The sequence below is a fragment of the Rhodofomes roseus genome (assembly GCF_022264815.1).
Source record: "Rhodofomes roseus strain CIRM-BRFM 1785 chromosome Unknown C8Q71scaffold_8, whole genome shotgun sequence".
NCBI classification, from domain to species: Eukaryota; Fungi; Basidiomycota; class Agaricomycetes; order Polyporales; family Fomitopsidaceae; genus Rhodofomes; species Rhodofomes roseus.
The window spans coordinates 1,196,568-1,448,602 of NW_025952964.1; the positions used below are offsets into that span (position 1 = coordinate 1,196,568).

At 54.5% G+C, this 252,035-nt stretch overlaps 82 protein-coding genes and 2 non-coding genes across 84 annotated transcripts in view; 44 read left to right on the forward strand and 40 right to left on the reverse strand.

Annotated features, from left to right (window-relative positions):
• Positions 1-345: 345 nt before the first annotated feature.
• C8Q71DRAFT_857107 (uncharacterized protein) lies at positions 346-1,804 on the forward strand (the record flags this gene model as incomplete). The annotated part of the gene is made up of 7 exons (XM_047927372.1): positions 346-451; positions 507-524; positions 574-770; positions 819-938; positions 989-1,273; positions 1,326-1,692; positions 1,746-1,804. 7 exons carry the CDS (start codon positions 346-348, stop codon positions 1,802-1,804), a joined length of 1,152 nt encoding a protein of 383 aa, XP_047779976.1.
• An 8,959-nt stretch (positions 1,805-10,763) lies between these two features.
• On the forward strand, positions 10,764-12,552 carry C8Q71DRAFT_906867 (uncharacterized protein; the record flags this gene model as incomplete). Its single annotated transcript, XM_047928937.1, has 6 exons — positions 10,764-11,012; positions 11,058-11,065; positions 11,119-11,257; positions 11,306-11,383; positions 11,435-11,605; positions 11,653-12,552. 6 exons carry the CDS (start codon positions 10,764-10,766, stop codon positions 12,169-12,171), a joined length of 1,164 nt encoding a protein of 387 aa, XP_047779977.1. The 3' UTR covers positions 12,172-12,552.
• A 2,019-nt stretch (positions 12,553-14,571) lies between these two features.
• C8Q71DRAFT_723189 (uncharacterized protein) lies at positions 14,572-15,868 on the forward strand (the record flags this gene model as incomplete). Its single annotated transcript, XM_047921571.1, has 7 exons — positions 14,572-14,802; positions 14,856-15,008; positions 15,059-15,144; positions 15,188-15,292; positions 15,343-15,554; positions 15,603-15,700; positions 15,791-15,868. 7 exons carry the CDS (start codon positions 14,572-14,574, stop codon positions 15,866-15,868), a joined length of 963 nt encoding a protein of 320 aa, XP_047779978.1.
• A 2,152-nt stretch (positions 15,869-18,020) lies between these two features.
• C8Q71DRAFT_898820 (uncharacterized protein) lies at positions 18,021-18,663 on the forward strand (the record flags this gene model as incomplete). The annotated part of the gene is made up of 2 exons (XM_047928780.1): positions 18,021-18,059; positions 18,123-18,663. 2 exons carry the CDS (start codon positions 18,021-18,023, stop codon positions 18,609-18,611), a joined length of 528 nt encoding a protein of 175 aa, XP_047779979.1. The 3' UTR covers positions 18,612-18,663.
• A 760-nt stretch (positions 18,664-19,423) lies between these two features.
• C8Q71DRAFT_857114 (uncharacterized protein) lies at positions 19,424-20,380 on the reverse strand (the record flags this gene model as incomplete). Its single annotated transcript, XM_047927373.1, has 5 exons — positions 19,424-19,500; positions 19,576-19,804; positions 19,868-20,012; positions 20,076-20,184; positions 20,254-20,380. The coding sequence occupies 5 exons, from the start codon at positions 20,378-20,380 to the stop codon at positions 19,424-19,426; spliced, it is 687 nt and encodes a 228-aa protein (XP_047779980.1).
• A 3,798-nt stretch (positions 20,381-24,178) lies between these two features.
• On the reverse strand, positions 24,179-25,133 carry C8Q71DRAFT_847692 (uncharacterized protein). The gene is made up of 2 exons (XM_047926666.1): positions 24,938-25,133; positions 24,179-24,887 (listed from the first exon to the last, which is right to left on the reverse strand). Exons 1-2 carry the CDS (start codon positions 25,082-25,084, stop codon positions 24,261-24,263), a joined length of 774 nt encoding a protein of 257 aa, XP_047779981.1. The 5' UTR covers positions 25,085-25,133; the 3' UTR covers positions 24,179-24,260.
• A 460-nt stretch (positions 25,134-25,593) lies between these two features.
• On the reverse strand, positions 25,594-26,169 carry C8Q71DRAFT_706314 (uncharacterized protein; the record flags this gene model as incomplete). Its single annotated transcript, XM_047920497.1, has 1 exon — positions 25,594-26,169. A coding segment is annotated over one exon (576 nt), but the record flags the coding sequence as incomplete, so codon positions are not given.
• Positions 26,170-27,568: 1,399 nt separating this feature from the next.
• Positions 27,569-30,469, reverse strand: C8Q71DRAFT_857116 (uncharacterized protein; the record flags this gene model as incomplete). Its single annotated transcript, XM_047927374.1, has 21 exons — positions 27,569-27,798; positions 27,859-28,035; positions 28,083-28,447; positions 28,500-28,586; positions 28,637-28,711; positions 28,765-28,809; positions 28,866-28,904; positions 28,956-29,012; positions 29,063-29,089; positions 29,142-29,222; positions 29,272-29,349; positions 29,400-29,423; positions 29,470-29,517; positions 29,573-29,626; positions 29,676-29,693; positions 29,747-29,800; positions 29,854-30,057; positions 30,114-30,143; positions 30,199-30,282; positions 30,345-30,407; positions 30,462-30,469. 21 exons carry the CDS (start codon positions 30,467-30,469, stop codon positions 27,569-27,571), a joined length of 1,848 nt encoding a protein of 615 aa, XP_047779983.1.
• Positions 30,470-31,259: 790 nt separating this feature from the next.
• On the forward strand, positions 31,260-32,161 carry C8Q71DRAFT_706152 (uncharacterized protein; the record flags this gene model as incomplete). Its single annotated transcript, XM_047920488.1, has 4 exons — positions 31,260-31,324; positions 31,360-31,740; positions 31,796-31,952; positions 32,018-32,161. Coding segments are annotated over 4 exons (747 nt in total), but the record flags the coding sequence as incomplete, so codon positions are not given.
• Positions 32,162-32,269: 108 nt separating this feature from the next.
• C8Q71DRAFT_723196 (uncharacterized protein) lies at positions 32,270-33,936 on the reverse strand (the record flags this gene model as incomplete). Its single annotated transcript, XM_047921572.1, has 5 exons — positions 32,270-32,974; positions 33,020-33,119; positions 33,188-33,465; positions 33,515-33,688; positions 33,739-33,936. The coding sequence occupies 5 exons, from the start codon at positions 33,934-33,936 to the stop codon at positions 32,270-32,272; spliced, it is 1,455 nt and encodes a 484-aa protein (XP_047779985.1).
• A 2,492-nt stretch (positions 33,937-36,428) lies between these two features.
• On the reverse strand, positions 36,429-37,712 carry C8Q71DRAFT_706298 (uncharacterized protein; the record flags this gene model as incomplete). Its single annotated transcript, XM_047920493.1, has 3 exons — positions 36,429-36,765; positions 36,796-37,312; positions 37,487-37,712. 3 exons carry the CDS (start codon positions 37,710-37,712, stop codon positions 36,429-36,431), a joined length of 1,080 nt encoding a protein of 359 aa, XP_047779986.1.
• A 5,644-nt stretch (positions 37,713-43,356) lies between these two features.
• On the forward strand, positions 43,357-43,994 carry C8Q71DRAFT_723198 (uncharacterized protein; the record flags this gene model as incomplete). Its single annotated transcript, XM_047921573.1, has 3 exons — positions 43,357-43,502; positions 43,561-43,654; positions 43,746-43,994. The coding sequence occupies 3 exons, from the start codon at positions 43,357-43,359 to the stop codon at positions 43,992-43,994; spliced, it is 489 nt and encodes a 162-aa protein (XP_047779987.1).
• A 5,556-nt stretch (positions 43,995-49,550) lies between these two features.
• On the forward strand, positions 49,551-51,470 carry C8Q71DRAFT_755301 (uncharacterized protein). Its single transcript, XM_047923539.1, has 5 exons — positions 49,551-50,141; positions 50,198-50,557; positions 50,611-50,775; positions 50,846-51,119; positions 51,174-51,470. The coding sequence occupies exons 1-4, from the start codon at positions 49,565-49,567 to the stop codon at positions 51,070-51,072; spliced, it is 1,329 nt and encodes a 442-aa protein (XP_047779988.1). The 5' UTR covers positions 49,551-49,564; the 3' UTR covers positions 51,073-51,119; positions 51,174-51,470.
• Positions 51,471-51,760: 290 nt separating this feature from the next.
• C8Q71DRAFT_569971 (uncharacterized protein) lies at positions 51,761-53,189 on the forward strand. The gene is made up of 5 exons (XM_047919427.1): positions 51,761-51,948; positions 52,015-52,361; positions 52,414-52,487; positions 52,547-52,764; positions 52,823-53,189. Exons 2-5 carry the CDS (start codon positions 52,100-52,102, stop codon positions 53,019-53,021), a joined length of 753 nt encoding a protein of 250 aa, XP_047779989.1. The 5' UTR covers positions 51,761-51,948; positions 52,015-52,099; the 3' UTR covers positions 53,022-53,189.
• A 1,619-nt stretch (positions 53,190-54,808) lies between these two features.
• C8Q71DRAFT_857122 (uncharacterized protein) lies at positions 54,809-56,278 on the forward strand (the record flags this gene model as incomplete). The annotated part of the gene is made up of 4 exons (XM_047927375.1): positions 54,809-55,358; positions 55,411-55,767; positions 55,825-56,007; positions 56,064-56,278. 4 exons carry the CDS (start codon positions 54,809-54,811, stop codon positions 56,276-56,278), a joined length of 1,305 nt encoding a protein of 434 aa, XP_047779990.1.
• A 563-nt stretch (positions 56,279-56,841) lies between these two features.
• Positions 56,842-59,630, forward strand: C8Q71DRAFT_755348 (PTR2-domain-containing protein). The gene is made up of 8 exons (XM_047923540.1): positions 56,842-57,264; positions 57,332-57,390; positions 57,665-57,792; positions 57,840-58,170; positions 58,221-58,286; positions 58,335-58,677; positions 58,736-59,239; positions 59,298-59,630. The coding sequence occupies exons 1-8, from the start codon at positions 57,060-57,062 to the stop codon at positions 59,471-59,473; spliced, it is 1,812 nt and encodes a 603-aa protein (XP_047779991.1). The 5' UTR covers positions 56,842-57,059; the 3' UTR covers positions 59,474-59,630.
• Positions 59,631-59,684: 54 nt separating this feature from the next.
• C8Q71DRAFT_570099 (uncharacterized protein) lies at positions 59,685-60,395 on the forward strand. Its single transcript, XM_047919428.1, has 2 exons — positions 59,685-59,937; positions 59,994-60,395. The coding sequence occupies exons 1-2, from the start codon at positions 59,771-59,773 to the stop codon at positions 60,280-60,282; spliced, it is 456 nt and encodes a 151-aa protein (XP_047779992.1). The 5' UTR covers positions 59,685-59,770; the 3' UTR covers positions 60,283-60,395.
• Positions 60,396-60,550: 155 nt separating this feature from the next.
• On the reverse strand, positions 60,551-62,369 carry C8Q71DRAFT_847695 (uncharacterized protein; the record flags this gene model as incomplete). Its single annotated transcript, XM_047926667.1, has 6 exons — positions 60,551-60,814; positions 60,864-60,938; positions 60,960-61,588; positions 61,621-61,692; positions 61,851-61,997; positions 62,030-62,369. 6 exons carry the CDS (start codon positions 62,367-62,369, stop codon positions 60,551-60,553), a joined length of 1,527 nt encoding a protein of 508 aa, XP_047779993.1.
• A 2,484-nt stretch (positions 62,370-64,853) lies between these two features.
• C8Q71DRAFT_755366 (uncharacterized protein) lies at positions 64,854-66,965 on the reverse strand. The gene is given in 6 exon segments (XM_047923541.1): positions 64,854-64,923; positions 64,936-65,127; positions 65,210-65,517; positions 65,580-66,288; positions 66,342-66,486; positions 66,551-66,965. 4 exon segments carry the CDS (start codon positions 66,894-66,896, stop codon positions 65,230-65,232), a joined length of 1,488 nt encoding a protein of 495 aa, XP_047779994.1. The 5' UTR covers positions 66,897-66,965; the 3' UTR covers positions 64,854-64,923; positions 64,936-65,127; positions 65,210-65,229.
• A 201-nt stretch (positions 66,966-67,166) lies between these two features.
• C8Q71DRAFT_570148 (uncharacterized protein) lies at positions 67,167-68,513 on the forward strand. The gene is made up of 5 exons (XM_047919430.1): positions 67,167-67,486; positions 67,554-67,559; positions 67,618-67,751; positions 67,815-68,223; positions 68,291-68,513. The coding sequence occupies exons 1-5, from the start codon at positions 67,263-67,265 to the stop codon at positions 68,478-68,480; spliced, it is 963 nt and encodes a 320-aa protein (XP_047779995.1). The 5' UTR covers positions 67,167-67,262; the 3' UTR covers positions 68,481-68,513.
• Positions 68,290-69,658, reverse strand: C8Q71DRAFT_898841 (Clavaminate synthase-like protein; the record flags this gene model as incomplete). Its single annotated transcript, XM_047928781.1, has 3 exons — positions 68,290-68,974; positions 69,024-69,140; positions 69,200-69,658. The coding sequence occupies 3 exons, from the start codon at positions 69,656-69,658 to the stop codon at positions 68,546-68,548; spliced, it is 1,005 nt and encodes a 334-aa protein (XP_047779996.1). The 3' UTR covers positions 68,290-68,545.
• A 1,906-nt stretch (positions 69,659-71,564) lies between these two features.
• On the forward strand, positions 71,565-74,967 carry C8Q71DRAFT_755372 (autophagy-related protein 13-domain-containing protein). The gene is made up of 6 exons (XM_047923542.1): positions 71,565-71,586; positions 71,645-72,168; positions 72,218-72,674; positions 72,731-73,320; positions 73,372-73,845; positions 73,918-74,967. Exons 2-6 carry the CDS (start codon positions 72,046-72,048, stop codon positions 74,482-74,484), a joined length of 2,211 nt encoding a protein of 736 aa, XP_047779997.1. The 5' UTR covers positions 71,565-71,586; positions 71,645-72,045; the 3' UTR covers positions 74,485-74,967.
• On the reverse strand, positions 74,925-76,318 carry C8Q71DRAFT_755378 (uncharacterized protein). Its single transcript, XM_047923543.1, has 4 exons — positions 75,927-76,318; positions 75,772-75,872; positions 75,555-75,721; positions 74,925-75,499 (listed from the first exon to the last, which is right to left on the reverse strand). The coding sequence occupies exons 1-4, from the start codon at positions 76,062-76,064 to the stop codon at positions 75,345-75,347; spliced, it is 561 nt and encodes a 186-aa protein (XP_047779998.1). The 5' UTR covers positions 76,065-76,318; the 3' UTR covers positions 74,925-75,344.
• Positions 76,319-78,067: 1,749 nt separating this feature from the next.
• On the reverse strand, positions 78,068-78,905 carry C8Q71DRAFT_755384 (uncharacterized protein). The gene is made up of 2 exons (XM_047923544.1): positions 78,667-78,905; positions 78,068-78,611 (listed from the first exon to the last, which is right to left on the reverse strand). The coding sequence occupies exons 1-2, from the start codon at positions 78,814-78,816 to the stop codon at positions 78,150-78,152; spliced, it is 612 nt and encodes a 203-aa protein (XP_047779999.1). The 5' UTR covers positions 78,817-78,905; the 3' UTR covers positions 78,068-78,149.
• Positions 78,906-79,544: 639 nt separating this feature from the next.
• On the reverse strand, positions 79,545-84,147 carry C8Q71DRAFT_755386 (fungal-specific transcription factor domain-containing protein). Its single transcript, XM_047923545.1, has 8 exons — positions 83,903-84,147; positions 83,829-83,846; positions 83,659-83,769; positions 82,016-82,624; positions 81,897-81,966; positions 80,849-81,842; positions 80,591-80,794; positions 79,545-80,520 (listed from the first exon to the last, which is right to left on the reverse strand). Exons 1-8 carry the CDS (start codon positions 84,034-84,036, stop codon positions 80,033-80,035), a joined length of 2,628 nt encoding a protein of 875 aa, XP_047780000.1. The 5' UTR covers positions 84,037-84,147; the 3' UTR covers positions 79,545-80,032.
• A 297-nt stretch (positions 84,148-84,444) lies between these two features.
• Positions 84,445-86,869, reverse strand: C8Q71DRAFT_755395 (cytochrome P450). The gene is made up of 12 exons (XM_047923546.1): positions 86,617-86,869; positions 86,429-86,561; positions 86,183-86,371; positions 85,985-86,133; positions 85,821-85,936; positions 85,650-85,761; positions 85,579-85,592; positions 85,342-85,531; positions 85,206-85,287; positions 85,026-85,151; positions 84,828-84,968; positions 84,445-84,764 (listed from the first exon to the last, which is right to left on the reverse strand). The coding sequence occupies exons 1-12, from the start codon at positions 86,816-86,818 to the stop codon at positions 84,692-84,694; spliced, it is 1,527 nt and encodes a 508-aa protein (XP_047780001.1). The 5' UTR covers positions 86,819-86,869; the 3' UTR covers positions 84,445-84,691.
• Positions 86,870-87,430: 561 nt separating this feature from the next.
• On the reverse strand, positions 87,431-89,279 carry C8Q71DRAFT_570545 (dicarboxylic acid transporter). The gene is made up of 12 exons (XM_047919432.1): positions 89,001-89,279; positions 88,873-88,906; positions 88,611-88,804; positions 88,515-88,559; positions 88,421-88,456; positions 88,353-88,363; positions 88,216-88,293; positions 88,071-88,162; positions 87,926-88,010; positions 87,829-87,873; positions 87,737-87,772; positions 87,431-87,684 (listed from the first exon to the last, which is right to left on the reverse strand). Exons 1-12 carry the CDS (start codon positions 89,098-89,100, stop codon positions 87,514-87,516), a joined length of 927 nt encoding a protein of 308 aa, XP_047780002.1. The 5' UTR covers positions 89,101-89,279; the 3' UTR covers positions 87,431-87,513.
• Positions 89,280-90,292: 1,013 nt separating this feature from the next.
• Positions 90,293-90,635, reverse strand: C8Q71DRAFT_857137 (uncharacterized protein; the record flags this gene model as incomplete). Its single annotated transcript, XM_047927376.1, has 3 exons — positions 90,293-90,368; positions 90,421-90,561; positions 90,622-90,635. The coding sequence occupies 3 exons, from the start codon at positions 90,633-90,635 to the stop codon at positions 90,293-90,295; spliced, it is 231 nt and encodes a 76-aa protein (XP_047780003.1).
• A 1,321-nt stretch (positions 90,636-91,956) lies between these two features.
• Positions 91,957-93,753, forward strand: C8Q71DRAFT_755406 (uncharacterized protein). Its single transcript, XM_047923547.1, has 8 exons — positions 91,957-92,278; positions 92,334-92,452; positions 92,512-92,746; positions 92,800-92,914; positions 92,973-93,163; positions 93,219-93,316; positions 93,368-93,552; positions 93,611-93,753. Exons 1-7 carry the CDS (start codon positions 92,041-92,043, stop codon positions 93,488-93,490), a joined length of 1,119 nt encoding a protein of 372 aa, XP_047780004.1. The 5' UTR covers positions 91,957-92,040; the 3' UTR covers positions 93,491-93,552; positions 93,611-93,753.
• A 1,248-nt stretch (positions 93,754-95,001) lies between these two features.
• C8Q71DRAFT_796330 (uncharacterized protein) lies at positions 95,002-96,889 on the forward strand (the record flags this gene model as incomplete). Its single annotated transcript, XM_047925668.1, has 6 exons — positions 95,002-95,016; positions 95,137-95,402; positions 95,455-96,061; positions 96,117-96,273; positions 96,349-96,641; positions 96,695-96,889. 6 exons carry the CDS (start codon positions 95,002-95,004, stop codon positions 96,887-96,889), a joined length of 1,533 nt encoding a protein of 510 aa, XP_047780005.1.
• A 1,472-nt stretch (positions 96,890-98,361) lies between these two features.
• C8Q71DRAFT_723211 (uncharacterized protein) lies at positions 98,362-99,534 on the forward strand (the record flags this gene model as incomplete). The annotated part of the gene is made up of 5 exons (XM_047921574.1): positions 98,362-98,402; positions 98,528-98,540; positions 98,598-98,869; positions 98,927-99,204; positions 99,239-99,534. 5 exons carry the CDS (start codon positions 98,362-98,364, stop codon positions 99,532-99,534), a joined length of 900 nt encoding a protein of 299 aa, XP_047780006.1.
• On the forward strand, positions 99,498-100,689 carry C8Q71DRAFT_570866 (uncharacterized protein). Its single transcript, XM_047919433.1, has 3 exons — positions 99,498-99,513; positions 99,571-100,024; positions 100,076-100,689. The coding sequence occupies exons 2-3, from the start codon at positions 99,665-99,667 to the stop codon at positions 100,343-100,345; spliced, it is 630 nt and encodes a 209-aa protein (XP_047780007.1). The 5' UTR covers positions 99,498-99,513; positions 99,571-99,664; the 3' UTR covers positions 100,346-100,689.
• C8Q71DRAFT_706530 (D-lactonohydrolase-like protein) lies at positions 100,505-102,052 on the reverse strand (the record flags this gene model as incomplete). The annotated part of the gene is made up of 7 exons (XM_047920509.1): positions 100,505-100,663; positions 100,722-100,860; positions 100,912-100,971; positions 101,033-101,185; positions 101,240-101,475; positions 101,527-101,904; positions 101,960-102,052. The coding sequence occupies 7 exons, from the start codon at positions 102,050-102,052 to the stop codon at positions 100,505-100,507; spliced, it is 1,218 nt and encodes a 405-aa protein (XP_047780008.1).
• A 778-nt stretch (positions 102,053-102,830) lies between these two features.
• On the forward strand, positions 102,831-105,118 carry C8Q71DRAFT_755415 (uncharacterized protein). The gene is made up of 2 exons (XM_047923548.1): positions 102,831-103,478; positions 103,535-105,118. Exons 1-2 carry the CDS (start codon positions 103,093-103,095, stop codon positions 104,865-104,867), a joined length of 1,719 nt encoding a protein of 572 aa, XP_047780009.1. The 5' UTR covers positions 102,831-103,092; the 3' UTR covers positions 104,868-105,118.
• Positions 105,119-105,801: 683 nt separating this feature from the next.
• On the forward strand, positions 105,802-111,048 carry C8Q71DRAFT_705840 (phospholipid-translocating P-type ATPase; the record flags this gene model as incomplete). Its single annotated transcript, XM_047920464.1, has 10 exons — positions 105,802-106,165; positions 106,219-106,270; positions 106,336-107,646; positions 107,707-108,872; positions 108,925-109,472; positions 109,527-109,573; positions 109,622-109,707; positions 109,758-110,043; positions 110,094-110,263; positions 110,312-111,048. 10 exons carry the CDS (start codon positions 105,802-105,804, stop codon positions 111,046-111,048), a joined length of 4,767 nt encoding a protein of 1,588 aa, XP_047780010.1.
• A 455-nt stretch (positions 111,049-111,503) lies between these two features.
• Positions 111,504-113,619, forward strand: C8Q71DRAFT_705798 (acid protease; the record flags this gene model as incomplete). The annotated part of the gene is made up of 8 exons (XM_047920461.1): positions 111,504-111,676; positions 111,732-111,784; positions 111,832-112,126; positions 112,186-112,633; positions 112,681-112,794; positions 112,863-113,140; positions 113,207-113,355; positions 113,417-113,619. 8 exons carry the CDS (start codon positions 111,504-111,506, stop codon positions 113,617-113,619), a joined length of 1,713 nt encoding a protein of 570 aa, XP_047780011.1.
• A 751-nt stretch (positions 113,620-114,370) lies between these two features.
• On the reverse strand, positions 114,371-115,636 carry C8Q71DRAFT_571057 (uncharacterized protein). Its single transcript, XM_047919434.1, has 3 exons — positions 114,838-115,636; positions 114,677-114,784; positions 114,371-114,613 (listed from the first exon to the last, which is right to left on the reverse strand). Exons 1-3 carry the CDS (start codon positions 115,198-115,200, stop codon positions 114,431-114,433), a joined length of 654 nt encoding a protein of 217 aa, XP_047780012.1. The 5' UTR covers positions 115,201-115,636; the 3' UTR covers positions 114,371-114,430.
• A 1,805-nt stretch (positions 115,637-117,441) lies between these two features.
• Positions 117,442-120,034, forward strand: C8Q71DRAFT_755431 (kinase-like domain-containing protein). Its single transcript, XM_047923549.1, has 14 exons — positions 117,442-117,528; positions 117,579-117,621; positions 117,679-117,935; positions 117,990-118,054; positions 118,117-118,299; positions 118,353-118,434; positions 118,493-118,600; positions 118,658-118,739; positions 118,806-118,910; positions 118,965-119,043; positions 119,102-119,392; positions 119,461-119,598; positions 119,654-119,943; positions 120,012-120,034. Exons 1-12 carry the CDS (start codon positions 117,501-117,503, stop codon positions 119,551-119,553), a joined length of 1,416 nt encoding a protein of 471 aa, XP_047780013.1. The 5' UTR covers positions 117,442-117,500; the 3' UTR covers positions 119,554-119,598; positions 119,654-119,943; positions 120,012-120,034.
• C8Q71DRAFT_571168 (uncharacterized protein) lies at positions 119,665-120,329 on the reverse strand. The gene is made up of 6 exons (XM_047919435.1): positions 120,189-120,329; positions 120,114-120,132; positions 120,013-120,058; positions 119,887-119,944; positions 119,757-119,821; positions 119,665-119,699 (listed from the first exon to the last, which is right to left on the reverse strand). The coding sequence occupies exons 1-5, from the start codon at positions 120,249-120,251 to the stop codon at positions 119,795-119,797; spliced, it is 213 nt and encodes a 70-aa protein (XP_047780014.1). The 5' UTR covers positions 120,252-120,329; the 3' UTR covers positions 119,665-119,699; positions 119,757-119,794.
• Positions 120,330-120,677: 348 nt separating this feature from the next.
• Positions 120,678-121,496, reverse strand: C8Q71DRAFT_705814 (peptidase C14, caspase domain-containing protein; the record flags this gene model as incomplete). Its single annotated transcript, XM_047920463.1, has 7 exons — positions 120,678-120,737; positions 120,794-120,811; positions 120,868-120,914; positions 120,964-121,026; positions 121,079-121,225; positions 121,289-121,370; positions 121,455-121,496. Coding segments are annotated over 7 exons (459 nt in total), but the record flags the coding sequence as incomplete, so codon positions are not given.
• A 1,922-nt stretch (positions 121,497-123,418) lies between these two features.
• On the forward strand, positions 123,419-124,792 carry C8Q71DRAFT_755440 (uncharacterized protein). Its single transcript, XM_047923550.1, has 4 exons — positions 123,419-123,749; positions 123,817-124,031; positions 124,089-124,268; positions 124,332-124,792. The coding sequence occupies exons 1-4, from the start codon at positions 123,520-123,522 to the stop codon at positions 124,622-124,624; spliced, it is 918 nt and encodes a 305-aa protein (XP_047780016.1). The 5' UTR covers positions 123,419-123,519; the 3' UTR covers positions 124,625-124,792.
• A 503-nt stretch (positions 124,793-125,295) lies between these two features.
• C8Q71DRAFT_898946 (uncharacterized protein) lies at positions 125,296-132,032 on the forward strand (the record flags this gene model as incomplete). Its single annotated transcript, XM_047928782.1, has 7 exons — positions 125,296-126,177; positions 126,231-127,478; positions 127,537-130,358; positions 130,409-130,730; positions 130,780-131,331; positions 131,390-131,891; positions 131,948-132,032. The coding sequence occupies exons 1-7, from the start codon at positions 125,472-125,474 to the stop codon at positions 132,030-132,032; spliced, it is 6,237 nt and encodes a 2,078-aa protein (XP_047780017.1). The 5' UTR covers positions 125,296-125,471.
• Positions 132,033-132,493: 461 nt separating this feature from the next.
• Positions 132,494-133,871, reverse strand: C8Q71DRAFT_571441 (uncharacterized protein). Its single transcript, XM_047919437.1, has 3 exons — positions 133,038-133,871; positions 132,824-132,987; positions 132,494-132,766 (listed from the first exon to the last, which is right to left on the reverse strand). Exons 1-3 carry the CDS (start codon positions 133,712-133,714, stop codon positions 132,699-132,701), a joined length of 909 nt encoding a protein of 302 aa, XP_047780018.1. The 5' UTR covers positions 133,715-133,871; the 3' UTR covers positions 132,494-132,698.
• An 850-nt stretch (positions 133,872-134,721) lies between these two features.
• C8Q71DRAFT_796341 (PEBP-like protein) lies at positions 134,722-135,494 on the reverse strand (the record flags this gene model as incomplete). Its single annotated transcript, XM_047925669.1, has 3 exons — positions 134,722-134,909; positions 134,965-135,094; positions 135,150-135,494. The coding sequence occupies 3 exons, from the start codon at positions 135,492-135,494 to the stop codon at positions 134,722-134,724; spliced, it is 663 nt and encodes a 220-aa protein (XP_047780019.1).
• A 268-nt stretch (positions 135,495-135,762) lies between these two features.
• C8Q71DRAFT_755456 (uncharacterized protein) lies at positions 135,763-136,703 on the reverse strand. The gene is made up of 4 exons (XM_047923551.1): positions 136,373-136,703; positions 136,264-136,307; positions 135,939-136,191; positions 135,763-135,881 (listed from the first exon to the last, which is right to left on the reverse strand). Exons 1-3 carry the CDS (start codon positions 136,603-136,605, stop codon positions 135,941-135,943), a joined length of 528 nt encoding a protein of 175 aa, XP_047780020.1. The 5' UTR covers positions 136,606-136,703; the 3' UTR covers positions 135,763-135,881; positions 135,939-135,940.
• C8Q71DRAFT_t62 lies at positions 136,630-136,707 on the reverse strand. Its single transcript has one exon. It is a non-coding gene; the product is annotated as a tRNA-Ile (tRNA).
• Positions 136,708-138,804: 2,097 nt separating this feature from the next.
• C8Q71DRAFT_723224 (uncharacterized protein) lies at positions 138,805-139,384 on the reverse strand (the record flags this gene model as incomplete). The annotated part of the gene is made up of 4 exons (XM_047921575.1): positions 138,805-138,870; positions 138,934-138,997; positions 139,070-139,219; positions 139,287-139,384. The coding sequence occupies 4 exons, from the start codon at positions 139,382-139,384 to the stop codon at positions 138,805-138,807; spliced, it is 378 nt and encodes a 125-aa protein (XP_047780021.1).
• A 1,950-nt stretch (positions 139,385-141,334) lies between these two features.
• C8Q71DRAFT_857156 (uncharacterized protein) lies at positions 141,335-143,762 on the forward strand (the record flags this gene model as incomplete). The annotated part of the gene is made up of 14 exons (XM_047927377.1): positions 141,335-141,463; positions 141,526-141,707; positions 141,774-141,837; positions 141,893-141,937; positions 141,989-142,071; positions 142,143-142,337; positions 142,391-142,542; positions 142,599-142,771; positions 142,831-142,851; positions 142,905-143,211; positions 143,269-143,393; positions 143,444-143,571; positions 143,632-143,688; positions 143,747-143,762. The coding sequence occupies 14 exons, from the start codon at positions 141,335-141,337 to the stop codon at positions 143,760-143,762; spliced, it is 1,677 nt and encodes a 558-aa protein (XP_047780022.1).
• Positions 143,763-143,913: 151 nt separating this feature from the next.
• Positions 143,914-151,067, reverse strand: C8Q71DRAFT_755472 (kinase-like domain-containing protein). Its single transcript, XM_047923552.1, has 29 exons — positions 150,837-151,067; positions 150,731-150,781; positions 150,315-150,403; positions 149,607-149,862; positions 149,268-149,538; positions 149,095-149,214; positions 148,836-149,044; positions 148,542-148,777; positions 148,347-148,489; positions 148,134-148,283; positions 147,940-148,079; positions 147,819-147,882; positions 147,319-147,764; positions 147,235-147,264; positions 147,087-147,176; positions 146,997-147,033; positions 146,925-146,945; positions 146,778-146,870; positions 146,633-146,724; positions 146,452-146,581; positions 146,281-146,403; positions 145,868-146,231; positions 145,636-145,811; positions 145,419-145,580; positions 145,123-145,366; positions 144,728-145,072; positions 144,583-144,674; positions 144,320-144,532; positions 143,914-144,264 (listed from the first exon to the last, which is right to left on the reverse strand). The coding sequence occupies exons 1-29, from the start codon at positions 150,882-150,884 to the stop codon at positions 143,984-143,986; spliced, it is 4,716 nt and encodes a 1,571-aa protein (XP_047780023.1). The 5' UTR covers positions 150,885-151,067; the 3' UTR covers positions 143,914-143,983.
• Positions 151,068-151,397: 330 nt separating this feature from the next.
• Positions 151,398-152,353, reverse strand: C8Q71DRAFT_755474 (uncharacterized protein). The gene is made up of 4 exons (XM_047923553.1): positions 152,152-152,353; positions 152,067-152,089; positions 151,679-152,015; positions 151,398-151,617 (listed from the first exon to the last, which is right to left on the reverse strand). Exons 1-3 carry the CDS (start codon positions 152,202-152,204, stop codon positions 151,720-151,722), a joined length of 372 nt encoding a protein of 123 aa, XP_047780024.1. The 5' UTR covers positions 152,205-152,353; the 3' UTR covers positions 151,398-151,617; positions 151,679-151,719.
• A 140-nt stretch (positions 152,354-152,493) lies between these two features.
• Positions 152,494-154,134, forward strand: C8Q71DRAFT_833807 (putative methyltransferase-domain-containing protein). The gene is made up of 2 exons (XM_047926403.1): positions 152,494-152,614; positions 152,672-154,134. The coding sequence occupies exon 2, from the start codon at positions 152,732-152,734 to the stop codon at positions 153,917-153,919; it is 1,188 nt and encodes a 395-aa protein (XP_047780025.1). The 5' UTR covers positions 152,494-152,614; positions 152,672-152,731; the 3' UTR covers positions 153,920-154,134.
• A 420-nt stretch (positions 154,135-154,554) lies between these two features.
• C8Q71DRAFT_755479 (uncharacterized protein) lies at positions 154,555-155,316 on the forward strand. Its single transcript, XM_047923554.1, has 3 exons — positions 154,555-155,046; positions 155,109-155,165; positions 155,227-155,316. Exon 1 carries the CDS (start codon positions 154,597-154,599, stop codon positions 154,885-154,887), a length of 291 nt encoding a protein of 96 aa, XP_047780026.1. The 5' UTR covers positions 154,555-154,596; the 3' UTR covers positions 154,888-155,046; positions 155,109-155,165; positions 155,227-155,316.
• Position 155,317: 1 nt separating this feature from the next.
• C8Q71DRAFT_571697 (uncharacterized protein) lies at positions 155,318-156,174 on the forward strand. The gene is made up of 4 exons (XM_047919438.1): positions 155,318-155,689; positions 155,741-155,889; positions 155,954-156,017; positions 156,075-156,174. Exons 1-4 carry the CDS (start codon positions 155,436-155,438, stop codon positions 156,160-156,162), a joined length of 555 nt encoding a protein of 184 aa, XP_047780027.1. The 5' UTR covers positions 155,318-155,435; the 3' UTR covers positions 156,163-156,174.
• A 2,080-nt stretch (positions 156,175-158,254) lies between these two features.
• Positions 158,255-159,059, forward strand: C8Q71DRAFT_706001 (uncharacterized protein; the record flags this gene model as incomplete). The annotated part of the gene is made up of 2 exons (XM_047920481.1): positions 158,255-158,454; positions 158,534-159,059. 2 exons carry the CDS (start codon positions 158,255-158,257, stop codon positions 159,057-159,059), a joined length of 726 nt encoding a protein of 241 aa, XP_047780028.1.
• A 966-nt stretch (positions 159,060-160,025) lies between these two features.
• Positions 160,026-160,892, forward strand: C8Q71DRAFT_571752 (uncharacterized protein). The gene has a single exon (XM_047919439.1). The coding sequence runs from the start codon at positions 160,283-160,285 to the stop codon at positions 160,691-160,693; it is 411 nt and encodes a 136-aa protein (XP_047780029.1). The 5' UTR covers positions 160,026-160,282; the 3' UTR covers positions 160,694-160,892.
• On the reverse strand, positions 160,893-162,469 carry C8Q71DRAFT_571761 (L30e-like protein). The gene is made up of 4 exons (XM_047919440.1): positions 162,393-162,469; positions 161,920-162,028; positions 161,311-161,869; positions 160,893-161,258 (listed from the first exon to the last, which is right to left on the reverse strand). The coding sequence occupies exons 1-4, from the start codon at positions 162,393-162,395 to the stop codon at positions 161,126-161,128; spliced, it is 804 nt and encodes a 267-aa protein (XP_047780030.1). The 5' UTR covers positions 162,396-162,469; the 3' UTR covers positions 160,893-161,125.
• An 821-nt stretch (positions 162,470-163,290) lies between these two features.
• Positions 163,291-165,288, reverse strand: C8Q71DRAFT_571855 (uncharacterized protein). The gene is made up of 2 exons (XM_047919442.1): positions 164,564-165,288; positions 163,291-164,507 (listed from the first exon to the last, which is right to left on the reverse strand). Exons 1-2 carry the CDS (start codon positions 165,070-165,072, stop codon positions 163,385-163,387), a joined length of 1,632 nt encoding a protein of 543 aa, XP_047780031.1. The 5' UTR covers positions 165,073-165,288; the 3' UTR covers positions 163,291-163,384.
• A 611-nt stretch (positions 165,289-165,899) lies between these two features.
• C8Q71DRAFT_857164 (Clavaminate synthase-like protein) lies at positions 165,900-167,391 on the reverse strand (the record flags this gene model as incomplete). Its single annotated transcript, XM_047927378.1, has 5 exons — positions 165,900-166,133; positions 166,186-166,255; positions 166,320-166,549; positions 166,614-166,635; positions 166,691-167,391. The coding sequence occupies 5 exons, from the start codon at positions 167,389-167,391 to the stop codon at positions 165,900-165,902; spliced, it is 1,257 nt and encodes a 418-aa protein (XP_047780032.1).
• A 536-nt stretch (positions 167,392-167,927) lies between these two features.
• C8Q71DRAFT_705914 (Thioesterase/thiol ester dehydrase-isomerase) lies at positions 167,928-169,120 on the forward strand (the record flags this gene model as incomplete). Its single annotated transcript, XM_047920474.1, has 4 exons — positions 167,928-168,509; positions 168,653-168,733; positions 168,791-168,891; positions 168,952-169,120. The coding sequence occupies 4 exons, from the start codon at positions 167,928-167,930 to the stop codon at positions 169,118-169,120; spliced, it is 933 nt and encodes a 310-aa protein (XP_047780033.1).
• A 1,004-nt stretch (positions 169,121-170,124) lies between these two features.
• Positions 170,125-170,988, forward strand: C8Q71DRAFT_857166 (uncharacterized protein; the record flags this gene model as incomplete). Its single annotated transcript, XM_047927379.1, has 3 exons — positions 170,125-170,603; positions 170,669-170,805; positions 170,867-170,988. The coding sequence occupies 3 exons, from the start codon at positions 170,125-170,127 to the stop codon at positions 170,986-170,988; spliced, it is 738 nt and encodes a 245-aa protein (XP_047780034.1).
• Positions 170,989-171,169: 181 nt separating this feature from the next.
• C8Q71DRAFT_755506 (uncharacterized protein) lies at positions 171,170-175,132 on the forward strand. The gene is made up of 13 exons (XM_047923555.1): positions 171,170-171,676; positions 171,730-171,852; positions 171,905-172,075; positions 172,128-172,281; positions 172,337-172,485; positions 172,541-172,983; positions 173,043-173,475; positions 173,526-173,748; positions 173,800-173,937; positions 173,993-174,112; positions 174,164-174,336; positions 174,386-174,473; positions 174,527-175,132. Exons 1-13 carry the CDS (start codon positions 171,411-171,413, stop codon positions 174,992-174,994), a joined length of 2,949 nt encoding a protein of 982 aa, XP_047780035.1. The 5' UTR covers positions 171,170-171,410; the 3' UTR covers positions 174,995-175,132.
• Positions 175,111-175,182, forward strand: C8Q71DRAFT_t61. Its single transcript has one exon. It is a non-coding gene; the product is annotated as a tRNA-Glu (tRNA).
• Positions 175,183-175,333: 151 nt separating this feature from the next.
• On the forward strand, positions 175,334-177,921 carry C8Q71DRAFT_847729 (ARM repeat-containing protein). Its single transcript, XM_047926668.1, has 8 exons — positions 175,334-175,764; positions 175,821-176,140; positions 176,200-176,531; positions 176,580-176,711; positions 176,765-176,950; positions 177,002-177,140; positions 177,198-177,390; positions 177,445-177,921. The coding sequence occupies exons 1-8, from the start codon at positions 175,467-175,469 to the stop codon at positions 177,867-177,869; spliced, it is 2,025 nt and encodes a 674-aa protein (XP_047780036.1). The 5' UTR covers positions 175,334-175,466; the 3' UTR covers positions 177,870-177,921.
• Positions 177,922-178,035: 114 nt separating this feature from the next.
• C8Q71DRAFT_706224 (Dna2-domain-containing protein) lies at positions 178,036-182,244 on the reverse strand (the record flags this gene model as incomplete). Its single annotated transcript, XM_047920490.1, has 10 exons — positions 178,036-178,403; positions 178,469-178,770; positions 178,819-179,091; positions 179,360-179,481; positions 179,535-180,455; positions 180,507-181,094; positions 181,149-181,585; positions 181,639-181,723; positions 181,782-181,892; positions 181,951-182,244. The coding sequence occupies 10 exons, from the start codon at positions 182,242-182,244 to the stop codon at positions 178,036-178,038; spliced, it is 3,501 nt and encodes a 1,166-aa protein (XP_047780037.1).
• A 983-nt stretch (positions 182,245-183,227) lies between these two features.
• On the forward strand, positions 183,228-184,352 carry C8Q71DRAFT_572154 (uncharacterized protein). Its single transcript, XM_047919443.1, has 4 exons — positions 183,228-183,488; positions 183,550-183,816; positions 183,891-184,016; positions 184,072-184,352. Exons 1-4 carry the CDS (start codon positions 183,393-183,395, stop codon positions 184,192-184,194), a joined length of 612 nt encoding a protein of 203 aa, XP_047780038.1. The 5' UTR covers positions 183,228-183,392; the 3' UTR covers positions 184,195-184,352.
• A 1,116-nt stretch (positions 184,353-185,468) lies between these two features.
• C8Q71DRAFT_572171 (uncharacterized protein) lies at positions 185,469-186,781 on the forward strand. The gene is made up of 3 exons (XM_047919444.1): positions 185,469-185,589; positions 185,645-186,195; positions 186,262-186,781. The coding sequence occupies exons 2-3, from the start codon at positions 185,764-185,766 to the stop codon at positions 186,505-186,507; spliced, it is 678 nt and encodes a 225-aa protein (XP_047780039.1). The 5' UTR covers positions 185,469-185,589; positions 185,645-185,763; the 3' UTR covers positions 186,508-186,781.
• A 1,591-nt stretch (positions 186,782-188,372) lies between these two features.
• C8Q71DRAFT_796351 (protein-tyrosine phosphatase-like protein) lies at positions 188,373-189,245 on the reverse strand (the record flags this gene model as incomplete). The annotated part of the gene is made up of 3 exons (XM_047925670.1): positions 188,373-188,402; positions 188,568-189,132; positions 189,187-189,245. The coding sequence occupies 3 exons, from the start codon at positions 189,243-189,245 to the stop codon at positions 188,373-188,375; spliced, it is 654 nt and encodes a 217-aa protein (XP_047780040.1).
• A 3,381-nt stretch (positions 189,246-192,626) lies between these two features.
• C8Q71DRAFT_796352 (uncharacterized protein) lies at positions 192,627-193,892 on the reverse strand (the record flags this gene model as incomplete). Its single annotated transcript, XM_047925671.1, has 3 exons — positions 192,627-193,546; positions 193,604-193,777; positions 193,832-193,892. The coding sequence occupies 3 exons, from the start codon at positions 193,890-193,892 to the stop codon at positions 192,627-192,629; spliced, it is 1,155 nt and encodes a 384-aa protein (XP_047780041.1).
• Positions 193,893-196,806: 2,914 nt separating this feature from the next.
• C8Q71DRAFT_755530 (uncharacterized protein) lies at positions 196,807-198,950 on the forward strand. Its single transcript, XM_047923556.1, has 14 exons — positions 196,807-196,990; positions 197,045-197,077; positions 197,131-197,150; positions 197,201-197,254; positions 197,312-197,325; positions 197,383-197,397; positions 197,459-197,472; positions 197,529-197,568; positions 197,672-197,733; positions 197,781-197,912; positions 197,972-198,228; positions 198,288-198,316; positions 198,372-198,414; positions 198,475-198,950. The coding sequence occupies exons 1-14, from the start codon at positions 196,900-196,902 to the stop codon at positions 198,835-198,837; spliced, it is 1,167 nt and encodes a 388-aa protein (XP_047780042.1). The 5' UTR covers positions 196,807-196,899; the 3' UTR covers positions 198,838-198,950.
• An 814-nt stretch (positions 198,951-199,764) lies between these two features.
• Positions 199,765-201,269, reverse strand: C8Q71DRAFT_857174 (uncharacterized protein; the record flags this gene model as incomplete). Its single annotated transcript, XM_047927380.1, has 7 exons — positions 199,765-199,887; positions 199,948-200,165; positions 200,235-200,301; positions 200,357-200,641; positions 200,705-200,790; positions 200,847-200,910; positions 200,970-201,269. 7 exons carry the CDS (start codon positions 201,267-201,269, stop codon positions 199,765-199,767), a joined length of 1,143 nt encoding a protein of 380 aa, XP_047780043.1.
• A 1,058-nt stretch (positions 201,270-202,327) lies between these two features.
• Positions 202,328-203,475, reverse strand: C8Q71DRAFT_755542 (uncharacterized protein). The gene is made up of 5 exons (XM_047923557.1): positions 203,321-203,475; positions 203,140-203,225; positions 202,828-203,070; positions 202,629-202,757; positions 202,328-202,579 (listed from the first exon to the last, which is right to left on the reverse strand). The coding sequence occupies exons 3-5, from the start codon at positions 203,047-203,049 to the stop codon at positions 202,460-202,462; spliced, it is 471 nt and encodes a 156-aa protein (XP_047780044.1). The 5' UTR covers positions 203,050-203,070; positions 203,140-203,225; positions 203,321-203,475; the 3' UTR covers positions 202,328-202,459.
• An 855-nt stretch (positions 203,476-204,330) lies between these two features.
• Positions 204,331-206,060, forward strand: C8Q71DRAFT_572436 (uncharacterized protein). Its single transcript, XM_047919445.1, has 7 exons — positions 204,331-204,809; positions 204,867-204,930; positions 204,982-205,067; positions 205,130-205,414; positions 205,471-205,537; positions 205,600-205,817; positions 205,877-206,060. Exons 1-7 carry the CDS (start codon positions 204,501-204,503, stop codon positions 205,997-205,999), a joined length of 1,152 nt encoding a protein of 383 aa, XP_047780045.1. The 5' UTR covers positions 204,331-204,500; the 3' UTR covers positions 206,000-206,060.
• Positions 206,061-206,407: 347 nt separating this feature from the next.
• C8Q71DRAFT_796353 (BING4CT-domain-containing protein) lies at positions 206,408-208,589 on the reverse strand (the record flags this gene model as incomplete). Its single annotated transcript, XM_047925672.1, has 7 exons — positions 206,408-206,533; positions 206,598-206,918; positions 206,976-207,239; positions 207,293-207,691; positions 207,750-207,900; positions 207,957-208,061; positions 208,123-208,589. 7 exons carry the CDS (start codon positions 208,587-208,589, stop codon positions 206,408-206,410), a joined length of 1,833 nt encoding a protein of 610 aa, XP_047780046.1.
• Positions 208,590-208,864: 275 nt separating this feature from the next.
• On the forward strand, positions 208,865-210,013 carry C8Q71DRAFT_572553 (uncharacterized protein). The gene is made up of 7 exons (XM_047919446.1): positions 208,865-208,975; positions 209,030-209,102; positions 209,159-209,381; positions 209,436-209,503; positions 209,567-209,638; positions 209,692-209,800; positions 209,869-210,013. Coding segments are annotated over exons 1-6 (498 nt in total). The 5' UTR covers positions 208,865-208,973; the 3' UTR covers positions 209,752-209,800; positions 209,869-210,013.
• On the reverse strand, positions 209,961-212,103 carry C8Q71DRAFT_572658 (uncharacterized protein). Its single transcript, XM_047919447.1, has 6 exons — positions 211,827-212,103; positions 211,489-211,763; positions 210,976-211,422; positions 210,779-210,902; positions 210,531-210,726; positions 209,961-210,470 (listed from the first exon to the last, which is right to left on the reverse strand). Exons 1-6 carry the CDS (start codon positions 211,977-211,979, stop codon positions 210,175-210,177), a joined length of 1,491 nt encoding a protein of 496 aa, XP_047780048.1. The 5' UTR covers positions 211,980-212,103; the 3' UTR covers positions 209,961-210,174.
• A 2,027-nt stretch (positions 212,104-214,130) lies between these two features.
• On the reverse strand, positions 214,131-217,106 carry C8Q71DRAFT_755558 (DUF1929-domain-containing protein). The gene is made up of 3 exons (XM_047923558.1): positions 216,786-217,106; positions 216,070-216,736; positions 214,131-216,016 (listed from the first exon to the last, which is right to left on the reverse strand). The coding sequence occupies exons 1-3, from the start codon at positions 216,909-216,911 to the stop codon at positions 214,494-214,496; spliced, it is 2,316 nt and encodes a 771-aa protein (XP_047780049.1). The 5' UTR covers positions 216,912-217,106; the 3' UTR covers positions 214,131-214,493.
• A 2,970-nt stretch (positions 217,107-220,076) lies between these two features.
• On the forward strand, positions 220,077-221,417 carry C8Q71DRAFT_572756 (uncharacterized protein). Its single transcript, XM_047919449.1, has 3 exons — positions 220,077-220,145; positions 220,217-220,343; positions 220,405-221,417. The coding sequence occupies exons 2-3, from the start codon at positions 220,279-220,281 to the stop codon at positions 221,237-221,239; spliced, it is 900 nt and encodes a 299-aa protein (XP_047780050.1). The 5' UTR covers positions 220,077-220,145; positions 220,217-220,278; the 3' UTR covers positions 221,240-221,417.
• Positions 221,418-222,102: 685 nt separating this feature from the next.
• C8Q71DRAFT_706445 (uncharacterized protein) lies at positions 222,103-223,721 on the reverse strand (the record flags this gene model as incomplete). Its single annotated transcript, XM_047920504.1, has 4 exons — positions 222,103-222,568; positions 222,630-222,852; positions 222,904-223,518; positions 223,571-223,721. The coding sequence occupies 4 exons, from the start codon at positions 223,719-223,721 to the stop codon at positions 222,103-222,105; spliced, it is 1,455 nt and encodes a 484-aa protein (XP_047780051.1).
• Positions 223,722-224,780: 1,059 nt separating this feature from the next.
• C8Q71DRAFT_857183 (uncharacterized protein) lies at positions 224,781-227,357 on the forward strand (the record flags this gene model as incomplete). The annotated part of the gene is made up of 6 exons (XM_047927381.1): positions 224,781-224,852; positions 224,910-225,059; positions 225,180-226,446; positions 226,500-226,790; positions 226,841-227,249; positions 227,306-227,357. The coding sequence occupies 6 exons, from the start codon at positions 224,781-224,783 to the stop codon at positions 227,355-227,357; spliced, it is 2,241 nt and encodes a 746-aa protein (XP_047780052.1).
• Positions 227,358-228,140: 783 nt separating this feature from the next.
• Positions 228,141-229,528, forward strand: C8Q71DRAFT_796357 (uncharacterized protein; the record flags this gene model as incomplete). Its single annotated transcript, XM_047925673.1, has 6 exons — positions 228,141-228,410; positions 228,468-228,636; positions 228,688-228,948; positions 229,003-229,142; positions 229,210-229,344; positions 229,400-229,528. 6 exons carry the CDS (start codon positions 228,141-228,143, stop codon positions 229,526-229,528), a joined length of 1,104 nt encoding a protein of 367 aa, XP_047780053.1.
• Positions 229,529-230,719: 1,191 nt separating this feature from the next.
• Positions 230,720-232,151, forward strand: C8Q71DRAFT_796358 (uncharacterized protein; the record flags this gene model as incomplete). The annotated part of the gene is made up of 8 exons (XM_047925674.1): positions 230,720-230,944; positions 231,002-231,157; positions 231,218-231,296; positions 231,352-231,460; positions 231,649-231,673; positions 231,725-231,765; positions 231,827-231,941; positions 231,963-232,151. 8 exons carry the CDS (start codon positions 230,720-230,722, stop codon positions 232,149-232,151), a joined length of 939 nt encoding a protein of 312 aa, XP_047780054.1.
• Positions 232,152-232,798: 647 nt separating this feature from the next.
• Positions 232,799-237,573, reverse strand: C8Q71DRAFT_796359 (glycosyl transferase family group 2-domain-containing protein; the record flags this gene model as incomplete). Its single annotated transcript, XM_047925675.1, has 10 exons — positions 232,799-232,837; positions 232,890-233,187; positions 233,242-234,515; positions 234,566-234,659; positions 234,715-235,003; positions 235,058-235,381; positions 235,512-235,559; positions 235,593-235,755; positions 237,057-237,165; positions 237,323-237,573. The coding sequence occupies 10 exons, from the start codon at positions 237,571-237,573 to the stop codon at positions 232,799-232,801; spliced, it is 2,889 nt and encodes a 962-aa protein (XP_047780055.1).
• Positions 237,574-243,105: 5,532 nt separating this feature from the next.
• On the forward strand, positions 243,106-245,666 carry C8Q71DRAFT_705851 (concanavalin A-like lectin/glucanase domain-containing protein; the record flags this gene model as incomplete). The annotated part of the gene is made up of 6 exons (XM_047920466.1): positions 243,106-243,668; positions 243,743-243,997; positions 244,053-244,307; positions 244,630-244,798; positions 244,851-245,063; positions 245,121-245,666. The coding sequence occupies 6 exons, from the start codon at positions 243,106-243,108 to the stop codon at positions 245,664-245,666; spliced, it is 2,001 nt and encodes a 666-aa protein (XP_047780056.1).
• Positions 245,667-250,804: 5,138 nt separating this feature from the next.
• Positions 250,805-252,035, reverse strand: part of C8Q71DRAFT_755626 (uncharacterized protein) — a 1,509-nt gene continuing 278 nt past the window's right edge. The window contains exons 2-6 of the mRNA XM_047923559.1: positions 251,888-252,035; positions 251,710-251,835; positions 251,398-251,646; positions 251,225-251,335; positions 250,805-251,160 (exon numbers count right to left, since the gene is read on the reverse strand). The exon at positions 251,888-252,035 is cut by the window's right edge and continues 32 nt beyond it. Of these exons, the coding sequence (XP_047780057.1) occupies positions 251,044-251,160; positions 251,225-251,335; positions 251,398-251,646; positions 251,710-251,835; positions 251,888-252,035 (751 nt within the window). The 3' untranslated portion in view covers positions 250,805-251,043. The remainder of the gene's footprint in view (positions 251,161-251,224; positions 251,336-251,397; positions 251,647-251,709; positions 251,836-251,887) is intronic.

Here is a 252,035-nt window from a genome sequence, read left to right on the forward strand (position 1 = left end):
AGACATAACAAACGAGTTCCCAGAGTCTTGTTCAATGATCCTCTGCCCGATTATTGGACAGGTGCTCGACTCTACTGTCTTCAAGAAACGGTTCGATATGTCATCTTCGGCCCATGGAATTGGCGAGCCATTGAACAGATCTTAATGATCCACATCTTTGTAAGTGATCGGGCGATCGAGTCGATCAACTTATTAGATCTCTTTTTTCGAACGGACAATTGGCTGGAATCTCTTAACTGGGACTTGCATGATCCTCTTCCTCCAATTTTTCACGATGTCTGGGATTATCAGTGGCACGATCACCCCAACGATCAACTTGGATGGCCTGGATCTCTCAAGATCTACATGGCGCGGCATGGTCATCCCATTGACCAATGGGAGATACCGCTCGGTGACGAAGATCCGATCACGATAGATGCCGCGGCGCGGTCCTTTGTGAACCAATGGCTCGGTAAGTCTTCATCCTCTTCTTGCTCTCCTGCCTTCATCGCTCAGTCTCTTCTTAGCCAATTCTTGCCTCTTCAGTAAGCCTTGAAACGGTACTGTTCTCAATCTCTGATCTATTCTTCTTAGCTGAGGATCAAAACACTACCAGTTCCTTTACTCCTAATCGGTCCATGTCTCCTTCTCAGTCTAAGTCGACGCTTGTGAAACAATCGGAGACCGATGAGAAGAAACTGACAAAGCTGGGGATTGAAGAGGCCAAGGTTCTGCCTCGGAACGGAGTCGATCCCGAGCTAAACCCAGAGTATCTTAGTGATGGGATACTAGTAAGTCATCCCAAACTAGCTCTTAGATTTACTGAATCGTGTTTGTAGTTCAAAGCCGAGCTTCGCCGCGGGAAAACCACCATTGCATGCTACGTCAAGGACGGCTTGTCAGCTTGCACTGAGTGCAACCAAAAGCGCATTCGATGTAGCTTTGTCCAAGACAAACCGGTGAGTACCTCTGACTCTATCCTTAATTCCTGGTGATGATCTTCCTTTAGTCCAAGACGAAGAAAACCCAGGCTAAATCGGCTTCTCCTGAAGTCGGGATGGCTGAAGACAACAACTTCGAGGAGTGGGGCGGGATAGACAAAGAAGTCGATCCGGATGGTCGGTCGTCTTTTGACGCGGACGTGGACATGAAGTCTGGCTCCGATGACTCGGCATCGCCTGAAGAACTCAACTCGGATTCCGAGAGCGAGAAGGACGAGATTGACGAAGAAGACCAGGAAGCCGAGGAAGAAGATGTCGACAAAGATGAAGAGGAAGAGGTCGAGGTCGACGAGGTAAATAAAATAGTCAAGTTCTTTCTTTTTTGACTTTTCTTTACTTTCTTAGCAGCCAAGCCGTAAGAGGCCTAGGTTGTCGCCAGAAATCGAGCTTCCTAGTGCCCTGGCCCATTCCTCTCCCTTGGTCGGGTTGTCCGGTCTGTCTTCAAACCTTGGTCCTCCGTTGACTGAGGTTTCAAGCTTTCCGTTGCCTCTGTCCTCCGCTCCTCGGCCGATTGAGGCAGGACCTGTGCCTTCCTCAGCACTAGGCCACATGCAGCGCGTCATCGACTCTCAAGGTCGTACCTTGTCTGATCAAGCTGGTCTGATGGCTGCTCTCCAACTTGAACTGGAGCAGCAGCGGTCTGCTTACGCGCCGCTTCAAGCCCACGCAACATCATTGGAGTCCCAGAATCGATTGCTCCAAGGTCAACTCGGTGAGTTTGCTTGTACTTGACTTGTTCTGTGGCTTGACTGACCACTTGTACAGCTTCGGGTTCTTCAACGGGTAAGAAGGCTAGTGGAAAAGGGAAAGATCGCGCGTTGTAGTCGGTCGAGAAGTCTTTACTAGAGTAGATAGCCAGTCTTGATTCGCTTTGTAATTGCTGTCGGTAGCTTTCTTGATGCACCAAGTACTCGTCCGATCATTTGCAATTTTAAGCGAAACTGTCATCAACTCCCTGAATATTTGTACATGGAGATCGAATCTCATCTCTGCAATACCCCCCTCAAGACTTCAAGACTGTCACAACCTACATCACATCATCTTTGTCAGCCATTAATTCGTTGAAGTCTTCTTCTTCCGCGACTGGGTCGGTCATGACTCCGACCTCTGCAAACTCGACTTCCTCCTCAATCATCTCGAGTCGATCAATCGGAGCAACCGAGCGTCCTAGCATGTCTCGCTTGAAGGTGCTGAGTTCGACCTTGGTCGGCTCCGCGATGCGTCTAGCCGACTGGCGGGGATCGATCGTGCGCGCAGTCAAGACTTGATCGTGTGGCACAATTCCAAAGTACGGGGAGGTAGGACGGTACTGCGCCTCGTTACCTCTCGCCAGAGTGGGATGAAGGACGAGTGCGCGAACGGGGTTTCCTTCAGCAGCCCATTCAGGCCAACAGATCAATCGGTAGTACTCGATCAGGCCGCGTTCTCCATGTTGAATGTGCTGGAAGACATGGGGATTATTGCAGCTGACTCGGACGAAATTCGCGGTCCAAGTGATTGTGTCAAGCCCACAATGTTGGGCCCGAGCGATCGTGTTGCAAGCGGCTTCGCGGCTAACGAAAGGGCTTTGAAGTAGGTTGAAATCGCGGTAGAAAGGGTGTAGGAGCCAGGATGGAGGATCGGCTAGCCCTAACTCGCGGGCTACGTCGAGGACCAACTGGTTGATACACATTTGTCCATGCGTGATTGCCAGAGCAATCCAGATCGCGTCAGCATACCCGTTCTTAAGAACAACTGCCCCATTTCCTCCGGGGTGCTCGAAGAACATGTTGTCGTCAGGAATCCAGGTGAAGAAGTTCCCCACGAACAAAGTCGTCTCGGCGAAGGGGTTTACTGCTGAAAGAGCTCCCGGGTCGTTCAGCGGAGCGATGAGGTCGGCACTTTGAGGGGCAATAGCCAGCGACATGAGAGTTGGACTTGTTGGAGTTGGAAGGGCGTATTGGCTGAAGAAATCAGCTGGAAAGGAGCGTATTTATATGGATGGCCGTAGTGAGCCACTCCACAGTTGGAACATAATGCAGCAAAAATTCGCAGAATTAAACAAAGAGATAGAGTATTCCTTCGCTTAGGTCGCTGAGCTCGACCTTATTGTTGACCAGAATGGTCAGACAATCTTCCTGGCGGCACAATCGAGTAAGGCCTAGACTCGATCTTGCGTTGTTTCCACTCCTTCACCACCTCGGGTGCGTTCCTTAACCGACCCTCCGGTAGCCACTCATCTGATTCCAGTCCGTATCCGGCCCAACGTACTCGGTACTCGAGTCGTTGTCGTCTGTTGACCTTGCGTTGTCATTCATTAACAATGCAGTTGACCTCATACTCAGGCAGTTCATTGAAATCCAACCGATTAAGTCTCTTGGTTGGTCAGTTCTCAAATTTGGCAGGAGACGCATTGTACTGTTCCAAATGTGCGATGTTTATTACCGGGTGCATTCCGTACGACTCGGGTAGTCGAATCCGGTATGCGACCGAGCTGACCTTATCGATAACTTCAAAAGGTCCATCGTACTTCATAAGAAGCTTGCGTCCTCGACCGGTCTCTGCATGAAGTAATTCCAACGAGTGGACGTTCAGGACTACTTGATCGCCTACTTCAAACTCGACTTCCAGTCATCCTTTGTTATAGGCCCACTTCTGATATACTTGGCCTAAAAGTAGAGCTTCTCGGGCTTGGCGATGATCAGCTTCAAACCAAGTAGCAAGATCAACTGCGTTCGGATGAGTCAAGTTTCCGATTTCTTGCTGAACGCTCTCAGGAGAGTGAAGCAACTTGCTCGCCGTGATCGGGTGATATCCTCATAAAAGATAGGCGGGAGCAAAACCGGTTGCTGAGTGCGGAGTCGAGTTGTACAATAATTGAAGTGGACCTACATGATCGGACCAGTCGTCTCTCGGTCCGAAATTATCTGCCTCAGCAGACCGTATTCCTTGAATACTTGGTCAAACAAGAGCTTCGCCGTTTCCTTCTCAGTAATCTTGGTAGTAGTAGGAATGAATAAGCCATACTTCGTAAGCTTATCCACTATAACCAGGACATTGTCAAACCCTGAAGAGTTCGGCAATTCCGGTATGAAGTCCATTGTAATGACCTCAAATGGCTGAGGTGGCACCGGGATCGGTTGCAGTAACCCGACCAGTGCGTGTCTCCTCGGCTTGGATTTTTGACAAATATCACAGGTAGAGGCATATCACTTAATGTCTTGAGACATTCCCGGCCAGTAGTACATTGCGGCCAACCGATTGTACGTCCTGTGGTAACCTGTGTGGGTTCCTTCCGTTTCTCGATTGTGGGCCTCCTTCATGAGCGCGAGCCGTTCCTTCTGAGGAATGCAGAGTCGATTATTTCCCAAGGGATCGGTGAAGTAGACCAGACCATTTTGACCAAGACTGTACTGAGGATACTTAGAATTGGTTACACTTTCCTCTGTACGAAGTGTCTTTACAATCTCTCGGTAGTGACTGTCGGACTGATACCCTTCAACTAGTTGTTGGTGGTATTGTTCAGATAGTCCGACTACCAAAGAATAATTGCAAGCCGCCTGATAGACGATAGACGGTTGGTTTGGGTCGACCAAAACTGTCTCCTCAAAGATCGGCTGGTTGTTATCGTCGGAGGATAGAGTTTCACAAAATCTGGATGCGACTTTGAGAAGCTTCTCCTCAAACTTGGGACTCAAAGACTCATACATATCCTCTAACGGGTCATCGACCTCGTCCTTCAAGGACAGAGACGTAGTTGGATCGGTTGAAGGTCCTTGCTCAATTGGAACATGTCTTCTCAGTCTTGAAACGGGATCGACATTAGACTCGACCGGCTCAATGTATGATCTCCATGTTTGGGTAGGCCGAGAATACAGTTCCCCAAGTCAAAAGTCAACGATTGACGTTCTGGAAGGTCTTACTCCAAGTCAACGCAGCATGATCGGTAATTGCGAAAACCTTTGACCCTTCCAGATATCCCTGGAATTTGATTAAACCTTCCTTCAGAGCAAGGGCTTCGTGCTTGGTCGGAGAGTAGTTCCTTTCAGCAGGTCGCAGAATTCAAGACCTATATGCAATGACTCTTTCGACATGAACAATTGTATCCTCAAACCGATTGGCCCACTTGGTCGTTCGAGGGACGTCATTCTCGGCTGTGGATACTGCTGCTACAAGGCTAGGAACCGCTTCCTTCGCTTTGTATGACCGTAGCAACCGATCATAGAGTCGCGTTCCCTTGAGGTCCTTGATAGCAATCGGCTGGACTTGCTGTAGGATTGCAGCAAGGCCGTAGTCGCAGGCATCAGTATACAGTCGATATGGTCGACCCGGCATGGCATACGCTTGGACAGGAGCATTGGTCAAGACTTCCTTGCAGAGCTCAAATGCTTCTTGGTGACTCTGATTCCATTCCCATTCCTTCTTATCCTTCTTCAGCAACTGGAAGAGAGGAGCGGCAATCCATGCATAGAATGGAACATAGGACGAGAAGTAGACCATCATACCTAAGAATGTCTGTAGTTCCTTGACGTTCCTGGGTTCAGCGAGATCGATTATTGCGTCGACTTTCTCTTTATGGGTCGATATTCCTAGCCTTGATACCTTCTGACCCAGAAGCAGAAGCGACTGATATCCCAGGTGGCATTTACCGGGCGACAGCGTAAGACCAGCTTGCTTGACCGATCCGAATACTTGATCAAGATGCTCAATGTGTTCCTCCAGTGTATTGGAGTATACTACTATGTCGTCGATGTATACCAAGGCGAAAACCCAAAGGAAAGGAGCGAGAATATCTTGCATAACTCGCTGGAACACGCTCGGTCCATTACAAAAACTGAAAGGCATGTGCCTGAATTGATGCAAACCTTGGTGCGTCCTGAAAGCGGTCTTCTCCTTGTCTTGCTCGGCCATTTCTAGCTGAGTGAATCCAGAGAGAGCATCCAAAGTTGATACCCATTGCGAACCGCTCAGGGCTTGAAGAATTTCCTCCTGCTTCGGGAGGGGAAACTCATCTGGAATGACTTGCTTGTTTAGTCATCTGAAGTTGATTACCATCCTCGGTTTAGAGTTACGGTAGACTATGACTGCGGGTGCTCCCCAAGGACTAGTCGAAGATTCAATTGCACCAAGTTGAAGCCATGAATCCATTTGAGCATTGACGACTTCTCTCTTGGCTGGAGAAGAAGGAAAAGGAGGTAAAGAGATCGGTTTAGCACCTGGCTTAAGTGGTACTTCCACCTTAGCGTTGTAATGTCCGAGTCGACCGTTCAGGCTGAACGCGAGCTTGTGCTTGGACACCACTTCACCAATCTCAGCTTGATCGGTTGGACTCAGGTCCTTGCTAATATCGACCGCTTTGAGGAGTTCCTCCTCGTTGACATCTTTGGGTACCGTCTCGCTTGTCTTAGGTCCTCCTTCCAGAGGATCCGAACTGGTCGGGTCTTCTGAGGTATCTTTCCCTCTGCTGGTGATCAATTCCTCGGCTTTACTCCTGACCGTACCACTGAACTTCCTTTGTTCCTTGCACATTTGACAAATCAAATTGACGTGCGCGATCCTGGATTTCAGCTGATCGGCTGAAAGAGTCTGTGTTCGGTCGAGCCAAGAATGGGGATTTCTAGCTTCTAGCTGTGCCAAGAACCTGACCTCGATCTATGGTTAGGGGTTGGCGTCCTAGATTAGCGACGTGAAGGAAAGGATCAGCTCTGGCAATCAAGGACTCTGGAGAGGCTAAACAATTCTCTGAAGTCTTGTAAGACTCGAGATGCCTTTCCACAAGTAGAGTGTCGTTGTCTCCAAATGGGGCCTCCACTCGTACTCTTCTGGATGATTCAGGCAGAATTATTACCAACTCAGACGATCGAATGACTGCTTCTCTAGACCTTTGCTTCACTGCCTTGCACTTCTTCTGTTGCTTGCGATGAAGGTGTCGCTTCATAATTCGGTCGGACGCTCCCAGAGCTACCTTGAAAGCATGACCGTCCTCATCAACAAACCCAGAACCGACTGGATTCTCAACTGGAATGCTGTGACCAGAGGATCCAAATTGCACCGTACTATTCCCCTCCTGCCGAATAATAGACAAAGAGTATTGATCGGCAAAGTCATTACTGAGGATGAAGGGAGTAGTCATTCCCTTCACTACATAGGCTTTGACCGTCATGCAAACCAACACTGATCAGTTTTGAAATGCAAGTCGATGGGTACAAACCCTGATATCTTAGCATTACCGATGACTTGTACGAGGTTAATTCTCTGACCGCTCTTAAGTTTAGGAGGTGAGTCCATAGCTTCTAGAGCTTTGGTCAAGATTAGAGTAATATCCGAGCCTGAGTCGATGATTATCTCAGTCGGATTCTTCTCCTTGGGCCCTAAAAACCCTGAGCCTTAGTAGCGGATGATCCCAGGAACAAACAGCCAGGCAGTCGTGACATGAACTTGGGTAAGGCGAGTACCCGGTTGTCCTTAGATTCTTCTCTGGTCGAGCCCACATTCTTCTCCCAGTACTTTGCGATCGATCGGCGGCTCTTGCGGTTAGTCATGGGCTGATCGACTTGTCTGACAAATGCCGTCGCTGAAACTTCATTTACTGTTGCCAAACCGGTTTCCCCCTCCAGGGCCTCAGTCTGATTGTTAGCAACCTCGATCAGCATTACTGGGCCCGATTCAGAGGAGGTAGACTGGAGGGGTTGCTCAAAACCCGACTCAGTCTCACTGTCGAGAGCATAGTATGCATTCACATAGTCGTCCTCTTCAGCCAGTTCTTCAATGGACATGCTAGCGAAGTTAACTCTAGCTTCTCTACGGCCTTTCCTTGAGTGAGGACACTCATCGTCCCAGTGGAAAGGACTAGAGCAGTGTCGGCATGGTTGCTTGCCGAGTTCCTGAGGCGTCTTATGCTTCGACTTAACCGAATTGTTGCATGGAAAGGGTGCCTTCCAATCGGTGGGTCGGTTGCGCGAGTCGGAAGTCTTGGACCAAGAGTCAACCACGTAAACTTCAGCGTTGACCGCTCAGACCCTAGCGTCGCGATCGGATGCCAACCTCAATAGCGTGTCCTCATAGTACCTGATAGCATTCTGAAGGTCGACGACTGACTGGTACAGGTGAGGCTGAAGAATGGTACTCCAGGCGATTGGAGAGCCTTCCAAAATCTCACCAATAAGTTCTGAATCCGAGTAATTGTAAACAAACTCGAGGAGTCCAAGTTTGCGAATATAGTAGTCGGAGGGAGTCTCTCTTGGAGCCATAGAGTCACAATACTTGGCGCGATTAGCCTTAGACTTCTGCTTATCGAGCCAGGTCTTGTTCATGTAGTGGTGACCGATCGCTTCCTTCAACAGAGACCAGTTCTTCTGGAGGCTGTCACGCTGGAACTCCGGTAATGAGTAGTACCAGTTTTCGGCTCCTGCTCTTAGTCGACGCGGAACCACTGCTCCAAGTTGCTTTGCAATGAGCCTAGACTCCTTAGCGATCTGGTTCACTTTCATGATCCATCGCGCAAGCGTGTCAATGTTACCATCCCAAGTTGGAACAATGTCGATCTTCAACTTGAGATTGAACCTTGGAAGGTTCGCTGTATCCTCCTTGCCCGACGATCGATCATTGCATTTACAGCGAGGTTGTCTTGGAGTTTCAGGACCGTCATTGTTTCCGTCAGGACCAGAGTCGTCTGGATCGCCGTGTCCTCGGTGTGGTCGTCTACCTCGGCCACCTCCTCCTCCGCCTCGACCACTGCCTCCTCCGTGGTGGTGGGAGTGATGCAGTCAGCGTGGGGGAGAAGGAGAGCGATGATTGTCTTCGTCGTCCGAAGAATCATCTGAAGGGTCAGAGGGTGGAGGAGACGGTTCGCAACCAAATAATTCCATGTACCTGCGACCAGTCCGGCGTTGGTCACCATGATTCGGGAGAGCTTGTGATCGCAATCCTGGAACTCTGGTGACTGGGTCGATCATCCGTCGAGTCGGTCGAGCTGGTCGACGTTCCTCCGCTTCACGACTGTGCTCATCGCGACGAGTCGATTTAGAAATGTGTGGCAATAGATCTCTTTTCTTACCACCTCCTGCTTGCAAAATCGACGAACCAGCTCCCTTAGGTTGTTCAGGAAGTTTAGGGGCTTCCTCTTCCTCTTCCTCGACTCCAGACAGAAAAATCTTTGCGATCCTGGTGAAGTACTTTAGCACGGTCTCCACCTCATCCCGGTAGCATGCACAGAGAATCTGGTAGTCATGCGGAGTGTATGCTACACTAGGATCGAGTCTGTCTTTGTCGAATACGGGAACGTTCGGGACTTCGTACAGCTGACCATTCAGAAGCCCAGCAGCATTGTAGAAGTAACTGCTGAGCTTTTGTTTGAGCCACAAGTAAGTGTGCTCATCGGGTCGGATAGCCACGACGTGACCATCCTCGTTGTACAAAACACTAGGAAGCGTAATGAAGCTATCCAGCTTATCAAAGATTTCTTTCCAAGCTCTAGTTTCCTTTTGCTTGAAGCCTTCCATAGAAATCTGAGCTGGTAGGGAGTACAGGTCTCTCTGAAGGTAAGAGAAACCGATCGATCGAGCCTTAATCCTCTTTGCAATGTCCAGATCGAGCGATTCCATGTAGGATAAAGGTGAGGCGGTCAGCAGTGCATGGATAGAGTTCATCTTCTCAGCAAAAGGAACAAATTCGGTGAGGGGAAGCCCACCAATTAATTCGTGGACCGGCAAAGAGGAGAAGTCGATCCGTTGACCCAAAACAATCGGATCGGTGAATAGTTCTTCATCAAGTCTCTGTTTCCCTTTGCCTTTCTCAGGCGATTGAGAACCAGAGTCTGGCTTCGATGCATCGGAATTTCCAACATTCTCAAAGCCTGAGCTTCCTGCAGGAGTAGCGTTAGCGTTAGCCATTTTTGAGCTTGCAAAAGGGTCAGTTGGAATGTTCGTTTGATAAAGGTGGACCCCCCAATGTCCACCAATGTTATGGACTGGGATTGCTAACTTACCGAGTACTTACCTAGTAACAACCGTTGGTAGTTACAGCCGTTTTCAAAACTATGCGGAATCGCGAGAAAAACGAAAACGCGCCTCGGGGTCTGACACCGGCGCTCCGGGGGTCCAGATAAGATAAGACCCGGGGCGCCCGTGCCTATTCCGGCATCGCTGCGTGTCCACGTCGTGTTCGTAAGATCGCTCTGTTGAAGAAAGAGGTTTCAGGCTTAGTAAGCCCAGTGGCAGTGAAGGACTAAAGAGTGAGTGAACAGACCAGTCCCAAAAGGGAAGATCCTATGCTGGCAGGCAGAGGAGAGGATGAAGGATTGTTGTCATTACAGGGCAAACCAGCCCAGTATATATACACATTTGATACAGGTCACATGCTGTATCAGTGGTTCATCAGTAAGCACTAAGTCCGATGTTTTGGGGATATGAGTAAGCTGGTAAGCACCATGAGTAAGCCAAAACTCGGAGTTTGATGTGGAGAGATATATGAAACGTGACGGAACATCAGGAATAATATGAGACATGATGGAACATCAAAGAGTGATATAGGACGTGATGGGACATCAAGGAATGATATGGAACATCATGGAACAAAGGAATGTCGTGGAATATCATAGAATGATCCGGACTAAAGTCACATGACGTAATCTAGGCAAAGTCCATCAAAGAACGTATGTAATCTGACATTGCAGAACATAAGTCCATATTTGTACATAACTGATAAGATAAGAACACTGAAAACTCGGAAGTTCAACACGCTCGTTGCAGTGACCTCGCCCTTGCTCACCATCGCTCACCTCCATCGCACGTCGCCTCCTGAACTATGTCTTCTCCTGCACCCCCTCAACTGTCTCCCCCATCGAGCCCTGAACCGCCAGCAGCACACACCGTCAATTGTCATGCCGTCATGATCAGTTATGTCAAGCCTGACAAGGCTGGGAAGAAAGGGAAGTCTTTGACGGTGTCGAAGAAGCACGAGCGGACGAAGGAGTTTGCATTTGCTCCGAGCAGCATGACATACCTTGTCTTCTTGCAGAAGGCTCTGGATAGCCATGGCTTGGCGAAGTATCAGGTCTCTGCGATGCGCAATTGCTTTGCATTCTGATACAACCACAAGCCAATGACGTGAGTATTAACATTGCCTGCTTGTGGGATAATCTCTCATTTGAGCATTGTAGGAAGACCAACTTCCTTGACGTTGACACAGAGAAGGAGTATAAGGAGCTCTGCAAGAAGCTCACGGCAGACAAGCCCAACATCTCGTCGCTCAGGATCACGTTTGAGCTCAGTGAGGTTGAGAAGAAGTGTGTCCGCATGGTATGTTGTTCTGCTTCATATCAGAGGCATTTCATGACGCCTTGCAAGGGCAATCGTGATGATGGAGGCGAGAGTGATGGCAGGAGTGCCCAGTTGGATGACGATGAGGATGGCACTACGGGAAAGGTACGTCGGTGGCTGTGCATCTCTAGCATTCTTTATTCATCTCTCTTGTAGCGGCTCCGTGAGGAGGACATCAGTGACCATCAGCGGCGCTTGGCTGAGAACCGCTTGAAGCTCATGAAGCAATGGGGTAACAAGAACACCGGCGAGGTGAACTTCATCCGCCCGGACGGCAGCACTCTGCTGTTGACACCCACACTGATGCGCACATGGTGCGAGGCTATAGTAAGTTCATGTCCTATATCAGAGACAACATAACTGACAAGGATTAGGTTGAAGCAAAGGCGAGCATCTACCAGCCTCCACCGGTGCAGCCGTTCATGGCGGCTATCAATTGTGTGAGCCTCAGTTCAGTGTCCATGCCTGTCCCAGCCCCTGTTTCAGCCCCTGTGGCTCCAGCACAGAGCAATGTCAGCGCTATGGCAGAGATACTGCGGCTGGTGGTCGGTTCCAAGGCATCATCGGAGGTTCCGCAGACGCCTCAGAAACGTCACAAGCGCCCTCCGAGTGCCTCGGACATTGACCATTTCCTTGCGTACCTGGGGACTCATCCTGAACATGGGAATGTAGACCCGTGGCAGCTCCGTGACCTGCTCAATGAGACAGAGGCTGGGCCTGACGTGCTTGCCCAGCTTGAGCTTCGGGATCTCATGCATAGTCCAATGAAGCTCAAGCTAGGCAGTGCCCAGCGTCTGAAGCTGGGTGCTCAGGCATGGCTTGCTGAACCTGATGGCTCCCGGAAGATTCCTCGCCTTGACATTCCCAGTGCCACTCACTCGGACTTACTTTGATGGCTTCTGGGTCACGTATTGTGCCTGAGCCTGAGGAAACTGTCCGTCTTGTCAAGTACAAGCATAAGTTTGCTGACGGTGGAGGCCGGCACTGGAGTGGACCACCCCCTAGGCGCCTGGAGGAGCGTGAGGATCCACCAGACAGGAAAGGTGATACGGTGTGGTACTTCAGTGATATCCTACAAATATGGGTTGAGGTTCCAGTAGGATTTGTTGAACAAGGGGATGAGGGAGATTGGTTGTAGATTTTATAGTAGTGACCATGCCTGCATTACAGTATCCATATTGGTGTCTCTGTGAAGCTACATGTAGCCAGATGCCCTATACCATCCTGCAGCCATTTGTGGAGTAATCCCTATGCATGCCTGAGCAATTGTCAACAGCAAATCATCTTTGTGGCGCCGGATTGCCGCCTTGATTGACGAGAATGCATTCTCAATTGGGTTGAGATCTGGCGAGTACGGTGGGAGGAAAACAAGCTTGCACACTTCAGATGTCACGGTCAGTTGTGGAAATGCACATGAGAGCACAACACTCACATGCATCATCTTCGACAAGGGCTCGCACCTCATCTGCATGGTGAATGTTGCAGTTGTCAAGGATGAGGACACTACGTGGTCCTGGATATGGAGTAGTCAGAGGAATCTAGACCAAATTTATGTAAGTCAATTGCCATATGAACCAAATGCTGTACATACAACAAATTCCTTCAAGAAATCAATGAATTTCTCTGTTGTTACTGATCCCTCAACTGTCTTGAAAGCAGCAATGCCATCAAGAGTCAACAGCGGTAACATTGACCACTGCTGCCCTCGGATGAAGCACTGCCGTGTAACGCACTGTTCCCCAAGTGGTGCCCAGCCCCTCCTGTGGTTACTGGTACGCCCATCCTTGGAGCTCTCATCAGTGAACATGAGCATGTTCGGGTCAGGGGCAAGCTCCCCAATCCTGTTCATAAAGACAGCGCAAAGAAGGTTGTTGCGTTCTGCAGCTGCACGCGTCACCAACTTGCTCGAGAAATGCATGTGGCGGAGGGTACGTGAGATGGTCGGGATTGAGATGAAGAGATGAGCTTGGAAGATGCGCAGCTGGATCTCGTCAAGATAGAGGAGAGGATGCATCTCTAGAGTAGAACATATGTAATTGAGGATGGTGTCGGATGACATGGTTACGGCCACCGCGTCGGAGAGCAAAGGGGTTGTATGGCACTTTGAATCGGTGGTGATATCAAAGGGAGTTGTAAACAGCTGTCTTCCTAATGCCAAGAAGACGGCATATTGTCTTGACACTGAGACCCTCCCCATGCCGGAGGATTGGTATGTGCTCCTTGAGGTCGTTCGAGATCGTTCGTGTTGGCATCGTTCGGTGTTGTGGAAGGGAAGCGACGTTGGGACTGACCGTGACACGGCGGTACAGGCTTATCTAACATGATCGGTCTTTATCTAATCTAGATCAACTCGGAGCGCCGGTGTCAGACCCCGAGGCACATTTTCGTGTTTCTCGTGATTCCGCATAGTTTTGAAAACGGCTGTAAGTGTTCGTAGTCGCCTTAGTTAAGAAATGAATTGAGGATTATCTCGTTGTGAAGAGGATTAACGCAACAATTTGAGTGATCAACTTATGAGGATTAGTCAATCGAGAATCAATTTCGCTCAATAAGTTCAAGCAATAAGTCCAGAGTGGCACAGTAGTGCCTACATTCTTAGTGAAGCTAAGAAACTTGGTTGATCGAAGTAAGCCGCTTACGACTATAGTGAATAGAGCGTTACAACAATAGTTGAGGATGCCACTAAGCACGAACCCGACTCTAACCGTAGATCGATGAAGCTTACTCTTACCGAACCCTTCAGAGTAGCGCGAGGCTATACTATTGAAGGGGTCAAGGTAGATCGACTTAGCGCACGGCTATAAGTACGATCGACCTTAGTATGTCCAGCGCGGAGCTATGGACGATCGAGTGGCTCACACCGATGGATTGAAGTTCAAGAGAGTGTTATTCGTCTGGTCACTACCACAGTGTTTAAATACATTCCAAACGTACTAGAATATTCTACAAGAGAACAATAGCCTTTCCAATGTCCTCGGTCGAGTACCCCGTATACTCATTGTTCTTAGACCGAACCGATCGGCTTTAGTTTGGTCACCCTTGCCGAGTCTAGACAAGTCGATCCCTCGCCCGAGCGATCTCCGGGATCAGCTGATACTGACTCTAAAGGGTAAGTAAGGACTTGTACCGGAAAGGAAGGTCTTCGCCGTAAGTCACGTGTCAGCGCTTAACCACTTTGACAGGCTTTCGCGACTTAGGCAATCCTTTTGACGTTAGGCATACCTAACAGCGACTGTTGGTGGAGCTGTTGTACGTTGTCCAGGCTTGCTTGAGCGCAATGTGCATCTTGAGGTATGAGGAACGACCTCAAGAAGAAGGTGAAGCAGGTTGTCAATGAGGCGTACAGATTTGCGGGGCTGAAAGCACCTAAGAAGGAGGCTCTGGTGACGTGGCTGCTGAAGACCTACAAGCAGTGCGTGAAGGGAGGCTACGCCTACGTGCCTTACTTCACCTTCCCAGTGTTGGAGGTTGTCTGGACAGACGGGCAGAAGAGCAAGGGTGGTAGTCAGGTCGACGAGCAGAAGGTATGTGGTCTATTGATAGGCTACTGAATGGATGCGACTGACGTTCACTTCAGAGCAAACTGGCCAACACAAAGCTGTTCCAGCACCCTGCCATCGCCAAGCTCATCTACGCGTTCTGGTTCAGCTTATCGCATAAGGAGGTGAGAGATTGGCGCAAGAAGTTCAGCAGCATCCTGGACAACCTCATTGCCCTGGTCTGCAATGCAGTGAGTACAGGTATTCATCATTTGAGCACGCTAACGCTGCTGGTAAACAGCTGGACGTGGCTATCAAGGACCATCTGCAGACCAGTGCAAGCAATGTGCTGGACTTGCAATTCTCGAACAAGATCTACATGCCAAAGTGAGTCCACACTAGCATGACTCACTATTGAATGTATAACTAGGGGTCTGCTCAGGTGGAACGACCACATGACAATCCTTGAGGAGATGCACAAAGTGCGCCCAGAGGTATACCAATGCATGAACAGTGGCATCTGGACCCGCGTCAAGTAAGTAACGGGTTTTGGATGAGTGGTACAGGCTAACTACGTTTTCTCAGCCGAGCCAATGAGGAGAGTCTGCCTAGCCAACCGCAGGGCTTCAACTGGGATGACATATCTGCGGATGACATCGAGGAAATGGAGTGCGAGGGTGAGGAGGACAAGGTGGAGAGCGAGGATGAGGCCAACACAAAGGACAGGCAGGGAACCTCATTGCGAGAGCTGTCTGCAGCTGCAACGGAGGAGGCAGCTCGGGATTCTCAGGACGGCGGTGAGCGCAGGCAGCCTTACTAGCAGAACTTCACTTAATTCTTAGTAGCTGAGGGGGCCGAAGGGAGTGCAGGACAAGATGAAGCAGGCACGTCCAGGATCACGACAGCAACAAAGCCTAGGTCCAGTATGCTGCTGAGGACAGAGGTGAGTGCATGTCTCTTGTTGAGGACGAAGTGTGTGCTGACAGTTCAACTTTGAGCTGGGTCGAGTGCCAACGCCCATGCCCATGCACAGGACATCACCGGTGTGAGGATCAAGGTGCTTGAGACCCAGACGTTGCCACCATTTGACAAGAATGCACTCCACAAATGACTCGGCCCTGTACCTGAACTCATTCCCAGGCTTTACCTGTATCTTCCTCAATTTAGTCCGTGTATTGCTACAATGTATGAATGAATTGCGAGTGGTCTGAAAGGATGCCCTGAGGGGGATTGTGTGCCTAAGGTGCCTTGCCAGTGCAGTGGCTTAGTGGCCTTAGGAGGCTTTGAAAAGGGAAAATAAGGGTTATCATAATGAGTTAACTGACTGGCTTGAATGACTTAACACAAGGTACCCAAGGACATGGCTGTCTTGGGTGGCTTAAGTTTGGGGGTCGCAAGGAAACGACTTGTTAGTCTGAGACTCATTACCGCACTTTACCCGGACTAGACGACTTGCGGAGTTTTCCCTTCATGTGCATGTTGACGCCAGTGTAAACATGTCAACAGCAGCAAATAATGCGCCGCTTGGCTTGCATATCGACCTCTAACCTTGGCACTGTATTTCGTAGTCAATCCCTTCTGCTACATTCAATGTGACTCGGGTATTCATGAGGTTCTCTGCACAGCTGAGTCTTGACCCACCAGTACGTCTTCTTACCTTTGCCTTTGTCTTGTATCTTCCCCAGTCGTGTCCTCCCCACTTCGTCTCACTCGCCCGCCGGGCACCCCTGCCTTACTCATCCCACTCACACACCTCATCCACTGACACCCGCTCGCACAAGTGTGGTGCGTGCCTCCGCGTATTGCGCCTGCCAGGCCCACCCTTTATAGCTGCATGTCATACAAACACTGCCTACATCAGGAAAAACTGATCTGTCTTGCCAAGCCTGGCCAAGCCATGTGATGTCTTGTCAAGGTACATGAGGCCAAAAAGGCCAAAAAGACAAGTTGTTAGTCTCCGTTGCCGACCATAAAAGAACGACAAGCACTTTTATGGTCTGCACTGGTACGCGCCCCTGTGGTAGGACTAGGGCACTTCTAGAACTCCGAATGTCCGAGCCAATTGGATTTCCGCGGTGCTTCAGCTGCCAGGTGGCTGAGTGGCTGAGTGGCTGAAAGGACCAAGAATGAGGCAAACTATTGGTCTTGCCAGCGCAGATGCATCTTGTGAGTGAGGCGGCGCAAGTGTTGCATGCACTGGACAGCAAAGATCAAGATAGGTCCGCATCCTCTGAGTTCTGAAGCGTATGGTACGCAGCTGACGGCGTGAGACACGTGTAAAGACTACAATGATGGACTCGTTGGTGCTCTTTATGTGCTGCTGGCTTGTCACTTTGGATGCGTGTTGACGTGTCAAAGCGGCCGTGGGGCACACGTACAATGCCCATCATGGGTTGATTACTTCATGGAATGGCCGCGCTTCACAACCTTGAGGTTGCGCGTGCGAGTGGCGGGCAAGCAACGCTGGGCGGGGCTGAGGAGGAGGGAGTGAAGGGAGGTTATGGTCAGCGCTTGTGCGAGTGGACGCACGCAAGTGCTGTCGGAGTTACCTAATGCGGCAGGAGTGCAGGTACATGTGACAGAGTCAGACACTGTGCGACAATGCAAGTCAACACCGCACAGTGCAAGACTCTCCAAGGCCGCATCCTTGCCGCAACACAGACTAGCCGCATCAAGCATGAGAGCTACCTAGGCAAGAGCAGATGGGAAGACAGGCTACTGGGTGGCGAAAGCGGCGGCAGGAAGTGTGACGTGGCGAGATGGCAGGGTACGTGAAGACATATGCAGGTAAGCAGCATGCATGGCTACCTCGCCTCCGTGCGGCGTTGTCGCCCTTCGCGCCCTACCACCATCCCCACCACCACTGTCGCGCGTCGCGTTCATCACTGTCTCCACTAGCATCCGTCACTCCCCTGCCACCATCCCTGCCTCACGCTGCCACTGTGTCCTGCCCCACTGCCACTGCGTCACTCGCTTTGTGGCACCTCCGGGCCTCGGTGTCATGGAGTTGGGGACTGCACAGTGCGCGCAACCAGCCTATCTGGCAGCGGGGCAGGTGCCCACGGTGCAGACACGGCCCATGAATATGCGGTGGGCACGTGAGCAAATGATGCGAAGGTGAGTGACCTTGCATGCGAGCGAGCTAGCTAATGGGGCTTGTGGGGCAGGGCCAGGGTGCGCACGCCAACCCAGCGCGCACACTGGGTGAGCGACCAGGCAACAGCGCACACGTCAACTGCAAGCACGTTGGGTGAATGTCCGGCATGCAGACACAGCCGACGAACATGAACACAAGCAACCAGGTGAGCAGCCGAGCATGAGGCACGGCAATGTGTTGAACACACACGGTGACCACAAGCATGCAGGGCAAATGCCCAGCACGCAAACACAGCCGACAAGCGTGCCGCGACTACGGGCGTGGCAATGAGCAGGCAGGAGGGTGTGCGGCTCTGTTCTCGGCGATGTACGCACAAGCGTCTCCCCCCGCATCGGCGCCGTATCTTCCTCAGCCACTGCCCCAGCAGCCCTATGCCAGCTACAACCGCTTTGACACTGTCCTACGTCCTTCCTCAGGTCCTTCTGGCTCTCCCTCTTGCCCGCCACGCGGCTCGCCACGTCCCCTCGCTGCCCAAGAGCAGTCCTACGACAACTACGCGTACGACAATGGCTCATCAACACCACCAGACCCGGACGGTGACGACTTCTATGCTTCCCAGACAGACTTCCGCGACCAACATGCCAACACTGCGCCGTCTATTGCCACTCAGTCCATCTGGGTACCTTCTCCACCGCTCAGCCCTGTCCTCGACCAGTCTCACCTTCGGCCCGGCAACCAGGCTGCTCTTCTCTCGTGAACATATGCTTGAGCTGTACTGCACGAACGCAAAGAAGACGCAGGACACTCACAAGATGTGGGGAACACATTGTACCCCCCAAACTCACGTGGCTTGCTATCACATTCAGCTCCAGCGTTGCTGGAGGCTTGCAACAGAAGAACAGGCTGAGCGGAAGGGATATGATGGCCAGCAGGGCCAGCAATGCAGGTGAGTTACTCCACTCATCACCAGCATGGCCATCCCCCGCCGAGCCCTCTGTATCAAGCCACCCGTGCCGAGCCCTGCGTGTTGTGATGTACATGCTAATATCCATGCAGCCCAACCTGGCGCGATGAAGTAACAGACGCGCTCGCTCAGCCTTGAGCTCTCCGCCTTGTAATACATCTGCACGCCCGCAACGTCCGTGTGATACGCGTGTGAATGCAAGGGGATCCTGTTGTGCTCTTAGACTGTAGTACTTATCACATAGTTCCAATATCTCTCTCATTCTCCCTCTCGAAATGTGCTCTGTGTCACTGCAACTGAGCAAGCAAAAGTTGGTAAAAGCACTACCAGCAATTACTGGGATTGTAGCCGTCTTTGAGTTTTAGTTCTGTGCTCGCAGATTACTGCGATTTTCTATGGACATTTTCCAGGGATGTATGTGGACATGGAGAATTACAGACATTATCATATATGACATCGTAAGCATCTGAGATTACTCAGTCTTGTTGTATTACACAGAATTTCCGTGTCCATTAGGTATTTCTCAGGGGAGGTTTTTCCTGATGTAGCCCCAAGCTTTGAGTTCTGCTGGCGTGAACTCTACTACCCAAGCCGTTCCAGTTCACTCAAGGAAGTAGGAAGAGATTAGAGTATGCTTGTAGGTTGAGATGTGTACATGGCTTCAAGTCAGACAACTTCAGACCTGTCATACACTGTCATTCATCAGTTATGGTCGATTATGCCGACAGACATATAGGACAAGCTGTCTACTACTCACCGAGCCGTGGCAGTGTCATAGTCAGCGGGTCGCCCGGTTGCGTAGACTTCCCAGAGGTTCCTGACAACAATGTCCACTCGTCAGTACCAAAGATGAGATGACCTAGGTTCACAGCCTTCTCCGACAAGGCTGCTTGTATGAGTGTAGGCTCAAAGACGTCGTACAGCTGGCAGTCCTCACCACATATAATGACGTCCTCAGATTTGCAATGATGTTGTTGCAGGACATCCTGACGTGTATCACCTCAAGACTCAGCCGTTGTTTCAGATACTGCACACAAGGTAGCACTCACAGTGTAATCCTTATACAGAGCTTTCATTCGCGCAGAGACGAGCGTTTTCTGCTTTGCATAGACATTGAGCCAATTTGCATATTGGAGGCGTTGTTTCTGGTCGGCCGCAAGGATGAACCCATGCCAACATGGCTGCAGCAATGACCTGGTACGATTCAAGTTAGGTGTTAGCAATGCTCGAACTCATTGAACTGTACAGTGTGCTTACGTCATGTCTTGGTGTGCACGATGGGTGAACATCCAGAACACCTTGCACAGACGAGCCATTCGGGAAGGAACCCAGAAAACTTCCAATTCAGTTAGGAACACTGAGAGACCTATGATGATGTGAGTTCAGTCTGAGTCAAATGGAGCCCAACCTATCAGATTCATCGAAATGCACTCACCTGCCAGAAAGAACACCTCTACAACAGAATAGACTCCTAGCCCGCCGAAGACTGTGTTGGCATCCCGGATTGCGTTGACAGCAAGTCCGCCCATGTCCGCCCAGTCGTTATTCCAGCAGTTCTCCATTGACTAAGCCTTTCAGAACCCCTACAAAGTTCATGTACACGTTGGCGTGTCGAACTGGCAGCTCTTCTTTTGAGAACGCCCAATGAGGCTACGCAGACATTGTATATGTGAGATTGTTGTTGCGCTTACATGATGACTCACCGTGAAGTTGAGTGTTGGAAAGGCCAGTACACAAGTCCCATTGTATGAGTTTGGAGATGTATCTATTCAAAGTCAGCTAGCTATAACACCTTGTGAGATCTCTGCTTACCTGAAACTTCAGCAGTCCAAAGTCTAGAACCACAGATCTAGGTGTACGTTCCACAGGTTGCAGATCTACAAGTATCCACGCCATGCTGTGCATCGCTCGAGGAGTAGAAGACAAGCTATGACCGACCTTTTTGTCCAAATTGGTGCTCCTGTCATGGCACAAGAGTATCAAGTGTCAGAAATTTTATTCTGGAAACCGAAGTACAAGGTGAGATAGCGGCCTCAGGGGGCATTGTCCCGAGATTGGTGCTGGAGGAAAAATTGGCTTCTGCGCACTTTTGGATCCACACCTGAATTTGTCCTCGGGGTATATTTCAATGACGTGGCCCTTGGACGCTCTGTGACCGGACCTATATTTATGACATTCCTTCTCCGTTGGATCGGCCCAGATTGTCTGTAGTGTGAGAGGTGCATCCAAGTCAGAATTGTGCATCTGTTCCACCCATCGTGAGACAGTGAGTGCACAACTGAACAGTTCCCTGTATTCTGGCATACTAGTCCAGTGAAAGGACACAAAACAAAGCCCAAGACCAGAGGTAGCACACACAACACGGTGTTGAGACACGTCGCGACGTGCACTGTGGTGCACAAGACGCGTCGCGTCACATGTGTAACACTCTGTGACCCAGATGTTGCAGTGATTGTATATTGACCTACTGCACTCACAATTGCTCTGAGGTTCCTAAACATTTGTGAGGATGGTCCTGAGCTATGCTAGAATCGATATATTCACTCTGCCATGCTTAGAATTAATGCCCCACCTGTGGGACTGAGGTGAAGGCTGCCTGAGCACAGCCAAGTGAGCCACTGCCCAATATAGCAAGTGCATGCTTTTCATGACGAGAATCGTGCAGCTGTAGTGTTGAAATATTCGGAAGAGCGTGTATGTGATTGCCAACACGTCACTGCACCGGGCTATTGACTCCATTCGGTACAATTCCCTTAAGAAAAACTGTTCAATTTACTCATTTTCTCGACACCCGCTGTCCCAGCGTATGAAACAGCGGTTTGTAGCATCTGAATTCAACACCATATTTGTATTGCATTCTCGTCAAAGACTCAAGACCAAGAGGATACAGGGTAGTATTACAGACAAAACATAATCAGCTTTCACAAATCATTCAGTCGTTGGTGAGATCAATGGTACCATCAGCAAGTATAGTGTAGGAGACAGAGTCGTCCGGCACAGACAGATCTATGATGTTCTGTACTTTCTTGTTGACCTCATCAGATGCAACCTCGAAGGGATCATCCAACTCCTCCGACTTGGTGGCTGTAAATGTAGGGAGTACTTGTCAGTGACAGGCTGACAGCATAGAGGAATGTCAAACCTTGGCTACTGGATGGAAGTGTTGCAATGTATCCTGGATATGCATAGCGTCATGCGAGGATCCCAGGTGCCCGAAGCAGTGGTGCTGCAGCAATATGTTTGTCCCATGAACATGTTGCAGAGGCAACATTTACCTACCACCCGTGTGAGGTTGGTGGGGCTGACTCTCATTGCCGATCCATCAAGAAGGCCCAGTACGACACTGGTCACCTCATCGTCGGAGGGCAACAAGTCTTCCCAACATACTGTGTCGGGAATGCTAGCAAGCGCAGCCTGAGGCTCGCCTGCCACAGAAGCTACTATGCAATGATATCAGTAAGTGACAAGTAGCGTGTTGCAGAGCCGCAAAACTCACCCAAGTGAAATGCGTCCAGAGCCGTGATCATTGGCTCATCCTTTGCACAAAGACTATCTGGCGTTGACGGCTCGGACGACAGAGGGGTCAGCGGTGAGAGCTACCCACTTGATGGGCACCCCACTCCAACCAGAGGCAAGCTATTGCCTATCAACTGAGTGAGTACAGAGTTCCATGAAAACTACGTAATGTACAACTTACCTCTGGTAGGCGTCATAGGTAGAGCTGCAGGCCAGAGATGATGATTAGGCTCGCCAGTGATCAATCAGTCTAGTACTTACCCTGAATGTAACCGAGGTGTTCTCGTCTTGGTAACATTTCGAGCTTGAGGTTGTCGATGCATATGTCTGCTAATGTTATGACATCAATGATGTTCACTGTAGGAACGGTTACCATCAATGTCAAAGATCACAATGCTAGATCACTCACCAAAGTATGAGCAATGCCCACCAGGTGTTGAGCAGGCAGCTCCACGCAGTGGTGCGCCCTCACAACTTAGTACCTGCAAGGTTGCTGATGCTTGATGCACACGCAAGTACTTCGACTGAAGGTACTGGGGATTGAGCTACGCTACTGGGGTCCTTATATACATGAGGAGACCGCTTATCTAAGCTACTGTATAGTACGTTCCCACGACATACAAGGTAAGCAGTGTAGCCATGTGATAACACACAAATGACATCATAGATGACATCATGGACCCGGAGCTTCCCATAGAACCGGTCCGGCCTGTGATTGAACCCGGCAGCCTGGTAGGTGCCTTCCTAGTTCAACACCGGGTCTACCATAGGATCAACACCCAAGACATGGAGAACCAGCGTGAACACCGGTGCTTGGAACAAAGACACGAGGAGGATGCAACACATATGGTGTGCCTGCGATGAGGTTGCAAAAGCACATCATATTGTAGGGCCAGCATCGCTCCCTTGAGAATTGTTCAAGCTCGCCGGGCGGGACAACCTGCCCATTGTCATAGGCGGGACTAAAATCAAGAATGAGTGATGAAGGAAAGCGCAATGAAAACAGGAATAATACTCACTATCCTACGACGTCCAAGGTCCCTGTGTTGCTGTTGTACGTTAATAGCTGGCTGGCTGTCTTCAACTCAGCCTTCAGGTTGCGCTTGGCGGTCGAGAGGGAACATTGAGATGGGGTGTATCAAAAGAGAGGAGCCAAAGATGAACGAGAGTACGGCTTTGCAGCGGAAGTGCGGAGCATAGGCGAAGTACGGATCATGGTGCTCGAAGACTCACTGTTGGCAAAGGGGGATGGAGACTTTGTTGAGCAAGTCCCCATAGCCTTTATAGTAGAGTACATGTACAGTGTGATACCTGTCACGCTAGGAGACCAACCTCCAGAATATTCAGTAACGGAGCTCGAGGAGAATATGCAGTCACAGAGTCACCGTTACTTTGAGCTCGAGGGCTCTCATGAACTTAAAACCTGGCCGCAAGGCAGCAACGTCTGACGGAAACCGGCAGTCAGTCTACAGCGATGATCACATTCCAGAATCGAAAGGCAAACGCGCAGTGCATGGGCCACGAGGCTGTGATATACTGAAGGGCATAGGAGTTACAAAACAGGGAGTGCCCATGAATGGACGAGGGGCGCGGGAGACGTACCGTATATGGTGGGATCGCGCCCTCTCTGCTTTGATTGGGAAGACGAGCACTGCACGTACAGGTTGGGAAGTGACATTGGCAGCTTCTGTCAAGTGCCTGTCACTGCAGGCATGCGCTTTGTGTGGACGCGTTGTGGGCATGGCCCACGGTCTACGCACGGAATCGACAACATACGAACGCGTCAGGGCGAGAAATGGGACGGCAATACGGCGCAAGGCATCTCCGAGAAGTACGGACTTGGGGAACACAACACGAACGGGCCAAATACATTCCAACTAAGCCAAGCACACGGTTACAGAAGGTGCTACGGACGACTACATGGGGTCAGTTCAGCGAAGGGCTTGCGTTACGAACGTTCCCTCCGTCCCCGTTCCTTCCGGACCCTCCAGCCTCTCGGTCAGCAGCAGCATCAGCAACGCTACGCGTGAAGCCCATGGGGCGTGGATTAAGAGACATCGAACCCCTAGACGTGGCGAAGACTAAACGACGAGGAATTCCGGAATAATCGTCCGGAAGGTACAGCCCGTGTGACAGCTGGTCTTGAATACCTTGGACCGCGGCGGAGAGCGTGGCTAGCCCACCATCGAGCTGGTCAAGGGCGTCGGTGGTCGAACACTGGGCATCACTAAGAGCTTCCAGCTGGTTGGTGACGACGTCCCATCCGACGGAAGAAGCGCGCTGGTTCGATAAAGCGAGTGGACTGCTGCGATAGGAAATGGCTGGGAGTGGAGCACCTTCCTCAGCAATGCTCTGCTCGGCGAGGACGCGGTTAGGCGACCAGGCGATGACGGGGTATGGCTCGGGAAGAGACGACGCGTGCTCGGAAGGAAGGGTTGCGAAGATGGTGTCGAGGTACACTATCAGGGCGTGCACGGATGGTGTCTGGCGGACGGAAGGGAGAGAGATATCCCCGGAGGCTACGGCGATGCTACGAGACTCGAACAGCATGCGCTGGAGTACAGTCAGCGTGGGAGACGACGAGCCCTAGGAAAAGGACACACCAATAGCCAACGGCTTCCATGGGCCCAGGCCAGCCAGGCAGTCGGATCGTGGGGGAGGAAACGGGGTTCCAGGTCGCGTTCGTGTCGAAGGAGCTCGAGGAGACGGTAGAAGCGGACGACGTAGGGGGATTGCCCAGGGAGTGACATGGTGGGCGGAGACGGTGAGGGAAGGAGGCTGGGGCTTCACTGACCAACCGGAAGGAAGGGGGAGTAGGGGAGAGAACGGGGAGAGTCGGGAAGGTTTGAGGGCGTGGGAAGTCGGGAGGGGAAGGACATGGCGTGCTGGCGCGAGGGGGGGGGACTTACTTACCACCACCACTTCGAGAGCGGACGGTTAGAGGCAACTCCTGCGAACTAGGACAGCTCTGTTTTCTTAGCGGCGTATAAATCTCTCTCTCTCTCTTGCGGATCTGCGGCGACAGCGGCGAGCGTGCGTATAGCGAACTCTGCGTATTTGCGTGTCTTTGCGGGAACAGCGGTTCCATCGTTCAGCGGAACGAACCTCGGGCAGCGTAGCCTAACCACTTCCCTCCCCCTCCTTCCTTCCGTGACTGCTAATAGTTACGTCAACATCGTCCGACAACGAAACCCGTCGTTTCTACCGACTATCGACCCCTGCTCCCTGCCACCTCATACGGCCCTGGGAGACTCGCAACCTACACACCGCCATCACCAGGATGATAGTCTACAATGACAGGAGGACTGTCCTCAGAATACATGTTCAAATTCTTGTAAGATATGGTGAGGTCTGCATAGTCTATGTGATTGAGCTTGAGCCATTCCAGAGCATTGGCCACTTTATTGCGTCTCACTAGCAGTGGAGTGCGATGATGTTCCTTGGCCAATGGTTTTGTTGGGCCAATATATATGTATGCAAGCACTTCATCCAGCTCCTCAGGGCTAGGGGGTAATGCATTGTATACCTTTGGCATAGGTATGGTATGGCATACTGCATTGGCTATCATTTTACTCTGCAGAGAGCCCTTGACACGAACAACACATCTGTTATGGTTAACTCGGCTAATGAGAGTGCGCTCAGCCCAAGTCAGGTTCTGCAACTGCACAGGTACCTCTCCAATCCACAGCCCATTGGCTAGTGCCTGTTGTGGTGCTGTGCCATTGTCCAATGTCATCTTGCAGTTCTGACAAACATGTGAAGACTTTGGGAGAAGAACAGGCCCTTTTAGTTCCTCTACATGATCACGTTCTGACTGTCGTTCTTTTCTTGTCACACCTGTGCCATCTGTTTCAAGGACATGCAATTTGTGAGATACTGTTGACAGAGGATGCAGTCTTGAAAATGGAGTCAATAAGCCACACACTGCGCAGCCAGTTTCTGCATGTTGTAGTGGATGAATAGCTTTGGAGTAATCAGCTATGACTTGCTGTATCAGAAGTGGGCTTGGTGGTGGTGGTGGGAAAGGTATGCTGGATGATGCATCAAATTTGGTGGTATTGCGGAACTTCTGCACCCGTGCTGTTGACTTTACATGTCCACTCCATTTTTGGAGAAGTGACACACATGTACTGCATTGACTTTGACACTGGTGAGACAGTACTGCGGTACGTATGGTGGTCACTGATGATTTCAATGGACATTGAATATTGTGTAGCTTTGTTATGATTTTTAGATGCTTGTGAGGTAGCGTAACCAATTGCTGCAATGGGATACGGGCCACAAGCAAATTTTTTGACTCTGCTGAAAATGCTTTTACATCATCTGTCCTGCAATGTGTTGCAAACACAAAGCGGTCATCGGGCATGGAATGGTCTGGCAGCAAATCATAAGATGCATCCCAAAATGGCTGGAGTTGGGACCAAGTCCATTGCTCCGCTGCTACATGCCTCTTGGCTCCTCCCCCATACTGCCACATTTTCTGCTTGTTTTGTTGGGCTTCAACAACCTTTTTGAATATATGCTCATGATAGTCAAACTGTTGCATAAATGACTGCACATGGTTATGGTGGGCACATTGATCTACAAGCAGCCCTGATACTTTTGCAGAGTAGTCATGTGAAAACATCACATTGCGGGACAGGGCAAGTTTAATCTGCTGGACCAAAGGTTTCAGCATGATACGCGGCACTACAAAACTGCCCATAAGTTGAATCAAGGGTGTGAACAATAGTGGCTTTTGGATGTCAAGTGGGTGCCAATGTTGTGGAAGCGTTTTTGTAATGGTGCTATCCTGAACCATCCCTGTACAGGGTGCAGACATTTTGGGATGTGTGTCTGCAAGCACACAATGGACTGTGACACAGCTTGTGACATTCCAGGTGTCTGTCATGAGCTGTGTGGTGGTGGTGTTGGTACTGCAGCCAATCAAAGCCCATGCCCAGCACAGAAGAACTGTGAAGGTAAAAAATCCAGTTTGCATACACAGCTTCATGGTGGTTGGAGGAAGAGATGTTAGACGCCAAAGTATGGTTGACCTTGAACATGTGTACTGCAATCTTCATATCACATGACTTTTTCACATCACATGTATGCATGTAACATGATTTTCTCATCCATTGAGCAGTGGCATGTGATTGGTTCATATTGCACACATGTTATCAGGCGTAGCAGCATATTCATATGTTCATAGTGTCATACAGACATAAGGCATACACATTGCGATAAGTCCATGTTCAGTTACCCCTAGCCTCATTCCCAACCAAGATGACAACACCAACAACATTGAGTGACAGATTGGTAGGCTCACCTGCACGACCATAGGTGGACACAGTGTGCAGCACAGCCACAACAGAATGGTGCGCTGGCTCCTTCTCAACAATAGGACAGTTGGCGGCAATTGTCTCAATGTCAAAGACAGGGGCCTCCTGCTGCTCAAAATAGTGCCTGGCATCCCAGATGGGTACTGTGAAATCACAAAAATAAGAGCATGTCCATGACCATCACAAGGCCACAAAAAACATACTCTTCTGGTTTGAAGACACTGCTACCTGTGAGCTTGATATTTCCGCAGGCCGGCTGCGGGACTTGGGGTGCTTGGAGGCAGACGGTGAGGACACCTTGTCCTTCATGGGGCTCTTGACGACCTTAGTCAGGTCAACAAAGGACTTTCTGGAGTACGATGGGCGGGATTGGGATTCATCTATTGCTGTATGAGCAGGAACATCATGAATATAATATCATACTTACCAGATATCTTCGCAGGCAGGGTGTTAAAGGACATGTATCCCTCAGCCCTCTTGAAGGATCCCAACATCAGGTCACCTTGACCCAGCACCTCACACCAGAATCCCCATGCGAGATCAAGCTCCACTGCAAATGGCGTGATGGTGATGTACTTGCTCCGCTTATCATGAATGTAGTCGAGGTTGCCTTCCATGAGATAGCTGAACTCTACAAGACCCAGGGTGAAGTTGATGATAGGATTGCCATTGAAGGTGATGACTGGGCGAGTGTAGCCAGGTAGGCTAGCAGAGAAGTTCTTAGGGCTTGCACAGGCAGGGTTGACAAGCCAGTTGCCAGTGAAGGACCACTGGATAGTGCGCTTGAAGTTCCTGTGTTGATTGGATCAATGGGCATAATAGCACATATGTGTGTCTTACTTACTGTCTGTGGATATAAATGCCATGTTCCTGGAATGCATTGATGACAGGATTTGTCTCAACAAACGCATGCTCAGGAACATCATGTTTACTTGAACATATTGATGAGCACAATATACATGAGCTGGGTCATTGACATACCGCATAGGCCACATATCTGCATATGTGTTCTCAAGCCATCCCTCAACACTGTCCTTGTCCAATTGCTTGCAGTGCCTGTTGATGCATATCAACAATGTACATCTATACTGTGAAGCAGTTTCTCTCACTCATTGCCTGTAGGGGGAAAGAGCTCAAGCTTGGGCATCATGTAGCTAATGAGCCTGTCAGTATATGTGGATATATAATTAGTACAGCGGTTGAAACTCACACTGCACCAGGAACACCAGCAGCATCATCTCTGTCCTTTCTGTTGGATGATCATCAGAAGCATGATTCTATTTTCAGACAAAAGACATACCCAGATGGTTGCTTCCCACGCTTGAGGGTTTCTGGTATCTCAATGACAGTGTCAAGTCTGGTACCCAAAGGTTCAATGCCGTTCACATCAAAATGGAGACCATTTACTGTTTGCCCCCAATGAACACAGCCTCCCTGTATATCACAGCTATCAACAAATTCATGTGACAGTGAACAAATGACGTACTTGTTACTTGTTCCAGCAATGAATGGATTATCCTCTGCATCGGAAAGGACTACCGCCTTTGCCTTGCCTTTGCCTTTATTGCTGTAAACATGGTCAGCTGTTGATCATCTAATCTGATAACATAACTTACACCGTTGTACGTGACTTCTTGGTTGGTGATGCTTTCAGGGACTCTTCTTCATCTGCAACAGGACTTGGTCGCTCAATGCTACACTCCTAAGATCAGATGACATTGCAATGACACAACAAACAACCTACCGCTTGGCTCTCACTTTATCTTTACTGTTAAAGGTCAGCATGCATATATTCCTACATGAATAATTCAAACCTTGGGGATGGTGTTGCTGGACTGTCTGGCGGACCTGTCAGGTTTGCCCTATCAATCAATGAGCATAGACAATAAGCTGATATTGCACTGCTCTGGAATGTACCTTTTGATGGGACTATCTGGGGTTGAACCCACAAGGTCAGTGTCCCAGTCAGGGCTAATTGACATGTATATCAACTCTGTGAAACCAGTCACTGTGTACACACCTTGACCTGGACATTTCACTGAAAACACATGAATGAGAGACAGCATATCAAGAGAGAAGCTGACAACTTACAGGATGGAGCGACGTCTTCTCAGTCTTGAGGTAGAGGCATGGCCTTTGGTAGATCTAGAGGTCATTTTGTCAGCAATGCATTGATGAGGTTATATCAAACCACTTACACAACAGGCTCATCATCACTCGACACAATTGTAGCCACATCTGCTATCTCCTGCTGGTCATCCTCTTCATCAGAAAGCTCAACAATATCTTCATCATAATGGTCTTGATAATTGTCAGTGCCCTCAATCCCTCTGGCCTCCCGAGCTTCATCATCAATGAAGCGGCGGACTTCAGCAGCGCTGGCCTTGGCCCTTGCAGATGGACTGTATATGTAATGTATAGTGAGTGAAAGACATAAGATCAATTGATAATAACACACTGCTTGGGAGGTCCACGCTTAGCTGGCTGTCTGCTGTTGTACATCATTACCTACATCAGCTTACATAACAAAGACAATCACGTACGGCTTCTGCTTTGGCCTTGGGACATAGTCATCTCCACTGTCAAATACCTCCTCAGGTTCAATCTTGCCCATCATAGCCTTGAAGCTGAAAGATGGAGTATAAATATAGTTCAGTACAGTGAGTGAGGTCATGGACAAAGCACTTACGACTGGGTAGCAGCACGCAGCTTCTTAGGGGTGTTTACAGCCCCATGCTTTGTACTACTAGATCTGATACAGCTGCAGTATGAGACACACCCAAGCCACAAATGAACAATGACTCACGCAGACATGACAGATTATTGGTATGAATGGGATGAGGTACTGGGGCTGCTTGGAGAGATTTCAGTCTACTTATACAGAGCGTGAGTGAGTTATCTATCAGTGGATCAATCAGATATCCATCAATCGTGTGATTAGTGTGATACTGATAGTTGCCATCAGAAACAGAAGCATGCACAATATCTTGGAAACACAAGCTAGACAGCTACATAAACTGCTGCATACGCTCCGAACAGCCACATTCGACAGCTCAGGCAACACACAAATGCATAGGAGTCAGTGTAAAACTGAGGGATTTCAAACAATCATGGCTGACAAAGTCCAGCGATCCTGTGGAAGTCTGGCATTCCATTGATTAATACTCATGGAAGCATCAGATGTTTCAGATGCATGTGTTGATGGGAATATAGCCAGTCTTCTCAAGGATGCTGGCTGGACGTGTGTTGGTGTGCTAGCCAGTATCCCACTGCATCCTTTCATCCTGCACTCATGGCTCTCGTCAAGCTGTACGATGCATCCAACAAGTACAGTATGTTCAGCTGCAGATACATCACAGACAAAGACTCACAGACTGAAGGACAACAATTACACAATGAATTGACCCTGGCTCAGAGCGGCAAGAAAGCATCAAAGCAACTTGTGACCATGGCTGCTGTGCGTACTGACATAATAAATTATTCATGAGCTAATAATGCAGGCATTACATAGGCTGATCACTTACGTGCATCTGCGGATGTTCTGAACCATGGGTCTGGCAAGGACAAGTTGCTTGTCTATGGCGGAAAGGACGATGCAGTGGCTGAAGAAATGGTACTCAGTATTCAAGGGTATCTGTTAAAGACCAAGTTACCACCCATCACAAAGGAGTCGGAGTATGTGACTTACCCTACAACATATATAGCATATCTGATCATATATGCAGCATAGCACAGACCAAGGTTGTCCACACAGAGCAATATGTGCGCATTGGAGGCCTGGCAGATCCGCTGTTTGACCAGGGAGCTGTTGCGGTTCTTGCAATTCATCAATTCCTGGAATCAAGGCTTGGGTCGGGGTCATTGCAAGATATGGATGTCAAGCGAGAACAGGGACACATTGTTCTTGACTTTCATAACCGGTACCTCACCCCCCGTAGTGAAGCAGCAGTCACGAGCATCATCCCATTTCCCAATGACTATGATCCAAGACACATCTTGCAAAGCCGGGTTACAGATGAGGTCTTCACAACCGATAATGCTGTGCAGTTCTATGAGCGGGTCAAGCTGGATGGATCTAGTCGCAGGTAAGTGTATTATTTAAGACATTTGTACACTGGCTCATGAATAACACTGTACCAGCAAGTATCAGTTCAAACAATCTCATCCAACTGCCTTGAGTGTTGGACAGCTTGTTGAGATCCAGACGTCCTTTGCTGTGGTTCCAAGAGGCAAGAAAAAGTACAAGCTAATCAACAAGCTACGATCAATCTGTGTTCTTGACCGGAGCATTGAGAATGTACGCACAGATTAGGCTGACTGTATGTTTTATTGCATCTAATCTTTATACAGGAGATCAATCAGGAACGCATCCAAGCAGCCTTGCGGAAGACATCACCTACCCGGAAAGTGAAACGGAACGTGGGCTATGAGGATGATGACAGTGAAGTTGAGGAAGCCAGAGAGGATGTGAAGCGCATGCGGATCAGCAGATCAGAATCTCCGTAGTTATATCTGTGATACTGTGAATGCAGACCATTGGCATAATAGACAACTACATTGGGATATACATGCATGGCACAGTGGAGTTAAATCCACGTAATAATCAGACTGGCCTCAAGCCCTTGCGTAGTACAACTCTTCCGCCTTAATCCCATCATCCTCAGGAGCATCAGCATCAATGGATGAGGCCACCTCCCCATCGTCAGGATCTATGATATCCAGGAACCATTTACCGTTCACCTTGTCCACCAAGTTTCCATCCCTTGGGTCATAGCTCACCCACTTTCTTTTCATCCACTTGCAGCGCTTGCACTTGAAGCCAGCAAAGTACTGCATGGTATCGCGCTCGACACTTTTGATGGGCTTCAGGGTACCAAGCCGCATGCAATCAGGGCACTGGGATGGTATGCGCATCCCGCCAGGTGCAAGGTTTGGGTGGTGCCACACATAGTTCTCGACAGTGATCGATGGGGTGTTCTCCATGCTGTTGTGGTAGCGGAAGACAATGACACCACTGTGGAGACGGAGGCTGAAGGACATGTTAAGCATACGAGCCATTGTGTGGCGAAGAGGGACAGCAAGCTGGATGATGACGCGTGTGGCAAAGTGGATGATGAAGTCGGAGCTGAGGTGGGCATTGAACGTTGCGGCTGAGAAGCCAAACGCAAAGGGGACCTTGTACTCGAGAAGTTGACGCTTGAGGTGCATGCGTGCGGTGTTGTTGTTGACAATGGCACCACAGGCAAGGATGAACATCCAATGCTGTGAGACCTTGTCGCATAGTACTTTGAACTCATCGGTGAGCACAATGTTGAACCACTACAAGATGTCAGACAAGACTAATCAAATATGTCAGAGACTCACCTCGTCTATAGGCGAGGTTGCATCATGAGCATGGTATAGGTCGCCTGTGTGCACGTTGCTGTGCGTGTAGATGAAGGTGACAAGGCGGACATTTGGGACGCTAACACACAGCCAATAAGCATATGCACCATCAGATTAGTGCCTACATACGAGATTATGTCAGCATACAGACTCTTCATACGCCTGGCATGAATTGCGGCATCCTTCACAGTATGGAAATCAAAGACGATATCGTGGTAGTGGAGGTTGTCGGTACACCAAAAATAACTTTCAAGATGGGTGCGCAACATCAACGGGACACTGCCACGGTTGCCAAGTGACTTGAGCCGGAAGGATAAGATGACAACGGGTGCAGTGGAACAGAAGGCTTTCCGTGGGCCAATGTTTGTGCCTACAACTGGGCAGGGCTCTTGCACGGCCGGAATGGACCGGCCAAGATAGAATGCCTATGCACAGATGATGTTCTGAAAACAAATGAAAAGGTGCATGACTCACGTAGTATGGCTCGTCCTTCAACTGTTTATCTTCCCCATGGCATACGGGGCATATGAAGCTCCACACATCCTGTATGGCAGAGAAGTCCAACCGCCCAAGACACTGCGCACAGACATCCCGGGTGCAGCGGCAACAGGTGACAAGGCTGCCACCGTTATGGCACCGGTAACAGTACTGAAAATGTGTCATTCATCCGCTAACAATGGTACAAACAGTGCACACACAATGCTTGACTGGTCATGGTCTGTAACATTGCTCTCTTGCTCAGACTCAGGCTTGTCCTCCTGCTCATCCAGCTCCATGTCTTCATCGTCCGTAACACCATTGATCAGCGCCAGGATCTGCTCTCTTGACAGGTTGCTACGTTGTCGATAATCAGACAACCCTACACTCTTGGATGCGTTCTGTGTGGTCCGAGCCATGGTCTGCAACAGTGGCGAGCGTATAGCAAAGGCCAGACACAAAGAATGCACCCTCAGCTATGTCCAGTGGGAAGACGGGGGAAACAAGGAGTGATTCCACGCTCACGGTTGCATATGTGACAAATTGCATTGGACCTGTGATTGGGATTGGATCACTTCTTTGATTGTATCAACCAGCTGTGGAAGGAAGCATATGGCTTCTTGTTAGAGCCCATCAATCTGATGCGGATAGAAGCAGATAGCTTTGTGTCTGTGATCATCAATCTGATGCTAATAGAAACTGCTGCGGAAGGAACCATATGGCTTCTTGTTAGAGCCCATCAATCTGATGCGGATAGAAGTAGATAGCTTTGTGTCCGTGATCATCAATCTGATGCTAATAGAAGCTGCTGCGGAAGGAAGCATATGGCTTCTTGTTAGAGCCCATCAATCTGATGCGGATAGAAGTAGATAGCTTTGTGTCCGTGATCATCAATCTGATGCTAATAGAAGCTGCTGCGGAATGAACCATATGGCTTCTTGTTAGAGCCCATCAATCTGATGCGGATAGAAGTAGATAGCTTACTGAAACCATCAAACACGTGACACACGGGGTTGATCCGAGACAGTTCCTCATTCAGCAGAATTCATCACATGCATTGCCGAGGCTTAGACATCAGCTAGTCCCAAATGGAATAAAGTGGCGGGATCATTCATGAATGCGCAAAGACTGGCCATGTCTTTGAACAGCCATGAATGAGGTGAAGGGAGTGAAGCCAAATGAGTAATATCCTACGATAGGTGAAATGGTTGTGTGACAAGAATTGCGTGGAGGTCCCTGAGGAAGAAGCCATGTCAGTGAATCACAATCAAAGCCCCAATCAGTTGGTTACCTACCATGCCCACTTCTGGGAACCCATGAAACAACTAAGCACCTACATAGGCACCATCCCCTAGATGTCAAATTGAGTAAGGTATCTTGTATCACAAGAACACATACTGGTGAAGACAAGTGTACAGACAATCACAGACAAGATGGGCTACAAAGCAGATGAATCATTGACATGTGGGTCCTCAGACATGCAACATGACGCACACTTGTCTGGGACGGCATAGCCATTCAATCCCCCAGAATCCACAAGACAAGAGAGGGTACGATGCAGATGAATCACTGACACGTAGATCCTCAGACGTCCAACATGACGTACGCTTGTCCAAGACAGCATAGCTGTTGAAGCCCCCAGAATCCACAAGACAAGAGAGGGTACGATGCAGATGAATCACTGACACGTAGATCCTCAGACGTCCAACATGACGTACGCTTGTCCAAGACAGCATAGCTGTTGAAGCCCCCAGAATCCACAAGACAAGAGAGGGTACGATGCAGATGAATCACTGACATGTAGGTCCTCAGACGTCCAACATGACGTACGCTTGTCCAAGATGGCATAGCCGTGGAAGCCCCCAGAATCCGCAAGACAAGAGAGGGTATGATGCAGATGAATCACTGACAGGTAGGTCCTCAGACGTCCAACATGACGTACGCTTGTCAAAGATGGCATAGCCGTGGAAGCCCCCAGAATCCGCAAGACAAGAGAGGGTACGATGCAGATGAATCACTGACATGTAGATCCTCAGACGTCCAACATGACGTACGCTTGTCCAAGATGGCTTAGCCGTGGAAGCCCCCAGAATCCACAAGACAAGAGAGGGTATGATGCAGATGAATCACTGACAGGTAGGTCCTCAGACGTCCAACATGACGTACGCTTGTCAAAGATGGCATAGCCGTGGAAGCCCCCAGAATCCGCAAGACAAGAGAGGGTACGATGCAGATGAATCACTGACATGTAGATCCTCAGACGTCCAACATGACGTACGCTTGTCCTAGACGGCATAGCCGTTGAAGCCCCCAGAACCCACAAGGCATATGGCGGTGCATCTACGCATAGCCAATCGGTACACAAGAAAACAAACTCCTACATGGGCCTCAGGCAAAATCAGGCACCCTGCATGCCCATGGCAACATGCAAGGGGTCTGGCTGTGCACATAAAAGTTGCGTGAAGGTTCAATATAGGTGACAGTGATGGACATGATGAGAGCAGGGAACAAAGGGGATGAACGCTCAAGGTTGATCTTTATGTGACAATTTTGGGCGCTTCCTAAACGAAGCCAAGCCATGTGCAGCACATGGGAATGAAGCTTGTTATCTTTTGTTGCACAAAGGATGTGTGATTCTTAAGCACATACACAATCATGCTTATAAGTACCTTCAACTGCCATGGGCATTGAGCAGCAACACTTTGTATTAAATCATGTTGATAACAAAAGTTACAGTTACATGACTTTGTGGACCTAGTGATGCAGCAATAACAAGTCGCTGGGCACTTGTGTACACAGCCTAGAAACAATCAGTTTCATGCAGTTTGGAACAGTGCACATAACAGAATAGTATAAAGGATTGGAACAGCATGACTGTATGATATTGGCATAATGAGTCTTTACAAGTACGCTACACTTTGAAGTATGTACCACTACGCTTCAATTTACACAAGGCATGTTCCAGCATGATCACATCAAAATTCATCCTAGACTTCACAGCAGCAGGCAGCTTGGCTTCAAGATGATTATATGCAAGCACAAAGGCTGTGCACACTTCACCTTCAGTAGCAGACACACCGCTGAGAAGTCCAAGACGAATGAGACCAGCCCGTGCACCTAACTTCAATGACGCAACCACATGGCCCATCTCAGGCACTGTTGGCATCTTCACCTTTCCTGCATACACAAAGTCTGATGCAAGAAGAGTGGCAGTAAGTGGCCCACAGCCAGGGAGGAGCTTCCGGGTACTGCCTGGGACACGGGGCTCGAGTAAGAACTCCTTGCGGGCATCGAGGAATGGAACATTTGGGTGGTCAGAGAAGAACTCCACAAAATGAGGTGCAGCTGCAAACATTGCCTCGCCATGGCTAGCATCACGGCCCACGGCATGTGAGCCATACGCATTCTTGTTGCAGATGTAGTCAGAGGGATGAGCGTTGCGCAGGGCGACAAAGTCTTCCAGTGTGGCAAAGAAGGTAGGGGAGTGATAGGAAGCCTCTGCGCCAAAAGTGATGCAGCGGAAGATAAATGCACTTGCAATCCCTCCTGGCTTGTCGATGTTGGTAGGATGGAAGGGACCCTGGAGAGACGTCACCGCTCGGCAACCACGGGCAAGCTCCCGGAATGGCAAGTACTTGTCCTCATTCCTCAAGCACCAGTTCTGGAGCCGAGTCTGCGTGATCTGCTTACCATCTAGAAGATGGTCCAGCAAGCCATAGCAGTCCATGACAAAGCGGTGGAGCGCTTCTAAGCCTGGTGCAGCAGAGTCGGAAGGTTGCAAGGTGAGCTGAGGTGCTGGCGGAGTGGAGCGAGAGGATGCAGAGGACAGTGGTGGAAGTGAGGAGGAACGAAGGCGAAGGAACTCCGCAAAAGCACAAGCATCTGGCGAGGTAGGCTGGGAGAGGACTGGGAGTGCACGGAGATCATGGAACAGAGGATCTAGATGGGTGGAAGGGAGGCGACGCCGACGGTCGTCCAGGATGAGAAGGGAAGACTCAGCGCGCTGGTAGACATCCCAGACACCGTCCAGAAGAAGGACATCTGAGCAGCCAAAGGCCGAGATGATAGCGCGTATGAAGAGGGAGCGCACATACGAGGAATTCTTCGGGAAGTCCAGCCATGTGCGCAGGGTGCGCTGAATGAAGTCGATGGATGCAGTGTAACGCCGATCAGCGGTGAAACGAGCTCTTGGCATGGTGATGGAATGGGGGGGAAGATCAGGAAGGAAGTCCTGGCGCTGGAGAGTGACCAAGTCATACGACTTGAAGCCATCGTTCACCGCAATGGCAAGACGGCCAAGCCAGTCATTGGCAGCAGCGGAGGGAGCAGAGGATGAGAGAAACCTTGAGCAGTAGTTGACAGGAACACAGTCCAGCCAGAGCCAAGCATAGTAGTTCATCATCATTATTTCAGACCTAAGAACCGCGCGCTTGAGGTGCTGCAGGGAGTCATCCCGCTCGTACCTTGTCTGCGCAGACCAGTTCTGCAATCATTCTAAGTCAGAAATGCAACCTAGACATGGAACAGAGACACATACACGTTGCAGCAAAACTGCAAACCCAACAGAGCGCGCAGCTGCAGAGTCCTTGCTCTCCATAGCATCAAGCAGGCCATCAAGAAGCTGGCGTGAAACAGATCCGGCAGCTGAATCCTCAGACTGCAGAACACTGGCAACATTGCGCAGCATCTGGTTTGCAGCCTGGAACTTTGCTGCAGTGAACAGCGAGAGAGCAACCGCATACGCTAAGTTGAACATGAGCCTTGGTGTCCAGAAATAAAAATAGCAACTCACACTTTGCACTTGCACTTCCTGATGACTGAGCTGCAGGAGACAAGACAGGAGCTTCCTGGGTCTCATCCTCGTCATCTTATGCAATGAACAGAGGTCAGTCAGGACTTTATGCTGAGAATGCAAAAAAGCGCACCTTCATCTTCGGACTCAGACTCATCTGCAGTGCGTGCAGACAACTTTGGAGGGACCATAAGTGCATCCAGAGGCACATACAGCAGGGATTGACCATCCTCTCTGTCAGACACTGTAGGGTCTAGAGGGAAAATGAATAAAATGGAGGCACTACTTTACAACAGACTTCTTACTGGGACCACGCGGCCGCAAAGTCATACCTCCCCCATGCTGAGATGGCCCAGCAGAACTGCTAGGCTGATCTACAGCAGGTCCGTCCACAGCCATAACACGTGTAGCACGACGTGGAAGGCCTATAACTTTACGGGCTGCAAGGGAAAGGTCAGTAAAATATAAAACCGAACAAATCTCGAAAATAATCGTACCATCTCCATTTTCTAAGTCCAAACGTGCTGTAAAAACATGAGATGAAGTCCAAACCATGACAGACAAAACTCTTACCTCGTTGGGCAGGTCTCTCATCAGAATCCATACCATCCTCCACCTCTGCGTGAGCGCGCTTCTTGCCCTTGGCTGGCTTGGACTTCGGCTTGGGCTTCGCCTTCTTGCCCTTGGACGGCACAGGAGCTTTCTCTGCAATGTGTATATGAGCAGACAGGCACAAGGAACAACAAAAAGACATACTGGGTTGCTGGGATCCTGCAAGAACAGTCAGAAAAACAGTAAAGTTGAATAATTGCAGTACTTACTTCCGGGACGTGTAACAGGAACAGGCGCAGGGTTCTCAGTCCCCATCTCTTTGCGGAGGTCCACAATGCGATTGTCATATGTGGCTCGTGGAATGACAGCCGCATAACGCAGCTTGTGCTCCTTCCACTCCCTCCAAGCCTGAGCGCGTGCAAGGATGGTTTCATGCACATACTCAGGCTCATCAGGCCGATGTTCAAGGACAGGGACCAAGTCCGTGTCAGTGAATGTGATGCGCTGGCCCTCCTCATCAACCGCAGAGAACGCGCTGAAGAACACGTCTGGGTTAAGAGAAGGACCAACATCGGCTTGACGCCAAAGATGGAAGACAAGGTTATACAGCTGGCGCACCATGAAAGACGCAACAGTGCGCCTGTCCCCAATGTTGAGACCATCAACAGCGTAGTTGAGGTAGTTACTGTAGATCTTGTGGTCGCGGTCATACCTGCATGCACATGAGCAAGACTGCATAAGAATGAAGTCAAGACTTACGTTGGATTGTACATCTCAGGCGGGATGTTAATGGCCTTCTGCCCAACTGCACCAAGCGCAAGCATGGAGTTCCCATCCATGACACGGCTCATGGGATACATGACATGATTCAGACGCACAGCGTCCTGCGCAATCTCCACCGTATTGTCAGAGACATACGGGCTCATTCCCATGTGCCAATGAAGGCCAGAGAACAAGACAGAGAGTAGGCTAGACCTCTCTGACTCATCCTCTGTGAACCCGTCCGGCAGCCGCACGAACGCGTAACACTCAGGGAAGAGGAAGAGCCCGGGGTGGATGCCCGCGTGCAACTTCGAGAAAACGGTCATGACAGACATTGCACCTATGGAGTCATGCTCGTCTTGATGCACGCCGCCAAAGAAACCCAGACTGTCAGACAAGTCCATGGGTCCTGTAGTAAACCAAGCTAAGTCATCACAAATAACAGAAAGGCAAAAAAACGGACCTTTCTGGAGCTTATCAAGGTAGTCAGGTGTAGAGACATTCAGCTGGCTTCCACCAAAGCAGACGTTGCTCATGGTCCCAGGGCGGAAGTACCCCAGGAGCTTAGCATGCAACTCCAAACGGTGGTAAAGCTCAGGCTGGACAGTGCGGATAATGTGTACACCCAGCTCACCGCCCACCTGCAGACAAGTCAGACAAGTCCCAAGAAAGCAGATAGAAGCGTACCTTTGCAAGCTCCCTACGGATCTCAGCATCCTCACCATCCCCTCCAGTGAATGATTTAGCCTCCACGTTGGGTGCCAGAACACCATTCTGCACCTGCTGGGACTGCGTGATGGCATAGATGCGCTTACGGTCCTTGGTACCCTTCAGGCCCTTGCTCAGCACAAGTCGCTCAAACTCGGTGCCCTTGATCCACTCCCCATTTGCTGCCTTGACAGGCGCCTCACGCGAGCACTTCTCACGTGGCCCCATCACACGGCTGCGAGAGTTGAGGTAACGCTGCACAAGTGGGACAGGCATGTCCCTGCAAAACATCAGCCATGTGCATGTATCAGAATGCCATAATGACTCACTTCTGTGCCACAATGGAGGCACGCACCAAGGCCTGCAACCAGAAAGCAGCACGTTGTGACACGTTAAGGTAGGCAGCAAGGCCCAGCATCGTGTCACGGCCACGCAGACGCAACCATCCTGCTCATACATAAGCTAGGGCTGCATATAAGGCACACAAAACTCACCTATGTCCAACGCATGCTCCTCTGCGACATGCGGTAGGTTCCACTCGGTTGGCTTCTTCGCAGTCGTGGCAGCAGCAGCAAGCTTGCTGTTGTCTATGATGTAGAGGTAGCAATTGGCGGTGGGATCTCCCCGGTGGGGATTGAGAGGGTGGTCGTTGAGACGGAAGATGGGAGGATAGGACTCCGGACGGTTAGGGATGCGCACCCACTCGCCTGGCAGCTCAGTGATGACCCAGGCAGGGATCCCATACGGATATGCCAAAGAAAAGCTACAGAAAGGTCAGTACAAACCAACAGATAGTCCTATTCACTACTCACTACACCCATTTGTCCTCCTTGTACTCCAATCGCCCAGGAAAACCGTCAGGTAGCTTAGGAAAATCCGGTGTGGGCTACAAGTTCCAAAAGTCGGAAATAAACAGGCATTTAGCCCAAATAATAGTAGAATAGTGACAAAGTATTACTTACCATGACTTTAAACAGGTATTTCGGGATGGATGGCAGAGAGGGAGAGTTGCAGAGGCTGAGCAGGGCCAGCAGATGACGGTTGAGGAGAGAAAGGCACAAGTTGGTGCGCAGCCGCTGATGACTCATGGCGCCTGTGCCGTGCGGAGTTGCATCCGCCTGGAATTTCCAGGCGGATGCAACTCAGCACGGCACAAACGCTGTGCCGACCAGCCAAACTCAGCGGGGTTTGGCGACGTTTCGGGCTCCGTGCGTGTGCCGAGGCTCGCACACACGCGGAGCCCGAAATTGTGGCTGAGGGCGCTCGAGCGATCCTAGCTGCTCAAGCACCCAGAACCACCCCATCCGCGTCGAACAACGCGACGCGAACGTCCCGCGGTGAGGCGGGAGGGAGTAGAAGGGGACAAAGGCACAAAAGGTGAGTAAAATAGGCCATATAAATTGCTGCACTCGCCCTGAAACAGGGCTGCAAGACCTGGCTGCCAGGTCTTCAAGCAGCCCGGTGACTAGTGACAGGGATACCGGCACGACAGCTCCACGCTTCCGCGCGATTGAAGTATCGTCCGATTCTCCTGATACAGGAGAGTCAGACGGTCTTGGATTCGCGCGGTTTCGTGAGGTGCCGCCGACGCAGCAAATCCGCGAAGATCGCACGCGCGCCAGCCACCCACCACCTGCTGCTCCCCCCACCGTTCCTCCCGCCGGCAGCGAACCGCACGAATGCGGTATCATCCGACTCTCCTGATGCAGGAGAGTCGGGCGGTACCGGTTTCGCGCAGTTTTGCGCGGTCCCGACGACGCCGCAAGCCCGCCAACATCGCTCGCGCGCCAGCCACCCGCCACCCGCCGCCGCCCCCTCCCATCCTCTCGCCGTGGACGATACCGCACGCATGCGGTATCGTCCGACTCTCCTGATGCAGGAGAGTCGGGCGGTACCGGTTCCGCGCGGTGTGACGCGGTCCCGACGACGCCGCAAGCCCGCCGAGCTTGCGCGCGTGCCAGCCACCCGCCACCCGCCTCCGCCCCTACCCCTCCTCTCGCCGTGGACGATACCGCACGAATGCGGTATCGTCCGACTCTCCTGATGCAGGAGAGTCGGGCGGTACCGGTTCCGCGCGGTGTGACGCGGTCCCGACGACGCCGCAAGCCCGCCGAGCTTGCGCGCGCGCCAGCCACCCGCCACCCGCCGCCGCCCCCACCCCTCCTCTCGTCGTGGACGATACCGCACGAATGCGGTATCTTCCGACTCTCCTGATGCAGGAGAGTCGGGCGGTACTGCTTTGGCGCGGTTCCATGAGGTGCCACCGACACAGCATGTCTGCCAACATCAGCTGCGCGCTGGTCGCCAGCGCCTAGCCGGTGGCTGCGCGTCCGGCGCTTACGCGAACCATTCTCTTCTCATAGGCTCCTCCCCTTGTCCCTCCCGACCACCCGACTGCCACTGTTCTGGAGTGACACACTGCAGCCACCGCCTCGGCGACACACCCCGCGTACCCGTCGTCAACTTAAATAGACGGGCCGGAGACTCAGACGGACATGACTTACAATCCGGGTGTCTTGCAGCTGCCCGGCCCCCCCGGATCAGTAAAACTACAGATTGCTTTAACTGGCTTAGGCAGCTTCGTGTGGCTTCGCATGGCTTGACAACTCACTTGATGTGCTTAGCTGTCTTAGGCGGCTTACCGTTTGCAGGCTGTTACTACACCAAACTTGACACGCTAAGCCATTAAGCGTCATTAAGCACCACTGTAAGTACACATGTGTTCGACGTAAACTAAGCCATTTGAAGCACCACAAATACATGGGCGTAGCCAAACAAATATGACAATCAAACAAATATGACAGTGACCCATGTCAATCGGGATTTTGTACAATTACTCTGACGGCCCTGTCAGGGGCTTCATCAGTCAGATGAGGATCAGACATCTGAGCAAATGCCACCAAGCACTAGACAAGAGCGCTTAACAAGGGCAATTTTCCTAGACGGGCGTCTACATTTATCATTAAAGTTGCACTTCCATAACACCACAACATTGATCCTCCCCGGCATCACAATTCCTGTGGCTATGTCTGCCCCCACGCCCATCACCGACCATACCGCCGCCACGGTCATGTCAACAGCTCAACCCACGCACGGGACAGCTGGGCCCTGGTATATGTATTGGGTCAATCCAGCCACTATGGCGCCCATACAGAACCCATTCTTGTCCTTGTACGTAGACAGGACCACTTGTAACAATGCCGATAGTATGTTCATGAATGAACAGCAGGCACTATTGGGACTACCACAATGCTACTGGCAGCAGCAATGACAGTGGATGCAACTTCAACGCAATGGATCAGGAATCAGTAGATGAAGACATGGTCAACTCCCAGGCCAAGCCTTTTGAGTGCATGCCAGCAGAGGCCTACGAGGGGATGACTGACTGAAGAAATCCTGGAGACCTTTGACCAGCGGCTGAAGGCAATGGAGGAAAAGTGGACGCAGCTGATGGCGGAAGCAAATGAAGATATGACTGAAGAAGAAATCCTGCAGAACCTTGACCAGCGGCTCACAGCAATGGAGGAGATGTGGGCGCAGCTCACCGCAGATGCAGAGGATGAAGTAACAGATGAGGAAACCCTGCAGACCCTTGATGAACGCTTGGCAGCAATGGAGGAGCATTTGATGCAAATGATAGCGCGAGCACAAGCTCATAACTAGATAGTCTGGTATAATCTTGCTATACCCTGGATACCTAGTCCCTCTGCTTGCTATAGTCAGATGGTCGCCTATGTCACTCTCCTCAAAGTCATGTGTACAAATACAACACTCTTTGGACATGGGATAGCAAGGTTATAGAAGGAGCTCCACAATAAAATGTATAGTTGATTACTGATTGACACTATAGACAGCCAACAGAATGTGGCCACTGCCATGGTAGCCAGCCAGCCAGCAAGATATATGATTGCTGTCCCCAGTTTCCATATTGGGCGCCACTGGAGTGCGTTTCATGGCCCCTCACCCCAGGACAGAGCAGCTAGCCACAGCATTTATTTGTATCTGTTGGTGCAAGTCGCGTCGTCTGGGAGTTTCAAATTTTAGGTCCCACTAATAGGACATTAGTATCAGTTACTTATCTTTGCTTATCTGGGCCTCAAAAAGTCACGTGGACTCCTTCCAAATCGGGCGCCACTGTAAGGCGTTTCATCCCCTCCAGTCATAAGAACGATTCCTTCGTACCTCAGGGATCGTAATGTAAGTCAGTAAGATATTTAGGCAAACAGTTCACGGATATCAGTTGCGCACCTGCTAGTCCGTAATCCACTCCGTGAAGTTCCTGCGCGCGGAGTCCTAGGGCAGAGCACGGGTATACCCATGGGTATATCCGGCTCGAACCGTACCCTTACCCGCGCGGGTTTGCGGGTGGGCAAGCGGGTGCGTCAGTGGGTGGGTGGATGAGTGAATGAACAGCCTGCCCAGCAAGCGAGTGGCCGCAAGTGCAGGTAAGCAAGCGGCCGAGCCACGGTTCCCGGCGCGCGGCGCTGCTGATGTTCTGCGGATGGGTGCTTGTTCGAGGTGCGTCGGCAATGCGCCGGAAGGTTGGGAGGCAGCGGAAGGCGGCAGGTGTGTTTGACGGGCACGCACGCGTCGTGCAAGGGAGGGCGGTGCACAGAACATGTGTGAGGAGGAGGCAGAGAGGGGAGCCATGAAGGTTGAGGGACAAATGTACTCACCGGAGTCATCCCAGCTCCGAGTCTCCTCTCCACTCTGCTGGCTCTCCAAGCTTGCTCCTTCGCGGTGGCTCGTCCGTGCGCGTGCCGGTGCTCAGTGTGCTCGATTGTGCGCGTTGGCGCGTCGATCGAGGCGGTCTTGCGAGCGCAAGACGCGTCGTTCCGCGGCATGACTGGCAGGGCCTTGTCTGCGCTCGCACTTGCGCGCGACCGGGCTTGCTCGTACCTGCGCGCGACCGGGCTTGCTCGTACCGGTGTGGCGAGACCGCGTGTGCAGGGGACGTGTCGCGTTGTGCGTGGGCGTGGACCGTCTCGTTGCGCGTCGCGCAGCGGGCTGATCGGTCGTCTTCGCGTTGAAAGCGCGCGCCGGCGCGATGGTCTTCGCTCGCGGAGTGAGCCGGGGCCTGTGCGTCGGACTTGCTGACATGCTCTTGTCGGGGCTTTAGCGTACGCACTGACGCGTCAAGCCTGCCGTCGCGCAGGGCGCGTAGTTGGTCCGCCTCCGGCCTTGTGTTGTGGCGGCGGGACGGCTCCCGGTACCGAGCGCGCGGTGGTCTCGCGCAGCTCGGTACGCATATTGCGGGTCGTTGGTTGGGGTGACGCCGTTAGTGATCGAACGGCTGACGGGGCGCGAGGAAGGTGGAGGAGGGAGGTCGTTGCGAGAGTCGAGCGCAGAGCCGCGCGTCCGACGAGCCACGTAACAAGCGCCCGCCTCGGAGTTTCCCGGCGGGCTCCTGGAAAGTTCGAAGTCCCGTCACGGCGTTGGCTCCTCCTCCCGCCCCGCCTACCCGTCTGCTTTCGGCGGTCGACTCTCTCCCCGATCCTCAACACCTACCGGACGGCCACTCAACGCGTCAAGTGGCGCCATCCAGCCCTCAAGCCGGCCGCGAGGTTGCACAACCTGTCCGTGCACCTTGCGGCCAACCGGCTCCCGCTGACGTGGATCGCCGCACCCGCGCTCGCGCCCACCGCGATGTCATTTAACTCCCCGGAGGGACAAGACACGTTAGTGGCCCCAAGCGAGGACCGCAACGGCCCAGCCGATACACCGCTCAAAGACCGGCGCGCCCGACCAAGTACCCCCGCTCCCACGCGACACGCGTCTTAGTCGCGCCAGCCCAGACGCGAATGTCCGACTGGGCAGGTCGATTGCCCTCGCTCCGGTCGATCTTGGGTGCGAGGGCGGCGGAGAACGGTTGGTCGGACACGTGGGCACGGGACGCGCATTGAGCGGGGCGGGTACGTCGGTACTACCGAGGTAAGTCGTATTCTGGCTGTGCTGCTGCTGACGTGGCGTTTGTGCAGGTGGGTTCATAGTACCCCAGTCGATCGACGGTTCGTCGGCAAAGGGGAGCTCGCGTGCAAGCTCTTGCGTGACTCGCGCATGGTCAGGGCCTCCGCAGACGGCTTGCCAGAGTGCCTTTGGTGCGCGATCTCTCCCGTTGCCAGTGTGCTTACTGATGATGTATATTGCTCATGCTTTCTCGCCCCCTGCGGTGAGTCTGTACCCGGGCGGGTTAGGGTATGGGTCGAGCTCGGGATACCCCTCTCGTTCGACGCATCTTCACATGCGCGGGCTCACTTCTTCTACCGACGCGCGTTTGCGTTTGCATGCCCCTCCTGTCGACTCGCCCCCGCCTCGCGGCTCTGCACCCGTGTCTCTCTCCGGCCTCTCGAGCACTCCCCCGGCGTCCCGCATGAGCGAATTCCTGGACGAACACCGGGCTGTGCGAGATGACTACGCGTCCGGTAATCGCTCCTCACCCTCCCAGTGTAAATTTGTTGGTTTGTCTGGACTCTAGTTAAATTGGGATATGATTTCGTTGTAACTGTTGTTTGTCCTGTATGCTTGCCTGTCATTCAAGAAACATACCATTGTGTTTTTCATGACTAAGGATCATGCCTGAGGACCTCATTGCATGCTTATGCTGCATACAGAGGTCACAAAGTCTGATCAGAACTGAAGTGCATATGTCATAACTGTATAAGTAGTAGGCAATAGTATATCAAAGTATACATGCCATGTTTACATTTCATTTGCCAGTATGTCTACTTGAGATAATGTCATCAAACTGTATCATCATTAGTGGACATTATGGCCATTAGGACTAATTATCCCAAATGAGAGTATGATTAGGGAGTCAGGCATAATTTGCCCTAAATTAGTGAAACTTAGGGAATTCAGGTTTTCCTGATGTGGACGAGCGTCACGAGAGCGAAGAGTCGGAGGACAATAACTTCAGGGCGTCGCTGACCAGGCGCAGGCGTGTTGAGGCGCAAATACGGCGCTGCGGCGCTGGGGAGGTCTTCGTCGGTGAGCCCCTTGCGGCGCTCAAGCGACTGTTCGAGGAGGAGAGGTCATTTGACAGAGTGTTCAACACTGTCGCAGGCATAGAGATCTGGGAGATGACGTAGAGGCTGCTCGTGACGCCCCCGTTGATTTCGTGTGCAACATCGGATGTCGAGGACAACAGCGACGACGGGCGCAAGGTCTTCGTCTGCCCGGCGCAGTTCACCACGCTCGTTTTGTAACATGATGATACTCCTCCCTGAATTTTCCATGCTGAGTTTAGCCCGCGGGATGATATATCACTCAATCTGATGCTACCCTTGGACAGCAGGCTTCTCGAATGCTGCAGCTTGAACGCGATGTTTAAGCTCATGCACAAACCACAGCGCCAGTGATAAATGTGTCCGTCGCGTACCGATCTTCTAGTGCACGATGGAGACCAAAGCGTTACCTAGAGCAAAAATCGAAACCAGTACCTCAGTCAAAGCTCCTGGGCGATTTTTGGCTGAAGGTTGTCACTCAAAGAGACTCAAATCGCCAAACTCGAGCGTCCGAGCGAACGTACAACGTGAGATTACATAAGCAATACCATATGTGGACCATCCGCACCTTTATGCACCTCTTCATGCCGTGCAACCAGCCAAACCGCACCGTGAAGTGCACAGACTTATCAAGGATCAGAAACATTCAATTCTGTAGCAAATTCTCGTTATGTATCGTCGTAGTCCAGCACGACACGAGACGCGCTCTGGAGGGAGAGTCAGGAGGCAAATCACTACTTGCCTTTTATATCCGGAACCCTTCAGGCCCGGTTAGGCAGCGCGTCTTATTGCAGACCAAAAACGAGAGTAACTCTTTTTGGTCAGCAACGGAGACTAGCGCTTTGCGAAACTTTCAGTCACCCGCGACCTGTCCCGGTCCGCGACATCATCGACGCCTCCCTAGAGCTCCTCCTCTGCTGGCCATGGTCGAACCAATTATATCTATTGATATCACCATTTTACTTGTCGAGAGATCTAGGAACTCAGAGGCGAATCCGAACTCGCTGGCCATCTCTATAGCAGCAAGATGAGCTCCAGTGGGCGTAGCTCGATAGGTTCCTGAGGAACTGCCAGCCCAATCACCCAGGCCCTACTGCACAGGGCCTTGAGCGCGTCGGTGGAGCTCACCTTTCTCAGGTACGTCGGCGGTCACTTGCGATACCATTCTATGGCGTGCTGTGCATGAATAGAATAGCGAGAAGCCTCCCCAATACGAACGGGCAGTGTCGACGCGTGGCGGCGGCCGGGGTTTATACCACTAGTGCGAACAAGCAATGCACGTTGCAAGGTGTGGTGCTACTTCCTCCATACATCTAGACTAATCAGTGTAACTCATTGAGTCAGAGAGCGCAGAGGCGGGAGCCTCATCCCATTGGCTTGCATCGCGGCGAAACAACCAACCTGGTCGCGGTCTGCGGTCATTGTCGAGTGCAAACCTCGCGTCTATGGGCGCGTTGTAGTCTACGTCGTCGGTCGGCCCCCGGCATGCTGGTCAACTCAATCATTCGAACCAACTTTACAGTTTTACCGCATGCGAAGGCGTTTCCTCGACATCCGCGATCTCCAATCGCTACCCGGTTCCCTCATTTGAGGCTCAGCATACCCCACCAAACCCGTCTTCTAGCGCAACTTAGTCTTTCCCTGCTCGGAGTCAACAAGCCATTCAAGCTGACATCGACATTTCTCACGTCGTTCTCTACCAATGAAGATAGCCCTAGAGTTGACTGCAGCGGTCGCGGATGGGTTGCTCTGCGGTGCGCAGCTGGAACGTGTCCCATTCATGTCAAGCTTCTGCCCGAGGGACGAACTGCGTGTACGAACCTGTGACATACAAGGTCCACATATACCACTTCCAGTCTTCTACGATGTGGTACGGACACATGTGGAGCAAGCTCTTTGGCTGCGCGTCGAGTCATATTGCCATGTGTAGCTGTTATTAGTAGTTCATTTGGCGAATGGACTGTTTTGGGGTACCCAAGTACCACATAGTGTGCGCGTACAGCCTCAGACCTTCCGATATACTGCCCTGCTGTCCACCGCCGACTGCGGCGTACTCTTTGGAAGTTTCTACAGTCCTAGCCTCATGTCGCAGCACCAATTCCAACGTAGATACAGCAGAGGCGGTGTTTCTGGCACACCGCCTTGAGCCTGCGAACTCTCCACTCAACGGGATATAAGTACCAGTAAGCTGGGCAGCACACTGCAGCCCAACCACCCGCCTTGTTCGCCATGGATCACACCACTGTCGCCCGCTTCACGACGATCGCCGACGTCGACCGCCAGATCTCCCTCGTACTGAGTGATAGCCCCATCCTTACCACTGGCAACTTTATTACCTCGAGGCTTACACGCTTCGAACACCCCTTCTTCAACGCGTCGCCCGCCGACGCCCTCCCCCGCCTCCTCGTGCTCAAAGAACTATACCGCGTCCACGACGCCGTCGACCGCACCTACGCCGAGCACGCGCGCGCCAACCGCGCGCGGCCCGCCTCCGCGTCCGACCTTGAAGTCTTCCGTAGAACTTTTGAAGAAATTGTTGAATTAACTACTCACCGCCGCCCTGAGTTCCGCAGCGCCTTGGGCCGTGCCCGCAGGTTCTTGGACCTTGGGTGCGCCCCCGGTGGCTTTGCCACTTGGCTCCTGCAGAACACAGGGATGCAGGGAATGGGAATCACCCTGCCTTCGGATACCAGTGTACCTGGTGTCCCGGTGCAGGATGCGCTCCAGTCCTATGCACCCCGGTTCCCTGTATACCTCGAAGATGTTTGTGAGATTGCTAGAGGGCAATCAGTGACGGACTGGGAGAGTACGTACTCACTACAGACCACCCAGGTGCAACATTGAACTAACATTGGTTGTTAGAGCACGTCCCGTCTACAGGCTTCGATCTCATCATCGCCAATGCCTGTATCATGCTGGCGGAAAGCAGCGTGCCACGGTCTACTAAGATCCGTCTCATGTATGCGCAGCTGCTCATAGCACTGGAGCGCATCACGGCCGGTGGCACCCTCATCCTATCGCTGTGGATGCGACCCTTCGACTGGGTCGTCGACATCGTGGCGATCCTAAACGGCTCATTCGGGTCCATCGACGCCATCAAACCGAGATATCAAGGCAAAACGTCGTTCGCCTACATCGTCTGCCAGGATTACAAAATCACCGCGAACAAACCTCGCCATATAGAGCACCTCCGCGCGGTCATCCAACACTTGGACAGTGCAGGTAAGGTGCACAATTCTCGCGGCAAGCTATACCACCCTCACCGTGCACTACAGAAGCCGGCGACATCGATACGCCGACCCTCCCTAACCTCTTCGACTCGGGCACTCCCGACGAGGAGACAGTAGCCTTCATAGTGCGCTTGTTCACGCCCGCATGGCAGCGTCAATGTGACGCGATCCACCGAGACTACGAAAGAGTCCTCAGTGGCATAAATTCAGGTGAGTACTCGATGTTGCATCCGTTCGCAGAAAGGCGCGACACTGATACATGGTTCGTCCTACCTTGCAGGCCCGGCCGCACATTCCAGCCAGTGCCCGAGCTCCCCAACCGTATCTCGCAGACTCCAGGAAATCCCTGCTGGGCGATCGAATGCCGACAATTCGTTCGACTGGCGCAAACGCCATGTCGAGCAGCCCAATGACGCGGACTATAGGCGGCGCCAGGACCAGAGGAACACCGGGTTCAGGCAGCTTTTTGGAGTGCCAACGGCCGTGAGCGAGGGCCGCTGGCGCTAAGACGTTCCTGTCGCCCTCCTCGATGCCTATGTACACACTGGATGGCTGTAAGTCCACGCCGACGCTTCAGGTTGTTGGTAGTTTACTCACCATCTCGCCAGGACCCATCTCCGCCCCCGCCTCGTTTTTGCTCGAGATCTACGCATTCGCGTTGTACATTCTCAAAGAATTTCCCGCTTTCACTTCCTATTTTTCGCGTCGTCCGCCCCGTTTTGTTCTACCTTGTCTTGCTCCGCTTTGTGTCCCGCTATCGCTAGCATACCTCCGCTATGTTGCCTTTTGCCAGGCATACTCGCTTTCGTCGACGTCGAGTAGTCCACTCTCTCCGAAAATACGATTTCGCTATGCCTAGACTTATCCCCTCAGTTGCTGTCAATGACAAGTTTATGTACCCGGTCTTCCGTTTGGCATATGCGAGGCTGATCGTCGAGGATACGACAAACATGGATCGTCATCATGATAGTCAGTCAGTAATGAACAGATTGGATGGCCCCGACGGTGAAGGTTACTGCTGGCGGCTTTACTGACATCGGTGCGACTACAAGCAGCAGTGCGTCCTGTGACGGCTCACCAAGAGTATTTGAGAACTAGTACGAGCCAATAGCATTGTCGAAGCAAGCGTAAGTGCCAGTCTGAGTTAAAGTCGCCCAGGTTCGCTTTGGTCATGGTCCAAGCTCATCGCTGCGGAGGCGCTCATGCCCGAGCCTTCCGACAGAATCCGACTGTCTCTGAGTCTGACACTCGGTTCACCTGTACAATGCGCACACACATTCTTCGGCAATACCTTTGAACTGAGCTTTGCCCCGGGCCACTAGTATGCGGGTTTGTACTGATTGCTCGAGCTATCAGCTATAGCTATGCTGCATGATGATGCAGGTAAGTACTGGCAGTGATGGCTACGAGTCCGACTGCGCCGAGACTAAGTCTAGACTCTGAAGGTAGTAGTGGCCAAGTAGCGGCAACCTCTTTCACGTTGCGACCACTAGCACTACCGCTGCCACTAGGTTTCAGCTTGGCCTACTTCAACATGCCTTCAACCACCGAAGAGACACTCCCACAGGGACCAGACTACGTCCGCATCCGGGTCTTGCTCTACGGCTCGTCGAAGGACGACCCCGTCTCCGACGACCGCTTCGGCGACCACCAGCGACGCGTCGAGATCATCTTCAGCCTCAAGCTGCCGCGCGCGAACATGCCGCCGAACGACATCCTCCAGTACGCGACCGACTTCATCAACTTGTACTACCCCTGCCTCAAGCACACCCAGAAGTGGCACTGCGAGTTCTGCGGTGCGTCGCATGACCTTCGATACGCGCATTTTACGCGCTGACGCGCCCACAGACCTGCCCGCGCGCATGTCCCAGCAGGATGTGAGCTCCTGGTGCTCCAGAACGCCCCCGCATGTACTCATCTACGTACGTCCTGCGTCAGACTGAAGTAGGGCGTCAGTCTGACGCCTAACTGTGTTTTTCAGTACCACTTCGTCTGCGATCCTAGGTCGGGCCCGTGTGCAGACAATCTCCGTATCATCCAGCGACAAATGGCGCGCGTCAACGGCTTGCCAACGCCACGCCGTCCGCGCAACCGCGAGGACCCGTTCGAGTTCCCGCCCATGGCCGCCTGCGCAGGGTGCGAGCACGAGGAGACGGTGGACATGCCTACATTGAAGTGCAGTAGCTGTGATCTCACTAGGTAAGTCTGACATTCGCGCGACAAGGATCTGCATTGAGCATCTGCGTTGTGTTGTTAGGTACTGCTCTGTCGCGTGCCAGAGAGCGCACTGGCCGGAGCACAAGGTCTTCTGCAAGACTCCGAAGGTGGTCAAGTGGGTCTGGCCGTCAGCGGGCGAACTCCAGGAGCCACGCGAGCAAGTTATGCCGGGATCGCTACAAGCTTCCGAGGCCGACGACGCAGCCGACTCACCATCTCAAGGCTGTTCCATACAGTAGAGACGGCGACGTCGGGAAGCTTGTCCTCATACGGTCACGGTCACCCCGCGAGCCACCACGTCGTAGCTCATCGACTTCTCATCCGGCCAGTTTTTCGCGTTGCTACCATCTCCCTGCTCTTGACCCGTGTCCAACGTAAAGTACGTTTCCTAATGTATTTCGACAATCATGTATGATATGCTCCGCCTCAGCTGTATAATATCGTAACAGGACACGATTCACAATCCGCTTGCCTGTGGATTACATTAATCGTGTCTCCGCCTCGCAGTACCGCATATATGCGATGCAGCTCAAGATGAACGTCTCACAAGCGGACCCCTTGGGTAGGGCTATGGCATGCATAGCCTCAAACTACTCCGCCTTCCACTTGATGTGTCCGAGCAATCCCCACAATCAGTATATATAGGACGATCATCCACTACCCGATTATACCCTACGTGGGGTCCGTGCACAGAATGCGGCTTTCCACGGGTCTGCCCCGGCTCAGCAAAAACCACAAGTAGAATGCCCGGAGTATGGTGAGACGGCCAATTCGGGTGGTTAGAGCCCAAGTGACGAGCGCAAGGCGCGACACCCCAGCCAGAGAACATCAGGCAATGCTAGCCATGCGTTTGCATCGCTCGACACCGCCTCAGTACCTCACTTGCCTGTCTGAGCGAGCATAGAACCCACTATTGCGGTCGCATGATGTCCGAATGAACTTCAAGTTGTTGATTGTTGATCCGGAACCATGGGCGCGAGAGCGGATCCGACTGTAGCACGTCGACGTATGGAGCTCTGCCGATGTGCGTAGAGTCCTGATGACCCAGTCTTTCCATGTGAGGGTGGCCCACGCTGACGCGTGGCCAGGCAGGGGCGTATACGGTTTCATAGGATCGCCTGGGAGCGGAGGGACAATCTCGGTTCATAGGCCTCTGGAATTGTGCGGTTGGCTCGATGAGTGGTGCACGCTGCGGCCGGGATGTGCTTGGGCTTCGCAGATAGTGTGGTAGTCGGCTGGTACTCAATCCGCGGGGGCTGAGTATCCGACAGACGGCAGCGAGCCGCAGTGAAAATGGCATTGCTTAAGCTCTGTGTTACTACGAGCATTGATTCAGCTGGCATTAGCGCACCAATATGACGCCTTCATTGCCTACCTAAGCTGTCGGCTGCGACCCCATCATCTCAAGGCTTCCGATTGTCCGCTTCAACTGCGGCGGCCTATTGCGGTCAGTGCTGCTCTGAGTGCTGGCCTTCGAATCAGACAGCTACTGGTGCATTGGCTATCGACTTCCGCAGGTCATCATTGGAATCAAGGCTCCATAATGATGTGACCACTCACCGTCATCTCGACAGCAGCTAGAAGAACATTCCCTAGGACATCAGAAGCAACACGGCTTCGTAGTCGGGCAAGGTCGCGCCATTCAGGGCGCAGTATTGCGCTTCGACGTGTCTCGCTTGTCATAGCTGCGCCGAATAACCACAAGGAAGCATCTTGGGCAGTGATTCATGTCGCTCCTAGTAGCCCAAGTCGGCACCTTGCTCGTCATATGTGATCATTTTGAGTTGAATCCTAGTATCGCGGCGGCGCAGAAGATGTTACTGACCATGCGATTGGCTCCTGAGGACCATAGCTGAGTGAGCTGTATCCATTTGGGGCTTCTACGATCCTGTTATCCTCGAACCGCTGTACTTCCACGGCGTGCACAAGACTGGGAATGAATCTACGCAGTCTTGGCGTGGACGGATACAAATATCAGCACAACGGACGGTTGCCTGCAGCTCACTGCCCACTCACCTCGATCGCCATGGCCCTCATAACCCGCGAGGCTGTTTCCCGCTTCAGGACGATCGCAGATGTCGACGAAAGGATCAATCACGTCTTGACCGACGGTCCCCACGAGATCATCTCGACGCTCTCCCCCGCCGAGTCGCGGTTCTGCAATGCAGCAGAATCAGATATCCTTCGCCGACTCCTGGTATTGAAGGAACTTTACCGCCTCAGCGACGCGGTCGACCGCTACTACATCGACCAGAGTGAGCGCAACCGTGCCACACGCGCGGATCCATCCTCGTTGGTGCACCTGGAGGCCTATGAAAAAGCGTTCAAGGAGATAAATGAACTAGCTGGCCGTCCATTTGGCCGCAACCAGGTCCGCAAATTCCTGGACCTCGGTTTCGCTCCGGGTGGCTTCGCTACATGGCTGTTGCGCAGCAATGGAAGCGCGCTTGGAACGGGGATCACTCTGTCCCCGGAAGCCTCAGGCATCCAGGCACGGGTTGATCTCCAGTTCCTTGAGCGGTTCCAGCAGCACGACCAGGACGTGCGCCAGATCGCAGACGGCCAGGTCATCATCGGTGCGCAGTGACCACCTCTCGAAGGACAGCCACTCATCTTACCTATCCTTAGGAGACGCCCCCGCCGCCTTCGACCTCATCATCGCCAACGCCACCGTCGTGCTGCCCGAAGACAATGTGCCTTGGAACGAACAGATCCACTTGACGTTTGCGCAGCTGCTGGTTGCCTTGCGGAACATCGCCGCAGGGGGCTCCCTCGTTATCAGTCTGCGAACGAGGCCATTCGAGTGGATCAATGATATCATTATAGTCCTCACCCAGTGCTTCAAATCAGTTGTCGCAGTGAAGCCCGCGTTCCAGGGAAGGAGGTCCATTGCCTACATCGTGTGCCGTGACTACACCGCCACTGGCGATGTTGATGGGTACATCGAACGCCTTCGCGCAGGCATTCGTTACTTGAAACATATTAGTACAGTGCACTTTCTTGTAGCATGCGCCGCGGCGGACACTCACAATTTGATCGTAGCAGGGTCTGTTGACAACCCGTCCGGCGGGACCGCGAGGCTCCCTCGACTGTCTGGCCTGTCGGATCAGGCAATCTGGGAGCTGCATGGTCAATCCGTGGCGGCCTGTCTCACGCCTGTCTGGAAGCGACAGTATGATGCCGTCTACGAGCATTACAAGAACATCCTAGAGAAGGAGTATGGAGGTGAGTGTGCTCTCTAGACATTGGTACATAGGGGAACCGACCGCTTTCGTCCTTAGGTGGACCTACCACACCCGCGAGCAACACAGATACAGATGTGTCCTGGAGGCGTCAGCAAGCACCTGCCGTGCAGCCCAGTGGCGCCGATTCCTCCAATTGGCGGAACCGCACCGCTGAGCAGCACGGCAGTTCCCAGAGACGCCGTGACAGCAGGACTGCTGGATCCAGTGGCGAAGGCGCGAGTGGCAGCAGCTGGAGAAGGGCTCAGCACTGAGGCCTGAGGTGTCGAGGCACCCACCTCAAGCCTGTACACGACACAGTCATTCACGTAAGCCTCTATGTCGAGGTGTTGATAGCTTGCTCACCACGTATATCGCGACAACTTGAACAGCCGTCTATGTATTGAGTCCGAGTCTCACGCGCGTTGTACATTACCTCCCGGTCCGAGTCCTCCCATCCTGGTTTGCAGTATATTTGCTGCTGTCTTCCAGATCTCTTGATTTTCCCTGTACGTCGCGTGTATGATAAGACGGAGATGAGCCATTAGGTATGAAAGTGCTGATCGTCAATGTTATCGAATTTGGCAGGCTATGCGGGCCCATGGTCACTATTGCTTTCAAAGTAATGGTGAACATAATTTGAAGACATCAAGCAAACAAATGTAAGGCACTTACATCATTATATATGTGCGCTAGTACTCTCAGCCAGCCGACGAGGATTACCAGGGCCTCGTTTGAATCTTCTGCGGGGATCCCGCCACTCAGGCTGCACGACGTCACGGTGGCGGGAAGGAAGGAGGAGGAGGAGGAGGAGGAGGAGGAGGGGGTCCATTTAGCCGTCCCGGTCAGCAGTGTTAGTGAACGCCCGGGTTCACAGCGCGCGTCTAATTCGCGTCAACACTTGCCATTTGCTTGCCATGATACCCGCGCTGGTCCCGCGATGCGACAGCACCTTAAGCAACCCTGTGAAACACTATCTCTGGTTGCTTCTTGCAGCTATGCCTCGCTCTCCTCGACCTAAGTGCTGCTGAAACTGGCGTCGAGCCGACAACAAGTATGAGCAGCGACTTAGAGGTCCGGTGGCCCAACTTCCAGCTTTCGCACCGTGTTTCAAAGTTGTTTCGCTCATTCACGGGAAACGGCGCGACTGTATACAGCTACTATGAGCTACGCAGCTTTGACGAAGACTCCGAGGTGCCTACAGACGAGGAACGAGTGTCATTGAGACGGGTAGCTGATGCAGTTCCGTGGAACGCATTTCGTGAGTCTCGCATTGTTCGTCCCAGTGAACCGCGAACGGCTCCCAATTGACGTGTTCCATTCTCAAGTGATTGCCTTTGTCGAGCTTGGAGAGAGGTTCTCTTACTATGGGACTACCGTTGTCTTTGTGAGTTCATGATTTCAGGACGTCACACTTACGCGGTCGTATACTCGTCATGCATCCGTGAGTGTATGAGCGAACCGTGACTGTCGTTCGACAGAGACTAACAAGGTTGACGGTATCTATCCGTTGACAAGACGAGCATGACGGACCTTGGGACAGTGGGTATTTGGTGTATTGTGATGAATCTGTCGACGCTTTTGTACTTGGAGATTGCATTATCCTGACTACCCCGCTTGACTTGTGATATTCAGACCATGTACTTACCGCAACTTTCTAGACCAACTTCATCCAGCAACCATTACCTCCTGGATCACGTACGGGTGCTGGTTATGCCGATGGACAGTCGGGAGCCCTCGGGCTGGGACAACGCACCTCCACCGCGATCGGTATGCTGAACACGTTCTGGTGAGTATTGACCTCGTTCGCCGCCAGCAGTACTCAAGGTCTTCAAGGGTGTACTTCATGCCTCTATTCGGCGCGTACATAGCAGATACACGCTGGGGTAGATTCAAAACGATCTGTGTTGCTGTCGGCATCGCTCTTGTCGGCCACGCTATCCTTGTGGTTGCGGCGCTTCCGGGAGTGATTGAGAACACGCAGCTATCTCTGACGTATTTCATCGTCGCTTTGGTGATAATGGGCGTCGGAACGGGCGGCTTCAAGTCGAATATTTCTCCACTGGTAGCTGAACAGTACCAAAAGACGAAGCTAACGGTCACCACTATCGCGAGCGGCGAGCGCGTCATCGTAGACCCTGCCATGACGACAGCTAGAATATACATGGTACGTTTTGCACACCCTCAATTGCTCGCTTCATTGCTAACATGGTGCAGTACTTCTATTTGTTTATTAATATCGGGGCTCTTCTTGGACAGATCGGTATGACCTACTCAGAAAAGGTGAGCGAGGATGGTTGAACGATGCAGAATTCTGACCATTATCCATAGTATGTTGGATTCTGGCTCGCATTCCTCCTACCAACACTCGTGTTCCTCCTTTGCCCCCTCGTTCTCTTTCTTGGTCGAAACCGCTATGTGTGCTCGCCACCCTCCGGGTCGATCCTCGGAACTGTCGTCCATACGTTTCGCTTCTGCATGCACGGAAAGTGGTCTTTTAATCCGGTCACGACCTATCGGCATATGACCACACACACTTTCTGGGATCGTGCGAGGCCTGCAAACGTCTCTCCCACAAAGCGGCCGGAGTGGATGAACTATGACGATGCATGGGTAGACGAGGTGATCAGAGGCGTACAAGCGTGCAAAGTGTTCTTGTGGTACCCAGTGTTCTGTACGCCACATTTCCTCCGTCTGTCTGGCAGCAACATTGATTTAACGATCACATTCAGACTTGACGTTGAATCAGCTCAATAATAATCTTATCTCCCAGGCAGCGACGATGGAAACCTACGGAGTGCCCAACGACATCATGTCGAACCTCGATCCGCTCTCGCTGATCATCCTTATCCCCCTGTTTGACGTCATCGTCTACCCGCTCCTCCGCCGCCGTCGAGTGCGTCTCACGCCGCTACGCAAGATTACCGCAGGCTTCTTCGTCGCCTCGCTGGGGATGGGATATACTGCATTCATACAATATCGCATTTACGCGACGAACCCCTGTGGCCGATACGCCGCGACGTGCGTAGACGAGACCGGCGCGCGCGTGACGAGCAATATGAACGTCTGGGTGCAAGCAGGGAGCTACATCCTCATCAGCATCAGCGAGGTGCTCGCCAGCGTGACGGGCCTCGAGTACGCGTATACGAAGGCGCCAAAGGGCATGCGGAGCTTGGTCATGGCCGTCTTCATGTTCATGAGCGCCATTGCCAGTGCTGTGGGCGAAGCTTTCGTCGGTAAGTACATCCTCCCTACGGTTGTGCTATACACACGCTGACGGACGAATCCTTCCAGCCCTTTCCGCGGATCCTCTCTTGGTATGGAACTACATGATCTTGAGTGCGCTATCGGCTGTGGCTGGTGTACTGTTCTGGCGACAGTTTCGCGACTTGGATGCCCGTGAAGATGAGCTCAATAGTATCGGGGATGATGAGGTCGCTTCCTCTCCGAGTCTCGCCGTACAAGATTGATGATTGTAGATACTTGGAACTTCAGGAACAACTAGTCTTTCTGCAACAACTGGAACCTTTGAACCTGCTTTCGTGTAACTGACTCAGAGTACTCCTCAGTTATTGGTGTGGGATGTTTCGGATAATAACTACGTTATTATGTCTGTTCCCTTTGGTATCTCAGCTGGAAGAGCGCGAGACTGTGCCCGCGCATCGCGCGCGGACCCATGCGCCGTCCCGTCGCGAGCCGGCGAGGAACTGCTTACACTTGGGTACAGCCTACGAACCCCACCATATCTTGGGACTGGAGAGGGACGCATGTGTACTGGCGAACTGCAGAGCATGCACACCCACAAACCCTCTCCCGACGATCCGCCCAAGGACTCGGAGGACGACGACGTTCCCGGCGACAAGAAGATGTTGGACCCGGACTTCCTCTACGGACAGACCCGGCACTCGATCATGACCATCCTTGTCTCATCCGCGCAAGTAGCTCAACTTCCCGCAACTGACCCTTAGCTCACGCATCTGGATTGACCAGGCTGGTCGTCATCATCGTCACATACCTCGTGCAGCGCCCCCCTACGAAGCTGCGCCGAGTCGTGCTGTCGTACATGAAGAACCACCCGTGCCAGTGGGTGATGCATTCACGCGTCGGCGAGGGCGTGCTCCTGCGATGGGCCCGTGAGGACTTGATCTTCGATGCGGGAGAGGAGGACACCATGGTCAATGGCCCGGTGGGTCCGCACTCCGCGTTAGGCTTGGACGAAGGCATTCCTCTTAAGCCGTCGCCACGTCGGCCGAATGCGTACAACTACGGCAGTGCGTAGTGCTCAATGATGCCCCATCCTCTTACCACCCTCATCCCTTATGTTGACGACCCTTGGACGCCTGCTGTATTGGAATGACTTGCTCGTAGACTGTTGCTGTGCCATTAGCCGTCGTAGCTTAAATGCTGTACGACCCGATTGTGGTGCTAGTTGCCGCTCGTGGCACCCCGTTGAAGCCTATCCTTTGCAATCATCTCTCAAGACCTGACTTAACACAATCACGTCATACCAAGCACCAGCAGTGATATCCATGCAAGCGTGATGTACATCACCAAATGATTGTCTCCCTCATCAACCACTCCCACTCCGGACATTCGAAGTCGTCGACTCGCCTGAACGCGACTGTCCCGTCTGACCACTGCTCGGACACCTTCACATCCCCACCCTCGCGCTCGACGTAATGGAACGCATTCCCCAGTCCGACCAACTTTAGAGAGTTTCCCGCTGTTGCTAGATCTTGAGGAGTGATTTCTACATCGTCGGCGCTGTACGTGCAAAGGTAGAGGAATCGGAGGCGCTGACACCTCGTCCACTGAGAGTGAAGTAAGCGACGATGGAGAGATAGGTAATATTAGACGCACCAGTTCAGTCAATCCGTACTCGTCGAGGAAGCCGCCAGACATGAACAAGGCCAGCGCGTCGAGCGCGGGTGGCATCTGGCGAAAGACTTCACGCACAGAACCACGGGTCGGCGCGAGGCGTCCTATGCACAGACCTAGCACTGTGAGGTGCTGCAAAGACGAGATCGCCGACGAGATCAGTTGTAGGTGCGTGGCTGCGATGCGGAACGAGCAATCGAAACACTGTAGTGTGGGTATCCCGCGGAGAACTTCCGCGAGCAGAGTAACGTTCGTCGAGAGCAGTACGTCCCCGTAATTCTCGTCTCCGCGAATCTTGAGCTGAGTCAGGCGCGGAAGCTTGAACGGAGCATACGTAAACGCAGTGAAGAGCTGCTCTTCCTGTGTCTCTCGGAGGGTCTGCAGTGTAAGTGACTGGACATCGGGGAGGTTGTGCAGGAGAACCTCGAGGCGGCCGAGGTCACGTATGAAAAGTAGATTGAGATGTGTGATTTGCTTCGATAGACCCCCGAGCAAGTGGCCACTGGCTGGTGTCGTGAAGAAGAAATGTAGCTCGCACAGGTCCGGGAAGGTCTCCTCATTTATCTCGACATCCTGGTAATTGCTCAAGAGAGGGTCGATAATGTCTTCATGTGTCCAACTGAACGCTATCCAGCGGAGGCGTTTGAGCTTGTGGAACGGAAGCGCGACATATGATAGTATCCTGAACGTGAAGTGGGCATGTCGACCTTTTGGAACTACTAACGAGAGCAACACTCACGGAAGAGCGAGATTCTGTAACCTTGGACACGACGCAACAAGAGCATTGAAGACTCCGAGAGAAGGAGATGGACTGCATCCATGCCAGTAGAAGCCTTCAAGGTTGGGCATACAACGGATAGCTTCAGTCAAGCAGCCTGGTAATGGGTGTTCAGTCCACCGCCGTCACGACTCTTCAACGACTTCGAGGAGGAGACATTAGTCTGTGGCACTGACATTTCTCAAACACACCCCTGGAACCATCCTTCATGTACGCCTCAACTTCGAGGGCCTTCACAACTTTAGCGAATGAGGCGTCGAGCGCAGGAGGTCGTACGACCTCGATGACCGCGTTTCGTCCAGCTCGTCGTAGAGTGCCACTCTTTCCGGCCCGTCCACCTGTTCATCGGCCACCGAAGCTTCCCAAGAACCAGAACAGATGATGATTTCATAGAATAAGATGGGGATGGTGTGGCTGTGGAACACCCTAGAGAGAGACAAGCAGGTCCGCTGGGAGGCTTTGTTGCAGTGCCCGATGACGTCCACCCAGATCTCTGGAGGCAATAATTCATGATGGAATGGGTTTCGCACGCCAGTGGTTACAGACAAAGACTCGAATGTAGACTCTAGAGAGGACATGTCACGTTCAGATAGAAACGATGTGCCAGTGGTGGTCGGAAAGGACCCCCCGCAGCGCCCATAGATCTCAGATACCGGTGCGGCCATAAACGGTCCCCGAAATTCGCCAACGTCCGATGCCCATGCGGACATGAAGGGCTCTGCGGACGCCCCAGGTTGCATCGCTATGCGGCCATACAGGCCATCGTGCTCGCACGTCAGATCGACGTGCGGACATATGGTGACCCGTTGGCCGACGTCAACCGGTGACCTGTCCCGGCAAACGAACTTCCTGTGTGAGCTCTGTGCTCTTGCGCAGCTGCGCTCCCCCGAAATGCTCAAGTGAATGCCTAGAGTTGGCCGTGCGGCGCATCAGTCTTCCGCACTCGTATGCCTCGATCCTCCATTGGTAAGTGGGGTACACTTTCGAGCCATACTGATTCGCATCCAACCCCATCATAGATGGCAGAAATGCAACCACGAGCGTATACGTGTCTGAAAAGCCTCGAAGATGGCCTACCAATAGGCAGGCCTCGCTATCCCGGCGAGTGCGTTTCCCCACGTTTCCGCATCTGCCCACTAAACGTACAGTACTTGCATAGGCCCCTTGAAAGTCACTGCACTGTACCGCTGTGGCCGCCATGATGCCCGCGGGGTTCTTACGCAGGCGAAACTCACCCCTCTCTGTGTACCCGGAGCGAGGGAGATCACTATTGAGTGATAATATACGGCGTAGCAGGGCATGTGTGCGCGCATTTGAGTCTAAGCGTGCGTGTCCGTTGAATCTGCATGCTGTAACAACAGAGAGCTGAAATTCTGACTGTTCCGGCTTTGCTTACGAGGCGCTCAAATCTGTCAACGCCCATACGACCGCGGTTCATCGAACTTCACGCACCTCTTGACGGTGGTAGCATGTCGATCTTGCAACCTCCCGGCAATCCACGCCGCGAATCTACTCCGTCAGCCACTAAGATAGGCCCAAAGCATTCTCGACTACATCACGTGCACACCTTCTGGCGCCTATACACCACTTTGGCTGGGAGCGTGGCGAGAACATGACCCGCAGAGAGCTGGAGCGATGTTGTGGAAATTGTAGCACTGTCAGGTTTTTACGCCGTACCTTTAAACATATCTGACAGTTCTCGATTTTTGTGTCTCTCACCAGACATTATCCTCGCAGCCACTCTTTCTCGCATCAGTACCATGAATATTACATAATCAGGGGATTGCGGCAATACTGTAGACGGCTCGCTGCAAATTCAACCTTGCCACTCAATGGCTCCGCGCAGCAAACGCGGCCGTATTGGCCTCAAGAACCTGGGTAGTCCGGATTTCCATTGCGAAGCTCCTGCCCTTGATTGTTGCATGCGCCGCCTCCTCTATGACGAGCCGGATTTCCGCGACGTCGAGTCGATCTTGGAAGGTCATTGCCGCGAGCGTGGATTTTGGGTGTTATTCCTCCCGAAGTTCCACTGCGAGCTCAATCCAATCGAACAGTGCTGGGGATTTGCCAAGCGCGTATACCGTCAGTACCCATCATCGACACTCGAGGCTGATCTCGAGCGGAACACACTCTCCCCGCTCGACGCTGTCCCTCTCAACTCAATACGGCGCTTCTTCGTGCGATCCCAGCGCTTCATGGACGCGTACCGCCGTGGACTGTCGGGTAAACAGGCGGCTTGGGCAAGCAAGAGATATCGTGGTCACCGTGTGCTTCCGCAGAGTATCCTTGATGAGCTTGAGGAAGCCGGCATAGAACGGGAGTGAGCAGCATTGATTCTAACATTGTCTAGTACTACTATATAGTCTGTTATCTTGGGTTCCTAATCTGTATTTACGGTACAACTTTCTTGTCTGACTCGGAGTTGCTTGAGTCGAGCACTGTACTGTCCTCGCATTTTGTACCGATGTCCCGCCATTTAGCCCCGATTGGGACTTACATGTAGACGAGGGTTGGGGTTTGCGCGCCACACACGTGCCATCTCGCAGGCGCGGATAGTAGTCGAGAATGCTTTGGGCCTATCTTATGTACTACCGTCTTGGAGCCTGCCGTCACGGGGTCACGCTCTCGTGACGGGCAACAGCTCACCTTGTGAGTTCGTCGAGCTCCGCGATGTGGTACCTACATGAAGGCCCTCGTCGCCAAGAAACTGCTGTGAAGGGTCTCTGCAGGCTCCTGAGGCTGAAACGGAATGCAGGCAAGGGGCCGATTGCAGATATTGTCTGTTCTCCGGGGGATTCAAGCCCAGATCGGGACAGTTCGCGGATTCGGCGGATTCAGAGGAAGGGAATGTCGATCGCTAGTTCTTTCTTGTCCCCGCTATCGTTTCAAGCACACAGAGAGCGATTGAACTTTTTTCGAGATTTTAGCGATTTTTTGTATGTTACATCGGCCATGCGGACGTTTTTGAGCCGATTTTGGCAGCTCCGAGACCGGTGCGGACACAGCAGGGTCAAAATCGTGCGGACATTTTGGCCTGGATCTCGGCCATTTTGTATCTGACATGTGTGCGACTTGCTGGGGGTCCTGGTCGGAAACCAGGTGCTCATACCGAGGCGCTCAGTGATCTGGATCTCGCTGAGGCCTACATGCATAGGCCGTAGAGGTTCACCCTCTACTACTAAACTCAAGTATGTATGTAGCATGCGTAATCCGCACTACACTGTACATACATCGGCCAGAATCTCTCTAGGTAGCAGTCTAACATTTAATACATCAACCCTACAAGTGAGCGGGCTGGCCTAGTGCTGGAACTTCGTCGGCGTTTACTAACTAGTCCTAAGCCGCCACTTCCGACAAATGTTCACCAGGGCCCCGATATTGAACACATGCTAGGCAATACGACCCCGCTGTACTCCCAGTCCCAGCGCAGGGCCAGCCCCTCGCGCTTGGGTATACATATTAAACACGCTGTGACGACTGTTATTGAGTCGTAGGCTTACTGTAATACAAAAACGCCGTTCAGCAAATTCCTTCACTTCAGATCAATCACATCGCACCTACCGACACCTTTCATTCAACATAGCCGCAGTAATCGTTCAACAACGGATAGCCCCGCATGAGCCACTCCCAGTCTTCGCACCCGAAGTCCTGAACCGTTCGGAATTCAACTTTTGTGTGAGACCAAGGTTCACTCATTTTCACCTCGCCATCTACACGCTCCACTTCGCGGAAGCGCCCCCAACGGCCTATCATCCTGAGAGACGGGACGGCATCAGTGAGTTCATCAACCGATACTACAATCGGACCATCTTCGTCGTCCCCGATATATGCAAAGGCAAGCCTTGGAAGGCTTGCCCACTGGAGCGACCGAGATCAGTTCTCTCTTCCCGTGTATTGGACAACAGCGCGGCATGACGTACCAGCTCAATCCACGGGCGGCCAGGGTCCAGCGGGTCCTCCACTCCGTACCACCCTGGACCTAGACGTAGCGCCGTGACGGTCTTGGGGATTGTACGCGTGAAGTGCACGAATGCGGCCCGTCCAGAGTATCCAAACTCAATGTCGAGACCCAAGACCTCCAGACCTGGCAATGACTCGATAGCCGACAGGACAGGAGCCAGATTGGTAAGGTGTGCGGCCGCCCCGCTGAAGTCCAGACACCGCAATTTCTTCTTCGACCGAATGAAGCCCGCCAGCGCATCGTATCTGATCTCGCCCAGAGGACGGTACACATAAAGCTTGAGGTGTGTGAGGAAGGGAAGCGCAGAGGGATTTGCACCCATGGCAGCATAGAGATCGTCTGGTCGTTGGGCAAAGGATTGTATGTGCAGCGACTCGAGACGATCACAGCAACCAAATACGATTAGGATGCTGCCAAGATTTTCATCGTCGGTGCAGTCGATTGTGAGATGAGTCAGATGTTGCAGGATAAATACGGGGCATACAAAGATAGCCTGGCTTGGCACGGAGAGCTGGGTCAAGAATCCTCTATATGCGTCGAAGAGGGGCGCAAGGGTACTGTCAATCAGAGCCGCCTCTGAGCCCCCGCGATTTCGTTGCACGAACTGCAGGGAGACACTTGTTGCTCGCAACTGTTTGAGACTGTGTATCTCGCTCAGACACTGGATGCTGAAGGGTACGATTGAGAAAGACGGTGCATATACAAATGAGATATGACTCACGGCAAGCTGTATTCGCAGAGACGATTGCACGTCGATGCTAGAGTTTTCAGAAGTTCGTTGTCCGGGATACTGGACGTCCGAGAACTGGTGTGCCACCTGAATGTACGCAGATTGTGCATGGCGCCAAGAGCTTTCGTCAGGCAGCCTGTATCCGATATCACGCATATATTGGAGATGCACGAGGAACACAGAGAACATATGCGGCTTACACAATTCAAAAGTGGCCTTCAAGTTCTTATCCACGAACGCGAGTACGTCAAGATGTTTGACGTACGACGCAAACATGGAATTCGTCATGATGTGTAAGAGCACACAACACGACCTGCAGCCGCAGTCTTCTTCGACCCATGGAATGTCACGTTCAGCTTGCCAGGCTCCGAATTGAATACGGAGTGCCGAGAAAACCATGGGAGCTGCGATGTCGTGGAGAAGCTTGGAAACGGCCAGACATTCCCGCATTGTGGCAGAAGGCGCGAAGCTAAGGATAATCTGCCAGAGTTCTGGTGGCAGTCGTTCAATCCAGCCAGCTCCGAATCGTCCGACGGCCTCAGCCATGATGGTCGTGAAAGAGAACGGGAGTGTCTAGAAATTGAAATAGCGCGTAGTAAGTCAATTGTACTGAGTGTAATGAAAGTATGCTATGGTACTGCACCTTTCCCTGTCAGTCCAATCGACCTTGTTTCAAGTTTACCGTGACTGTCACTCTGCAAGGTTCAGACCGACGGTGCGCTGAGCAGCGCTGTAACGATAATAGACGCTTGCCGGCTGTTATCGTCTGCAACGGAGACTACGCTGTAACGGTCGCTCAATAAGCTCGAGTTTCCTTTTCGGGGGACCTTGCTTCATAGCGTTGCCACAGCCTCGGCTGCCAGTGGTGTGACGTACCCGTCCAGTCTGAGCGGGCCTAGCCGCCTACTGATCATGAGTCGGAGGCCTGAGGTGTTCTTTGTCCGCATAACGTTCTCGTTTATGCATTCAGCAATCATGTCTGACATTCGAACCGAGAGCCAAGTCCAGCCGTCGTTGGTACCTCCTCTAGATACATCTCTCTTCAACCCCAGTCAGATCGAGCTTGAGTTCCTCCGCACGGCGGTGTCAGCGGATGACGAAGACATGCGAAGGAGAGTTGTTGAAGTGCAGAAAGAGTGAGTTTGTCATAACGGAGACAAAATACTGGCATACACTACAACTCATTTTGCTATGTTATCACAGAGCATAGTACGCATGCTTAGTAGTCGTGTCCCAGTGCGCGCGATGATGCGACCCAACGCACCAGTGCAAAGTATCCTTACCCATGCATCCTCGGCTTCCACCATGTTGCTCTCATGATGTCCGGAAATCCGGTCTACGCAGCCGTTTTGGAGAGCGGGAAGAACGGTGATACACTGTTACTTGATCTTGGATGTTGCAGTACGTCGTCACTGTTCAAGTCTGCAGACATCGTGAACCCTGAAGGAAACCGCACACGCTCAGTGGGAACAGACGTGCGCAAGCTCGCACTCGATGGCTATCCCGCGGCGTCCATCCTTGGGTGCGACTTGCGGCAGGAGTACATCGACCTTGGGCACAAGCTGTACCGGGACCAAGAGAGCTCAGAAGTTCGCTTCTTCACCTCTGATATATTCGACGTGCTGCCGTCCTTCACCCAGCCGTCTGTAGGGGCGGAACACCTTCGTGGCGTACAGGTCACATCGTTATCCCAGCTGCGCAGCTCAGTCACACACATCTACATCGGTGCTGTCTTCCACTTGTTCGACGAAGCCACGCAATATGCGGTTGCTTTGCGACTTGCGGCGCTGCTGAAGCGCGAGCGCGGTGCTATCATCTTCGGGCGGCATCAAGGTTTGGAACAGGAGGGCATGCTAGATGATCACCTAGGCAGGTTAGTCCTATCCAGCGACCAGTGTTGTTTGATGGTCCCACAGATCTTCTGATTGATGTTCGCACAGGACACGCTATGGTCATTCAGAGCGATCCTGGCCAATTCTCTGGAAGAAGGTCTTGACCGAGGCGGAAGGCGCCGAGTTTGCTGAGACAAGGGTCAAGGTGGAAGCAAAGCTCACAGATACCTTTTGGCAGCACGTCTTCGGGGAGAAGCGGCCCGGTAGTATGCTCGTATGGAGTGTACAAATCGTATGAGAGCGCCCCATAAATGAGTCACGGTCTCGAGGATGTCGGATGTGCATGAACGGTATTGACACCGTCTATGGGATACGAGAGGGATTTGCGCGCGGTAGCCACCACCACCCAATCCCGGCGGTCCATCCGGAGTTCGATGGTTGCTGATCGTGCCCCAGGACGACGTTCTCCACGCGGTGCCACCATCCTTTGGGTATGAACAACGTCTCCCCTTCCCTCAGGATACAGCAGAATCCGGAAGTCGACATCGCTTCCACGGAACGGCCAGGTGTATCGGGTGCTGCCATGATAGCGAACGCGTCTCCGTTCTGAGATGTCGCGAGCGAGAGGCCGATGGAAGACGTGTTTCGCAGGGCGTGTTGCCCATCGGCGCGCTTCACGAACTCCGAGGCGTGAGGAGGGAGGAGAAAAATGTGCTTCGCGTGACGTTCAGGATTTGCGGAGGCGTACAGATGGTAGAGATTGAAGTATGGGTCATAATGGAGAGGCGTGACCTAAAGAATCCATCAGTCGACGAAGGGTACAACATCGAGGATCACGAACGGCGCCTGCGGGCCCGATGAAGAAGCTTGTCTGATACAAGTCAGCTTTCACAGGGACGTCTTTGAGTAATGGAGCGAGAAGCGGAGGCGGCTGTATGAGCTGTGCAAGAGCCGGTATCTGTGCGTCCAAAATCATCACCGTGAGTCTATCATGCTCTGGATCATCGAGTGACTTACGTCGTCGCTTGCCCGCCATTGCGCGAGGTAGAGCTGTCGCCCTGCGACTTTACCGCCGTTCGATTGGTCGCTCTCGATCCAATTGAGGTACTGGCCGAGTGGCAGGCTGATGTGTTCAAATGATCCAGCCGTGGCGTCGTCATAGCGTCCTAGCTCGACGTCTATGATCCTGTCTTCTGCCTCGCGAAGCCGGCGGAGCAACTCGTGCGCCCTCGACTTACCAGTCGAAGACGGCCGGTGAATATGCAGGGGAATTGAATCAGACGACGTGGCATGACGTAGGAACTCTTGAGGACTGTCAATGTCGATCGTCAAGGGTGGCACCGGTGCGGCTTGCACGCAGTGTTCCTTCAAGGTAACGTCGGCCGCATCTGTGTGCTGCGACGCGATCCTCCGCCGAAAAACGTGCCGACCGGTTGTGGATTGACGGAAGGAGCGAGAAAAGGTTTTTGAAAACATCTGTTGGTGTTTGTAACCCAGTTAGTTGGACCGCCCGTAATAAGATAAGGAGTACCGCGAAGTTTGCTTTGACATGGAGCACACTGTAAAGCCAACATACCTGTACAGTGTAAACTACGGGTCAATTCTGTTGCACAGTTAAGCTCAAGCTCCGCCAAATACGACCCCCGGGTGGTTCCACAGATACCACCACTGCGGCAACCAGTATTTGATTACAACAGTCGCAAGAATGTCAAGGAAAGAGCCGTCGATGTGTTGTATACCCTTGAGTTAGCGGGTTGCGAACTTGAAGCTGGAGCTGAAGACTTGCTGAAGACTCAGCGCGACTGCCAGCCTGGATGGCAGCCGCGCGGGAATGCCGCTGCGCGCTGAGGCGCCGTGCTCCGGGACGCGACCACGTGATATTGTCGCGTCGCGTTCGATCGCAATTGCCATTGGTTCTTGCGCTGCTTCCCTTCCTCAAGTTTTGCGGTTATTCATGATCATCCTGTGTCAATATTAAACGTACGGAACGTAATGAACGCATAAACGCTGCGCAGAGTCCATCCAAATCTTCGGCTCAACCATCACCTCCGCGTCGACCATTTAGCACCTCTTTCGCCTTTAACGACCTCCCCGAGACTCTGCGCTCCAGGCCTCCGTTCTCATATTGCGCTGCAATGCCATCTGTACCAAGGTAAACACATCTGATACAACTTTCTGCGCATACATGCTTATTCTTCCCGGATGTATGCGTCCGTCGGCTACTGAGCATGCCACCGCCAGCCGATGTCTCATTCTTCTTTCAAAAGTCCTTCACGTATTGAAGATAGTAGTCTGGGTGACGCACCAGTCTCGCACATGAGCCCTGCAAAGACGGATCAACCATGGAGTTTACCCTCGAGCATCGCCTGCCCGACGAGTGGAAAACGGACGCCAGAGGTTCGGGATTCATGTGTGCTCTTCCTCATTCCGTATATTTTGGCAACAGGGCCCCGTCAAGCAACCAAATACAGGACCCCAGTCCAGACAAAATCCGGCCATTTGAGACGGGTATACCTGATGCCATCCGGACAAAATCGACATTCATGAGGGCGGAGGCCTGTGTCAGCATCCGGACATGGTTCATCCAACCCCGCGAGGCCTGATCCTGTGCGGCCACCTTGAACGTCCGTGTAGCGTCGAAACACAGCCTGCATGCGCAAGGTCGGTGTCATGACTTCCCTGACGTCGAATGCCGAGCAGCCATAGCCATCCCGTCGGTGCACCGGTGCTCGCTAGCTTGCGCAAGCATCTCAAGGCCTGATCCTGCATTTTGGACATCAATCCGCTCGTACCAAGGCCTGATGTACAGCAGCAGCGGACAATCCTCCCTGAGGCCTGATTTAATCCCAACAAATCTAGATGTCTACGTCCAGGCAAAAATGCCAAGATCTCGGGCGGCAGGATCAGGCCTCCCCAGCAATAACTTGCAAATACTGATCACAACGGACTGTCGCAGAGCCTAAATCAATAGGTGAGTACTCGGCGGCTCAGCAGTACGTACTGTAGCGAACCCAACCCGGATGTCACCCGGCACAAACTCATCCGGGTTGTCAGGTTCGCCACAGTATTCAATAACCACGGGGCTTACATAGGATGCAACATTGACTACGGTGACCTGATGCGGTGCCTCAAGTGGCGGAAGATTGCCTGAGAGGTGCGTAAGTATGTCGCTCAAGGTATTCCAGTCATGTGCAAACCTCTGTCTTCCTGTATGGCAGAACACAATGAGGTAAGTCTAAACTTGCGATATCATCTACGCGGGCGCGCGACGTACATGACAGAAAGGTATCGCACGCCGGCCGGAGTATGCTATCTCTTTGCATCGCTCAAGATCTGTTTGCTCATAAGTACTTTTTCACAGACTCGTGTGACAGACAGGATGGCGCGCTTGGACCCATAACGAGGTATGTGTTCAGGTATAACATGGATTAGACCAACTGTGACTCAGCGTCAGATTATCAGGGTGGCTGACCGTGTATCGGAGCCTAAACCGTTCACTATTGACGTGCCACCTACATCAATCCGATTGAGCTCCGCTGGCAGCCGGTGGCACGAGGAGAACGGTGAGCGCAACAATTGCGTCGTTCTCTCGTCGCTGACCACCTGTTTCCGCTTGCGGGTGGCATAGAGGGTCGAGGGATACATTTCGGCCATTTGCTGCGTTCGTTTCCTCGCTCTCGCGCCGTGGATCCAGAGAACGTGACCGGCGGAGCTTCGACGAGCGGCCAACCCCAGCCTGTGCGGACTGGAGCTCGTGCGATCCACGACCACTTACAGCCTGAACACTACCTGTCTCGCAGCACCGCCCTCATGCCTTGCCCGTCGCCTCGCCTTGCTTTCTGAACGCTCTGCCCAGCTCTGCCATGTCCAATGAGACCCAGAAGGCCGACCAGATAACGTACAGGTTCTACACCAAGCTTACTCTCGTCGTCCATCATGCCAGGGCTACCTCGGAAGCACCAGCAGAGGCTAAGCTGGACAAGTGGGTGAGCGAGGACACATGTATATCGCTGAAGCACTGCTGACGCCCGGCAGTTCAACTTGGAGACACCAGACCCGGAGATATTTCGAGAGCAAACCCGTAGCTATCGCAGCATCTCGACTGTACAACCCGTACCCGGATTCCAACTACAGGTCCTCCTGTGTGTCCCAGAGCTGGCCAGCAACCAGGTCCTCGTCTACCATGCCCCCAACTCATCGAGGCTCCGCATCGACCCGACACCGACGCACATCGTACTCGAGTCGTGGGACCTCAGCTTCCACCCCGAACCACTACACGCGCGCCGGAGCGACGACCGCTCGGACATCACGCCGCCGACCATCTACAAGCACGGCATCTCGCTCTTTAGAAGCATCTTCACCCTTCTCCGCATCCTCCCGGCGTGGAAGCTTGCGCGACGACGGCGGACGGGAGGCAACCGGAATGGGAACTTTGGCATCGAGCTACGCATTGTGGGGCAGGGACAGAGTAGAGGGGAGATTCTGGGTTTCGGTGCGCAATGCGGGCATTGTATACATGCGTAGTGAGTCGCTGACACCTGTTGATAGACACGCCACCTGCGCCAGGGGCGTCGCCGCTCGCCAAGGAGGTGCACGCATTCGCGCCCATTACGCACCCGACGGGCTCCCTCTCCCTCTCTGTAACATATCTCACAGCACCGCACTTTGAGCTCGATGCTCTCGAGTCGCTGCTGTCGTCGCGCTTCCTGTCGGACGAGGGTCCGGACTTCACGCCTACGCTGGCCAAGAACCAGCAGCGGGACTCGCTCTCGACCTCTCCTGGGAGCCTGCCCATGCGCACGTCATTGCCTCGCTCGCCTCCCTCCGCGTCATTAGCAGATCGCTTCGTCGTCGCGCCTCCGATAAGCTCGCGGACCACATCATTCCCCACCGTTGGCGGCAGCAGCCCCCGCATGCAGAGTGTGGCGTTGCCTTCCGGAAGCCCTCGCATGCAGAATGTGGCGTTACCTTCGGTACGGCGGCTGTCGAATGCAGGCATGGGTACAGCAGGCTCTGCGTCAGGCCTATCAGACGAGTCATCGCGGCAAGGTGCTGGCTCTATCAGGGATGATGGTCCAGGCGTGTCCGCTTTGGGTGTTCGGTACCGAGTGGAGAGCTTCGGAGGAGGAAGGGGCACAGTGAGTACTTTGTTGCAACTAGCATGCATTGCCTGACGATAGACTGCATAGGAGTACTCGTCGGCTCAAGGACCACTGCCTATTCGGCGCCAACCCATGAACCCTATCAACCCCTTCAAGTCGTCGACACTCTCGTCTGGCTCACCGTCGACCCACTCACCTTCACCGTCACTACGCCAGACCTCGCCGCTCTCCTCCCTACCTGGCGGTCCTTCCCTGCCATCGCGACCCGCTCACACGTCGCCGACCTCCTCACGTGCGGGCGCGAGTGCTGTACCGGTCGCCGTGAAGGTATCGTCATCCCCTGTCATCCCGTTCCGACCGTCACCGCCGTATGCGCCGTCCAGCCTTGGTGATCGTCGGTCATTAGCCAGCGCTGAGGGTGTTGCTGGCGGCATCTCAGAGAGTCCGGGTGGTACCAGGAAGCGATACTCAAGTAGCTTCGGCCATCGTTATGCCGCCACAGGAGGAATGGGCAGCGAAGGCAGCGCAGGAAGTGGTCCTAGGGAAGGGGAGCGCGTGGCTGTGAGTGTCCGTCCGGCCTGCTTATATGACCTGGCCATCGTGATGCGAATCATGCTGACGATGTCCCAACAGGGCGCTTCTTATCTGAGCGCGAACACGGACGATGACGATATCTCCGCATTCGTGCAGGACATCGATGCGCGGAAGCCGCTGCAGCGTCTGCGCGAGCAGAGTGAATCCTCGCCGGCCGAGTCTCCGGTGGAACCTCAGAGTGCAGCGGAGCCGGAGAGGCCGTCAGACTTACTCTCGCGCGCACGCACGCTCTCCATGCCCGAACCAATGCTGGCTACGGAAGCCGCAGTGGATGAGCGGCTCCGCGAGATGAGTGACGCGTTCATGTCAAGTTTGCGGGGCCTCGACAGTCGGCGACGTGCGCGGGGCGGCATACCTAGTCCCGGCGGGCGCTCCACTGATGCACGGGGTACGAGTGGCACTCCCGTTGAAGAACGGCAAGGCGGTCTTCCCCTGGACGGTGCCAGGGTGAGTCCGGCGAACATCGGACTGCCCGCGACCTACACCCGCCCGAGGATGGGATCCACAGCGAGTATCCGGTCTGGCTTCAGCGTCGCATCTGGAGAGGTGCTGGGCAAGATGGACCCGGAGGTAGGCGATAATCCTGGGAGAGGCGGCGCATCCTAGGGGTTCACTTGCAGGTAGATGGAGTGAAGGAGCCCCTGAGACGGATGTCTATCTATGCTGCCTAGACGTCCGGAGCCTCAGCTATTATTGGACTCCGGCTAGAGAGCGTAGACCTCAACGACCTCGATGACGATGATTATGGTGTGTATATATGTAATCCTGTATGCTTCCTCACGTTCCGGCATTTCGCCCCACTCTGCATTGCTCCGCCCTACCTACGACGAAGGGCCATCGAGGCTGTACTTTTACTGGGTGGTATAGTCCGTCATCACTGTCTCACATTTTTCCTTTCCTTTCATTCGTCATACTTATGTAGCATGCAAATTCTCGGAAGGACGGTAGTCGGTGTTCCTGCATATGTTCACTTATTGCTTTGCATATGTCTAGCATACCCGCAATATCAGACGGCCATTCATGTTGTCGTATACTAACAAGCATTCGCACAATCCATTATCATTTGGGTAATACTCCCTATCATGGCGACCACTGGGGCCTGAGGGCGTCCGCGCTTCGCAGTAACTTTGAGCGCGAAGCTTTTTGTACGTCGTCACGATGTCACCAGCGTCGCTCACTAGATATCCTACCTCAAGATTCGGTGTGCTGGTTATTGAACGCATTCCTGGATCATTGGTGGCTCGTCTCAATCTTCATGCAGTCCCAGATCTAGAGCAGTATAGCATTGGCACTGTGAGACGACAGCAAATGCATATGCACTCTCCAAAAGCGTGATACGAGTCTGAATAACAGCCATTTCCATGTCATAAATAATTCGCGCCAGTAGGTCCTTCACGGATTCTGCGGCCCCTTGCTCTTCGTAAACAAGGCACGAGCCACGAAAAGCGTCGCCGTTCCCACCAGCATTACGATCTGGAGCATGTTGACAAGGTCACATTCGCGATGATAAGCATTCCAAGGGTCATGAAGGCCGCTGCACGAACGCCCCAGGCGAATCCGACTCCGTGGTTGAACAGCTGGTTCAGCATGATGGGATATACCGCACCACCGATCGACGACCCTACATAACCTGTGAGTAATCTGGAATGAGCGCAGATAGAAGCCTTGCAGTGTACCCATCAGAACGATGCCCATGGCAAGAGCCCGTCTTCTTCGCCAATGATGCGATTGTACAGACAGCGCCGGAACAACAAGTAAACCAGTGCCAAGCCCACCGCTGATACCCTGAGCGAGTAGGAGTTCGTAGTAGCGAGTCGGATTCGCAATGGACAGCATCATTAGACTGGGTATATGACTGATAAGTGTTATCCTGAAGTAGCGGATAGAACGTACGAGAAGACGTAGAGGAGGCTACCAGAAATCATGATGTGATGAAAGTACCCTTGGTCGAATAGCTTGCCCGACAGCAAGCCCATAGAAAACAAGAAGAATATCTGCGGAGATTAGAGTCCACGGCAAATATGTCTCGTACGAAGAGTTCGACTTACCTGTAGCGACCCGATACAGCTGATGTTCGATGAAGAGGAAGTCTTCTCGTTGACATAGTAGTCTTGGAACACTCCGTACGAGAAAGCAAAACCGAAGGTGCAGAATGCCACGATCCAGCTACCAGTCACAGAGTTCATTAGAGGAGCACATGTACCAACACGTACGATTCCAGGGCGGAGTCGTGCATCTTGTGCTATCACCACGCTGTGAAGATATGAAGGAATGGAAGTTGTCTCAGACAGATGTGTACCCGCCAGAAGTTGTCTACATATGTAGACCGACCAGAAGTTATCTACAAATGTAGACCGGCCAGCTGAGCATACCGAGCGGCAGCGAACTACAGTAGGTGGCACGACCGGCGAACACGCGCCACTCACACCGGAGACACGGGCCGGTCGGATTAGGGTTGTCCCATATTCAGCCGAAATTGATTCCTATATGGTGCAAGTACGACAAGGTGTTAGACCACCCAATATACCCCAGCATAAACGTCCAGTCTACGGTGACCACCATTTCCACGAGGTAGGTGAGCAGATTCGATTGCCTTTACTGTCACACTCGAGCGCTGTCGTCGTCGAGAAGTCGAGACGCGCGTGCGCTATCGGCCGGTGGCTAAATGTACCCTCCTCCTCCTCCTCCTCCTCCTCCGAACGGTAGGCGCCGCGCGGAGGCGTGGCAATTCATTACAACGACTGGCGAAGATACTTATAGCGCACAAAACCCGCTATCCTACGAACGCCCGGCCCGAGAAGGACCAGCCACGCCAACAGCACCCGCGAGCTCAGCTGTACGAGCCGTGAACCCGTTCTGGGCAGCCGCAGTCATCAACTCTTCATGGAGGGCCTCTACACACGAGAGCTCGAAGGACAAGATGTCCATCTGGGAGGTGAGAGTCTCTGCACGCGCCGCGGCGCTCTCTAGGGCTCCACGGACCTTGGACTGGCCTGCGAGCTTCTCAACGTGGGACCGAGCGGCCCTGGGGACCGACGCGAAATCGCCGACGAGGTCTTTGAAGCTCTTTGAAGCGTCATCGAGGCGGGCCCGCTTGTTGGGGCGCGATGAGGGCGCGGTGACGGGTTTTTCCTTGTCCTTCTTGTCTTCCGCAAACACTGATGTTAGCTTGGGAGCATCAACGGGGAAGGAATGAGGAACTTACTCCCTGAACGTTCCTCGCGCCTTTTCCCAGCAAACGAGGCACCCCCGAAGTAGCAACCAGCCTGTGCTTGAGCACAGGCGATGCACGCTACATCGTCGGGATCCGCGAAGATGCACTCGCGTACTTCGACAAACCAGGAAGCGCACCGGTCGCACTGGGGGCCGTAGGCTACTAAGTGTGCACTGGTAGTCGAAACTGACGATCACTCACCGTCTTCGTAGCTTCCCAGATCGCCCAGGCGCGGGCCTTGCGCGCATCGACAGTGGTCTCAGCCTTTGAGGCTGCGGCGGGCTTCAAGTGGTCCAATAGGGCTGCTCAATTCTCGCCGCCCGTTCGTCGGTTCGTCGGGCACCTGCCCCGTAAGGCAGGTAGCATCAGATCCGGATCAAGCCCGGCAGATTCCCGACTAATCCAGCCACCGCCTACGGACAATGGCGCTCAACGACTCGTCGATACTTAGCACTGACCGATACGACCTTTCACCAGCCAGAGGACGAGCCTAGGGTGACTCGGAGCTCAAGCGCTCAAGCGCTCACGTCCTGGTTGGTTTACCGTCGCAGAGCTGTGAACGGCGATTTCGAAGTTAAAGAATGTAAATGTAAGATGCATTACATAACATTTTTAGCAGTCAATGTAGGTTATTGTCGGGACAGATGAGAGAGCGGCAGGGGAAGAAAAACGCGATGAATAGCCCGACTAGAAACGAGACTCAAGACTGTGAACTGACAGCAGTGAACGCGCGCGTTAACGGAAAGTTACTGCTGACTACCTATGTGATTATGTAAGCCCACTGATAGCGAGCCCTCGACACTGTGTACATGCATCCCATAGCAATTGGCAAGATTCAGGTATTCTGTGGGTATCGTACACATCCGACACCTCGTACGTAATGTACAGTCGGGAAGTGAGCTGACCTGAGCTCGTTCTCTCGTTGGTCCTGCCGCTTTCGGTAGGCGGTGGCTGGATCAATCGGGAATCTGTCGGGCTTGATCCGGATCTGATGCTACCTGCCTTACGGGGCAGGTGCCCGACGAACCGACGAACGGGCGGCGAGAATTGAGCAGCCCTAATGCCTCAACCTCGCTATCGCTGATGAGTCGTCGGGCTTGCGTTTCTTTTTGCCCTTGTCCTTCTTGGGGGCGGGAGCTTCGTCGATAGACGGGGGGGCTTCGATAAGGCTTAGGCGGCGCTGTTCAACCACGATCCCGTTTCCTCCTCGACCAGGGGCGCGAGCTTCGGCGGCCTCGGCGCGCTTGGCGCGCTCCGCAGCTCGAGCCGCTCGAATGCGCTGCTCTTCTTCCTCTCGGACACACTGTTCTTCTTCCTCCCAACGACGGTCTTCTGCCTCTGCGCGCTCGCGTTCGTGCCGCACGAGGACACGAGCGAGGAGCTCCCACCCGGGGGTGCTCTCGGCCACGCGATGGGCAGCTTCGGGGTTGCGCCGAGCCGCCTGATCGACCAGCAGGCTGAGTTGGCCTGCGAGGTCCTCGGGCATGCATACGCCCTTTGCACGGCGGTTATATCGGTCCTTCGAAAATGAGTTAGCCCAAGTCTGCTGGTGAGCTAGAGTACGAGATATTTACAAGCTGTGAGTACAACCCTTCGAGGTACTCTTCGATGTCGCTGTTATTTTCAGGGCACTGGTGCTGATCAACCCAAGTGCGGAATATGGTGAGTGGGTCCGAGGCAGCAGCAGAAATGGAGTGAGCATGGGAGTAAATGGAAGTGGACATGGTGAAGTAAACAGTCTGGACTCTGAGATAGCAAGCAGCACCGTTGGAGGTGGGGTATGGGCTACTTATAGGGGGGTCTGCAAGAACCATATCTTATCTATCGTGTTTTGTCCTGTTTGCTTTGTGCCTTTGTATTCAAAGCCTGTAGAGACCTCCACAGTGGGTACATGAGCGTGTTGGAACTCTGAAACCCGTCTACGAAGATTGGTCCCCCTGGGAACCTTTTCTGAGGGTGTTTGGGCCGTCCGAACATCCTCAGAAAATGGTGTGTTTCAGCCAAATTTCAGCATGTTCGACTAAAACACGTTTTCGGAGCGTTTTCTGGGTCCGTCAAATCTCAGAGAAGGTTCCCATGAGCGACTTTGTAGCATTGTCGGAGCCGAGCAACCTGGTTCGCCCGCGGTGCTCACTGCATAGACTACACTGAGCAGCCCAAGCCCAATATTGAGCCCACTCAAAGGTGCCCAGAGGCTCTCAGCACTCGCAGCTCGGCACCACTCCGAAGGGTGGTGCGAGCTCGACTCCGAGTCGTTCCCGGAGGAATATGTGTCGCATACCGCGAGTCAGAGCCAGAGGTCGTAGGTTCAAGTGTCATGCGCTCACAAATGAGCCACGATACACCATATATTTTGTTCGGGTCGAACGACGCGCTCGACGCGGCCCACGACGCGCTCGACACCGGAGGCGTCGAGTGTCACGAGCCCGTGGCGAGCGCTCGGAGCGCTAGCGTCAACACGCTGCTATCGACTCAGACCGCCACCACCATCTCTTCGACCGCCAGCACTTCGGAAAGCCACCACGAGTGCCCGTCTGGCAGCTCGGATGCGCGCCCTGCCCGAAGAGTAGGCGAGCACGCATTTGCGACTGGCGGACTGAACTGGCGGCAGTTCAACTAGCGGCCCTCGACGACTCGGACCCCCTGGCAACTCTGAGTCTCTACGGCTCTGGCGACAGTAAGTATAGGACAAGGAAGTTTGCTACCGGCTGCCCTTCCAGTCCCGCCGACTCAGCATAGGACGACAAGATATTGTCGCCAGTTGACGACGATTTAGCGTTCAGAACTGACTTGAAAGTATACGACATTGCAGCAATACACAAAGCAGCGTGCAGAGCACAACACATGAAAGCAATTCGATGTTCCTACATAGCTACATACAAGATATGTACAAATAGTAAACACCACGATCATGAATAACTCGGACTTATATACAATGACCTAGGGAGAAACCATGCCCACTGGACCATTTCCGTTTGATGTTGGTGTCATAGCGTAGAACCCGCCACCCTGAGGCTCTGCCGATCCTCCCAGAGTCGGCGACATCAACAACGAAGTCATATCGACGGTCCCATCGTTGAGCAACGCAAGGATATCGCTCTGCGACATGGGCAACGAACTGTCCGTTGACATCAAGTCCAAGCCGTTCGACGCGTCCATGAAAGAGGAGATGCCTCCGAACCCGTTCTGTGCGAGCGTCTGTGTAGACGGATTTGATGCGAATGGATTTGGCTCTTGGCTTTTGGCACGAAGATCCATGAAAGCATCCGTGTAATCTTCTGGACTGCTATGGTGCGAGGGTGAGTCCGCAGAGTGAGCAGGTGAACGTGCGGTCGACGGTGTCTTCTTGCGAGCAGGCCGTACCCAAGCGGGTCGATTGCTCGCTCCTGGGCATTCATTGCGCGCAGCATCCAAAGGAATCGCGGTGACTAAAAACCCCAGACGAGCCGATCAGTAAGGGCACGAGTAAGGGCACGACAACGAGTGGCGTGTACTTACGCCTGCAGAACTCCTCCAACAGATCACCGGAGCGTTGACCGCAGATATAGCGGCCGCTGAACCGCTTCAACAAACCAACAGACGAACGGAGAGCCTCGAGACCAGGAGCGATCAGAGGTTGCATATTCTCCGGTTGGCAGCACAGTAATACTGCCACCAGAGTACGACCGGCAGCCGTAAGCTGATGGATGACATGTACCCCATCTGGATGCACACCGTATGTGAGCACTGGCCCACATGAGCGTGACTAAGACTTACAGTAGGTCATCAATCCCTTCGCAGCAATGTGCAGATGCGAAGATATGATCTGGAGAGCACATGCATGTGCAGCCCGCATCGCCTCGACCTCTGCGTCCGTTTGCTCGATGGTTCCCATCTGTGTCCGCTCCGCGACCATCTCCGAGAAGCGATGCCGATGTATGAGCATCCGCACATACTGCTGAGCACAATGCAAACGATTCGCTTGCGTGACTCGCAACACGTCGTCGCTCGTCATTGTCTCCACGGAGTGCGCCCAATGAGGAGGGATGGACCGCACGATCTCGTCCAGCATCGCTTCCTCTTCGCGCAGGTCTCCCATTCGCTTGAAGGGCCCCAGGACCGACGATGCCCGGGCGAGGAACGCTGAGCACCCTTCGCCAATAGGTCGAGGAGGCGGAATGTCGACGACCGACTCCAACACGATGAACATGCGGATGCAGCTCACAAATGCGCTCATGCGAGTCTCCGTCTCCGCCGGCTGTGCTCCAACGCCCTCGCGCGTGATGAACTCGTCATCCAATATCGCAGGCTCGCCGACGTCGCAGTCGCGCAGACGGATGACGGGCGGCCGCCCGAAGTACGAGCTCGCCTGCTTGTCCCACATGTAGACGCACCAGAACGTGCGTTTCCGCACCTCGTCTTCGATCGGGTCGAACACGTCATAGTCATCCACGGAGCGGTGCAGCCCGATGTCGATCGAGAGAGTAACGGCTTCCGCGAGGAGCCCGAACGCCTTCGAGAGCTTGCCGAGACCGACGGCATACACGCCCGCAACAAGCACGCCCTGGACTGTATAGATCGTAGGTCTATCTGCACTCGGAAGCGTCCGCAAGCGGCCGAAGAGTTCAAACCATTGAGTGCCGGCGCTATTCCCATCGTTGGGATCGCCACGCACGCGAGGATCGTCGATGTGACGAGAAGACAGACAGCAGACCGCCACCACGAAGGCAGCGAATCCTGGTTCGCCCCATTTCCGCGGGTTGCCGTAGTCCTATGAGTACATCGCTGAATAGATGGTTCCAACAAGTAGTGATGGAGCGCCTACCGCAAGGAACGTCGGAACGTGCAAGAAAGGCAGCAAATAATAGCTGGTCGACAAGAAACATTGCACAAGACTGACAGAAATCAATACCGGAGCTCAAAGCCAATGCAACCGCAACAAACCTGTCCATCAGCTCCGGCGCAATGAAGGAAGTGATGAGCTTCCACACGGCCTCCGGGTTGTTGTCCACCCTCTTCGACGACCGATCCGGGAACCAGTCACTGACCGCTTGCCCGTTCTGGCTCGTCCACACCTGCGCCTGGGCCTGCCCTCTTTCCAGATCGGGCTTGACCGCCATGTTGTGGCGCTCCACCAGCAGATCCAAGAGTGGCAGACCTGACGTCTCGCCCTGCCACCGAGTATACCCCTCATCGTCGAAATATAGATATGAGGACGACAGCGACATCCGCGCGCTGTCGTCAGTGAGATTGTCGACCACTATGATGCCGCTTTGCCCGCCCGAGAAGCTGGGGCTGGAGTGGCGCGTCGCCTTGACGGGCGCGAAGAACGTCGACGGGTTCATGAGGGGGTAGGAGTTGAGGGAAGGCGGGGGGACCGCAGTCGGGAATATGTGTGTCGATTCGGCGAACGATGCGTGCGGGCTTGTGCTCGGGTCGATCGGTGAGTGTGGGGCAGATGCACCTGCGCCACTCGCAGCAAAGACGGCGGGAGGGATGGCTTGAATCAACGTCTCCAAATGGTGCATGCGATCCTCGAGGGTCGCGGCACGCCTATCAGAGCGGAAAGTCAGCGATGTTCCAAGAATAGGCGCAAACGAGGTCATGATGGTAGATGGAAAGACGAGTATTAGGGAAAGGTGTGCCTTTGCAAGACATCCGCTCTATGTCCGCGAAACGGTACAATTAGGTTCTAGAGCGCGGAGGCAGAAGCATTATGCCATCTTGGTAAGCCACAAAATCTGAAGAATGAACGCGACGTGTGCGTGGATCTAAAACCAGTTTCGATTGACTGGTGCAGATGGGATCTTCAACCCCTGAATGGCGATCTGTGGCCAAAAGGACAGAGCCTTTCCCCTGGTTTTGTGAAGTGACGATATAGCACTCGCCACTGCTAGCGATAGTACGCCCATGTGAACGGGTACACGTCACAGCATGCGACCGGCCAGGAATCAGACTGATAGACTTGAATTGATGACTCCAAAATGCACGGGTAGTGCTTAGCCAACACACCACGCGACGGCAATGCTAGGGCGGTTGAAAGGACTGCTGGGCAGTGATGAGGAAAGAGTAGACATGGTCGCTTTCAATGACCAGGCCCACACCACGAGACTCGCTGGGGCACGGTTGAACCTGCTCGTCGCGCAGAGTTCTGCTAGTCGCGCGTGCCCACGACGCTAGGCTCCGACTTCGACGGATCCACGGGCGCAACTCGTTCCAACCGCTCGCCCGACGTGACCCGGGGTGTGAAAATGGTAGCGCCACCTCTGGAACCGTGTATACCAGCGCATGCCAGGACTGAGCGTAGGGATCGTACAGAAGGTGGGGAGGCCAGATCCCAGCTTGGCGACATATTCGTCGGTGGTGATACCAACCCGCATGTATCCCCGCATGTATGACGCTGTCTCGGATCTTGTTGGTGGGCACCATTGGTGGGTTGAGCGTCCTGAACACGCAGATAGGGCTGGTCACGGTATCTCGGCCTCCCGTAGACCAAGGCGCTCAGAGCAAACGCCAGAAATCGCACAACGGCACACCGCGCCACCATCGTCGACGCTCGGAGCCCCCGGGAGAGAGAAATGACTCACTTTGATTTGTGCGGGTGTGTCCGCTTTCCCGGCTCCTCGAACGTGCATGACGAATTGGATGTGAGGCACGACTGGCATGGGTGACCCTCGTCGCACTTGATCCTACGACGCCTGTCCCAGTATGTGAGCTATGGGGGTAAGCTCCCGGAATTGGGCAGCATGGTGCTCACCGACACCGATCGCACGCTCTATAGTTGCAGGACTTCGGTGAACACATATCAGATGATAGTCGACCGCGACGAACCTGCTAAGCTTGAACCGCCTCTCCTTCAAAATAGAGCTGGTGCTGGCGACCGGAGTAGACGATAAATTCGAGGTCGACGCTGACGCCGACTTCTCCGCAGCTTGCTCGTCGCTGTTCCCGTTCGCTGGCGGCATGTTGAGAGTAACTCAAAGTTGACTCAAAGAGCAGAAAAGCTGGATCGAGGAGTGGGAACGACGAGCGTGATGACAAAGTCGCCTTCAGCCACCGACTCATGCGACCCTCCATGCGGGGATAGCCGGGCCGGGCCGCCCCTCAACTCAGCGCGCCTGAGGCTGCAGTGGCCGGCTCCATTCTTGCCACAAGTTGAAGGGCTGCGCGGGGATAATTGTAGTTGCGACCAAACCGGTATAGTCAGGGAGCACAGAACAGCGAAGCAGAGAGCTCAAAGGACACACATAGTGTTTGAAAGCAAGTGAAGAAAGATGGGAACGTTGCCGATTTCATTTCGAGGTTTCTTATCCCGCTCAACCTCCGCACCAGCCTCGAGCGAGGTCGATGCAAGGTCGATGTGGTGCCTCGCCCATTGCCAAGCATGCGTGGCAAATAACCGACTTTCTGCAGGTCTCCGGAAGGATGTTGGGTTGCCGGAAGACGGTGCACATGCGTGCAACGGAGCATCCAAATGACGTAGAATCGATTTCGACGGACTAGGCAGCATACTGGAATATATTACCATCACAAGAACATCTCCTTGGAATAACAATGGGTGCTGTAGCAAATACCGAGCAAATATCCAAACACTCTTTCCTGACCATTGCGGAATCCAAATCATAGTGCAGGGATCATTCGCTCGACGTTGGGGAACCGAGGTGTCACACGAGCACGGAATGGTTGCGGATGGCTGCAGGCGCAAAGTACTCTCGAATCAGAAAAACACGATGACTGATCCAGGATACGAACCCACCCAATGAACCCATCAAATGTTGGGTCAGGTTCGATAGGAGTGCCGTCGGCATTCAGAGCTTTGGATATCTCGAACAGCGCGAGAACGGATGCAACGGCTATGAAAATCGAGTCCTCCGCAAGACCCCTGCCTGGACACACGCTGGGTGGCAAGGATCAACGCCAAATCTCCCTCTGCAGGCACAGTCGCGCGACTCACCGCCGGCCGTACCCGAAGGCGAACTGACGAGGATCCGGGTTCAGCCCCGTGTCCTTGCTTTGCAAGTATCGCTCCGGCTTGAACTCGAACGGATCAGGATACAGTGCGGGATTGTGCAAGATGCCCCTGTGTGACCATCGTCACGAGAAGCTAACGAATCAGTGAACGGAACCGACTCACCAATTGTTGACCAAAATCGTGGCCCCCGCGGGAATGTGATACCCCTCATAGACATCGTCTTGTACCACTCGGTGCGGCAATCCTTCGACAATTTGTGTCAGGGTAGTACGGAGCGGAATCGATCGGATATACTCACCAATCGGAGCTACGGGGTTCCATCGGTAGATCTCGAAAATCACAGCCTGCACGTACGTCAATCGCTCGAGATCCTCCCAGTCCGCCAGATGACCGGGTCCGAGTATTGTATCGAGCTCATTGTGTACTTTGCGCTGGACCTCCGGATACAGTACCATGGCGAGGAAGAAGGCCTCCACTGCGGAAACGGTCTGGAGACAAATCAGGCAAGGCGAAGAGGTTGTATGAAATTACGGACCGTGTCTGCACCAGCTGTATCGCGTTGATAGTATTGGTGAGCGGCGCATAATAAAGGACACCAAGACGTACCGGAATAGATTGAGCTTGACATGTACCTGAATAGCCGGTCTTCTTCCTCAGTACGATTCGGATTTTCCTCGATGAGGCTGGCCGTGATGGACGGCTTGGCTACACCTTTCGCCTACAGAGGTAGTGATGATTTGAACACGACCGAAGCTTCGCGGAGTAAGTATCGCCTACCAATTGTTCTTTAACATACTCGAACGGCTCGTCCCTCAGGCTCTCCGTAGTCTGACGCCATGCCTTCATCTTTTGCTTCCATCCGGCACCGGGGAACCACTCAGGCACATATCTCACTGTGGTTTATAAGCCAGCATCCGGGACGATCTATGGGAGGCTCGTACATGCAGGGATGATGTTGACCAAGAAGGCTCCCGGCTCAGCCGCCATGCAGTACTCACTGTTAGCACGCTCGGCGAGGCGGACCAGAGGGTCGTCGAGGCTCTCCACGGAGTAGCCGTGGCTGACGCCAAAGGATATGCTTGCAATGAACCTGCAATCAACATGAACACCGCGCCCTACATCATGTGGTTGAAACTCACCATCGTATGTGAGACCAAAGATCCTCGGGAGTGTGCAGCAGCTTCCCAAGGAATCGGTTCATCTTCTGCTGCTGGAGATGGCGGATCTCGGCGGCTTTGCGCGAGCTCAATCCATTCGCCATGATCCTCCGTCCCTCCCGGTGATAACTGCCGTACCCGCACACTGGCAAGAATGGCCCAAATCCCATTCTGTGCACGAGCTTCGCTCAGTAATGATCTGAAGAGGCTAGGCTCTAGATAGCTTACAGCTCGCTGGTCGTGATCTGGACGGGTCTGTCCGAGTATATCGCGCTCCGCTTCTCGAGAAGTTCGTTGACGATCTCGGGAGAGTTGAGCAGTATCATCGTTTCGCCGGGGACGGATAGATATACTATGCCGCCTGATCGAGAATACGTCAGTTTCAACCTCCAGAACATGTAGTACAGAAGGCTCACCATAGATCTCGCCCCACTTCGCAAAGGTGACCCACGAACTCTTGGAGGGGATCTGCAGTGCATTGCCGATGATGGGTAGCCTTCGAGGACCAGGAGGCAATCGAAGTGTTAACCGGCGAATTACCTGACGATACAACAGGAATGTGAGTAGACCAACGCCGAGGAGGACGTGTGGCATCGACATCTCGTCAAAGATAGACATAGGATTCGCCGCGGCGAAAGGACGTTGGAAGAATGAAAGACGAGCAACCCTGGCGATATATGAAAAAGCCTCTGACCTGTATATGTATACCCACCGAGAGCGCCCCGCCGCGCCCAAATCGCGCCCTCAACTCAATGTCCACGGTCCCACAGACTGATGCCGATCCCTGTGCAGCGCTTGTGATAAGCGAGTTGTAGCTAGTCCGGCGATAGGCAAGCACGCCGCACCAGTGGTGCATTCCATTCGTCACATCCGCAAGGTGCACCGCCTGAAGGAGTGAGTAGTACTGGTCGTGCAATCCTTTTGAAGTTAGCACCCCGTACGGCGCTTGTTTCGGTCCATACCTGGACTGAGACCGGTCTCATGGGGGTGTCGCCCGCCGCTCTCCTATCTCTTCTCAGTCTTCACGTCGTCTTCTCTGTCACTTCCCATCACCGCGCAGAACAGCATCTGACGACTGGTGAAACAGGCTAAGCAGTCGTTTCGCGTGATGGATATGGTACAACTTCGACAGTCACCAGTGGATTTACACTGGTATACAACATTCATCGACTACATGTACAACACATCAACATGCGCCACAAGAAGACGGCTAACTCCTGACGCACCGGGAACACAGCCACTTCGTACACTGGAACACATCATACAAGGATATCACATACAACACGAGTTCAAACGCCTCATCGTGCCCTCTCCTACTGCCCGCGGAGCGAGCGGGTATAGTCCACCAGGTTCTTCAACTGCTCCAGCGTAACGAAAATCAGTATGGTAGTTGGCTGCAGACGGGTCCATGCAGGAAGCCAGCCTCGGAACATGAACATCGGCCCTTCGTTCTTGAGCGACGTCCTGATGACTTGCAAAGTCGACTGCACAACCGATCCATAAGTAACAAGTTATGTGAGCATGGGACTGACAAACCGATCCGTCCTTGCCCGAGGCGCTCATGATCCGGCTCTGCCAATCAGATGAGTTCTGCAGTATTAACGCACAGAAAATGCTGTGTTGTTTACCTTGATGACGTCGGCTGGCGAGCAAACGGTTGTTGCTACTGTGCCCTACAACTGTCGCTTGAGTATTGTTATGCCAAGGCGGCCATGTAGCGCTTACAGCAGCAAAGCTCGCCGTCACATGGACGTTAATGTTATCTTCGAAGTAGTCGGTCTTGAGCAACTCGGCCTTGAAGAAGTCGTATCTAGTAGGAGCGATGTTTAATGCACGCGCTCAAATATCACGGAGGCGTGGAAGGACTTACGACGCCAATTGACTCGCATTCATTAGGATTGCTCGGAAGACGTTGGGACCAAGTCCACGTCCTAGGGATGACCAACCTTCCTCCCTGACCATCTACATAACAGCTCTAATGCCTTGATTGCAAGCGGTTCATACGGATCACGTACGCGGACAAGTCCATCAACGGCATTCTTGTATCCCAACTGCTTCTCTGGTGGCTTGGCCAAGTCACCTTGGAGTCGGACCTGAGTACGCACGTGCGTCAAGTACACCTTCTAGTGACACAGATTGGAACGCTACAGACCATAATGATCTCTGCGCAGATCCTAATCTCAGCGATCGGTATGGTAGATTAGGGTGAGATTGACTGACCTCCGGGATTGCCGACGAGGCCCGCAATACCACCCGCTACATAAACGCATGTATAAGCGTCCGGCGAGCAGAATAGAGCCTTCTATGTCCGCACCCATGCTACCCGCAAGCGCCAGCTTCCACGCCGGTGCATTTGGACCTGCAAAGTACATTCAGATTGATATGCTCGCGCGCAAATGATCTTGCCCACCTGCTCCTACGATCTTCTTGCTCTCGTCGTACGCCCAGAACCGGCACACCGAGTATGACATTTGGCGTAGCCACGTCCCAGTAATACCGTCAAAGAGTCCCCGTACACCAGCCGTGTGCACAGTCTTGCGTATCGACGCAATCATCCTCTTGTCATCCGTCGCCTGTAACCGCACTTTGGTTAAATCCAGTGGGCTGTCAAGCACCAAATTAGTTCATCGCGCTCCTATGTCACGACGCGTCATCCAAGACTGATTACATACTGTGTTATGGATGCAGCGATTGTCGCGGCGACACCTAGATGCGGACATAGTGGAGATTAGATCGAGCTCGATCGTACGGTCGGTCGAAGCCAGGCCAGTGGCTGTGCTTTAGGATGAACGTAACATACCTCCGAGCCAGAACGGGTACGGCTGCTTCTTCTTGGGCGGCGCGACGTCAGGAGGCAGGTTGACCGGAAGCGACGCTGCTGATTCCAGAGTCTTCGACATGGCTGGTCTCGATAGGTGAGAACGCTAAAGCCTCGACTCCGAGTTGGATGGATCGTTGGAGTTCTGCGACTAACTTGAAGGGCCTGCACCTGATGCAATACAGTCGAAAGCTAACCCGCCTCGCACTGGCAGGGGCTGGAATGAGCAGACGCGACGCGCGCGGTTTACTGTATATAGGCGGTGGTCGCGGCACGCGCTCTTCGCATAGCCGGTTCACACCGACTGCGTCCGAAGGGAACGAGCCCGATGCAGGTAGCGGGTAGATCTGTGGAGAAGAGGAGTGCCGAAGGAGGCATAAGACTAGGGGAAACACGGAAAGGTATAGCAGCTGACCGCGCACCTGATGAGACACGCCCTCGACGCCCTTTCGTAGAAGTCAAATTCACCCCTACGTCACTGGTAACTTATCACCATTGTGGCCATGTTTTCGCGCGATGTTCTCTATAAGAACATCGGTCTTCGCGGGGATCATAGCATCGTCTAAGCTTTCGGCCGTTCGAGCAGAGAGGGAGAACCAGAGTTCACATTCACATGGACGATGGTGGTGGTCAGGAGGACGACGCGTTAAGTGTGGCGCCGCGCGGCGGGCGCGGGATTCGCGCACCCCGCATCACGTGGATGGCGCATCCGGCCAAATGTTCATTTCGCTGGCTTGTCAATGTCGTTGGCAGCCGTCTTTGCCCGACCTACACTCTATGCTCTTCTATGCTATGCTGTAGTGAATCATGCAAGGAGCATAGAGAAATAGATATGATACAGACTAAGGCTCGCCTGCCGATATTCGCCTATGATTTTCTTTAGATCCGTATCTTCCGAGGCCAAGCAATGCAGAGGTACGACAGCCAATAGGCGATGTTGTACACCTTGTCATTGAACCACGCGGCGGGGGTCACCTTGTGCTGAGTGCGCGCCCTCAGAATTTATCCATCAAGTATAGCGATTTGGACAACTTGGATAGTCTGAGCGGACGTAACCTGCATTTGAATGAGATGTGCGCCAAAGTAACGACTTAACTGTTGCCCACTCGGCGGTGAGCCTATCTGGGAATAAAGATTCGTATCTGTAGGGCTCGTGTAATCAGTAGGCATACAAGTGCCATACCACCATGGACCTGTGCGCAACTGTAAGCACTCTTTAATCGCCAGAAGCACACGTACATACAGTACCTCCACTCTCATGCCCATTGCAAACCCTAACTCAACTGCGCGATCAATGCCTCTAGATTCGAGAAGCCTGGTGTGACCTTGCAGAGGAATGGAGGCGCATGCCTGTGGGAGTTCTTGCCTCAGCATTCGCACAAGCAGACGATCTTGCACTCACGCTATGATGCTGGTGAACGTTATGTCAGGTTCGATCGGACGACCCTGAGAGTCCATTGGCTTCGAGATGTCAAACGCGAGAGTCGCTGTGACGGCCCTGAATATGTTGTCTTCCTCCGGAATCTTTCCCGGGCAAGCACCACTAGCCAGACAAAGCAACTACTCAGTACACGCTTCGGGGAGTGGGGCAAGACAAGCTCACCTTCCCGAAGGCATATGAGCGCGGATCTGTGTTTGCCATCCTCAGAATCCGTGTATCGGTCTGGCAGGGGTCCGGATACACTGAGGATGCGGTAGCCTCCGTACTCATCGAGTCGCTCGTGATACAGCGAGGTAGTGCTGTAATGCAACTGTCGGTTAGGCAACTACCAGTTATATGACCCTGCAGTATAGTATACCGAAGGGCCCTACCGGGTTCCACCAATCAACCTCGTTTAAAAGGCCGTTGATGTACTACGGCAGCTTTTCGGCATCTTCCCAAGTCACAAACCCGCTTTTTCCGATCACTTTCTCTAGTTCGAGCTGAGCCATACGCTGCAGTTCTCAGGATAGAGCATCATAGCGAGGAAGAACAACCCCAGTGAGGAGCCAATCTGCGGATTCATCAGCACAACAGTTAATCGAGCTTGGTCACGAAGTGAATGCCAACCGTGTCAGGAAGAGCCAGTCATGTATTTGAAGAGCGTATCTTCCTACGCTGTGCGGTTCCGTTTTTCCTCGATGACGGATGCAGTGACATTTGATCCCGCTATGCCCTTGACCTGGAGCGAGTTAACAAACACAGTAGCCTGAGCTATCGAGACGAGAACTGACCGCCCTTTCTCTAACAAGGTCATACAGGACGTCCTTGTGGCACAGTCCAATTGTCTACATTTCGCTTCCGCCTGTTCCCTGGGAACCAAGTGGGAAGGTATTGCACTGGATAAGCTGCCGCAGAAACCAAGATTGATAATTCGCCATGAATCTGCGTAGCAAGTTGTCTCTCACACGAGAAAGCTGAGAATCAACGGTAAGTTACAGGGAGACGAAGTAGGGTGAAAGCTCACTTCCTCCGAGTCGGCTTGTATTACGGACGTGATGAGATAGCTAGAAAAACAGTCAATGACAGTGGTACCCTGTCTAGCGGCCCCAAGTTGAGATTTATCACTCCTTCTGAGTGGTCGCATTTAGGAGTAGCGGCATTTGTTTGCATGACAGAACAAAGAGGTTCGATTGGTCGAACAATCCTTGACTTCCTCGACTTCCATGTCGATGGCAATATGCTGCCATCCAGTGGCGTGCGTGATATGGGTAATATACCGGCAACTCGAATGTACGCTATGGCTTGTCGGAGTCTAGGATGATGCTTGAGATGATTCGGGCCATACGGAGTGGGGAATATTGAGGTCTGAAGTGCGGCCCCCTTGGGAACCAAAAGCAGGAAGTGATGAGCGAGCCCGAACTGGATCAGCCCGAGCGTAAGTTAAAGTAGAACAGCCTTGTCGCATTGAAAATGAGTAAAGAGGGGTCCACATAGGGTCCACACGAATCCATACTAAGCTGACCCAGACTGACAGTGAGAGAGACTGAGACGGCCGTCGTCTAGCCGTCGTCACTCTGCGATCAGATTTCCTAATTTGGAATGACATCACCCCATCCGCATTTGGGCATCCGCGACTTGCTGCAAACTATCATGCCGCCACGACTCTGCGCTCTGTGCCATGATGCACGCGCCATCCTGAAGCGACCAAAGACAGGCCAGCAGATATGCAAGGAATGCTTCTTCTGGGTCTTTGAAACGGAGGTTCACAATACCATCACGGAGGCGAAGCTGTTCAAGCCTGGAGATCGCGTAGCTATTGGCGCATCTGGAGGAAAAGGTGAACTTCTGCATATCCTCATCTGTCGCCAGGAAGTAGGCTAACTGCCATATAGATTCTACAGTACTCGCGCATGTCATGAAAACACTGAACGACCGCTACGAGTATGGATTGGAGCTGTTCCTCTTGTCGATCGACGAAGGTATCACGGGATACAGAGACGACTCCCTGGAGGTGCGTGTCCTTGGCTATAATACATACAACCCCTGCATATCTGACTTAGTCTTTTCCAGACCGTGAAACGGAATCAGCAGCAGTATGACATGCCACTCAAGATCCTTTCCTATGACGAACTGTACGGCTGGACGATGGACGCCATCGTCTCGCAGATTGGCAAGAAAAACAACTGTACTTTTTGCGGGGTCTTCCGTCGCCAGGCGCTAGACCGAGGGGCCGCATCGTTGCACGTCGACCACATCGTGACTGGCCATAACGCAGACGACATCGCTGAGACGGTCCTCATGAACAGTCAGTGCACCTATTCGTGACTATATGCGCCAGGACTAAGAGCATCTCACTAGTCATGCGCGGGGATATCGCACGGCTCGGCCGTTGTACATTGATTTGTACTCAGGGCGAAGACACCATCAAGCGTTCAAAGCCCTTCAAATATGCGTACGAGAAGGAAATCGTGATGTACATATGGCCGCTTGCTTCGTTCAGCGGGACAGTAAACTCACGGGCTACTCACTAGGTATGCATACTTCAAGAAGCTCGACTACTTCTCGACGGAGTGCATATACTCACCGGATGCGTACCGAGGTCATGCAAGAGCCTTCCTCAAGGACCTCGAAGCCGCGAGACCGAGTGCAATCATCGACATCATACACTCGGGAGAGATGTTCGAAGTGAAAGAAGAGGTCAAGGCTACCCAAAAGTCACAGAGTGAGTTATCTAGCCGCAAGGTCAATGAAGTCGGGGTACGATGCTCCCTTCGCAGAGACATGTAAGCGCTGCGGGTACATGTCCAGCAACGAACTGTGCAAGGCGTGTACCTTGCTCGAGGGTCTGGAGAGGGGGATGGCCGCTGCTGCAGTGGTACGTCGTGTCTTTTCGTACAGATTCAAGCGCTAAGGTGACCCTCCCCAGACGGAGCGCGCGCGCAAAAAGCTCGATGCTGAGGGCCCAGCTCCGGAGAGCCTGCGCACGATACCCTTCTTTCAGCAATCACGAGGTCCACATCCGTCCGTCGCGCTAGAGCGGCCGACATAGTACGCGTCAGCTTGGCGGCTGGCATCCCTCGCGAAACCGATTTTTCGCATATGTAGCCATAGGTGGGTCTCCTCCGCTAGGTCGGAGGTTGTGCTGAAGCCCGGCTGACACTCGACCTAGTCATCTTGTAGCAATTTACTCGGAAAGCCCCGCTGCTTGGGCTGTGTACCACAATTCATCCCGGACGCCTGCTTGTCGTCCCACTGAATCTCCTGATCACCTGGCCTGACATCCATCCGTGTTTCTCGGACTGCGTGCGTCAGTGTTTGTGCCGCGGACGCGTAAGTGAACGGGGATATCTGGTATTTGATCTTGCACAGCATACTTCACGAATTGCCATTCATAACAACACGAAGGCCGGGAACGCGGGTTCGTGAGACGTTCATTACGACAGTTGTGTCGGCTCCTTCAATCCGAAGCGTCCTGCTCAGGCGCCCGCTGCAGATCAAGATCATCGCAAGTACGTATCGGGATCTGCGCTCAGTACCCGACATCTCTCTGCAATGACACCGTCCGTCTTGGATGTTGTTTCGTTGTGATGCCGAGATTATGCCAAGCGGTTCAAGGTGAGGCGTACATATCCTGTCCTCAAAAATCACCGGAGATATTCATAGCCGCATTGTCAGCGCACGACCGACGAGCTGCCATAGTCATCAGACAGACTCATTTTCTGCCTAGGCTCTCGCCGTCGCAGTGCGGGGCATTCAATGTTAAAATTCTGCAGGGGTCGTGGCCGACCCTTTCGGCACCGCGAGCAAAATGCGAGTTGAGTCACCGTACGGAGGAGGTCAACTTCCGCACATTTGTCATCGTCTTTGTGGCTTCTGCTATGGTCAAACGTGGTGAGTCCTAGTGTCAAACCCACACATTGCTGCCTGCGCTTGCTCAGAGGTTTGACAACTACACAGAGGCCGTCGGCCTTCGGGCATGCTCGCGAGGTACGTCGCAGGAATAACACGCTCCTCAGGTCAGCCTGCAGGCTGCAGATGGCAGATGCCATCATTGTAGATTATGGCTGGGATGCAAGATCCATAAAGGGCGCGAACCGATCCTACTGTATGGTAAGCCTATGACGCACACAAGCACTTCCTGCGTCGGCCGTTCCTTATAAGGCTAACAAGCGCCCTGCTCCAGACTGCCAGTCCTTCAACTTGTCGCCGATGCTGCATTTAGCCCAGCGACCCTATCCCCGCGGGGTCAAATGGCGGTCGAGCGCACCACTAGTACTGTTGCTCAGTCATCGTGAGTCCCGTATTTTTCAGTCACAAGAGTGTTCGCCGGGCGCAAATCGTCTGACTAAATTGAGACCTGGAGGTCCGTCTGACAGAGCACGCGCCCCAACGCCAGGCGCATCGCCTATGGCTTCCGAGTTGAGAGTGTACGCGTATACCGCCGGATGTGCGCTTGCAGAGGAGTATATGAAGGGGGAGGCAGGGAGGATCGAGCTCGCCGACAAGTACTGCTTTCACGCGAACCTACATACCGCACACAATGGCATCGAACACTAGAGCATGTTTCAGGTGCAGGTGCGATACTTTCTTATATCCTCATATTGCATCGTCTAACCACAACTACGAAGGCAAAAGAAGCTGGTAGGTCACTTCGTGCCTAGCTAAGCAGCCATAGCCGAATTGACCATCGAACAGAGATGCGACGGCGCTCGCCCAACATGCCAACAATGCATCAAGGCTAACACACCAGCAGAATGTGTGTATGGCCAGGGGGCAGAGCTATCTGGAATCCAAATGCTCGAGGACAGGATCAGCAGGCTTCAAGGACGTATCGCGTTTCTCGAGAGCAACACCGCGGGTCCAGTCTTGTTACACGACCCCTATGCTCAGCCTCGCCAAACCCAGCCAACGCAGGTCACCGCCGAACGTCGCGTGCTCCCCCCTACTACGACGCAGGCTCTGTAAGCTCTCCATCAACTGCCTTACACATACGCCGTCTGACTCAGCGCCCAGATTGCGATCATTCTCGAGCGGTGCATCTCAGGTTGGATTCTTTCTGCATGTCTCGCGCTTCCTCCAGCGCACGTCGGCCTTACCGCTTTCAGAGTTGCCGAGACATGTGTCGACCTTACTGAACGCCGTCTATCTCCTCGGCGCGTACTTCTCCACGGACACCGACTCACAAAACCTCCAGACTGACATGCTCGCTTACACATTGGAAGACCTCTCGTCCACGCTCGTAGATCTGCATCCGCCTGCGATCATGGACGTTTTGCAGGCCGAGGTGCTCCTCGCATACTATTTCTTCTCCAACAATCGCACAGTCGAAGGCGTCTACCACATGGATGCTGCTTCCGCGATCGTGCTTGCAAGTAGGTTGCACCAGATTCGCAGTGCGCGGTACGCGGCGGTGGCGGGCGGTACCGCGTCTAGATATCAGCTCGCCCCTCCTGTGGACGCCATTGACGAGGGGCAGCGCATCAACGCATTCTGGATGACTTTCATCCTTGACAGAAACTGGTCGTTGGCGCTAGGTAGGACACCAGTTCTGACCGATGATGAACCAAGGGGGACCGAGATAGACACTCCGTGGCCACGCTGTATCGAGACGTACGAAACTGTAAGTAAGCATAAATCGCTGCCTTGGTCAAATAGCCTAACGTTACACTGAACAGGACCCGCTGCCTGAAGGCGTCCGCAATTTACGCACCGTCCAAACATTCCTCTATGACCCCATATTCTCAAACGATGCACATAACCCTCTAGCCATGCATTCCAAAGCTGCAGCGCTTTACAGCGCTGCCGCCCGAATTGCCGCTCAGTTCGGCACTAGTAAGAGCAATCTCCGCACGAGATATCTTCTCGATTAACTTTCGCTGACAAACCTCGTTGTTTTTGGTCACGCAGTGCCTAATACCTTTCCTACTGGCTGGCAATCCTTGGATCATCGTGTAGCAGAGTTCCAACTGGTCTTACCAGCGGCGGATCACATCCACCCTAGGCGACGAGACCTCCTCATAAAGATACTCCTGATCAATTTGCTTGTGCATGGCGCGACCATAGAACTGCATCAGCCCCTCGAGGTACAGGGAAACGGGATCGTACCGAATTCTAGGAGTCTCGCTGCCGCTTTGGCGGCTGCGAACGTACTGGGCCGTATGAACATTGGAAGCATTGTACACGTAGACCCTATCATTGGAGTGAGTCAGGAAATTCTATCATGGCAAAGGCGCTCAATTGATTTTCGGTTCAGTTCTTGTTGGCCTCCGTCGCACGGATCCTCAAACGCGCGCTTGTCTCGCTCAGGCAGAATGCTGCTGCTCATGGCTCTAATGAAGAGAACAACCTGCTCGTATCTCTCGCCCACATCCGGTTCGCGTTTGAAACATGGGGCCAGCGAAACGCTTACATCCGTAAATATCTTTCTCCCTTCCTCTTTATCGTATGATCTGACACGGTGATGTTTGATCCAGGGTCTCAGCAAGCTGCGCTCGCTGATGTATTCCAAGGCTTATAATCATCAGGCCAGGACCGTTCACTATTGTCCGCATCCTGATATCTTTACTGTAAAGCCCACTGCTCGAACCTAATTGTGATGTCATGTTATATCAGAGCTATCCTATCCCACTGCGTTTCGTTACCGCCTAATCTACCTTTGCATCTACATCCAGCTTGGCATACCCCTATCTCATAGACTTCTCGTAGATGTTACATTGAGTATGACCTATTTCGATGCAGTACATGCAACGTTAAGGTTATATACTAAACCTAATCCCTTGAGTCGTATAACACCATGTTCGCTGGTGAGTGTTGGCTTACAAAGTCGATACATGGTTGACGAAGTGAAATACAGTCCGCCAACACTCGCGTCCGTGCAATGCAGTGGCTAGGTTCTACACCACAGATTCCGTCTAGAGCATCTAAGGTGGCTGGCAGAAACGTGATATGGCAGCGTCAATGACCGTCAAGGTCCCAGGGCGGCCTCTGGTGCTCACACCGAATGCCCGAGGCCACCGGTGACTTCTCTCTCTCCGCGTCATCGCCTTCAGTCAGGCGTAAGGTGATACTGTTACTACTGTAATGATCGAGCAGGCGAGCAGAGCGAATAACCCATTTGGTGCTATCACGGTACTTACTAGTAATGCAACTGCAACAGAAACGCAACCTACTCAATTCGGGCCCCTTTTGTCCGACCAATCATTCTGGAATTTGCGTATGTCCTCTTCTTCTGCACTTAGTATCACTGTTTGCTCCAATGGACCGAATGTGCAGCGTGTGAGAGGGGGTAAATCACGATAACTGCCTCTCGCATACCATGATGGCACTAGGGCTATCTCCGCTGGCCGTGTCGGCAATGTGGCACGAACGAACCGTGACCAGCCTCGGAAATACTCTCGTTACTCCCTCCCGGTATATATCCCTCTCATCCCACTGGACGACCTGTACGATCGCACAAGATACTCTTAAACCAAAGACATCGACGTTCAACTCATCTGGTGTAGTGTGCATGGATGTTCTTCCCCACCGTAGGGATTGAACCAGCACATCCCTCCATTCTAGTAGGCGCGCACTAGTCAGAGGCACTCTCCGGAGAAGCTGAGTACTGATTCGCCCCAGTCAGAGATCGAAGCGATGTAGTATCTAACTACTCATCGTCGAACAGGTACGCCTCCTCATCGACTGTGCATCTGTCGCGGAATGGACTGCCCACCGACGAAGCCAGATCTCACGTCCTCGATGATCGGTCGCCAACGACTAAAGACGTTTACTCCTCCGCAGACAGTCTACGAGAGTACAGCGACTGCAGCTGTTCACGCTCTGTCGCGTTACGAATGTGCAGGTAGTCAACGCCCTATGTCGCGTCTCCACGCCTAACAGTAGGATAGCCGGCTGCCTACCTCGCATAGCCATAACTCAAGCATGGAGGTATATGTAGGAGTGAGATGCAACCACGATGGTCGGTAAGTGAATACCGACCTACGCGGTCTGCAGCAGATGTCTTCTCACATCCGAGCGTGTCTCCGGTGCAGGCGAGTGACAAGTTTCTAATAATAGGTGATGGGTCCACAACTGACATGTTTCGCAGGCGTAAGAAAATTGTGCGTGCACAGTCTTTCATGGATTCCTGTGTCTAATGCATTGCGATCGCTTTGCAGAGGTGCGATGGAGTACGACCGACGTGTTACCAGTGCGAGAAAGCCGGTGTACACGACGACTGCATCTATGGTGCCGAATCCCAGTTTCACGGGGCGCAGCTCCTTGAAGACAAAATAAGTCAACTCAAGGCGCGTATCGTACAACTGGAAGGCAATAGGTCGGGTCCTGTACTCCTGCACGACCCGTACGCGCCGTTTCACGAGGCGCAACAAGAGCAGACTGCGCGTAGCAGGGACCGTCAGGAGGTTTCAATGGAAACGATCCGAGCCCTGTAAGCTGTTCCCATCAGTCTACCTCGCACTGACTATTGGCACTGACCATGATGTAGTATGCAAAGCTTCTCAGGAACGGCAACCCAGACCGGTTTCTTCTTGCACGCTCCTCGCTTCTGCCAAAGAGTCTACGCACAGCCAACATCCAGCTTACCGACGCACGTCCCAGCATTGTTGAACGCAGTCTATCTGCTCGGGGCGCACACTTCCACTAATACGCCCATGAAAACCCTCCAAGCGAACTTCCTAGCATCGGCGCTGGAGGATCTTTCCGCGACTGGGGAACCTGAGCCCGGCCGCCATCCTGGACGTCTTGCAGACGGAGATTCTGCTCGTAAACTACTTCTTCTCCTGCAATCGCCCCGTAGAAGGCGTCTATCACATGGACGCGGCCTCCGCCATGATCCTGGCGAGTCGTCTTCACGAGGTGGAAGGCGTGCGCCAGTCACTGCCCATAGACGCGCGACTTTCGAGGTACCAACTTCCCCCACCAGCGGATCAAACCGAACAAGATGAACGCGTCAACGCCTATTGGGCTGCGCTTGTGCTTGACAAGTGTTGGTCGCCGATACTTGGACGCATGCCGATCCTTACAAACATAGGGTTGGAGGCGGGGTCCGCAGATGCAGGACAATTACTCAACGTAAGCGAGACGCTCAGTTAACACATCCAAGCGTAACGATTGACGGTAACTGCGCAGCAATCTCAACTACAATACGTACCCTATGTTGATCAAGACCCACTGAAGCTGCAAGCCAAAGCGGCTGCGATCTATTGTTCCCCAACGCAAATGAATGGTCAGTGCAGTCCCTTCTCCGGCCCTCCTTGTGCGAGGACTCTCAGCAAATCACAACTCCTCAGATGCAACGGCCTACCTTCTGGGCTCAGCAGATCTCGATGCCCGCATAGTGCAGTTCCAGCAGACTCTGCAGCCTCTGAACAATGTCCATCCGTCCAGACAGGATTTGATCAGCAGGCTTCTCCACGTTCATATTCTGATCAACTGCGCGACGATTCAGCTTCAAAAACCGCTCGATGTACGAGCGAACGGAATGCCTATGGATAGCCGGACTTTCATGGCGGCGCACGCTGCTGCGAACGTGCTGAACCAGGTCAATATTGGGGCGCTCACGTTCGTCGACTCATCCATCGGGGTAAGTGAAACAATATTGCTTGACGGATAGAACTAACAATTATGCCTGCAGTTTTTGCTGGTCTCTGTGGCCGACGTCCTTGCCAGTGCTCTGAGACTCTTCGGGCTAGACCCTGCCACTTCGATGTCTCACAACCCGCGCGAACAACGCATTGTAGTCGCGCTCTCGCAGATTCGCTATGCGTTGACGACCTGGGGCGAGCGGAATGCATATATTAGTGGGTTCCACCATCTATGCGCCCCCACTTTAGACTCTAATCCGCCTTCGTATAGAAGCACAATTGCACCTCTTGCTAAGGATTCTGGCAATCACATAGTATGATCTTCGAACTTCTTTCGCTCGTCTAGGTTCGACACAAACCCCTCACACGTGGAGGGTCTTGCGGCGAGACTTTTCGCTCGTCCACATACGGACTTCTTTGTAGATTTGTAGAGATAGAGAAGAATCTTCATATATCAAAGTTATCATGTTACCGTCTCCTCACGGCCACGAGACCTTTACACCGTCGGCAAATATCTCCGCGAGATATATGGCAGTTTCCGCCAGGATGACCAACCGTCCACGTCCCGCGAACGCTATGTTTGCAGACTCAGTACCGATGAAGAACTTGCCTAGCAACGTTCCCGACCGGTCCCAGACCTAAGGACCACAATGAGGCGTGAGACTCGACGGCGATGAAAGAGTGCTCGACACGTACGTGCACACCGTCTCCGCAGGCAGCGTATACGTTGCCGAGCTTGTCAACCTGGACACCGTCCGGAACACCGGCGTCGACGTATGCGAAGACACGCCGATTGAGGAGCACGTCGCTTTGCGGGTCCACGTCGTACGCGTAACTGGAGAATCATGAGCACGTTGAAAGATAGGATGAGTGTTGAGATGTGTACATGGTCGCTGGGTCAGTCGCGTTCTTTCCTAAGAAGCCTCCTGCAGCGCCGGAGTCTGCGCTGGAGGGATGAGATATATCAATGATCATTCATTAGACGTAGCGAGGCCGAATGAACGTACATGTATGCAAGTCTGCCGTCCCCGGAGAAGGCCAGTCCATTGCAGCGAATAAAGCCATCTGCGACGACTCGAACATTGCCTGTATTTGGGTCAAACCGATAGACTTGGTTCGGAAGAAGGGGTGATGGGCGGAAGTGGTTCAGCCAGCCGTACCTGAATGTGGTGGTCAGTGTGCGGCCTGACACGCAACATGTCGGTGATGCCTACGTTACGTCTGTGAAGTAGATATTTCCGCTGCGCGGGTGTATCTTCACATCGTTGAGTGAGTTGAATTGTCGCCCAAAGTAGTTGTCGAGGATGACAGTTGCATTGTGGGGCGCAGACGGGTTGACAAGGACAAGATTGGGCGGGCGCACACCTCGGCCTGAATTAATGAGCAGCAAGGACCCATAATAGGGACCCGTCCCTCCATTCGTCATCTGTACAGTGTCCGGTAGGGAGAGCTTCGAAGGTCCGCGTCACTGCTAGCTCAGAGCTCGAAATAAATCGCTTACTGGAGTTACTGTGACATTGAGAAGGCTCGTCCGGCTTCGGCTTGCCACTGACGCCTCTTTCACGTCACCCAGGCTTAGCTTCCCGACCTCGTTATTGTTTTCCCAGTCACTGAAACCAAGGTATCCGCCGTCCTGGCTACTGAAGAAGATTTCGTCTGTCCCGGGGACCCAGATGGGCGCTTCGTGCGCGAACGCGAAACCGGGGTTCGTAGCAATGGCGCGAATAGATGGACTCGAGCCAAGGATCTTGAGAAAACCGGGGTGGAAAACCTGGAAGAATGGCGGCGACGTGTTGGTCGGGTTGAAGTGATCCGTCCATCCGTCTCCACGAAAAGGCGCGCCCGGAGGATGCACAGCGAAGGACAGAGGGTCAACGTACTATGAATCAAGCACTTGAGAGGCGACGCGCTGGCACATGAGTACTATAGCTTACCACTGCCTGAGGCGGTAGCGGCACGCCCTGTAATGATATTGGCCCCGGCGTTCCTGGCCAACGCCATGCTGCTAGGCCCGCCAGAGCACCCATAGCCCATCCTAGCAGGGTCATACCGGATCCGCCACCCTGCGAGTCCTCAGTGTTTCTCGGCGGCGCTGTTCCTTGTTCGGCGCTCATCGTCTACTCGATGAACATGAAAGTCAGTGAACACTGAAAATTAGCACCGCTGTGAAGTCGACGGCCTCGAGCACTCGCCTCGCTCTGATTTGTACTTCCAGCCCCTGTACGCCTGACCGCAGGCCTCCCGTGCGAAGCAGACAAACGCGGAAAGGAGATGACACTGTGGTGGGAAGTGTGTCCAGCTGATTCGCCGACGGAGGTCCGGAACGATAAACCACAGGACATGCCCGATATGGTTGTTGGTGTTTCTGCCCTTCGAAGCCATCATGATCAACGACCAATGCAACCTCGAAGGCGTTCATCACTACTGGACTACATAGCTTCCGTTTGGGGCCGTCTGAAATGGACTGGGTGGGCTGATTGTCCATACGATCGACGAATCGAAGTGGTAATTGATTACTTACGCACGCATGGCGGGCCGCTCTAGATCTCATGGCGAACCAGCTGTGGTCGCCGTAACATCATCCCCTGATTCGTTGTTGGCACGCATGCGGTGATCAGATATCTCCAGGGGATGAGAAGGAAGCACGGACGATCGTACGAGTGATAGTATGTATCATTGCATGTATCTATAGCTGAGCAGACCAGCATGGACGGTATTGCGTAGGCGATGAAACACAATTAAGAACTATCCTTCCTCCATGCATGGTTTCCATGGTAGAGGTCGCTGAGGATGAAGCGGGAGAGGAAGCGATGACTCGGTATCCCAAACAGGAAATGGGCGATCCCACGGCAGTAAGCGCCTGTTTGCGAGTGGACGCCACACAATAATGGAAGGGCGGTTCTTTTGTCCGCTCATCCCAATCCGCTGGACAAAGGAAAGCACTCCCTCTTCGGATGTTGGCCACAGCGCTTTCCCCTTTTAAACGACTAAAGATGCAGCTTCCTTTGAGCCACTCCCCTCAGGACATTGTTCCATCGTGCTGCATCCCCCAACACACACCGCGTCCATGTTTCGACGAACGACACCAATAGGCGGTCTCCCGGCCGAGCTGCTTTCCTACATCTTTTTACTCGGCGCGTACCGCCCTCCGGAAGAGGACGCTTCGGGAGAAAATCCTGCTGGAGAGGCCAACCATCTTTCGCCATGCATGACCTACAGCTACGCGTTCCCTTGTCTCGTCTCCGCCGTGAGTCGCCATTGGCGAGGCGTCGCACTCTCAACGGGCCAGTTATGGAACAAAATCCCTGTCACCGACGAAGACTCGGATGACTTAAACGACTTGGAGGGCACTAGCTTCAAGCTCGCTCGTCTGTTCCTGTCTCGTTCAGGCACCGCGCCTCTCGACATCATGGTGGACGCGCGGGATCCTGAATGGGATTTCTCGGAATACGAGTGAGTGGCACCCACTGCGCTACCGGGATTGAAGACTGACAGTGACCCGTCTCCAGCACGTCTACTGCTGGCAGCACCCCCGGTATCGACGAAGAGGACGAGAACGAATACCGACACCCGTTCACGGAAGGGCACATGAACGCGGCCATGCAGATGCTGCTGCCGCATCTGCACCGAACTCGCTCGCTAGCGATATTCACGGATCGCTGGGTTCCCATGCAAACTGTGCTGAACGCCCTGAGCCACGATGTTCCTCGTGCCCCGATGCTGGAGAGCTTGATCCTGATGCGGTGCAACGAGTTCGCGGCGTACACGCCCGACTTCATACCTCAAGAATGCGGTGTCCACTGGCTCCTTCCGTTCGGCAGCTGCGTGGGTGGCCCGGCGCTCCCGCGTCTCCAACGCCTGATACTCTCTGGCGTGCATATCAAGTGGAAGTCGCTGCCTGCCTTGCTCCCGCAGCAGACACGTCTTCGCCATCTCGAGTTGACGTACCACTGCAGTGATGTCCGTCCGAACAAGGCCGAGCTGCACAAATTGCTATCTGTCTGCTCGCAGCTGGAAGAACTCAACCTCAAGGTATCGCTGCCTGAAGACGAGGCTGAATTTGGGCAGGAGACGACTATGGAAAACGTAGAGCCTGTGCTCCTTCCGAAGTTGAAGACGCTCAAGCTAGGCTACGACGATAGCATCTTGGGGCAAGAGTTCCTCGAGCTGATCCGAGCTCCGAACGTACGCACCCTCGTCCTCGAAGACGCGTCATACGCGGCGTCTGAAGTTGTGCAGGAAGCGACCAAGCTGCTCGTCCAGATGGCCTACCCTGGCGGCCGCCACAGCCGCGCACGGTCGCTCTTCCCGCACCTCGAGTCCCTCGAGCTCGGCCGCACACAGGCCACCCAGGAGGCGTTCCAGATCTTCTACTCCACGCTTCCCCGCCTGCGCTCGCTCACGCTGCGGGAGACCCCTGTCGCTGCGGCGCGCGCACTCCGCCCCAGCAGCCCTTACGATGTGCAGCAGACGTGCCCGTGCGCGCTGCTCGACACGCTCGTCGTGCGCGGGTTCGAACCGTGCGAGGACCCGCTGCTGTCCGAGATCCTTGTGGAGCGCACGAACTACGGCGCCGTCTTCCGCGACATCCGCCTGGAGCCGTGGTTCGGCATCCCCGAGGAGGACCTCGAGGAGAACGAGGATCGGGTTGTGGGCGAGCCCGTCGGCGAGTGGCTCATGCCTGACGGGCAGCCCATTCCCCCGGCGTCCCCAGGCCCGGCGACGGAGCCCGTCCCGCGCTCTGCGGATGGGCGCGTGCTGATGCAGATGGGTCGTGGGGGCCTGCCCCCGCCGACGCCGTTCGAGTTCGTAATTGGGAGGATGTCAGCCGGGTATCCTTGAGCGCAGGGTTTTTGAACGTCACTATGCTCACTATGCACGAATGTACACTATGTGTTGCTGCGATGGTACCGCCGTAGGCGTATGAATATGTGTAGGCCTTCTATGTGCTCTCACGATGTGTCGCGACGCGTCGCCCCAGTGACCTCTCAAATTAGCCCTGGAGGACGTCGGTATTTGCGAAGCAGATGTATGTTTTTCTTTCTTGTTCGCCTTGCATATCAGTGCATTCAAGGCCTTTCACTGGCCCAAGAGATTCGCGCCGACGGCAGAAGACTCCCTGAATTAATTCCCCTCCTGGCAGGCACGCAGCCTCGGCGCGGGTGTTGCCAATAAGAATCTCAAATGTCATAGACCGGATGTGCTACTCTGTGCTACTACGCTCCGTCCAAGACCTCTGGGACTGGCGTTGCATTGTAACTATAAAAGGGGTTGAGAAGAGAGGGTCCTCTGATCATCATCGTCGGAAGTCGAAGTATGATTGTTACCGTGTCTATTGGAAGTAGAAAACATCTGAAGCGTGTGCTTACGTATTTTACACTCCGAAAGGAGTTGCCCTTGTGGACTTCATGTCACTGTTAACTTAACTTACAGCACTACTAGAAGAATATTGAGTCTGCCACATCGGTCGTCGACTCGTCGTGCTGTGCTCCCAACCTCCTCTACATTTCAACCTGTTTTGTCTCCGAAACCCATCTCTTCGGACATACAGAAGTACTACTTCCGGTATTTTATAAGCCGGAAGGTTTCTGGGGTCACTAAGCGAAGCGCTAAGTTGGCGCTAACGCCCAAGGCGGTGAGCTTGGCTCGCCGCTGACTTTCGTGGCTACGGACACTTCTGATATTCACCCCCTCCTTCCAGGACTGTTCGTAGACCCCGCGCTGGCCCTGGGCTCCATTTTATCTGGAAAATCTGGCCCAGTCGCCATAAACCTGCATGTCTCACACACAGCGACACCCACCCCCATCCGACGACTCTACCGACGAGGAACATGATACCGTCGACCCCGACCTTCGTTTGCGCACGGTGCGCACGGCAGCCAGCACCATTGCGGAGTCTGCACGCCAGGAGGAGCGAGCACGGAGGCGGAAGATCTCTATGAAGGGCGTGTTTCATAGGAGATCGCAGAAGAAGGAGCAGCAGCGGCGCGCGTCGAAGGAGCCGTCTGGCGAGGCGTCGGTCCCGCACGTCACTGGATCTCGAAGAAAGGTCTATGTGAACTGTCCTCTGTCCCGTGAAGACGTAGACCAACGTGGAGAGCCATTGGTCAGGTACAAGAGGAATAAGGTCCGCACGAGCAGTGAGTACACTACCTTAAACGACTGCGGTTCTCGCGATGCTGAAATAGTACAGAGTACACTATCGTCACGTTCATCCCAAAGAACCTATATGAACAGTTCCGACGGTACGCTGAATTATTACTCCGGCGGCGGGGCGTACAAGTGCTGATACGCTCCTTCTGATTTCCAGCGTTGCGAACGTTTACTTCTTGGCGCTTGCCGTTCTGCAGGCATTCAGCGTTTTCGGCGCGACATCTCCGCAGCTCGCGGCTCTCCCACTCATCTTCATCATCGCAGTAACTGCGATCAAGGATGGCATCGAGGACTACCGGCGAGCAACCCTGGACGAAGAGGTCAACACATCCGCGGCGACGAAGTTGGGACAATGGCGAAACGTGAACCAGCCCACGGACCCTCGGATATGGATCGAGCGAATACTGCGTATCAACCCGCCTGGACGCATCACGAAGGGCGTGCGGAAGTTGCGTGAGAAGGAGGCCCAGGAGGGCATGGACATCGTGCTCAGCAAGGGATTGGACGGCGAGCTCGTCAGTGTGCGTGCGTCTCAGGACCCCAATGCCTCTTTCACTTCCCTCCCTCCTCCCGCCTCGCCCGCGCAGAAGCTCGACAGCCCTGGAGCGAGCCCAAGGGTCACAACCAAGATGGCCAGTCTTGACTATCACAGCTACCCGCCGAATCAGGGCGCCAGCGCGGGTGGGCGCGGCGCCCCTCATCAAACCCACCGCCCTGGCCTTGACTCATGGTCGGGCGGGTCTGGCACGCTTGCGCTCTACCAGGAATCGGTCCACTCGCGCTCGAGTATGGGCGTGGTCAATGATGGGCAGCGGACGGCTGGCTTTGCGCATTGGGAGCGGACACTCTGGAAGAAGCTCGAAGTGGGGGACGTCGTGCTCTTGCGTGAGAACGAACAGATCCCCGCGGACATCGTCGTGCTGTCCACCTCCGACCCGGACAACATGTGCTATGTGGAGACAAAGAATTTGGACGGTGAAACGAACCTGAAGCCGCGCAAGTCCGCACGTGCGACGTCTGGGATCATGTCCGAGGAAGACATCGAGCGCTCGTCGTTCGTGTTGGACTCTGAACCGCCGCACCAGAACCTGTACACGTACCACGGCGTGCTCCGGTACCGTGATATGGAGACGGGGGAGATGAAGCAAGAGTCCCTGTCGATCAACGAGCTGCTCCTCCGAGGATGCACGCTGCGGAACACGGCCTGGGTGATTGGCCTTGTCGTTTTCACTGGCCCGGATACGAAGATCATGCTGAACGGCGGCGAGACACCGTCCAAGCGATCGAAGATCGAGAAGGAGACGAACTTCAATGTTATCGTCAACTTTGTCATCCTCATCATTATGTGCCTCATCTGTGCGATCGCTAACGGCCTGTACGACGCGAAAAGCGGGACGAGTGCGGACTTCTTCGAGCAGGGCGCACAGCCGTCGTCCAGCAACGTCGTGAACGCCGTGGTCACCTTCGTGTAGGTTGTTTGGTCAGCCTTTCATGCACTGTGGAGCTGACGCCATATCGCTATTGACAGTTCGTGTCTGATCGCGTTCCAAAACATCGTGCCTATCTCGCTGTACATCTCTATCGAGATTGTGAAGACGATCCAAGCGTTCTTCATCTCTCAGGACGTCGACATGTATTACAAGCCTCTTGACGCTGCGTGCACTCCGAAGACGTGGAACATCTCGGACGACCTCGGGCAGATCGAGTACATCTTCTCGGACAAGACTGGCACGCTCACGCAGAACGTCATGGAGTTCCAGAAGTGCTCCGTGCACGGCGTCACGTACGGTGAGGGTGTTACGGAGGCTCAGCGCGGCGCTGCGAAACGTGCCGGCGTACAAGATGCACTCGACCCCCAAGAACAGGAGGACATGCTACGGCGTCTCAAGGACGGTATGCTGACGAAGATGTCGCGAGCATTCAAGAATCGGTACTTGCAACCGCAGAAATTGACTCTGATCTCTCCCCAGCTTGCGGACGACCTCGCGAACAAGGCATCGGAGCAGCGTTCGCACGTGATCGCCTTCTTCCGCGCCCTTGCCGTCTGCCATAGCGTCTTGTCGGACCGTCCGGAGCCGCATGAGCAACCCTATCACCTGGAGTACAAAGCCGAGTCGCCAGACGAGGCAGCGTTGGTTGCGGCGGCGCGGGACGTCGGGTTCCCGTTCGTCCAGAAGTCCCGCGAGGGCATCGACATCGAGGTCATGGGCCAGCCGGAGCGATACAAGCTGTTGCAGATGATCGAGTTCGACAGCACGCGGAAGCGGATGAGCGTCATTGTGCGCAACCCGCAGGGACAGATCGTTCTGTACACGAAGGGTGCGGACAGTGTCATCTACCAGCGGCTTGCTGCGGACCACGACCCACAGCTAAAGGCGAAGACGTTGCAAGACATGGAGCTGTTTGCCAACGGTGGTCTGCGAACACTCTGTATCGCGTACCGGAACGTGAGCGAGGACGAGTATCTGCACTGGCAGAGTGTCTACGACGCGGCGACGAGCGCCATCACTGATCGCGATGCTGAAATTGACAAGGCGAATGCTATGATTGAGCACTCGTTGACCATTCTGGGAGCGACGGCCCTCGAGGATAAACTCCAGGAAGGCGTGCCCGAGGCTATCGAGACCTTGCATCAGGCTGGTATCAAACTCTGGATCCTCACCGGGGACAAGATCCAGACGGCCATCGAGATCGGTGAGTTGTTTGAGCGAGGTATCAAGACTGTCTTGACTCATTCGGTCTATAGGGTTTAGCTGCAACCTCCTCAAGAATGACATGGAGATCATGATCCTGTCCGCCGAGGATGCGGCGGCTGCGCATACGCAGATCGAGGCGGGAATCAACAAGATTGCGTCGATGCTCGGGCCGCCCTCTGTCAAGCAGGAACGGGGCTTCGTCGCAGGAGCGCAAGCGGCGTTCGCAGTGGTCATTGACGGTGACACGCTGCGTCATGCACTGTCTCCGGGACTGAAGGGTATGTTCCTTAACCTCACCACGCAATGCGAGACCGTCGTCTGCTGTCGTGTGTCACCGGCACAGAAGGCCCTCGTCGTCAAGCTCGTCAAGGACGGTCGGGACGCCATGACATTGTCGATAGGCGATGGCGCCAATGACGTCGCGATGATTCAGGAGGCCAACATTGGATGTGGTCTGCTCGGGCACGAGGGCTCGCAGGCCGCCATGTCCGCAGACTACGCATTCGCTCAGTTCCGCTACCTCACCAAGCTCCTCGTTGTCCACGGCAGGTGGTCATATCAGCGTGTTGCTGACATGCACAGCAATTTCTTCTACAAGGTAGTGTTCACGTCGTCGCTCGTGCTGGGGCGATGTTGATTCGTGAGTGAACAGAACGTCATCTGGACTTTTGCATTGTTCTGGTATATGATCTTCAATAAGTACGTGTTTTGCTTGAGCGCGCCAGGTTGGTACTAACGTGCCGATAGTTTCGACGCTACTTATCTGTACCAGTACTCCTTCATTCTGCTCTGCAATCTTGTCTTTACGTCATTGCCAGTCATCGTCATGGGCGGTAAGTACACATTTCATCCGACCAAACCGAAGCGCTGAGATTTCCCGTAGCCTTCGACCAGGACATCAACGCGAAGGCCGCACTCGCGTTCCCTCAGCTGTATATTCGCGGCATCCGCGGGCTGGAGTACACGCGGACCAAGTTCTGGATGTACATGCTCGATGGGCTGTATCAGTCAGTGGTTGTGTTCTTCATTCCCTTCCTGGCATGGACATTAGGTTTGCCTGCGTCGTGGAGCCATGGGCGGACGTTCGAGTCCCAGGCTGACTTGGGCACTACTGTTGCTGTTGCTGCTATCTTCGCCGCCAACACCTACGTCGGTCTGAATACACGCTAGTACGTGGGTTCATCTAACACTCCTGCCTTCACTACTGACGGACATCCAGTTGGACCATCATCACGTGGCTTGTTGTCATCGGATCCTCCGTGGTCATGATCCTGTGGATCGTGATATACTCGTTCTTCCCTACGTCAAACTTCAACGATGAAGTGGTGATCCTCTTTTCGGAGGTGATATTCTGGGCAGTTGTCATTATCTCTGTCGTGATTGCCTTGAGTGAGCGCTTTACTATGCTCCTACGTATCTCGCTGATGTTGTATGCAGCCCCACGATTCCTCGTCAAGTACTTCAAGAGTGCCTACATGCCTCTGGACAGGGACATTGTCCGTGAGATGTGGGTCATGGGCGATCTCAAGGATCAGCTCGGGATCGAGCACAGACGGCGGAGGAAACAGGACTCGAGGTACGATGCTGAGAAGGCACCGATGTTCCAACAGCCGCACTATCGCTCGGAGTCGGAGGCGTCGCATATCATCAACATCGACCGGAACCCTGCCTTCCGGGAGGAGAGCAGCGGGGACAGTATATCGCCACCACCATCCGCCAGTCTCATGGGCAGGGCAGCGACGCATGAGGCATTCCACGAGAACACGCAGCGCGACGACCTGCTGGCAACGAATCGCAGACCGTACTACCATGGAGTACTGGACGAGACGCGTCTGTCGTACTACTCAGCTTCCGACATTCCCGCTCCTTCACCCATGCCGCCTCCCGCGACGCAGTACACACGCACCCCTCCGATGTCGACCGTCAACTCAGACCTCGTGTCGACGTACTCACAACCGCCTCACATCATGCTGCAGCCTTCCACCGGCTCTGGGACACCGGAGACGTTCGAGATGCATGTGCGGGGACCGTCTGGCGAGTGGCAGGAGTCGACCGAACAGGCGGCATACTACCGACCGCCATATGGGTATGATGACCGGCCACCAGACGACGACTTGACACCCGCACATTCACAGCAACCATCGCGTGAATCAATGTACGGGCAAGCCATCTAGCGGTGCGACTGCTCAATCTGTACTAGCACTGACGCTTTATTTATCTTATCTCGTATGCTTTGCACATTCCACGCCTGGGTGTATCTAGACGGTTTATTTTGTGGTGTCCAGGCGTCTGTTGTGATCACGGAGGCCACGGCCTCGTCCGCTCCCTACCTTCTGTACCACGGACGTTGGATTGCTGTACTAATACAAACAATGCATCTACTAGGAACGGATTGCTCTCCCTCGCAATCGAAGTCTGCGCAAAGGACTGTCGTGGATCACATGGCCACCCTTCACTGTGAAGACGAAGTGTCAACTGCCATAAGCTTGTATGTTCGTTTTCCTTCTCCTTGCTTCCTCCTTCCACTACCCTGTCCCCGGCTGGGCCGTGCACACATCCTCCATCCTACCCAACATTCATGGTCATTCTCGAGATGCAGGCTTTGAGACGCGGACGCCTGCGTCTCGCCATGTTCACGACAATCGTTCTCGCGCTCAGTCTAGCTGCCTCAGTGTCTTCCGTTGGAGTCGCGGCACGAACTGATGGTGGAATTCATCTACCCATGTACCGGACAGTGGCTTCAGTGTCGCAGAAACGCTCAACCATGATAAGCGCTGTCGGTTTGGGTGATTTCTTGGACGTGTAAGCCTCTCGCTGTTGTAATCGGCTGCTCGTATCCTCAATCGTCCCCACCAAGTACCTACACTGTCTCCGTCACCGTGGGCAATACGGAGACCACTCTTGTGCTGGGTATGTGCGCCATTTCCGCCGACGAAGTGTCGCTGACATCGCGCTAGACACGGGTTCATCCGATTTGTGGGTTGTATCCGACGCATGCTCCGGTGAATGTACGGATAGTGTGGTACCCCTCTACTCGATTGCATCACTGAACGATACGGGTCTCGATGTCCTCTTGCTGTATGGCGATTCCCGCACGGGAACATACGCATCCGGACCCATAGGCCAGGACAGCGTCGGAATCGGGGGTCTGAGCGTTGCAAGTCAAACGTTTGCTGCGGCCAATAGCACAAACACAACCATCTTCCAAACGGGATCGGCTGGTATACTGGGGCTGGGGTTTCCGCCCATCAGGTTCGTCTGACTTTTTTTTTGCGCAATCCGATATTGAGTTCACGGCATTGAGGATCTAGTCTCATGTGGCGCGAACGACTTCAAGCGGACCTCGTGAACAGTCAAAGCCCATTGTCAAAGCGGGGACTTCCTGGACCATCTGCGAACATCTCTACCGGGTCCATCGGACAGCCCCCCTTCCCTTCGTTTGATTTCCTCAAGCCGGCTTTGCTGAAGAAACGGCAGGCGCCGGACGGGACCTCACCATCACCCGCTGATCTCGCGATTGCCTCCTTTGCGCATTACGGTCCGCTATTCACTCGGTTGATCGGACAAGACGCCCTTGCCCTCCCCCTTATAGCGACGACTCTGCAACGCGACTCGTTTCAAATCGGCGGAAACGCGGGCATGCTCTCCATTGGCGGCTTACCCGCTGGTCTTCAAATAACGCAGCTTACCTGGGCGCCCGTACGCGGCTACAGCAGCGACGAGGGAGGTCTGCCACCGCCTTCCGATTCTCCGGCCGAGGTCTGCCTTGTTCATACGCGTTGCTTTCTCTGCCTGATTCTTCTTAGGTCTACCCGTTGGTTTGGGAAATCGCGGTGGACGATGTTTATTTCGACGGCGTCAAGTTGCCCAGATCTATTCTATCTTCACCGGCCATATCGCTGTCCGCCCTAATTGATACGGTGAATTCCTTCGATTTTCCGATATCTACGTGCTGTGGATGCGTAGCTTATGCTGATTCATTATGCAGGGTAACTCGCTCGTCCGCGGTCCGCGCGACGTTGTCGAACATATTATGGCATACTTCGGCGGCCCTAATGCCTCCTTCGACTGCAAGGAAGTGCACAACTTGACATTCCAAATCGGCGGCTCTATGTTCACCGTAGACCCCCGAGACTTTGCACACCCTCTGCAAGATGATTCAAGCTCGGAGTCACCACGCTGCACGCCCGCTCTCGCGATGACCGATCCGCCTGGCCAAGGCGGCTTCTTGTATAGCTGGAGCCTCGGTGACCCTTTCCTGAAGTCGTGAGTCCTGCCTTCGTGTCTTGGGTGTCACGACTCACGTAAGTTCTGACTCGTACGCGGTTCCAGTGTGCTGGTTGCGTATTACTACGGGAACGTTACGCATCCGTCTCAAGATCCCCCCAAAATCGGACTCCTATCGACTGTTCCTTCAGATGTAGCGAGTCAACTACAGCAAGCCATCCAAGCTGTGGTTTCATCTGGTGGTCAATTTCCTGGTACGTGACGGCCTCAGATGACGAATATACGACTGCCTTATATCCCTTCTACGTTGGGTAGCAATTGCGGAGTCTGCACCAACTGGGACAGCGATATCGTCCGGTACAGCCGCCAATGGTGTGCCGCAAGCAACGCACGCGGATCTACCGTCCTATGCAAGCAACGCCGCCTTGACATTTGCGCTCAGGACCAAAGCATGGACTTCTCTCGCCCTCGCTACCACTACCGGATTCGTACTATTGGGTATAGTAACCTACCTTTGAGCGCTTGAGCCTCGGACAACATCTAAACCTATCACCTACCTTTCAGGTTTATCCCATTCCACGCATGTATAGTACCGATGTCATTCGCAGTGTACCAGTATTGTTGTGCAAAAGCGGATTGAGAGTCAAGCGACCAGCATAATATCTAAGAACGAAGTACACTAGTGTTCTTATGCGCCAGAAGAATCACAACGGTTTGTTAAATAATAATTTACGGTCCGCGCAGCATAGTGATGCGACATCTCCATCCGTACGCGACGCGACTGAGTATGACTAGAATGACAACATTAGCCAGCATTATGTCGTGGCAATTTCAAAACAATGTAGACGAGACGCCAGAAGCTCGGAAACTTCAAGCTTCAAGACTTGGGAGCCTAAGTACAATTACGCGACGTGTCAGAATTGTCAGCGCAGCCAAGCATAGACAAATATTGCGCCACCATGACAACGTTTGCAGTCCCGGTGTAGTAATGGTAGTGGTACGCTGTTGCACAAGTTACTTACCTACTATTTTTAAAGGGATGCAGCTCGACGCCACGAGTGAGTTTCTTCTTTGACACCCACCCGGGACTACTCAACTGCGGCACTGCTCGATTGTAAGTACCTCCGAGTCTTCGCATACTACATCATATACGCTGACGGGCTCACAAACAAGCAGTGGTGGTCCGGGGTCCCAGCCTGATAAGCGATAGAGAGTCATAGTGTATTACAACAGGGAGAGAGGTACGACGAGGAATGAGGCAAATCCAACAATGAACATACAGCGCACACGAGGAGCAACAGGAACATCCGCCGAAATTGACGCAGAAGACTACCTGCGGAGAAAATTCAAGCTACGCATCCCATCGGGCAGTTCTACCCACAGCTTGGCCTCCCACTCGCGCCAGTCGGTTGCGTAGAATTCCGACAGGTAAATCCGCTTAAATTCGATTCCGTCGACAACTGGATTCGGCTCGAATAGGTCTGTCTCCGGCTTGAGTATTTGCGCGCATTGCTGCAAAAACCGTAACAATTACTATGGCGAAGGTAGACCACATTGGCAATGGTTAGGACTCACGCGTAGGTAGCCAACCCAATCAACTGCGATTTCTTTTCCGAGCTCACACCTTGTAGTTATGTCCCAGAGATGGCACATCGCGAAACCCTCGTGTTCATAGCCTGGCCACTGATATCCAAGTCAGTCTGCAACCGTCAACTTCACTGCCGCAGAGTACGTACCTCGCACTTGTGAAAGACCCAGCCATATTCATTGGCCTTCGGGCCGAGCCCCTTGTTCAGGTCGACGCAGTAACGCGCTTTCTCCTCGTCCAATCGCCCATTCCCGCGGTCGTAGCCGCAATCTCCGAATTCCAAAAACTTCCACAGGGCGGCACCAGGCTCGCCATCTTGTCCCTGGAACTTGACGCTGAAGATGGGCTCTCGCTGATTGAGTCCAATAGGAAGCTGGTCGAACCGTCTTTCTGGCTTAGCCTGCTGCGTTTCCGGTTGAGCCTCGGAGGGCTGACCATTGGCGGGGGACGTCGGAAGGGAGGACATCGTGAAAGGTATGGCGGAGGCTTTACGAACGCCAGGAGCGGACATGACGATGTGGGCAGAATAGCGATGTGGACGCGCGAGTGATGGAAGCGGTGTTGAACTTGAACGTTCAAATACCACGCCTGGCCAACCTTCAAGTTGCTTCTTTGGGAACAAGGACCATCAAGGCGCTCCTCCTGGCATTCTCTATCCCATCGATTGTCGCCTGGCAACATCGCTGACTGCTGATTGTGGCCCAAAGAGGAACGTCACGGTGGCAGCTTTGATACACCATTGTTCGCCTGAAACGGAAGGCAGCCACAGGTGAGGTCAGCAACGCAACAGCAACGCCGCGATAATCGCCTCTAGAAGAGTCCACGGCTGTGCACGGAAGGTTCGCGGCGATTCGTTACAGTGGCATTGTCTACATGCATATCGCCACGTCATATGTAAGCCTCTGTTAGTCTAGTCTATGTTCTAGTTGCCTTGACTAGTACTCGCTGCCACGGAAGTGGAGGCTTGCTTTGGGCAGACGATGCACACAGGACCGAGCAAATCAACGTCGCAAAGAGCGTCGTGGGCAAAAGTATTCCACCTTTGCTACTATGCCATCGACCGCGGGCGCTGAACGTGAACGCTGAGTCCTGGGGTGCTTGAAAGGCTTGCTACCTGTCCCATTGATCGCGAAGGATACGGGCAGGGGCTCAGCCGCCACGCAGTCGGCTGAAGGCATGAGTGATAGTTCTTGTGCTTTTTGTGGGCAAGAATCGCTCAGCGTCGCCCCATCCCTGCGTGCGGAATGATACGAAATGTAAGCTCGGCACGTAGGAGTAGGGCCCTGATTCCGAACCATGGGAGAAGCTTCCTTTGGGCGCCGCTCAGCCCACGAACTCAAGTACTGATCCGGCCCAGGGTAGAGCCGCACCACGGCGGAGAGCGTCGGCCTTAGGACTACCCTTCGCCCTCTTTCGTGCGTCTTTACTCATGTCAGCCTCGAAGTATGTAAAAGGATGAGAGTCAATAATAACGTTCGTGGCCGACGATCAATCGTCAGTCCACAATGGAGACGGTTGCAACATTGCTACATACGTGAGCAGACATACAAACTAGAAGATCAGACAGCCACCAGCTACTACTCCTTCTCGCACTGCTGCACCAGCCCCATGAACAACGTGGCCTCCCACTCCTTCCCGTCCATTGTGTAGAATTCACGAATGTATAGCTTATTCCAGTCGATACCATTCAACGACGGGTTGTCTGTGTTTGAATGTTCGCCGTTCAGAAGGCCGCGCAGCTCCTGCAAGCAGGACAGTCAGCTGTGATTCCTGCGATTACTCGGCGTCGGACGTACATTCATGTAGCCTCGCATCTCGACGGCGACTACCCTCCCGATCTCGTATCGTTTAATTGGTATGGACTTGAGAAACAGCAAGGGCCGGCTATCAGCTGCATAACCTGGCAGCTGGGTGAGAGCGCAAGGAAGAGTTAGCGGACATCGGTTCCATGAAGCGTGCTACGCGTACCTGGCGTCGAAGGTGCATGAAGTCGTCTAAGCACTCGCTCTCGAAGACCTCATTGACCCCGTCACATACTATCTGGCTGCGATTGTTCAACAAGAACTGTGAAAGAGCCACACCAGGCTCGTCATCAAGCCCGTGGAACTCGACGCTGCACACCGGAGATGCTTGGTCCCGAACTCCGGTCGAGAGGGGAACGAATGTCTTGCGGGAATCCTGACGAGACATAAACCGAAACGGCGCCTCGCGGTGAGAAGTGGTGAAAAAACAACGCGAGGCTTCCTGCAGTGTGAGTGTATAAGAGGGTAGCTAGGAGCGCGTACCGGAAATGCTGCGGCGTATGCGAACCATGGGAGGCCACAGCTGTGGCCTTGTTCGGAAGACTCGGGAACAAAGGCCTGATCAAAAAGGTCCGCTTTGTTCTCAGAAACAAGGCTCATCATCTCAGCGTGACCAAGGTCTTCCCTGAGCCTAGTATATCAGTCTGCGTCATTGTGTGTTGACATCGGCGCCGGCGCATTCGAAGTCACGAAATGCTTCAGTAATGATCAACGCGCTGCTTCACCTAAGTTATCGGGGAGGACACAAAACCTTTAGTCTCGAGTACTGTACCCAAACAGATACTTGTGAGCATCGCACATTTTGAGTCAGAGTCGCTAGAATATGAATAGTGGGAGCATCCGACTGAGGACATCGCGGCGCGGACGAGGCTAGCGTTGTGACGCTGTCTCGTGATCGTGACAAGACGCGCAACCGCGAGTTCTGGCGCGTGCCATTGGCACTGGTCGCCTTTGTCCTTCGCTCGCCGCTTGGCTCTCGCCATCATCCTATGCACTCGCACTGCTCGCCATGAAACTCAAGTTCCCTCAAGTCGCTGGTATGCGGCTCAATGCTTGTTCACTAATAACTTGCTTACGAAGGCCGCAGGGTTCCAGCTAGTGCAGCAGCTGGGCGGAGGAGGTTTCTCTATGTGAGTCCGTCTACAGGTAATACTTCTGGTCGGCCGACACAAAACTGATGTGTACAGAGTTTACCGTGCGGTGAACTTTGACGATCACCGTGTCGCAGCGTGCAAAGTCGTTACACTTACGCCGGAGACAACCGAGAAGGAGCGCAAGACATTCGACAAAGAGATGCGTATCCACTCTGCGCTCAAGCACGACAACATTCTCGAATTCATCACTGCTGTCATTGTCGAGCCGAGCCAGCCGGCGAACCCGTACCACCCCGGCCTGTATATGCTACTGGAGCTCGCCGCAGGAGGAGACCTCTTTGACAAGATCGGTGCGTCTGTGTGGATGTGGCGCTAGCGCGTTGACCCGCTTACGTCGGCCATAGCTCCGGATGTTGGCGTGGGCGAAGAAGTCTCGCACTACTACTTCTCGCAGCTTATAGCCGGACTGGTGAGTGCAGGCCATGCTACACTTTCGTGTAACGCAGCTGAGCAACACGCGACTGTGCGTAGCAATACATCCACAGGGAGGGCGTGTGTCACCGCGATTTGAAGCCCGAGAACGTTCTGCTCGATGCCGGCGGCACACTCAAAATCAGTGATTTTGGTCTGTGTGCGGTATACATGCTTAAGGGGACCGGAAAGACAAGGATGCTCTCAGAGCGTTGTGGGAGTCTGCCGTACCTAGCTCCAGAGGTCTGCCTATACGTCCCAAAGCGACGCTATGCTCGTTGACCCGATGGCTGCAGATGTGCCGTGATGCTCCGTACGAGGCTGAACCTATTGACGTCTGGGGCAGCGGCGTCATCCTCTATGCATTGCTCGCCGGCAGTCAGTCACTCCTGTAATTCCTGATGCACCATGATGCTGAAGACGAATGTGATTGTAGACACGCCTTGGGACGAGCCGACGAAGCACAGTTATGAGTATGCGCACTACCTCACCGGCGAGTGCTTCGACGATGCGCCATGGAACCGGTTCAGCAGGGACGTTCTTTGTAGGCTGTTTTGTCATCGTCCCAGGCTCGGTCTAGGCAGCTCACACCGCTATGTAGCTCTGATTACGGGCATGCTCGCGATTGTGCCCTCACGGCGAATGTCCCTCGCCGAGGTAGTTGAACACCCATGGATGATGCGGTGTGTCCCTCTGCGTCCATCCATCATGTTCAACAGATGCTGATCACCCATTGCCCCTCCTGACAGGCCGAGCCAGATCGCGAAGAAGGGCCCAATGGTGCTCGCGAACTCGCTTACGGAGTCGCTTCGACAAACGGGTGACCTGCAGATCGCCACGCCCGACGTCACTTAGTGAGCGCCTCATCTCAATTATGCTGCTTGCTCGGGCTCACCGCTGGGTCATAGCAACGTCGACGCGGACGGGGACCAAATCATGGGCAACGCGTCGTACATCTCCCAGTTCACGCAAACTCTCATGCTCTTCGTACGTCCACACCATCTCCCCTTCCCCTCCCTTTCCCACTCACCCCAGTGCCATGTAGTCGCAAACCCAATCCGGGCGCCGCTACACACCGCACCTCACGCGGTTCTACGCGCAGCTCCTCCCGCATCTCATGCTCCCGCTCATCCAAGAAGCGCTCACCGCAGAGGGCGTGAAATGGAAGTCCGCGCAGGAATACGTGCTCGATGAGCCCGGCGGGGAGACGGTCATCTTGCGCATGCGTATAGGCGGGCACGACCGTCGGCGGCTGATGTTCAAGGGCTGGGTCGAGCTCGAGCACTTTTCAATAGGCGGACATGAGGGGACGTATTGCGTGATGGCCCGCGATCAGGTAGGTTTAATTTGCTTGCCGTGAGGTTGAGTGTGAATGTGGTGCTGACGGGCTGCTTGCCTATGTAGGGCAACCCGATTTCGTGGCGTCTGCTCTGGAGGGCCGTCATCGAGAACGAGGCGGTCGAGCCGCACGTGTTCCGCAAGAGGGAAGACGAGTAGGGAATGAGAGGCGGTCAATCTCGTTCAGCTTGGTTTGAGTGTTCCGTAGGCATTGGGTCCACATTATATACAAAAGCATCATCAATGATTCTGGATGTAGCATTACACGACATGCACCGGCGCATGCGCTTTATGTAGATTATGCACTGTTTCCGACGGAGGTCAGCAATAGATACAAGTGTTCCCTTGGATTTGGAGGATACATTGCGTGCGGAGGGCGGAGGGCGCGGCGTATGAGTAGCTACATGATGAACTTGTGATTCGTATTCTGCACGTAATGTTGAATCAATATATGCGTGTTAAGGAGACCTGTGGCCCAGATGCGACACATACGATACGGTGCGAAGACGACAGCTGCGGCTTCTGGCTATAATTCTTCTTCAATATTTGCCTATCGGTCATTTCCCGAGCCATTGAGTCCGGACTGTGCATAGACAGGGTCTCGAGGGGAGTGCGTACCGTAGATGTTGCAGGAGCTGCTGATATGTCTGATTCTTGTGATCGGCTTTGCAGAGTTCACTCAGACTACGGGCATTAACAGGACCATCGACACCACTCACTGAGGGTCTTCATGAACGCCTGCATACCACCCACTCAGCGAACATACCAATCGATACGTAAGAAGATCTACGCACATAACTCAACGCTCCAACTGCAGCACCACCCTCAACCGTATCTGCGCTCGTCTGCGAATCCATGCAGCCGCTCCACGAGATCTAATGCGCAAGCCGACAATCCAACTTAGCATGAATATCCGCGATGCAGGATGAAAACACGCACTACGTCTGCCTTGGTGGTCTTCTCGCGGAGGTGGCTCGGGGTCACTTCGCTGAGGCCCTTCACGCGACCGTCGCTGTGGTACTATCACACGTGCAGACTGCTTGGTACGGTGTCGTTATGGAGTATGCATGGGTAACTTACTAGGTAGGGAAGATCTGGCGGACAGGGTTGAGCTACGTCTTTCTTTGTTGCTTTCAACGGTGGACGTACCTAGTGCAGATCCGGAGTGACATGACTGGAAATCACCCGATGCTGAGTTGTCACAGGTTACGCTTATGTGCGATGGCGGTGCCACTCACATCGAAAATCGCCTGCAGGGCCGAAAGGTAAGTACCTGATTGATTCTACATCTCTACCCCGAATGGACATACCGTTAGCCGACAGCCATTCGGCAGGTCCTTCACCTACAAGCCAATTCAGCCACCAACGCCAAGTGTTCGTGCCCTTGACTGTTACGAACCATAATCAAGTGCATTTCCTATGGAATGGAGGACTCAGTCCGTGTGCTCCCACAGGGGAGGATCAATCACTCACGTCATCAACGATGTGGCCTGCGTGCTTGTAGTCCACCGGGAATATTACTGTTGTCGTCAGGTACTCATTCTTAAACGCCCTCAGTGGCAGACACACCTTCGTCGAGGCCATCCACCTCATCGCCGTCAAGGTCTCTCGTCTGGCCACCATGTCCCGAATCTACGGCCGCCATCAGAAATTATCCCCGCCGCCAACGGAACGCAGCACTCACAGTGGAACACGAGCGAGTCGTGCGGACACGCATCCCGCACGAGCCAGTGCATCGCGTCGATGATGTTCGCGCGCGTCGGCTGCTGGTGCCGGTGCGCCGCGTCGTCCGTCAGGAGGAAGATATCCTCCGGCTTGAATTTCCACTGCTCTACGGGCGCGCACAGGAGATATCAGTACGCATCATGTGTACGGCAAGCAGGGAAAGACGGACTCATCAGGAATTTGCGCACGTTCTTCGCGTCGTTCACGCATCCGTGTAGCGCATTGTGCTGGCCGGTGTAGTTGATCCCGATCTACCGCACCCAGCGACCCGTCAGCACAACACACACAAAAACGACATGCGACGCCGCGTCTGAGGCGCACGGGCGCGGACTTACGCAGAGCGCCTTCTTGCGGCCGGTGCATTTGGAGAAGACCGGGAGCGCGTGCGCGCGCGATTCTGCGTGTCGCGAGGCGACGGCTCGGTCGACGTCCTGGATAGAGGAGATCTCCGGTCTGGCTACGGGCGCGTGTTGGGACTGCGAAAGAACAGGCGGTACGGTGTAGACGACTTACTCCGAGATCTCGAGCGCGAATGCGAGTTGGGGTGCAGATGGTTCTGAGTTTGCTGTGCGGGTTTGTGGTGTCGCCGTATAATGTGGTATGTGTGGTGATGCGAAGTGGTGATGACGATTCGGCGTCCGCGCCGCTGTGTCTGTGGAGCCGCGGAGGGTGTCGAGTCGATCGCTCTTGACTGACTGTACGAAGATCAGCATATTAATCGCGTCTCAGCAAACGAAACAGTGATCGGCACACTTGCTAAGCATGCACGCAGAAGCTCGGTGGGTATCGGTGGGGCTACCATCCACCACGAGGAATGCGAACACACGGGACGTCTGCGTGCACGCTGAAGCAGATTGCGCATCACCATTTCCTTCGCTGTCAGTGTGTCCTCATACGTACTCTGGTCCATGATGGCTACGCGGATCTTAGCTGAAACGTCCATGAAATGAGGTGAAACTCACGTACGGATGCTGAGACGTGGAAGCGTACGGGCTAGCGGCGCCGTTCTGCGCCCAAGGAGGCGGTCCTGGAGGGCTATACCCAGGAGGTGACCTGTGGAACAGTATCTCAGTCAGTCACGACTTCGTGTCCGCCGTGATGTTTGTCATACGTGGGATACATCCTGTGGGTAATAAAAGAATCTAATCAGTGCATCATTCAACGGCAGCTCCCCAACTGGTCTTGCTTACATCGGCACCGGGAAGTAGACCGCCGGTTGGTAGTACGGACTAGTCGGCGGACTCTGTTGGTAGTTTGCGTACCCGTATGGGTCCCACATCGTGAGGAACAAGAATGACAGGGCGTCCCTGGAGGCCGAGCTAGTAAAAGGAGACCGGGTGAAGATTGAGACACAGTACTGCCTCAGCAGTTATATATGCCAGAACCGAGAGGTCCGGGCGCGCGATCTGCGTCTACGTGGGTAGCAGCTGACCCGATTGGTCCGTATAAAGAGGGTGTTGCTGTCCAGTGTCCTCGAAGACGCGCCCTCTGGGATCGGAGTGGCTCAGTGACTCGGCGCTGGCCTAGAGTGATCCTACGCCGGACGTCTGTGCGCAACAAAGAGGACAAAGTCCTCGTCCGTGGGTACAGAGTACTATACGTACAGCTCAGCGCGTGTGAGGCACAGCTTCAACCTCGACATTCCCTAAAAGGGAATCCAAGAACAACGCGATGACACCTGGGCGCCTACGCTTGTCTTGTCCCAATCACCTCCTGCCAGTGAGTGCTCCAGACGAGTACTGAAAAATGTCGAATACTGCCTCATTTTGATAGCACTCAAGGCAGTCGAAGTACATAAAGAACGGTCGCGGGACCTAAGACTCTCAGGTGAGGTGATGGGCCATCTCAGGATGATAGTACAGTAGCGCCCGAGCGCTCGTGCATAGCCGGTGGCCTTATTAACACTGGCACGCAAATGGAATCCCCTCCTCGTCCTCCTGCTGAATCAGAGGTCTTAATGGATGTTATCACTGGTAATGCAACTTCTCGACAACAACGTTGCGACTGCACCGCCGGATCTCAGTGACCTAAACATAGTGCATTGCTGACAGGCACCTTCACCACTGATATCTTCCTATATCTGTCTGTGTATACATTCCCGACGGTGCACCAATCGAGCACCAGGTACATTTCGCGCGTCAACGTCCGTAGCAGCGGCAGCAGGACGCGCGCCGGGGCGTGGCCCCTCATACACGCCCACGTGATCGCGTCTCGCCGCTGTGGCCCCGGCCGGACAGTTCATGACGTCGGTGCCGACGTTGGGGATGGGCGCGACGGCGAGCACTGACAATGCGACAGCGTCATAATCCCGCAAGAGGGCCAAGCGCACCACACCCGAAATGTATAAAAGGGCTCGCGGGCAGGCAACCAACCTAACTTCAATCCACGACTACATCAGCGATGGCCACAGCTTCACAGACGACTTACAAGCCAAATGACGCCTTCGTGGCGTCGAAGCTCTTCTCTCTAGATGGATTCAAAGCCGTCGTGACTGGCGGCGGTACGGGCATTGGCCTGATGATCACCCAGGCCCTCGTCGCGAACGGCGCGAAGGTCTACATCACCGGACGCAGGCAGGACGCTCTCGACAACGTCGTGCAGCGGTACGGGCCCGGGGGAAAGATAGTCGGGCATGTTGCGCTTTTTTCTTTGAGGAAGCGTGACTGACGCAGGCGGCTTTCGCGTTCCTTGTCACAGGATCTCGGCCGACATCACGAAGCGCGACGATGTGCTGCGTCTCGCGAAGAAGGTCCAAGAGCTAGAGCCCGAGGGCATCCAGCTGCTTGTGAACAACGCTGGTGTAGCGAAGGAGAAGGCGACTACGACCTATTCGAAGCAAGGTGAACCGGACATGCACGACGCAAACGCGATCGCGGAGCACCTACTCAAGGCGACGCATGAATCCTGGGCGGGTACGTCAGAGCTTGCTTCCAGAGCTATATGCAAAGCTGACGCCGGGGACGATCCAGAGACGTTCGAGACAAATGTCACGGCGCAGTACTTCACAGCGGCGGCGTTCATCCCGCTGCTGTCGAAGGGCACCGCGAACACGCACGGGTACTCAGCCAGCATCGTCAACGTCGCGTCCATCAGCGGCATGATGCGTACGTCGTCCTCTGGCCAGTTCGCGTACGCCGCCTCCAAGGCCGGTACGTAGTATCCAGAATCGTCCGCACGCACGAAAGGCTGACTATATGCGCCCGTCTCGCCAGCGATGCTCCATCTGTCGAAGCTGCTGGGCACGACGCTCGCGCAGGCGAAGATCCGCGTGAACACCATCTGCCCTGGGATCTTCCCGTCCGAGATGACTGCTGATAGCTCGGACGAGGCGAACAAGTCGCGCCTGCAGGACGCCGGCAAGTCGTTGCCTGCGGGCAGGAGCGGCGACGATGGCGACATGGCGGCGGCGATTGTGTATCTGGTCGGTCCAAACTCGAACTTCCTGAACGGTCAGGTGTTGCATCCGGATGGGGGAGCGGTTTTGACAAGCCCCGCGACGGCGTGAAGGTGTTGATACACTGGTCGTTGTTGTTCGGTGTTAATTAGCAAATGTAGCTCTAGTGTATTCCTGTAGCAAGTCAACCAAACGTGTATACTTCTATGTCGTCTGACTCCCCGGATAATGAGCTCGAGATCTCGGTGCTTGAGCTTGAAGCGTTTGAGTTAAGTATGTACAGAAGGATCGCGGTCGGGGAAGACCCGGTAGACGCGGTCACATGGGGGCACGCGTAACCGTGTTATTTGTTGCTGTTGATGCGGAAGTTGAACACCGAACAAGGCAGGTAGGCGGTGCGCCCACTAAACCAAACAGCTGTTGTTTGGCATGTTGAAGTCCGTCTCCGTCGTCTCTGCGCCTCTCTTACCCCTGCCGACGCGTCCGAAGCACAGCGTACACAGAACCCTCCCAGTTCTAGTATTCTACGGTCGTTCGCGGGGTGCGGTGTAGGAGACCGGTTGGCAAAGCGACCTTGCGCAATTCGCAAGGTGAGTATGCAGCCATTCGATGCCCTCGCCGTCGTGCTCATACCGGACCCGCAGTGGCAAGTAGCCCTCCTAGCAACAACAGAAAGAAGAAGAACAGCAATTAACGAAGTTCGACATTCGTACGAAGACGACTTGGACAGCACCACGCGTTCAACGAGCCTAGATCAACACCATCTCACGTTTCATAACGACTGCACATATCTCTGCTCTCGACTCAACTATCACGACATCGACGCGCCCACCGCGCGTATTCTCTATTTCTCTTTGATTTATCTTCAGCAAAATCTGTGTGTTATTAACGACGATTCACGTTTCTGTACTCAACGCAAGACCGCTCACGACGACTCACAAGAACAAGTAAAAGCAAGATGCGTAACACGTTGCCCCTCTTGTCTCGTGCACCGGCCCCTTCCTCTTCCTCTTCATCGTCTGCTGTACATTCCCGACCATCGACCGACACACCTCCGCATGCCATGCCCACAATTCGACTGATATCTGCGACCCCGTCCGCGACGGGCTCGGCAGCCGACGCCAGTGGTAGCACATCTCTGTCATCCATCGCCCCCTTCGCGGCGTCGTCTCCTCTTGCCCCACGTCCCACGTCCGAGGCCCCGCGCAAGCGACTCGTACCGAAGAAGTCCAAGCTGGGGCTGCTCGCTGGCGTTGCTAGCTCCAAGCTGAAGGACAAGGCGACCAAGGATTTCTCTGATGTCGTTCGCCGCGTGGGTGGCGACCCCACCTCGACGTCAAGCGGACGCGGTGGCTTCGAGATCTACGTCGACCATGCGGAGGACGAGGAGCTCGGGGAGATCTTGGTGGTGAAGAAGAAGAAGAGCCGGATGGGGCTGGATAGCCTCCGTTGGGGAGGCGCGCTCGGTGAGGTGACGAATGTCCCTCCCGCTGCGCAGAAGGAAGGAAAGGCGGGCGAGACGCTGCTGCCTGTGAAGGTGGAGGAGAACCAGAAGTGGTGGAGCATTAGCCGTGGGCGGAAGGACTCCAAGGGCAAGGAGAAGGAGAAGGAGAAGGAGAATTCCGGGTCGAGTGTGCGGGCGAAGCTGGCTCCGCGGTCGAAGAGTGAGTCCTCAGGATAGCAGAGTTGGCACGTTCGGACTAACAGCTTGTTGCAGCCCCTGAGCCGGTGAAGTCGCTCGACCACGACCCTCAGTCCCTGTCGCGTGCGCGATTCAACTCGCTCGACTCCGGTATCATGCTCTCCAAGATGTCATCCCCTGCTCCCGAGCAGCCCGCGCAGACGGTCTATGTCCAGGCGCCTAGAGAACGTACCACAACCTCTGCATCTCAGGCGTCGAAGGGCAGCAACGGCCTGCTCGCGCCCGAGCCGAATCCCGCGACGGGCTCAATAGCTGTGCGCGCAATCAAGTCGATGCGCTCCCTCGCGAGGATGGCCAGCTGGGCGCAGCTCACCAACAACGGTGAGCAGGAGAACGTGCAGCCCGCGACTAAGGCGGCTGCTCCGAAGAAGACGAAGGAGAAGAGCGAGGCGGGGAAGAAGAAGAAGGAGAAGAAGAAGAAGGATGAGGAGAAGAAGAAGGAGCCGAAGGGTACGGTGAGGCGGAGGGAGGATAAAGAGGCGAAGGAGGCGACCGTGCGCCTTTCCGGCAGTAGCTTCGAGGCGGGCGCACTCAGCACTCAGGCGAGCCCGCACCCACAGCTGCGGGAGGGTGCTAAGACCCTAGGGCGCAAGAAGCAATCGACGCTTGGATTGGGCCTCCCCTCCTCGATGCGGCTGGGCACTGCGACTGCAACTGCGACGATGCGCAAGGTCTCGAACGCGTCCTCGACTGGCTCTGCGGAAGTCGGGCAACCTCAGGCTCCCGCACGGCTCTCCGTAGATTCTGCGCACCTCATCATGAACGCGCAAGGCCGCCCGACGTCCATTATGTCCAGTGGGTCATCGCTTCGGCCGCCGTCAACCGCGAGCGCCATCAGCGAGCGTAGCAAGGGCTCATCGTCGAGCAGCGTCGCTAGCGTACGCTGGGACGAGGCGGGCATGCGTAGTTCGCGCGAGCTCCAGCGGCTCGAGAGGAAGAGCAAGGACAGCACGCGGCCCCACGAGAGCAGGCGCACCAGCGACGGAAGGCGGCGAACCGCGCTCGTGGACATCTTCCCAGAGACCCAGGATCAGATGGGTAGGCCCTTGTCGACGTCGTCGGCGGGATCTGCGGTGAGCGGTGGTAAGGTGAGCATATTTGAGCGGCCGGTTGTCAACGTGGAGTCTGCAACGTCCGACGGCCACTCGGACGACGTCGAGAGCGTAGCGTCCGAGACGCCCGCTAAGAGAGCACGTCCGCGACCCGTGTCTGAGCAAATGCTCGGGAGACCAAGGCCTTCGCCGATCAGTGAGGACCCCGATGGTGAGAGAGCATGTTGCTATCATTACGGCGAAGTACTGACGCTGAGTATTCATGCTAGTTATGCTGTCGATGTTGGATGCTGCGACTAATGAGCTTGCTTCGCTCATCAACCGCCTCGACTTGGAAGCAACGCCAGCAAGCACTCACGGAGGCTCGCCGCTCCGTCTGTCGCCTGGTCAGCGTATCTTCGAGGACAGCCCAGTCAAGCGGCGTCTCCCCAGCGGTGGCAGCCCCCTCAAGTCGGACCTTAAGGGCAAGGGCAAGACGGAGTCGATGCAGTCCCTCCGCCCGTACGCGCAGATGCTCGGCGCACTGTCGGCGAACAAGGAGTTCCCAAGCTCGGTGCAGCCTATGGCTCAGCAGTACCCTGATGTCAGGCGGTTCTTGGGCCAGCAGATCGCTCCCTGGTCCGAGCTCGACTGGCAGGTCTCGCCGAAGAAGCCTGTGGGTATGGTTGTGCCGCGTCCTACGCACAAGCGGACGAACCCACCGACGCCTGCTCTCGACCCGCCTTTCGTCTTCCAGCCACTCAAGCCGGCGAAGAACAACAAGGCCGCCCCCGCTATGTCAGCATCGCCTGCTCCGCGTGTCGCCACTCCCCCAATCGCTACTGCGGATGGTGCGCCGTCGTCGAGCACGTTTGGCTCGAGGCCGTCCAAGGTCGGCCTGAGGGAGTTGGCCCAGGATGCATCCCCGACGCCCGTCTTCAAGCGCCATGCTAGGCATTTGAGGAAGGGCTCGTCGCTGGCCACAATGAACACCAAGGCCAGCGAGCTCAGCTTGCGCCAACAGGCCTCGAAAGACATGGTCCGAATCTCGCCTGAGGCGAGGAAAGGCCTTGGTCTCGGTGGGACATTGGGAGGCCGCGCGTCCAACGAGCCCCAAGTTGACCCAAGGGATCCGGACTCTGACATCCCCAACGAGTTGCAGGTGATTATTGCTGGCCAATCCGACGACGACTGCACACGGCGTCTCGACGAGACATTCTCGCGCTGCAGTACGCCAGCGAGCCCCCTGTCGCCTCAGGCGATCGCGTTCCCCAAGGCACTCCCGGAGTATTCAATTCCAGACAGGCCGCCATCACTCCCGCCTGTTCCCGTCTTCCAGCTCTTTGACGAGGACGATCACCAAGCGGACATTGAGAGCAGCCCGACGTCGCCTGCAGAAGACGATACGAAGAAATCGTTCGACTTCACTGGGGAACTGCGGAAGCTCAATGAGTCTGGTGGATCTGACCGACGCAGCTTCGTCGAGCAGCTCGAGAATGCTTTCCGGACTCCAGCCAAGATTGGGCTTGACTACGGCCTGGATGAGCAGCTTGGATTCAAGAACGATTTCTTGGACGTCCCGCCTGTCCCGCCGTTGCCCGCGAATCTACGCTCGACGCCCTCCGAGGACATAGCACCACGCAGTGTCTCGAACCCTGAGGACTATTCGGCGATGTACGGTCCATCTGGCGACGATCTGTACCGCGACTCCTATGCATCCGACGACATTCAATTCGATATGGTCACTGGCGTCGACGATGAATGCAGGGTCTATCCCGTGACGAAGCGATCTGGCTCCATGCGCACGATGGCATCCGATGGTCAACTCAACGTGGACTTCAAGTTCGGAGGCAAGCCGACTGTTCCCTCGACGGTGGAAGAGAAATCAGAGCGCCCCTTGACGCTGTCCGACATCATCCCGCCCCTGACGCATTCGGCTTCGCGGTCGTCTCTTGTCGAGGAGGACAGTTCAGTGCTCAAGTCAATCATGGCCCAAGCCGCTGAGCCCACTGTTGAGGAGGATAGCGTGCTGAAGTCTATCCTGGCACAAGCCGAGAACATTGTGGAAGTGCCACGAAGGCGTGCCCTTTCGGAGTCTAGCTCGAACCGGGTCATCTACGATCCTCAGTCTTACGCAGCTCATGCCAGCAACTCCGACCACTCTAGGCGCGAGTCTGAGGCTAGCTTCGCCGGTTTCGAGTCATTCGACGAGGTCAGGCGTGGCTTTGAGTTTGCGAATCGACCTGCCTTGTACCCACCACCTGGCGCAACTGCTCGTCGTTCTCACTTGCGGGATGAGTCACTGTTCAGTATTGCCTCCATCTCGTCTTATGGCGACGTCCTCAACGCTGGGGTTCCAGATCCTTTCGGATACAGTCGCGGTCTCAGTCGCCCAGCTTCCGGCGACGTCTCCATGTCAATGTCCGTCGACGACACGTTCTCGTTCATGCACAGAGGCCGCCGACAGCGTATCGACAGTGATGCGTCAAGCTTCTACTTCCGTGCACCGGGGACGACCTTCTCCCATGGTAGCAGGCGCGCCGGGCATCGTCGCGATGACTCACGGATGTCGGTCGCCTCAAACGCTCCTCCAGTTAGCATGTACAACCGCAGCTTCGGCGGGCATCGGCGCAACGACTCCAACATGAGCTCAAGTTCCGTCGCTCAGTCGTATGCTATGCATGGTGCTTCTGGGGGACGTGCGGCTTGGGCCCGTCATCGCCATGACCAGTCCGTTGACTCAGTCTGGAGCGATTACTCTGCGGGTCGTCTTGGGCGCCCCGGGCTGGGAGACAAGATGTTCGACAACGACCACGGCATGCCACTTACTGCTATCTCGGCTTCGCCTCCAGAGAGCGTTGCGGGCGACCTGCGCAGCAACGCGTCATGGGAGTCCTTTGTCCCTGCTGATAGGCGTGCCTCGGCGGATGAATCGATCTACGAGGATTCTGAGGACTACCATACGACGATGTCGCGCGACTCTGTGTTCGGCTGTACTGGATCAAACTCGCAGTATTACGACCAGATGCAAAGGCGACCGTTCCGTCCGGTGTCCGTGATCAGCGACATGAGCGTGCACCATCCGGGCAAGGAGGATGACACAATGATCACCGTAAGTGCGCCAGTTTCGTTCAAGTCCTTGTCTCTGATCACGGTTGTCAGATGTTCGACGGTGCTCGTGTACGTCGTCTCTCTACTGACTCCCGGATCGGTGGCTCCCCATGCGTGAGGATCGAGAAGGCGAAGCAAAGCACAGGACCCTTGCCTCAAAGAGTTTTGCAATTCCAGCCTCCCGACGCAGAGAACAAGGACTCTCCCGGTTCCCTCAATAAGAGCAAGCTGGTTGAGAAGCCCTCAATTGCATCGACTTCTTCTCAGCAGTTCGGCGGAGAGCGTATGATCCAGGCGCGCAAGGGTCTCCTGGAGCGTCAAAGCCTCGAAGACAGTGCACTCATTGCCCATGGAGAAGACATCCTGGCATCCCGTATGTGTCTCGTCATCGTTATGATTGCTGATGCTCACGGATGCATCAGTGCGCTCACAGTCCGTCTTCTCTCGTCCGGATATCGCTTCCCGCTCTCGCTCAAGCACGGTCAGCGCGAGCTCAGGCGGAGAGACACCTCCTCTATCCTTGTCTGACGGGTCCTCTCAGTCTGGCGGCTCGCAATCCAGTATTGACGTTGGTCAACTGAACGCTCTCCTGCTCAATGTTGCTAACCCGAGCAGTGGGATTGCGCGGAATCGAGTTCGCACAAGAGCCCGTGGTACCGGACACCGTCGTCGCATTTCTCAGGCCAGAGCGTCCCGTTCGTCCGTGTACGAGACCATCGAAGAGGAGTCCTCGGTCACGCTGTCACCTTCGCCGGCAAAGGCGTTGTCGCCCATCTCGTCGCACATGGCTACACCTGGAGACTCGGTGTTCATTGTCGACGAAGACAGTCAATCAATGTACAACGACTGGAACGATGAGCGTGGAATCACGACACTGCGAAGGTACTACGCCCTCAAGGATGAGGCGCATGAGACCGTCATCGAGAGCAAGCAAATGTGGATGGACACTCCGTTCTCCATCTTCGCCGTGCAGTGTAAGTCAACTTTTGTATTTACACGTGCAACATGCCCTGTACTGACATGCGGGTACAGCCTTCTACCCTCCTCATAACCGTGGAGGTATGTGTGCAATGCTCGAGCACTCACAGAAGAACTACGGTCCGCTGCCCTCAGATCTTCACCCGAGGCGTATTCGGTCGAGGACGTCGTCGAGAGCCTCGCCATACCCGCTCCCGAACCATCGCTCCTCATTCTCGCCTGACAAGCCGATGCAAGTCCACGTAGACTCCAGCCCAGAGCTCCACATCAGTCCTCAGCATCCCCCTTCGTTCTCCGTCCTCCGCGAGGTCCCCACGAATGTCAAGAACCAGTCGCCGGTACCCGCCCTGGAGGTCATCAAACCGTTCACGCCCTTCAGCGTCGAGTTCGACAAGTCCAGGCCGGACATCAGCAAGGACAGCTTCGTGCCGCCGGTCCCCGTTCGCCCTCGGGTGACCTCGAGTGTTCGCCGCAACGCGCTCGGGTGGAAGCGCCAGACAGGGAAGTCGTCGTCTAGTAGTCAGAAGGAGAATGCCGGTCAAGGAATGCTAATCACGTAAGTGCACACTTGGGAGGATGCATGAAGATGGCTAACGAATGCCATACACGCAGCCCCTCCGAGACGCTCAGGATCAATCGCCCTCGTCCCCAGCGCGGCCGTCCGACGCCCGCACGAGCCTTCGCTCAAATCGCATAACCCCATCCACACATCGTATAAATCTACACATCACCAGTCCTGCCACGAAGATCCACATGTTGTCGGCCTGCTCCTGGGGTCGACGACCGCGACGAGGACTGACATCTTTATGCTATGGTTATTGCTCTATGCTCTATCTCCCTCCAAGCTCGCATCACACACCTCGCTCTCGCCATCGCCATCGCACATCGACTCGCAACTGTTGCAATTTGCTTCAACGTTCATCAAGTCTTCACACGAACACACGCGTGCTATGACGAGTACACGACGCTGACGCCGTTCACGTTCACGTTCGCGCCCGCCGATCCGGTCCACGATCCGGGCGCACTCACGACACTATCGAACAAGACCCACACCCTGACGTCTCCGATTGAATTCTTGATTCACGACACGACCGTAACCTTCTTGGTCCCGATTTCCCTGCTGTGCTGGGGAGGGGAGTTTCCCGTTTCTTTCTTGACACACACGCACGCTGTTGTTGTTGTACAGTAGACACGGTTTGCTCTGCTTCTCTCCTATGCACACTCACGACTCGTACTGCCTATTTACGACTACAAATGTTTCAGACTGGTGTGTCACTTATTCGTAGAACGAATCTATGATGCGTTTTCTCTGAATCCGACGATGTGGGATGCGTCCGTGAGCGAAAGCGAGAAGTACATCGGGCTATGAATACCCCTGGTTTCGAACGAAACTAGCTGCAGGGCCATTCCGTTTCATGACGCCGACGTTTGCTAAAAGGCCGACGCTCAATATGCGGCCGCACATCGCATGAACAAGATAGTACATACCGGCTCTGCGTTCCCAACCTTTCGCGCGGGCAGTCTCGGGCTTGCCCTTCAGGTTGAGCGTGCGATTGAGGAACTTGTTCACCCTCGCAGGGGGCATCATTGCGCGCGGTATAGTCGTAGGCACCGCCGGGGAGGTGGGTGCGAGAGTGCGGATCGTCCGCGAGCTATTCCGGACGTGAGCCATGAGCCAACCTGCACAGTGAACAGTACGCACCCGGCTACGATGTCCTTGGCTTTTCCTGGCCGTTTTGCGCGCTTCTTGCGCGGGCGCGGGTCGGACGGCTCGTCTGCGGTGTCGAACCGTCTTTTGGAGGAGGACGCGGGGGCGGAGAGGGCGGCTTTGAAGAGGTGGTCGGGGAGGTAGGTCGGCGCGCGGGGGGCCTTTTTGCTCGAGGCTGGAGGTTCCGACGCGGACTCTGCGTCTGAATCCGAGCCTGTTGCGTTGGAGTTTTCTGCGTCGCTGGCCTCCTCGTCCTCATCCGAAGAGCCCTCGTCGTCGCTCTCGCCGTCTCGGTGTCCTCCGTCGTCTATGCCGCCCCATTCCTCTCCCACCTCGTCTTCCTCGTCAGACTCCAATTCCGCCTCCTGCATCGCCCTCTCCATCCTCGCCTCCAGCTCGCTCTTCGGTCCGCCCCCCTCCTCCTCGCTCTCCTCAGACGCCCCCGCGGGCTGCTTGCCCTTCCTCGTCGCGCTTTGAGCCTGTTCCTTCCGCCTGCGGTCGCGGTCGCGGTTCAGCTCCTTGCGCTTCTGCCTCTCCGCCGCCCGATGCTGCTGCAGCGCGTGCTCCGCGCCCTTGGCGGCTTCCTTGGAGGAATCGAAGGTGAGCGTATCGGGGGCGTCGTCTTCGCTTTCGCTCCCGCTCGAAGATGCGGCCAGTCTTGGAGGTGCCATTGTGCGGTGTATCGCGTTCGTTGTTGGAGGCAAGTCGCTGTTCGTCGACGTTCAAGTTCAAGCTTGCTGTGGCGGAAAATGTCGACTACTAGATCTGTAGATCTGGCAAGTATGCGCGTGGTGTGTGGCTAAATGGATCCCCCCCTCCTCCTCCTCCTCCTCCTCCTCCTCACGTACACTGTACAGGCTCAAGCACTCAAGCGCTCACCGATGCACCGTCTGCGGTCACTGCGCATGCAGGACTCGATATCCAGCTCTTTTCCAGTGCATCATAGACACCGACGGTCGCACAAAGCGATACGTTCCTGGTAGGTAAACAACTGCAGCGTATGACAGCATGGGAGGACCCAGGCATATTCAACCAAACGACACAAACGAGGACAACGGGAGCAAGATTGGCGCAGACAAAAGGTCACAAAACAGACCATGACTTGCACGTACGAAGGTTTTCGCGAGACGGTCAATAGTAAGTACTTAGTACACGCCTGATTTTCTGACACAAATCTTGGTTTAGGCTTGTCCCGAGATGCGCGCGTAGTACTCTGCGAGGTCACCGTGACGCCAGAATGGGATGCCAGCGGAGGTTTGGGTAGAAGGACAGTATGTCATGCATCGACGAAATGGCTCCTTATACGGCGGCTTAACGTTTGCGGATCGAGCAGCCACGAAGTCGCTCGGAAATGAAAAAGACCGCAGAAACGCCAGCGTACCAGTGATGAGATGCGTGTGTATATTCGCTATCCACGAGAGAGTTCATTCATTGATTCTTAGATGCAGAACGTTGCAGCTGCTACCGCGTCGGGCAATGCACTGTTACGCCCTCTTCCCCTCGCCGTCAGCGGTGACTGCAGGAGCCATTCAAGCGACGATTATTGACACTCAGCCGGTTTCCAGCGGTGAGCTACACCGAGAGGTGGATAATCAAGGAGTAATACATACTAGCTGCACCCCCGTAACTGGTTGCCTTGGTATATGCTACGATCTACTTCGTGTCCACGCTCTTGAAATCAATCATCCTCAGCTGGTGGCGCTTGCAGCAAGAAGTACGTCGCGCCCACAAGCTTCAGTCCATACTTCTCCCCGAATGCCACAGGGTCCCAGCTGCGCCTCTCCTCCAGTGCTGCGCCGTACTCTGGTGCGTCGGCCGGTAAGCGCAACGTCTCCGTGGTCGAGGGTTCCTGCCATAGCAAGAACGCTGCGCATGGCGCTCAGAAACATCATCCCAGGTACGAAAGGGATGGTCTGCTCACTGTATCGGTGCAGCCCGCTAGCTGGACGCGGCCCCGGGGGCCGGTATGGCGTCGTTGCGGGCTCGGTCTTGAGCGCATACGGGCTTGCGGTGCGGCTCGCAGTGCGCGGGGGCGCCTTCAAGCCTGTGATCTACGCGCGCTCAGCCACCGGCCAACGGATCGTGCAGGAACGCGATCGCACGCACCAGCCAATGTCTGAAGCACCTGAACCTCGGGTCGTCTCTGCCCGGCGCGTCCGGGTCGACCATCGCGAGCGTGTACGCGACCTCCCCCACCGGCGCATCCGTGCCCTGGCCGTCTGCGTCGACGGGCGCGGGGACGTCCGCCTGCTCCGGCGAGAGGCTCAGCGGCATGAAGACGATCTCGGGCTCCTCGCGCGCGGCCTCGGCCGTGAGGGTGTTCCCGAGGAGGACCTCCTGGCCGTTCGGGTAGGAGATCGTGAGCAGCACGGACGACTGGAAGGTCGGCGGGAGGACGTCGGGGATGAGCGCGGCGCGCGCGACGGCGGTGCACGGGTCGGGGTGCGCCATGGCGGTCGGTGCTATGGAGTGGAGGGTATCTGCGGGATGATGATGGACTTTGCGAAGGAGGGAGGCTGGATGGATGGAGCTGGACTCCATCTCTCAATCTGGTGATCAGCTTGGCGGGGGTGGCGGCCCGCTTGAGCGCGAAGACCCATGGCGTGGTTAGAGCTCATATCAATGCGCATCATTGAGCGAGATGCTCAGCCTGGGGGACGGAGGAGGAGGAGGAGAGATACAATTACGGAGTCACTCAACTTGGCGGTTGTCCTCGCAAATGACGGGTCCCACCAACGATATAGCTAGTAGATCAGAGGAATGAATATTATACATAGTGCACGTCGTCGAAAGCTTCGCGTGTCGTGATCATCCGTGCTGCAATCCAGTCCCTCGCTTCTGGGCAGACACAAGCATCAACTCGACGCATCCGACCTTCAATCGCATCCGACTCACCATTACTTCCTTGCCTCCTTTTCCACACCCAACAAGCTCGCCACGACACCCGCGCTCTCCTCCAGCCTCTTCCTCTTCTCGAACAGAGCCTGCACCGCGCTCGTCATCTCTGCGATGAGCCGCTCCTCGTCTGCTTCGGGCTGTGATGCGGCGTTCGACGGGTCTCGCGGGCGCATTGGCAGCGCGCCGACGCCCGACTGGCGAAGGACCGCTGCTAGGAGCTCTAGAGCCTGGTGAAGGGTGGCCATGTCCGCTGCGACATCCAGGATGTGACACGAAGTCAGCACAAGCGAAGCCGGAGAGAAACGAGAGCAGGAACGCGCACCTGCAGTCTGTATGGGATTGTTGCCCGTCTGATACGCATGTTGGCTACACAGAAGCGAAATACAAGCGTCACCGACTAGACTGATGGTAGAATCGTGCCCGATACTCACGTCGCCAGCAAAACACTCCTCGCTAACGCCTGTACGCGCGACACCTGGCCCAGCGCGAGCTGGCTGTTCTGCTTGAACGTCTCCGGGGATCCTACATCGGATGCGGTCGTCGAGTGCGAGTACTGCTGGCTAAGAGTTCCAGAGGACCCATCATAAAGACTCGGTAGACTGGTGGAAGTTGAGAAAAAGGAGGACTGGCTGGCCGTAAGGTTTGGGTAGGACTGGGAGAACATGGAAGAAGCGGTAAACAAAAGACTTGGCCAACGCCGGGGTCGAACCGACGACCTTGGCGTTGCATATTAGCACCACGCTCTAACCAACTGAGCTAGTCGGCCTTGTGAATATTTAGCTATAATGTTATTATCATGGAGTTGCCTCTGACCAGTAACCTAGTGACTACTTATCTTTTTGGTCAGCAACGGAGACTACTCACCTTGTACTCATTGTGTACTCACCTCTGCGACAGTCCCCTGAATCGCTTGGCGCAAACACTCGTATATGGAAGGCAAGATTTGAACAAGGCGAAAGTGTCGCATATAACTCCGATACTGCATGAATATTGAGTGGTTTGCTGTCATTTGTCGTTCGACTCCGTTGATTGACCTTATTCTATGGTAACTTAGTCTGTCGATTCCGAATCGACAGACAACCATAGAGTAAGGTCAGGTGCAGCGCGTACGTCACTATGATATGTACTCCAGGGTAGCAGGAGTCACTGCGGCAAAGAGGGGTATGCATGCACATACGAGGCGTGTGGGGTACCGGGTATTATGTAACAATCACTTACCAGTAACACTGGTCAGTCCAGACGCGACCAACGGAACTCATTCTCCGACACTGAATCGCAGCAGCGACCTAATAGAACCTACCGAAGGACGAACTCTACAAGTAGCATTGCTCTAGCATGTCATCTACGAACACGAGCAATGGCACTGGTGCTCATGGGGGCGTAGCAGAGAAGCTGAAGTACGTGTCAGTCACTGTCATTCACGCCACACCAACCCTGAATCGTTGAGGACAGAGGAGCCGGTCACGTCGTCAAGGGTAAGTCAATAACGTCCACGTCCAGACTCGTCATCCGCATGCCTTACGTGCGCTCCAAGGCATGGCGACGGCGAACAAGGACGAGGCTCAACGAGGCGTGCAGCAGATGAGCTCGGGCACCGGCGGATGCGCACCAGGCAGCGAGGACAACCCAAGCACGCTCGGCTCAGGCTCAGGCGCACCGCGCACCTCGACCTATCTCCCCTCCAGCGTCGCAGGCGCAGGCGGGGCCCAATCTATCACCGCGAGCGTCGGTGGCACACTTCCACTGCAGGGCCAGTACGAGGGATACCCCTCGCAGGAGGGCACCGCGGAGACGGACCGAGGGGCCGCGCGGAACGCCGGAAGGAATGACCGCGAGTTCGAGACGAAGCACGGCCCGCCTGAGAGTGGGACGTTGCCGAGGGAAGATGGGCCTCTCCCAGCGGCAGACGCGACGAGCTCGGGGCCAGGTACTGGGGTTCCTAGCGGCGGGCCGAGTGTACTCCCGTGAGGGCCAGGAGAAGCTATGTATCGAGAGCTCGTGAATGCCAGTGGAAGTGTATTTGTCCCATGTATGCGTCCGCGCGATAGCGAAATTATTGACATTTGTCAATACATTGATGTGTATGTTGACGCGCTCTTGAGAGATTTTGAGGGTTGCATGACCCTCAGGCTATTATCATAGCTGTCATATTCCACTTCGCGCAGCAACCGTGTTGGGACGGCTAGCTGAGAATCCGAGCGATACCGACCGTTAGTTTTGCATAATCTGATCTTGTCAACAGATCGTCGCCATAACACTCGCTGCTGTACACACAAACACTAACAGACAGAAAGCTCAGCGCAACGTCGCGCTATCATGTGCTCCTATGGCCTACTATTTCCTGCCAAAGCGCTCGACCTCCCAGCGGTTGTGGCTGTCCGTAGCCGTCGAAGTGAGGGTGACCTGCCAGCATAATCCAGTCAATGAAAATTCTTGAGGACGCCCGTCAAGCAGTCGCCGATGGCGTCCGGGGAGCACTCCTCGCCATCCTCGAGGCTCCAGAAGTACAAGGAGATGCTAAGTATGGAGGAGTTAGACCTCCGAGTCGGACTCGCTATGCAGCGGTAGCCTGTCTGAGGTAGTACTGGCAAAGTTCAGACCGTACGTGTAGTACTTTTAACCTCCGAATGAATGTCGTACTCCAACCGGTCGGCGAGGGTTATATTCAATTTAGCCTTTGGTCGTTGGATTCAAGATTCGGAAATATGATGCGTGCTCTGCCATTTTGCATAGCACCCAATCCACATGACGACACATGTCACACGGTTCCATAGAGCAGGCCTTGGTATTGTACACTTTATCGGACATCAATGCAGATCTACTCGTACACGCCACTGTACAGCGATCCTACTGGGGATCTCGCCTAGTTCCTGACGCGCTCGAAATGCCAATGGTTGTGACTGTCCGTGGCTGTCGTAGCGAGTGTGACCTAACGAGCAAGTCATCAGCGAGCCCGACGAGACATACATGCATTCAGTCGTTTCCGACGTACCGGAGTACCCTCTTCACCGTCTTCGAGGCCCCAGAAGTACAGCGTGCGATCGGCCGGCGAGAGCCTGAGCAAAGAAAAGAGGTCTACGGTCAGAAATTTCCAATAACACAGCGCCAAGCTACCGGAAACCTCGTACGTGAATACATCCCGTTTCCTCGTCTCCACAATAATGACTTGCTGAGACGAGCCCCTTCCAACAACGGTGGCCCCAACCGCGGCACGAGAGCCGGCGTTCGCATACGAGGCATTTTCTACATTCTCGATGGTAAACTTGCCGTTACCAAGTCTGACCACATTCCACTACGCCAACACAGTCAGCGAAACGTTGGCCGACGAATAACGGTAGTACGGACATAGGTTGCGCGCCCTGTGTTCTCGGCAGTTCCAATGATGCAAGCGGGTTGCTGCTGAAGACGTTCCTGATGATGTATGTACCAGTGCTGATTGACATGGCGCGGCGATGAGCAGGTTCGATAGGGCTCGTCGATGACTATCGGAGACAGCCGTATTCTTGCTCTTATACCCGGTGTGTCCAGTGTGCACATAGAACGCGCAGCACACCATCGCGTGTGTACGTCCGGCGGTCAATACACAGACGCCTAGCAGGACTGGGTATACATTGAATGCGCGCGTGATGAACCTGGCTACCCTGAGGACGGGAAACTTCAAAGAAGACTGCATTGAACAGCGTCAGATCTAAGTGAGTGACATTCATTACCGCCGTAATCACCCACTGCCGAGACCATCCGCATCCGCATAAACCATCTGTTCGGATGCTGGTCACTGACCTGTGGATGCCTGGAGCACGAATCTTACCACACCACCGCCCTGTGTGGTCTCAAATCGCGTGCCGACGTCTGAGTCCGTCACTAGCTTTGAAATTAGTCCGAGCGCCCTCAGGAATCGCCGTCCAGTTCATTTCCGCTGAAATATGGTGAAAGAGCCAGGTACGCACCGTTTGCGAAACCAAAGAAGGAATCTGGTGCGACGAACGTTTGTCACTGATATTGTTTGAACCGCGGCGATGTGGAGGTACTCATCCAGGACCCTGCGTGACAGCGGGTCACACGTACTGAGAAGATGCAGCGCCTCGGTTTGGTGATGCATGAGAACCAGGTCCGGGGGGAGCACGTCCCGGATGCGCTTCTGCCTCCCAGCATGGAATGCCGGCGAGAGAAGCTGTTCTTGGGCCACAATTGCGCGTTTTGGAAGCAGATGGAAGTGACACAAGAACCAGGGCAGTACAGATATGCGCACGACTCGGAGAAGCAGTTCAGGTGCATTCATACTAGGGTCAAGCTCGAGACACACAAATCCGACCAATGGCCGCGTTGTGTGTCTCGAGCTAAGGCCAAGTTCGGGAAGGCTCAGGCTCCGAGTCTCGGTGTGGCATCGAGGGGCTGCCCTGGCGAAACTGCAGTTCTTGTCTAGTTTTGAGATAAGGACGACCTGGACGACTAGTAGTACTTACATACTAAGCCTCCTACCCTGACTCACTAAGTGTGAAACTGAACATACCGAGCATTGAAATGTGAAGTGGAGCACGTGATGGATCGCTAATGGCTTCGTGCAGCCGCATTGTAAGTAAGTATCACGGTGCCACTGGCATGTTCAAACGTTCATGGCATTGGCCGTGGCGCTCCTCGTCGCCGCGCGCGAACGCCTCCTCTATGAACAATCAACGGTGGTAGGGAAGTACGATTGACCGTGTGTGTTGTACCACTCCGAGGCGATAACCGTGACACTACACCTGAACTAGGCTTTCAATATTGAACGGCGCTGGTACGCGAATCGGCTTCTATCTGGCAACATCGCAACGAGGTCGTCTGAATCCCTAAGGGGTTCACGCCGGGGATGAGCTAGCCTCAGAATACTATGTACGCCTTGTTGCAGCCATGCACATCCGTTCAAATCATCCTGACGCTCTATGCGCTAATGGAGACTGACGCAGGATTGGTAATTGTCCGAGGACCTGACTGCTAGGCCCGGGTGTAACTCCTATTGGTCAGCAACGGGGACTACCCAGTATCAGAACTCAGTGGTCACAAATTGCGGTAGGTTTTCAGCCTGATTTGGGCCAGTCTCGAATTGACCGATGTGTCCGGTGTGTGCAGTTAGTACGGCTGCAGATAATGGAACCCTCACGCTTGATAGCGCGTACCTTCACCCTCGGGGTTGTCGTGGCTATGAATGCCGTACGACCTGTGTACCAGACACACAAGCTTGACATGTGTAGAGCGCATGTCTGTCTCTCCACTCGTTCCCGGATTCAATGAATGCTGTACCTCGAGGGGACGCGGAAAACCTATAACAATCAGAAACTCAGCCGTCTGTGGTCTACCAGCCGCGCCCCCACTGAGAGCCACTCCAGCCTCTTGCATACCCTCGCCAGTGAACCACCATGAGCTTGCCATCAGGCACTTACACGATCACTAACGTTTCGTATCGGAACCGTGCGAGTCTGACCAGCGGCGACGATCAGGAGTTCATTCACTGCAAACTTCCAGGCGCGGTTGGCCCCAAGGAGCAGGTGTGCTGGAACTCAGGCTATCTTCCTTCATCCATGAGCGAGTACTCAATGCTATTTCGCAGTGGAGTTTGACCAGCTTTCCGGGCGATCGTTTCTGGATAGTGAATGAGGACTGCAAGCTACACATTGCAACACACCCTAATGCCGCAATCGCTAGTCCGGTCTTTGGTACGCGGGTCAACACCTCCATGGCCTGGATTATCAAGGAAGTTCCTGGCGACGACTATGGACCTGACGTATATAGGTCAGTTCAGGTTTCGTTCAGGTGGGACGAGAGCTATGGATTTGTCTGACGCATCCCGGACAATAGCATACACTCTGAAGAGATGACCACTCTCGCCTGGACCCTCAATGACGGACGCGACGGGACGCCTGTAAAGCAATTGTTCCGAAATCACACTGGACTGAACTGATTTACGATGTATTCAGATTTCGCTCCAGAATTTCACGAAGGACAGACGCAATCTATGGCAGGTATGTTGCTCAAACGGCACATTGACGTGCTGTATCTCACGCATAACCCAGATTTCTACATACCCACCCGTGCAACGCAAGGAATTTCCTTTCAAAGACAGATCTACCATGACCCTGTCGTCCGTTGAGCCAACGTACGTCTTTGCAATCATTTTATCTCTCGCGTACGCTTTCGTCGTTACTCATATGGAATTTGCACTGGCAGAGCCGAACCAGACTACCTCGCGGTGCATTGCGACTGGAAAGGCCTTCCTCCCGGTTATAGTTTCGAGTTTCCGGAACCTCTCTTGCTATTGCATCATAGCGAAGTCGTCGGGGAGATGATGATCCCCGCAGACGGGAAGTTCACGACAGACTCCGGGAGCATCTACATGGAGTTCCACCCGCGAGACACCCCTGCGTGAGTGTGCGCCATGGTAGTTGCTCCTCTGACTCACCGTCCGTTCGACACAGATTCAAGACTTTTGCGGCGGCCATTATGGCCGAGAGCGACGTGCAGGTCTATCTGCAGATTGAGAAGTTCAGGTTCTATCATTCAGGCTCGTCCGACGCGGACAAGAGCTACGTCTACCGCAGCAAGTGGAGCAAAGAGCTCATATTCAAAGGTACTGTTCAGATTTGCACGGGTCCGAGTCGTTTGTTGATTCATGTCAAATGACAGGCCTACACGCCTTCCGAGAATGTGTCAGCCTCAGAAACCTGAAGATCCAAGGGAGCAGCAGCGACAATCTAGGCCCTTACATTGTTGCTACTGTTGAGGCTGGGATCCTCAACCCATGCGTCCTCAAGTGTACCTCCAACATTGTCATCAGCATTCATCACGGCAGTTGCAAGGTGCGTTGCGTGGTACCTATGATCAGTATCACACAGGCTCATAGACGTGTTCACTCTAGCTGGGATCATCAGACCTGAAGGTATTATACAGCAAGATATCTTCGCTGTTATGCGTGTTCACAATTGTCGTCAGGATTTCACCGTCACTCCGCAGCAGAACGAGTCTCGCCAGATCACATGGAAGTTCCGACCCATGAGCCCAGCCAACGACGAACTTCGCAGCTTCCTGGACAAATGCTTCATGACAGAGCAGCAACTCCCCATCCGACTCGGCGTGGACGCAATCAGCACGACCATCTGCGGACGTCTCTTCAACCTTCCTCGCTTTGACATTGAGACACACATCCAAGCTTTCGCCAAGAAGCTCATCACCAAGGTCAACGTTCGCATATCGGCCATCACCGTGTTCAAGCGAGAACTCACATTCGATTTCGAGATGCGTGCGTTTTGCAACGTCACGTGGTGCACGATCGTCCGACTGACTTCTTTCGCGGCAGAGAACCCGTTCAGCGCCACTTTGGAGCTCCAGAATATACAGCTCAAGGTCAGCATCAGGGGGACGCACATCGCGACGGTCAAACATACGTTCGGTACGGGAGGCGTAGAGAGATTTATGATCCCAGTACGTTCCCGCGTGTCCCTGTAGACCCCGCCAGTCACGTCGCTTTGCAGGCCGACGGGCAAGCGAAGAGCCCAAAGATATCTAACTGCTGGCTGAATGCAAGTTACTTGAAGGCCTTCCAGCTGGCCTACTCCGCCAAGACGCCATTGGACGTTGAGGTCACTACGGCTGATCTGTCGTACGTCCTCAAGCTGTTTGTCGCGCGCACAGTCAACTGACATGATGAGTACGTCGGTAGCATCGACCAGTACCCCTTGAAAGGGCTCTCGTATAACCTGTATGACATTCCGTTCAAGTCAGTATCTGTCCCTGTCAGTGACGACAACAGAAATCACTCACGCACACGTGCACAGGCTCAACCTCTTCTGAACATGCTTTGGAAAAGTCGACGTAGTCGTGTAGTCGTGACCACCATTGCGGGTCAAGCTTGAAGCGTCATGTCTATTCGTACTCTGTCTGCTCGGCGACACCAGAAGGAGCGCTACGGCGATCGACGAGAGGTTAAAACTCAGACTAGTCGGTGTACCATCGTACTGTAGCTCGTGATGTATTACATAGCACATTAAGATTAGCATACATACATGACGACCCTAGGAGAGAGTGAGCAAAGAGATGCGCTCGTCCTTGACCGCGAACAACAGAATATACTTCTGACCGTCTGCCTTCTTCTTAATTACAGCTTCTCGTAGTTGATTGGTGTAAGCTCCGTACTGAGCGGGGAGCATCGCTGATATCGCCTTCCAAGCTTCGTCGTCCGTCACCCAACTTGCGTTCTTCGACAGCTCGTCGAACACCGATGTCGGCACGTCGACAGCAAGGGTGGGCATACCCGCAGTGGCTGCCTGCTTTACTTCGAGGGCCGCCTCAAACGCTGATACATTCCATGGTCAGCCGTGCTTCTCACCCACGGAAGGAAGGCAAGATACCTCTATCCATAAACATCTGCTTGGTGTACTTGGCTCGTTTCTTGGTGTCGCTGGGTAGTATGAGCTGCACGTCGGCCCGGCCAACGGGCTCCTTCGTTCCATTGCTCACAGGAGTACTCTCAGCGACAGCTGAAACACCCGAGATGGAGGCGTCGATCTTATTCTGCTCCAGGAGCTGCTGCTGTAAGAACGGCACAAGCTCATGCCGTGATACTGCCAAGGATGTTAGCCTGGAGGATTCGGTGAGTTCGTGTCTATATCACCTTCATACTCGGTGCCACGCAAGACGCTCTTGACTTTGAAAGCAGGCTGATCAACCCGTCGGACGGATCTGGGGCGCGGGTAGACCACAAAACTGTCGAAATGAAGCAGTGAAAAACACGTCAAGCATACAGCACGTGAACTTACAGAATGCCTTCACGGTAGCAAACATCCATATTATTCTCGCTGTCGCCGTCCGCAAGGCTTGAGTCGTAGATGACATCGGTGCTGATATTGTGTTTCCAGAGCATGGATGCCACTTCCAAGCGATCAGCGAGATATCCAGGTTGATAAGATACAATGTAGACATCGCAACGTCGTGGACTCCAGTAGCCGAACGAGCGATGTTCCTTCAGGAGGGTCTTCACTGAGGCACTCTGGAAGGCCGCCAGGACAGCGGTGATCTTATCGAGAGATATCTGGACAGCAACAGCGCAAGTCATCTCCACCTTGGGCTTCGGTGGAGAAAGCCGAGCGATGAGGTTGTCATACCTATCTTTGTGATGAGCTCCCGCACGGTGGACGCGAAAAACACGACTTACCGCCCGCCTGCTGCTAGGATGTCCGACCTCTTGTTACTTCTCACTACTTCAAAGCAGACACCGTCCCTGAAGTAGGAGTTGCGATTGATCGACATCAAGGGATTGAACAGGATCGGGCGTGTGACACCCGAAGCGGCTGCAAAGGTGATCGTGCTCTTGACATCCTGGATATAGGGAGTGAGCACAGGTAGCAGGGCGGGTGCCGTCTTCTCCAAGCGCGCTATGACGCCATCGATATCCTCGTCTACACGGAGTATGAATGGGGAGCAATGCAGTGTACTAAGTATGCTACTGACCAACTTCAGACAATAATTCGAGTTCGTCCACGATGTTCCTCGAGATGCCCTTGCGTAGTAGCATGGAACGCTTCTGAGACTGAGAGGACTTCGTCTGGTTGAGTACGTCTAGGACGGCGTCGCGCACGTCACTGGGCACACGATCCAAGGCAACATCTAGGACTAGATCAGGGTGAGTACAGGACTCATAGAAGAACACTAGAAGCGGGTGTCTCACTCTTAGAATGCGATATATGGATCTCGTACAACTGGCCCAGATTTGCGAAATTGTTCAGGCAGTCGTGAGCGATGGACAGCGCCTCGGCAGCGGCAGCAGTGGGTCCAACTACCAAATCCGGGGTGATGATATCAAATACTGCAGCCTTTGATACTCTGGGATGGCCGGAAATGACACTACACGAGAATGTGATGATCAATCAGGAATTGGCTAAGCACCCGGCATCACTTACTTCGGTCTATATGTATCGCCAATGTAGAACCGCTTAATCCGCTTGGTGCCTTCTCGAGCTGCCAACCTAGCAAAAGGTAGAAGAGCGTTGTTCGGCAATGCGACGACTTCGCCATGTCGATCCAAAAAGACTGCACGATTACGCTCTTCCTCCGTGCTCGTGATGGGCATCAGTAAGGGAGGCTCCATATTCACAGCACCATGAAGGCGGAATATCTCCACAAGGCAATCGATGACCTTGCCATTGAGCGTTACATGTTCTGGGAGTTCCGCTTGCAGATCATAGAGGAAGCCCCGCACGGGCTTGGCGGGCTGGTTAAACAACGAGGAAAGGACAGCTTGCAAGTGAGGCGAATCCGGTTTGGCTGGAACAGGAAATGAGTGACGCTTTCAGAATTCTTTGAACAGACGTACTCATCAGCTTCAAGGCGCCCTTGAAGTATTCGTCTTCCCACCGCGGAGGAAGGAGCGAACTCTGCGACAGTTCAAGCGCCGTGGGTCGGTCATTAGGTTTATGCTGCAATAGCCAGGTAATGACTACACAAAGTCAGCGAGGTCTGAATCAGTTGACCCAATCCTACTCACTCTGTCGTTGTCTCGCACGATGGGGTTGCCAACTTGCAGGAAAATAAATGCCTGGTTTCCGCAGGTCCTCCAGCACAACAATGCGCTCCGCACCGGTTGAGAACATGTAGTTCATCTCGAAGAAGACAATCTACAGTGGAGTCGTCAATGGCTAGTGAATCAACCGGAAACTGGCACGCACTCCGAGGCTATAAATGTCGGCTTTAGTGTGATCGCGCGGACCTCCCTTGGAAGACTGAACCTCTGGGGCGATGTACAGCCTCGTCCCTACGTCTGAGTCAATGTGTTAATGTGATATCCGACGTTTCAGTAAGACTGAATGGCACCTAAGGTCATGTCTGCATCCTGAACAATGGGCGCCGTGACGTCGGAAGGATCAACAGCAGCCAGACTGGATGTCGCAAGACCGAAGTCACCAACTACGACACGTCAATGATGGCGGTCACAGCATAGTCAGGGAGGCCATTTCGTACCTTTGCAGTCACCTTTGCCATCTATGCTCTGAATCAGCAGTCGATCTCACTGTTGTTTTAAAATGTACACACCGATGAATATGTTCGTCAATTTGATGTCCCGATGTAGCTATAAATGGCAATCAACAGACGGCAACGTAGTACTTCAACAGAATCACGTACGATGCCGAGGCTAGACATGTGCACAAGCGCATCAACGATTTGTTGTAATAGCCGCCAGGCGTCTTGCTCAGTGAGCCCTTCAGCAATCCGCTATGTACCGCCGTGAGTATGTGGGCTTCAAGAATGACTTGTGTCGCAGCGCACGTACCTCTTTCAGAGTCTGGCGTTCTACATACTCCTACCGTCGGGTCGTGTCAATGCCTGCAGACTACGACAAAGGCAAACGACCAACCATCTGGATGTATAACGTCCTGGAGACAGCCGGCGCAGGACTCTCAGGTACGAATCCATTGCTCTCAGCCAAGAACAGGCTTCTGAATGCCTCTTCCCCTTCACTCTCCCCGCTGGATTCGCTTCCTTTTTCAGGGTCGGCCGACCCCGAGCGCGTGAAATGTATGCTAGGAAAGGAATGCCTGCTACCTGACCCGATGTCATCAAGATCGACGGTGAAGGGATCACCATCGGACCCGCGGGAGCGCGAGTCGGGCACGGAGGTGTCGCCATCTGTTGCTGTCTCTCGGTCAGACTCCGACGACATTGCGGTGGAGGCTGGTTCCGATGTCTCCACCCAGGTTGTGTAGTAACGGACAATAAAGCGGTGGTTTAAGCGGCTTAAGGCATTGACCTCGCGGAAGATCTTGCTGTCGCTCTGGGATGCTCGCAGCCTGATCTTCTTCACTGTGCACGATCAATGAGCAAATGTCGAAGGCGATACCGTTAATCTCGACACACCTGCGTAGATACGAGAGTCAATCTTGTTGCGGGCTTTAACGACGGAGCCAAACGCGCCACGACCCTGTATAGGCATAAGCATATCAGGACGATTATGCAGTCTAACTAGCGGCTATCCTACCAGTAGCTCAAGTTCTTCCCAGTCTTCCTTCCACCTGCTGGTATGCTTCGCCCTCGGAGGCGGCATCCTGAAGTAGTCAGTCTCAGGAGATCCGTTGGCGAGCTGAAACCACATAGGCGTCTTCGGACCCGGTGTCCGCGCTGTCCCTACAAACTGTCCTGATACACTCGATACGCCGATGACATCTTGCTTACCTGGAATCGGTATCGCGGCGCTTCGAACTGTGACAGGGGAGACAGGCCGGTCTTGCATGTTCGCGAGGAGTGTGCCAGAGGAGACTGGGTGCCTTTTGCTCTGTGTCAGCATGTCGACTGCTTGCTGCTGCAGGTGAGGAGAGATCGAAGCTATGCCATAGTGAGATGGTTCGGTCAGTCTTTCCAGCAGGTGCGCAGGATAAGAACACGAACAGTTGCGTAGCGCCGTGTGCACGTCGGGGAAGCGTTCCATGACGTCGCTACCCATCAGCATCTGGAGCAAGATGATACCGACCGCATGGATGTCTCGAGTCTTCGTGTACACCAATGGCGACTCAACCGCCTCCGGCGCCAGCCTACAACCTTCGTTACTACCGATTCTGTGAGGGACTATCACCTGTCGCTCACCATCCTTCCGGGATCGGCGTCTCATCGACCTTGGGATCCATGTTGAACCCAAAAGGATCGGACCGGTGCAGGTCAAGGAGACGGACGTGGTACCCGACCTTGAAGATCTTGACCATCTTCGCCTGGCCACCCTGTTCGCGCGGCGCGAGCCCAATGTGGTTGATGCACAGGCCGCGATGAACCAGTTCCCGAGTATGTATCGCGTGCAGACCGGAGAGGATCTGGTGCAGGTACTCCTGTAACCCATATGGGCGTCAGTTGCATGCATGTCGTGGTCAAACAGGTGTTCCTTACAGACGCACGCTCTTCGCGCAGCCAGTCGCAGTCCTCCAGGACGTCCTTGAGCGTCACGGCTGGCCGCTGCTCGGTGAGGATGATCAGCCGAGGAGACCCGCTCGAGGTGGGAGTAATCAGCGTGACTGCGAGAGTCGACAGTACATTCGCATGGCGGACAGTCGTGAGGCGTTGAATCTCAGTCTCGAGCTGCTTGAGCTTCTTCCTGCCTGCTTTCACGTGTTTAGAGGCTGGTGAGTCGTCTGTAAGGGATTCGTACCTTGCGTGGTCGTGTAGTACTGCGCATGGAAAGTGATAGAGAGCAGTTCGAGAGGGAGCGTCTTCTTGTCGTTGTCGTCCTCGCAGACAGGATCCGCTTGGTACATCGTTCCCAAACATTCTGCTCCGTTTACTCGTCAATAGACCCAGTCCACCGCTCGGAGCGACACTCACCCTGCCTCGGATGGAAGAGCTTGACCTTGCTGAAACGTACGCCCTGCCACTCGATCGCCTGTGCAAAGGACTCAGTCGGAGTAGGGTCTTCCGTAGACGGGACTTGTGTCGCGTCCGACATCGCTCGCTTGCGTGACTGCTGCAGCACTCTCTCTCGCTCAAGCTGCTGGCGATACGCGTCCGCCTTGATCTGTTCCTCAAACTCCAGAGCCAGCTGGTTGATCCGCTCCTCCTCCTGCTCAGCCTGTTCTTCTTCCCTCTGGCGCTTCGCCTGTCGACCAGCCACCGCCAGTCAGTCAGACTTGCCATTCGCAGGTGTAACACGCGACTGGGACGCACCAGCTCCTCCTCGTACGCGCGCCGGTTCATCTCCGTCGCGAGCGAGCCGACGACCTCGACCGGGGGCTTCACTTTGTTGGAGATCCAGTCCTGCGCGAAGGTGACGATCTGGAAGACCATCTCTCCGCCCTTCTGCTTCAGCGCCTCCGCATGAATCGCGTTCGAAAGTTGCGTTATGTCATGGGCATTGAGGCCGTGGATAGGTTGTTGTATCGTGAATGTGGGGCATGCAATAGTGGGGTATGTCTTGGGAAACCTACGGCGGCAGAGTCAGAGAAGAGATCTCATTGGCGGAGCGATCCTGTTACACCGTGGGCACACCAGCAATTTTGAGCTCCGAAACCCCGTACGAGGATTATTACCCCCTGGCAACCTTTTCGGGCTCCGAATATCCTCAGAACATGCTGCGAACGCGATGCATTTCGACATGTTCGGAGGCCGAAAAGGCATGTTCTCGGCGAACATGCTACGAATATCAACGATGTCGGAGCAAATTCTGAATCAATGTAGCTCTCCGGAAAGGTTCCCATGGGGAACAGATGTTATCAGCCTTTTCGGAGCCCATACATCCTGGTTTGCCCGCGGAGTTGAGCGCCCGGGTAGTCAACCCTAACCCTACGGGCACCAACAGGTGCCAGTGAATGCAACGGCCGCGATCCCCAGCATGACGGCAACCACGTCTAACATAGCGAACGAAATGATACGCACTTAGTATGTAGATGGAAATAGATCTTGTCAGCGTGTTCGGGGTCGGGGTGGGATACTTTGATGATAAACTCGGGCAGACGTGGTGCTCCCTACAAACAACCGTTAGTATAACGTAGAGGTGACTAGCTATCCCGACACCGAGCAAAGTCTAAGAGAAGGGAAGCTAACGTGAGAAACGGCGACATGGTATCGCAGTTGGACGCGACGATAGGTCAATGCAATTGGTCGAAGGGCGTGGCCACACACACGGCATGGTGCAAGCAAGATGAATAGGGGGGTACCGCGGGATCAAGTGTCGGGCGAGACAATCGGTGTGTATCGTTGGACTCAAGAGTGGTCTCGCTCGCCGTGAACCGGAATGTCCGCCTTGCTCGGGGTCGGGTGTGTAGCACGGAGACAAACAGCAACGAACATACCTTCCAAACCTTTGGAGGGGGGCACTCGATAAAATCATCATCGTAAATACTCTGCCCACACCCGTCAGCCTCTCTGCTGCGACCTAGACGCCACTCGAATGCGTACCTTGAGCGCTGTAATCTCCAATTGTTGGCGTTCTTCCTGAGATTCCATGGTGAAGACCAACAAGCAGTCGACCTTGTGCTTGAGGAGGGGAGGGCCCAGCGGACCTCGGCAGCTCAAGCCTGCATCGCTCGCACCTGTGCGTGTACGTGGATGGTCGTTGCGGGAGGGAAGATCGAACAAAGCGCCTTCGAACGCGCTCTGCTCAAATGAATCACGGAGAGTCAGATTCTCTGGCACGCGCCCGGCGCATTGCACCTCGCAGTCGGCTACACTTGCCTTTTGCGGCTGTCACGAACACAGCTGTGACACCACGTGTCTCATGTCACGCCTCGTCTCATGAGCCCTGTGCGTACGGGAAAGACTACATTCAACCGGATCTGGCCAAGGCACCTCCAGCCTAATGCTCTTGAGAGCTTGAGAGGTCCCACAAGCGGTGCATTCTGTTTTCACCGCAGGAAACCTTGTTGCTCAAGTACAAACGAGGGCGTCGTCACGTGGACGCGTTGTGTACAGAATTCGTACGCGAGGCTTGTCGCGCGGTCACCCCTCTTAGGCGAGACCACGATGCCTACATCGTGGTCAGACCAACTCACAACCATCAGAATAAAGCATAGCAACGTAAATAATCCGATGTGGCTCATTGTGCTGCCCAATCCCGCCAAGAAAAGCCACAAACGTTGAAGTGGGCAAGTCACACGTTGCATACGGTGATATTACACGATGTACCTCTACAGTCTACGACTCGGACACACGGACGACTTGGATCAGGGTATGCGGACCACTGCGCGCGAAGAACGTGGTTAAGGTACCGGTTGCCCAGCCGAACTTGACTAAGTGCATACCTTCGTATGTACCTGGTATGTACAGGCCCGTGTAGAGTCGATCAATTGACGGTGCTTGAAGCACCCGTGCCGGTGCCATTGGTAGTTGCGGCTGTCGTCGGCCTGTTAGCACCAGCAGTGGGCGCGGCGGTGGTCGTGTTCGTGCCAGTGCCAGCGGTGGCTGCAGGAGCAGTCGCGGTCGTCGTGCCGGCAGCGGTGCCACTGGTAGGTTGCTTCGTCTGCGCCGCTCCCTGCCGCATCTTCGCGTCGCCTATGTCTGTCTCGGCGTGGTGTCCGCCGGTGCCCGTGGCGGAATCGACGAAATCCAAAACGCCGCCTCTCAGCTTGTCACCGGCTCCTGTATGTTTAGTTAGTCGTGTGTTCGGTCATTGTATCATAGACATCGTACCCTCTACAGCATTCCACCCTCCCCTTCAATAGGGTAATGCCGTTAGACTAGTTCTGTCGTTCATGGCTGTCAGCCTATTACTCACCTAACCTTCTGACCGAAGTTGGCACCCGCGTTATTTCCGTTTGTGTTGGCCATGTCGTTGATATTCAGAGATTCAAAAGTGCGAAATATATACAGTCGTGAGGGTCGTCGTGAGAGATGTGAATGTTGATTTTCATGTGTAGAGCGTGCTTATATATTGTCTTCACCCCAACTTCACCCCACTTCATGACGGCGTTGGTGTAGGTCAGCCACACTGACGTCATGGATTCAAGTCACCACTGTGACCGATCGTGAACCATTTGTTTCGCGATCAGTCACCCAGGTGACCGTGGGATTCTCTACCACACCATGTACAGTAACATTGTACACTTGTCACCGTCTTCCGAATCCGAACATTCCCACCATGCATACTGACCACCACTCAAGTTCAGTCTAGAGGCGCTTCACCGGACAATTCTAGACATAGAGAATAGATATTAGCAATTATACCGCAAGGCTCTCCGGTAAGTTGAACATCCTGCGCCGTAGTACTGTCACGGTTGACTCTCCGTCTGAGGCAGCGAGCTCACCGGCAGGAACATACAGATCGTGCAATTAGACCCTAGATATCATAGAGCTTCATGACCGTCCTCTCCGCGCCCACGTCTCACCTCCCGCCCATCGGAAAGATCCAGAAGTACTCAGCTGAGGATCTCACCAAGGCAGTCCGTTACCTACGACTAATCTACAACCCAGACGTCCGTGGCATCCGGCGCATCGACCGTAACCGTCAGAAGCATCGCAGCGAACTACTCTCCGCGTCTCTCAAGCCCGGATCTCGACCTTCTACGGATCCTAGTCTCGAGGCCCTGCGATCGGATACCTTCGAACGCGCCTACGCGATCAGGTGGCTCACTGCGCTCGTCTCCCAGGTGTACCAGCTCCTAGAATTTGCCGACGAAGACTTGCATGGGGGGTTTTCGGATCTCGAGGATCTTCTCCAGCAAGCGTCCGCCCTGCTGGCAATTTGCGCAGGCACTGCGTCTGCTGGCACGATAACGAGGACCTTCCGCTTCCAAAACGGCGACACGCCGATTGAGGTCCAGCTGACGGACGTGCCGCTCGAGAACCAGGACTACCCGAGCGTCGGTGCACAAACATGGGGCAGCGCGTGTCTTCTCGCTGAGATGCTCGTCGAGGACCCCGGTGTGTTTGACCTGGGTTCTCCACCCACGGGCGTGCGCGTGCTCGAGCTGGGAGCGGGCACGGGCCTGGTCAGCGTCGCACTCGGCAAGCTCCTGAACGCGAAGGGGTGCTGTGCGGGCACGGTTCTCGCCACGGATTTCCACCCATCCGTGCTCGCGAACCTAGAGAACAACCTCGCCGCCAACTTCCCGCCGCCGAATCTCCAGTCAGTGTCCGTCAGCTCGCACTGCCTCGACTGGGCGAAGTTTCCTGCCCTGCAAGACCCGTCCGCACCGTTCGACCAGCCATTCGACCTCATCTTCGGCGCGGACATTATATACGAGGCAGAGCATGTGCGCTGGGTCAAGAATTGTGTTGAGAAGCTCCTCCGCAAGCCATTCTCCCCATCGGTGGATGTACGGCCCGCTTTCCATCTCATCATCCCGCTCCGGCCGACTCACACGCTGGAGTCGAGTGCTATCGAGGAAGTATACCCGTTCGCCAGTGAGGGAGCCATGGACGGCGGTCTGGTCACCCTGTCGAAGGACGTCGTCGTCTGCGAGGCGAGTGGGGACGTGCGCTCGAGGGGCGGGACTATAGAAGAAGTGGAGTATGTGCATTACGCGATAGGCTGGTGTCCGTGAGGCGGATCAGTGCTGGAGTGGAAATGTTGTTTTCTTGTTTTCTTGGGACTACGGTGCGCCCCCTTGCCTATGATGATCTGAATCCTCGAAGGAGATATGATATAGACGCGGGAATTCGATAAATCACTCAGTGTATTTCGTACCATTATGCAGAGTTGATCTCTGTAGACATTTGGAGACGTTGCTGTAGCAATCTCACGACTTTTCTTCACGCAGCTCTGCGCACAACGAGACGACCATTTCGCCTACGACATGAATGACGGATAGCTCCACGTTTGCAAGATATGCTGAGATGAGGCTGGATCGGCGCGTATTTGAAGTGAGTGCGTAAAACAGATGTGATGCAGAAAATCGCTTACTCGAAGGGAACGTCTTGGATATTGCAGATTGGAACAGAGGTATTCCAGAAGATACTGGCCGATGCTGACCCGGAAGATGTGATATTACAATGTTCGCGACGTACGTTTCACAGGCGAAGACGTGCCACAAATCGGCAATGGTGACATGAATGTCTGCCGGCGGTCCAGGGGCCTGAGGCCTGAAGGCCTTAGTCTTTGCCGAGACAGTCATTGATTAACGCCTAATTGTATGTGGCCAGCAGTCGGCTTTGCATTACCGGTTGGCTTGCGGAACGACGTGAGTGTCATATTCAGATTGACATAACACATAGGGCCTGTATGATGGATCTTCTCAGCAGGTCCGGGCGTAAAATCGGAATTAGTACGTTGTCTTTGATTTTGCTACGTGCATTCGCTTTCATATTTGATTCAGGTAGGTTCTCAATTCGAGTCGTTCCCATGCCATCATGGTGGCTAAACATCCACGTCCGCGGAGAGACCGACGATATGAGCCCCAGAGCCGTCGCCGCAGACGGATCCTCAGGAGCTAGCCTCATATCATGTGTCCGCGCTCGTCGCGTCAATGAAAGTGCCTTTCACTTTGCATCGACCGGAAGTCCATGGCTTTGACATATGTATTCTGTCAATGCCAAGTACTACATCCCAGTGACCGAGCTTTTCTTCGATGTTCAATGCATTGCCAAGAGGACGTCAGTGCGGAACTCTCAATTTGCGATTCAAGGATGGGACGGGCTTCAGGCTCGAGTTCATACTGCTGAACCCTGTCGAGTAAGTTTTCTATCGCGGTCTCACTGGTACTTGCGAGTATACTCATCAGGGTGGCTTTTTAGCTGATATATAGGGCATTAAGGCTGCGATAATCATAGCAAGAATCACTCTCTTGTTCGGTGCGTTCGTCGGGGATTCCGTCGGTCTGGATCTCAAGGCTGACCACACGGCGGTGTACAGGGTGGCAGGTGCAAGGGTGCTCAAGCTGCTACGCAATGGAAGCGAGCGACCCTGGATCCCTGACTCGGCACTTCATTGGGCGGTGGCAACTGGTACGGAACTTTCACAGCGACAAATATCTTGGCTGAACCGAGGAACGAGTCGAAACAGTTTGCCAGTGGCTCAATTTCATATATGTGTCAATCCATTGGCCACACAATGTGCATGGAATGGTATACGCCTCAACGGGCTGCCACTTCCGGGCCGCGGCACTCCCAGTCGCGTCAGTATTAAAGCCCAATAGTCTGCCCCGGTCCCCAGCAATCCTGAGCGTGGCACTACTACTTGACGCACAATGTCCATCTGCACCAGTAACTGTACTTGCGTTAGCAAGAACATTTGTATCAGTCCCGCGGTTCCTCTTCCGGACCCCTGCAACGGAATCCCAGTCATCTGCGCTACTGAGCAGAAGGCATGCATCCAGGTCGGTGTGATTATATTTGTGAGCTAGTCTGTACTCAATGCGTTGTCATAGTGGAAGCTGGTCAGGTTGTCCAACGACAGTGTCACCCTCCAGAACGCCGTATGGACGAACACTGCTCAGGCTTGTGCAGCCGCGTGTACAGCCGTCGTCGACAAGTGTACCCCTCAACAAGTCATTGTCCAGAAGAACAACGTCTTCATGTGCGTATTTACAGCCCGACACCGGCGCATGGTAGAAGATGTTTGACGACGTGTCTTTTGTCAGCATGTGTCCCGCTGAGCGCACTGTGTACTGCTGCGGCCTGGAGGAATATAGAGAGTTCCCGCAGGTATGTTGGCGACCGCTTCACGTACATGCAAAATCTGAGTAATCGTATTCTGTCTAGGTCATCGTCACTAGTACGACTGCGACTCCGTTGCAGACGTGCAATGACCGTAAGCGCTCGTGGTTTTTTGCCAAACTTTGACGGATGAACCCGTGAAGTACACTCGGACTCTTATTCGCATGTCTTGTGTCTAGCCTCGAACTCTTTGCATTCACACCCGCCGGGAGCGGACTGTCCTCCCTTGGTTGTGCTCTCGTGGTAGTCGTGGCAGATAGTACATTGATCGAATTCGCAAACATTCCTTCCCCCGTCGCCGAGCCCGATCTGGACTGTTGCTGCCCTCACTGGGCCCGGGTGTACGACACAAAGAGAGTAATATTGAATGAGCACCATTTCAGACGGATGCGCTAGTGTATACCAAGTCCTACCAAGTCCTACGGCTGTGCCTCCCTGTCGAGCTGCACATTTCGTTTCACGAATCCCTTCCAAGTAACTGGACAAGGCCGCCGGGCGCTAAACTTCAATTGGGCTCGCAATTAATCCATATCGCAGTTATGTAGTGCCACCAAGCTCTCCTCTCCTTCCGAGTCTAGGTTCCCTTCTGGAGTGACAGTTACCAAGACATTGCGGCGTGGAATAACGCAACATTGGATCATCGAATGCTCTATCTGACTAGGGTTTGTACTACCCGCGCCGCAGTGGCCTGCCGATACTCACAAGTCTGTACTAAGAGTCGGACCTCCCACTGTACGCACTTGAGCACACTGCCGCATTACGAGTCACTTGCGCGGCTCGATCGCTGTATCATGCACATTGTATGATCCAGAGCACGGCCGTCTCTCTATATAGAATAACGATCCGACTTGGAGTCAGAACGGCGTTGTCATGGTCAAGGCCGTCGCCGAGAGCACGACGAGTGCCTGGGCCTATGCTTGGCCTATGCGTACTATAGCACTAGTACTCTGTTCCTCGCTGGCCGACGTTATGTATCAGGCGACGCGCTCGCGCGTCGTCTCCTCATCTCAACAACGCCCGTCTCGGTCTACTCTACACCGTTAAATCCTAGGCCTACGCCCTCGTCACTCTATTCTGTCTCATCGTCGGCTACTAAGCTCGAGTCTCCCGCCCGAGCTCCTGACGCCCGACCTTGCCCGTAACAGGCGTATCAGAGAGCCGAGTTGGAGACTCGTCAAGTCCTTAGACAGAGGTGAGTCTTACGTGTTATCTTGGGGCATATCCTGCCCAAACCACGGCGTGACGACCTACAGTCTTAGCTACACAGGAGTTCGTGATAGTAGGACCATTGCACGTGCACACGCTCTTGGAACGCAATAGCCACGTTCAAAGTTGCTGGAGCTCTGGAGCTCCAGCTGGAGCCCGGAGCTGGAGGTGACGGTTCTCGGGGTTTGCCGCCAGGCGTTTCCAGAGCATGCCGCCACAGCGCACTGCCGTCGTCACGCGCGCGTGACGTCTGTGACTCGACCGCAACAAGTTATCCTTTCCCTGCGTACAACTGCACGAAGATGCATAAGATTTTATGCATACCACCGCACCTAGGAGCTATTCGTGTATCTGCGAAGGTCTTTTGACAGCAAGCGTCTCACTTCCCCTTCGCAGGTTTGATTACGGGATGCAGCTGACTAAGCAGCAAGACCCTGGCCTGCACAGTACGACATGCTTCACCTGCAGCTTGAAACAGGCCTCCATACACATCTAGCATTTATTTTTACACGTGTACGGTGTCCCATTTACTCTGCATCGCACATCAAGCATGGATTATTTCAATGCGCAGGTACGTCTGCGGTAAGCGCCGTTGGCCTAATCGGGTATACCAATGTCATCGGGAGTGTGTAGAACCCGCTGCTATTATTTGAGGGTCACGGCTTCTGGAGAAAGTACGGACAGACCATCCTCACCCATTTTTGAAGACATATATAATACAAACCCCTTCCCAGGACGTTGTACAGACCAGTTGGTAGCGCCACAGCTTATGGGATTACCTAAGCGCACTGTGGCGGGAATTTCAGGCGATGCCAGAGCTGTTGCGCGGTTGACGGCGTTTGCCGGGGGCGAGCTCCAACCTCCAGCCTCTGGAGCTCCAGAGCTCCAGCAACTTTGAACGTAGCTAATCAACCGCGGAACGCTGTACCAGTGAGTGGTCAGAATCATATTTCCGGAGGGAATCTCACCAATTCAACCCCTCAGTTTCAGGAACCATGTCTGGAGTTGACTTCGTCTTTATGGAGCCGAAACAAAAGACATCTACACCAGTCCCGAGCCTCAACGAGGCTTGGAAACGCCATATCCGGGAGCAGCTATTCCCAGACGATCAACAACGGTTCCACGTAGTAGAAGCCCGACTTGACACACTCGAGCCTCCCCACACCGAGTTCGACTGTATTGTCTCCCCCGCGAACTCGTACGGGATCATGGACGGCGGGTCAGTCTCCTACCCCTTCGCCCTCACGAGCGTTGTCCGCACACCCGATTTACGCCCAACCGATACTGCTCTGCGACAGATTCGACTACTACCTCTCCGAAGCCCTCTCACCCAAGGGCGACATCATGGCGCTCACGCGGTGCGCACAAGCCGCACTGAAAGCCCGTCACTTCGGCTTCGCCCCTCCCGGCACCTGCACGCTCGTCCCGCTCAGCGCCGAGCTCCGTGATAACCCGCGCTTCCCCCGCTGCCGCGTCCTCGCGGTCTCCCCGACGATGCGCTACCCGGTCGACGTCAGCTGGCACGAGGACCTCGTGTACAACACCATGTGGAGCCTGCTGGTGGAGGTCGAACGGTGGAACGAGCGTGCGGATCGCGAGGGGGAGGGAAGAGGGCGGATACAGAAGGTGTGCATGACTGGCTTTGCGACGGGCGTGGGCGGGGCAAGCAAGGAGGTCTGTGCGCGCCAGATGGTGCTTGCGGTTAAGCACTTCTTGGATGTGGTGAGCGAGGAAGGTCGGAAGCGGTGGGCGAGGAAGGACTTCCCGATGTGGAATGACGTATTACCGATCGCGGAGGACGTTGTACGCAAAGGCACTGAGTGAGGTGTGTAGCTTTTGGACGACCATTGTTGTTGTACTTTCGCTATACGGTACCGGTACCTCTCAGCGCCAGAGGACCGTACATGCACACCAATATCACAGCTGCAGGATCGCTACCGCTGCTGCCATTCAGCGCTCAACTGCAGATCTAGACTGATTGCCAACTGTGAGAGATACATCAAACGTAAACGCTATCCGCAACTTACGAGCCCAGGTTGAGACCGCTCGGGATGGCGAGGCGATGGTGATGGCACATCAGTAGCTACGTTCAAAGTTGCTGGAGCTCTGGAGCTCCAGAGACTGGAGGCTGGAGCTCACCCCCGGCAAACGCCGTCAACCGCGCAACAGCTCTGGCATCGCCTGAAATTCCCGCCACAGTGCGCTTAGGTAATCCCATAAGCTGTGGCGCTACCAACTGGTCTGTACAACGTCCTGGGAAGGGGTTTGTATTATATATGTCTTCAAGAAGGGGTGAGGATGGTCTGTCCGTACTTTCTCCAGAAGCCGTGACCCTCAAATAATAGCAGCGGGTTCTACACACTCCCGATGACATTGGTATACCCGATTAGGCCAACGGCGCTTACCGCAGACGTACCTGCGCATTGAAATAATCCATGCTTGATGTGCGATGCAGAGTAAATGGGACACCGTACACGTGTAAAAATAAATGCTAGATGTGTATGGAGGCCTGTTTCAAGCTGCAGGTGAAGCATGTCGTACTGTGCAAGCGAGGGTCTTGCTGCTTAGTCAGCTGCATCCCGTAATCAAACCTGGGAAGGGAAAGTGAGACGCTTGCTGTCAAAAGACCTTCGCAGATACACGAATAGCTCCTAGGTGCGGTGGTATGCATAAAATCTTATGCATCTTCGTGCAGTTGTACGCAGGGAAAGGATAACTTGTCGCGGTCGAGTCACAGACGTCACGCGCGCGTGACGACGGCAGTGCGCTGTGGCGGCATGCTCTGGAACCGCCTGGCGGCAAACCCCGAGAACCGTCACCTCCAGCTCCGGGCTCCAGCTGGAGCTCCAGAGCTCCAGCAACTTTGAACGTAGCTAGTATATATTCGACGCATGAGCAGCGCTGAGTCACTGCAAAGTAGTTGTTCCGTCGCAAAGCAGAGCACTCAGCGTATACACACAGACCAGTAGTTCGTCCACCTACGTCCACCAGTCCATAGGCTGCCTCTGACCATCTCCCCAAGACACAGACTCACCAAATCAACAGCAATGACCTCGTCCACGACAACGAGCAGCTCCGAACCGTCATCCCCACGAAAATGGCCCTTCAATACCGCTCGCTCGACGGGGACCGAGTGCATGCCCCTTCTCGCCGCCCTCCTCGCCGCCAGCGCGCTCGACGAGATCTCGACCTCACTACACGACTTCTCCGACGTTGAGGGGTTCATCCGCGGTCGGGGCCGCATCGACGCCGAGGACCGCACGCTCGACGCGTCCCTATTCTGGGTATACCCGTCCAGTTTCTGGGGCCCGTTCCGCGAGACGGAGGAGGGCGGTGTCAAGCAGCACGGGCTGCTCGTCACGATTGAGCGCGGGGCGAAGGTGACGGAGGCGATGGAGGCAATCAAGGCGAACTTCCAGCAGGATGGAACTGCGCATGTTCATATTGCTGCTGCCTGACGAGGACGCAGTCATTTGCGTTATGCGGTGAATACTTGTTCAGATAGCATTTCGCGGCGGTGTCGTTGCGCTCGAGTGTTTCCCCCGGGAGCAAACCTCAAACACGACGTACAGGCTCAAGCTCAAGAGGCGCAGACGAGGTGGGCAGATCACAGATGTGCTGGGAATCGGATAGCAAATGATAGAACACTATAGTACACGGGATGCGATATCATAGAATGACCAGCTTGTCCGGCAGCTCAACAGACGTTCACGCGACGGCACAGGGGGTAGAGGTAGATCATCTCCATCTCATAGCATAACAGCATACAACATGTAGCGGCAAGCAGCAGCAATGCATAGCGAGGACGACATTGCGCCTTTTGTGACCTATAAAAGCACCTTCCGACGACCACCGACATGATGCCCTTCGACGGTTTGTACGTAGGTCGCTCAGAGCTTCTGCGCGTTGGCCAGCGAGAGGGTCTGGCCGGCAGCCTTGGCGCGTTTGCGGAGCATCTGCGCGGACTTGTTGCCACGGATGCCTCCACCCCACTGGCGGCGTTGGTCCTCGTACTTGTCAGAGCTGGACGAGACGGATCAGTTTGAGTGTAAGTAAGGGTAGAAAGACAACGCACAAGTTCGCCTTGGCAGCGGAGACGAGCGTGCTGAGCTCGCGCTGGTCCTCGCTGCGCACGTCCTGAAGGGTGAGGACAGCAGCCGTCTTCTTGTGGACGACCGTGCCGAGGCGGGCCTTGCCCTTGACGATAACGTAGGGCACGCCCATCTTGCGGCAGAGCGCGGGGATGAACACGACGAGCTCGATGGGGTCGACGTCGTGCGCGATGACGACGAGCGACGCCTTCTTCGCCTCGATGAGCGCAACGGTGTGGTTAAGGCCGTACTTGACGAAAAGCGGCTTCTTCGAGTCCTTTGCCTGCGCCTCCTTCTCCTCCGCGGTCGCCTGGGCGGTGGCCTCGAGACGGGCCTTCTTCTCCTGCTTCGACTCGGGGCGGTACTTGTTCAGGAGCTTGAACAGCTGCGTCGCAGTGTTCTTGTCGAGCGTGTGCGAGAACTGCGCGATCGCGGGGGGCACCTTGAGGCGCTGGTGGAGGATGACCTTCTGGCGCTGCAGGCGCACATACTGCGGCCACTTGACGAAGCGCGTGAGGTCGGTCTTGTGCTGGATGTCCTGGCCTGCATAGCCAGTCAGAGGCCGTATGAAAGTCGACCAGGCGAGCACCTACCAATACCGAAGTTCTTCGGGCGAGCCTCAAACAGAGGGTTCTTCTGGGTCTTGGTCGTCTTGCGCGACCCAGGGGCGGGCGCAACCTTCTTTCCGGTAGTGGCCTTGGGCTGGTCATTGAGACGAGTGTCATCAGCAATCCACACCACTGCAGAGGCAGGTGCTGGTGCGATGCACTCGGAGCTCTAACGCCCGCGCTCATATACCCGAAGGTAACGAGCACGGGCCCAGCAAAGCTACGCATCATAGCTCGTGAAACGAGCTCAGCGTGAGCTTGGACATCGAATTGTCCTTGCTGAGACGGGAATTATAGGGCTGTGGCTAGTAAGACAGCTTGCGTCAGACGGCCTTCGAGGATGACATCCGAACTGAAAACATACCATCCACTATCATGCCCATATCCTAACCGCGATTCCCGCCGTTCCAGAGCGTCGAGTACATCTCCCAGCACGTCTGGCCAGAACACATGCTCACCATTGTCGTGGATAGTCTTGAGGAAGGCTTGTGAGGGTCGTTGACGGATGCACAGACAGGCTTGGGATGGACCGCGGTGGCTTTAAACTCCGCTCAAATCTTGCGTTGACTTTCGGCTCCGATCATTGCGCCACCGAGAGTTGTGGCTCCGGAGTCCGGACTCATTCTGACTTGCTATTGCTTCGTCCGTATAATAATCATGACTCTACGCATCTACTTCACGCGTCAGGCATGCAGTGCGCAAGCCTGCGTGTGTCGAAATATACAGGTCACATCTCTGTCTGGAGTATGTATGTGTACCCGTAACCCAGAAAGGTAGGGAGCCCGACCTGAACGCCACGCCATCTTGACTTCGAACCCTCTCGGTCCTCATAAACTTTCGTAGCTAGTGAATGCTCGGCGCTATGATGTCTGCTTCTGCCCCGAGCACTACTAGTGACTCGTCACGCTTCGTACACCAGCAACCTCCAACTTGACTCTGCTACCGGGCTCAAGCTCTCTGACCTTGATATCATACTTCGTTTCGGGCAAAATGGTGATTGATCTCGTACTCATCGACTCAGCAACGCCTAAGTACGAATCGCGTGGACATTGGAGCTCAGCGGGCAGGAAACAAATGATAATGAGTGAAATTCGTGATGCCTGAAAGCTGCCGTGAGTAGCCGTGAGTGCACTTTCAGCCGGTGACAAACTTCGCGTGCTACGAAGCACAAACCCTTCCGAAGCCTCCGCCGGCGACTTTGAGCTATAAACCTGATCAAGGCTTTCGTTTGAACACTGAGTTGAGCTGCTCTTCCAAGGCATACGTCATAAGATAAAGGGGCGCATATCCATGTCATTTCGGAAACAAAAGAAAGTAAAACTGACACATGGACTCTCACAACTTCCGGACGAGGTGGCCGGCAGGGCACTTACAACAAACGCACAAACAGGTGCCCGACAAGCGAACCTCACCCAATCCCAACCACCCACTCACCTCACACCTACATAGCTCACAACTGCTTCAGCGAACCCACCATGCCTGCCATGCCCCCCTGATTCCATTCTCCTCCCCATCCCATCCTGCGCTCGAAACGCTGCGTGCGCGGTGTAGGCAAGATAGTCTTCCTCTTCGCGCTCCGACGCTTGCCTTCGGGGTCGTAGCGCATGTTGACGAGCTCGAGCGCTTGCATAGAGTCGCGCGGGCGGTACGAGCTCTTCACCCAGTACGGCACGCGAGGCGAGCGTACCTCTGCGGGTGGCGCTGGCGACATGGGCGGGCTCGGGAGCGGGCCCGTCGGGAGCGGCATCGGGGTAATCGGGAGCGCGAAGTCGAGAGGGCGTACCCCGAAGCGCGTGCGGAAGGTCGCCATCTTCTGCGCGTCGTCCGTGAGGATTGATCTACGCGCCTTCGCAATCGTACGTTGGCGCTGCACGGGCGAGGTCACCTGCTCTGTGGGTTCCGAGTCCTCCTTGGTGCTGAAGGGAAACTTGATGCTGCGCGCAGAGAGCTGGGAGTAGATGGATGGCGAGAAGGGCGCGGAGGCGAAGGAATCACGCTTGGCGGACAGAACGGGTTCAGGCGGTGCGAGGAAGGCAGAGCTCGTTCCAGCGGGAGACTGGACAGACGCCATGTGCAACTGCCTGCTCACGCGCGCTCCGAAGCCGGGGCTCTCGAGGGCGAGCGCGTCGACGACAGTGTAGTAGTCTCCTGCCGACCTGCTGCGTCGCTTGGTGGATCCTGTCGAGCTACGGCTGTTAGCGCGACCGCGCCTTTGTATGAGCAATGCGGAGACCGCAGCGGTGGGGCTGGTGACGGTCACTTGAGGCACGGCTACAGGCGCAACAGCAGCACTCTGTACCTCCAAGGGAAGAGAGGCGGAGCGCTCGGGGACCACTTGGCTCATTGTTCCCATGCGATAAAGGTCGAGGAAGGAGGTTATCTGTTCAGTCTTCTCCTCCATCTGGCCGAATGAGGGATATATCATCTCCTGTGGGATGCCTACTGCAGAGTACTGCGCGAGTTTCTCCAGCGTATGTAGCCTCTCGACCTTGCTCTCCTCTACCTTCTTCACCGTAATAGGCGAGAACGGAGACATCGGGGAGAGCGGAGACAGAGATGGGGTCTTGGCCGCCCTGAGAAGATAAACAATCAGAAACTGGTTTCAAAATGTCATATCACGAAGTCTCACTTGAGCGTTGCATAGCGGAATGGGGACAATGGCATCGCCTCCGTGCGCGATCCCTGCTTGAGGGGAAGAGCAGCAGGGACCTTCTTCCTCCGGATCCCTCTGCCTGCATTCGTATTTTTGGTAGCGAGCGCGGGTGCCTGTTGTTCCTCATTCAGAGGGGAAGATATCGTGATTTGAACGACGGGCGACTTGAGTCCCTCGTCATATGTACTCGCTCGGGTTGCAGCAACATGGATGTGCCTGTTCGGGGAGGGACCAGAGAATGCACGCACGGGTGCGCGCTTGCCGTCCAGAACGCTAGCGTTCAGAGCGGACCTCGGGGTGCTCATGGGCGTAAGGCCGCTCCGGCCTGGGGATACCACGTCTGTGACGGGCGTCGCACCTAGCATCTTGCCAACCTTCTGGCTCGACTTGAGTATGCGCACGCGCTGCTCCGGCTCGAGCTTCATGAATCCGGGTGAGAGTGGGGAGGCATTGCGGCCAATCGTTCCGGCAGTCCTGTTGAGCATTCTTGACGTGGGTCGAGGCGTGAAGTGTCGTTATAGACGTGAATGTGCGTAATTGAGATGCGAAAGCGTGATAGCGCGAAAGCGAACGTGGTCCAGCCACGGGCGAAGATTAGGGAAGGGGACGGTACGGTATATGAACACCTGGTTGTCGACGAAACAGAAGAAGATGAAAGCGCCGTGCGATATAAGTATGCAGGCAGACACCGCGTGCTTGAGCATAGCCCCGCGGGTGCACTGCATCATCGTCCTGCCAATCATCGTCTCAGGCATCACCGCCCTGGAAATGCCCGACTTGCTGGGCCAGGTAACCTCGGGAATCAAGCTGATGTAATCGGATTAAACAAGTCGTGGTGATGGTCTGTTTGGGCGGCCCCGGTGCGGGAGCGGTTTGTGTCATGCAGTACTGCAGCGTCGCGAAAGACGGTACGAATTGTCAGAAGTATAAATCTGCGAAGAAGCTCGCGAGGCGGTGAGTACAAATGCCCAACAAGGTAAGTATGACATTGAGATCAACGCTCCCGAATGGGCGCTTGGTGTGACTGAGCGCAAATGTCGGGCGCGCATGAGCCCAACAATGCGGCAACACCACCGAGTGTAGCAGACGCATCCGCCGGGCGAGACGAATCGTCAGTCCTGTCTCATCACAAGGATTCTTGTCCGTACTGCGTACCGATCTGTCGATGAAGTGCCGGTCGGTCGTGTGCACATCCGTCACCTTGAAAAGTCGCGCGTACAAGATGCGATCGCTTGACAGTGTGCTGACATGTGGCCGCGCGAGGAAACAGCCTCCTGCGGTCAACTGAGATCGTTAAGAAGGGCCTCAGGCCTCAAGACCCGTCACATCCGATATGGCTGCCGTCATTGCGTGTGTCCTGCGTGGTCAGAACGCCGTCTGATATCCGTTTGATTTCGTCGAGGACATCGCGGAGGCCATCGACAAGATCGGCCTCACGCTCTGTGCGGTGGAGGAAGCGACCGTAGCATGCTAATACATGCTCATGGATGAATGAGGCCGAAGGCGTGAGGGTTGGCGGGGCGGGTACCCAGAGTGTTCCTGAAAGCTGAGTGGACATATTTAGAACTGTCAATGAGTGGACAGCGGTAGATATGTACCTTGCAATCCGTAGCAGGACACGCCGCTGCTCCGAGTACGTATCGAATCATCTTCCAGAACGTCAACCAGCTGCAGAGCGCATAGTTACATTACTGGTCAGCGTGATCATGCTTTTGATGGGCAATGTACGTACTTCCAACCGGCGTCCTTCTCCACCACATCCTGTACGATATTGACCCACTCGCGTTCCCACCCTTGCCCACCCGAGTGGCTGCTGTCGTTCTGGGATAGCAACTCGCGTACGTCTTCTAGTGCATGTTCGACTTCGGTCACTTTGGCGCACATGGAGTCGTACAGAGAAGGGAGGTTGATGGAGTTGCACCAATTGTGGTTGATGGAAATGCAGGCGGTTATATTCTCGACCTAGACGAGCAGTGAACATAGTGAGCTATGCTATAGCTTCGTGTGCGATACGATTGCTGCATACTTGATGATACCACCCACTCGGCCTTATACATGGCTGAGTCACCAAAGGCTCTGGGATGTGGAGAGAGCTACACTTACACAAAGATCGTTTCGCCGTCTTTTTGCTCGACTATAACCGGTGTCGCCTGGGAGTAGCCAGGAAACTCGTCGGGGTTGACATGGCGCACGTCGAACGCCGTTTCCAGATGCTCCTCCGCACCCTTCCGGAGCAGGAACGTGGTTTGTTCGGGAGGGAAGAGCCACCATCTCTTCCTTCCGCAGATGTTCGTAGACCAAGAATAGCTAGTATAGACATCCCGGTGAAGCGGCGTGAACGTCCCAGCTGCGCCAACATAGACAAAGCGAAAGTCGTCCGACGTACAGGCGGAGTAGTACGCATTCATCCAATCGTCCCTGAAGATGTCGGGCGTCTCGTAGAACGTCTCTGGATGGACCGCGCGCGCAAGGTGCCAGTCTTTCACGTAGAGCGAGTCGCCCTTGCCGGTACGCCAGAGGTCAACCACTTCGCGGAAGGGTATGGTCTGTCGCTTCTGGTCGCTGAATTCGCGGGTAGAGCAGTCCGCTGCAGTGACGAGCTGGTCACCGTATGCTTCCGAGAGGAAGTCCCAATTAATGCTTGGGGCAACATCCGTCTTGACCACCCATTGAGAGAGAGAAGACCACGAGAAGACCAAGGAGGGCCCAATAAGAACGGGTTTGTTGGGCAAGAGATAGTGGTCAAGAAAACCTTGATATGACGGTGGAGACTCGAGATATTCGCAGCAGTTCTGGGTGACCATATAACCTTGTCAATGGGTTTGATAGCAAGCCGTACCCCGACTCAGTCCTTCACTTCCGGATATAAGCTGGATTTGCCTTCCTGGTGCCCTCTCGTAGCCAACGGTACGCGTCTGAGTCGTATAGGTAAATGTTTCGCGATGAACAAGATGCCTGCAGTACTAGTAGTGTTAGCTCTGACTTACCGAGCGTACAATGAGTCTGATGAGTCAAGTGATACCAGCGATGAACAGTAGCCTAGAGAGCAGATTCAAGATGCTGAGGCTGCGTCGAGGAGTGCCACTTCGTCTGAGGATGTAAGTCACGTAGTGGTTGAGAAGACAAAGTCCCTGCAAAGTCCGGACGAGGACATGGGCTCAGCCCCGGTTGGATCGCTACCAATTCCCGGGCCGGAAGTCGATCAGCCACAGCCACCCCGCCGCGTCGACAGTCAAACTTAAAGGTCCTCCCCAAGTCCTCCCCGCGCCATTACTCAAGTGTACGAAACTCTAGATCTAGAGGCAGCTATTCTACGGGTCTACTGTTTGATTCTACAGTAATGCTGAGAGGCACGCACGCTAATCTTGCTCTCCGGCGCACCACTGCTCAGCTTCGTTCACGACTTGGACAGCGTTTCGCATCTACATCCGGAGAGGCATCCTCCTCGTCCTCCTCGTTCCTCAAGACCGTTGGCAAGATCTCTTTATACACTTCGGTAGCCGGGGCTGCATATACAATAGGGTCACTGTACCCTCCTACACTCGCCACCTACATATCCCCGCGGCCAGCACCAGCACCACTACACCCTGAGGCCCCAGAAGCGGTCGCCTACGTCGAATCGCTCGAAGACACTCTCCAACGCCTCCCACTTCTACAAAGAGTTCGGGAGACCACTAGTCCGGACGAGTGGTACGAAGCGCGACCATACGCGAAGATCCCGCGTGAGCGGCGGATTAACAGCCTGACGGCCGGCTCGCTCAACGGCCCAGGCAAACTTGCGCTCGCGCCTCTGGTCCGGGCGAAGCGGGACAATAGCGAGGGCATGGTATTTGTTCATGTGGGGAGTGCGCTGTGTGGTCATGAAGGGATTGTACACGGTGGTTTGCTAGCGACGTTGCTGGATGAGACGTTGGGCCGACAGGTGAGCAGCGTAAACACACCGGTGCTGCCGTCAATCATACACTGGACGGACTGCGACTCATCTCGACCACACATGGCCATACTATCGCTTCTTTCACTTGCTCCGAGTCACCTGCATACGCAGTAACTGACCAGTTATGACAGGCACTCATCAACCTCCCAGAGAAGATTGGCGTGACGGCCTACCTGCATCTCACCTACAAAGCACCAACTCGCGCAGACCAAGTACGTATTTCCCTTCCCCCACACTACCCCATGCGCCTGACTGAACTTGACCCATAGTTCCTCGTCATCAAGACCCGCCTTATTGAAGCTAAGGGCCGCAAATCCAAGGTAGCCGGTGCCATCGAGGACATGGACGGCAACGTCCTCGTCGAGGCCGAGTACGCCCCCAACTCTTGTTCATCCACCGTTGGCTCCATTGACATGGTCGTTCTTCGCAGGGCGCTCTTCATACAACCGAAGTACGCGAAGTTGCTGAACACCGCGCGCATGCGCGAGCTCATCGGTGAGCCGGAGAACTCGCGCGAACCTATTGGCGAGGGCGCGAACGCGCCCGTGCCTGTGAGCCCGCCAAGTGGGCCGCCGTTGGTCAGAGGCGCGAGGGCGTGAGCAGGGGATCGTTGGACTGAGACTAGGAATTTGCACGGAGGACAGGATCTGACGGGGCACGGTATTGTATGTCCGGGTTCGTGACCATTCGCTTTGTTGTCGCACTTCTCAGGCGGGAGGCCTCAGACGAACGTCCATTGAATCCGCGTTGATTGTTATAGTGAGCTGACGACGATGTCGAACTGCTGACGACGATGTCGAACTGTCCGAAGGTCGTTGAGTGGATCGGCCTACATAAAATCGCGAATGTGTACGCGGATTGACACCTCACAGCAAAAGCGACAATGGCATGGCTGGGAGTGCGAAGGTATGTACTTATGCGTGTGTGCCGGCAGGTTCTGTGCTCTCGGCTGACACTCTCACTGAGTTGCCAGGCAATGAATGATACTTCACCTACAGGCGGACATCATCTCAGTATGTATGCGTAGTGAATCGTCCTGCGCCGGTAGAGCTCCTCAAGTGACCGTTGCACTCCAGACGCTTACGCGGTGCTCACGACACATCCCAGAATTCGAGTAATTTTCGACTTCGCCTACCACGGAGTGCACTATGCAGTGAGCGAACAAGCCGAGACAAACTCCCATCCTTGGGATTGATATGTCTGTACCAACCCTGTAAAAGGACCCGTTTTCACGTATGTTATCTCTCCCGCGCGCCACCTGCTCGCACGCCTTTCTGTAACGCTGAATACGCTCAAAGTACTCCCACCGGATGCGCGGCTCGTTTCCTCAGGTTCTCACCAATGTCCCATCCTCGCACGGCATGCGACCAGATCGAGCGCTGCCCTGCCGATCTGTCTAGCTTCTGCTGTTTCGACCGTCCAGAGCTGAGTGGCGTGCGTACCCAATGTTCTCTCGGAAGTTGCAGTCCTGCGTATCTACGTTTTCCCCGCACACAAGTAGGGGCGAGATGCAACCCTCCCCACGCTATTCTGATCTCGCCCCCCTCCTCCACCACCCTCTGCCACGTCCAGGGTTATTTCAACGCTCTCCCAGTGGCCTCGCATGTCACAGTCCTCGCCCAGCGACTCGGGCTTCTCGCGTGCAGTCCGTCCGGCACTCTCGCAGCCCTTGACCACCGCATCGTCTAGTGCGACCCTCGTCGAGCACTTCCGCGTAGGCATGAGCTCCACGATGACACCTGTACCCAGGGTCACCGAGACCTCTGGATCAGCAAGTGTCTCTGCGCCCAACGGCGATATCGCGAGCACGCTCGCGCATCTCATCGCGCGCCTTGATGCGATTGAGGACACCCAAGCGCGCATAGGGCAGGAGCTCGCGAGCGTGGTGGCGAGGCTCGAAGGACCTCCCACTGCGCCTGTGGTGAACGGACGCTCGGAGACTGGTGTGGAGGAGGAACCAAGGGGAACGGCTCAGTCGGGTGCCGTGGCCACAAAGGAGCCGCAGGGAGAGAACAGCGTAGCTCTCTCTGTGGAGGCGCTCCAGAAGAAGGTCGATGAGCTTGCGGAGACCGTCCGTCTGGAGTGAGGATTTCCTCCCATATATGAGTGAGCGTTAACTGAATAGAGTGGATCGGATGTGTCCTCAGTCAAGCACGCTTGTACAACCGCCTGCGGAATGCTACCATCACGAATCAGAAGACCGCTATCCAGCCTCTGGTCCTCGCTAATGGGAAGTACCCAACCAACGTCCCTGGCACACAGGGAGAGTTCGAACATATGACCAGTACGTCTGCCTCACTGAATGAGCTTCATCATTGGAGAACACTGACCATACGCGTACTCAGAGGAGAGATACGAGCATCTCCTCAAGTCGTACGGCCAACCGATCAAGGGAGACACAATCGCGAAACGCGAAGCCGTTCGAGAGTTCCTTGGGCTCGCACAACCTAACCCGAGAAAAACTTGAGCTCGTCACACACTTGAACAGTCGACGAACTATGTTTTTCATGTACATTGTACTTATTACTACACGGTATGATGGGATCTGGAGCATGTGTATAGGTATCTTTCAGCGCATCGTACACCTTGCCAGACTTCCGAGTCAGCGCATCGTACACCTTGCCAGACTTCAGCGCTTCAGCGCTCAAGCGCTCAGCTTCACGGCTTGTTTCACGCCACCACCACCACCACCACCCCTACCACCGGCCTAGTGGCCTGTACTAGCCTGTACTACTATCACTCGGTCTGAATGCACCTGCTGCATGCTTGAATGCGCTTGATGTAGTCTCGTAGGAGGAGGATCGCAGCACCCAAAGAGAATATCGTCTCAGCTGGTACAACACTTCTCCTAGTCGCGGTTGCTTCAGACCCTCAAATCACAGTGCATTCATGGCATACCTTCTACCGTTTCACAAGTCTCTGCTTGAAAAGATACATGACCCCTCGACGAGTGAGCTTGTCCTCCTGGCCAGGGGCCTCGGCCTGCGGAGGGTCGTCTGCAAGTTGCTGCAGATATACGACGCGCCCACAAACCTTATACTTCTCGTGAATGCTACGCCCGAAGACGAGTCGGCTATCGGTGAGGAGCTGGGTATACTGGGATGTCGGAAGCCGGGGCTGCGTATTGTTGGGTTTGAACAGGGAAAGAAGGAAAGGTCCGTTCGTTCCTCTGCGGGATATGGCGGCTGCTTCATTTGTGCTTCGGCAGACAGGACATGTACAAGAGAGGCGGATTACTGTCTATAACATCGCGCATCTTTACCGTGGACATGCTGTCCTCAGACATCCCTACCAAGATGATAACGGGCATCATCATGCTGCACGCAGAGAAGTGAGCATACCCTTCCCTCTCCCGTTCGAGGATCGTGTTCATGCTGGTTCAGAGTCACACCGACATCTTCTGAGGCATTCATTGTCCGACTATACCGCGAGAAGAACACCACGGGCTTCCTCAAAGCATTCTCCGATCAACCTGAGCATATAACGAGCGGAATGTCCCCGCTGCGCACCATACTGAAAGAGTCTCAACTACGAACGGTCCACATTTATCCTAGGTATGCTCTATGTCGTTTCATGTCACGACAATCAAGAGCCAATAGCGACTAGGTTCCATGCCGAAGTCAAAGAGTCGCTCGACGTGAAGCGGCCGGACCTCGTCGAGCTTCACCAGAACATGACTGAGTCGATGAGCGAGATCCACCACGCCATTGTGCAGTGCATGACGACAACCCTCTCTGATCTCAAGCGGGCGAATACCTCTGTACGTCTTCCGGAGACCGGGAAGCCAGCATATACGCTGATGCCGGTATACGCAGCTGGACTTGGACGACTTGAACATGGATAACGCATACTTCAAGTCGTTCGACATGATCGTCCGCCGCATGCTCGACCCTGTGTGGCACAAAGTCGGGCCGCGCACGAAGCAGCTCGTCGGAGACCTCGCTGTGTTGCGACGCATGCTCACGTACGCCTTCGTCCCACCTTGGACCACCCCTGTTTTGACGTGCACTACTCGACAGCTACTTGCTAACATATGATGCGATTGCATTCCAAGGCTTCATCGACACACTCATCGCTTCGAACACTACCACAGACGCGGGCACCACGCGCCAGAACCAGTCGCCCTGGATGCTCACTGACGCCGCAAACATCATCTTCCAGTACGCAAAGCGCCGGTGTTACACAGTGAACACTGTCGCGAGGAAGGCACAGGCGCCCGCTCCCGACCCGTACGAGGACGAGGATGCGTGGGAGGCGCTGTACGAGATGGAGGGGAACGTGCCGAATGCGGTCGGCGGTACGCGTGCGGCCAATAAGCAGGCGTCGGGTTCGAAACGACCGTCCTGGCTACCGGACGGGATGGAACCCGTTCTCGACGAACAACCAAAGCTCAGCTTGCTCGCGGATGTGCTCCAGGAGATTGAAGAGGAGATGATGCGGCTCGAATCCAAGCTCAGTTCCCGTACGTCCCCCGCGCGTGCCCCTGCAATCAGGCTCTGACCGCGTTGTGGTCCTCTCCAGTGACCCCAGGGACGACCACTGTCCTCGTGATGACCTCATCCACGCGTACGTGTGAGCTCGTGAGCGAATTCTTGTCGATGATGGACTACGACGCACCGCGCGGGTCGCAGGGCCGCCGGATGATGGAGAAGAAGTTGAAGGGATACCTCTGGTGGAAGGGGGAGCTGAACAGGCGCAAGCAGCACGCCAAAGGCTTGCCCGTGCCGGCAATTGCTCGGACTGCCAGTGGGGCAAAGGACAGTGGTGATGCGGGTGTGAGCGAGGCACTGAGGAGGAAGGACCGGGAAACGAGGGAGCGGCTGGCGAATCGCAGGCGGGTGCGGGGCGGCGCACCTCCTCAACCGTCTTCGGGGAGGGAGAAGTCTGTTGCGCCGGCGGGCGCGTCCGGGGATCCAATCGAGGTGCTGGACGATGCGGAGAGCATAGCTGCATTGTGAGTATTGCCGAAACGAGGAGTCCGGTATTGCTGACGAACTCGATTAGCTTGTCCACACAAGGCGTTGCGCCGGAGTATCAAGCCGCAGAAGATATCGCCTTGATTGATTTCACGACGGACTTCAATGTGCACTACGGCCTGCTGGCGCCTGAACAGACTGTCGTGGTCAGACCGTACACGGATGATGGGGATGACTTAGTACTGCGTGAAGTCCAGCCTAGGTTCATCGTGATGTTCGAGCCGAATCTCGAATTTATTCGGCGCATTGAGGTGAGTGGATGATGCGGTTTCTCACCTAGTGCTCATTGATTTCGTGTGAAGGTCTACAGGAACTCAAACCCTGGGCTTGGCGTTAGGGTGTACTTCATGATGTACCGGCTGAGCAGTGAAGAAGGGAAGTACTTGACTGGTCTTAGAAGAGAGAAAGAATCCTTCGAGCGGCTCATCAGGGAGCGAGGGGTCAGTCGCCTGTAACGTTGCTTCCTCGAAAATCCCTCATTGAAGCATTATTCAGTCGATGCTCATGCCCATCATGGAAGACCGGAATGCAGGGCGAGCAGGAGAAGCGCTCATCAAGACGATCAGCTCGCGAGTCGCTGGCGGCAGGAAGGAGGTGTCTCTGGAGCCATCGCGCGTACGTGCAGTCCTCACTCACGTCAGATGAACTCACTGACGTTGATTGTAGGTTATCGTCGATCTTCGAGAATTCCGCTCGTCTCTGCCCTCTCTGCTCCACGCCGCCAACCTTCTTGTCATCCCAGCAACACTAACCGTTGGGGACTATATCCTGACACCAGACATCTGCGTCGAGCGGAAGAGCATTCCTGATCTCGTGTCTAGTTTCAATAGCGGCCGTCTGTGAGTGCAATTTGCCATAGATAGGCAGATGTTGTTTGACATCTCGAAGATACACACAGTGCGAGCTGATGTCGGTCCATTATAAGCAACCCATTCTCTTGATTGAGTTTGAGGAGCACAAGTCTTTCTCCCTAGAGGCGCGTATTTCACAGTGACAACGCAATTGGTATGCTGACCACTACGTATACAGGCAGTCGCAGATGTGAAGTCGTACGCGAAGGTCGACAAGTTTGCTAAGAAGAAACCAACGGGTGCTCCCAACTCCACGAACAGCGCTTCGGCGAGCATCCAAGCCAAGCTTGTTCTGCTGACGCTCACCTTCCCTCGCCTGCGGATCATTTGGTCCTCGTCTCCGTACGCAACCGCGGACATCTTCCGCGACCTGAAGGCAAACAGTCCCGAGCCAGACCCGACGAAGGCCATCGTCGTCGGTGCGGAGGAGGATCCAGACGCTGGTGCGGGTGTCAACGCAGTCGCGGAGGAGCTCGTGCAATCCTTGCCCGGGATCACCGCGAAGAACGTGAAACACGTTATGAGCAAGGTGGAGAGTGTGTTGGAGCTGTGCGAGCTGAGTTTGGTGCAGATGCAGGAGCTGCTGGGGGCGGAGCCTGGGAAGGCGTGTTGGGATTTTATCCATTCTGGCGAACGCCAGAGATGATACAGATGTCTTGCGCCGACCAATAACTTACATGTTCCATAGAAGGCAAGCTAGGTCGACTGGAAGGTGATGTACGCAAAGTCTAGACTTATAACCACGTAACAATCCTCTTACAATCCGATATGGTGTAGTGGCTAACATTATCGCCTCTCACGCGATAGCCCGGGGTTCAATTCCCCGTGTCGGAATGTTTTTTGCCCCTGTAATACATCAACAAGTACATAGCCGTCAGTCATGATATTCCTGTACTTATACGTGCCTAGCTACCCCAGGAAATTTAAATCAGTGGGTGATGTTTCGGGACGACTGAGAAAAGGGATACGATGCTCGGTCACTCGCCAGGTAAACATGCAACGATCGCACAAGCGCCCATGAATGGTTTTGCAGGCGCCTCTCCAACGCCTCTCACTGAGCTTAGTCTGAGACTCCCGCTTTCCTTCGTCCCATCCGTGCAAACTAGGCATCATCATACATGGCGACTGCCACAAAATCATCACAGAAGCGACCTGCGACCGCACAGGCGGGCCCGAAAGCCAAGAGGGAGAAAAAGAGCAGCAAACACAGTGGCTCGGTGGTTGCGCTAGACAAGGGCAAGAAGCGTAGCAGGCCCGTCACAAAACCCGTCCTTGACGAAGCGGAGGAGTCTGGGTTGGATGACTCGGAGGCAGACGACTTTGAGGATGAGTTTGGTCGCAATGGGGATGAAGCCGAAGGCGAAGATGCGGAGATGGACGGCGACTTAAAAAGTGCACCGTCGAAAGACCCGAATGGTGAGTACGCTGTGGATCGCACATGCCAGGATCGTTGATAATCCTTGGATGCAAAGCTGCACGGGAGTCTCACAAAGCCCAGCGAGCCCTGCACAACGAACGGCGCGCTGCAAAACCTCACTCTGTCCTGCTTGCAGACGCAAAACGCGCCTGGCGCCTGGCACATCAAAAGAACATACCGCGGGCGGAGCGCGAGAAGCACCTCACCGCGCTGATGGACGTTATCCGCGGAAATGTCAAGGACATCGTGCTGAAGCACGACGCGAGCCGGATCGTACAGACGGTCGTGCGCTATGGTGGCGAGAAGGAGCGGAACGAGGTCGCACAGGAGCTAAAGGGGAGGTATAGGGAACTGGCGCAGAACAAGTACTCGAAGGTGCGTCGGCATGAGATGTATGTTGGTCCGCTGAAGCTTGACGATGGTACCATGTCCAGTTTCTTGTCACGAAACTCATCCGCTTCTGCCCCGCACATCGAGCATCAATCCTTCGCGAGTTCCAAGGCCATGTCCTCCGCCTGCTCCTTCATCGCGAAGCTTCAAGTGTGCTCGCGGATGCCTTCGAACTCTACACAAATGCCTATGAGCGGTCCATTCTACTCCGCGACTTCTACGGAAAGGAGGCAAGCCTAGTGGGCGTGAGCGTTACTGCAGGGGGTGAGGAGGAGAAGGAACGCGCGAAGAAGGGGCTGAAGGGCGTGTTGGAGGGCCTCGAGGGCGAGCGGCGGCGGAGGGTGCTGAATGCTGTGAAGGAAAACCTCGTAACAATGTGAGTGTTGTGCAGATTTGTTCTCGTTAGGTTCTCATTGGTGCACAGCTTCAACAATCCTGACAAAGGGGCAGTCTCGCACACGATCGTTCATCGCGCACTGTGGGAGTACCTGTCGGCGGTTGTGTCTATCGAGGACGAGGCGGAGCAAGAGAAGCTCAGGCGAGAGATGTTTGAAAGGTACACCCTAACGGGTACCTCATGCGTTGTGGAATCTCATCCGTTTGTACTAGTTGTCAAGACGTCCTCGCGGAGATGGTACACACGAAAGACGGCAGCCGTTCCGTCCGTGAGTTCATCGTGCACGGCACCGCGAAGGACAGGAAGCAGATTGTCAAGGCGATCAAGCCGCACGTCCAGCGGATGTGCATCGACGATGAGGCGCAGCTGGTGCTGTTCACGGCGCTGGACGTCATTGAGTACGCTTGCCGTTCTAGTCACTTGACCGTCGCACCCTGACTCTTACGTAGTGATACAAAGTTGACTGCGAAGTCACTAGTCTCGGACATGACAGGATCTGCCTCAACGCTCTATACCTCACCACAAGGCCGCCGTGCGCTCATCTATCTCGTCGCGCCGCGGACAAGACGACACTTCACGCCTGCGCAGGTATGACTACGTTCTCTCATCGCTGTCTACGGCGCCTCATGCCAAGTCCCCATGCAGATTGCGACGTTGGCCGAAACGGACGCAGTACGTGCGCGGACGAGCAAGAAGGACGAAGCCCTGCGTGCAGCCGAGATCCGCAAAGCAGCGAGCGACGGCCTCCTCTCCTGGCTCGCGGAGAGCGGCGCAGATGTTGCGCGCGAACCCGGCGGTAGTCTCGTGGTATGCGAGGTTATGCTCTACGCAGAGGGCGGTAGGTCCCACCGCTCGCTCCCACCTCTCGCCTTACTCACGCACTCGGTCACAGACAATTTGCCCGCCTCCGACAATCTACTGAAAGCCCTCTCGGCACCGTATCCATCCCCCGACGCGATTTCCCCGCATTTGATCTCTCTCCCCCATACATCCCGCCTATACAAGACCCTCCTCCAGGGTGGCCACTTCAACCACTCCGCAAAAGCGATTGAGCCCGCGGAGAACTGGTCTCCGGCTAGCTTCGCGAAGCGATTCGTCGAGCTCGTCGGGCAAGATACTACGATCGCTATGGCACGCGGAGAGGGGGCGTTCGTTGTTGCAGCGCTGTGTGAGCAGCTAGCGAAGAGCGAGGAGAGCGCGAAGGAGAGGAAGGCGGTGAGCGGATGGTTTACGGAGAGCGTGAGGAAGGAGATCACGGATGCGAAGGGGAAAGGTTGCGCGGTCTTGCTGGAGGCGCTGGACAAATTAGATTCGTAACCAGCCAGACACCCCCACGGATCGTCACCTCGTGTATTGCACTACTCAGTCCAATGTTGGATCACAGTGATTATCTCCTTCGGATTACTATACAGCGTGCTGTCCGATATGCGTAATAAGTTATCCAATATGCTCTACAGCTCCTGGAGACTCTCTGGCCAGGAGCTTACGAAGACTCGTTCATGAGATCCTTCAATAGCGACCGTCCCTTCAGTATCGCCTCGTCCGTAACAACCGACTTCCTCCCCTTCTTCGATGGCCTAGTCGGGGTGTTCTCTTTGCGGTCAGGAGAGAACGGTTCCACCATGTCGTCCGCAGAGCGCTTCTTCATGCTTGAATCCGTCAAGTCGGATATTGCGTGCATCTCATGTGCGTCCCGCGGAAGGGGCAAGATCCAGCCGTGGTCGTCCATGAGCTCTAGGAACTCCTTGAGCAGCGGCGTGCCCTGCAGCGTCTTCCGCGAACCAAAGATGATCAGCTTGGACCGGGCCCGCGTGAACGCGACGTTCATGCGACGCCAGTCCTTCATCAAGTCTCCGACCTGGCCCAGAATCAGTGTTAATACGTCAAGGTCGCTGTAATACATTTGAGGTCGCTACTTGCCTGTCCTTCATCGTTCGAGCGCACCATGGAGATGATGATGCACTCCTTGTCACGGCCTTGACTCCGGTCCGCGGTCAGGATCTCGACCTCTTTCCGGTGTTGCAGGACGTGCGAGAGCAGCTTGATCTGTTGACGGTAGAGAGACAGGACGCCGATCTGGTCTTGTTGGATTCCACTGCGAATCAGGCATTCGGCGACCTGGTAGACGAGGCGCGCCTCGACGCGGTTCTCGACTAGATCACCAACGGGGGAGTCGTAGGCCGGTACGGCGTCAGTGTCGACAAAGACAGCCTTGCACCTGGGTCATGGTCAGACTTGATTGACAAAAGAATATCGACGAACTCACCTGTCGTCCAGTAACTGGGCCAACCAGCAGGTGCTTACCGCAGTCTGGCAGGGAGACGCTGTCGAGTGCAAGCCGCGCAGAAACGCGGGGTCTGGGATCTTGAGGGACCGCTGTGCCACAGCTTCAGATCCACAGCGAAGCCTGTCACTGTAGATGAGTTTGTTTGAGAGAAGCATGATGTCGGCATTCATCCGATACTGTTCATTGAGATCGACCACCGCGTGAGGATGTGCGTCGGAGAGCATTCGGAAGAGGGACACCTCGAGGCCATTTCTCTTCGCAGTACGGTTGCGCACCTATATGGTGGACATTCGTGAGAACGCTTTAGCGTGTCAATACAGCAACAACTCACAAGAGGGGGCAATTGGAAGTGATCACCGACCAGCACGAATTTGTCTGCGAATCGCAACGGTCCTAGACAAGTCGGCAAAGTGATCTGTGACGCCTCGTCCACGATACAGTAGTCGAATTTCCGCCGAGAGAACAGCGGGCTGAAGACATTGTAAAATACGACACAATGGTGTCAGGATAAATTCCTTACTGGTCAATAGACAGGCAGGTCGTGGCGACGACCGGCGGGGCCATGACCTGGTGCTCTAGTTGCTCCAGCGTTGTCGGCACGCGACGATGGGCAAGGGTGAACTCATGAACATCAGGGTGTATCTACGCTCGACATCCTGTTAGTTGCATGGTCGATATGCAGTACTCGATCATACCTTGTCAATGTTTCCGACGCGCAAGATACTGAAGTCGGCGACGTGTTTTAGCTTGAGTAAAATGGTGTCAACCGCTGAGTGCGTATAGGACGCAAGTAGCACAGTCTTTCCTAGGCTGACGAGCATCTGGATAATGGCTGCGATGACCGTCGTCTTCCCTGTCCCAGGCATGCCGAGGATGAGAGCATAGTCCTGCGCAGTGAGCACCTTCGCCGCAGCCATCTGCTGGTTGGTATTCAGCTTCCCCATAGCAGCGTCCGCCGTTTCGTCAAGGGTCAGCTGCTCGATGTCGTCAAACTCTGGTCGCTTCAAATCCACGACAAGATCGAGCCTCTTTGTGTCGCCGCCTGGATAGTACAGCTGCGCGAGGTTGTCCCGAATGCGGCCCATGCCGCTGAACAGTTCGTCCTTGTCAATACGGAAGATGACGTCCTCGAAGAGGTTCGCCCGTGTCCTAGTCCGAACGGCATCCATGTCGATCTCATGGTCGACTCCTACGATGACTTCTTGTGGAGTGAGATCGACAATGAATCCCTTCGCGAACGCCAGGAGGTCAGGTTCAATTGAGACGGTAATGGCGTCTCCGGAGCTCATGTGCCCGTTGAGCAACGATGACTGCGTAAGGGACTCCTTGATAAACCGGTACGTGTGCCCATGTATCCTGCTGCTAGTCTGTGCTTCCGGGCGCCAGTGATACGACCGATCGAGCACCATGTTGCTGAAACACCGTCCGTGGCGTTCGCGCTCTTGTGCACCCATCGTCCATAGCTCTTTTTTGAAACGAATGAGGTCTTGCTCTTCCAAGGATATCAAGGCTTCCCACTTTTTGAAGAACGCGCCTTGCTCAGGAGTGATATGAGAGGTCTTCAGGGCATAGATATCTGCGATAGGGGAGGCAGTATCCACGATGTTTTCGACTGTCTATCAACGTATATTTAGCACATAGTACCGAAGACTGATAGAGAGCGTTACCTTGCGATAGAGCATGCATGTGTCCAAAGCGAAACACTTCCCGCATTGCCATCCATCGTCGATGGTTGGTGGGAGGAACGCCTCCACCTCAGGAACATGCTCCTTCTCATCGCCTCTGCCTCCGCCAGTCCGCATCCTTCGCATCATGTACGCTGCCATTTCGTTGCGCGCCACAAGTAGTGCCCGAACTTCATTGCGGACCGCAGGCACGCGCACGACCTCGTCGCTACGTGTATAGTAGAGGAGCCCGCTGGGCACTTCGGTGCCGTAGCGCTCTGCCATGAGCAGCGTGTAGAGCATTGTCTGTGCACGATGCTCCATGCCTGCGACTGCCCGGCCCGTCTTGATCTCGAAGGGCATCGTCCAGCTCTGTGGTGTTTTTGCACTCGCAGATGCGGCTTTCGTGAAGGGGTTGGAGCGTGGGCCTTCATCTGTATCAAGGATTATGGCCTGCACGGACGCGTCAACCTTTCCCTTGAGCCCGTAGGTTGGGGACCATATATCTTCTTCGATGTCATGAAGCTTGGCAATAGCCAGAAGCGATATCTGGCCGGTGGCGGCGCGGGTGTTCGTCAGCACTGCGTCAGGCTAGGGTCTTGCTTCAGCGAACCGCAACGAGATCAGCACAGAAACTACACGAACCTTCGGTTCCTCCGCCACGTACTTATCCGCGAAGGAGCGTAGACCTTGAGCGCGGAGCCTAATCTCGCTGACAGCTTGCTCGATGCTCATATTGACGCGCATCAAGTCTCCTAGGCTCTTCTTCACCACCTCGTCTATCTGGGCCTCGATCCACGGCCCGTCCCAGCGACCTTCACATAGACATGCCTGCATAACCTCGTGGAGAATGTTGCCCCACACGAGTGAAGGGGTCACATCTACCGAGCTTCGTACCAGGTTGGTTACGATAGGCTTGCGACGACATTGCGACGCAGTGGAGAGGGCGGTTGCGGTGATGAGCAGGTCTGGGTGATGTATGAAGAGGTTAGTCTGGACGTTGATCGTGATGGTGGGTACCGGCGCGGCTTTGCACGTAGATGCAGGAGCTGCGAAGTCCCCGAGCACGTTGATAGTATCGCCTGCACCGGAGGACTCAACAAAGACGATCGGCAACGATGCAACGAAGACGTACCTGGACGGATGTCCGTGTCGACCCATTCATCTTGTAGGATGACACAGCGACGTTCATCTCCCGGCACTACTTGGACGGCAAGAACCTGAAATGCTAGTGGTCAGCAAGGAGGGGTCGCACTGCAACTCCATGGATGTACGTACCTTTTGCAGGTAACCGGATGAGAAGCGCTCCTCAATGCCTTTGACCACGCATCGAGTACGAGTAGGAGGCACATACGCTGGCGGTGGTGCCACGACACGGATAGCAGATGGCTGAGAGTAGAACAATTGAGAATGAATGCATCAATAGTCATAGGCACTGCGAGCGTACCGTCTTCTTCGGCGAACGAGCACGTCTCGGCGAAAGGACGTCAGAGTTCATATCGTCCCAGTCCCAGTCTTCAGCACCCTCCATCAGCTCGGCGATATCGACATCTTTAGCTGTGAAAACATTTGCAGAGCGTGTTGGTGTGGAGAGAGAATGATGATTGCACGAAGACTCGGTATGTCGTGAAAGATGGCGTTTTGGGGTCGCTGGTGCTTCAACTTTGATTTCTGGCCCATCGCTCAGTATAGAAGCCATGAAGTCTTCCTCTTCTTCTTTGGTCCGTGCAAGTGGAGGCATGACGGATGTCGCGTAGTGTTTCCGCGTCAAGATGAGTCGGGGCACGAGTCGAAGTGGCCCCGTGGAACTTCAATGAGCGTAAGCCCCTGGTCAAGCTTTGTCAGTCGGATGAGCTTCGTATAGAGATCTAAAGTGGGAAGACAACGTGTGTATGGCGCTGAGGCAGCATTGGGAGTGGCTGCCTCAGCGGCCCTGAGCCCAGTGCTTTATTGCCCAGAGCATGCAGTGTAAGTCAATCCCTTAAAGGCAATAGCAACATCTGCTTCGTGAAAACAAATGATCACAGGACTCACTTGACTAGGTAGCAGCTTCAATCCAGGAGCGGCGTCACTGGACGCCGGGGGCGACAATTTGAAGACGCGTAACTATGCGTAACTGATAACTTGGTTGCGCTTCCGTACGGTCTTGCCAACTTGAGTATACTTAGTATGATAGCAGATAGTAAGCTTCGATGCCTAACTCCAGAGTGTGCAGTGTGACTGGGAGTGGTGGTGACACTGGTGACTGTGGCGGCGCACTCTTGACGCGTTATTTGACACTGTTGACGCGTTCAGTAGCTGCGTCACGTGGGTAAGGGCACGGGATCGCGTCGAACGGTCCATGTTGATTCGAAATTCGAAACTTCGTTGTCAACGGTCCCGGCGGTCAACTTCAACCCTCAAGATTTCCTTGTCCCTCGATGGCCCATCTTCAGATTACCTGGAAGCACACATCCTATCTTTATTGAAGGCTACTGCCGGTTCTTTGGTGTTGTGGCGTCTTGAGAGCTCTGTTGAACCCTCCCTATCAATGAATATTGGGGTTTGCTGCCAGAGGTTGGACTCAAGGCTGCTACTCGTAAGTCTGAATTGATCAGATATGCATGTTGATCTCATTGATTCTTTGTTCAGATACTGCGAGGTCGAGATTATACCCCTTTGACAGTGGCGAGGGGCCGTCCTGCAGCCACTAAGAGTCACGGATAAAGCGGCGGAGACGATCGCCCCCGCCACTAGCCGCATCGCCACCTTACCAGCCGGCTTTGGCCTTGTCTATTGTATACTGCTTGCAAAGCCTATAAAGCCTGAATTAGATCTGACCGAAACCTCTTCATCGACCACCATTGCCACTCCGTCATCGTCCGTTCGCTCTCATTGCCGCCACAAACGATGGTCGCCGACTTGGCTGACATCTTCGCAACGCATCTCAATCTTGCTGAGATAGACAAGCTTGATCATGACATGGATGTCGACTCAGGGTCAGAGGTACGACTGCGAAAGCTCATGCGCCTCTACTCCCGTAGCTTATATCCTCGCTTTTATGTAGACTTCTGAATCTGAAATCGATGTCACAATGGAGGTCTCTGCAAGCAGTCATCGTCGTGCGCGCTACGATGGCGTTATGACTTTGATCCCCGCTGCTTTCTCGAAACATCAGAAGATACGCTTTCAGGGACGGCAGACCAATCGTGTTGGTGTACCAATGCGCGTGCTCGTGGATCACGTCCTACCTGTGTCACTCCTTCGCGATGGAGATGAATCCGTAGCGATATTCGAGGAGTCGAAGTATGATAGGATACTTGTCAGAATCAGGGTACGCTTCATCCTCATGTACACGAATGTTTATTGATCATTCATTCCGGGGTTTTCTATACCGATCCACTGCAGTGGATTGGCTGCGACGAAGATTCGAAGATGATACCCATCAGGGATGGTATGGGCGAACCTATAAACCTACGCACCCTCGCAGAAGATGTCGCACAGTTCTGTTTGGATTGCATGCGAGTACGTCTTGTCAGAATCGCGATCTACACTGTGTCCTTTGCCGCTAACCCGTCGTGCGTTTCAGCAGCGGAGCGGCGTCAACGACTCGGAATATCCGACCATAGGAAATGTGACATTCTACCAGCTCTATCTCGTCGGGCTATACTCGACAGACGGCTCTGAGTGGGACGTTGAGATTCAACGATGAGTAGCTATCTCCAATTTCGGCGAGGCAACTCTCCAGTAAGTATTTTGTCCACTTCTCTTTCGATCTGCCGCGTTCTTTATGTAGCACTCTACATGTATCGCTTCTTGTATCTCATATATGCTAGTAGGCTGGCCTTCTCGCGATACATAAGTTACGACACGCAAGCCTAAGCAGGCCTAGCTCCAGACGAGTCCGCCCGGCAAGTCACGTGCCGAGCCACATTTGAGAGGGCGTGGGATGTTGATCCTGTCGGAACGCGAATCGAGATAAGGATTGTACTGAACGCAGTCCCAACCTTCACGACCCCGAGCGCCTGCCGTATGGAATCTGTTGTGTCGCCCTGTCTGTACGACACAGCAACCCGCAGGCAGTCATATCTGGATGCTGCCAAAATTTTGGGCAGAAAGTGCGACTGCATTCTCTGGAGAATTGGTGCTTGCCCTGACGGCGGCCGTCATCCCCTCGTGCCACTTGCATTGCCCCAAATGCTTGCTGATATGCGGGACCCGGAAGAAGTGATATATCGATGCTTTCATGTGATGCGACATGATTGATACTCCTGATAGTTCCAGGGTCGTTTCCCACACGCATCTGCGCTTGGTGGGCAAGTGTTTAGCTGCACGGTGTCGAGCAAAATCACATTGTCAAGGGAACCTGTTCGGTCCGTGTATCTTATTTCTTGCTCTTTGCTATGATGCTCTTAGCAATACCTTGCAAGGACTTGGGGGCCACGACATCCTTCGAAAGACCTCGCGGCCGGCTCCGCCAGTATGATTCCGCACCTAGTGCGCGCCAAACTCCGGCCACCCAGCTGGTCCAAAAATAGGTTTTCAAAGCCTCATGTACGCGGGAGAAGCTCACAGCAAATGAGACCGGTCCAGCCTCACTGGTGGGCTACCATTTCAGGACGCCGACCGTGGTTCGTCGCGAAGCGACCTTTGATACCATTGTGCGCTCCCCCCGACTTGCCAAATTTGGATGTCCCCTTGTTCCCGGAACGGCGAAAGTCCTCACGGAGCCTCGCTTAGGGATACGCATATATAGAGCCACTATCAGCATCGGTGTGGCGGTTTACCTCGCAGCACAGCTCGCTGCGGTCCGACCCTTCTCTCCCCTTTCTCTTCCTTCCTTCCTCCGGGTTCTGGTCAAGTTTATAGCTTCTTTATACGTCAAATCATGGAGTCCATTCACAACAGCCTCTTTTCATGGGATTCCTCCACGGGCACCGCCGACCCGAAAGTTGATTTTTACGCACTCTTCGGATTACCGCCGCCCTCTCGGCCTGTGCCTTGGGATCTTGGCGTTCACGTTGGGGAGGGTAGCCGCAGTGAACCGGCCTCGAGTAGTGACTCCGCAAGCGGCTCAAAGAAACCTCAAAGTGTATCCGATGCGAAGGTGAGTCGCTTCCCAAGAACAATGAGGGGGCATGGAAGTCAACAAATTCCCGTAGCTTCACGGTGCTGCCGCACCATCTATGCAGGCCAGTGCACAGCGTGCTCGACATCGCCCCTCAAGATCTATCAATCCGCCGAGTCCTTCGCTGCTACCCGAACCGCAGGAGCGGGACCAATGGCCAGGTTGGACTTTCTGGTCCGTTTCCAACGAGCGGCGCCCAGTGACTCAACGCAAGGTATTCACGGTCACCTTCGCGAGCGAGGAGGTCTACCCCGCACTGCCGGGTGTCCGGCTTATGGACTTGGTGCGGAAGCCCGAGGCGACTCGGACAAAGGTACGGGGAGGCACAAAGCCTCATCCAAATCTGTGCCGAGATATCACCCTCCGAGTTTATATCAGGGTGAGTATGTATTCTCTTCTGCGGCGATGTATGACGGTTCAACGGGCATCTCCGTCTCGCAGCTCTTTGATTACTGGAAAGGTCGATTTGATCTCTCGTGCATGGACACATTCGGAGAGTCGAGGAATCCTGAGGCTCCAGCGCCTCTGAATACGATCGCCGCGCGGGTATCAGAAGGCATTCGTGGTGTAATGCAGAACTTGAAGGTGTGCCTCTTGAAACAGCTTCTGAACCAGTGCAGGGCACTCAACGCTGATTTCGGTTCTGTACAGGCGAGCGTCGTACCCTCGGACTATCACAGTCCTTGCGAGGACCCGCGATGCGTGGGTATACCATTCTCCAGACTATATCTGGAGGCAATGCATTCCCGCGACATGATCGACTGGACCGTACAAGTGTATGCCGCCTTCCCTCCTGGTGAGGGCCCATGCACCAATGCACCTTGCCCCAACGAACCCTCCTCACGCTGCCTTTTGTACCGGTGGGCCTCGTCACCCGACTCTGAGTCTGACGTTTAGTCCGCAGATCACCGCATTGTACGTCGCGCCCCATGATTAGCACCATACTTATGTGGTCGCTCACGAGATACGTTACGAATCTACGTTATCTCTCTCCTTTGTTCACGATTACTACTACTTTGTCGAATGTTTTCCTAGTTTGTCCGCCCTGCTGATTTTATGCTGACCCTGCACTGTGCCCGAACCGATGTCGCACTAGTCTGTATCGCTACTAGACTCTGTGTTGCCTTACTGTACTAGTCTGTATTCTCGGATATACACCACTTTATTCTCGGAGACCGTCAGCATGTCTGAGCCTGATCAGAGTCGCTGCCGGGACAGCTTGCCAAGTGCCAAGTTAACGGTGAGTCGCCCCCATCCCGCCCGACATCTCACTTTCATATCTCAGGCCACTCGGGCTACTCGATAGCTCGTCCTCCATTTAGAATCCGACTCGGAGACGGGAGTACATTGTTGTCACGCACTAGTATACTGAGGAATCAACCGGCGTCGACATGATCAGGTGGGCAATCATTTCAGAGCGGCTCCGATTCAGGACGCAGGCACAACTCGGATACCGTCCTCCGACTAGCTCAGCATACCAACTGCTCTGCGGCGGGTGACGAACCTACTATCGTTGACTCACCCTCCCATCCGAGTCCGTCCAATGCTGTGCCAGTGGAATGTCAAGTTGACCGCGCGCACCGCTTCCAGCTGTCCATACATCCGAACGGTAGATCACCGACTGGAAGCCTCGCGCATCCGGCCACCCAGGCAGCAACCTCGCGATGCGAGCCACCCGCTGTCACTCACACGCACGCGCCTCCGAGTCGCACTCCGCGCGAAGGCCTGGCGAAGGACAAACGACTACGCAGTGATCGAGATCCAGTCCGATTACGTTGCAATCGGACTCGCGGGAGGTAATTTACTCCTTCGCAAGAGTCAGGGCCAGGCACCGAGGCCGCGGCCGCGCACCACCCTCCACCACCGGCGCATTCGAGCCCGAAAGCATCGGAACGGTCGCGAGCACAGGACTGTCGGCGAATTGGCATCCTCGGGGTGAGTGTTCCGAGTACCGAAGTCTGTTGTTATGCCCCGCGAGGCGATTCTGTGGTGTACAACCGTGTCAATTAATAGTGCGGAAGTGAAAGCGACTGACCTCGAGCTACATGGTCCGAACCGAAGACGCCTTGAGGCTTGTACCACTGCTACTGACCATGAGACTCGGAGATGAGAGTCTCCGTGTCGAGGGTCGGTACGGGACCACTGTGTCTCTTGCCCGTTGTAGAAGAGGCGCCGCTGATGTTCATTGTTCTCATACGACGGATCCCGCGTGTCTTCCATGCGTATTAGCGCTGTGTTTGACGTCGACGCCCGAAGTGTCGTGTGAGCGAACTGCTGAGCGATGGTTAGACAGTCGTGTGTAATCCGCAGCCCGTACCGTTCTCTTGAGACATGCGCGACGGGCCGCACATGCGTTCAATGCACGTCGCGGGACACGAACGCAGTGTTACAGCACTGAGTGGATTCAACTAGCGACATGAAAACTATAAACACTGGACGAGGCACAGCAGCAGAATCGTCATCTGCAATAGCGTAGATAGGAAGAGAAATGCACTGCGAATACAGCTTCTAGCCAGCCATGAGGATGAGCGATCTAGAAAGAAAGACCAGTACCGTATATGTCCACGGGCACATGAGATGATGAGAACGAGAAAGAAACGGAGAAAGGGGAAGAAAGATGTACAATTACGGCGAGGACCCAGGCCGCGCGATAAGTTATGTGCTCGAGATCCGAGGTGAGGAGAATGTGGGCGGGGACGACAACGAGAACGATGATCGATGAGGAGACGGGAGGTGTCCGGTGGAGTGCATTAGCGGGCGGGTCATGCAGGCGCAGTCGTAGTAACGTCAGTCTAGTGGCAATCGTTCAGCACAGGGTAGGCGAACGAAGGGAGGGAGCACGTACGAGTCATCGCCAGTCATGAAAGTCATCTCAATCATCATTGCACGCCGATGTGCATACCCGACTTGAGCGCCGCGTCGACTGTCGCGGCCGCCACTGTGGGCTTCTCGCGCACCCAGGTGCGGACCCACTCAAACTGGGGCCCCGTCTCGGGGCTGTAAGGGTAGCGCTTGCACTTCTCGACACCCTTCCACTCCTCTGCGATCATACGCAACGCGTCCGTGCCGTCTCTTGCGCGCCCGCTCTCGACGAGCCAGCAGCCGATGACAAGGCCTGTGCGGCCTATACCGCCGCGGCAGTGCACGGCGGCGACGCGACCGCGCTTCTCCGTGTCGCGCAGGACGGCCATGATCTTGCACACGAACGCGGGCGACGTGGGGAGCGCGCGGTCGCGGATAGGGAAGTTGTGGTACTCGACGTCGCATGGGTCGATGCCGAGCTGCGCGCACGCGGCGGCGAGGTGCGGCGCGTACGAGAAGAGCTCGTGTGGCTCGGTGAGATCGACGAACGTGCGCACGCCCGCGTCGAGCAGCGCGTCGAGCTTCTGGGCAGCGCAGCGGCGGGCGAGCTGAGCGGGCGTGAGTGGGCAGTACGGAAACTCGCACGCGACCAGGAAGGGCGTCGCCCAGTACGAGTTAGGGATGGGGCGGGGGAGCGCGCGGAGGGCGCCGGCCTCGGAGCTGGTGCTTGCGCTCGATGTAGCGAAGGAGGAGGAGCTGCTGCGAGTGCGGTACTCGGGTGGGGGGCGCGGGAGGGATGAGGATCCAGAGCGCTCGAGGGTAGCAACGGACATCTTGGGGCGGGGATGGGGCAGGGGCGAGGTAGGGGCGCGGGGTAATATAGGCGGGCGGTCAGAGCACCTGTCTCTGGCACTGGGAGGGCGGGGAGGAGGAGGCGTCGAGATACTCCTGTCGGGTGGCAGGAGGAGGTGCGGTGCGCGAGCGCGTGTGGCTTGCAATTTGGCCTGGAGCCACACAGTCCGGCCCAGTTCCGCCCGCCTTCCGCCGCTCCGCCCGGACCACGTGCCAGATACCGCGGCTGCGATCGGCGTGCTTGAGCTGGGCATCCGCGAGGGCCGCGACGTTCTCGACGATGGCTGGTCAACGTCTTACTTGCCAGTTCTCGGACAGGAGCTCTTGCTGTGCCTTCGTTGTTGCGCCCAGGCCGCACTATGTCCACCGCGGTCCGCCAGATGATCTTTCGCGCCGTCGGACCACCTGTCTTCGCAATACGCCACGTCCCCCATCGACACGCCCAAGATTCACGCACCCGAAGTGGTCAGCGGGACGTTGTTTGTGACCGGAACACGACGGAGTGCGCACAGCACATCGACAGCCAGAATAGCACGTCGTGGTGTGGCTCACGAACCCCGCCGCGAACCGCTCGCGCTCAAGCACCGCAGGTCATCGGGCCTGGGCTTGGTCGCTCGGAGGCCTTCCTGTCCTGTGGGAATATGTATGTACGTTCGGTATGCGACGAGCTATCTATGATATCACGGCGTCCGCACCTCGATAGTCGCGCAATGCGCACGCAGTCAACCCCACTGTCGAGTGCCAAACCGGTCGTCTATTCAGGGCGTCGGTCCAGTCAAATCGAGAGCTTGAGTGAGTGGTCGTCCTCACGCACGTTCTTGTCCGCATAGCTCCATCGCGCTCGCCCCGGAGGAACTGCGGGGTTCACGGCGGTCTATCGTGATCCACGGATTGAAGTCATGCAAGGCTACCGATCGCACCTTCATCGTCCTCGATAGGCACAGGTGGTTCGGGCGTCGTCCACGATCCTTATACACCGACGCAGCGTCCGTTCTCCTTGATCGACGCGGCGACCTGTCGCTCCGGGCTAGTCCTGCACGTTGCTTTATCTCATTGGAGATAGCCGTGTGGGCGGCCGAATGGAGTAGCTCATTCATTGGCCCATTCTGAGGGACGTAGGTAGGAGACCTGTCAGAATGGGCCCTTGCTGATCCACCGCGGAGTGAGGCCGCGACAAGTGCAGCTGAGGATCTACCGGATTCAAGCACAGTGGAGCACCCAAATGCTCCCCTCATCTCCGCACGGTGGTCAAATCCTCTTCTTTGAGTGTCCCGCAGTCGTTGACTAGCATGCCGTCAGTGACAGGCAACCTATGATTTCACGTGCTTACAGCGAGCTGAGCTCTGGTCCGCTGGACGGACGTTCTGTCCCCCATCTGGATTTCTTCTTAACGCTATCCGGATCAAGATACGGGAATGCCTGGATCGTCGAAGTTGCAAGCGCTCGAGACGTGCTGAAGGAAGGAAGCGCACCGTATCAGCAAATAGGAGGGCGTATGCCAGCCTTTTCTTCCACTGGAGCGAGCGAGACCGAAGCCTATGCAGATACCTGGTATTTGCCAATGATAGGCCTCCAGAACTTGGAAGCCTGGACAGCTCCCCGTGCATGGGGCCGGTGGTACCACCGACTCAGGACGTCTCGCACACAAAGTCGGCAGGCGTTCATGCGCATACTCTGCGTAGTCGGCTTAGTGGCTACGCCGATGCCAACTGCGGAGCCCTTCACTTCAGGTGCGAGACCTTGGAGCTGCGTTCGCGCGGTGGCCCCGGCAAGCACCCTCTGCTGATAGCATACGTCCAGACCCACCTGACACAATGTATGAGCCGAACTTGTCGACTTGATTTGCTCGTTCAGCTTGCTGATCGACAAGCTGAGCCATGCTGGCGCAACACCGCGGGCAAACCAGCCTTTTGATATCCCGAAACCCCAAAGAAGATTGGTGCCCCCATAGGAATCTTTTCTGAGGATGTTCGGGCTCAGAAAATGATGCGTTTCAGCATCTTCGACGAAAACACGCCTTTGCGTAGGGGTTTCGACGCGTTTTTTGAATCCGTCCAATCTCAGAACAGGTTCTCCGTGGGGCTCACTGTTCGCGGCACGTTCGGAGCATGGATAAAGTGGTTTGCCCCTCGTGCAAGCCCATAGGATGGGTTCGAATATGCACGCACAGGCATCAGGATGATGACGGCGGCCACCCACCGCTGTTCCTTCGGAAAATACCTCTTCCGCGTCGAGCAAGCCACTATGTGTGCGTTAATCACTGGATGCCGCGATGTCGGGCGGCGCGATACTATGGAGTAGTTAAGTGACCATTGGGACTCGCACGTAATACAATTACTCACGACAAATCGAATCCGATTGAACATCATATATATCATCCCGACCGTCAGTTCGACTCCGTTTCACGTTGACGTCACAGCGAAGATATGAGGACTAGAGAGATATAGTAGCGGGTCAGGACGACCATGTAGCGCGCTATAAGTACTATAAGTACGCGTCACGGTCGCGAGGGCCAAATAGAGTGCAATGCGAGAATAACCGCAGCAAAAAGAGAGAAATTCGAAGCGGAATTCGTCGAGTGACGCGTAGGACAGCACATGTACTACAGGAAGTCATAATACTGAAAGCGTGAAGAATTGCAGTGCGGGTGATGGACATCCCTTCAGTTGCTGACCAGCTTCATGTGGCGTACCGTAGTCTCGGGGCGAGGGTCATATGCATGGTCCGTGCGGGTGGGGAATGCTATGGCAGCGGCGTGTTCGCATCTAGTCCGGGACCGTCTGGCAAGTCCCAGTGGGGTGGTGCTGCACTGGTACTACTGCCAGCAGATGTGTGGTACGGCCACACTATTCGCCTTTGTAGACGACAATTGTGTCAGTACGCAGCTATCGACGAACACAAATCGACCTGTCTCTCTTCGGAGGCACCTGAGCTCAGCGCTCAGTCCGAGCCACTGGCATGGACTGTATGTGTTCACGCAGCCATCCTCAACTGGGTTGAGATACACACACCCCGATACACACCTCGATAATACAGAAGATGGGCGTTCTCTGGCGGAGTTACGCTCTGGGCAGAAGACGAAGCAGTTTGGAAGTACTATTGCTTCACTACGGTGTTTTCTGCAGAGGCGGTGCTGTCATGGCATCGCAACTGCAAGAGTAGTCACACGTCTGTGATGCCGACTCGGATATACACGCGAGATTGGCTCAAGATGATATAGGTTATCTTGCCATCAAGGAAGATGTTACAGTAGTGACCGATCGCCAACGCAGGTGTAGACGAACGCGACCGTCGCATACAGGAAACCTGCGCGAAACCCTATGAAGCCTCCGAAACATCCAAAGCAAAAGAAAGAGGTGCACTCAAGGGTTGTAGGTGTTCATACCGGGGTTCAACCACTCGAACACCGTCGTGCCCGTCTCCTGTCCGCCACCCACAGGCCCACCAGTCGCCGTGCCGATCCATCGATGGTAGATCGCCTGGTTCGGGTTCGCGCCCTGCGACGTCAGGTCGAACGAGTACACGTCGCCGTTCGCGAGCGTGTAGCTGAGCGTAAAGCCCGTCGGGAGCGTGAGGCCACTGTCGATGTACGAGCCGGTAGGGGTCGCAGTGCTGATGTCCGTATTGCGTGCGCCGACGACGCTGCACTGGTTCTGGAGTACGACGCCGTCCTTGGCGAGGAAGCCCGTGTTGAGCTTGAGCGAGGAGTTGACGGGCTGCACGAGCACTGCGGACATGTCGTATGGGCCGACCGCTGCGTTCAAGAAGTACCAGCTGCTGACCGCCTCGTTGAGCGGAGCAGGCAGCCAGTTTGCGTCGTGATAGGCCGTTCCTGTGAATGCAAGCTTAGTACCGTTCACGGTGAGCGTCACGTCCGCGGTGCCACCCGGGATGGTCGTCGCCCAACCGAGCTGCTTGTACAACAGGGACTCCGGAGTGCTGAGGGACTGCGAAGACGATACCGCTGAGTCGAAGTACGCGTCGTCGGTCGCGTTGCAGCCAAAGTGGTGCTGCGTGCGGGCCACGAAGGAGATCGACGCCTCGATGCCGTAGTCCGCTGCGCTCACGTTCGCGGTCATCGAAGAGAGGTCCTCTGTGACGGCGAACTCGCCGGCATCGCCCCACTTGCCGGAGACAGCCTCGCCAGACGTCGTGATAGCGCCTGTTGAGGTGGGAACGTTGAAGTTGAAGACCGTCCCGTTGGCGAACATGCCGTTGATCGTGATGTAGTACTCAGGCTCGCCAGACTGGGTTGCGGTGGACCCGTCCGACACCGGATAGCCTAGGAGAAATGGTGTGTCAGTGTCTGATGTATTTGCGGGATGATGCACTGATGTACCTTGGTAGTATAGGATCTGCACGTTGGCCGGGGGGTTATCACCCTCGACATCTGAGGCAAGAGCCTGGAGGTACCACCACTCGACCGCAGTGCTGTCCGCGGAGGTGCTGATGTACTGGCCATCGAAGGGTGTGGTACTCCTCTGCAACGGAGGAGGCCTCACCACGGCCGCACCTACAAACACTGTTCAGAAACGCACGAGTGCATCATATGGTCTAGAGTACTCACCAACATGCGATGCCCAAAGAGAAGTAATGATAAAAATAATGGGAACAGCAGAGCGAAACATGCTTGATGCTGAAGACGAGTAACGAGAGACTTGAACGTGAACGACGGGTGGATACGAATGATTGCACGGTCCCGGCTTATATACCGACATAGAATACCAATTTCCGTTCCGTGTGTTCCTGTTTAGGCCGATCGACCAGAGCTGCTGAGCGCGGCGACGCGACCAGTATGGCACTATCGCGAGACCGATCCGCAATAGCGCTCACTCGCCATCAAATTTCCTGGAGAGCAGGGATGGAACGGTGTCTGAGCTGCGCGACCATGCTGTGCATGACGGGTACACTAGCAGCGGTCGCATGTGCGTTTGTTGTGAGCAGCGCGTAAGCAGCGTGAAACGGTTCACGGTAACAAACAGTGAGCATACGGTTATCTTGTGTGACACCTAGTACTTGCGGTGTCTTGGGCAGGTTTCATCGAAGTGACAATGTCTGTTCGACATGCTCCCATAGTCACAAATGCACGGGATCGCGAGACCGGACGAGGATCTAATGACGGGATTGAGCAGGACGTCCGGCCATCAATGCGCGCAGATCAGGAACTTTTGAACGATCTACGCACCTACATACCGTGCTGTACAACGCGTCACACGTTCGGTATACCATCACGTCGGATGTTACCATTGTTCCGGAGGAGTCGGGCGGGTATCGTGAGCGACTGATTGTGAAGGTGTTCGGCGGGTTTCATGATTATAATTGCTACTTCAAGGTCGTTCGTAATCCGTTGGCAGGCGGACGGCGGATATTGGCACACTGTGGACATATCAAGACATGCTCCGGCGGAGCCATGACCTACGTGCTCTCTGCTATAAGGAACATACTCAGAAACGACAAAGGGTCAGGCGGTCTCCGCTGTCCAAGGGAACCTCTCGGCGCTTCCAGTGTTGATCCGCGCATAGCTTGAAAGCTGAAACCAAACCGCATTTCGCGTCGGTGTCGCCACAGGTTCCGTCGTTGCGAGAATTACAGGTCTGTCCGAGGGCGAGATGTATGTACAGGCAAAACAAGAGGGAGTGTAAGTACCTGTGTGGCAGCTTCAGTGGGCAGTTGTGACGGATTCAGAGCATTTGGACGCACCCAGACAGTATGGCGGCTGTGGCAATACGTATGCTTCGTCTCATTGTTCGATCAAGTCCGATGTGAGAGGTCTCCGACCGAAATGCTCAGGTAACCTGAGGATACCGTGGCAAGCCACCGGCCTGTCTCAATCATACTTACATTGTCCACGAACGGAATACAGTTCTTGTCGGCCTCTGTTGAGGGGTAGGAGCGTTGTGCATGTTGAGACCAGCGATACGCGCCATTATATACCGTATCATGCCGTGGCAATGGCAAGAGCATGGCCTTGACGGAAATGTCGGAGGCTCAGACTTGTCCGGGACTTGGCTCGTATGCGCATGCTTCGCTCCAGGTACCGCGCGTTGAACCGATTGCCACCTGAGTGCGGATGCAAACATACGCTATGTACAGGCTGAGCTAGGTGATAGATGACAAACAGGCAGCTCGAACAGCCACGACTAGTGCGGTAGGAACTATAGCTCGCTTGTCAATGCGTGAGGGAGAGTTGAAGGCCGGAGGAGGGAGCAGGACTGAGTACTGAGGACGCGGCGCCCGCCAACGGAGAGCAACCACGTGATCATGTTCTAGCCGCCAAACAAGTGGCAACATTCAAAACGCGCGCCGGCTTCATGGCAAACTCACTGTCAGGTCGTGCATTGTGCTGGCCGGTTTGATATTCTCAAAGCATCGCATAGTATTGCTCTGAGGCTGTCTCTCCAAACCTCTATGTTACCGATGCATAACTTGACTGGAAGAATCTCATCATCTCGAAACACAACTTGAAGCACATGTCATGAACCTTCCGACATTCTAGGTATCGACAGGGAGTCTTACAGATTAGGACCTCGCAACGCTGCAGTCTCGTCTGTGCTATTATTGGGTCTTTGACGGTGAGACCAGCATCTCTTGTGATACCACCTAGGTCCTATATGCTTACCAGGCCTACTAGCTAGGATCGCAGTACACGAACGCGGCAGTCACTGAGGAGGCAGTACTCCTGATACCGCGCTGCCGTTGTGCCAGGCGCTGTTGCTCTGTGATAGTTGACAACTCGAGTAGCGGTGCGTCTAGATATCATGAGCCAAAGAGTCGAATCGCAATACTGGTTACTCCCTTGAGACAAAGCGCCGCTGACGTGTGGTGTACAGATGTAAGTGCTAGATACTGAAGCAGCAATCTAGGACAGATGCTGCTCTGAAGATGTCATGTACTGCGAGCGTTACCACTGATTCGTCAGTTGCGGCATCTGACCGATGTCAATACTGCTGATAGGATCGCGACAACTACGATGGTGTGGGTCTCTTCCATCCAAGATATCTGTCATAGATGCTTGTGTGCAGATTCTTACGCTGACATCGAATGGTGCGTCACTGAATCATGATGACGCACCTTGGTCTGACCGGATGTGAGCAGAGCTCGTTAGTAGCCCATATCATATGGTGCTTGAGCGGGGGCTGCGCTGCGGTTCCGTTATGCCGTCAGAGATACCATCGACAGTCATCTTTGGAGGTGTCTGCTTATTTGAATAAGAGATTGCGAGATGCTAGCTATCGAACATACTCTGGGCTTTTGACGCTGTCTCCAACTGTTCACTTTGTAGAATGTTTCGCTATAGCTGCCCGAGGACTGCGACGTCCGATTCCGTCCGTCTGGAGGCACAGATCTAGACCGCTGTATCTGCGTGAGTCGCCCCCTTGATACTGGTCAGGTCTTGAGGCGCTGAAGTATATTGTTACTCTAGACATACAGAACAGGAGATGCACCGCCTGATATGCCGTCAACAATGATGATCATACCTCCAGCGGCGGTCGTATTTGTACGTCCAAGGGACCAGCGTACTCCGGTGAAGGGCGCCCCTCCCTATTCTTCTTGTCCCTCTTTTTTTTTGGTTCCATTACACCCTTTCGCTGTTCTCTTCGTCTCTCTGGGTTTTCCATTGCGAGCACTGCCAATATGTCCTCAGCGTCAGACACGTATGACGCACAATCATGGCAAGAGCTTATGCCCGACGCCAAGGACTACCGCGTCGTGCGGTCTTTCTGGGGTAAGTCCCTATGTACTCGACCGACTGCGCCTGAGTAATGAACTCTTTCACTAGTGGCTTCGCTTACCCTGCTCACGTACGAAATCAGTGAGAAATGTCATCATTTGGAGGATTGCAGCTCTAGCTGATATCTCCTAAAGTGGTTACGTTTGATGACGAGGTAAGGGAACCGCCAGAGGCCACTTGATATCGAAGCTTATCACTCGGTAGGTTGAGTTTATGTGGCGTGGCCGATTTGTGTGGACTAGGTCCCTTTATTACGTTGTACGTGCGCAACGCACACACCACATTGTAACCATGCTGAATGACATTGAACCACAGAACCGTTATTTTCCGTAAGTCGGTCCTTCATACTGGGTCAAGTTAGTTACAATCTGACTGTCTGCGCATAGGCTCATTAACCTGATGTGAGACGCATCCACTTCTACCGTCTCCATGGAAGGCTCACCGACACAATCCACGATGCAGATTTGATAATATATGTACGTTGCTCGTCACTCGTGTCTCTAGAATGAGTAACCAACCGAGGACGCTACAGTCGAGTCAACGATCCACAGTTCCGACATTTCAGTAAGCTTCATAGCATGTCACTTAACGCTACGACGTTTACTCATGACCGCAGTTGTAAGACCGATTGGTCGGTACATAGTCACCCTGGTTAACAATCCCTACCTGTTCCAGTTGTCACTTCTGGTACAGGTGGTTCCTGTACGCCAACCTGATTATGCGCATATCTATGTCAAGTAACGTATTTCTGCCTCCGCCTCACCTCATGCTGACATCGGCTTAGGCATCCTAATAATGAGGCTATACATCATGTATCGCTGCAATCGGGCCCTCCTGATTACACTTTGCGCAATATTTGTCGTCGAGCTCACTGTCGAGACTACTATCATAGCCGAGGTGATCTACAACCTTAAAGGTGCGCTCTACAACATACCACCCTGGGTCAGTAATCCTCATGAAGTTCCTCGACTACAGATATAACCCTCTCGATAGACATTCCAGTCTCAGGATGCGTCGCGGTCGGAATCAAGCAATGGGCATGGGCGTACTGGGTACCGGTCATGATCTGGGAGGCCCTTCTGCTCGTCCTGTCACTGTACCGCAGCGCGCAGCAGGCTCGAGAGGAGGCAGGGACCCCCCACCTGATGGTCGTCCTTCTGCGAGACTCCGTGTTGTACTTCGGGGGCGCGCTGGCCTCCATTCTGGCGAACTTTATAGTGTGGAAAGTGCAGGTGAGGTTTGGTACAAGCACGCTACGGATAGGACCTTGACACTGACGATCTTTTCCCAGGCCACAGCCTTGTTCTTTGCGTTCATCCCGTAAGTACCACAGCGCGCTGCTTGTAGGGGCAGTACCATCTGACGACGACTGCAGGCTCATTATGGCACTGAACTCTGTACTGGGATGTCGCATGATGGTACGACACATTACGATTAGTTGGGAGATGGCTCTGTGATGCCTGACCCATCCTTAACAGTTGCACATAACCCGCGCTGGCCGTAAACACGTGCAGGCAACGGCCAAGGAGAGCTATCTGCTCACATCGGACATATCTATCGACGACGCTGACGACGGTAGCAAGGCAGGCGACGACGACGTCTCAGAATCAGACCATCATGCATCCTTACCCTCCTTGGCACGGACTCCACGGGTACCCTCTGTTGCGCCCGTGAGGAACTCGACATCGACGGCCGGCCGCAGCGCTGTTTCGAGTCCGTCACCGTCCAGCTGGCTCGGGCTATCGACCACGGGCGCGTGCGAAGATGTCATCGAAATCACAAGCACGGCGTCCGAGCACCTCAACTGGGACATATACGCACGACGGAACGACTTGATTTAGTGTATTATCGAGGGAGAAGCCCGTATGCGTCGGTTTTTTGTGTACGAATAGTGTCCTTATTATCATAGCTGCAGAGCGGCTTACTCCCCGCAGCGTTGCGCGATTTACAAAAGTCGGTCTGAGGCCTGGCATTGCTGCCCGAGATCGCCGTCAACAAGTGAACGTAAACGACAGATGAAGCAAAAGCTGCCAGTGTCTGGTCATCAAATACGGGCGACCACACATAGATGCATCAGCTAGTCACACAGCAGAACAATTCGGAGGCGCATGGTCCACGAGGCGCGCTGAAGGCAGGTCGACGGACAGGCGGTTCATTATTGTGCTGACTGCCTGAAACGATCCAGGGCGGAAGGCTTCCGATCCTTTGCCTTTCCGGCGGCGGCTCTGGCCTTCCTCCTCTCCATCCTCTGCTTCTCCAATTTGGCACGCTACAATTGCAATGGCAGGACGTCAGGCTCGAACCATTCTTAGCGATGTCAGAAGGATACGTACATCCCGCTCGAAGATAAATGACGTTCAACTTGCGCAGGTACATACGGTTATCGGTGTACGTATTCGATCCCTCTTTCCGAACCACAACCTCACGTAGCATAGCTCGCTGCGTTGATGAGAGCTCCGCTAACCCATGCCAAATAACTCATCGTGATGCTCTAAATATGCAACTTACCAGTGCCACGCAGACATTGGGTGCTCGTAGTAGCTGTGCGCTGAACGCTGAATAGACACAACTCGAAATCGTGCTCAGCGTCGAGCAAGCGCAGCTGCATATCATGTATATCGTACAATTCAAGACACTATGGTTCGGGACTGGATGCGTGCGTTCAGTATATGTATCATCTGTCATAGCCATTGTCGGCCCGGGACACCAGCATGCGAGAGTTGACGTGGCCGCGCAGAATGCTACATCGATCGTGTTACGTATTGCGATCACGCCTTGAAACTCTCGACCTTGGTCTTGACCCCGTTGGCATAATTCTTCAGGTATTGGGCCATGGCCGAGTAGACCTTCACAGCTTTCTCCAGCGATAATTTCATGTACTCCGGGACGTCCTACCACGGGTCGATATTTTTGAGTAACGGTGAATATCAAGAATTGCAGCAATGACATACAGCATCTTTCGCACCGTCCTCGAGCCACTTCTTGATTTCTGTCGCATTGTTCTTGACATTATTCCATATACCCGCAATGGCCTTGATATTGGAGGTGAAGATGAGAAGGTCAGCCTGGCCTTCCTCCTCGAGCTGCGTGCGCGCCGCCTTGATCTTGCTGATCTCATCCTGCAGGTCCTTGATCTGATTTTCCTTGGTACGCTTGTCGTTGAGCAGAACTATAGACATTACATTAGACGTGAATTCCCAGGTCCCAGGAACAACCCCAACTGTGGTAGGGAACATACTGTTTTGCGCAATAAGCAGCCCGGTCAGCGACCCAAGCTCGACACCAGCAATCACGCAGCCGATCCCCTATCGTTCTGTCAGTCTGCGACGAAAGAAGGAGCAATTGCCACGGGAGACGGACCATGATCCACGGTGCAGCCGGCAGGAAGACGACGGCCAAGATACCCGTGACTGGGAGCGTCACTGCCAGTGCCGCGCTAATGGCATAGATCGCGGTTTGTATCTTGGACAGCTGCTCGTCGATATCACCGATTTCTTTCAGCAGCTGTTTGATCTTCTCTTGGTCTGCCTCCTCGCGGGCCTTCGCCCACGTTGAGAAGCTTCCGACGAACACGGAGAACCTGTCTGTGAGTTTGGTGAACCGGTCTTCCATGGCCTTTGCGTCTTTGTGGATGCCTTCGCTTCTCTTTGATATAATGAAGTCAGGGTCAGAACACTCGATTGTCAAGATACTGGATCACACACTTACCTTTATGAATTCGTCAATCTTCTCCTTGCGTCGTTCGACTGTAAGGCGGTCATCCGCGCAGAATTTGACAACGACGTCGTCAAATGCTACAGCCAATTGGTATCACTATAGACGTGTTCAGCGGGATCAAGTGATTGCTCACATTCAGCGTATTGCGCAATGCTGATAGCCAGGTCATGCGAATCCGATACGACGACGCGATAATCCTACCAAGGATTTTTTAGCGACTCTACAGTGGCAGAGTGATGTAGAACTGAGTACACACCCCCTTGATGCCGCCGAATTCCTTCACAAAATCCTCCGTGTCCTGGAGGCTGATCAGTTTCGCCGTCAGAGTCACGAACATGGTGTCGATTTTGTCAGCGGCTTCTGCAGCAGCGTTCGCGGCCTCCTCGAAGTGCGACGCGGCATCGTCCCGACTCGCGGCTTGAGCAACGCCTACACTGACTTTGGCTTTCTGGTCGGACGAGAGGGCGTTGAACTCGGCCAATGCCTTCTCGGGATCGTAACATGGAGGGGTGTCTTCGAGGCGACTGTACGGGGGCGGGACGTCGGGGTTAGCCATGGTGTTGGCAGGCCAGTTTATCGATGGAGTTTCTATGAGACAGAGCTAGGAGTCGACTGTCGCAGCTGGAAGTTATGAAGTGTCAGTTCTTTTATACATACGGTGGTCAACAGCTCGAGCCACTCAGGCCGACTCACGGAGAGGCGCTTTGGTACGTGTTGACGGACTTGCCAGTGGTCATGAGAGTCATGTATCCTCTTCTTGAATGAAGGCCTAGTTCCTCCACAGTGTTCCATACCAGTGTGACCAGGGAAACACACGTGAATCCCGCGGTGATAATGCTGCATGTTGGTACGAGGGGGCCCCCTCGTGCTGAGACGGCCTCATGGCAGGGACGGTGACGGGACGTTCACTGATTCCAAGTCCGGTGAATAATTGCCGTCTGTATACTAAAGGTCTCAAAGGCCGGAATGCAGTGCTTGAGAAGCAACAAGACGATGGCATGCCTGAGCAGCACCCTTACCTCAAGGCGGATGTTCTCGTACAACAGAACATCAATACTCACCTTCGTCTTCAATTCTTTCGCTCCTTCCTGTCATTATTCAATGCGCTGTCAACTTGAACCGATGTCATGCAAGGCACCTAAGCCCAAGCGGAGATGACAGATTCAGGGCTATGACTCTTGAGGGCCTGCGTGCGGCGCTGGCACCACGACCGTTCCATTGAATGAGAAATATGGACGGCGTAGTAGGAACTTCTCGCATGGAAGGACATCGCTTTTCAGCCGGGTCCTAACAGCCGATGGATGTCACTCGAATGTGTGCGGACCTCGAGGCGATCATAGCGGTCTTGGATGGATGACCTTGACTTACCTGCGCGGCAGAAAGCGCTCATGACTCCTCGGAGCCTCTCATCGCCGCGTCACATTTGATCCTATGCACATGAACGACAGCCAAATTGAGGCACGTTCCCTTGAATGATCTCTGGAGAAGACAAACATTCGACATGGTGCTGCTGTTATTGAAATGTCAGCGAGGCGGGACCCACGAGGCTCACTCAGGATCATAATCAGCCTTCTGGTGACGCCGTGGCGTTTAGACTCGGAGACCTCCCCTAAATGGGTTTTCGGGTAGTAATCCCTTGGTCGGAACTCAGCCATCTTATGTTTGTACAACCGTATCGTACTATACAGTGTACTCAGGCTGTCATCTCTCGTTCTCATGTCTACCTTCGCCACACGATTCTACAGTCTACGGACGAGGGATATCCTTTTCCGTGAGAATGGTCGCATACGCACGCAGTGCCACAGCCATGTCGGCGTATACAGCAACGGCGTGATCAAGGGAAAGCTTCATGTACTCGGGTATGTCCTGGAAGTACATCAGAATCCAATCTTGCACGCATGGGTCGTACTCTTACCGCGTCCTTCGCACCATCCTTGAGCCAGAGTTCGATCTCGAGCGCATCATTGCTCACTGCTTGCCAGAGCTGTCCGAGGGAGTTGATGGCGTCTACCGAAGTCATGTTTTTGAGCTCGTTTTCGGCATGCTACATAGCGCCGCGCCAGCACAAGCCCAACGATCAGTGTCAACCTTCAAACCGACATCGAGAGACGCACCACAGACAGGTTAACCATGGAAGCAGAGCTGCCAACGATGTTCGCGGCAGCAGCATTGCGTGTGCTCGTTATGTCACTCTCCAGTTGATCTAAACTCTTGTTGAGCTCGGACACTACGTCCCCCAAGCTCTGGACACCATCAATCCAAGCTCGAAAGGAGGCGATGAAGGTGTTGAGCTCGTCCTGGAGATTGTCCAGGTCGGTCATGATTTCTTTTGCCATCGTGTGGATTGCATCCGCGGCCTGTGTGTGCGCGCATGCTTCACGGTGAGAACGACTAAAAGGGGTGAGATCAGCAGTTGGTACGCTCACCCTGATGAACTCGTCGATTTTGCGGCGCCGTTGTTCGACGGTGAGGGACCCGTCGGCGCACAACTTGATGATCTCGTTATCGAAGCCTAGTAAACAACATGAAGTCAGTGACTCAAGAGTAGATCAACGGAGGCTAGCATGCGGCAGGGAGAAGGACCCGAGGGCGGCCGGGCTCACTTACGTTCTCCATACTTTGCGATAGCGAGGCTGAGTGCGTATGTCGCCCAGACATAGATGCGATACGTCTATGGCAGGTCTCATCAGCAAAACGCAGAGCATCAGACGCAGGCCGAGTTGTTCCTGCTCGGCTCACCACCAGAATTTGCGCAAGCTGCGGCCCGAAGGGCTGGTGGCCAGACGGGAATAGCACATCGACAACATACATCCCCAAATTGACGGCCACGTCGATCATGACATCGATATTTTTGTAATCATCCGCTGCGCGTACAGCGGTGTCGACCGTTAGCCCAGCATGCGCCTGGGACCTGAGGACGGCCTGAGTCGTGCGGTTGATAACAGACATGCTGTAGTTGGTGCGCGTCGCATGCTGCTATCATGTGCACATATATACACATGTCGGTGTGCACGAATGGCTCCAAACACCGGAATGCTGTGCTAGATTTGCCATGGCATAGAGGACTGAGTCCCTGATTGCTAGACCTCGACTCAGTCATCAGGTAAATCCATGAGTCATAGTGCGACGTTGACACATACCTTCGCGTTCAATGCTACCGCTTTCTGCTCATTCATTAAAGTTACGCTGTCAACCGGAACACAGAAGAACCGGAACCCTTTGAATGATGGCGGAAATTAGAACGGCATAATTCAATGGACGACGCCGACACTTGCCTTCGTCTTCGATGCTGGCGCTTTCTCTTCATTGATTGTGCTGTCAACTGGACAACAGAAGACCACGACCTTGTCAATGATGGCGGAACTTGCCAGGGACGGCGTACCTTATTCAATAGGCCGTTAACCTGGTCTGCAGGAGACCGCGGCAGAAAAGACGAGAATGTGTAAGACCAGACTGTAAGGAAGTCGGAGCTGCGTCCGAACCAGGTTGTCCTCCTCGGACGCAGGTATGCGACCAAGGCCGCCGATCCGCATGTTATGACCTCCGGTGTCGACGTTTTGGTACCAAGTCAGTCCAAAGGCTGCTTGTACCGAATGCACCATGTTGTAGTCGATGTCAAGCTTCCATGAGCCAGATAGGCGAGTATTCCCATGCAGCCTGTGGGTGCCTAGCGCTCGGACTACGACTGTGCATCGGTGTGCATAAAACGGCCAGTACTCGACTCTTGCTGGCTGCATCACCTACGTGTTGACCTCGCCCATCTTCGACAAACCAACTGACTGGCAATATGGCTCGCTCCGGCTCAAACCTTGCGCCCCCGCCATACACCCGGTTCCAAGACACCCCGCCATGCTACGATCCCGAGAAGGCGTTGGCCGAGTTCAACGCACTCTCGTCCGACCAGAAGTCCCGAGTCAGCATAGGCATCTCGCAAGCCGCGAGTCAGACAGACGCATTGCCGTACTTCAAGGACGCTGCAGACGCCGCCGCCAAGGCCGCCGAGGAGATCGACACCATGTTCATCACCCTAACCTCAAAACTGGTCAGCCTCGAGGGTACGCAGAAGTTCCAAGCCGACTTCAAGGTGATGAAGGAGGTACGTACCCCTGATTTCGATCCATTGTCCTACTAATACAGCGCCCTTTGTCGATAGCATTACCGCAGTGTTGTGTCGGAATCGCGTGACCTGGCTATTGGCATCGCACAATACGCTGAATGTAAGTAGATCTCTCGTGGTTGATATCGATATTCAAACACACCTGCCATAGCTTTCGACAGCGTCGTGGTGAAATTCTGCGCAGACAGCAGACTTACGGTAGAGCGGCGTAAGGAGAAGATCAATCAATACATTGCGGTCAGTGCACAATCCCAGTGTTGGCCGCGCAGGCATTTTGACCATGGTCTCATTTGCTGCAGGACTGCGACAAAACGAAGACAGCTGCGGAGGGCATATTGGTCAAGTTCGGAGACCTGAAAGAAGAGTTCGCCAAATTTGTCGGTAGTTTCTCGACGTGGGCGAAGGAACGTGAGGAGGCGGATCAGGAGAAGATCAAGCAGCTGTACAAGGAGATCACGGACATCGACGACAGTTTGGACGCCATAGAATCCGCAATGAGAGTCATCGGTTCGTCCTTGGTGGTCACACTGCCTACGACGACAATGCTGGCTCTTCTTTTCCCGCCCGCTGCTCCGTGGATCATGGTCTGTCTGCTGCTGTGCGATGACATATGCCTTTATGGACTGACCTGTCGTGATAGACGGTCGGCCTCAGCCTTGCTGGGGTTGAGCTTGCTTCCCTTGCGGGGCTCGCCATCGCGAGAACCGGTGCGACAGCTGCTACAGTTGAACTGGTTCAAGTCTTCTGACGTGCGCTCGTATGTTCGCAGCTCTGCTTAATGACAAGCGCAAAAAGGAACGTGCTGTTGCGGACCTGCAGAGCGAGATTAGCAAGATCAAGGCGACGCGCACACAGCTCGAGCAAGACGGCCAGGCCGCCCTCCTCATCTTCACCACCAACATCGATGCGCTCTCAAGGATCTGGGTCCAAACACGGAACGATGCGCAGGAAATTCGCAAATGGCTCGAAGAGGGAGCGAGCTCTGCTGTGAGTCGTGAAGTTAACAGGTGACATCGTCGGATGGCGGTAATGACCTGACTTACCAGGACACCCCCGTATATATGAAGCAAGCGCTGGAACACAGCGTGCAGGTTTACACTACCATGGCACAGTACTTGAAGGACTACGCAAACGGCGTCACCACGGCTGTGAAGAACTTCAAGGCCTAGAATCCCTGGTATACGCTATATCTTGCAGTGCTTCATGACCGTCAGCCGAATTGCATGTACTAGTAGGGAATATACTGCCCTTGAGATCGAACCGTCGCTTGCGGAATTGTTGCATCAGTGTATTATCCAGAGAGGGGCACGTATGTGCCGGTTGTTCGTGTACGAGTGGTGTCCTTATCGTCATAGCTGCAGAGAGGCTTACTCACTGCAGCGTTGCGCGATATACAAGAGTCGGCCAGAGGGCACTGCTGCCCGAGATCGCCGCCAACAAGTGAGCGTATACGACAGATGAGGCAAAGGCTCTGTCCAGTCATCAGATACGGGCACCCACATCGCCACATAGATGTATAAGCTGTATAAGCTATGTCGAACAACAGCACAATCCGGAGTCGCATGGCCCATGGGTCATCATGGTGCTGACCGCCCGAAACGATCCAGAGCGGAAGGCTTCCGATCCTCTGCGTGTCCGGCAGCGGCGGCCCTGGCCTTCCGCCTCTCCTCCCTCTGCTTCTCCAGTTTGGCACGTACGGCAAGCTACAATGACAGGAAAGTCAGGGTGGAACCATTCTGAGCGATGAACGAAGTAAAGAATACGTACCGCTCGAGGATCAATGACGTTCTTGCGCTGCTTGCGGAGGTACCTCTTGAGCGTCTTGTTCTTCCCGCGCATTTTCTTCTTTTCTTTCTCCTCCTTCGTCGGCCTCTTCTTCGCGGCCTCATCGTCGTCATCGTCGTCATCAACAAGACCCTCGTCGCCGTCCTCCTTCTCGTCCGCTTTGCCCTGCACACGCAGACGTTCCAGCCGTGGAAGGCGCGCGAAGGGGACGTCGGGCTCGCCGCCGACGGCGGTGGTGAGTTTGGGCTCCGGAGCGAGCGAGCCGACGAACTCGGGGTCGAGCGCGATCATGTCTGGTTGGATCTACAACACAGTGCACCTCAGTTACCTTTTCGCTGGGCGTCGATTAACAATACGTACCTTGTCCAACAGGCCCTTGACCTCCCGTTCCCTCCTGGCGCGCTTGTTCTCGAACGGGTCCGCTTCGGCGCTGTCAAAGTTGGGCTCGCCCGAGCCTGGGACGATGATGCTCGAGAGGCCGGCGTTGTGCCCAACCGTGAGGACATCGTGGAAGGGGCAGAAGCGCAGGGAGGTCAATGGGCGGTGGGGAATGGGATGCGTGAGGTAGAGCGGCGGGGAAACAGTCGCTGCAAGAGGTGTTTGTATAGACGGCTTCGTGTATACCTGAAAGGCAGGGTGAGAGGGGATGTCACAGTATCGGCGAGCAACAAACGCACGTTGACACTCCCGCCGGAAGCTACGGCGAGCGCGCCTCGCTGGCTCCATTCCACTTCGCCACCACCGCCTCTCGCGTTCCACGTCCGTACCGCCCCTTTCCAATTCCGACAGTCCCACACCTTCACCAACCCATCCTGGCCTGCCGTGGACATGTACCTTCCTGCCGTACTCGGATCGACGCTCACACTTGCGACAGGTCCGAGGTGAGCGAGTAGGCGGACAGCGGGATGTGGAAGGTTTGGTGTCCAGAGCGTGACTGTGCCGTTGGCGTGTCCGAGGTGGATGACGGCGTTATGTGCGTTTTGGGTCATGGCGCTGGGTGCGCCGAGTTTCGTGCGGTGCTCGACAAGCAGTTGTCCCGTAGAAGTGTCTTGGTATTTGAGATAGCCAGCGTTGCCCTACATGGGTGCAGGTCGTAAGTAGGATGATACTGAGCTAGGTGAGACGGAGACATACGACGCTAGCAAGGAGCCAATGATATGGAAGAAACTCAAGCCGTGTAGGCTCGATATGCGACTTCAGCTGGTGCAGCTCCACGCCGTCACGATCGTAGATGTAGACGTATTTTTGCTGTGCTACGGCGAAATGTGAATGGTCATGGAGGAAACTGAATAGATGTTGGTGAGGACCAAACAACCCGTCAGAGCAGAAGTGAATACTGACGTGATATCCCGACATGTTTCTCGTAGTTGCAGCTCAGCATGCATCGTTCCCGTCTGCCAGTCAAATGTTGCGACATGGCCTTTCCTTCCAACAATGGCCAGATGTCTGACAGGCTCCCGCTCAGTGTCTCGCGAAATCAAACACAACCCAACTTAGATTGACGCACCTCCCATTCCGCGTATATCTCGAGCGGTACGGCCCACCATCCAGCTTCCACTCCTTCCTCCCTTGAGCAGCTTCCTGTCCTGCCGCCTGCACAATCTCGTTCTGTCCAATCCTCCACGTCTTCTCCACATCCCCTTCCACCTCCATGAGCCCCGCCTCCTCCGTGAGCAGCAACTCCGCATCCTTCACAAGTGCCTTTGACCGTGCAGACTGCGTGGACTGTCGGGTTAGTTGCGCCCGAAGCTTCTTGTCCTGAATATGACCGTATTTTGGCACGTTTTCGGGAGGAGGGGACGTCGGTCGAAGAGACTTGGGCAGTGCGGTGTGCAGAGAGACCGAGCCTAACGTGCGGTCGTCCGAGGGCCCTGGTCGTGATGTTCCTGACTTCTTCTGGGATTCATTTTGATGGATACGTCTTTTCTTCGTGACTGGACGAATCGCATCCGCTTTGGCGATGAGGGCGTCCATTTTGCCTAGTTTTCGTTGCCGAGAGTTGCCCGATTTCCCGGTGTCTGCAAGTTATAAAACCTAGTGGGACACAGATATATGACCGTTAATCAATTTCTGGTTGCCCTCTTGAGCGTCGTAGTGGTTGAGCGGGAAAATCTCTGGCTGCAGACTGCTGCAGAGTCCAGACTCCAGACAGGTTACAACTCGAAAGTGAAGTTAGCAGCATACACGTGATCAGGATCGAGGCTCTGGCGCTGCCCGAGATGCAATCGAGATCCGAGATCGCGAATGTACCTTCACTAACGGGACTACTAGTAAGACTTAGACATCTGGATACTACGTTCTACCATCCCGCTCATCTGCCAGGTCCCAGTAAATCACTGAACAGGATTCCAACAGATAATGTAAGTTGTGCTATGCCGCTGATAACTCTCTGTGATATATTATGATCTGGGAAGGCCTCCGAAAGGTTTCGCCAAACGGAAACCGTTGACTGTGAACAGCGATGGTTCCCCAACGCCACCGGTTGTCGTGAGTATCCCGTTACCCATATATCTAGCATCCTACCAATATATTCATTCATCAAGTCTCTTGCAGAGCAGTTTTCCTACAACCACTACCCTCGCCCCTTCAAGAACCCAGAATACACGAAGAACACGAACAGGAGAACAAAGAACTTGAAGGCTGTCCTCGCGCAGGAACGGGAACGAGAACGGATAGAGCGGGAACAAAGGAGGCAGCAGCGAGAGGAGCAGATGGACGTCGATGGCGCGGAGAAGGAGTTCATCATGGAGGAAGACATGCCAACTTGTGCGTCGCATGCTGAACCTCCGTTGACCTGTGATTCTCATAGACTCCGTTCAGACTCGTCTATTGAAGCACCTCCCTCTGTGCTCCCGCAGCGGAGATGCTGCGACATTACTGGGCTCGAAGTGAGTTGTTCATGAGTCGCTTAGGCGCACAGTCGTCTCAACCTCATCGCCAACCTTCGCCAGGGACCATACACTGATCCAGCCACCGGTCTACGCTACCACGACAAGAGCGTCTACGACATGATACGGGGCTTAGTGAGTCAACTGATATGTCATGGCTACATCGCCCTGACGTTGTGCTCGACCAGAGTGCTACGGCTGCCAAGGACTATCTCGCAGCGAGAGGTGTCAATCCTATCGTGAAATGACCCGTCGGCTATCTTCGGTTGTGCAGTGAAGTTTTTGCTCTTTGATACGGTCCGTTGGAATGTTGTACTTATGTCTTCGTTGTATTGCTTTCGTCACTCACATGTGATCATCCAAAGACAAGTAGCCTGGTCACATACCATCAAGGCCAATTCCTAGCATGAGGGGGGGCTGCAGTGTGTATCTTGTCTATTACACCATAGACGTAGTCCGCGGCGCATAAGGTGGCGATTGCTAACGGCAAAGTACTACTATGCGAACATACCAATCGCGAGACCTAGGTGCCGTCCCGCAATGGCACTTGCTACATCCATTCAGTCATGTTCCGCTCATCATCGATGTCTGTCTGCTCCGAGATGTATCTGCGTGCGTACTATCATTCCAAGCCTGTGTCCTTTATGCTTTGGCCGCCACACTGATTCTATCTAGTCCTCGTCAGGCGTGTCAAGCTCTTCAGCTATGCTCCAGTCGGGATTGTACATGGGCGGCAGCAAGTCAGGCACCGGACCCGCATCTTCATCATGGGTAGGGAGAAGCAGTGATGGTGATGATGCCACTGCTGGGATAACTGGTGGAGATGAGCTGTCGTGATTTTCAAGGCCTGGAGCGGAACTTGAGGGCATTTCTGTGGGTCTGCGACGTGACGACTCCGCCACTTGGGAAGACGGGTCTTCGGTCTCGACCGGTACAGACTTTCCGGACGTTGCGTATGTCTTCGTATCTTTTGTGACTTCAGCTCTAGATGGGATCGCTCATGGAAGTTGGCGAATGGTGAACTCACAAGGATGCACAACCATCGCGGGGGCATCCGATTGGGGTTCCGTGTCTTGAGGCTCTTCACCAGTTCGGGACGTAGCCTGTTCACCCAACTTCGGTTCAACCAGGTTTGGCGCGGTCCCGTGGGTGTAAATGCCCCTTGCGCGAAAACGTGCGAAAAGGAAAATTGCGATCAAGAGGGCTCCCGCTATAGTGCCGACCTGTACATATGTAAGTACTAAGCTACTGTGTCCATGGACAACACGCGGCGACGCTCACCACAATGCCGGCGACAGTTCCGCGCCTTAGATCATGCGACGTGGCAGCTGGACCGCCGGCATTTGACGAACTACTCGATGTCATAGTTTGGCTCGGGAGAGCAGAAGAAGAGGATGCACTAGAGCATGCAAGTTCGCGTCAGCACACACTCGTATAGTGACTGAAGGAGCAAAGATATGAGCCGGACATACGGAGAAATGGCATCGAACAGGATAACTCTACCGACGTTGAATTCCCTCCCCGACTCTGCATTCGTCAATGTCACCGAGTAGTTCTGCGTCCTGTTCAGCCCGGTAGCAACGTATCTGATTTCCTCGATCACTACCCACGGCGCCGTGGCGTTAAGCTGGTATGCTGTGCTAGTGTTCGGATTGTTCGGCACAGGAGGATCTATGTCCACTAGGTATGTACCCTGCGAGGGATCGTTTGCTCCGTATACAGCGAACGTTACGCTGGAATTCACTACGAATGTAACGGAGTCGCCCTGGGTGGCCGTCAGGATGATTGTCTCCAGCTCCCCGTTTGGCCCGAACGCCAGATCGCCCTGCCATGAGTCGTTTGAGTTGACGGTGAAGAAAGGATTGATAGCCGGTATGTCCTCTATGATGGACGAAACATTCGTTGCTTTGATTGTCGAACTAGCTCAGGGCGAAACATCGATCAACTCGGTCTGCTACATCGTCCAGCTTACTGAGAGTACTCACCCAGGCTCACCCATGCCAACCGTGATAGTCGCACCAATAATGGTCACGGGTCCCTCCAGGACAGTGAGAACCACCGTGTGCACCCCGTACGACACACCGCTCTCGGCATAGAGAACGCCACCCCCAGTTCCAGTCCCTTCGCCCAGGATCGTGCTCCCATTCCAGGTCCTCCCGATCTGGTACGTCGCATTTGCCTCTCCATACAGCCACACTGCCGTACCTGTCCACTGTAAGGAGACTGTCGCGCCTAACACCGAGGTGGTATAGGAGGACGCCTAGGACAGCTCTGTCAGCTCGTTATGGGTGTATCGCGCCCAAGTTGGGCAGCTCCGACGTACCCTCCCAGTAGTATTGATCGCATACCAGCAGTCATATTCTGGACGTGAAGTTCCACAGAACGAACTGCCATTGTTATCTATACCTCGCAACGGCGTATACCACAATAATGGCGACTTGTCATCGAAGGAGATGTTGTACGGCTGATACAACATATTCAAGGAGGCTGGGGCTTGCAGGAGGGTAGGACCAGGAGGCACCGCGTGTAGGTTTTGGGGCACCGAATTAATAGATCCTTACCAACTTGGCAGCGCCCTACACAATAAAACACGGTCTGGCGGCCTCGGGCCTACTGCTGTGCTTCTGCAGCACGGAAGTCGTGAACATCATATCGGGGTCTCGAGTCATCAGGGTACTGAACATGAAAAACGTGCCAGGGCCATCTGGTGCGCTCATCGAGAAGCTACATACAAGTAAGCATGCAGCAAACGCTGTGATTGGTCGGGTCTCACCGGGTGACATACTAAGCTAGAGCGCTTCTTCTCTTCCATTGGACCTCGTCACAAGCCGTTAGGACGTTGAGGGAACCCACAGGTCGTTTGTTCGAGTCGCTGGGTGCGCGGCGCAGCGTGAGTTGAAGAGATTGACGGAGCAGACGCTCATGCACCCGCGAACCGTCGTCAAACTGCAGGGTCACGAATCAGTAGCACTACAAACACAAGGGATTCTGTACACACCCGCACACGCGATGGCACCAGATAATCAACGAAGCTATGTTCATCTTACGATGGCGGGACATGGCATTGCGAGATATGCATCCTCCGGCCATGACCCCCGTGCGGTTCGTGATTGTTATTGCAGAGCTGGACACATGGACCTCCTGGCCATGAGTAGGGCCCGTTTCCATGTGTTGCGGTGATTGGCCGCGAGACAAAAGAAACATGGATAGACACTGATGACGAAGGGAAGAAGCGACAGAATCGCTCGATATTGAGATGGTCAGGTGTCAGTCTGAAGGAACATCGCCGTTAGGGATGATAGCAAAGATGTCGACACGGAACCCACCGCTCAGCCTGTGGTTGGACATTAATTCTAGGCATCCCACTACATGATCACTGGCTGCGACTCATCCGTTCGTACCTGCGCTTCCAGGGACCTCCATTCGAGAAGGAGCACATCCCAGCCACGATCCCATACGAGCTTGATCCCGCACAAGCTATACAATTGAATGCCTGGCACCCGCATCTTGCCCTTTCTTTCGAGTCTTCTGTCCGTGGCGACGCACGCAAATTACAGTGCGCGCGAGGACGAAGGGTTATTCACACCATCAATCCCGCTAGTTGGTTTCATGTGGTTGACAAAACATCGAGGACGTCGGATACGACGATAAGGCAGTACACATTACCGCCGACGCCGTGGCAGAGATTAATCTTACGGAGTAGCCCGAGGGTGTATACAAGCTCGCTTCTGTGGACAAGGGCATCAACGACGTGTTCGCGCATGGAGAGTGCGAACGGGAGGATGGGCGTTCGAGCAGAGGAAGTTGGTAAGACGAGTGTAAACAGGAGCAGAAGGACACCAGAGCGGCGGAGAGTACTCAAGGCGTTGACTATGACTCACCTGTTCTACGCGCAGCGCCGTACCCTTCCTCGTCCCGTTTCCGAAAGACCGGCTCGGCGCAGACTGCCAAGTTTGCCGTGGCAGACGATGTTAATCAGTTCCCTCACATTGTCGCCACAACAAGGTCGACAATCCCCCTCCGTTACACTACTGTCGCAGAATCCTTCCCTGTTCACGCCTTCGAAGAGAACGAAGAGAGCTCCGTTGGACGTGACAGTAGCACAGCATAAGGGAGCAAGGTCGCCCATAAAGCACCTCGGAGCCACCACTGCCTTGATGCTGCGTTTGTTGTGTGATATGAAGAATAGCCACGCCCCGCCGAGACCGTACTTCGGCGTCTTCAGCCCGAACAAATGATTTTGATGTCCGGCGAGGAGCAACTGCGCAGCTTGGTTAATTTTAGTATCGCTGGTCAGGTGCTCGTCAAAGAAAGAGGCTCGAGATCCTGCTTCGGGGGCGGAGAGCACCAGGGTAGCCAACGACGGGAAACTCGACCAGAGGGGTGCTGGATGGTACCAGGCTGTACACCTTGTTGTCCATGAGCACGACACCTGACAGACGATATTAGCCATCCACGGGCCAACCAAATGTGAGATGTACTCGCCTACAGCTCCGAAGAAAACACCCGCTCTAGATGTAGGCTCCTCGTGTAAGTCAATTGTTGCTGCGATTGAGACCTACCTGTCTGTCATGCTGCATCCCCAAATGGCAAGATTGCAGTGCATCCACTGTATCCACGCAGTCTGTCCACGACATGAATGGGCTTTGCACTTCCGCTGATTCGTATACCTACATACTGCCAAGTCCAATCAAGCTCGGGAAAGAGTCCAAGTGACACGGTAGTGCCACAGTACGAGGGAGAGACGCGTGTCGTAAATGTCCGTACCAGTTGAAAGTGATATCACTGTTGGGACCGGACGGGTACAAGAAGCATGCGGCATGGGGAAGGGTATAACGATTAGAGACAAAGCGGGAATGGAAAATCTATGCATTCACACGAACCTATGAGCACTCACACAAGCCCAACGAGCGATCGGCCCTCATGGAGAGGCGAGGCACGCTAAGAGGAATGTATAAAAAGACTGAGTCCGGTCGTTACTGTACTCCGTTCACCGACGAGGCGCGTTCTGGTAGTAAGGATCAAATTCCCCGCTGGGCCCGCCCATCCGCGGCTCGTCATGATAGGGTGACAAGCTGAAGTTGCTCGCGTTCCCTGATGCATCCCACATGCTCTTGTTCTCGTGCTGCAGCGGCACAAACGCGCTTGAGTCGGAATTGCGCACGTCACGCCTGCCGAGCGCACCAGCGCCCCCAACAGAGGACATGGCGTACATCGAGGCTGGCTTCGCTTGCGATGCGGCGCGCCTCTGGCGTGCGATATAGACACCAAAGGCAGCACCCAGGATACCGACGAGCGCGACGGCCCCAACGATACCACCGATAATGGCGCCAGTGTGTGAGGTACTCCCAGACGACGACGAGTCGCCTGAAGAGCTCGTGGAGGAAGAGCTACCGCCAGAACCACTGGGGGCAGAACCGCTCACATTGTCGAGTTGGACCTTAGCGGGAAGAGCGGATGCGGCGGACGTAGGCTGGTCACCAAAGTCGCCGCTACCAATGAGGACGAAGGTGGCATTGCTCGGGACACCAGACATGGTGACGAAGAGCATGGCGGGGCCGGGCTGGAAGAGGTTCGGGTTCGGTGGGAGCTGGGAGACGTGCAGGGTGATGGAACCGTTGCTGTTGACGGTGTAGGTGTTGTTCAGCTGCATGGAGCGCTGACCCATGTTCATGGCGTGCGTGGTCCATCCCGTACGGATGATCCAGACGGTGGTGTTGTCGGCGGCGTCGTTGGCGGAGCCAGAGTACGATGATGCGGGGAGTAAGACGTTAAAGTAGTCACCACCATAGCTGAGCGTGCTCGGTACGTTCTGCGGAGATGGGCGAGTGGTCGCGGAGAAGTACGGTGGGTAGAAGACCTCGGCATCATACGTCGTAGGGTAGATGGCGGTCATATTGACATCGAGATTGGGGTTAGACCCGGCGATGAGAACTGAAGCATCGGGCAGCAGGATGGCCGAAGAGTGGTACAAACGAGCAATGCTCGAGGTGTTCAGGCCTTCTGTCGACCAGTGAGAACCGGAGGACGCATTGGGGTCGTAGATGGCAGGCTGGCCGACGGGATCTGCAGCAAGCGATTGGTCGTACGGCATATCCGCCAGAGAGGTGACGTAGAGCGTCTGCTTCGAGAAACCCGCCGTACCCATCGAACCACCGTTCACGACAAGCATCTTGCCATTGGGAAGGTGGACGAACTGACCCATCGTCCGGCCCTTCGGCATATCGTCCGTCTCCACGTACTGCGGGTCAGAGCCGTCCGTCGGCTCAGGCGTAATGTAGTGGCACTTCGCCGACGCGGCATACGTCCACGTGTTGTAGAACGGCCACGAGTAGTTGCCCCAGTAGTAGTCGGGCATGTCCGAACCACCGCAGAACAAGACACTGGGCGAGTAGTCGTTCGCAGGCGTCAGCGGCATCATCGCAGTAGCGCCGGAGGCGGGATACACCCGGATAATACCGTCCGGCATGGCGGGCAACTCCGTCTCCTGGTTGTTCTGCCAATCCCACAGCACTGATCATCTACATTTAGCAACCAATCGTCATCAGAACAGCCATAAAACTCACTAGTGGACAGGTTCGCTTGCACGAACATCTTCCCAGACGGCATCAGATACGTGTGTGCGTACGAGTTCAGGCCGGACGTCTTGATCATGAAGTTCATGACCGTCGCATCGCCCTTGCTCGGATAGAACTCGTACGTCGGCTCAGCCGCACCGCCCTCCGTCGCCGGATCCTTGTTGGGCCAGTTCCTGTTGATGTAGCCACCCTCGACGAACCCACCAATGATCGCAATCGACCCGTCGCCGAGCGGCTCCGCCGCAGAGTACCACCGCTGCTTCTGCATGTGCAGCAGCGTCGCGTTGTCAAACCATTGGCAATCCGCATTTGACGAGATCTCGTCCCACTTGCACGGGTTGAGGATACGGATCGACGTCGACCCAGAGTAGTCGCCGTACGTCGTGTCGTATGTCGCCGAGTAGCCGCCCGGCGCGAGCACGTCGCCCATGTTTCCGCCAGGGCCCGCCGCCCCGTTACCGCCGAACGTCACGTACGACCCGTTCGGTAGGTGCATGCCTGACGCGCAGAACGTATTCGTGATCACACTCATCGTCTGTGACGTACGGCCCGCAATGTTGTACGCAGCGCCCCAGGCAGCGTGCCCGTCAATCTGAGCTGCGTTGCCCTCCGCCTTGTCGAGGATGTAGACGACTTCGTCGTTGCCGATGAACATCTGAGCGACCATCAACACACACTCGCATGACGGAGCCGGACACACTCACCATCATCGCGCTGACGAGCGTGCTGCCTCCATCCTCGAACGAACCGGGTGTGTGAGTCTGAGCCAGGGCAGCCGGTGCAGCCGCCGCGAGCGCCAGGGCCAGCAGCGAGAGCTGGCGAGGGAGCATGTTGAAAAGTTTCGAGTCGTGCGCGTCGGTGCGTAGCGAACAAAGCAATTATGGCGTAGTTATGGACTAGAGAAGGGAAGAACGTCCGGATAGCGAGGAGAAAGGAGTGTAGAGGACGCGAGGAGGAGGTGGTTGAGAAGGGGAAGGACGCTGCGTGACTTATTGATTTGCCGCCTGTCGCAAATAGCGCCGGCCACGCGGTGCCTTCCGGTCGTTCGGTTTCCTGATCAAGTGTTGTTTCTTGGACCTCCCGTTCCGCCGTGGCGGTGAGGCCTCGCCGACGCCTCAGCCTTCCGAGAGCTGCCTCGACATCTCTCGACTGCCTTTCGACCAACGCATCCGTCGCTTCTCCAGAACGAACATCTGAGGCGATTTTCTGTGCTCTTCTGGCTGATCCGCTTCTGTGTCTCTACGGCGCCCGGTTGTCTTCACAGTGGTAATACTCCGCCAGCAAAACCCAAGCAAGCTATTCTTGGATCCGACAAATCGACCTTCCTCGGCGCAAATGCCGCCAGGCACACAGAGGCTCACCAGGATTTTGTGGCATGATGTTCCGCGTACCCACCCTGGGGTCATACTGCAGGACCATCGACCTTGCGTGTCCTCAACGTTCAACCAACGTCAACGTTGACATGCCTGGTGCGGTATGTTTGTCTGTCATGCTGTGCGTGTGTATAGGAATTTTGCACTCACCCTATGTAACGAGCGTCTACTGTGACAGAGTTCGCTGTCATTACCTGGTGCCGATCGGCATGCCAGAAGGACTGTCCTTGAGGCTATGTCTATTTTGGAGTCGTGTTCTGACAAACCGTCAAGCGGTACACGCATGAGTCTCTGGGCCCCGCAAGTTCGTTGACATTGCGCAACGACGAATGTACGGCCATGGCATTGGGAGACTTGCGTCCGGAGCACGTCGTCTTTGTCATGCGGCGTCCGAATGGTATTCGCTGATTTTGATGAATCTGCCTTCCTCTCTCCTTGAGGATATCGTCTGGCCAAACGTTGGCCAAACGGGCGTTCAATCAATCTACGAACCTTATTAGATGCACAAGGGTTTATACGCGGGGCTGGACATCCGACAGGCTTCGTTTCCGTGCCTTCACGCGTCACGACCAAGCCCGGGCCAGGTTTCGTTGCGATCTCGACTGTTTATTGACGTTGTCGACGGCACCAGTCTGGTATGCCAATGATCGATACCAGGCCTTGCCAGCGATCTACCTGCAGCTATGGTGTGTTGTCAAGGTGCGCGACATATCTGGCATCTCGATTCTCGGTTTAAGTCGAGGTTGACTCCTGTAACCCACTGGAAAATCCTGCGTGCGGCGATGCATCGACGAGCATGATCAATTGGGGAAGATGCAAACGCACGCGCTGCAATGCCTTGAATAATTTGTATTCCCTGTGCGCTTGGGCTTGACGACGTTTCGGTCCTTTTGGCCGTACAAGTCTTGCGCGTCTGCTGTGTGTCTGTCCCGGTCACCTGGAGAGCGTGATGCCGCGTTGTCCTGACCTGGTTATTTGGCGACAGCCTTCGATTCCCATTTGAGATGGCGCCACACGAGGGGCACGAACCTCCAGACATAATCATAGATTCGCGCATAGCGGGCCATAGCCTGCCGGGGCTTCAGACCATCTGTCGATGTCGAGTGCGTCATCTACTCACCCACACCCACTAGCCTCCGAGCGACGCCATACGACGCACCAGGTGGCGTCAGGCTCAGGCGGATGGCGCTTTGCCCAGTGTTTCGGTGACAAGGGTGATGTCGAGGATATCACAGAAGGTCCGTGGCCTCGCTCTTGCCGTAACGCGAGTAGGATCATTGCTGACACGCTGCCCGATGCTCAGTCAACATCATCCGTATGGGTCGTTGTGGTCGAGCCCCATTTTTCCGTAGCCTTCTACGCGACACGACGACGGGGCACCGGAGGTTCGTTAGTGGCCCTATATGCGCATACTGATGTTTGGATGGTGCCCGAAAAGCTAACGGACGTGATACGAGGTCGAAAATGAGGCGTGTACTGTGCCGACATGGACGCATATAGTCCCTCACCAGCTTTTAACCCGGACATTGCGGCCAACGAGTCGGGGATCGGCGCGGCAACTCGGAGCAGAGAGTTCATGGTGGTAGGGAAAGAAGATGGACGAAGGGATGCGACCCTTATATATGCGCACGTTGTCGGGGAATGAATATTGCGTCATGACGCGAAGGCGCAAGTCGCGAGTGCGCCTGTGCGTATGCGCAGAACGCGATCTGAGATCGATCGAGCGCGCCACCGACGCGTTTCGGTCGGCCACACTTCTAATTATGGAACAGAACGACTACTCACGTCACCAGTGATTGCAGCCTCCAGATGACGACGTTGTCTAATCATGGAAGCGTTCGCTACGGCATCAACTTCCGTCTACTTATTAGCCTGTGATACAAGTAACTTAGTCGCCAACACAGATGTGCCAGTGAGTTCTCGAGCGTCCAGGATTGTATTCTCGACTCGGACATAAATGTGTAACGTGCGGATACTCTGAACCATGACTACGTACCTAGATGCCCGCGAAGTCTTACTCTCCCGGCGAAGTGACCTCTTCGGAGGTACACCGAGTCAATGTTCCAGCCGACCCTACGTCCTGACCTACCATACTAGTACAGTACCCCGACAGCTCATGTCTACATAGGGCTTCGCTCTAACGCGACAATAAACGGGATTTACAAACAAACAAACAAGTCTTACTCTACAACTTGGGATGCGCTTGACCCGCCTGGAGCACTCTGTCACCCGTGATTGCCACACACACTGCGGACAAAGCAGGTTGCACGGAGCGCTTACATCGTCAGAACATTGTCAGAACGTGTATATCATCTCGAAATCCGAATATTATCTATTTTCCTGGACCGAACATTGAAAGGCAGCCAATGAGGAGCCGTGCCTTTCAATGTTCGGTCACCGATAATAATTCATGTTCGGATTTCGAGATGATATACTCATTCTAACGATGATCTGAGACTAATCCGACGCCAAACAAAGGGGTTTGTCCGCAGTGACAGCGCCGTGCGATGGTTGTCCATGCATGTCTGGCCTTGTCCGGCTCTTTGTAGCCCTTTGTAGCCCTTTGTGCCCTGAAGAGGCATCCCGGACCGCCTTCGCCGCAGAGTGCTAATCACGATCAACGTCTGCATTGTCCACTCATTCCAGAGTTCCTTCCATTCATCGATTGCCATGCGGTGTACTGATTACATTGTGAGTCAGCGGGTAGTGGCGGTACAGGTATCGGGGTATAAAGGGAGAGGGTACTGAGCGCAAAGCCCAAGCCAGGTACAAGCCGCTCAACACCGCTGCTCGTCCACTATCGTACGTTCTACACACGCAGGGTATGCTCCAGCAAACATCAGCTATATCGTATCCATCGCACCCACAGTTCAAGTCCATCCCTGGCAGGTATGTACACAGTCCTTGGTCTCACACCTGTGGACGCGCAAACTGACGGCGACCTCTACAGTGTCCGATATGTCCAGGTATCAGGTAGACATGCTTTGGTATATCGTCAAGTCTGGACGCTCGACAATGGTTTTCGACGGGGAGTATTAGAGCTGGTAGAGGGACTACCAGCTCTAATACTCGTCGACGCATCCGGTGCATCGAAGCGTTCACCGTCAACATCGGGGTTCAGCCTACGCCGTTTCTGCAGCCGGGTATTCTTCGCGGGTGGCGATGGACTCAGTGGCGCGGGGACTTCCGGTTCCGAACGCTTATTAGGGTATCTGGATGTACGCGTCGACCGACGTTGGGCCTCGGGCTTTTGTTGTGATCGCAGTGGCACTGGGCGCAATCGTCTATGTGGCAAGTCAGCAACAGCCAAGTACATTGGCGCGGAGGTCGGTAGCCGACACTACCGTGTGGCCACTACGTCTATACGTACTACTCACCTGGGTCGTGCGGCGCGTTTTGCGGCCTTTGGGGACGGCGAGCTCTGCGTTAGCGGCCGGCCTTCATCTGAGCAAGGCGCGCTTGCGTCAACCTTGACCTCAGGGGTAGCATCCGGCGTCCCGGAGGGAGGCGCCCTTCCAGAAGAAATCCCAGCGAAAACCGAATCGACGTCGTTCGGAGCTCTGCAGTGCGCGGACAATCGTCAGCCATGGCCGTACCTTCCTCATATGGCTGGCCAATTACCTAGTTCGCGAGGCTACGTCCTCAGCCACCTTCGCGGACGTTGCGTAGCCAGTGGGTCGTGCTACAGAGGATGGCGAGTCTTCCGGTTGCTGCTGTTGTCTAGGCGCATCGCCGGGCCCTCCGCGAGGAAATGCGTCTTGCCTGGGCCGCAATGGTCAGCGTGAATCCACCTAAACTACAAGTCCAAGGCGCACCATCTACCCAGAGTCAACAGGCTCGCGTGGCCGTACCTTCGAGACGACCTCGCGGGATCAAGGCTAGGGCGACGGCGCGTCAGCACATCACCAGGTTCACTGGAACTCTGTTGGTGATTCGACTTACGTATAGTAGGTCGTGGCCGAAAACGCCCCGGAAAAAGACACAGGCCGGCTACTCGATGATGAAGACGAACGATAGTCGAGGTACGGAGAGGTATAAGGCGAGAAGGTAGCGAGCATGTTGGTGATGTTCTATTGCGTCAGGTGAAGAGTAGTCAACAGGAGTGCGGATGATAGGGAGAGAGCACGAGTGTGGTTGAATTTAGGGGGCAGTGCGCGGAGCTGCTCTTATGAAAGAGTCGAACCAGGACCAAACAAAGCGACTGCCACCAGTTCCGGCCGGAGTGGCCACGAACAAAGGCCTACAGACGATCGGCATATGATATAAACAAAGACATATGTCGTCATCGCCCCTATACCTCACCTGCAATACTACAAAGCGGCCGCTCAGGAGCACAATGGATTTTGGGTTGTCCGTAGAGGGCGACTGTTGTGAGATATCCCTCGCTGTTGGGCTGAACATGAGCGACTCACTTAACAAAGCAATGTACCTAGTACTCACCGCTTCGTCGTCCTCTATAAGACAGTGACACCGCGATGGAAGCTTGCGAATGCACCTCCACATCCATACCCAGTCAAGAGTATGTGCCGACACCAATGCATCAGCCAGACTATCACTTCCTCGACGGACACTGGTTGAATCAGTGTCATTCAGCCACATACTGTACAATCGTTAGATGTCTTCTTGTAACCCTTGTCATCACTCGCGTTCACAAGTCGTCGTAACCCGGCATGCCCGACTTCCTCTTCTCAACTCCCCGGCTCGGCACACCGAGCCTCACCAGCACCTCTGCCCATGCGCAGCACATGCCTGCGATGCCCTCATACAGGCTGTACGGCTCGTCGGGCACGCGCGTCTCGCCCTTCCTCTCGAGCGCTCCGTACTCCGTAGCCAGGTGAGCAAGGTGCACCGCGCGCAAGAGCCAGTAAGTGTTCTCTCTTGAGTCGAGCGCGTCTGAGACAGCGAGGAGGGCATAAACGCTGCCGGCGACGCCGTGACAGAGTCCGACGCCCTTACGGAGAAGCCCGTGGGTGTAAACGAGTTCTCCCCCGCGCTGCATTGCCGCAATGGTCCGATCGCGGAGGGACGATGTGATGGTGAGGGAAGAGGACTGTGCGGTTCGGTTGAGGAACGCGGACAGGAGGATCAGCACCCCAGGGGCGCCATGGCACCATCTACGTGAGAACGCGAGTGAGTCACCCGGGGACATCGCCACGGCAAGCTAGCAGGACGCACTGCAATAGTTCGTGCTGGTTATCCTTCCCGACACTCACACGCTTCGCCTCTTGACTTGTCGCCGTACCGCCGGCGACGTAGTACAGATGTCTTCCGGCCTTCGACGGCCAGTTGCCAAGTGGCTCCTGGATGGCGAGCAGCCATTCTACCATTCCGACGATATCTGGCCAGTAAGTTGTGGTTATGTTTGATGGCGCCATGACGAGCATGTGTAGGATGCCGACTGTATCGGCGCGATAAACATCAATGCTCCTGATTTGGTTGTGTGACTCACCAACACCATGCGCCCCGCCAAGGTAGCGAGATACATGCCATCTCCACATGAGGGGAGGGACTTTGTCACGCTCATCTCGAAGACTGGCGAGTTCTTCCTGATACTCGCGAGCCCCGATTTTTCCGCGCTTCATGATATCGTCCACAAGTGCTTGCACGTTCGCATCGGAGCAGAGCGATGTAACTGCACGAACGGCTGGGTCCTCTGTCTGGCTGATAGACATGCCTCCGTCGCGAAGAGACGCGAGTGCTGTGCGAAGCAAGAGTAGGGCATATAGTAGCCCTGCGCGTCCATAGAGGACTTCGCAGCCATCATCGTCAATCTCCTCGCTGACCGAAACTTGTATGGCCGACTCAAGCAGCTGAGCGCAGGGTTGCCAGAACTCCTCGAGCTTCTGCAGATCGGACTTGCTGACGCTAGCGCTGCGCGCATCAGAGCCCACCCAAATCCTCTCCTTGAGGATGAGGGTTGCTGGGCCGACGCTGGTCTCCAAAAACGAGGCCCGAGAGCCCGAGGGTGGAATTGACAATTGCTTGGACATCAGAAGAGTAATGGACGACGTTGGCAGGTCTGATGGGATGAATCCCGCCACGCTCTTGTCCATAACGTAGACACCTAGAGATCATAAGGTGGTAGACCTGGTCAATTTGATACATTAGATACGTACCGGCGGACCCAATATATACACCATTGCGAGCAGCCGTATGCCTGTGGACACGTCTCACGTGTGAGGCTAATGCATCTTGGATGTCTTCTTGGACTACCCCCAAGTCGGAGGGCGGTTTGTTGGAGTGAGGGATGTACCGGGAGGTAGACATTGCCAGCTGTCACTAGAGAAAAACGAACGATGGTCGCTCGAGTCAGCAAACAGTGTTCGTGCAAATATGGCTATATACCGTACCGCTGGAGATGATTCATAGAATCTGAGTTCACGTTGACGTCAGGCGGGGCCCTTATCCCGAGTTTCTGCCTGAGACACCCGACACGTACAGCTTGTCCGAACAGCATGTCTGTAGACTTGAGATTAATTCATATCGGATCGCGAATCACCAAACATAGTGAGGAAGTCTGGGAGCTGAATATTTGAATGTTCGGTATTCAGACTCGACGTGTGTCACACGGTGGATTGTGAACCTCTGCTTGTTGGCAGATCGCCCGCCCTGTCGAAAGTCCAGCGACCCTTGTGTGAACATAAGCAACAAGTGGCTTGCACTTCACAACTGAACGATCAAGGGAGTCTAGACGGGAGTCACTCAGTGGTACTCAGACTGGCAGCCATACGAAGCGTGACGATTGTTTGCATCTATTTGTTCTGCAGGACATGCCGGATTTGGCAACACGTCGACCAGTGAGTCGGACTCGGAGTGACCGCCCTCTGCGGCTGCCTCTGCAGCTCACCATCAATTTTGCGATCACTTTGAACACTCAGCACACTGCAAGGCCGGAGCGAAAAGAGGACGAGGGTAAAGCACTCACGCACAGCCTCGCGACGTTTCTTCTACACGTGCTGCACTCGTTAGTAATGACAGGTCATTGATGCGAACTCAATGGCAAATGCGTAGCTAGATAGCTTCGTGCACCAATGTTGCCATACCAGCACGAATCAGCCGTTTCAAGGTCTGTCCTCTACTTGGATCACACTCACTTCAGCGTTGAGGGTAAATCCAGCCTACTCCGGGTCCCTCTAGATCTGAATCTCGGATCCAGAGTCGATACAATAGAGTCGATACAGTTCCAGCCTCCAAGTCCCTGATTCGGATCGAGTAGCCCCCGCGGTTTCAATCCTCCCGACCGGTACTCCAGCGACTAGAAACCTGCACTAGATCACAGGCGACGTGCCGGGCAACGATCCTTGAACCAGATCTCACTCTGTCGATATGGACACGACCGGCGGTCCTATCACAGAGAAAATATTCCAGGAAGATCCCACATTGACCAGAGAACCCGAGGTACGGTAGCCGCTGTGGTTAGCCTTAACGATCGTCCTATGTACTCATATATCGCAGAGAGAAGATACTGTCCCCTCATATGAGTCAGTGGAAGAGCAGAGTCCCACAAAGAATAGTGCTTGGAGGACGTGCGCAGAGAAAGTTTGGAAGCGCGAGCAAGCAACAATAACGAAATGGAATGGACAGATCGATGCGCTCCTCGTCTTTGTGAGTTGATTTAATTGTCGCCCTGCATTCGTTCGTGCCTGGACTACTCGCATGCGTCAAGGAGTGCTAACATCACTGATCTCAAATCGTGTTTACTCGCGATGCTGATATGATCTGTAGGCAGGTCTGTTCTCGGCAGTTCTTACTGCATTCAACGTCCAATACTACGCAGCGCTGCAGAACACGCAGGGCACTCAAGTGATGTTGCAACTTTCCTCAGACACGACAATCCCCGTTTTCTTGTCGACTCTCGCAGCGCCGTCGAAACCGCCCGTCGCGATATCGACGATTGTCATCAACACCGTTTGGTTCCTTGCCCTTGTATTGAGCCTGGGTGCAGCATCCGTCGGTATCAGCGTGAAACAATGGCTCGTGTCGTACGTCCCTCCGGACAGCACTACCGCGCGACAGCGCACCCGGATATGGCACCTCCGACATCGGGGCCTGCGAAGGTGGCGAGTGTCCGCCATTGTCGCCATGCTGCCGATCCTCCTCCAGCTTGCACTATTGCTCTTCTTGGTCGGCGTCGTCGTGCTCCTATGGACGTTGAATACGGTTGTCGCTATCATCGTCATGGTCCCAGTGTCTGTGCTCATAGTGCTCTCCGTCCTGGCCGCAATCATCCCGACATTCGCGCCCGACTGTCCATACAAGTCACCACAGGCGTGGTGGATATTTTTGGTACTCCACCGGCTCACTTGCTTCGATGGAACACTCCGAAGACGATTATTCGAGACACGCAGGCACTTCATGCTGCGTCTATGGAGGACCGTCGTCACAACGCGGGACTGGCTGGATCGCGAGAACAACCTGCTGCGTTCGGAGGCTCGGGAACAGACATCTGCGTCTGTCGTGGAGACAGTGACTGTGCTTGTAGCGGCGGATCAATTAGTTCGAGACGACGACTTCCTCCAAACTGTCATTGTCCCTGCATTCCAGTCGGTCGACTCGACACATAGCGACTTCGATGCGTCTATTCAGGAGTTCTATCGGCTAGTGCAGTCTAGAGCGCACGTCGCCTACCCGGATTCCAACGTCCCTGGCGATTCACTGGGCATACCAATCATGTCTTGGTTCAAGGATGAGATGGACAGTGGCTCAGTGGCTGCCATGGCCGACTTAACCTTGGACATGCTCATGAAGGTCGCCGGGGAACTCCGGCCGAACCGAGCGAAACAAGCGCAGGAAATGTCGCGGATGTTGGCGATACTGCAAGCGCTTCTCGCTGCACTACCCCGCTCTCAATCTCGGGTCATCGTTCGTCTCATTGACTGGTACTGTGACGAGAACACGAATTACCGAGCATCTAATGCACGTGAAGACGACCCCGTGGAAGTGATCGCCCAACACTCGGTCCGCTACAGGTCCAAGATCAAGGCGATGCCCGGTACGTCTAGTGTTAGTGTGATCTATTTGGCATTGCGCTTATGGGTCTTGTAGTCAGCCAACAGACTGTCTTGGGCACCAAGGCCATGGACCGATTAGAACAGTTGTTGCAAGACGATGCATCGGGTGGCGGCTTCCAACATCTTCAGGCAGAGCGTGGGCTGCTGCGACTGATTGGAACCGTTCTCGACAACCGACAGTCTCCTCTAACCGACGAATCCTCTCATGTCGTCTCTCGTCTTTGCCATCTGCTCGGGGGTGTCACGGCTATTTCGTCCGGTACCCGCACGACCCTGATATGGCTCGCTGCAAGAGTTGCGGCTGACCTGAGCCTAGATACAGGGTGTAAGTCGCTCATTCGAAAATTCTGCTACATCGCGCTGACCGTTCGGTAGCTGTACTCGACCTAATAGCTTGTCTGCGCAAACTTTCCAAAGAACACCACAACGACATACGCTCCCAGAATACGTTGTGCCTTTGCACTGCGATCGAGACCTCTCTGCATAAGCTTGACTCGGACCGCGAGCTGGCGGAAGTATCTCAACCTTTACTCGATGCCCTCCACGACTTCATCGACTCGATCCGCGATTTGGATAGATACGGAATGTTCGAATACTTGCGAGGTATTATTTCCGTGTATCAGGTCATGGCTCGGAAGCAGGCCCAACTGCTCAGTCGGTCAGACCTCGCAAAGCTGGATGCCTGCGTGGCGACCTGCACAAAGGGCTGGCCGGCAGCTTTAGCAGAGGCGAAGATGCTCCGGGAGAGCTTAGCACAGCTACATGGCGTTATGGACACGATTCTGTGCGTCACGTCACTACACTCACCATACCCTCACACGCTGACCCATCTGCTGGCAGCAAAGACACTGATACAGAGAACGAAGTCGGTATATCTGTCACTGCTGCATGAGTCAATTATGGATAATCAATGTGAGCTCGTAGCGATGCTGATCAGAACAATCCTACTCATATTGGGTGGCGACCGAAAGCAGATCATGCTGTGACTCACAAGCGATATAATCTTCGGCGGGTACAGTACAGTCCGAGTAGAGATTCTCTTGTCACTGTCAAGGGCTTCAGCAACTGCCAGCCTTCGCCACGGCGATCCATGTACCAGTGGTAGAGGACCTGCTGGGAGAAGATGCAGGTCGCTTCACTTGGCAGCCCTTAAAAGAATTGACAAAAATCCGAGATGATCGGGAATGCTGTATGCGTCCCAATTTCGATGACAAAGGCCGCCCGCGATTGCAATCGAATCGGAAGATGGCCATGGCCCGCAGGACGTAGGATCATACATATGTAATTGACGTGAGTCCGTCTGCTATACTTTTTTGTTACATCGGACGCATGCGATTTCGCAGTAGACCACTTCAGGTAAGTATTGGTGCGGCCTAGTCGGCTTCTGCCCGAGTTGAAATATTGAAAGCTGACAGGTCCCGCGCAACCCGCGCGACATACTACTTACCTCAGACCACCATACTTGGAAGGTAAGTTCGCGATAGACAGAATGTCGACATAAGGTGTGCGGCGTCCAGACTACGATTGGTAAGCCTGTATGCTTGGCCGTTCCGGGCCCACGAGTCCTTTTGAGCGAAGAAGCCGGTCAATGTCCGGATATACCATTCTGGCCGGAACATATAAAGACGAACATATTTGCCGTCAACGCTGTACTCGTCCTCGAAGCACTCAAACCATGTCTGCATCAGTCATACCCAAACTCTTTCAACCTGTGATCGTTGGGAAACATGCCTTGTCGCATCGCATTGTACTGGCGCCTCTCACACGATTTCGCGCGAACAAGGAGCACGTCCCGAGCGAGTACGCAACCGAGTATTACGCCCAACGTGCAGTCGTTCCTGGCACACTCCTCATTACCGAGGCTACATTCATCTCTCCCTTTGCTGGCGGACTCAACAGTGTACCCGGGATCTGGAATGACGCTCAAGTCAACGCATGGAAACCGGTGGGCCCAAACGCTGCATGTTACTTGACTGATGAATCTCACTCACATGCTGAACAGATCACGGACGCTGTGCACGAGAAGGGTTCCCGAATCTTTTGCCAGCTTTGGGCGTTGGGTCGCGGTGCGAACCCCGAAGTCCTAGATGCTGAAGGGCTTCCCTATGTCAGCGCATCGGATGTCAAGCTGTCAACCGCTACTAGAACACCGCGAGCTGTGACTACTCAAGGTGATGAGAATCGTTTGTGCTCCATCATGATAACTCACACATCCCAAACAGAGCTAAAAGAATATGTCGAAGCCTACACGAAGGCGGCTGTGAATGCAGTCCGCGCCGGCTTCGACGGAATCGAGCTCCACGGTGCTAATGGCTACTTCATCGATCAGTTCCTACAAGATGTCAGTAACAAGCGAACGGATGAGTATGGCGGGTCCATCGAAAACCGTTGCCGCTTCCCGCTCGAAGTCATCGAGAGCGTCTCGAAGGCGATTGGCGCCGAGAAGACCGCCATCCGGCTGAGTCCATGGGGCGATGTCCAGGGTGCGTGAGTTATGTCGCACGAGACTGCTTCACTGACCCTGGCGCCGCTTTTAGATATGCGCATGGACGATCCGAAGCCTACGTTTGCGTATTTCGTGTCCCAGCTTGCGCAGAAGTACCCAGACCTCGCTTATATCCACGTCGTCGAGCCGCGCGTCAGCGGGTTCAAGTCTCGTGAAGTTCAACCTGGAGAGGTGCGTCACATCGAGTAGATGTACAATCCGTATTTCTAATAGGGCCTCGACGCACTTGCGTATCCAGTCTAATGACTTCTTGCGATCGATCTGGAACCCTCGACCATTCATCAGCGCAGGTGGTCATACGAGAGATAGTGCCTTCGAGTTCGCGGAAAGCAATGATGACCTCATTGCCTTTGGTAGACTGTACATCTCGAATGTGAGTGCGTCTCTGCCGTACTAGGACTCGGGGCTGACAACCGACACACCTTCAGCCCGATTTGCCACTCCGCATCGCAAGGAACCTGCCACTCAACCAGGGTAATCGTGATACCTACTACGTCCCTGGGCCTGCTGGCTACATCGACTACCCATTTGCTGAGGATGCGTTTGCCAAGCTTTGATTGAACTTGCGTGGCAGGTATTAAGTAGACAGGATGCATCTCGACTTCGGTGTGTATAGCGCGATGATACTGCCGAGGTTCGTAGGGATACGAAGCAATGGCTACAGCGTGCTTCGTTTCAGTGTGGCCGAGGGACCAAGAGGGTTGTCGAGCTTAGGTCAGAAGAATTCCGCAGCGGTGCAAATAAAGGCATTATTGACCAGATATCCCTCCACTAGGCTGCTGTCAGTTCAGGCAATGTCACAATGCGTGGCAAACGTACTTCTCGTATTACTATTACGCATTAGTCATATGACGGCTTGCGACACCGGATGGCCAGTCTGAGAGCCCCCGTATAGCAGCACGACTTGCCAGTGCGCCCTTCTCACCGTGCTTCGGCTGTCATCCATTCGCACACAACTGCAGCCTAATCCCTCTGACCGACCGGCTACTTACCAGAGATCGACATAGCCGTCTTCAAATTCACTTCATGCGACTCTCGGCTCCGGATCGCAGTTCTGGGGCTTGCGTAGGCCTGAGCATACGGAATGGGATCTCAGGATGGTGAGATCTGCAACGTAATACATGGGATTGCTTATGGACTTTGTTGGTATTCTAGGATGTCCTGGATGTAAGGATAATCCTCAATTAGACCAGTATTATCCCGTGATTTCCACGATTCCTCCGCGGATACAGCAACCCTGTGAACGCACCATGAGGTTTGCCTTGTACTGTCCAAACGCGTTTCTCTCACTGGTCAAGGTTCCCTTCGGAGCCAGTAACCTGGCACGCCACAGGAAGCCCTCAAGTCAATCGCTTGACCTGACAAGTATGCAAAGGCTGCTGTGAGTGTAGAGTATCTCTTTTCTGGTAGTAAATCTATTGACTGTGTGAATAAAGCGTTATCTGGTCGTCCTGCGAGGAAAAAGAAGGCTTCGTCCTGGATGCGTCTTCCTAGCATCGCAGGACTGCAGAAACTCACATGAATCAGCCGCTCATTCAGATTTCGGTTTGTCGGAGTATCGACTGGGCTACGACGCTTACGCGGTCAAGATGCTTCGAAATCGATGGGGTCAAGGTCTATTGCACTGCGGCGGTGCTTCTCGTGCGACCGCGTACAGTGTATGCCTTATATGAGAATGCTCGGGCATGCGCAGCTGGCACTATGTGCGAATTCCTCTGGCATCTGCTCCCTCCTGTTGACGGTCCGCCATGGCAGCAGTCATACCGATGTTGTCCGTCATCCTGGCGACGGTGTGCATCGAGAGTCTCTTGTACGGCATCTTCTTCGTGCTGTCTATCATCTCATTGTACATCCTGGCACGTCGGCGAGAGGACATGGTCAATGCAGCACTCAACGTCAGAGGAAAACGGCGTGTAGCTTATATGACACCTATGTCGGTGGCGGCGGTGTTCATTTTCGTCATAAATACAGCGGTAAGTTTCACTTTATGTCCGCTGATAATCCTCTGACGTCGGTTATGGTTTTTACAGCATTGGATTGTGGCCGTCTATCGACTCTTTGCTGGATTTATGCTTTACGAGGGTGGAACGCAGCCGACGGTCTACTACGCCATCCCTTCTAAGCCGACTGAGGTGACCCAGAACACGTTGCTCATGATCTCACTCATCATCGGCGATGCAATGATCGTGAGCCTACAGAATCTTTCACTTCATGGGAAAGTCACGGACGGGAAGCGCGAATGACAGATTTACCGGCTATGGCTGGTTTGGGCATACAATATCGCCGTCACTATCTTCCCTCTCTCCACTCTCATTGGGTTAGTAGGTACGCAACTATGCTTTGAAATTTCGTCGTGTGGTTAGTGATGCTCGTTTCCAAGTCTGCGCAATCGGCAGTATTTATGCATCTGCTCTGTCGAAGCCCAATGAGGACATCTTCGCATCCGCGACGGGTCGCTGGATTTCAGCTAACTGCGTTTTCACGTTATGGTGAGTGACGTATATGACTCGCATGCGCAATTTCTTGTTGATGCCGCGATCGATACACTATTCAGCACGAATGTTTACAGCACAGGTAGAGTCCCTTTTCATATCTTCCAGTAATCCCTCGCGTGACTGAGAACGCCCCTTCAAGCTACTATTGCGTGGCGAATCTGGCATGCTAACAGACGAGTGAGGAGGTTTGGTGGCTCTAGTCTTATGGTGCGTCATGCACTATCCATCCGCGTAACATCTGAACTCACGTCGCCACAGGGCGTCGTAGGGATCCTGATTGAGAGTGCCGCTCTTTATACGTGCGTACTCTACCATGTCTCAATTTTGACTGCCCGTGCCTCATCCGTCACGCTGGTATAGCGTTTGGACAATCCTCTTCTTCGTGGCCTACCGCATCCGGTCTAACCTGCAGTACTTTGCAAGCGAGACGTACTGTGCGGTAGCCGGCATCACCTTCATGCTCATCCACGTTCGGGTCGGCCTGGGATGGGAACAGCGCGCGAACAGTAGCTACGACGAATCCCTGGACTTGTCAGCAACACGAGATAGCAGACAGAACGCCTATGGACCACCACGCGTTGCGGTGAACATCTCACGCGTCGTACACCGGGATAACGAGTATGACTCCGACCACTCGATCAAGTTCGCACCAAGCAGTGTGGTCGACCTGTCTGGGCCTTCGTAGCTACATCCCAGTTGTCACATCTCGATACCCTACTGCAGTTGTCATACTTTAGCTCCGGACGTTAATGTTGACGCCTATGCGCATGTAAAGCCATCTGCAAGGCAGTGCCCGCTGCAAGGATGACAGGCCAAGCACATTCTGACGTTCAGCACGTAGATACGTGCACAGGTACCAGTCAGCACCAATGTCCCAGCGGATTGAGCGCAACCGACGCAGCAATTGCAGTTAGATAGCTGAGAGTCTATTCGTGCATGTATCGAGAGGGACAGAGAGACGAGTAGGTAGCAGGGAGACAGAGTTTTATGGTCCGTTAAGTACACGATTTGTAAACGCACTACTCGAGACAACATGCCGAGGTGTGCACTAATATGCGCTAGATAATAAGCAATTGGTGTGGACAGACAATGCACTGCGGGAAACAAAATGACGAGAGCGAGCACCGAGCGCGACACCCGGCCGGGACAGTCAAACGAGTGGACGGTACGATATCAACGTACACAAAAGGGTCGGGATGATGAACCACGAGGGCAGGCAAGTGTCCGTGTCCAAGATGATAACATGGCCGGTGGTATATGAACAGCGAATAACTTCGTCAGGAGAGCGCAGACAGAGGAGGCGTGAGCGGACGTGAGCGTGAAAGCAGACGATTAGTACGAGAACACCATCAGCCATGGGTTCAGCACGATCTGTGACGATGCCATGAGCATCGCATTCAGCGGACGGCGCAAGACGACTCACCGGGTAGAGTATGTGGCATCCGATCTGGATCGCCAACGGGAAGATGACGGCCCACGACGATCCGTCGATGCGCCACTGGAAAGGCACCAGCGATGTCGACAGGATGATGATCGCCGCCGTGAGCAGGATACAAATCGCCCACGGCACCCAGAACCTCTTAAGGATCTTCGGGATCTCCTCGAAAAAGTTCGACCGCTCAACCTCCTTCTTCGTCGCACCCCACGTCATGTTGTATGAGAATAGATGGGCGAGAATTGCCTGGCTGACGGGGATCGATAGACCACCGAAGAAGAAGAAGCTGCGCGCAATGAGTCAGCCGACGGCCGCAATGTCATGGAAGAGAGTCACTCACAAGTACGGAACCCACATGACGTTGATGAGGAAGGACTTGATGAGAGGCTCCTCACCGAGACGGTACTGCAGAAGGGTGTAGCCGACGTTGCCGGAACCGATGAACACGACCGTCGTCGCAAGCCAGATCTCAAACGAGTGCATGTAGAAGCCGTCGACGGGGAGCTCGAAGCCGAGGAGGACGTAGTTGATGACACCGATGGTGATCGAGCAAGCAATACCGTAGTACGAGAACATGTACGCCATCATCGAGAACTTGTAGTGCAGCGGCGCGGACGACCACAGGAACGAGTGGATCTCCTTCGAGATCGGGCCCTTGCGCCACCACTGGACGATCGGGTTGAACAACAGCTCGTTACAGCCGTACGCGTACTTCTGCCACCGGTTCAGCTCGTCGTCGCACGTCAGGGACACACCCTCCTTGAAGCCGCCGAGGGAGTACGTCGCCCACCGGATGATGAAGCCGCGCTTCTGGAGCCGCATCGCCATGTCGAAGTCTTCCGACACGTTCGTCTCGGACCAGATCTTCTCCTCGCCGTCGGCGGGGTCGATGAACGCTGCGTCCTGGACGGCCCTCCAGCGCAGGAACGCGTTGTGGCCAACGAACGGCGCGACCTCGCCGTTCGCGCACGCGTACGAGATACACTTGTTGATACGCCGGGTGAAGTACGCAATGCCGTTCTCGAAGTAATGGTGCGCGACCTGCATGACGTCCGACTCGTGCTGGATGACCCCGACCTCGGGGCACTCGGCCATCTCGCGCGCGGCATCCCGGAAGCAGTCCTCGGGCACGATAGTGTCGGAGTCGACGATGAGAACGATTTCACCGACACGGCACGCGCGGCCGTTAGCAGCCCAGGGACGGAACTTGCGGCCGCTTAACTCATACACCTCGTCAATAGCCAACTGGAGCGCGCGCTCCTCGAGCTCCCAGTCCTCGGTGTTCACCTTCTCGTCGTCGCTGCCAAAGTTGACGACGCTCGCGTTGCCGCCGTCCCGGTGCTGGTACTGCATCCCGTAGCGCTGCTCGCCATCGTGGCCGAGCGAGTCGCTCTTGCGCGGGCCGCGCTCCTTCTCCTCCGTGAGCAGCTTCTCGAGATGCTTCTCAGCGATGAGCGACAGCTTCAGACCGTAGTTCATGTTTGACGCCTTCTTGAAACGTCCGGCACGCTTGAACCCATCCGGCGCGTCGTCGTGCTTCGCCCGCGCCACCCAGCCAATGCCGTGGTTGGCGTAGAACGCGATACGCGCGTCACGCTCCTCGACCGAGAGCAACTGTCACAGCGTGAGTCCCATCTCCGAACACGACAGCAGTCGGAACTCACCCTGAGACCGTCGTCGTTGATGAAAATCGTGGACGTACCACCCTGCCGGGCATACGTCTGCATTGCCTTCTTGATGGACTCGATAGATGGCGCCCTGGCATCACCGGTCAACCACCGCACAGCGTTGACAAACCTAGGTGGGAACTCACAAGACAGTTTCCAAAGACTCCTTGTACACCGGCATCTGGATCGTGATGTGCGGCAGGTCGTTGTCCACGATCTTGTTCGGCCGCGGCTTGAGTGCTGAGTAGTACTTCGAATTCTCGTGGTACTGCGCGATGGGTCCGATAGCCATAGACACGTTCTGGATGATCTGGAGGGCGAAGAAGAGCGAGACGCAGTAGAGGAACGGCATCGTCGCGACGAGTGCAAACCGGATAAAGTTATTGTCGAGCTGCCACTCGTTGAGCAACGTCTTGAGACCATTGCCAATGAAGTCTACAGCCCGCGCGTCAGTCAATCCCATCCAGACATCAAACTTCGTCTACTCACAGACAGAGAGACCGGCCGCAAGACCATTGTAGAGAGGCGCGTACAGCAGCGCAGGCCGCTTCCCAGGGAGCGCATTGTCGACCTCGCTCATGTCCGGGCCCTCGAGGATAATCGTCTTCTTCTTGCCGTACCATGTCCGCACGGTCTTTGTCTTGACGACGTTCTCTTCGACGTCACCGCCCTTCTCGAGGTCGTCCTTGCCCATGAGCAGACTCATGCGGCCCATACCGCGCGGGGTGCCAGGGATGCCGGGCGTGCCCGGTGCTGCTGGCAGTTGACTGCTTGAACGGCCTGAGCGGTAGAGTGAGTTACCAGATACAGAGCCTACGTAGAGAAAGCAGCATCAGCATAGTGGCCCAGACAAACCCAGCCACAACACATGTCAGAGGGTCTACGAAGCAGAAACGGCCCTCCAAGTACAGTAGTGTCAAATGCAAAGATAACTACTACCTACCAAAGGTCCCGATAGTCAAATGCACGAGACATCCTCCTACGAAACTAACTAGCCCTCACGCGATAACGGTCGTTCACTCACCATTGATACTCGCAGGATGACTGCTTGAGCTCGCAGCGTGGCTACCCACAGCATTTGGTCGTGATCGCCAGAGCAGCTTGATGAGGCGCTCCTCAAAGTCGTGGCATGTCGGAATGATGTCGTCGATGGAATCCGACCATACAACAAGTACTCGCTCGTCACGCTGCAGATGAAAATATCGGTCAGCATCATCCTCTGTAACCATGCAGGCAAAAATCGAGAAGGGGTTATGTCTAGGAAAAAAAGGCTCGTGGTGTGGTGAATACACCACAGGTGGGTCGGCCCGAGTACTGGCTATGCACCCAGGACGAACATCACCCGCCAAAGCCTTTGCTGCAAGGACTATTCCCAGCGTGGGACAACAAAATAGATCCGTTTGAGTGGGTATTTAAACCCTAAGAAAGTCCACATATATGGATGTTCGTTCCGTACAAACCAGAACAGAGACTCGTATATGCATTGTCTTCAAACAAAAAAGCGCCGACAACTTCCGAGGTCAATGCAACAAAGCCAATGCAGACGGCATACAGCAAGACGACCGGGTCATTCAAAAGAGAGATCTCAAAGGGCCCGCTCCGAACAGTCTGGGTTATGTGCACCCGGCTTCCGCGATCGATCGTGGCAGCGATCACATCCGCGTCGCGGTCACAAGCCCAATCGCCACACGACGAGCGGCGCGTCTGACACGGTGCCGCCATTAACGTGGAAGTGTCTCGTGTCAACCGTGCGGACTGAACCCAGAAAAGCCCATGCCGCGAGGTCAAATGGGAGGAGCACTAGATATTTCAAGTCGTATGATGAGGGGTGTACAAGGTGATCTCGGGTGACGGTGAAACGCCGCAGTGTTGTGCCCTAAGGCTCAACAACATGCGGCATATCAGGTCAAGTTCACCTGTACAGCACAAGAGGATGCCGTCGGTGAGCGTCCCTAGGGACAAATCTCGCATGTAGAGGTGGGGTCAAGGGCGTAACGAAGCGCTTATGCACATCTGATGACTGACGACGCCATTTACGCATACGGAAGCTGTATGCGAAAATGGCGTGGACACAACTGCCCAGACAGCCCCACATGTTCTGTCGCGACAGTGCCCTCGCAATCTGTCAACGGTGTACCCCATCGAACTCTAATGAACGTGAGCGGCACTTGTGGCCCAAGCTAACATCCCCGATGTCCAGAGCAACGCATATGCGTCTCGCGACGCCGTCCCAAGACTGGACCCGTCTTAATGGAGCATCGCCGCGCCCAGCTGCCGCCAGACCTGGTCTGTCCTGATCCGTCACGTGGATCCAACCTCCAAGGTCGCCAGGGTCGCATATATCCCTCTCTTCTTTCGGAAACGCAAAGCAGAAACCAGGCGCATACAGCCAGCAGGAACCGTAAGGAAAGCAGACGGAACACAACGCAAGGGAGTGGAGAACAAGAAACCACCAGACAAACGCCCGGGGACGGAAAAAGAGACTCACGATGAATGCCGCGTTCTGCTCCTTGTCCGCGGTGGGAAGGTCCATCATCGTCTCGATGATTTGGATACGCGTATTTGCGTCGACATAGATTGACCTGTCATCCGGGCCACTGCAAAGCAAAGATACAGTTAGTCTGAGTACACCGCAGGGCGCGCTTGCTCTGGCTGGCTAGTGGGCGGGTGGTGAAGCGATAAGGCCATGCAACACGCCGGCACCTCACACCCGCCGCACGACGCAGAGCTAGACCACGTATGAGAGGCACTCACACTTCAGCCAACGCTGCGTGTACTGCTGCACTGCGGACCTTGATGGCGACGGCCGGGTTCAACGCAGAGACGGCCGCCTCGAAGGGCTCGAGCGCGAGGTTCTCGTAAGGGAAGACACGGAACTCGGGGCCATTGTCGACACGAAGTGCGACGCCGGCAGATAGGTTGTCTTCGTTGGGGCGGAACCACGCGTCGCCCTGCGTCTGCTTGAAGATGTGGTGGAGGAAAGCGTCGTAGCGGTCGTAATCCATCGCGGCTGCTCTTGCGGGCGGCGGGGCGATGATACAGGCTGACGACGGGGTCGGATAAAGAGGGGAAGGCGGGTCGCCGAACGCGAGGGCGGGGAGGGGGAGACGAGGACGGAGGAGAGGAGCAAGCGAATGAAAGAAAGAGAGGCAGGTGTTCGCACGTCCGGCGAACGGTCGGTGGGGCTCTACCGCATGTCTGCTCCCTTATTTCCCGCGGCGCCAGTCCCGGCCCTTTCCCTATTTTTGGGCCGGTCCCCCGCCTAGCGGCCTACATACCGGCCTTATCGCCCGGGCGCCCCCGGCCGCTGCCGGCTCGAGGCGCCGCCACAGCCTCCTGCCTCCCGGTGGGTGGTTTGACATGTCTCGCCCCCCCGCCGTGTCCTCGAGGTTGGGGAAGGAGGGCGGCGACACCGACGGCTGCACACCCAGAGGCACGCCGGCGAGATCGTTGCCTTGGACAACGCAGCATTGCGCAGCCTCTCAATCTTGTCATCCCGTAATTCCGCAATTACCAACGCATCATTTCGTCGCCCGGATACGCTGCGAAACCCGTCACACAACTGGCAGGTTCACTCAGGTACGCGTCTGCCGATGATGTGGCGATCCAACGTCGCCGACGTAATCACACCTGCATGTGCGGGGTTACCTCTCTGGGCTCGTATCGCGGGTTGCATACCACCTGAGCGAGCGAGGACATCGTCTTGTGAAGCATCGAAGGTTACATCCACTCTATCTGCACGCCAAGAACACTCTGTATGTAACTACACCCGAGTCCGCGCGATACAATACGATATGTCAAAGGAAACGGAATAGCTGTGCAAGGCCTATCTCACTGAGCCCGAGTTGGGCTTCGGAACGACGTCTCGACGTTTCCCCGCCTCTTCTAGCAGACGAATCGTGTGCGTTCCAGGGAGAGAACCCACTTCGTGTCCTGCATTCCGTAGACACGAACCTGTCGCGATAAATAATCCCTGTTCGGCCGAAGATATACAGCCACCTGGCGCGTATAATCCTCGTAAACGCGCCACACGCTCACCTTGACACTTGTTCGCCTTAGCGCCCACGTTCCAATTCCTCTCCGCTCGAAGTTCGACTCGGGCCTTTCGTAGGTCATCCCCCTCTCGTATCCTAGAAACCACACGTATTATGGCCCTGGATCCCGCTCCACACACGAACGCAACACACCCGGTAGAAATTTACAGCAAGCGCAGTCGTCACGTCCGACGTCACATCTCGGACGTTCTACTGGCAGTGGTACGCTGCAGCAGGCACGCGCTCCCGTTCAGGCAACGAAGACGCCCGAGACCCCGGCGACTGCGGCGGCCAGCCCGGGGGACGGTGGGAACGCGCCGGGGCGGGACCGAGGAAGCGCTGTGCCGTGATGCTGCTTCGAGGCTAGCGCGCCTGGGGGGTCTGGAACTGTGACGGTGATCACCGATCATTTTGATCTCCGTAGCAAGAGATCTGATGAGATGCCCGCCGGCCTCGACCGTGTCCTCCATCCCGAGCTGTGCTCAGTGCTGCACCCTTCTGGACCCCGCCGCGCAGAGCAGCTTCGCAGAGAACTACTTATCTGTCCTGGCTGCCTTCGAGGGTGCGAAGTTTCCGCCTTGCCGACAAGAAGGAACCGGACTGACAACCCTGGCAATTCAGCTTACCGCTTCTGCTTCGCCGTGCAACATACTTCTGCTTCGCCGCGCCGTGCTACTTCTTCAAGTTCGCATGTGTCACCGGCCGGACGTTCTCAGACGTTCTCGCAATATGAATGATCAATGAATCCAATACAGCACTGGTCCGCCGGCGAAGCCTGCGTGTAAACGACACGCGATCGCTCTGGTAGGGCACTTACCTATAAATACACGAAGACAAGGTTATAAGGTATGATATGCCCCACGGGCTCCGAGGAAGGAATGCGTACAGAGTTCGTGAAGAGCGGGTATTGACGCAGCGACACAATGGCCAGCTTCTCATTTGGAGTGGCACGAGGTCTCCACCCTTCTCCACCCTAACACTGACAGGTTGCATGAGTTATAGGAACGGGAGCACAGCCTCACGGAGAACGACGCCTTCGTGTGCGGCAAGTCACATCTGCCGAGCGTATGAGCACAGTCAATGGGATCTGCGTACCGACGGCAAAAATACGAGCACACGACTTATCTACGCAGCATGGATAGGGCTGCTGTTGACATAGTCCATATGTGCGCAGGTAACGGAACCAGGACTGTGCTGATCATCACTCTCATGTCGACAGCCCACACGGTGTTGACTTGTGTTGGCTTCATGTCCACTGCACGCGGAGGTGAGTCCACGCAGCACCAGCATGATATTGACATCCTCACCTGGTACATCCAGCTCGTTCACCGATCGAAGTCAAAAATTGATCAAGATGCCTGCGAGTGAGTCGGCACTGCATTGAGGTCCATGGAGGTTCCAGCCGGTGTTGACCAGGTGAGGACGTAATGATAACGACGTCGGAGAGCGTCCCCGTAGCCAGCGCACAAATGTCGCCACAACGGACTGGAGGTTCCTCTGGAGTCAGAATGCAGAGTCAAGTGGTAAGTAGATGTTTCAATAACCTACCAGACGCTGATGGGTGCAAACGTAGGCCACGGCGCCATAGGTCGGGGGAACCTATGTATACGTTGGATCGACGCTGCGCATCCGCAGGTAGTGATATTCCCCACGAATGGCATGGCGTTGTACACTATCTCCCGCTTGTCTTGCGCCGTCTCATTTGCTTTGATTAACGTCGTCAATGCGATGGGTTGTTGCGGTGACGTCGATATAAGTGCTTGTATATGAGTTCCATGGCTTGCCTGTTGCTTGCCTGTATGCCAAAAGCTACGATCGGAGACTTGCGCACAACATCGAGGGCATAGGTGACCTCTCGAGCCGCCGTTTCCCTGCTTCCAAACTTCATTGTCGGTGAGCATTTGCACTGCCAGAACTGTCACGTAGCTACGCCGAGGCCAGCTGAGTGTCGGCTCCTTCATACCGTTCTAACTTACTCAAGTTCTCCCCGTCCTATCGTTGTCCTCTCTCGCGAACCTGTTCCGCCGGGACAACATGATCTACCGTGACGTCCTCGATCGATCGACGCTGCTCCACCTCCACCCTCTTCAGCTTCAGGTCCCAGCTCTCTCTCTCCCGGCACCGGCTCGGCACTGGCCCTTGCCGTCAGGATTCCCGGCCACGCAAGCGATCGCGCGAGCCGCACCGCTCAACTGGTGCCGCCCTAGGAGAGGCGGCCAGACCCGCAAGCATGGGAGCGGCGCTGGTACCATGGCAGCCAGGTCCAGCCCGTTGTTCGCCTGAATCCGCCATCGACTGTTGCAATCCCATGACTGCATATGTTATTGTACGATCATATCAGGCTGGGTGCAGTCAAATATTAGAACTTTCGATTCGTTGCGGCCGTCCGACTGAGTCCACAAAGGGCTCAATCCCTTGAAGTACTCGGCCTCTTATAGGTCTTCCCCAATGCTCGAACTGCTCATGCAAGAGCGAGCGTGTGCGCTCATGAAGGAGAAGGCACGGCGCGGCGATAACTGGCCATGAAAGAAATGAGCAACGGTTAGCGCGCATTTACTGATGGGGATAAGTTATGTAACGCCATTCAAACACACCGATGTGACTAAGTATCAAGGGTCCGACGTCCCGCTGCATCAACAATCCTTTGCTGTCACAGATAGAGCGGCAAATACTTACTGTAGTCAAGCCGCCAATAAATAGTTTGTAGTTGGACTGAGTTGGACGGTGGTGTTTGCGCCGGGGCCTGACCTGGTTCAGAAGCCGCCGCTCCGGGAGCGGCGACGTCATGGCAAGAAAGGCAACTGTAGCCGCGGGTCCGGACATGCCATCGATCGGGGCCGGGGCGTAGCGACGGCCACGCGATAAAGGCTATTTACGGAGGGACCCCGGGAGCTGCTCGCGTACCTGTCCCACCGACTTAATTATTGACGTCATCTTAAAAAAGGAAACAGGCAGCGAGATACGGCGTCTCTCGCCCGAAAAGGCACGTTGGGCATATCCGCCCGTGCAGATTGCGCGCAGCACGCCAGGCTGCGCGAACAGGTACGTCTCTGCAGCCGGTGATTCCTGCGCAAGAGACAGCGGGGGAGAAATGGAGACGAGGGGCAGGAGGTCGGGGGCGAACGTGAGGACGAAATGCGTATCGGAAAACGTGGTGTCTGGCAGGCCACTCCCGTCTGTCGAACGGAGTGCGGGAGCGGCCTGGAAAAACGCTCGGAGCCTGTAAGTACGATAGCCCAGAACCACATACCGAGGAAGCGATGATTAGGGTCCGTGTGAACGAGACGAGCCACTTTCGTTGCAGACCGCAGGACTCGCAGTGACACTGGCGACGCGACGACGCCAATGCGGCTTTGGATCGACCGTAACTTGGATCACGAACGCGGCGGCAGGGCGTTGTTCTGTTTAATCGAACTGAACTGGCTTGACTGAGGCCGCGTGAGATACTGATGTCGATCAACTGTCGGCATTCCCCGGTTTTGTGCTCTTCATCCCAGTGGTTCAAGAGCATTTACCGGAAATTTGGGGGTCGTTTCCGTCGAACCCGAGCTTTGTGAAGGAATAAAAGGCTCCCCCCCAACGCTATTCGACTGTGTTGAGTATTGTTTGGGATGATAACTCATCCTCCGCAGCGCGAGTGGCGTTGGACTGGCTTGATCCAGCTGAGATTGGAAGTCCGGTTTATGAGTGTTTTCCACACAGGCTGTCGGAGGCCGAGAGGCCGGCGATATGAATCTATGATGCAGGCAGACCCCAGATAGCGGCGTGCGAGCGCGTGGAGCGGAAGGATTGATGGAGGCCTGGACGGCAGCGCCTCGCTCAAGTCGTCTTGCGCGTTGTTTTTCGCTTCCATATCCTCCACCCACGCCTGTGAGTCGTCTTCTTCCCGCCTTTCGTCCGCAGACTTAGACCATCCAACTTGAGCTCACTCTCTTTGTTCCTCCAGCCGCCATGTCAGCCTACCGCAGACGGGACAATGCGCCCTCCGGCTACTCAAGCGCGGACGCCTATCGCTCCGTGCCCAGCACCTCCCCGTCGTTGCAGCACGCACGCGCAGTGACCAGCAATGGAACCACGTCCTCGTCGGAGGATGACCATCTCACGTCTTCGGTATCATCGCCACAGCCGGCGCCCGTCGCGAACGCCTTCGTGCGCACCCGCGCAGGCTCCCGCTCTCGCCCGCGCCGCGACTCGCAAGAACAAGGTGGCGAGCCGCTCAGCCCTCCCCGACCGGGGTTCATTGTCGGCGACCGACGTTCGTGGTCCGCATCAAGCGGGGCTAGCGAGGCCGAACCCACCAGCGACTCTGATGTCCCTGCGGCCGGCCTTGCCGGGGTAGGCGCCGGGGCCTCGCAACCTGCGCGCGCGCCCGCTGGTACAAATGCAGGACGTGTGCCAGTTCGCAGCCACGAACGTGTCCGCAGTAATAGCAACCAGCAGACGAGTCGCCCTCCCGTCATCGCCGCCCAGACCCGTGCCCGCAACCACCGCCGTCGTTCAAGCATGGCCAACGAGTACGCATACGCTGGGTCCGCGGGCGAGGAGGAGCCCCAGTCCCCGTCGTCGCAGGGTCACTCGTCCTATGGCATCAGCAACCCCTTTGGCACACCGAACGACACTCCACGCAACTCCTTCTACGGTGGGCCTCCAGCTGTCCCCGAGAAGAACACCCGCTCGCCCCCGTCGGCGTTCCCCTCCTTCCCCTTCCAGAGCCATGCAGGCAACCCCGACCCCGGCACCGCCATCCCCGGCACCATCGGCCGACGCGAGTCAATCGACTCTCTCGCTGCACGCGCGCAGAACGGCCAGGTCCTCCACGCACCTGGTAGCGTCAACCATCCATTGTCCCCACCAGGTAGCGGTACCGCCTATCCCGCGGGCGCTGCCCCGGGCGGCTACGGCTTGGTTGAAGAGATCGACGACCTCGGTCGTCCCTACGCGCCGTTCATGGGTGAGGTCCCCGAACGCGCGCAGACGCCGTCGAGTGCCGGCAGTCAGAGTCAGCTCTACCGCAACTCTGCCGCTGCAGCAGTAGCAGGCAAGGGCGAATACGGTCAGTGGTCTTTGTTGCGTTCTGCTGCCACTCGCAGTTGACCCAAAAGTAAGCTGACTCTTTGTATTACTCATCTGAAATAGGCAGCGACAACGGTCACGGACTCCCTCGCACGGGCAGCGCGCAGCAGATCAGCATGCGCGCCCCATTCCTTAGCCCTGCGAGCCGTCCGACGAGCAGCCTTTGGGCACCCCCCAGCTTCCCGTATGCGTACCCGCCTGGCAGTGGAAGCAGCACGGCACTGGGTGGCTATGCCGGCAGTGGCATGCTGGGCCAGTATTCCAGCTATGCTGATATCCAGGCCCAGCTTCGCAAGAACAAGCCTATCATGCCGTCGTCGAAGTGAGTTATTGATACTGCACTCACCTGTACCCGTTGCCCATACCCGTCTCTTCAGGATTGCGCAGAAGCTCACGGGCGAGGACAAGCCGTGGATCACACACAAGGATGGCCGGGCGCGCGCCAGTTACTGGTTGACCGTCGCGGGGATCGTCGCGGGCATTGCGGGTGCTGCGGTCCTGTGTTACTTCACCTGGGTCGACACCTATTTCCTCGCGGACAGCCAGGTTTGCTCGTACTTCTACGACGACTTCAGCGGTGGCCTGGATACGTCGAACACGTGGAACACGGACAACGAGTTGGGTGGATTCGGGTGAGTGGTCATGTTCGAGCGCATATAGTCTGGCGAGGTCTTCGTCGAGGCGTGTGAGGCATCCTCGAGGCGCATATAGCCAAGTGTGGGCAGTCGTCGAGGCAAAGCAGCTTGGATGCAGTGATATGAATGGCGGAAAGCGGAAGAGAGTTGCATCCGCCGCGGGTCGCTGTATGGGGGGCGGGTAATTCCCTTTTTTGGATGATGACGCGACACGACTTGCCTCTTTTGGTTGTGGCACGTTGACCCGTGCCCGCGCGCCTGCAGTTGTTATCCAACATCTAGCACATTGAGCATATGCTGACGGTCCTTCATCCGACAGCAATGGCGAGTTCCAGATCACGACGGATGACTCCAGCAACCTTCAAGTAACGAACGGCCAGTTGTACATCACCCCGACGCTCACTAGCGACTCGATTGATGGTGGTTACTCGGCCATTCTGAACGGCGGCTCATATGACCTGGGCGACAAGTGTTCGACAACCAACACGGTTCGTGCACGTCCACATGAACCTGGTGGTATGCTGACAGGAGCCTTCTTAGAGCGCGTGTTCGGTGAAGGCGTCCAACGACTCCGGCACCGTCGTTAACCCCGTCATCTCGGCCCGTATCAACACCAAGGACCACTACAGTCTCAAGTATGGCAAGGTCGACGTTGTGGCCAAGCTGCCTCAGGGTGACTGGCTCTGGCCGGCCATCTGGATGTTGCCCGTCAACAGCACGTATGGCCCTTGGCCGCTGTCTGGCGAGATTGACGTGAGCATACCCGTTTCGTACTTGTGTCTCGCATATCGCTGACTGCTGTCGGTACAGATCATGGAGGCCCGCGGCAACTCAATGTCCTACGGCGCCCAGGGTGTCAACTACGTGCGCTCGTCGCTGAACTACGGCCCGATGGCAGCACTGTACACGACGCTGTACGGATGGTGGAGCAAGAAGCAGAGCACATACGCTGACGACTTCCACACGTATACGCTTGAGTGGACCGAGGACTTCATGCGCCTCTACGTCGACACTCGGCTCGACGCTATGCTCACGGTCAAGATCCAGGGCAAGGGCGGCAAGAGCTTCTGGAACCGTGGCTCGTACCCGAGCACGGCGCAGAATGGCTCCAGCCAGGCCGTCGTCGAGAATGTGTGGGACGAGGCGGGCGGAGGTGCAAATGCGCCGTTCGACCAGGACTTCTACCTCCTCATCGACTTGGCTGTCGGGGGCACCAGCGGTTGGTTCCCCGACGGTGTCGGTGGCAAGCCTTGGTACGATGGCTCGAACTCGGCTATGCGTGAGTTTGCGGAAGCGCAGTCGACGTGGTCCGCGACTTGGCCGTCGAGCACCGACGACCGGTCCTTCAGGATGTGAGTGCATCGCGTCATTCTCCTATGTGACGGTGCTGATGTCGCTCTTTAGTAAATCGGTTAAGATGCAGAAGCTGTGTTGATCGCGTCTTCTTGTTCGCCTCTGATCCTCTACGCTTGCTCTCCCCTTGCTCTCGCGCGTCACGCCCTCGCTCTCAGCATCCAACCATCTGTTCCATTATTCACTATCCCTGTGTGTATACCCTGCGGGGCCTCCTGCCGTACGTCACCACGGACATCGACGATCGCGAGACGAAAATGAATGCCGGACTTTTTTTGCACTTGCTACTTTACCTTTCGTATCTACTTACACTCGTCTGCACGCGCGGGCGGACACGGACTTATCTCTCCTCTATATCGCGCACCTAGACTGTCATACTAGTGTAGCAGCTTGTCCTCGTGTGACGATGTCGCTAGCTGCAGGAACCTCCTCTGGCTCTGTCCTCACTGTCTCAAATCTCCTCGTACATTAGTTTTCGCTCCACACCTCATGTTGTGCGCGCCCTCGGGCATGTGCGACGCTCTTTGGGCCTCTTGCTCTCGTGTTGTACGGCGCAGGGCCTGTCCGTTCGTTATTTATCGCAGCTGTCGATTCATAAACTGCATACATGACTGTTTTGTTGTTCGCTTGCGAGCTGATCCTGCCTGTCGTACAGTACCAATGTGTTGGCAAATGCAACCATGTTGTCCTCATCGGTGCGGTCTTTGTGCCGGTGCTGTCAGTGCGGTGCCTTGCGCCGGGGTGGTGTGCAATTCGCAATCCTTTGACATGCAATCTTCATGGCAAGTGCTCCGTTCCGTCTGCGACTCGGAACCCCGTTCGTCGCATTTCACTGATTGATAGTCCACCTATTACAAGTGCACAGACCGCCGGTGACTCGATGTCATTCCGAGGTGAGGTTGACCGTAAGTTTTACCGATATTGAACAGCTGGATAGTCACAGGGTCGAATCAATCGAGAGCGCACTCAACACTCAAGAGTCAAGACCAAGTGCGCTGAGGCAAATACTTCAGCCAGATGCTGGCCAGATGTACCGTGAGTCGTTCCAGCGTACAAGTCTAGATCCCAAGCACATCTACTACTAGACGGCGCTACATGGGAGAAAAACAGACGCTACATTCCAAACGAGCGTTCAAGTTCAATTGGCTCCATTCTGATGCGTTCGTCTGACATCCATATGCTCATTGGCACCTGCCGCCAGGAACGGGGGTTGGGCGAGTATGACATACGAACAGTGAACTACTCGCCGGGTCGGTCGCCAGTTGTCGAATAGCGCCCATGGAACCACTGCGATTGCAACTCTGATATCGTCAGATCGCGGCATACGTTCGGGGCGGTGGAGGTGGGGAGGGGGGTGGTCTCCGCGGGGCTTCGCCTTCGACGTCCACCAGGAGCTCTGTGCGAGTGTGGGTGGAGCAGCGACTAGTCGCGCATGGGGAAGTGGTGGCATGACGCAGAGTTTATAATCCTTGCCAGCGGCTGCGGTGATCCGCATCCCGCACGAGCCATCAGGATGCCCTCTTTATGAAATCGGTATGTACATTGCGGGACTCGGAGACGCCGGCCTCGAGGATACTACATCACACGAGGAACTTAACAGCGGAACTTGTACAAAGCCTGAGGCAGCTTGTGCTTAAGTAGCATACGTACATGGCAAACATAAAGATGTGGGGAACGTACTCTGCTTCTCACTGCTCCAGTCTTCGATGGAGCAACTAATGCATTGGCGTGCTTGACACTCGTTGTTGAGGAGCCCATCGTCTCGTGCGAGGAGAAGTTAGGAATTGCGAGGCTGATCGACCGGTCTATCAATGCGGTAAGTGCGGTTCGCATTGGGTAACGAAGACCACTAGGAGAAGAGTAAGGCAGGAACCGATCAGCTCAACTGCAGCCACGGCATGTGGCGGATAATACAACACCGATATTGTCATTGTGTATGATCCTGCATAAGCGTAGTTGGAGTCCGTGATTCCGCATGCCCATATAGTCCTCATCGACGTGACGACAGTGATGCGTCGCACGTATATATAGAGACAGCACCACGCTGACGAGAGCATTCCCAACATTGACAACTTGGGTTGTGACACCATGATCATTGCCTCACGAGCGTGATCATCGCCTTGGAGTCAGCGATGACAGTGTGAACATCCTGACACTCTTCTACGGCAGGATTGGTGATAGGCACTGTCATGATCAGCTGGTTACCGCTCTCACCCCCAAGAGCTTGAATTTCAAGTCGGAATACAATACTAAGCCTGAGAGTATAGCTACGTGGGGCCGGGCTTCCCGGCCGGGGGTAGTAAGTTACGACTCCTGGGAATTGAACGTCACGGCGTGAGGTTGTAAGGCAGACGGTCCGAATTTTAGCCCGATACTACCATGTTCTGTCTGTACATTCGTGGCGTTGTTGGAGCAGAAGCGAGTGTTGAGAAGCCGTTTCCTACGGCGAAGAGAAGTCCGAGTCGTTGGAGCGATCTGCCGTCTGCGAAAGTGTACGTTGAGATTCCTGCGGGTATACATGGCAAACTTGAACGGGTACATACAGCATATACCTGAGGGCCGTCAGGCTAGAAGAGTTTTTGAAGTGAGATGTCATAATGTTGATGTGGTAATAAGACTCAACTTCTTGGGTGGGCGAGGACGGTAGGTGGTGTTCAGGTTCAGTACACACAGTGACGACGGCCAGGCGGCTCAAGCTGTAAGCGTGATTGTACATCTATACGGCTGCTACTCACGATATGTAACAATGCAGTGCTTGCCCACCGTCATGTCTCTAGAGTCTTTTTGAGTGCTCTGAATGGGATTTGGCGAGGTCCGAGTTCATTGAGCCTTGTGTAATAGCGGATTGCGGCACTGTAGCCTTGGACCCAGATTATATGTTGTGTCGGACGAGCCGAATTGAGTTCGAGATGGAAGCGGAGAGATATGAAAACGTACCAGTCCACGTAAAATGCAGGCGACGTGCCAGAGGGACGATAGGGACTCAAGGCACCTGCCAGCGGGGAGAAGGAAGAATCTTGTCCCGATAACAAAGGAAGTTCGGACCCTTGATCAGTATAATGCGCTGACTGCAATCCAGACAGAAGCCTGCCGTAATGAGCCCAGGTACATCCATAGTATGTTCTGACGCATGATTACTAGGTCCTGAACGCACAGCAAACCCGCTTTGAGGATGACATAAAACGCTGAACTCGATGCTGCTGGCCGACGACCCCGTGGGCCGTTGCAAGTGCGTGATGAGGGACGACTCACAATCGTCGGTTTCTGGCCGAAGAATCACAGTCAACGAAGTCGCAAACATAGTTATGAAAGAGTAACGTACTACTACGCCACAGGCCAGGCTCTCGTTATATTCGTCTCGATGCGATCCAGAAATTCGCCGCGCTGGACTCATAAAGTAGTGATATCCTCTCGCTATGTCCCTGAATCGTCATGCATTTTCGGACTAAAGCGGCTTGTTTGCACGGTTTCTCGATGTGCTTGGGGGTTGAGCGCCACGAAGACCACAGGATACAAGAGAGTTTATGTGAAGCCTCTCGTGGCGGATCCGAGTCGCTGGCCAGAGGTTTGTCGACTGAGGGAGACGGGCAGAAGAGTGCGTGCTAGATGCTCGCAAGGATACATGCATGAGGCGGGCAAGTCAAGCTACGCGTCGAAGGTATTTTTTGTTGAGGAAAAGATCCCACGGGCGGACCCGAAGTGATGGCACAGAAGGGACCGTGGCCTATTTCTTGTAGTCATCCATCAGACAAGCTAGAATTGACCGAACACGCACACAAGGAAGGGCTCGGCAAAAGCCACGACTCGGGTCACCTATCCTTGACCTATCGGGTCTCCGCGTGGCCTCGCTGAAAATGAAGCGTACATCGGCATTAAGTTCCGGTGGCTTCGCTCGCATCTGCTCGCATGCACAGCTGAGCGTTCCTCCCAGTTCCGAGACGGGGATGACTCCGTAGAGAAGATATTACTCTGGTCTGCTCGTCCTCGGATGTCTGAGTGCCCAGAGTTGCAATATGCGGAGATTTCACTGCTCAGGTTTATGCACAGCTTTCCGACGACTCCCTCCATGCTGATAGCAAGAGGTCCGAGTCCTGCATGATATATAATTAGAGGTACTCCGAGAGCGCAACTACATCTGCTCACGGTAAGTTTTCGGCCGGACACCTGCATTCTAGCGAGCCTGCCAAGCATCAAGCCTACCGCTCTCCGCCATTTGTTGGCTCTGGCCCTGTGAGCGGAGCGCGATGCACAGTGATTGCTTGTCATCATGTGCTCTATACCACAGCGCCGGCGGGAGCGAAGCATCAAAAAGTCGGAAGACGACCTTTGAACGTATGCTTCCACTTTCGACGCACTAATGCGCATATCCTCCTTCACTGTCATCGCACCGTGCTGTGTTCCCCATTTAAGTGAGTCCAATGCACAAGACCGGTATGCCTAGACTGAGGTATACCGAGGAACAAAACGACGGCACTGACAGGAAAGGACACCGGCCTGGCGCGAAACCAATGCACAGCGACCCTGCCTTCTCATGTCATCGTCACGCTTTACCCGGTCCACACGAAGGGAGCTGTAGTAGATTTGATGCGGCCATCGGCAGAATAAGAATGTACATCACCGCTTCAGGGACGCCCGTCAGGAAGTTATTGTGTACCCGGTGAGTGGTTTGCCGGCGGGCGGTACAGTCTGTTCCTGTATCGGCGGTGACCAAGATTTTAATTGTTTTAATCATCATGCGCGCAATGGTTCCCGACGAGACACCATGTGCCAAAGCAATTTTCGATGAGCGTTTGATGCAAGTAAGGGTGTGGACATACGGACGATCCACGAGGGCTCGACAGAAGCAGAGGCGCAGTAGGTATTCTTCTGGCGCCCGAAACCTAGCGCCGTAAAGGCGATGAAGTAAAGGCGATGAAGAACCACTTTGAGCTGATGAGCAGGCTCCTACGCATGATTCTCAATGCTCACCTACGCTCCATTGATCTTGTCGCTGTCGTACGATGGCAGAGGTGAGGTTGCGGGTCGTCCAATTACGGCGGTATTATTCTTTGGGCGACAGCAAACGCACGGAGGAGTCGCAAGGCATAGATCCGAACGCGTGGATAAACCGAACAATCAGAGAGGCACAATTTTCCCAAGGAACAAGTCGTGAATTGGGGATCGAGCACAGTGGATGAATGTGAGGTCGCCGAGATACACTGTCTAACACTACAAGGGGCGGCAGAAAGCTGAAGAATACCATCGATACACATGACAGTTGCGGAGATTGCACGACAGCGAACAAACAAGCGGGGGTCATTTCTCAGCGTAAGCGGCAATTGAATGAGGTCATCACGGAGAATCAGGATCCTTGTCGACATATGAGGCAAAAGCTCAGCGATTATGTGTATAGGAAACTCACGGCGTCTCTGTCTGCAGGCAACTGGCGCGAAGGATGTTCGGGGTCGACGGGCATGTACGCGAAGACCGGCGACGCTCCCACCCTACGGAATCCGGCCTGACAGTAGTCAATTCAATAAGACCGGGACTCGGGAATCACGATGCAGCGGCGAAGAACGTACCTTGCGGGTGAAAGCGAGGTTACGTCTCACAAGCAGACCCTCGACGTAGGTATCCTTATAGCTCGACTCGAGGCGAGGTACGCTAGGCCGAGTTAGAACCACCTTTACGCCCTGTAGAAGCCCGGGATTGAGAAAGGTCCGTCACGCAGCTGTGATCGGACGTATTGACTCACCTCGTCACGCAGGAGCTGGAACAGCGCGTGCAGTGCCCATTGGCCAATTTTATTGCGGCGGAATTCTTCGTGCACCATGAGAAAGTCACCACGCGGGTCCTTGTCGACACAGGCCAGTACCGCGACTTTGGTAGCTTTGGCACTTATCTCTGGTCCAAATATTTTAGTGCCGGCATCTTCCCCGGCCATCCACTGGTCGCGCAAACGGCCGTCTTTTTCGTACAGCAGAGTGAATATTTCCTCCAATTCCTGACGTGAATAAGGACAAAAACATTTCAACTTCACCGCTGAGAGCGAAAGACGTATTCTTGCCTGGCCGCCGTATTCGGACATCTGGAGATCCTCCTGAAAATCTTCGACATAATTGCCATTGACCACTCTGTAGGTAAGCTGAGCGACCTGTCTGCCGTCTGTCGTCTCTATTTTGGCCTTGTAGTACTGCGGAGAGATATTAGTCTGGTACGAGGCGAATACACGAGGGAGACCATACTCTGAGCCATGGCTCAAACTGATTGCGTAAGTCTCGCTGGACCTGAAAACCGACGCGATAGATAGTGATCCTCAGCCTGCCAAGTCCATTGAAGTGCCGCTGAGGCTCCGAGAGCAGCTCGCGCTCGGGAGCACCCTTGGCATCGGGG

Coding starts and splice junctions, on each gene's coding strand:
- C8Q71DRAFT_571168 (XM_047919435.1), bottom strand. CDS start 120,251: ATGGATTCGCAGACGAGCGCAGATACGGTTGAGGGTGGTGCTGCAGTT. Junction 119,945..120,012: donor CAGCTCCTGCAACATCTACG/GTACGCACTCCC, acceptor AATGACCGATAG/GCAAATATTGAAGAAGAATT. Junction 119,822..119,886: donor TGTCGTCTTCGCACCGTATC/GTATGTGTCGCA, acceptor CATTACGTGCAG/AATACGAATCACAAGTTCAT.
- C8Q71DRAFT_755479 (XM_047923554.1), top strand. CDS start 154,597: ATGATGGATCTTCTCAGCAGGTCCGGGCGTAAAATCGGAATTAGTACG.
- C8Q71DRAFT_755415 (XM_047923548.1), top strand. CDS start 103,093: ATGTTTCGACGAACGACACCAATAGGCGGTCTCCCGGCCGAGCTGCTT. Junction 103,479..103,534: donor TGGGATTTCTCGGAATACGA/GTGAGTGGCACC, acceptor ACCCGTCTCCAG/CACGTCTACTGCTGGCAGCA.
- C8Q71DRAFT_572436 (XM_047919445.1), top strand. CDS start 204,501: ATGGCTCGCTCCGGCTCAAACCTTGCGCCCCCGCCATACACCCGGTTC. Junction 204,810..204,866: donor ACTTCAAGGTGATGAAGGAG/GTACGTACCCCT, acceptor CTTTGTCGATAG/CATTACCGCAGTGTTGTGTC. Junction 204,931..204,981: donor CATCGCACAATACGCTGAAT/GTAAGTAGATCT, acceptor CACCTGCCATAG/CTTTCGACAGCGTCGTGGTG.
- C8Q71DRAFT_755366 (XM_047923541.1), bottom strand. CDS start 66,896: ATGGCTGAGGCCGTCGGACGATTCGGAGCTGGCTGGATTGAACGACTG. Junction 66,487..66,550: donor GAAGGCCACTTTTGAATTGT/GTAAGCCGCATA, acceptor TATCGGATACAG/GCTGCCTGACGAAAGCTCTT. Junction 65,518..65,579: donor GCCGCCCGTGGATTGAGCTG/GTACGTCATGCC, acceptor CGGTCGCTCCAG/TGGGCAAGCCTTCCAAGGCT.
- C8Q71DRAFT_570545 (XM_047919432.1), bottom strand. CDS start 89,100: ATGTCGAAGACTCTGGAATCAGCAGCGTCGCTTCCGGTCAACCTGCCT. Junction 88,805..88,872: donor ATCGCTGCATCCATAACACA/GTATGTAATCAG, acceptor GGTGCTTGACAG/CCCACTGGATTTAACCAAAG. Junction 87,685..87,736: donor CCTCGGGCAAGGACGGATCG/GTTTGTCAGTCC, acceptor TCGGTTGTGCAG/TCGACTTTGCAAGTCATCAG.
- C8Q71DRAFT_755372 (XM_047923542.1), top strand. CDS start 72,046: ATGTCCAATGAGACCCAGAAGGCCGACCAGATAACGTACAGGTTCTAC. Junction 72,169..72,217: donor AGGCTAAGCTGGACAAGTGG/GTGAGCGAGGAC, acceptor GACGCCCGGCAG/TTCAACTTGGAGACACCAGA. Junction 72,675..72,730: donor AGGGGAGATTCTGGGTTTCG/GTGCGCAATGCG, acceptor ACCTGTTGATAG/ACACGCCACCTGCGCCAGGG.
- C8Q71DRAFT_755406 (XM_047923547.1), top strand. CDS start 92,041: ATGACATCACCCCATCCGCATTTGGGCATCCGCGACTTGCTGCAAACT. Junction 92,747..92,799: donor TGAGACGGTCCTCATGAACA/GTCAGTGCACCT, acceptor GCATCTCACTAG/TCATGCGCGGGGATATCGCA. Junction 93,317..93,367: donor GGATGGCCGCTGCTGCAGTG/GTACGTCGTGTC, acceptor GACCCTCCCCAG/ACGGAGCGCGCGCGCAAAAA.
- C8Q71DRAFT_755395 (XM_047923546.1), bottom strand. CDS start 86,818: ATGTCTATCTTTGACGAGATGTCGATGCCACACGTCCTCCTCGGCGTT. Junction 86,372..86,428: donor CAGATCACGACCAGCGAGCT/GTAAGCTATCTA, acceptor GCTCGTGCACAG/AATGGGATTTGGGCCATTCT. Junction 84,765..84,827: donor ACATTTGATGGGTTCATTGG/GTGGGTTCGTAT, acceptor TTGCGCCTGCAG/CCATCCGCAACCATTCCGTG.
- C8Q71DRAFT_755474 (XM_047923553.1), bottom strand. CDS start 152,204: ATGGCCAACACAAACGGAAATAACGCGGGTGCCAACTTCGGTCAGAAG. Junction 152,090..152,151: donor AACTTCGGTCAGAAGGTTAG/GTGAGTAATAGG, acceptor ACCCTATTGAAG/GGGAGGGTGGAATGCTGTAG. Junction 152,016..152,066: donor AGGGTGGAATGCTGTAGAGG/GTACGATGTCTA, acceptor CTAAACATACAG/GAGCCGGTGACAAGCTGAGA.
- C8Q71DRAFT_755542 (XM_047923557.1), bottom strand. CDS start 203,049: ATGGCAAAAGAAATCATGACCGACCTGGACAATCTCCAGGACGAGCTC. Junction 202,758..202,827: donor CCATGGTTAACCTGTCTGTG/GTGCGTCTCTCG, acceptor GGCGCTATGTAG/CATGCCGAAAACGAGCTCAA. Junction 202,580..202,628: donor AGGATGGTGCGAAGGACGCG/GTAAGAGTACGA, acceptor ATGTACTTCCAG/GACATACCCGAGTACATGAA.
- C8Q71DRAFT_755348 (XM_047923540.1), top strand. CDS start 57,060: ATGAGCAGCGACTTAGAGGTCCGGTGGCCCAACTTCCAGCTTTCGCAC. Junction 57,793..57,839: donor GGTATGCTGAACACGTTCTG/GTGAGTATTGAC, acceptor AAGGTCTTCAAG/GGTGTACTTCATGCCTCTAT. Junction 59,240..59,297: donor TGTGGGCGAAGCTTTCGTCG/GTAAGTACATCC, acceptor GAATCCTTCCAG/CCCTTTCCGCGGATCCTCTC.
- C8Q71DRAFT_570099 (XM_047919428.1), top strand. CDS start 59,771: ATGTGTACTGGCGAACTGCAGAGCATGCACACCCACAAACCCTCTCCC. Junction 59,938..59,993: donor ACCATCCTTGTCTCATCCGC/GCAAGTAGCTCA, acceptor TGGATTGACCAG/GCTGGTCGTCATCATCGTCA.
- C8Q71DRAFT_571761 (XM_047919440.1), bottom strand. Junction 161,870..161,919: donor CCCGAAGAACTTCGGTATTG/GTAGGTGCTCGC, acceptor CTGGCTATGCAG/GCCAGGACATCCAGCACAAG. Junction 161,259..161,310: donor TCCGCTGCCAAGGCGAACTT/GTGCGTTGTCTT, acceptor CGTCTCGTCCAG/CTCTGACAAGTACGAGGACC.
- C8Q71DRAFT_571441 (XM_047919437.1), bottom strand. CDS start 133,714: ATGGCACCTCCAAGACTGGCCGCATCTTCGAGCGGGAGCGAAAGCGAA. Junction 132,988..133,037: donor GCCAAGGACATCGTAGCCGG/GTGCGTACTGTT, acceptor CGTCCGGAATAG/CTCGCGGACGATCCGCACTC. Junction 132,767..132,823: donor AGGTTGGGAACGCAGAGCCG/GTATGTACTATC, acceptor TCGGCCTTTTAG/CAAACGTCGGCGTCATGAAA.
- C8Q71DRAFT_755386 (XM_047923545.1), bottom strand. CDS start 84,036: ATGCCGCCAGCGAACGGGAACAGCGACGAGCAAGCTGCGGAGAAGTCG. Junction 82,625..83,658: donor ACACACCCGCACAAATCAAA/GTGAGTCATTTC, acceptor CCGCTCTGATAG/GCGTGCCGCGACCCTCGAGG. Junction 81,967..82,015: donor GCGCCGGAGCTGATGGACAG/GTTTGTTGCGGT, acceptor GATTTCTGTCAG/TCTTGTGCAATGTTTCTTGT.
- C8Q71DRAFT_572756 (XM_047919449.1), top strand. CDS start 220,279: ATGCTCCAGCAAACATCAGCTATATCGTATCCATCGCACCCACAGTTC. Junction 220,344..220,404: donor TTCAAGTCCATCCCTGGCAG/GTATGTACACAG, acceptor CGACCTCTACAG/TGTCCGATATGTCCAGGTAT.
- C8Q71DRAFT_572553 (XM_047919446.1), top strand. Junction 209,103..209,158: donor CCCCAACGCCACCGGTTGTC/GTGAGTATCCCG, acceptor TCATTCATCAAG/TCTCTTGCAGAGCAGTTTTC. Junction 209,504..209,566: donor GCGACATTACTGGGCTCGAA/GTGAGTTGTTCA, acceptor AACCTTCGCCAG/GGACCATACACTGATCCAGC.
- C8Q71DRAFT_572658 (XM_047919447.1), bottom strand. CDS start 211,979: ATGTTGTATCAGCCGTACAACATCTCCTTCGATGACAAGTCGCCATTA. Junction 211,764..211,826: donor CGATCAATACTACTGGGAGG/GTACGTCGGAGC, acceptor GAGCTGTCCTAG/GCGTCCTCCTATACCACCTC. Junction 210,903..210,975: donor CTGTTCGATGCCATTTCTCC/GTATGTCCGGCT, acceptor TGCATGCTCTAG/TGCATCCTCTTCTTCTGCTC.
- C8Q71DRAFT_571697 (XM_047919438.1), top strand. CDS start 155,436: ATGGTATACGCCTCAACGGGCTGCCACTTCCGGGCCGCGGCACTCCCA. Junction 155,690..155,740: donor AGCAGAAGGCATGCATCCAG/GTCGGTGTGATT, acceptor GCGTTGTCATAG/TGGAAGCTGGTCAGGTTGTC. Junction 155,890..155,953: donor CAGAAGAACAACGTCTTCAT/GTGCGTATTTAC, acceptor GTCTTTTGTCAG/CATGTGTCCCGCTGAGCGCA.
- C8Q71DRAFT_570148 (XM_047919430.1), top strand. CDS start 67,263: ATGAGTCGGAGGCCTGAGGTGTTCTTTGTCCGCATAACGTTCTCGTTT. Junction 67,752..67,814: donor ACTTGATCTTGGATGTTGCA/GTACGTCGTCAC, acceptor GCACACGCTCAG/TGGGAACAGACGTGCGCAAG. Junction 68,224..68,290: donor CTAGATGATCACCTAGGCAG/GTTAGTCCTATC, acceptor ATGTTCGCACAG/GACACGCTATGGTCATTCAG.
- C8Q71DRAFT_572154 (XM_047919443.1), top strand. CDS start 183,393: ATGGTCGCCGACTTGGCTGACATCTTCGCAACGCATCTCAATCTTGCT. Junction 183,817..183,890: donor GGATACTTGTCAGAATCAGG/GTACGCTTCATC, acceptor GATCCACTGCAG/TGGATTGGCTGCGACGAAGA. Junction 184,017..184,071: donor ATTGCATGCGAGTACGTCTT/GTCAGAATCGCG, acceptor CGTGCGTTTCAG/CAGCGGAGCGGCGTCAACGA.
- C8Q71DRAFT_755440 (XM_047923550.1), top strand. CDS start 123,520: ATGGCCACAGCTTCACAGACGACTTACAAGCCAAATGACGCCTTCGTG. Junction 124,032..124,088: donor GACGCATGAATCCTGGGCGG/GTACGTCAGAGC, acceptor GGGACGATCCAG/AGACGTTCGAGACAAATGTC. Junction 124,269..124,331: donor GTACGCCGCCTCCAAGGCCG/GTACGTAGTATC, acceptor CCGTCTCGCCAG/CGATGCTCCATCTGTCGAAG.
- C8Q71DRAFT_847729 (XM_047926668.1), top strand. CDS start 175,467: ATGGCGACTGCCACAAAATCATCACAGAAGCGACCTGCGACCGCACAG. Junction 175,765..175,820: donor ACCGTCGAAAGACCCGAATG/GTGAGTACGCTG, acceptor TTGGATGCAAAG/CTGCACGGGAGTCTCACAAA. Junction 176,532..176,579: donor AAGGAAAACCTCGTAACAAT/GTGAGTGTTGTG, acceptor ATTGGTGCACAG/CTTCAACAATCCTGACAAAG.
- C8Q71DRAFT_755384 (XM_047923544.1), bottom strand. CDS start 78,816: ATGTCCACTTCCATTTACTCCCATGCTCACTCCATTTCTGCTGCTGCC. Junction 78,612..78,666: donor AAGGGTTGTACTCACAGCTT/GTAAATATCTCG, acceptor TCATTTTCGAAG/GACCGATATAACCGCCGTGC.
- C8Q71DRAFT_755456 (XM_047923551.1), bottom strand. CDS start 136,605: ATGTTCTCCCAGTCCTACCCAAACCTTACGGCCAGCCAGTCCTCCTTT. Junction 136,308..136,372: donor AGGAGTGTTTTGCTGGCGAC/GTGAGTATCGGG, acceptor GCTTCTGTGTAG/CCAACATGCGTATCAGACGG. Junction 136,192..136,263: donor CAATCCCATACAGACTGCAG/GTGCGCGTTCCT, acceptor TGGATGTCGCAG/CGGACATGGCCACCCTTCAC.
- C8Q71DRAFT_571855 (XM_047919442.1), bottom strand. CDS start 165,072: ATGCTCAACAGGACTGCCGGAACGATTGGCCGCAATGCCTCCCCACTC. Junction 164,508..164,563: donor TTCCGCTATGCAACGCTCAA/GTGAGACTTCGT, acceptor TTATCTTCTCAG/GGCGGCCAAGACCCCATCTC.
- C8Q71DRAFT_847692 (XM_047926666.1), bottom strand. CDS start 25,084: ATGTCACTCCCTGGGCAATCCCCCTACGTCGTCCGCTTCTACCGTCTC. Junction 24,888..24,937: donor ATGGAAGCCGTTGGCTATTG/GTGTGTCCTTTT, acceptor ACTGTACTCCAG/CGCATGCTGTTCGAGTCTCG.
- C8Q71DRAFT_755558 (XM_047923558.1), bottom strand. CDS start 216,911: ATGCTCCCTCGCCAGCTCTCGCTGCTGGCCCTGGCGCTCGCGGCGGCT. Junction 216,737..216,785: donor CGCTCGTCAGCGCGATGATG/GTGAGTGTGTCC, acceptor ATGGTCGCTCAG/ATGTTCATCGGCAACGACGA. Junction 216,017..216,069: donor GCAAGCGAACCTGTCCACTA/GTGAGTTTTATG, acceptor GTAGATGATCAG/TGCTGTGGGATTGGCAGAAC.
- C8Q71DRAFT_570866 (XM_047919433.1), top strand. CDS start 99,665: ATGGTCAGTGCAGTCCCTTCTCCGGCCCTCCTTGTGCGAGGACTCTCA. Junction 100,025..100,075: donor TCGTCGACTCATCCATCGGG/GTAAGTGAAACA, acceptor TTATGCCTGCAG/TTTTTGCTGGTCTCTGTGGC.
- C8Q71DRAFT_755301 (XM_047923539.1), top strand. CDS start 49,565: ATGGATCACACCACTGTCGCCCGCTTCACGACGATCGCCGACGTCGAC. Junction 50,142..50,197: donor ATCAGTGACGGACTGGGAGA/GTACGTACTCAC, acceptor ATTGGTTGTTAG/AGCACGTCCCGTCTACAGGC. Junction 50,776..50,845: donor CCTCAGTGGCATAAATTCAG/GTGAGTACTCGA, acceptor CCTACCTTGCAG/GCCCGGCCGCACATTCCAGC.
- C8Q71DRAFT_755472 (XM_047923552.1), bottom strand. CDS start 150,884: ATGGAATCTCAGGAAGAACGCCAACAATTGGAGATTACAGCGCTCAAG. Junction 146,404..146,451: donor TCGTGCGAGACAACGACAGA/GTGAGTAGGATT, acceptor GACTTTGTGTAG/TCATTACCTGGCTATTGCAG. Junction 144,533..144,582: donor GCGTGGCACCGAGTATGAAG/GTGATATAGACA, acceptor CATCCTTGGCAG/TATCACGGCATGAGCTTGTG.
- C8Q71DRAFT_755431 (XM_047923549.1), top strand. CDS start 117,501: ATGAAACTCAAGTTCCCTCAAGTCGCTG. Junction 117,936..117,989: donor AGACCTCTTTGACAAGATCG/GTGCGTCTGTGT, acceptor CGTCGGCCATAG/CTCCGGATGTTGGCGTGGGC. Junction 118,601..118,657: donor GTTCAGCAGGGACGTTCTTT/GTAGGCTGTTTT, acceptor ACCGCTATGTAG/CTCTGATTACGGGCATGCTC.
- C8Q71DRAFT_755506 (XM_047923555.1), top strand. CDS start 171,411: ATGGCATACCTTCTACCGTTTCACAAGTCTCTGCTTGAAAAGATACAT. Junction 173,476..173,525: donor GCGGAGAGCATAGCTGCATT/GTGAGTATTGCC, acceptor GAACTCGATTAG/CTTGTCCACACAAGGCGTTG. Junction 174,474..174,526: donor ACAAGTCTTTCTCCCTAGAG/GCGCGTATTTCA, acceptor CTACGTATACAG/GCAGTCGCAGATGTGAAGTC.
- C8Q71DRAFT_833807 (XM_047926403.1), top strand. CDS start 152,732: ATGACCGTCCTCTCCGCGCCCACGTCTCACCTCCCGCCCATCGGAAAG.
- C8Q71DRAFT_572171 (XM_047919444.1), top strand. CDS start 185,764: ATGGCCAGGTTGGACTTTCTGGTCCGTTTCCAACGAGCGGCGCCCAGT. Junction 186,196..186,261: donor GTGTAATGCAGAACTTGAAG/GTGTGCCTCTTG, acceptor GGTTCTGTACAG/GCGAGCGTCGTACCCTCGGA.
- C8Q71DRAFT_755378 (XM_047923543.1), bottom strand. CDS start 76,064: ATGAACTCTGTGACTGGTAGCTGGATCGTGGCATTCTGCACCTTCGGT. Junction 75,873..75,926: donor GCTGTATCGGGTCGCTACAG/GTAAGTCGAACT, acceptor TAATCTCCGCAG/ATATTCTTCTTGTTTTCTAT. Junction 75,722..75,771: donor AGCCTCCTCTACGTCTTCTC/GTACGTTCTATC, acceptor TCATATACCCAG/TCTAATGATGCTGTCCATTG.
- C8Q71DRAFT_755530 (XM_047923556.1), top strand. CDS start 196,900: ATGTCCTCAGCGTCAGACACGTATGACGCACAATCATGGCAAGAGCTT. Junction 197,078..197,130: donor CCTGCTCACGTACGAAATCA/GTGAGAAATGTC, acceptor TATCTCCTAAAG/TGGTTACGTTTGATGACGAG. Junction 197,913..197,971: donor GGTGATCTACAACCTTAAAG/GTGCGCTCTACA, acceptor CCTCGACTACAG/ATATAACCCTCTCGATAGAC.
- C8Q71DRAFT_571752 (XM_047919439.1), top strand. CDS start 160,283: ATGACCTCGTCCACGACAACGAGCAGCTCCGAACCGTCATCCCCACGA.
- C8Q71DRAFT_569971 (XM_047919427.1), top strand. CDS start 52,100: ATGCCTTCAACCACCGAAGAGACACTCCCACAGGGACCAGACTACGTC. Junction 52,362..52,413: donor GTGGCACTGCGAGTTCTGCG/GTGCGTCGCATG, acceptor ACGCGCCCACAG/ACCTGCCCGCGCGCATGTCC. Junction 52,488..52,546: donor CCCCGCATGTACTCATCTAC/GTACGTCCTGCG, acceptor TGTGTTTTTCAG/TACCACTTCGTCTGCGATCC.
- C8Q71DRAFT_571057 (XM_047919434.1), bottom strand. CDS start 115,200: ATGTCCGCTCCTGGCGTTCGTAAAGCCTCCGCCATACCTTTCACGATG. Junction 114,785..114,837: donor GGGTCTTTCACAAGTGCGAG/GTACGTACTCTG, acceptor CTTGGATATCAG/TGGCCAGGCTATGAACACGA. Junction 114,614..114,676: donor ATTGGGTTGGCTACCTACGC/GTGAGTCCTAAC, acceptor CGGTTTTTGCAG/CAATGCGCGCAAATACTCAA.